This window comes from Haliotis cracherodii, unplaced genomic scaffold (genome assembly GCF_022045235.1).
Source record: "Haliotis cracherodii isolate W230 unplaced genomic scaffold, xgHalCrac1.p SCAF_3, whole genome shotgun sequence".
Taxonomy (NCBI): domain Eukaryota; kingdom Metazoa; phylum Mollusca; class Gastropoda; order Lepetellida; family Haliotidae; genus Haliotis; species Haliotis cracherodii.
The window spans coordinates 65566541-65830709 of record NW_027266286.1 but is presented as its reverse complement, the minus strand read 5'-3'; the positions used below and the strand labels follow the sequence as shown (position 1 = coordinate 65830709).

At 41.5% G+C, this 264169-nt stretch overlaps 10 protein-coding genes across 15 annotated transcripts in view; 4 read left to right on the top strand and 6 right to left on the bottom strand.

Annotated features, from left to right (window-relative positions):
- The window catches only part of LOC139473728 (receptor-type tyrosine-protein phosphatase H-like), a 44971-nt gene extending 36245 nt beyond the window's left edge, over positions 1-8726 (top strand). Inside the window, exon 28 of the mRNA XM_071256450.1 lies at positions 6712-8726. Within this exon, the coding sequence (XP_071112551.1) occupies positions 6712-6731 (20 nt within the window). The 3' untranslated portion in view covers positions 6732-8726. The remainder of the gene's footprint in view (positions 1-6711) is intronic.
- A 12992-nt stretch (positions 8727-21718) lies between these two features.
- On the top strand, positions 21719-73508 carry LOC139473742 (protocadherin-like wing polarity protein stan). Of its 4 annotated transcripts, none has more exons than XM_071256469.1 (26): positions 21719-22110; positions 45875-45970; positions 47208-47267; positions 47707-47831; positions 48659-48718; positions 49699-49785; positions 50659-50760; positions 52849-52968; positions 53088-53186; positions 53516-53609; positions 55566-55675; positions 56071-56244; positions 57341-57475; positions 58388-58558; positions 59040-59212; positions 59664-59781; positions 61129-61193; positions 62181-62274; positions 63371-63502; positions 65558-65616; positions 65760-65895; positions 65990-66081; positions 66705-66779; positions 67027-67083; positions 68158-68331; positions 68924-73508. In XM_071256469.1, exons 2-26 carry the CDS (start codon positions 45925-45927, stop codon positions 69897-69899), a joined length of 3534 nt encoding a protein of 1177 aa, XP_071112570.1. In that variant the 5' UTR covers positions 21719-22110; positions 45875-45924; the 3' UTR covers positions 69900-73508. The 4 variants fall into 4 exon arrangements, with proteins under 4 accessions (XP_071112570.1, XP_071112571.1, XP_071112573.1 ...); XM_071256470.1 differs by lacking the exon at positions 21719-22110 and adding an exon at positions 34737-34780; XM_071256472.1 differs by lacking the exon at positions 21719-22110 and adding an exon at positions 39565-39821 and having other exon boundaries at positions 47211-47267.
- Positions 73509-75987: 2479 nt separating this feature from the next.
- Positions 75988-87845, bottom strand: LOC139474828 (uncharacterized). 2 transcript variants are annotated; one of them, XM_071257971.1, is made up of 4 exons: positions 87600-87845; positions 80393-80584; positions 77509-79161; positions 75988-76676 (listed from the first exon to the last, which is right to left on the bottom strand). In XM_071257971.1, the coding sequence occupies exons 2-4, from the start codon at positions 80580-80582 to the stop codon at positions 76444-76446; spliced, it is 2076 nt and encodes a 691-aa protein (XP_071114072.1). In that variant the 5' UTR covers positions 80583-80584; positions 87600-87845; the 3' UTR covers positions 75988-76443. The 2 variants fall into 2 exon arrangements, with proteins under 2 accessions (XP_071114072.1, XP_071114073.1); XM_071257972.1 differs by having other exon boundaries at positions 77587-79161.
- Positions 87846-95884: 8039 nt separating this feature from the next.
- On the bottom strand, positions 95885-124668 carry LOC139474617 (TPR repeat-containing protein DDB_G0287407-like). The gene is made up of 19 exons (XM_071257700.1): positions 124519-124668; positions 122758-122912; positions 119782-119976; positions 116957-117141; positions 114887-114997; positions 112635-112752; positions 111348-111443; positions 107975-108092; positions 107542-107664; positions 106719-106739; positions 105538-105653; positions 105209-105311; positions 104278-104405; positions 103072-103275; positions 102576-102788; positions 101425-101619; positions 100539-100687; positions 99534-99606; positions 95885-96763 (listed from the first exon to the last, which is right to left on the bottom strand). Exons 2-19 carry the CDS (start codon positions 122815-122817, stop codon positions 96425-96427), a joined length of 2547 nt encoding a protein of 848 aa, XP_071113801.1. The 5' UTR covers positions 122818-122912; positions 124519-124668; the 3' UTR covers positions 95885-96424.
- Positions 124669-124923: 255 nt separating this feature from the next.
- LOC139474950 (ribosomal biogenesis protein LAS1L-like) lies at positions 124924-137915 on the top strand. The gene is made up of 15 exons (XM_071258151.1): positions 124924-124973; positions 126209-126301; positions 127828-127968; positions 129624-129702; positions 130100-130210; positions 131469-131615; positions 132867-132962; positions 133055-133152; positions 134549-134634; positions 135013-135204; positions 136263-136377; positions 136485-136645; positions 136818-136895; positions 137037-137199; positions 137771-137915. Exons 1-15 carry the CDS (start codon positions 124930-124932, stop codon positions 137913-137915), a joined length of 1749 nt encoding a protein of 582 aa, XP_071114252.1. The 5' UTR covers positions 124924-124929.
- A 1275-nt stretch (positions 137916-139190) lies between these two features.
- Positions 139191-167042, bottom strand: LOC139474611 (glutamine-dependent NAD(+) synthetase-like). The gene is made up of 20 exons (XM_071257689.1): positions 166805-167042; positions 164150-164210; positions 163455-163571; positions 162670-162723; positions 160817-160958; positions 157600-157688; positions 157372-157489; positions 156214-156345; positions 155628-155702; positions 154819-154946; positions 153905-154056; positions 152469-152637; positions 151461-151596; positions 150532-150638; positions 149951-150082; positions 149520-149589; positions 147968-148096; positions 145432-145608; positions 143206-143595; positions 139191-141848 (listed from the first exon to the last, which is right to left on the bottom strand). Exons 1-20 carry the CDS (start codon positions 166887-166889, stop codon positions 141627-141629), a joined length of 2685 nt encoding a protein of 894 aa, XP_071113790.1. The 5' UTR covers positions 166890-167042; the 3' UTR covers positions 139191-141626.
- Positions 167043-170152: 3110 nt separating this feature from the next.
- LOC139475632 (neurogenic locus protein delta-like) lies at positions 170153-171137 on the bottom strand. The gene is made up of 2 exons (XM_071258820.1): positions 170431-171137; positions 170153-170339 (listed from the first exon to the last, which is right to left on the bottom strand). Exons 1-2 carry the CDS (start codon positions 171135-171137, stop codon positions 170153-170155), a joined length of 894 nt encoding a protein of 297 aa, XP_071114921.1.
- A 230-nt stretch (positions 171138-171367) lies between these two features.
- LOC139475066 (probable G-protein coupled receptor 63) lies at positions 171368-172726 on the bottom strand. The gene has a single exon (XM_071258295.1). The coding sequence runs from the start codon at positions 172708-172710 to the stop codon at positions 171595-171597; it is 1116 nt and encodes a 371-aa protein (XP_071114396.1). The 5' UTR covers positions 172711-172726; the 3' UTR covers positions 171368-171594.
- A 14433-nt stretch (positions 172727-187159) lies between these two features.
- LOC139474771 (exportin-4-like) lies at positions 187160-224806 on the bottom strand. Its single transcript, XM_071257896.1, has 25 exons — positions 224727-224806; positions 220643-220748; positions 217681-217822; positions 215983-216124; positions 215009-215125; positions 213553-213709; positions 212310-212422; positions 209179-209336; positions 208482-208656; positions 207878-208060; positions 207113-207249; positions 206350-206498; positions 205559-205739; positions 203938-204097; positions 200717-200886; positions 199782-199956; positions 198666-198864; positions 196864-196952; positions 195988-196054; positions 195279-195395; positions 193791-193891; positions 192639-192769; positions 192160-192277; positions 190228-190320; positions 187160-189610 (listed from the first exon to the last, which is right to left on the bottom strand). The coding sequence occupies exons 1-25, from the start codon at positions 224775-224777 to the stop codon at positions 189413-189415; spliced, it is 3429 nt and encodes a 1142-aa protein (XP_071113997.1). The 5' UTR covers positions 224778-224806; the 3' UTR covers positions 187160-189412.
- Positions 224807-236906: 12100 nt separating this feature from the next.
- On the top strand, positions 236907-242375 carry LOC139474268 (toll-like receptor Tollo). 2 transcript variants are annotated; one of them, XM_071257207.1, is made up of 2 exons: positions 236907-236969; positions 238978-242375. In XM_071257207.1, exon 2 carries the CDS (start codon positions 238980-238982, stop codon positions 242328-242330), a length of 3351 nt encoding a protein of 1116 aa, XP_071113308.1. In that variant the 5' UTR covers positions 236907-236969; positions 238978-238979; the 3' UTR covers positions 242331-242375. The 2 variants fall into 2 exon arrangements, with proteins under 2 accessions (XP_071113308.1, XP_071113307.1); XM_071257206.1 differs by lacking the exon at positions 236907-236969 and adding an exon at positions 237113-237248.
- Positions 242376-264169: the final 21794 nt, after the last annotated feature.

Genomic DNA, 264169 nt, shown 5'->3' with positions numbered 1-264169 from the left:
AATCCGTAAGTCACACGTGTGTCGCACAAGGTTGACCTTGTTTTATTGATTGATTTTATTTGATTTGATTTTATAACCGTGACCTCTGTCACGCCGGGACTACTTTTTTCATTCAAGATAGTCACACGCATCAAATTCGGTTTGCATTCTGTGAAAGTTATGCATAGAGCTTCTATAGACATTATATAATCGAGCTATATCCATTTACAATGTACGACTACCGATCAATAGATCGAGGGTCCCCATGAGCGTGACGCACCCGACCACTTTCGCAATTTGATTTAACGTAAAAGCATAAGCATGGTGAAATGAAGTCAGTTTAATCTATTTGGTCAGATATCTAGACTTATTTGTGATGATCCGGTTGTTCCATCAGTGTCCCCTTCGAAGCGTATTTTTGGGCACTGTTTCGGGAGTTGTTTGTTTGTTGATTATGTTGCCTAAAATATCCCAAACGTGAACAATAACATTCCCTATCTCTAGCGTAAAACGCTGTGAGAAGATCACGGTTGTCTTTTCCTATTCCGGTGGTGACCTTGCCCTTCGTTCGAAGTTGTCACAGACATGCTAGCAGACTTGTTGATTTTCTCGTCTTCAGTATAGGGTGGTACAGTTAACATGAATGTCTTAAATTTGTCTCTGATTCTCTCTGCCAAAATGGTACGGACATGATATAAATTCAGCTGAAAGACCAAGGAAATGGAATCATTTCGAATGCACAGACGGGAACCCGGCATTGCGAGTGACCTCTACCGATATTCAAAGCGTGGCGCTAATGTGACTTTTATGTGACTTTATATTTTTTTTATGGATGTCTTGCGTACTTACAACCTGGCGCTTGAATTACCATAAGTTTATGCGTTTGCATAGAAATGTCAACAATGTCTATATTTGGGCATATATCAGATTTTGCAGACCGCCTCCGTGGTCTAGCGGTAGAGCGTCCGCCCGGAGAACGGAAGGTCCGGGGTTCGATCCCCGGCCGCGTCATACCAAAAGACGTTAAAAGATGGTACTTGTTGTTACCCTGTCTGGCGCTCGGCATTAAGGGGCTTAAACAAGGACTGGTCGGCTCGGAGTCAGTATACTGTGTCTGAGTGGGGTATTCATGTTAAACTGCGGCATGGTATCTCAGTGAGCTTGCACTATAAATCGGCATCAGTCCGGACTAGTACAAGCAGCCACACAAACACACACACGTACATGCACGTCGCTATATAAGTGCAATAATCTGGACGCGACGTTAAACCCCATTTCACCTCACCTCACCCAGATTTTGCAACTGGTTTCAATTTGATCAGTCAACGAACGAAAGTTGTTATGTATTTACACTTAAATATATAAATATATATTTAACGTGGGTGATAAATAAAATACCACAATCCTTTACGTTAGATACCATTTTTACGAAACTCGTGAACTTTCTGTGGTATCTGACCTCGCTTTTGCTCGGTCAGATACCGTAAAGTGTCTACTCGTTTCGTAAAAATGGTATTTAACGAGAATGAGTGTAGTATTCTCTATTTATGACATATAGTGGGTTCTCATTAAACATTACAGTCAGTATCCGAGAGTTGACCTCCGTATGGCCACCACCTATGGAATAACACATTCTAAAACACTTTTTGTTAAACTTTTAAACTTTATTAAACTATAAAACATCAACACCAGAGAATAACCCGTCTCGATTTCCCACTGAAACAGATTCCATAGGGCGTACATGGCGTACAAATTGGCGGTTAAAATGACATGAACTGATCACTGAAAACCAGATGACACGGGGGACACCAGAAGGGTAAGCATACTCTGCCCTACCGGTCGCACCCACCCCTCACACAATACAGAAAACAGCGTGACGCAAAACGCTATTTCATCACAGCCATGCAGATGTTTCCGGTTAAAAGATGAAAACACCACGGAGTTTGTACGGTAACGCCCCTTGACCGGAAATTCAGTAGATATTTCTAACCTAACGCCAGAGAAATACATTCACACATACATTTCTCCTGAATTTGAGGGTATTAATTCAAACAGTAACAAAATATGTTGTCTACATTGTATGTTTTGTAATATTTTCGTGCTAAAATGTTCAAAAAGATTTAAGTGGTTTGTTTTTGTGACAACAGTCCCAAGTACCTGTTGTAACAACACATATACATGTATGTGGCAACTGTTATAACACATATCCATGTATGTAGCAACTGTTATAACAACACATATAGATGTATGTGAGGTGAGGTGAAATTGGGTTTAACGTCGCGTCCAAGATTATTGCACTTATATAGCGACGTTAGATGTATGTGGCAACTGTTATAACAACACATATCCATGTATGTGGCAACTGTTATAACAACACATATAGATGTATGTGGCAACTGTTATAACAACATATACCATGGCAACTGTTATAACAACACATAAACATGTATGTGGCAACTGTTATAACAACATATACCATGGCAACTGATATAACAACACATATACATGTATGTGGCAACTGTTATAACAACATATATGTGACAACTGTTATAACAACACATAAACATGTATGTTGCAACTGTGATAACACCATATAGATGTACGGGGCAACTGTTATAATACATAAACATGTATGTGGCAACTGTTATAACAACACATATACATGTATGTGGCAACTGTTATAACAACATATACCATGGCGACTGTTATAACAACATATATACATGTATGTGGCAACTGTTATAACAACATATATGTGGCTACTGTTATAACAACACATAAACATGTATGTGGCAACTGTTATGACACCATATACATGTTTGGGGCAACTGTTATAACAACACATAAACATGTATGTGGCAACTGTTATAACACCATATACATTTGTGGATCAAATGTTATAACAACACATAAACATGTATGTGGCAACTGTTATAACAACATATATGTGGCAACTGTTATAACAACACATAAACATGTATGTGGCAACTGTTATAACACCATATACATGTTTGGGGTAACTGTTATAACAACACATAAACATGTATGTGGCAACTGTTGTAACACCATATACATGTGTGGAGCAAATGTTATAACAACACATAAACATGTATGTGGTAACTGTTATAACACCATATACATGTTTGGGTTAACTGTTATAACAACACATAAACATGTATGTGTCAACTGTTATAACAACATATCATGCATGTATGGGGCAACTGTTATAACACACATACATGTATGTGGCAACTGCTACTACAACATATGTTTTATTCCGACTGGTATCACAAAAAGCCGTGAAATTTGCAAAAAGGATGCATTGATGCCTTAAGTAACATTCTAAGACAAAGTGTTCCATAATTTTATGGATGCTGTCGAAGCATGTGCAAAGAATGGGCCCAAATGGGTTAAGTCAGTGCGAGATGTGGTCATTGGTAAAATGCACAAACTGGAAAAGAGGAAACAGAATGGGAATAAACCCATTTTGCCCTAGCCACCTGTAACCCAAAGTCTGGCAACCCTTATATAAAAAGTATGTAGCTTTTCTCACTGGCCTCAAATAACCTAACTATTATATGTAAGCATCACTACGTTAATTGTTTGATCAAAGAACTTGGTACAAGTGACATATCAAACAATGCCGCGCATAAGGCCAGTATGTTAACTGAGGAAAACATCTGCCAAAACCATAAATCAGTACTGTCAACTTTTGAATTGACTCATACTTCATTCCTTGATCCATGGAACTTTGGTTATAAAACGTGTTGATTATAGATACCTATCTTCAGAAGTTCAGGGCACTTTGTAAAAGACGAAAGAAAATGCCATCAGAAGGTTAAGCGCCTGTCACATCTAGCCGATTTGGAGCTATACCGGAGCACAAATTTGGCGATTTTGGGGATCGGTACAACGGCAGTACAACGGCAATACTCCGGTATAGCTTCGTTGTCGGTAGAGCACAGGAAGCACCCCGTAATGGATCGGCGGTGGCCTCAATGTGTACTGTACTGGTACCGATGTCATAACGTAGTAGAACCGTATATCACCTTAGGTGACAGAAAAGTGGTATTCGGTAGCACATCGGCTCTTACATCGGTAGGACAACGGTATCACATCGGTATCACAACGGTATCACAGCGGTATCACAACAGTATCACAACGGGAACGCCGGTACTACATCGGTATTGGTATGGGCAGTTTTTATTTTTCAAGTGCTTGCTCGCCGGAGCACCCCCAATTTTCTCGCCGTTGTTAATATTTTGCTCCGGTTAAGTCCCGGCGACGTACATCGGTAGTATGACAGGCCCTTTACCGAGAAAACAATGTGCGCAACACTGGACTTCCTCAATGATGTTTTGGGGGAATAAGACATTCGGGCAAGAAGATGGCATCCCCATGGGCACCAACTGTGCTCCCCTTCTTGCGGATCTGTTTCTTTGTGCATATGGATCGGAATTTCTGCTCGGATTTGAAAAACTCAAAAACCAGTAATTTGGCCAAGAAGTTACACGTAAGCTTCACGTGTATCGATGATGTGAAATCGTTTAATGACCAACAAATAGCCAATGCCCCCTACTGATTTACCCACCTGAACTAGAAATATAGGAGACCGGTGAGACAACCTCATCTGTTTCATATTTAGATCTTTGCATAAAGATTCAGAGTGACAAAACACTCTCCACAAGGCTGTATGACAAGATGGATGACTTCAACTTTCCAATAGTCAGCTTTACCTTCATGTCGAGCAATGTTCTAGCATCTCCAGCTTTTAGTGTCTACATTTCACAACTTTTGAGATGCTATCAAGCATGCTCTTTTTACCAATATTTCAAAGAGACGCTTGCTCAGAAATTGTTTCATGAAGATTACAACATTCTTCTACAAGGCCTCAGTTAAGCTCTCAAAGCGTTTTATGGTAGACATGCGGAGGACATTTTCAAATTTGACGCATCAGTGCCAAAATTGATGTCCTATGCATTTCCCTATTTTGACTTGTACCATATGTTCCCGTGTTTTTATAGTGAACAATTGAATTGCCTTTGCATGTGTCTGTGATCGGTGCCACCGGTGGGGCAGGATACGCTCACCTTTTCGCAAACATAAACACATGCTCGTGAAATAGTCGGAATCGTACAATGGACTCTGCTTTTGGCAGAGATTTGCTATGAATATGGAAACGGTTTTGTCTCCTAGGGAGCCCCGTCAGAACTGCATGAAGAGTATGCCTCGTTGTAACATTTATTGCGAAAATGTAATTTAGGGGAGTATGTTATTTAAATATATGTAATATCCACGAATTTTATCTTGATGTTATTTATTCCAAAGCAGCTGCAGAACTAAAGCATACGCCAGTTTGCCCGAGAATGTGTAGCCTGTGCCAACACCACGTGCACAATACCGTTATCTCTGGACGCTATTCAAATGCCCCCAAATAACATATTACTGACATGGATATCAAACCATCACGATGACGTCCCGCTATTATTATTGCAGTTGATTCTGATCTACAACGCTGCCATAGGTCATTCTGCAAACTTACCGAGACATTATGATATATATCAACCATAACATGGTTTAAGTCAGTGAAATCGCTCGATTCAGGAAGTTGGATCATTTGATTCTACTTCCGGTTCCAACTTATTCTCATGATACCTCTATTACATAATTGACTTGGTGAATGTGCCTAATGCTATCTGCCTCCAAGTGGTGTCGCGGCATACATGGTCTTTATCACGTCCACACATCCGTTAGCAGCTATTTCCGCGGCATTGCTATATGGAGGCTGACATCATTACGTTAATTAATATCTTTACAAAATTATCACATTCATAGGTCTACTGTGAGAATGTGAAACTAAGGAACGACCTGCTGTGAGCTGTGACATTTGGGCTACATTGAATTGATATTTAGATGATTACCTGCGAAGTACGAGGTATTTAGGAGTATCTGTCCCGAATGAATGAATGGTAAAAGTCTTCAGCATTCATTAACAAGGGACAGATTATCCGTAATTCCACGTGTCGAGTAGGTATTTATATGTTTTACTTGTTGTCATAGTAAGCAGGAACGATTGAAAATGAGAAATAACAACGTTTGAATAATTAATGTGAACTCCACCGAGAAACGTCACCGAGGTTAAAAAATACATAAAAAGACATAGCGGCAGCTTTTTGTTGACGTCATGAACAAGTGATGACGTGATATTGCTTCAACTAACAAGTCAGCATTGTTAAATGCACATGTGCACATATCGAACAGTTATTAACTCTTGATGTTAACATTTATGGGCTATATTGGAAGTGTGTGTGTGTGTTTGGTGTGTGTTTGTGCGTGTGCGTGTGCGTGTGTGTGTGTGTGTGTGTGTGTGTGTGTGCGTGTGTGTGGTGTTGGTGAGAAGGGATGGGTGATGTTTGTGTGTGTGTGTGTGTCTGTGCGTGTGTGTCTGTGCGCGTGTGTGTGTCTGTGCGTGTGTGTGGTGTTGGTGAGAAGGGATGGGTGATGTTTGTGTGTTGGATGTGGATGTTAATGTAAGGTTGGTGTTGATGTTATGTGGTTGTGTAGGTAGGTAGGGTTGGCTGATGTGTGTGTTCTAGCGTCTGTGCGTGTTCGAATGTTTGATGTGGTTGGTGCGTTGTGTGCCTTGAATGCATTCATAATTATTACATCATTATGCGTCCTTTAAAATGTTCTATGCAATCAATGGATAATAAATCAAGTTGTCTTTTTCAGCCATCTACCAGAACGCCTAAGCGGCAACACCACAATGGCTGACCAGCTCCACAGGATAAACACTGACAGTGTGAGAATCTTCAGGGTGGACCACGGCGCGGGAGACGCCCTGGATATATGTGCGGAGAGTTGTGTGCACACGGCACGCAGGAACGATAACTTTGAACTTTCTGTGGCAGCCACCCTGCTGTAAAATGTCCTTGAAGTCAACAGACACATTACAGCCGGTGCAAGTGAACCCGTTGCACCCGGACTGCACGGGATAGTGATATCATCAATTTGTGTAATCTATGTGCAAAGGAGGATTCAACGCCAAACTTGGATGTTGCACAGAACCAGGATTCGACTGATGCGCCGTGGTGCATTGCGTAATGACAGCCAGGAAGACGATGCGATTATTTCGGAAGCCTCAACGGACGGTGTTGTTTACTTTGTTTATTCTGTTTACTGTGACTCAACGGCTGTGTGGACAAACGACATGCACGAGTCTTTCAGGATGTAGGACAAGCCTACGGTAGTCATATGACTAAGACTTGAATCCAAATACTCGCCTATGTGGATATTATCATATTACAGCCTCATCCATATTTCGTTATTGTTGAAGATATATAGACCCCTTTTAATGTTTCCAGATGACTGTTCACATTTTTCATGCGATACAAGAAGAAATTTCAGTACCTACCATTTTCACGTCAACGATTTGAATCAAGCGTTCGTGCGGAGTTGTCTCCGCTTGGATCAAGGCTGAAAGGGTTATTCTTTTTTCCCTCTCGAACACGAGTACTAGGGCGGTTAAAGGGGATAACGAGAGCAAAGGAGATGGTTAGATATATAAGATACGGAGATAGGTTTGTATCTGTTTTGATATTTTAGTGGGTTTTTTTTGTTTGTGCTGAAATATCGCTTTACAGCTGGCTCTCAATCATTTTTCCACTTTATATTTGTGTTTGTATATATTGGCAAATACCATTCACTATAAACAAATAGATCGAGTGCTATAACGGTAATGAAAACTACAAGAGCAAACCATATGTCAAGTAATATTCACATCATATTTACCTGTATGTCAAACGACCAGAACGTTCCATAACATTTAAATTCCACCACCCTTCAATTCCGTTAGGAATCCGACTATAAGAAAGTATCAAATGTAAGAAAACAGAATTGTTTCTTAAAAAAGAATGTATACCACTGTCAGGTACCTACGTTATTTACGGCACAAACTATACCTAATCCATCTTATATTACCCATAACGGTATAATGGTCGTGTGTAAAAACGTTCCAATATTTGCACATGTGCATTTTAGAGATTATCAATGGTGATTGGTCAATTGAAACCATAATACGTCAAAATGATCATTGTTCGAAATTCGATATCATGTTTTATGACGTCACAAATTGAATACTTTACGTCATCTGAACATTAGGCTGCCTTCAATGAAGTTTCACTGTAGGGTTGACATTTCATTTATGTTTCCTCATTTTTCTCTTAAAATGCCAATGAGTAATATATAGATCATCCACCATAGCTGTAACATGCAACTGTTTGTATAAAATACGTTGGCAACACGTTGACATGGGATATTAAAACCTGGTATATCGTGTGACTGTACAGAAACCTCCCAAGCTGTGAGATCGTGCACTGCACGCACTGACGAAAAAACCCGTGATGAAATGTTAACTTATTAACATGTATATCATAATATTCCATTTTTTAGAATTTATGCTATATGTATATTTAAAGCGTTATTTGTTTGTTTACCTTACTTTTATATATAATCAGATATGTTTATACTGAACATGTTACAACAAAACCAGTGTTTTGGTTAAACTCTTTGTTTGGTCAAATTGTTTCAAGTGATATATGGCGTCAAGGTCAAATGTTCCAGCCATGCATACATGCATTCCACAAGAAGACATTCCTCACATCCCTATGGAAGCCATCTCCAGATGTAATCAATGTATATCATTAAATATATTTGCATATAAATATTTTCTCAGAAGTGAAGTTTTATTTTATATTCATTTATATCAAGTGACAGGTGACTGTTTGAAGGTACTTCACAAATACTGCACACGTATGGCAGGTGGTATAGGCTCTATGTGAACACTCTTTATACCAGAGTAGCCTAGTGGGGTAGCCTAGTGGTTCGCTCGTCACGCCGAAGACCCGGGTTCGATTCCCCACATGGGTACAACGTGTGAAGTTCATTTTTGGTGTGATATTTCTGAAATATTGCTAAAAGCGGCGTAAAACCATACTCACTCATTCACTTTACCTGAGTGATTATAACACCCTTGATCGTAGACGAAGCCTTGTGGTTAAAGTGTTCGCCCTTCAGGGTTCTATTCTGCAAATGGGTACAATGTCAGAAGCCCTTTTTGTGGTGTCAACGGCCATGCTGGAATCTTGCAAAAGCGGCGTAAAACCATACTCACTCATTCACTATACCTGAGTAACACCCTTGATCGTAGACCTAGCCTTGTGGGTAAAGCGTTCGCCCTTCAGGGTTCTATTCTGCAAATGGGTACAATGTCAGAAGCCCTTTTTGTGGTGTCCACGGCCATGCTGGAATCTTGCAAATGCGGCGCAAAACCATATTCATTTTCTCACCCATTCTCGATAACCAGGGCTATTGCATAACATGGGCGTCCATTGGACACAGTAACTCTGGTTTAAAGGATGACTCTCGTTACCTCGAAGAGTGTTTAGTTCACCCGGATCTGGTATCATTTTACGAGGAATCAAACCCGGATGCGCTTGAAGGTCTGACACGGTGGGTTTTGAAATAAAGTTTATCGTTTACATGTCAGTGATTTTGTGAGTCATTCACTCAAATCAGAAAACAAACAGCTGTGTTTTGTTATCGTAAAGGAATATTGGTTTTATATTGTGTTTGACACGGTGTTTTGATGCTGATAAACGACCTATTGAAGTCCACTTGTGTATAAATAAACGAAAGACTAGTGCTACAAAAAACATTATCAGCCACTTTCTCCGTAGTTATTTGTGGTAAGGGGGTCATTACAACGGGGAGTAGCTGATTCCGGTGTTTAGGAGATCTAAAGACCTCTGTTAATACAGAACTGAGTGTGGGACGTTAACCAAACTCACACAGGAAACATCGTTACACCAAAATATTCGATACATGTATAAATAACTAAGACACAAAGGCTACTTGAAAGGAGTGTATGAGTTTACAGAACACACACATATACAATGTTAGGGCTCGAGAGGTGATGCTATTTAACTGTATCGTTGGGATTCAAGACATCACCCTATTCGACACACATCCGAGAGAGAGAGAGAGAGAGAGAGAGAGAGAGAGAGAGAGAGAGAGAGAGAGAAAGAGAGAGAGAGCGAGTGTGTGTGTGTGTGTGTGTGTGAGAGAGAGAGAGAGAGAGAGAGAGATGCAGTTGATACGGGTATCATAGCCGTGTTTTGGACCTTAGGTTTACAGTGTTTTGAAGTGTTTTTATTTGAAGAGGTCGCCATGGTCTAATCGAAACAGTGGGTTGCCCAGCATGCGCTATTGACAACGTTATTTGTACCCCAACTATGTTTCAGGTCGCATTCAGCATTTCTAACCATTTACGGTTATAGATACGCATACGTTCTTTATAACGAGTATAATTACAAGTGGAAACATGTCTACTCTACGAATTTGTTTTTTCATAAATAGTAACAAACCGCGCTGATCATGATTATTTATGATTATACAACTTTTACTTTACAAAAAAAAACAAAAAAAAACCAAATCAGGAAGTGTGATATTTGTTATATCTCATATCGAGGACCAATGGGTGCTGTGTTTAGTGTTGTCCAATCGCAGCCTTCGTGACATCGAACATCCTCTGTATACTCGAATGTAGACAAGAGCCCATTCAAGTTGTAATGTCGCCGACAAAGTCATTGGACTCCGCTCACTTACTCATTGTGACAATGTCTCATCAACAACGGCTGTAAACATCCTCTTTCACGTGTAGCTTACATACCGTAACCCCTGATCAAAGCCCCTTATAATGACTACGGATCCTGTTGAAACAATTTATTCAGTACACGTAATTGTTAAACTTCAACAAGCTGCAATGTAACAATACTCTCTCCTTATTGGAACTGCTCTCGTTCTGTGATATAGCACTTCCTGCTTCCGGTGTGGCAAGCCCTACATTTTAGCCGGCGATGTGCGGAGTACAATCTGCTCATACAGGCAATGTGCGGAGTACAATCTGCTCATACACTCGCTGTGCGGAGTACAATCAGTTCATACAGGCAATGTGCGGAGTACAATCTGCTCAATCAGTACAATCAGTTCATACAGGCGCTGCGCGGAGTACAATCTGTTCATACAGGCAATGTGCGGAGTACAATCTGCTCATACACTCGCTGCACGGAGTACAATCTGTTCATACAGGCAATGTGCGGGGTACAATCTGCTCAATCAGTACAATCTGCTCATACAGGCAATGAGCGGGGTACAATCTGCTCAATCAGTACAATCTGCTCATACAGGCAATGTGCGGGGTACAATCTGCTCAGTCAGTACAATCTGCTCATACAGGCAATGTGCGGGGTACAATCTGCTCAATCAGTACAATCTGTTCATACAGGCAATGTGCGGGGTACAATCTGCTCAATCAGTACAATCTGCGCATACAGGCAATGTGCGGGGTACAATCTGCTCAATCAGTACAATCTGCTCATACACTCGCTGCGCGGAGTACAATCTGCTCATACAGGCAATGTGCGGGGTACAATCTGCTCAATCAGTACAATCTGTTCATACAGGCAATGTGCGGGGTACAATCTGCTCAATCAGTACAATCTGCGCATACAGGCAATGTGCGGGGTACATTCTGCTCAATCAGTACATTCTGCTCATACACTCGCTGCACGGAGTACAATCTGTTCATACAGGCAATGTGCGGGGTACAATCTGCTCAATCAGTACAATCTGCTCATACACTCGCTGCACGGAGTACAATCTGTTCATACAGGCAATGTGCGGGGTACAATCTGCTCAATCAGTACAATCTGCTCATACAGGCAATGAGCGGGGTACAATCTGCTCAATCAGTACAATCTGCTCATACAGGCGCTGCGCGGAGTACAATCTGCTCATACAGGCGCGGGGAGTACAACCCGTTCATACCTGACGCCATGTTGAATACAACATGCATACTACTCAAACCAAGTAAAGATCTGCTACAATTGGATGGCGGTGTAGAGCAAGACCCACCAGCCATGATTAACAATAGGATGCTCTTTAACTTCGTTCGGGTATAATGTGCCTTGCTGTATATGTGCTCATATGCTATATACTTAGTTCACAGCCCACAACGGGGCGGTCGGGTAGCCTATTGGTTAAAGCGTTCGCTCGTCAGGCCGAAGACCCGGGTTCGATTCCCGACATGGGTACAATGTGTGAAGCCCATTCCTGGTGTCCCCCGCCGTGATATTGCTGGAATATTGCTAAAAGCCAAAAACCCAACTCACTTACTCACTCACCCCATCAGCACAAGCTACAATGTACCGCACATCACAAGTACCTACATACTGTCTACATATGCTACCGTGTGGGGATTCCGAGTTAGAATTGGTCCCCAGCAACCTATGCTGGTCGTATGCGGCGTCCTAATTGATCGTTGCTGTCATATCAATCACTGGATTGTCTGATCCAGGCTCCATTATTATAAACTGCAGATAGTTACGTAGGTCTCTCTACCTCACCATTCGCCTCAGAATGGAGTACTTTATTCCCTTGATAACCGCTGGTGATTTTAGAAAACGACCCCTCCTTTAGGCGTTTCGTACGCCACACGTTAAGGCATTTACACCTTACATGATCAGTAATAGGTTAAAAGACATAACTTTAAGTTGGGTATATGTTTCTTGCACATCAATACAACTGAGGGTGGGCGGAAGGTTGTCATGCTGGTGTTCCTTCCAGTGCAAGATGACCTGTTCGGGTGTCGCGTCTCGATTAGCGACAGAGAGGATATTTTATGGACGCTTCATGTCTCCCAAAAATAGAATTTTGTTGACAAATATTTGAAACTTAAAAGTATTGAAAGCTGGTTCTGATGGCCAGGTGCTTCTATCGGCATCAGTTATCTGTCCATCTGTTGTCCTCGAATGATGCATTGTATCATTCCTGTTTGAAGGCAAAAAAGAGAACATTTTATTTCTTTATTTTCAATGTATGACTAACTTTTCTAATCTTTCATTTAATGTATACTTTGTATGAAACAAATAGCAATGTAAGCTAATAAGCTAGACAAATTACTAGGGGAAATGCCTTAGAGCGATGTAATATGTGCCTTCGATGATTTAGCATACTGCACATAGAGTGATGTAATAAGTGCCGTCGATGATTTAGCATACTGCATATAGAGCGATGATTTAGCATACTGCATATAGAGTGATGTAATAAGTGCCTTCGATGATTTAGCTTACTGCATATAGAGCGACGTAAAAAGTGCCTTTGATGATTTAACATACTGCATATAGAGCGATGTAATAAGTGCCTTCGATGATTTAGCATACTGCATATAGAGCGATGTAATAAGTGCCTTCGATGATTTAGCTTACTGCAAATAGAGCGATGTAAAAAGTGCCTTTGATGATTTAACATACTGCACATAGAGTTATGTAATAAGTGCCATCGATGATTTAGCATACTGCATATAGAGTGATGTAATAAGTGCCTTCGATGATTTAACATACTGCATATAGAGCGATGTAATAAGTGCCTTCGATGATTTAGCATACTGCATATAGAGTGATGTAATAAGTGCCTTCGATAATTTAGCATACTGCATATAGAGTGATGTAATAAGTGCCATCGATGATTTAGCATACTGCATATAGAGTGATGTAATAAGTGCCTTCGATGATTTAGCTTACTGCATATATAGCGATGTAAAAAGTGCCTTTGATGATTTAACATACTGCATATAGAGTGATGTAATAAGTGCCTTCGATGATTTAGCATACTGCATATAGAGTTCAGCTGCTTAGTGCGTTGCAATTATTGCCATAAACGGTCATACGACTCTTGCTCTGAAGTTGTTTGATCAAGGTTACAACATTCAAGGCCTCAGTTAAACTTACAAAAAGTTGTATGGTAGACATGTGGAGGACATTTCCAAATTTGACGCATCAGTGACAAAAATGATGTCCGATGCAATTCCCTATTTTGACTCGTAGCTTATGTTCCCGTGTTTTTTTTCAGGTGAACAGTTGACTTGCCTTTGCGTGTGTTTGGGATACACTCACTTTTTCGCGAACACCTTGTATCATGATTATTTGAAAGTGATTCATAAACACATGCACATGATATAGCCGGAATCGTAAAACCGACTCTGCTTTATGCAGTGATTTCTATTGGATATTGAAAGGGTTTTGTCGCTAAATGTACATGGTTTAGTATAGTCCATATAGCCATGGGATCAGTTCAATATATTGCTTAGCATACTGCATATAGCGATTTGATTTGTATCTAGCATGGTTTAGTATGCTACATATAGCCTTGTGAGAAGTGCCATATACGGTTTAACATGCTGCACATAGTGATGTGATTATTGTCTAACATGGTTAAGCGTACTATACGTATAGCGATAGGATCAGTGCCTCAGATGGGTTAGCATACGTTATATAGATATAGGATCAGTGCCTCAGTTGGGTTACCATACGTTATATAGCTATAGGATTAGTGCCTCAGATAGGTTAGCATACGTTATATAGCTATAGGATCAGTGCCTCAGATGGGTTACCATACGTTATATAGCTATAGGATCAGTGCCTCAGTTGGGTTAGCATACATTATATAGCTATAGGATCAGTGCCTCAGATGGGTTAGCATACGTTATATAGCTATAGGATCAGTGCCTCAGATGGGTTACCATACGTTATATAGCTATAGGATCAGTGCCTCAGATGGGTTACCATACGTTATATAGCTATAGGATTAGTGCTTCAGTTGGGTTAGCATACGTTATATAGCTATAGGATCAGTGCCTCAGTTGGGTTAGCATACGTTATATAGCTATAGGATCAGTGCCTCAGATAGGTTAGCATACGTTATATAGCTATAGGATCAGTGCCTCAGTTGGGTTAGCATACGTTATATAGCTATAGGATTAGTGCCTCATTTGGGTTAGCTTACGTTATATAGCTATAGGATTAGTGCCTCAGTTGGGTTAGCATACGTTATATAGCTATAGGATTAGTGCCTCAGATGGGTTACCATACGTTATATAGCTATAGGATTAGTGCCTCAGATGGGTTAGCATACGTTATATAGCTATAGGATCAGTGCCTCAGATGGGTTAGCATACGTTATATAGATATAGGATCAGTGCCTCAGTTGGGTTAGCATACGTTATATAGCTATAGGATCAGTGCCTCAGTTGGGTTACCATACGTTATATAGCTATAGGATTAGTGCCTCAGTTGGAGTTAGCTTACGTTATATAGCTATAGGATTAGTGCCTCAGTTGGGTTAGCATACGTTATATAGCTATAGGATTAGTGCCTCAGTTGGGTTAGCATACGTTATATAGCTATAGGATCAGTGCCTCAGATGGGTTAGCATACGTTATATAGCTATAGGATTAGTGCCTCAGATGGGTTAGCATACGTTATATAGCTATAGGATCAGTGCTTCAGTTGGGTTAGCATACGTTATATAGCTATAGGATCAGTGCCTCAGATGGGTTAGCATACGTTATATAGCTATAGGATTAGTGCCTCAGATGGGTTAGCATACGTTATATAGCTATAGGATTAGTGCCTCAGTTGGGTTAGCATACGTTATATAGCTATAGGATCAGTGCCTCAGTTGGGTTAGCATACGTTATATAGCTATAGGATTAGTGCCTCAGTTGGAGTTAGCTTACGTTATATAGCTATAGGATTAGTGCCTCAGTTGGGTTAGCATACGTTATATAGCTATAGGATCAGTGCCTCAGTTGGGTTAGCATACGTTATATAGCTATAGGATCAGTGCCTCAGTTGGGTTACCATACGTTATATAGCTATAGGATCAGTGCCTCAGATGGGTTAGCATACGTTATATAGCTATAGGATCAGTGCCTCAGATGGGTTAGCATACGTTATATAGATATAGGATCAGTGCCTCAGTTGGGTTAGCATACGTTATATAGCTATAGGATCAGTGCCTCAGTTGGGTTACCATACGTTATATAGATATAGGATTAGTGCCTCAGATGGGTTACCATACGTTATACAGCTATAGGATCAGTGCCTCAGATGGGTTAGCATACGTTATATAGCTATAGGATCAGTGCCTCAGATGGGTTACCATACGTTATATAGCTATAGGATCAGTGCTTCAGTTGGGTTAGCATACGTTATATAGCTATAGGATCAGTGCCTCAGTTGGGTTAGCATACGTTATATAGCTATAGGATCAGTGCCTCAGATGGGTTAGCATACGTTATATAGCTATAGGATTAGTGCCTCAGATGGGTTAGCATACGTTATATAGCTATAGGATTAGTGCCTCAGATGGGTTAGCATACGTTATATAGCTATAAGATTAGTGCCTCAGTTGATTTAGTAAACTGCAAATAGCGATGGGAGCATTGCCTCACATGGTTTTTAGCGTTCTGCATATAGCGATTTGATTATTGCCTCACGTGGTTTACCGTGCTGCATATAGTGTTGTGACTATTGCCTAACATGATTTGGCTTACTAAGGCGGTTTAGCCTGGAGCAGACAGCGGTGGCGCCGGTGCCGAATACAATTGTTAGCGGTTGATATGGCGTTAAGATTGGCACTGGCGATCAAGGCAGTTGAGTATATCAGTGTGAAGGTTGACACTGGCGATCAAGGCAGTTGAGTATATCAGTGTGAAGGTTGACACTAGCGATCAAGGCAGTTGAGTATATCAGTGTGAAGGGTGACACTGGCGATCAAGACAGTTGAGTATATCAGTATGAAGGTTGACACTGGCGATCAAGGCAGTTGAGTATATCAGTGTGAAGGTTGACACTGGCGATCAAGGCAGTTGAGTATATCAGTGTGAAGGTTGACACTGGCGATCAAGACAGTTGAGTATATCAGTGTGAAGGTTGACACTAGCGATCAAGGCAGTTGAGTATATCAGTGTGAAGGTTGACACTGGCGATCAAGACAGTTGAGTATATCAGTGTGAAGGTTGACACTAGCGATCAAGGCAGTTGAGTATATCAGTGTGAAGGGTGACACTGGCGATCAAGGCAGTTGAGTATATCAGTGTGAAGGTTGGCACTGGCGATCAAGACAGTTGAGTATATCAGTGTAAAGGTTGACACTAGCGATCATGGCAGTTGAGTATATCAGTGTGAAGGGTGACACTGGCGATCAAGGCAGTTGAGTATATCAGTGTGAAGGTTGACACTGGCGATCAAGGCAGTTGAGTATATCAGTGTGAAGGGTGACACTGGCGATCAAGACAGTTGAGTATATCAGTGTGAAGGTTGACACTAGCGATCATGGCAGTTGAGTATATCAGTGTGAAGGTTGACACTGGCGATCATGGCAGTTGAGTATATCAGTGTGAAGGTTGACACTGGCGATCAAGGCAGTTGAGTATATCAGTGTGAAGGTTGACACTAGCGATCATGGCAGTTGAGTATATCAGTGTGAAGGTTGACACTAGCGATCATGGCAGTTGAGTATATCAGTGTGAAGGTTGACACTGGCGATCAAGGCAGTTGAGTATATCAGTGTGAAGGGTGACACTGGCGATCAAGGCAGTTGAGTATATCAGTGTGAAGGTTGGCACTGGCGATCAAGACAGTTGAGTATATCAGTGTGAAGGTTGACACTAGCGATCATGGCAGTTGAGTATATCAGTGTGAAGGTTGACACTGGCGATCAAGGCAGTTGAGTATATCAGTGTGAAGGGTGACACTGGCGATCAAGGCAGTTGAGTATATCAGTGTGAAGGTTGGCACTGGCGATCAAGACAGTTGAGTATATCAGTGTGAAGGGTGACACTGGCGATCAAGGCAGTTGAGTATATCAGTGTGAAGGTTGGCACTGGCGATCAAGACAGTTGAGTATATCAGTGTGAAGGTTGACACTAGCGATCATGGCAGTTGAGTATATCAGTGTGAAGGGTGACACTGGCGATCAAGGCAGTTGAGTATATCAGTGTGAAGGTTGACACTGGCGATCAAGGCAGTTGAGTATATCAGTGTGAAGGTTGACACTGGCGATCAAGACAGTTGAGTATATCAGTGTGAAGGTTGACACTAGCGATCATGGCAGTTGAGTATATCAGTGTGAAGGTTGACACTGGCGATCATGGCAGTTGAGTATATCAGTGTGAAGGTTGACACTGGCGATCAAGGCAGTTGAGTATATCAGTGTGAAGGTTGACACTAGCGATCATGGCAGTTGAGTATATCAGCGTGAAGGTTGACACTGGCGATCATGGCAGTTGAGTACATCAGTGTGAAGGTTGACACTAGAGATCAAGGCGGTTGAGTATATCAGTGTGAAGGTTGGCACTGGCGATCAAGGCAGTTGAGTATATCAGTGTGAAGGTTGACACTAGCGATCATGGCAGTTGAGTATATCAGTGTGAAGGGTGACACTGGCGATCAAGACAGTTGAGTATATCAGTGTGAAGGTTGACACTGGCGATCAAGGCAGTTGAGTATATCAGTGTGAAGGTTGACACTGGCGATCAAGGCAGTTGAGTATATCAGTGTGAAGGTTGACACTAGCGATCATGGCAGTTGAGTATATCAGTGTGAAGGTTGACACTGGCGATCAAGGCAGTTGAGTATATCAGTGTGAAGGTTGACACTAGCGATCATGGCAGTTGAGTATATCAGTGTGAAGGTTAACACTGGCGATCAAGGCAGTTGAGTATATCAGTGTGAAGGTTGACACTGGCGATCAAGGCAGTTGAGTATATTAGTGTTAAGGTTGGCACTGGCGATCAAGACAGTTGAGTATATCAGTGTGAAGGGTGACACTGGCGATCAAGGCAGTTGAGTATATCAGTGTGAAGGGTGACACTGGCGATCATGGCAGTTGAGTATATCAGTGTGAAGGGTGACACTGGCGATCAAGGCAGTTGAGTTTGTCAATGAAAAAGGAGACACAAGCGACCAAGGCCGCTGAGTATATCAGTATTAAGGGTGACTGAGTTAAAAGTGGCACTGGTGAACGTGGACGTTGAGCAATCACAGATAACAAACTAGCACTGGTGGTCAAAGAGGCTGAGTAATCCTTGGATATCAGTGGCCATGGTGACCAAGTCGATTGAACAAATCGTAGATTATAGTGCCGCTAGTGACCAAGGTTCAGCATTCAGATCGATGTCGCTAGATGCCCCACTGAAGGGATGTGTGGATACCAACCCCCCCCCCCCCCCCCCCCACCCCCAACCCCCCCCCCCCCCCCCCCCCACCCCCCACCCACACACACACGTATCACGCATGGTGGAAACACGACACCCAGGCACATGTTTATCCCCGGTGTCGCTTTTTTTTTTATCTCCAGTCATGTGTACCCTTCCACTTAGGCGAATAGTGCGGTGGTTGAGCAGACACCATGGAACATGTGTCAGTTTCTTTCGCCATCTCTTCAATATTCACGTCCACCATTATTGTTGTAAAGATAGATGCATATCTATAATATAGATCTTATTGATTAACCATGTCTATACGTGATGTGAAGTGATGGGTAGGGTTGGGGGAGGTTGTGTGTGTGTGTGTGTGTGTGTGTGTGTGTGTGTGTGTGTGTGTGTGTGTGTGTGTGTGTGTGTGTGTGTGTGTGTGTGTGTGTGTGTGTGTGTGTGTGTGTGTGTGTGTGTGTGTGTGTGTGTGCGTGCGTGTCCGGGGGAGGTGTTCAAATCGCGTTTAAGTTTAAGTGTGAGTGGCTGCTTGTACTAGATCGAACTCATGCCGGTTTGACACAGTATACTGACTCCGAGCCGACCAGTCCTTGTTTTAGCCCCTTAATGCCGAGAGCCAACAAGCCCCATCTTTTAACGCCTTTTGGTACGACGAGGCGGGGAAAACAAACCTTATCTATAAGTATATATAGCAGCTCCGTGTAATGACATATGTGTCGATTCAGGTATGTCATAAATCTTGCACCAGCTGCCCAGTGCAGACACGCCAGCCTGCTGAGTCTGCCCACCTTAAAGGCGCAAGACCAGAATGTAATTGGGAAAGGTTACATATGTTGATAAAGAAACAATCGTTGATATTTATACAGTAAAGTAAGGCAATACACAACCTTTAAACACCATCACTGTGTTGTGTACACGATCTTCGGTACGCTCCCTATAGTGACGTGTCGTTTTCTGCATACCTTTAATGCATTTGACTCATAGTGTCATGCGTTTAATTAGAACTTGCTACTTACGCAAAGAGACCACGTCTTGCACATATATTTTGACATTTACTGTACTTTCTTGAGTTGTTGATGTTGTTGTTTGTTGTTTAACGCCTCACTCAGGAATATTCCTGCAATATGACGGTCTGTAAATAATCAAGTCTGGACCAGACAAGCCAGTGATTAATATCATGAGCATCGATTAACGCAATTAGGATGCGATGACATACATCAACCAAGTCAGCGAACCTGACCACCCGATCCCGTTAGTCGCCTCTTACGACAAGCATGGGTTGATGAAGACCTATTCTTCACGGGTGACTTTCTTCAGAGATCTATTATTAGAATAATGTGAATGATGGTTCTAGGAGGGTAATCGTTTGTTAAATACATCTGGGTCACAGAACTAGGTGATGAAGATAGTGTTTCGACATTTCGTCTCTAGATAAAATATATAAAGGAACAAATGCAACTCAGTTCGTGCACCTCAGTGATCGGGCTTAGATGGTATGTCACGTGACGGCAAGACTTAAGTGCCCGGATGACTAAGTGGCACATAATCTTGACACAGTGCCAACTGATAGGAGAAATTTACGTACTTTAAATACCAGCATAAATCACTCGCTCACCTACCGAGGGTAAATCTCAGAGGCAATAACGCTGAATTGGTGTCAATATATTTACGAGAGAATTGCTAACAACATACTCAACCAGAGAGCCTGCACCGAACATGGCGTGCGGTATGCTGTGCCTTGATTGTGTGTACTAGCGTTAACAGCACTTTGTGAATTGGTCGTATTTATATTAAATTTCAACTGTGTCATCAAAATATCTATCATATATTAAGAAAGTAAATTATGCATATATCAGTTCACCAGCATATTCTAACAAGGTTGTGGGGGCCTAGTGGTTTCGGCAGCAACTCGTCACGCCTAGGACCGGGTTCGATTCCTTATATGGATACAATGTGTGAAGACCGTTCTCGGTGTCCCCTGTCGAGATATTGTTGAAATGTCGCAAGAGGCGCCCTCAATCTCTTCTCACTTACTCACTTACATACGAAATCATCTCCCCGTATGTAAATCGTGAAATGTTAAATACATGTTTGATAAACAATATTTTAAAAATGTTATGAATTTAATGTTATTTATTGAATGCGATGAAGTGATCACTGCTGCATTTGTGTGTTTTGTTTTATCCAAGATGGCGACGTTTCCGAGCGAAAATGTATAAAACGAACAACGTCTATAACGAACTGATTTCTCCGGCCCCCTGTTCGTTATATCCGTGTCCTAATGTATCCAATTGTTTGTCTACAGGTTTGTTCTGATTTATATCGATATATGGGTCTACTTTCCTCTATACTAACTCCCCTCTGTCTACCCCATGACCAGTTTCAACACGCTACACGCCATTTTCATAGATGTATTCTGATACAGCCAGTGCGTTGTGACAAACGATTGTTTTCTGGATTATCATGACTGAACAGTGTGCCACAAGATTAAAATAAAACACGATGACAGCTTGAGAGTGGGGGAGAAGTAGGGGAGGGGTGTTATCGGGGATACACAACAAACATTGACTGACTATCAATATAGGGCGGGGGCTAAGGAGATTAGGTCCGCAGCAAACCTTGTCTCGCGCTGAGTAGGAGTCGGGGTCTCGTCTTACTCTTTGACGTTTGCTCAGAAACGCTGGATTTGAATTCGGGAAAAATTTGTCTACCGTATTTTGATTCCGCTGCTGGTGAAGAATTGTACAAATTCAAGGAGTGATACAACTGTTTTTCTCAAAACCTTAACGATTCTTATGTTCTGCGTGAGGTGGTAGAACAGGATTTGAACCCCGACCTGTTTGAATACCGAAAGGCACCTGTTCTGTTCACCTTACATTCATACAAGTTCTGGGATATCAAGGTACCCATCGACTGGAGGTGTGTGATATAGAAGAGTAGTTGTCACTGTGCCCTGAGAAGAGAATTGTGTCGGGCACTGCTGCTGCTGCCTCTCATCCGTTCTACACAACCTTCAGGTGAGTTTATACGACCATGGATGTGGAATTTTTTGTCAACTCTGTTTTGTCACTTGATCCGTATTATCACAGAACCGTATGTTCAAAACTTAACGCTAAAACAATAATGTCAGGCACAGTAGCTCACCTGGATATGTAGTCAACTGTTCATAATATCAGCATAATGTCAACAAAGACAATTCAGTCAGGTGAGCTAACAAGTGGTGGAAAAACTGAGTTTGCTTTGTTTTACTTCTGACTAGTTAAACAGTTCTTATGTAAATAAAAGCGACAAAACCCTTAAGTTTCCATATCCAATAGAAATCTCTGCCAAAAGCAGAGTTCATAGTACGATTCCGACTATGTAATAAGCATGTGTTTATGAATCACTATTGAATAGTAATGACACCAGGTGTATCGAAAAGGTGAGCGTATCCTGCCCCACCGGTGGCACCCGTCACAAACACACGCAAAGGCAAGTCAATTGTTCAGCCGGCCAAAAACACGGGAACATTCGGCACAAGCCAAAATAGGGAATTGCATTTTTGCCACTGATCTGGAGTTTATACGGATCTGAAAATGTCCTCCACGTGTGTACCATGAAACATTTTGAAAGCCCCACTGAGGCCTTGAATGCAGTAACCCTGATCAAACAACTTCCGAGGAAGAGTTGCATGATGCTCTCTGAAATCTTGGTAGGAAGAGCATTTTCGATGGTACCTCAAAAACTGTGAAATGACAGGAAGGGAAAGGGGGCTATTGGAAGGCTGTAGTCACCTCTCTTGTCATACAGTGACTGAGTGAGTGAGTGAGTATGGTTTTACGCCGCTTTTAGCAATATTCCAGCAATATCATGGCGAGGGAGACACCATAAACACATTGTACCCATGTGGGAAGTCGAACCCGGGTCTTCGGCGTGACGAGCGAACGCTTTAACCACTCGGCTACCCGATCGCCCCCTTGTCATACAGCCTTGTGGAGAGTGTGTTGCCACTCTGAATCTTTAGGCAACAGAAATATGAAACAGATGAGGGGGTCTCACTTGTCTCCTTTATTTCTTGTTGTTGTTAAATCAGTGGAAGGGAATTGGCTATTTGGTTGTTATTGAACTATATCAGATCATCGATATAACTGAAGTTTAAGTTAAACTTCTTGGCCAAATTACATTGTTTTGACTGTGCCAATCCGAACAGAACTTTTGATTCATATACATTAAGAAACAGATCATATATTGGATATGGATGCCTACTTCTTGCCCAAATGTCTTACCCCTATGTTTTACATAGATGTTATCAATGAGGAAGTCCCGTATTGCACATATTATATTCTCAGTAAACTTCAAATGGCATTTGCTTTCATATTTTACAAATTGTCCTGAGCCTCTGAATATAGATACGTAACTGTATCTGTGTTCACCACGTTTTGTCACAAAAGCCCCATTGATCAAGGAATGCAGATTTTTCTTAAGTTTGTTTGTCAACAGTTCCTATGTAAATACAGAGCTGCTAGTCTTGTGTTGTGAGGTTCATTGCTTGACTTTGTAAACAGTGTTAAAGTTGAACAGAAACAACTGGATAAGAGTTGCTGTTTTTGATGGAACGTTTTGTTTGTTTACATTGTTTCTGTTCCAGTAAACACCATTGGGATATCCATAGAACAATTGATTTGTTAACTGTTTGTTTAGAAGCCATTTTAATGTTAATTAGTATTCATTTAGTATTAATTAGTGGGGCGGTCGGTTAGCCTAGTGGTTAAAGCGTTCGCTCGTCACGCTGAAGACCCGGGTTCGATTCCCGACATGGGTACAATACGTGAAGCCCATATCTGGTGTCCCCGGCGTGATATTGCTGGAATATTGCTAAAAGCGTCGTAAAACCATACTCACTCACTAGTATTAATTAGTATTTGAGAAGAGGTTGGTTCACATGCATTGTGCTTATACCAAGACATGGTCCTTCAGTTGCGGGGACACGGGTGGCCTCCCTTGGGCACACCCGAAACCTATGATTGTGGGTTCTAATCCCGGTTCGCTCCGATTATGTTTCTAGGTTTGTCAGCCCCATACTCGTGCTCGTGGGTTTCGTCGAAGTGGTAACCTCGGGCTTTCCTCCCACATTAAACACAACTCACTCACTCACTCCTTCAGTTGCACGCTTTTACATTGAAGCTACTTATCAAGGACAACCAAATGTATCTTGAAATGACCTGTGTCAGATGACAGCATAGAGTGCAAGGTATCAGCGAAGATAACTGATGTGAAAGGTGTAGTTAGGGGCGTGAGACATTGGCTGTTTTATGAGACACCAGGATGTGTGATAGCTAGAGTGAGATGCCGAGTTTGAGATATAAAGAATGAGGTAACTAAGTGTGAGATACCGAGAGTTTGTGGCTAACAGTGAGATACGAGAGTTTGTGGTTGAGTATGAGATACAAGAGTTTGTGGCTAACAGTGAGATACGAGAGTGTGTGGTTGAGTATGGGATACAAGAGTTTGTGGCTAACAGTGAGATACGAGAGTGTGTGGTTGAGTATAAGATACCGAGAGTGTGTGGTTGAGTATCAAATTTACAGATCACGTGTTCAGGCCGATACGTCTTCTTCTGACCGTCTGTGACATTATTTACGATATTCTATCGGCATTTAGCGGGCGGTGGGGTAGCCTAATGGTTAAAGCGTTCGCTCGTCACGCTGAAGACCCGGGTTCGATTTCCGACATGGTTACAATGCGTTATTGGTGTCCCCCGCCATGATACTGCTGGAATATTGCTAAAAGCGGCGTAAAACCGTACTCACTCACTATCAGCATTTAGCAACATCACACTGTACCTGCGATATTCTATAAGCTTACAGCAACATCACACTTGAACGGGGGCGGTAGGTGCTGTTAAGTATTGTTTGAGGATATTATATATAATTTTTATTTTGATATTGAAGTTTTATCAAACCCTACAAGAAATATATATCCCACACACGTTCGATGTATAACCAACACACTTCATATGTTAATGTCATCATTAAGGACAAATAGTACTGAGTATAGCATTTTATAAATAGTATGCACTGTTTGTAAGACATGTGCATCTTAGTGAGTGAGTGAGTGAGTATGGTTTTACGCCGCTTTTAGCAATATTCCAGCAATATCACGGCGGGGGACACCAGAAATGGGCTTCACACATTGTACCCATGTCGGGATTCGAACCCGGGTCTTCGGCGTGACGAGCGAACGCTTTAACCACTAGGCTACCCGACCGCCCACATGTGCATCTTAACTTCTATTATATGCTGTTCATGAAGCTGGTGTCCATTCATCACGAAGTTATTAAGTGATAATCCTCAGTTGCACTGTATATTGGCACGCGGCCTGTCTGGAACTACGTTGGTCCGGATGGGATGTTTCTGTAACAGATGTTCCAATCACGGGGATTCCTGTAACTGGGGTTCTGGTGAGTAATGTCAGGGATGTTCCTGTAATGGGTGTACTTCTCATGAATCAGCAATCGATGTTCCAGCAATGGGTGTTCCTGTCAGGGATGTTCCTGTAACGGGTGTTCTTCTCATGAATCAGCAATCGATGTTCCAGCAATGGGTGTTCCTGTCAGGGATGTTCCTGTAACGAGTGTTCTTCTCATGAATCAGCAATCGATGTTCCAGCAATGGGTGTTCCTGTCAGGGATGTTCCTGTAACGGGTGTTCTTCTCATGAATCAGCAATCGATGTTCCAGCAATGGGTGTTCCTGTCAGGGATGTTCCTGTAATGGGTGTACTTCTCATGAATCAGCAATCGATGTTCCTGTAACGGGTGTTCCTGTCAGGGATGTTCCTGTAATGGGTGTACTTCTCATGAATCAGCAATCGATGTTCCTGCAATGGGTGTTCCTGTCAGGGATGTTCCTGTAATGGGTGTTCTTCTCATGTATCAGCGATCGATGTTCCTGTAACGGGTGTTCCTGTCAGGGATGTTCCTGTAATGGGTGTACTTCTCATGAATCAGCAATCGATGTTCCAGCAATGGGTGTTCCTGTCAGGGATGTTCCTGTAACGGGTGTTCTTCTCATGAATCAGCGATCGATGTTCCTGCAATGGGTGTTCCTGTCAGGGATGTTCCTGTAACGGGTGTTCTTCTCATGAATCAGCGATCGATGTTCCTGCAATGGGTGTTCCTGTCAGGGATGTTCCTGTAACGGGTGTTCTTCTCATGAATCAGCGATCGATGTTCCTGCAATGGGTGTTCCTGTCAGGGATGTTCCTGTAACGGGTGTTCTTCTCATGAATCAGCGATCGATGTTCCTGCAATGGGTGTTCCTGTCAGGGATGTTCCTGTAACGGGTGTTCTTCTCATGAATCAGCGATCGATGTTCCTGCAATGGGTGTTCCTGTCAGGGATGTTCCTGTAACGAGTGTTCTTCTCATGAATCAGCGATCGATGTTCCTGCAATGGGTGTTCCTGTAACGAGTGTTCTTCTCATGAATCAGCGATCGATGTTCCAGCAATGGGTGTTCCTGACAGGGATGTTCCTGTAACGGGTGTACTTCTCATGAATCAGCGATCGATGTTCCAGCAATGGGTGTTCCTGTCAGGGATGTTCCTGTAACGAGTGTACTTCTCGTGAATCAGCGATCGATGTTCCAGCAATGGGTGTTCCTGTAACGGGTGTTCTTCTCATGAATCAGCAATCGATGTTCCAGCAATGGGTGTTCCTGTCAGGGATGTTCCTGTTACGGGTGTACTTCTCATGAATCAGCGATCGATGTTCCTGCAATGGGGGTTCCTGTAACGGGTGTTCTTCTCATGAATCAGCAATCGATGTTCCAGCAATGGGTGTTCCTGTCAGGGATGTTCCTGTAACGAGTGTTCTTCTCATGAATCAGCAATCGATGTTCCAGGAATGGGTGTTCCTGTAACGAGTGTTCTTCTCATGAGTCAGCGATCGATGTTCCAGCAATGGGTGTTCCTGTCAGGGATGTTCCTGTAACGAGTGTTCTTCTCATGAATCAGCAATCGATGTTCCAGCAATGGATGTTCCTGTAACGAGTGTTCTTCTCATGAATCAGCGATCGATGTTCCAGCAATGGGTGTTCCTGTCAGGGATGTTCCTGTAACGAGTGTTCTTCTCATGAATCAGCAATCGATGTTCCAGCAATGGGTGTTCCTGACAGGGATGTTCCTGTAACGGGTGTTCTTCTCATGAATCAGCAATCGATGTTCCAGCAATGGGTGTATGTTTAAATATAAAATTTACAAGACCTCCAGCTAATTGCGGAAACTGACGCAAGCTACACCAACCCCTTGGATTATTTTTTTTATCTAATCCATAGTCTCATTGTGAGATACCGCTCAAGGCGAGGACGGACTCTCTGACTTTTTTCTGGCCCACGAATTGAAATACATATCGATTTATTTTTTAATGCGATATATGTTTACGTGATAAGCTAGACCCCTAGGTTCTTTATCTCTTTGATTTATGCCCCCAAACTTGACAAGGAAATTAAGAACACAAGGAATGTATTCGTCTTTTCTCTTTGATGAGTTCCTATCGAGAGAAGGAACAAGCATTAACAGATTATCAAAGCGAACACGACACGGGCTATAAACAACTAATATTGTACTGGAAACTCCAATGTTGAGGCGCTTGGTACAATAAACATACATGGAAAATACATTAAATTGATAATACCTAGAAAACTACAATAACTACACAAACAAAATAAACTACCGTCAAAAGAAAGTGTACACCAATGTTTGATGTTGGCTAAAAATATAACAAAGAGGAAATCGTTCTTCGATGGCGATGTATTTGATACGGGTCTCATAGTTATGCTTTGGACCGTATGTTTGCAAGGGGCACGGGTGGCCCAGTCGTCTAAGGCGCCGCGATTTGCTGTGCAGAGTTGCGTCCCTTAGGCACGCCAGAAACCTATGATTGTTGGTTCGAATCCCGGTTCGCCTCAATTATGTTTCTATGTTTGTCAGCACCATACTCGTGCTCGTGGGTTTCACCGAAGTGGTAAACGTCTGAGACCTGCATCACTTCGGGCTTTCCTCCCACATTAAGCTGACACGCCGTGATATAACTGGAATACTGTTAAAAGTGGCGTTAAACCCAACTCACTCACTCACTTATATTTGCAGTGTTTCGACGACTGTTTTCAGCCAGCCTAGTAACGTTTTGATGACGTTTGTAATTTTTTGGTCAACCCAATTTTCAAGAGTTTATCTATTTTCCCCCGCAGTTCATTATAAAATGACATATGCGCTACTATTTATAATAACATATAAAAAAACACTTCAACAAACAAAAGAATAACAACAACATCAACAGTTAAGACTCCTCACAATGTGCAGTAAGCACCCTTACTTATGGTGCTACACAATTCCGATAGGTCAATCAGGTTCATCAATACATCAATAATCAATCAATACATTGAACAATACATCAATAAATTATTCGATCACTGTCCACGCAAACTGCATTCACAACACATACCACGTTTCAACCACATTTTACAGTCAATCATATAAATGAACGCCCCGTGTGACTTGGAAGGATGACACACGAAACAAGCAAATCTGACATCAACATCATCTAGATGTAGCCACACGTGCCTTCCCCGTAGACCGTATGTAAACAGTATTTCAATCAGTTAAAAAATAGAATATATTTTTTCCACCTTGACACATGACAGATAATAATTGCATGCGTAAACCGTACATGTCACATTACTTATGTCAAGGGAGATAACCTATCATTTTTCGTGCAACGAAACCGAGGCTATCGGGTCATTAGTTACCTCTCGTACTGACAGGAAACTAGATCTTTATTGCCCTGTCATTAACAACAATTTCTACAATTCCGGCGGTTATATTTCATGCCACTGAAAGATCGAGTCCCATTACCCCATATACGTAACTACCTCACCGTCAGAATTCATGTCGTGATATTTATGCTTCACTTCATGGGAGAGGCCATACATTGACACATGCGTTGTCACGTGTCGAGTGTGTGTTTCACGGAAAGATTATAATGTTTACGTTTTCTGTAAAACGTTCTAATCGCCTTTGTACGTGCAAGGACAGTGTTGGGTAGAGCGACGAGGTGGAGGAGATACCTGATACAAAGATATAATGCACCGTGTCGTGAGAGATATGACTAGCAGGAAGTTGACAGTACAGATTTATCATGCATAGGGCGCGTTGGTATTATGGTATGCCGTATAATGTTGAACAGGGCGGCTTGGTATTGTACAGATTAGGTATTGGGTATTGTACATGGTGGTACTTCTTCTTCAAGATGTTGATGAATATGCATATGTGACATGGTATGTGTGACCATGTCCTTATTGGGTGTAGCATTGCATATAGTAGTAATGTGATATTACTGACTACATTTTTTAGTTTGGATTAACGCCGCTTTGAAAAGTATTCCAGTTATATCACGACCTGTCAACTTGATGTGGGAGGAACGTCCGTAGTAATGCAGGTCTCAGATGTTTACCAGTTTCGTGAATCCCACAGGATGGGTAAGGTGCTGACAAACCTAGAAACATCACGGTGAATCTAGGATTCGAACCCACAATCATAGGTTTCTGTCAGGCCTAAAGCAAGCAACTCTGCACGCCGTAGAAATCTGAGCCACCCATGTACCCAACTAGAATTTGGATGCTGGTTTTGTTACGTATTTAGTTATTTTCAATTTAATATAAATAGTAGTTTGAAGAAAAAGAACATTTCGAGGTAGGATTTTTTTTACCTCCATACACTAACGATTTGGATTATCATGATAAACATTTTATTGTGCACACTGTTTGAGAACTGATCAATAGATAATTAGTTAATAATCTCTCTCTCTCTCTCCCCCCCCCCCCCCCACACCCCCCCCCCCCCCCACCACCACCCCCCCCCCCCCCCCACCCCAACCCCATAAGGTGTATGAGGCCCGGGAGCCTAATTATTTGTGGAGAGTTGCGTCCCTTGGTAGGGCCAGGATATTGGTTTTCTGATTATGATTCTGGCTTTGTTAACACCTTACCCGATTTTCGGACAGATCTTACTGAGCAACACACTTTGATATAAATGGAGACCTGTTCAAAGAGGCGTTACACCAAACTCAAGCACTCCCTCCATCAATCGTTCTGTTAGATTTCAGTTGTGCATAGATAAGCTCATTTACTTATTTCGCGAGGATATGTTAAGGTAACAGTGTCAATGCATGACTCCTCTCTCTTAAGTATGACCATTTCATTTCTAACTGTCACTTTGCTCGACAACGCCCTCGCTCGGGATCCATTTCTTATCTTTTAAAAACATTATCAAGGGTGATTTTTTTGCCTATTTCATGACAGAGCAACCACTCGACAATATCTAAATGCATGTAAATCGTTTTGTTGACAGGATAACGTTAACCCACTTTACTTATATCTAGATCTATACTCTACAGATCAAAACAATGGCTGTGTTGGGGTGGTGGGATAGCCTCTGGTTAAAGCGTTTGTCGTCACGTCGAGTACCAGGGTTTGATTCGCGAAATGGGTGCAATATTTGAAGCCTGTTTCTGTTGTCTCTGGGTTAGCGCTGGGATATTGCTAAAAGCGTTTTGCGAACCCCTGGTGTCATTGTTTATTGATCAATTTATATGATTTTCATCACTGCTTATCTTTATAGATTCTGTTTCGCAAGATAGTCTAGACTGGTTATACTCTTGCTTTGACATTTTATATTTTCTAGAAAACATGGAAATAAAGCGACAAAACCCTTTCCATATCCAATAGAAATCTCTGCATAAAGCAGAGTCATTGTCAATGCTACGATTCCGACTAAAGTACTCACGGAAATGGAAAAAAACTGTTTTTCTCAATTTAAAAATCGACACAAAGTGTTACGTAGCTGTAAATACGAAATAACAAAACTACTCGAAAAGTACTGGTCTGGATTTGCTAGTTTGATCTCAGTGAACAATAGAAAATGTACTTTACAGGAGATAATTTGTCGGCACATTCAACATTCAAAAATAAAACTAAGTCCAAATTGACATAGCAGAAACAGACTATAGGCATTTTGCACCTGTTCTCACCTGTCGTCAAGGTGTCATAGGTCACCTTGATCTACTTACACCTGGTTATGCCCTGTTTCACAATAGTCTGTTTTATTCACATTTTTAAACACTTTTACGTGTAAAAAGGCATAAAACATTTGATACGCTGTATTTGTGCCACGGCCCAATTAGTACTAATTTAGTTGTTTGAATATTTACATATTTTGTACATTAACTGCAATGATTTAAGATCTGAGGTCGAAAAAACAGGGTTTTTTCATTTCCGTGAGTACTTTAACTATATCATGAGCATGTGTTTATGAATCACTACCAAATAGTAATGAAACCAGGTGTTCGCGAAAAGGTGAGCGTATCCTGCCCCACCGTTGGCACCCGTCCCAAACACATGCAAAGGCAAAAAAAATGCGCCAAGAGAAATGCGAACAGTTACCGTAAGGTTTTTCAGTTACCGACAACATTGCACTTATCAAAACTGGTCTCGCGAGTACCTGGATGCATCATTGAAGCTTTTCATATACCTTTCACTGCTATTTTGCCTCTTAAGCTCAATGAAATCTGTTTCTTCAGATAATCAAAACTTATCATTCTCTGGCGTCTCTTGTTTTCATATCTATCAGTGTGAAGTGCATCAGTGCAAGATGCAGTTCTATACCTGCACTGTTATCGATGTCAGGCTGCACACCCTATCCCTGCCCCCCTGCAACCCAGCTAATACCTCATTGTACTATCAGCGTCGGCGTACACTGAATGTATTAATCACCGTCTAATGTAGGATAGCGGGGCAACGTCATTCAACACGGAATATAAATGGGTCCACGGACCTCATTAACATGCGTTCCCACGACTCCAATGTAACTTCAGTTAACAATAGGTAATAGTGAGTGAGTGAGGTAATGGGTGGTGTGTGTACGTGAATATGGTAATTGTAGAGTGCAGAATATCATGTGGACACTAAATGTCCTTTCCTTTCAAGCTTTCAAAAGGTTTTATGATAGGCTTGTGGTGGACATTTCCAAATTTGACGCATCAGTGACAAAAATGACGTCCGATCAATTCCCTATTTTGACTTGTACCATACGTTCACGTGTTTTTGTTCAGGTGAACAATTGACTTGCCTTTGCATGTGTTTGTGACGGGTGCCACCAGTGAACAATCGACTCTCCATATGAATATGGAATGGGTTTTGTCGCTTATACGTATTGTATGTGAAATCTGTAGAATCGAACTGGTTCTTGAAGGTGGTTATCGACGGCAGACTATTATGTCCACATTATGAATCCTACCTGCAGTCAATATTCATTGCTATATATTACAGTGTTTACGGTTAGAATAGGTAGGCAAGGCAGGAGAGTGATCAGTGAGAGATGGACGTACTGCGTGTACCCGTTGTAAGTACACCAATGCAGTTGGCATTGACACACGGTTTATCAACCAGCAAAGGGGGGCTGTTTATCTCTTGCCTGCTGCTTGTATTGATTGCATTCTTCTGTCGCTGCGTTGTTCAATAATGGGGCTGTCTGGGTGGGGACAGATAGCAGATTGATATCGAGGTGTGGTGGTCATCGCCATGATGTAATAAATTACATGTTTATAAATGTCACATTTTTTGTTTTGTTCAATTCGTTAATTTCGACGGGAGAATGAGTTATACAGTGATATGTTCTGAAAAAGCGAGTTTATGTCATATGTGTAGGATATGGAGTTGTGTAGATGGAGTTGATCTTATATGTATCATAGATGTGTTAATATCATTTGTATTTCAAAATGGCAGAAGTGTTGATATAAATTGTATTACATAGCAGTAGATGTGTTGATATAAATTGTATTACATAGTAGTAGATGTGTTGATATAAATTGTATTACATAGTAGTAGATGTGTTGATATAAATTGTATTACATAGTAGTAGATGTGTTGATATAAATTGTATTACACAGTAGTAGATGTGTTGATATAAATTGTATTACATAGTAGTAGATGTGTTGATATAAATTGTATTACATAGTAGTAGATGTGTTAATATCATTTGTATTTCAAAATGGCAGAATTGTTGATATAAATTGTATTACATAGCAGTAGATGTGTTGATATAAATTGTATTACATAGTATAGGTGTGTTGATATAAATTGCATTACATAGTAGTAGATGTGTTGATATAAATTGTATTACATAGTAGTAGATGTGTTGATATAAATTGTATTACATAGTAGTAGATGTGTTGATATAAATTGTATTACATAGTAGTAGATGTGTTAATATCATTTGTATTTCAAAATGGCAGAAGTGTTGATATAAATTGTATTACATAGCAGTAGATGTGTTGATATAAATTGTATTACATAGTAGTAGATGTGTTGATATAAATTGTATTACATAGTAGTAGATGTGTTGATATAATTATATTACATAGTAGTAGATGTGTTGATATAAATTGTATTATACAGTGGTAGTAGTGTTGATATAATTTGTATTACATAGTGGTAGTAGTATTGATATTGATTGTATTACATATACTAGAAGATGTGTTGATATAATTTGTGTTATATTTTGTTTGTTTGTTAGTTGTTTAACGTCGCACTCAGCAATATTCTAGCTATATGACGGCGGTCTGGAAATAATAGAGCCTGGACCAGACAATCCACTGATTGACATCATGAGCATCGATCCATGAAATTTTGATACGATGGCGTGCATCAACCAAGTCAGTGAGCGTGACCACCCAATCCCGTTAGTCGCCTATTACAACAAGATAATCTTTTACGGCAAGCATGTGTTGCTATTCTGATCCGGATCTTCATGGGCTTGTGTTATATAATATCAGATGTGTTTATATAATTTGTATTATATAATAGTTATAGTAGATCTGTTGCTCCATTAAGTGTACGAGAAAACCTTCATGAAAAACATCAACATTGCGCTAATATAAAAGAATGTAGCATCCCTGTTTTAAAACGCCCAGCGAGAAAAAAACAACGTGTTGCAATCAGATGCACCCATATGTTGCGTCACGTGACAACGCCAGGTAATGCGTTGTATCGCGGGGTCCTGCAGCGAACGCCGACCTTGACGTATATAAAGTGTCCCTCTCGTTATCTCAGCGAAGTAAACCTCGAACGTCAACACGTCTCATTACACCATAAGATGAAAACATACTTTAAATAAAGGATAATTGATGCATTTTCCATTGACCTATCCACGAGCCCAAACGACTCACGAATTGCAGTCTATACAGCAGTTACAATAAGAATAGATGTGGTGGTCTAGTTTGCATGAATAGATGTGGAGGTCTGGTTTATGTAGGCGTAGATGTGTTGGTCTAATCTATAAAGGAGTAGATGTGGTCTAACTTATATAAGGGTAGATGTGGTGGTCTAGTTTACATGAGTAGATGTGGAGGTCTAGTTTATGTAGGCGTAGATGTGGTGGTCTAATTTATAAAGGAGTAGATGTGGCCGGTGTGTGACCAGGAATACATACAACGGCTGCGTCAGCTATCTGATTGCACCACGATCTGTTTGCCACCGTCACTGCAGTTTCTTCCCACCAGACCGGCAATGTTATCTCCCTCTGTCCACCCGAGATGCGCACATCGAACACAGCGACATGATTTACCGAGGACATTGTACCTGACCTTCCTCACTGGTGACTTTGAAGGTTTTTTTCCTTGTTATCTTGTAAATTATAGCTGTATATAGTTCTTAGATTACAAATAAGTCTACTTGATTTCCATCCTAGCGGTGATTAGATATCACTCCATATGTTGAATGTTTAATTTGAAAGGTTACTGCAGCATGTTATTCAGTTGATATGCACTTTCGTAGCAATGTTTATTTGCAAAATAAGTTTATAACATAATATGTGGGAAATGTTATTGATTGTTTTACTAAATAATTACCTGTGATCACGATTTTTGTTAGGTATTTTACAGGCAGGTGTTAATTTGAAAATAAGATAATAGAAAGTGAATTTCATTTCCTAGGAAATCATGGAACAATGATCTCCGCAATGAGTCCAAACGGGGACATTGGTTTCTCTGATGTCTTTTACTACGTGTCATTATGAGAGGCATTGTTCTATTGTTGTTATGGTAAATAGTAATGCTCATGACAGCGTTAAACCCCACACCCCCGAACTGATTCTGTATTGCTCCCTAAATTTCCCCGACACAGACGCCTGTGATAAGAATGAAGAATATTTCACATTGCGTCATGGTAACTTCTAATAGAGATAGACTCCACTTTCTACAGCAAATCAATCACTAGAGCTGAAAGTATTTAATATTTTGGTCGACATCTTCTCGGATACAACTTTTGACTTCACAAGAACGTCACACACCACACTTGACAGTAACACTCTAACTCGTCTTGTACTCCAGGCTATCTTATCGGCCTTACGTGGGAAATCTAATTCAAGATACCATACTGCACTGGTGTTGCAATTATTCAAAACAGTAAAAGCATATTAAAGGACAGATTTACTCTGTAGTGTACTTCGTAGCATATCCTTTCTGTGGTCTGTTGTGTGTCACAGGGGATTATAACACAGCAACATGACATATCGTTGTGTACACACATGTTGTTGCTTCAGACTAATGGATGCTTCAGGTATATGAATGTACATAATATGGCTGTATTACACACACATATAGGGTATATGAAGGCACACAATATGGCTGTATCCGACACGCATATAGGTATATGAAGGTACAGAATATGGCTGTATCCGACACACATATAGGGTATATGAATGTACACAATATGGCTGTATTACACACACATATAGGGTATATGAAGGCACACAATATGGCTGTATCCGACACGCATATAGGTATATGAAGGTACAGAATATGGCTGTATCCGACACACATATAGGGTATATGAAGGTACAGAATATGTCTGTATCCGACACACATATAAGGCATATGAAAGTAAAGAATATGTCTGTATCCGACACACATATAGGGTATACGAAGGCACACAATATGTCTGTATCCGACACACATATAGGGTATATGAAGGTACAGAATATGGCTGTAATGGACACACATATAGGGTATATGAAGGTACACAATATGGCTGTATCCGACACTCATATAGGGCATATGAAGGTACATAATATGGCTGTATCCGACACACATATAGGGTATATGAAGGCACACAATATGGCTGTATCCGACACACATATAGGGAATATGCAGGTACAGAATATGGCAGAGCTGTAATGGACACACATATAGGGTATATGAAGGTACAGAATATGGCTGTATCCGACACGCATATAGGGTATATGAAGGTACAGAATATGGCTGTATCCGACACACATATAGGGTATATGAAGGTACAGAATATGGCTGTATCCGACACACATATAGGGTATACGAAGGCACACAATATGGCTGTATCCGACACACATATAGGGTATATGAAGGTACAGATTATGGCTGTATCCAACACATATAGGGTATATGAAGGCACACAATATGGCTGTATCCGACACTTATATAGGGTATATGAAGGCACACAATATGTCTGTATCCGACACACATATAGGGTATACGAAGGCACACAATATGTCTGTATCTGACACACATATAGGGTATATGAAGGTACAGAATATGGCTGTATCCGACACACATATAGGGTATACGAAGGCACACAATATGTCTGTATCCGACACACATATAGGGTATATGAAGGTACAGAATATGGCTGTAATGGACACACATATAGGGTATATGAAGGTACACAATATGGCTGTATCCGACACTCATATAGGGCATATGAAGGTACATAATATGGCTGTATCCGACACACATATAGGGTATATGAAGGCACACAATATGGCTGTATCCGACACACATATAGGGAATATGCAGGTACAGAATATGGCAGAGCTGTAATGGACACACATATAGGGTATATGAAGGTACAGAATATGGCTGTATCCGACACGCATATAGGGTATATGAAGGTACAGAATATGGCTGTATCCGACACACATATAGGGTATATGAAGGTACAGAATATGGCTGTATCCGACACACATATAGGGTATACGAAGGCACACAATATGGCTGTATCCGACACACATATAGGGTATATGAAGGTACAGATTATGGCTGTATCCAACACATATAGGGTATATGAAGGCACACAATATGGCTGTATCCGACACTTATATAGGGTATATGAAGGCACACAATATGTCTGTATCCGACACACATATAGGGTATACGAAGGCACACAATATGTCTGTATCTGACACACATATAGGGTATATGAAGGTACAGAATATGGCTGTATCCGACACACATATAGGGTATATGAAGGCACACAATATGGCTGTATCCGACATGCATATAGGGTATATGAAGGTACAGAATATGGCTGTATCCGACATGTATATAGGGTATATGAAGGTACAGAATATGGCTGTATCCGACACACATATAGGGTATATGAAGGTATAGAATATGGCTGTATCCGACACACATATAGGGTATATGAAAGTAAAAAATATGTCTGTATCCGACACACATATAGGGTATACGAAGGCACACAATATGTCTGTATCCGACACACATATAGGGTATATGAAGGTACAGAATATGGCTGTAATGGACACACATATAGGGTATATGAAGGCACACAATATGGCTGTATCCGACACTCATATAGGGCATATGAAGGTACATAATATGGCTGTATCCGACACACATATAGGGTATATGAAGGCACACAATATGGCTGTATCCGACACACATATAGGGAATATGCAGGTACAGAATATGGCAGAGCTGTAATGGACACACATATAGGGTATATGAAGGTACAGAATATGGCTGTATCCGACACGCATATAGGGTATATGAAGGTACAGAATATGGCCGTATACGACACGCATATAGGCGTTGAGGGATTAATGTATGAGGGGTTTATTCTTATTCTCAGAAATCCACATGTCCGTGTCTTTTTCGTGGCGGGGTATAAGAGATTTATTTTTCCACTGAGAAGTATATTTCCCCTCAAGGTGGATACATACATGTATTATTTTATCAAGATCGCGTGAACCAATCAGATCTCATCATTCTTACATGGAGGTGTAAATGTAAACTGTTGGTGGTCGGACGTCTATGTAGACAGGAAACAAAATTCACACCAAAGAAAATATTCCTTTGTAAACTTGGTAATGATTTTGCAGGATTAAGAAGCTCTTAAAACGACTTTGTCTCAGAACTGTTTGACATTATTCGTAAGTACAGTAAGTCAGTAAGACTTTACTGACAAATGCAGCTGGAGTAAGACAGTACCACAGACGTTGTCATCTGACGAAAACCATGTGTATCGATCTGCTCTGACTACAATACCTGAACTGCTGTACTGCACTCCTATCCAACCAGAATTAACTACTCATATATTATGGAAAAATAGCCAATGTTCAACCCAAATTCCGAGTAAAACTATCATCTGTTGTTAAAGTAGCTAGCATGAAAATCTTTGACAGGCATTATGACAAATATGTACAAAATTGTGCAACACAAGTACAACTAAACTGTCAACACTCAATCAAGACAGGAATTGTGTCTTTGAGGCACTTGCGTCAATCCAATCACCTCAAGACTTTGTTACATTCTGTGACCAGAGTGATGAGAAGGTCATGACGTTTAAGACAAGTGGGGAACATAATGAACTCAATCACTTTGACATCAGGTTTGGATCTGAATTCGTACACAAATGTAGTGTATATATAATATATGTCCAGACCTCGTCTAGCCATGCATCCAATCGGATTGAAGGACATATAGAAATGTATATATATGTAATACTTTTGTTTTTACCAAGATTTATGACTTTTTGTATGTCATGTTGTTCATCGTGTGTATTGCTCTTCGTGACAATGGAGGAAATATGAAAATGCATAGTATGGCTGTATTATACTCACATTAGGGGTATATAAATTGTACAAAATATGGCTGTATTGGACACACATTACGGAAATATGAAAGTTCACACTGTGGCTGTATTATACTCATATTACGGGTATATGAATTCTACAAAATATGGCTGTATTATACTCACAGTACGGGTATATGAATGTACACAGTGTGATTGTTTCAGACACAGGTTAAGGGTAGAAAAAACACAATACGGCTATACGAAATATAAAGTATATTTCTGACACACATTACAAGCGTCTCAAGGCAGACAGTTTACATATTAAAACATGGAGTTGGCATGTAGCAACTTATTCAAGTACGGAATTAGCAGCACAACATTGAGTTTATGGCAGGGTGATAGGTTACTTCCTGAATCCGAGGTAGGAGTCACGCAGTAGATATGCAGATTGTGGGGGAATGTCAGGCAGGTGTGTCGATATCGACCGCCAGTGTCTTACAATGTCATTAGCATATCGCTGTGACCTGGCGAGGCCGGGCGTGATCGCACACCTGTAGGCAGCTGTAACTCTGCCGTAAAGGCCACCATATTCGCCTGTTGCCAAGATCCGGGTTTAACTAGATGACATGAACACGTATCTACTGGCTGGAATATACATGAGGTGTAGCCATATTCACTGGTGTCATTGGAGTACATGACAGAATATTTATTTTATTTGGAGTAAAGTGATTATATGACCAAGACTTGTCAATGTGGAGTACTTGTGAATGATTGAATACTTCTCAACGGTAAGTCAACACTGATTCAACATTTCTTAAAGTGAAATACACGTTAGCATTGTAAGATGTATGTACACTATAAACAATGTATAATAATAGTTTGTGCCCTAAACAACTGGTTGTACATTTCTCGTTGACACACATTCAAATTCTTGGCAGGGCTTATCAGAGGCAGTAGCGATAATATCTTATACATGTATGGCACGGTAGAAGCATGTTCATGTCACTGATTGTGAGAATGTCTGATAGGGGTTTATTGTATCAGTTTTGTATTTCATGTTGAAGCATATGTTGTACACGGGTATGACTCAGAACTGTGCATTCTGTTTCCTGCCTTGTCTCCAGATCAAAGTCTGAGCAGGTAGGAAACGAGGTTAAGTAGCCAAGCAAGGTAGTGTTATCTCTTCTGTTTAATAGTGGTTCTAGTCGTGCTGTATTTTCTACATGAAGTTGGAGTACAGGTGACCCCTCTTTCGTTGACAATAGCAACCTTTGCCAGTTATTCAGATATGGCTCCAAATTGGTACAATCACAACTGAGGGCGGTCAGGTAGCCTAGTGGTTAAAGCGTTCGCTCGTCACGCTGAAAACCCGGGTTCTATTCCCGACATGTGTACAATTTCTGGTGTCTCCCGCCTTGATATAACTGGAATATTGCTAAAAGCGACGTAAAACCATACTCACTCACTCACTCACAATCATAATTTTAAGATAAGTATGTGTGTTGTTGAAACGTACCGCGTATGCCAAAAATGGCTTAACAGAGAATATGAACCCGTTGAATGTGTTTCAGAGTTGGTTAAGTCTGTGCGTAATGTTGTCATTGGTAGAATGCACAAACTGAAAAGAGGAAACAGAATTACAATAAACCAATTCTATCCCAGCCAGATTTTATCCAAAGTATGGCTGCCCTTGATACACACAGGCTTCAAATAACAAAACCATATAAGTAAGACTAACTACATTAATAATATTTTGATCAAAGAACTTGGTATAAGTGATACATCATATGATGCCAGTATGTTAGCTGAGGAAGAAAACTGCCAAGACCATGCATAAGTATTATCAACTTCAGACTTGATTTAAAACATGTTCATTCCTCCTTTGTACTAGAGTCCAAAGCTCCATGAAACTCCGTACAAAACAACATACATTGATATATTGCTAGGTTCAGCAAATGTACCACTATGTCCCCGTCTCAAAGATTTACAACAATCCTCAATACCGTCAAGGAAGGAATTCTGTCACAATATTTGAATTTTCATCTTTGTACACCGCTATCCCACATGACAAACCACAGGGGAAAATTCATTCCTTTATCTCTTACATATCTATATTCAGAGGTTCAGGACAATCTATCCAAAAGGAAAGCAAATGCCATATGAAGTTTTAATGAGAAAACAATATATGAAATGCTGGACTTCCTCGTTGATAACATATACGTAAAATTTGGGATGACATTTAGGCAAGAAGTAGGCATCCCCATGGGCACCAATTGTGCTCCCCTTCTTTCTGATCTGTTTCTTAATGCACATGATTCGAAATTTCAGTTCGGATTGCCTTGTCTCCTGATCAAATTAGGAAACAAGATTAAGTGGCTTAAGCAAGGTGTTATCTATTGTGTCAAATAGTAGTTCTAAGCTTGCTATATATTTAACATAAAAAAGGAATCAAAATTGTATAGCTTTGCTTGAAAGCGCAGCAACTGTAAATGATCGTGATTTCAGTTAAATCATTCATGTGATTTTCATGGCATTTTTCATTTTACGTCCAGTGGAATCGGCGGATAATCGAGATTTATTTTCTGACCCTGATGTTTCATATTTTCTTTGTTGTTGCCTTACAATGATCCTCAGTAACGTGCTTCCATGTGGCAAGCCGTTTTCACATTTATTACGGAATTACAGATATCTTCAATTGTTTTAGAGATATCAGTATTTTATTTAAAGATATCAATAATGTTTGTAAGATATCAAAAAATAATTGAAGATATCTTAAATTCATTTCTGATATCCATAATACAATTACTGATATCTTAAAATGTTACGGTGATATCAACAAATTTGTTTGTGGTATCTCTAAATGTAGTTAAGATATCATCAAACAATTACCATCCTACAATACATAAATATATTAGAAATATATTCAAGATATCTTCAATTCAATTCCAGATATCTTGAAATAATTTATACATATCCACAAATGCATTACAGATATAATTCAATTAGAGATATCTTTAATTCATTTCAAGGTATCATTAATTCTGACCGTTACTGATATCAAAAATCCAATTAAAGATAATAAAATCATTAATAATTTTGATGATATATTGATATCAGTTATCTAATTTAAGTAACATTATTAATGTAACATCTTTAATAATGGCAACAATTGAAGATATCAATAATTAATTATTGATATCTGTATTTAGTTTCAAGATATCAGGAATTGAATTATTGACATCATAACAAAACATGACATTTTGATATTTTTAAATCATATTTTGATATCAATAATCGAATTTAAGATATCAGCAATTCTTTTCAAGATATCAGTAATACGCTTCACCATATACTTAATTCATTTCGTGATATCTTAAATTTGTTTTTTTGCTGATTTCTAATTTTTTTTATTTTAACTGCATTTAAGATATCTTCAATTCCATTCAAGATATCTTCAATTCGATTCAAGATATCTTCAATTCAATTCAAGATATCTTCAATTAAATTCAAGATATTTTTAGAACAATTGAAGATATCTGTAAATCCGTAATGAATGGGAAAACGGCTTGCCATACTTCCACGTTATCACTGTGGGTGCTGTGTTTAATCTGAAGGACATACACTAGGAAATGTAAAGAAACGAAGTTCAAATAAGGCTATAACTTTGCATACAATACAGCATTCAGATGATGACTATCGGGAAATGTAGACAACGAATATAGATGGCGATAATAAGACACCATATTATTTTAAATCGTAGTAAGTATATAGACTTAAATCTTATGCATTTACCCAATAACCATATTCATGTAATCGGTAAACATAATGAATGGAATATTTATATTATTTTCTGGGGCACCTATCATATTGCCCAGGTGACTAAGGTGCCAGGCGATGCACCCAATAGGCCTGCAAGGAACCCCTGGTCTTCGGTTGGAACCCCATGTTTGGCCTTTTTATGATCCTTGGTTTGTGAGCACCAATCCCGTGGTCGTGGGTTTCACCAAAGTTGGGAACGTCCACGACGTCCCTCATTAAGCTGAGACACAGGGACATGAATGAAATATTGTTCGAAGTAGCGTTATTCAATACTCCCTTGTATAGTCATAGCATAACGTTTTCAGCTCGACATACAATATCCTGTTGGTTGATGTACGCATGCACCAACAACACAATAAAAGTAAACAGATAAAGAATGAAATGATAAGCATGTAATAGAAAGAGCGACGCTTCTTTATTTATGTTTCCCTTTCGTTAAAACCATTTCCACAATCATAAGAAATCTCTGCTAAAAGCAGAGTCCATTGTACGATGACTTTATCATGAGCATGTCTTTATGAATCACAATCAAATAGTGATTTACCAGGTGTTCGCGAAAAGGTGGGCATATCCTGCATCGTTGGTGGTTCCATGACAAACACATGCAAAAGCAAGTCAATTATTCACTTGAACAACACATGAACACATGGTACAAATCAAAATAAGGAATGCTGGACATCACTTTGGTCACTGATGCGTCAAACCAGGTACTATTCTCGACATGTCTACCATGAAACGTTTTGAAAGCTTTACTGAGGCTTTGAAGAGTGTAACCCTGATCAAACAACTTTTTGAGCAAGAGTCGTATGACGCTCCTTTAAGTCTTCGTTGAAAGTGCATGCTCGATCGTCTCTAAAAGGTATTGAAATGTAGATACCCAAGGCTGTAGCTGCTGGAATACTATTTGACAATTGGAAAGTAAGAAAACGTACAACGTTAGCGATAACAACTTCTGGTTTATTACTAGCCAACTTCTAGAATGCCAGCCTAACAGTTGCCTATTGTAAAGTTGAAGTCATCCCTCTATTTATGTGTTTTGTCACTCTGAATCTTCATGCACAGATACAAATATGAAACAGATGAAGCGGTTTCACTGGGCACTTTTATTTTCAGTTCAGGTGGTTAAGTCAGTGGACGGAAAATGGCTATTTTAACAATATTAAACGATATATCAGGTCACCGAAGCCATATACATGAAGTTAAACTTCTTGACAAACATCCCTAGTTGTAAGTACAATTCATGAACAAAGACACGCCGTATACACTTCTTTTCTAGCAGTAATTAGTTACGCAGCTATCATATTGTCGTTGTGTTTAGCCAGTTCCCTTCCACTGATTTATCCAGCTGAACTAGAAATAAAGGAGACCAGTGAGACCGCCTCATCTGTCTCATATTTAGATCTCTGCATAAAGATTCAGAGTAACAAAACACTCTCCACAAGGCTGTATGACAAGAGGGATGACTTCAACTTTCCAATAGTCAGCTTTACCTTCATGCCGAGCAATATTCCAGCGGTCTTGGGTGTTTACATTTGGCAACTTTTGAGATACAATCGAGCATGCTCTTTCTACCAAGATTACAAAGAGCGTCATACGACTCTTGCTCAGAAGTTGTTTGATCAAGGTTACAACATTCAAGGCCTCAGTAAAGTTTTCAAAAGGATTTATGGCAGACTTGTGGATGACATGTCCAAATTTGACGCATTAGTGACAAGAACGATGTCCGATACAATTCCCTATTTTGTCTTGTACCATATGTTCCCATCTTTTTCCGGGTGAACAATTGACTTGGCTTAAAGTTTGCATTCGTTTATGATGGCTAGCAACGGTGGGGCAGGATGCGCTCACCGTTTCGCGAACACCTGGTATCATTACTTTTCACTTAAGCGTCCACAGTCCTTTGTAATATGCATGTATGACTAAGTTCATTAACGCGCACACACGCCTCTCGTCTTTCGTGAAGTCGGTATTTCTGATACCGTAAAGAACACGGAACAAGTGTAAATAGAGAAGTATCTTCGTATTGGAATCATTTAGTTCGGAGCCCTTCACGGGATTTATACATGCTACTGTGTACACAAAGTTGAGTACATTTTCAGACTCTCTGTATTATGGTTAAAGTGTTCATTCTAGTCTGTGAATTGGAAACCTTCTACTTACTGAACTAGTGAAATAGCACATGTATACTACGTATAGTCCAGTGAGTGGAAGCAGTATACCAAATCCCTGGGAATTCCCAAGCACGGATACATACAGACTCGTTGTTTAATCTTGAACACAGAGTTTTAACATACATTGAAAAAAGTAGGAGCGTTTGACTTCATGATCGTTCACGACTATCCTCGCTACGATCCATCCCAATTATCAAAACGATAATGCAGATCCAAACTGTAGTATTGACTACTCGATCCGTGTCTAAACTGACAGTGCCAGTCTGCCAGTGCCAGTCTGCCGCAATCTACGAATCACAGTTTGACACATCTTTACAATCACCTTTTAATGAACAATTATGACTTACAGTTGTAATCGCCACAGATTCATGTACAACTTCGAAAATCTGTCCCGTTACGTTTATCGTGTCTTCCTTTTTGACGTCTTGTATCTGATGTAAATCTATTACGACGTGATCATTGTGACTGACTTTCTTAGGTAGAACTTAACAGACCTTTCTCTACTAACGATGGTATTATTTGAATATATTTTATTAACTAGAAAGAAATCACTGTAAAACACTGTGAACATACATACGCTCATATCACTTCTTGTTTTGAGGAACTACTTCATTCCACGATACAGCTGGCTGTTGTGTGGCTATCAGGTTTATCTCTAATTCGGTGCCACTGGTAATCAAAATGAATTATTAAAAAAGCTAGAATTTTACAAAACTCCTCATTCAGTGTATCTTTTGTGTTTATATTTTGGTGCATAGACACTGCTCTTTTATCAATTTGTATCTTGCTATTATGTTGATCATGACAACACATGTATATCTGCAATGTTACTGACAATATTCTGGTTGCAGTTAACTGAAATGAGCACCACCCACGGAAGCGAGTAACGGTACATTCTGAGATGGAATTACCATGGTTCCTCCTCTTCATGCCCTTGTCCCTGGCAGGTAAGAATCTCTGTTGACCCTGCTATATGTCCCAGTTGACCCTGCTATATATCCCAGTTGACCCTGCTATATATCCCAGTTGACCCTGCTATATATCCCAGTTGACCCTGATATATGTCCCAGTTGACCCTGCTATATATCCCAGTTGACCCTGCTATATATCCCAGGAGGCTCTGCTATATATCCCAGTTGACCCTGCTATATACCACAGTTAACCCTGCTTTATATCCCAGTTGGCCCTGCTATATATCCCATTTTGCCCTCCTATATACCACAGTTGACCCTGCTATATATCCCAGTTGGCCCTCCTATATATCACAGTTGACCCTGCTTTATATCTCAGTTAGCCCAGCTATATATCCCAGTTGACCCTGCCATATATCCCAGTTGACCCTGCTGTATATCCCAGTTGGCCCTGCTGTATGTCCCAGATGACCCTGCCATATATCCCAGTTGACCCTGCAATATATCCCTGTTGACCCTGCTGTATATCCCAGTTGGATTGCTATACATCCCAGTTGACCTGGCTATATATCCCAGTTGATCCTGCTATATATCCAAGTTGACCCTGATATATATCCCAGTTGACCTCGCTATATATCCTACTGCTATTTTGGTTGCATATGTTTCAATTATTTAGGTACATGTCATACTTGAATGTTGAAATTACTTGACAACACTGAGGTTGAATTCGGCGTTTCACTGCACTGCTTCACAATGGATGCCGTGATGCCATTATGTGTGGTGTGGTGTTTCGATTAGTTAGTGGATGGGTGTATATTCACACAAACTTCCAATGCCCGTTTTAAATACCTTTTGAACTCACTCATGTCCCTTCACTCATTGTCCTAGCTAACACCATAGCGTTCTTGTAGTGCCAGACAGACTACGCGTTCGGTTTAAAATGAACAATTATCGCCCTCAAACCTACAGCTATCATAGATCTGTATTGAAATCCCAATATGTTATCTCCTAACTAAGCCTCCTACGAGAGACACCGTATTGGGTGGTCAGGAAGTTTAATTAACTGAAATACCTCCCGAATCAGCACAAAAGGGGGCAAACTAATGTATTAGAGTCTCAAGTGTCATGTATTACACAATCCAGTGCAAACTTTAATCATGTACCAGTCTTAAAATCTGCAAATTTGCAATTGTCAAGAGTCAAATAAATCAAACAATGCAATATTTGTCAGTTAATTAATATATTAATGCACTCTTTTCATTTTTTCCTCAAGCAGCTAATTCCTGTGGTTTAGGTTCTCTGCCCTCTGAACATAAGGCAGGAGCCCGTGCAGGTGAGCATTTTCAGGCGTCAGAATGTACTGGCAAATAATGGTGTGTGCCAAAATGTGGTTGACCATATAATTATGTTGCATATTGCACACTTTGTAAAACATACAAATTCCTAAATTATGAAATGAATTTGCGTTTCTGAAAAAAAACCGCATTGTAGCAACCGCAGATGAAATGCATATACAACCAGGTAGGAATCATGTGGGCAGAAAGCTTTGTCCTTTACAGTAAAAGTACTGTAGGCCATACATTTGTAGAAGAATGAGTTCTCTGTTGTTCGAGACCAGAGGAATGTGGAGGTAAGAAAAGGATAAGGATTTTGCCAGGAACACAAAATACATCGTATCAAACAATTTCGAGTTACAGAGGTTTCCCAGTACATGGTCTTCTTAGTCCTCATTGTGTGAAGTGATATTACTGGGTAGTTATATTCTGCTGCAGGTGATGCTGTTTATAACATCACTGCCACTGAACCTATCTGGCTGGCGTCGTCAGGCAGGGGGTACTTCAACATTTCGAATAACACACTTTATGCCGAGAAGGAATTGGACATGAGCACAGATCAGGTAAATTTCAAATTCCTGCAATTAAAAGCAACAAAAACATTGTTCCGATTCCAACCATTTCATGAGCTTTTCTGCATATGCATAACTCTCAAATAGTGATGACACTAGGTGTTCGAGAACAGGTGAGCGTATCTTGAACCACCACTCAGAAACACATGCAAAGGCAAATCAATTGTCCACCTGACAAAAACAATAGCGCGGGAAAATATGGTCAAAATGTAGAATTGTTTCGGGCATCACTGTGGTCACTGATACCTCAAATCTGAAATGACATCCACGTGTGTGCCATAAAGCGTTTTGAAGCTTTACTGAGTCCTTGAATGTTGTAATATTGATCAACCAATTTCTGAGCAAGAGTCGTATGAAGCTTTCTGGAATGTTCGTAGAAAGAGCATACTGAAACGTACTTCAAAAGCTGTAAAAAGCTTTATTTTCATGCTCGCATTAAACATCGTTTTATAATTTACAGTACATCTGCTATCCACATTATTGTACCACCGTGGATGGAAATAGACATGACATAGTCGGTGAAATGTACCGGTCGCTTTCAGCAAACTGACTCAGCAATATTCCAGCAATACAACGGCGGTCTGTAAATAATCGAGTCTAGAAAAGACAATCCAGTGATTGACATCATGAGCATAGATCCACACAATTGGGATACGATGACATGCATCAACCAAGTCAGCGAGCCTGACCACCCGATCCCGTTAGTCGCCTCTTACGACAAGCATAGTCGATTTTTACGGCAAGCATGGGTTGTGGTGATGTGCTTTGCATATACAATCTGTATGTATACAACTGTATCTACGTACCATATGTTTCAGGATCTCTGCGATAACGCAGTGTTCACTTTGGAGATAGCATGTCAAGACATCGCAACTTCGGTAAATATTAACGATGTCATGAAAACGACGCATCATATAGCTGTTGTGGCGCCAAGTATTCCTGGCCAGACATTGATATGCATCATCTGATCAAATTGAGGAAATGCTGACACAGACGACGCGAAATGGGTTTATTTCATATATTTCAATTGAAATCCTGGTTTCAGATCTGGAACAGTTGCTTCTAGTCACGTTATGGGCTGGGCATGTTTTGGTCTGGGCCTACTCGTGAAAACAACTAGTTACAGGTCCACATACCAACGTTACTGTTAGTTCCTTTCGGGACATTCCAAACAAATTTGTCAAGTGCTCGCTACGGAACAAGTTTGGTCCACCGAGAGGATTAAACGGGGAAAATGATTCTAAAACCCCGTAAATAAACTCCTACATAGAATTACGATTTATGAATTTGGGAATGAATGGTGTTAATCCCGAGCCTTTGGTGTGAGATTTACAGCATTCATTCATAAGGGACGGATAATCCCTCATTTCGAGTAGTATATTCTCTACATTTCACGATTTAAGAGGCAAAATGAAGAAAAACGTATGTAATGTCCACCCAACAGAAGAACTTCACTGAAGGCAGCCTATTGTTCAGATGACGTAATGTAAATGTAAAACGTCAATGCTAATGTTATCAAGCGCTCAGTTCCAGATAAAAGATAAGAGGTATCTACTCTACAGTGCATGGGACTACATCAAATTTCAAAACACAGTAGGGCTGTCTCCAAATTCTAAGGACAACATCAGCATCCCTGTTCCGGAACATGACGTATACGGATATAAGTACTTGAATATGTCCATACCTTTCCAAACCTTGACCTATTTAATAATTGTGCATGAAATATTGACGTTTAAATCTTAGATATCGTTACCGGCTTATAAATTGATCGAGAAATTGATGTTACGTGTACCGATGTCTGCCATGAGTTTTGGAAATGACGTACGTAACATGTTCATTGGTATTTTGATTATTTCAGCCCGACAGTTACACCTTTAGTCTGACGCCACTTGACAGACATGATCCAGTATTCCCATACTCAGAATTTAGTCGAACCATACCTGAGGTAAGCCCAGCTCACACCACAATCTTGTGCTTTTAAACTCTTATTTTGAAACAAGCGGGAATGTGTTACATATCCGATTAATTAATTGATAATGGTTTGTCTGTAATGTTTTGTTGTCCATAATACATATTTTACACTGAAGATCAAAACAAAATATACCTCTCAGTTGATTTTATCGTTTGTTTGATTTTCAGTGGAGTGAGTGAGTGAATTGAAAATATCTTTAGTAAGCGATATTATATCCAACAGTGAACTGTACTCGCGCTTCGTCAGCACTCAAAGAAAACAAACAAAATGGTTATAATTTTAAAATATGATTTGATTTGATTTTATTTTTTTTTAAAAACACAATACACTGTCTTAGACATATTATTACGAAGAAATCATTTGTTTTTTCTGCACAAATTTATAACATTTAAAACATGGTAGGAGTTAATTTCTTACCCAGTCTTCGTTGAACCAATCAATATTTACACAAAATTACCCAGCCATAGATTACTTTTACAAACTGTTGCAGGAATGAGTGATGGTAAAATAGACATAATCAAATTTAACAACAGTTCTTTCAATTTTCATTAACATAAAAAAGAAACTCGGTATACTTTCTTTTGCGCCTCAGTTTATATTGAATAATACATTTCACGTTAATTGACTAAATATGCATGCAGATATTTAAAAGTCGTATCTAAGATACCATCATTCAACATGCGGAACATGTATTAATTAAATAATGTATAATGATAAAAACAACAACATAAAAACCATTTTCAAAATTACATTTTGAAGTTATTTCATGGTTATATGCTTAACTAAACGTTTGGTTACTTACATCAGGGAAATGATATTTTTTCTTACTATGTTATTTTTTAACAGACGGCTACCAATGGGACCGCAGTTATTGATTTCAGTAGCAGCAACGTAACCAGTGCAATAGACAAAGACTGTGGGGCGTCTAGTCTGTTCTATTCAATGGCTGTAAGTAGATAATATTGCTCGATATTTCTTTCTGTTTTCGTTATGTGTTCCATGTCTATACTATCCTAATGGTATGAAATCATACCTGTTCTTTGCAAAAAAGTATTGTGTAATGTCCGTTTCAATATTTTCATCTTCGTGCATAGCTTCTGGATTGCTGATGCGGCGTTAAACAATAATCACTCGCTTCAAAACTTTCTTATACTTAACTTACAATTTAGCACTTTCCTTTATAACTTTATTTTATAACTTTCATATATAAATAATTAAATTTTCGTTGTGTTCATGGAAATTCCTGCATTCTGATTAGCTGAATTGGTCACGTGATATTGCATTCATTTCCCAATGATTGTAAAAAAATAAGCCACGCCCGCCGCGGCGCACTACTTTTATTACTGCGGAATGTCGGGGAATCCCAATATTACAGTCGAGGGAATTCCTTTTCTGCTCACGTGTATCGTCATGCACAGGACATTAAGCGAAACTACCCTTTGAAACCGAAGGCCGAGAATGAATGAAACAGCAAACGTGCAGGCTCGCTCGCCTGTTTTTTTCCCGCTCGCTTCGGTTCAACTTTCATGTCTTCGGGTTTCATTTCTAACTAGATCTAGCATTTCTCCAACTGTGTTTTACCGTAATCAGGGAAGTAATGTTTGAATCACGCAGTGAATGACCATGTTATTTGAAACAGCCGCCTTCGCTCGGACATTATTCTTCGGGTTCGTTACAGTCTGACTGCTGCAGTTCTTTTCGCACCTTGCCTTAATTGATAGGTCCAATGAATATTGTTTTAATCCCACTCTCCGTTGATTGGCTACTGACTGTGTAGGCGTGTCAAATTATGTGCATAAATTAAACGATCACCTGATTCATGTCACGCCACTGTATGTATTCCTACACCTGGAATGTTTATCAATGTCGTCATTTTTGTCTGTTTTGATATATGCAACTGTTTTGGGTTAAACTATTGTAGATAAAACATGTTTTACGTTGTCGAATTTAATTATAAGCATTGACTGTTTATTTTTTCGGTTCATTGAGGTATGAATCGAAAAACCGATGTGCAAACTTTTGTAAGAATCCGCTAATCCTTAAATGAATTCACATATAATTTAACACACACGAAAGCTACTCGGTGCTATGGGAAACTATGCTACCTATATCATTTTTGTTTGTTTGTTTGTTTGCACTCAGCGATATTCCAGCTACATGATGGCGGTCTGTCTTGACACAAGGCAATCAAGTGATTGACCTCATGAGCATCAATCTACACACTTTGGATACGGTGACATGCATCAACCAAGTCAGCGAGTCTGACCACCCGATCCCGTTCGTCGCCTCTTACAAACATAGTCGCCTTTTACGGCAAGCATGGGTTGCCCGGTTCTTCACGGGTCGCTTGTCGTAAGAGGCACTATGGATACTATGGATCGGGTGGTCAGACTCGCTGATCATGTCAACGTGTTCCGATAATAAAGCATATAAACATCAATGAAGGTAGTGTGTGTGTCAAATAATTAGTTCTGTCATATCTTGTGCGCTTTTAAAAACGAATTGTTTGATAGGCAGTTCTCCGAAATTGGCGGATGACAAAGTAGACATAATTTATGGACAACTTATATTATGTCTTATTATAGAGACGTTTCAGTATATATCCGTGTACCGTTGTCATTCGGGCCTGCTTGACAACGATGTACTGATCTATACCGAAACGTCGCGATAATAGAACATTAAGGAATTTACTGTCCATAAATTGTGTCTACTTTACCTTTTTAACACATGCAGCTCTTACTCCAACCATCAGTGTCTTTGCTGAAATAAAGTTAAACTTTCTGTCTCTGCGGCCGGTTGTCTAGTTCGTAAAGCATGCACAATTAGTATACCTTTAACCACATTGATCAAAGTGGCGTAAAAACACACTCACTCTCTCATCATTTATATTACATTAAGCAGCATTCTGCACGCATTACAGTGACGTCATTCACACCGATTGGAAACTTGTTTTCCCGATATGTATTATAATATTTAACATGATTGTGTTCGATGTATCATCTGGTAAAAGGTATGTTTTCATTATTTTTCTTCCAGCCAAACCCGTATGTGTTTTTTGGAAACGGGCAAAAAGGAACAATGTTTACAATCACTACTTTTGATTATGAAAGCGGAAAAAACAGCCATACAGTGAATATAAATGCCACTTCAGACGGGGTAAGTAAAATTGTTTTAAGATATTTTTAAAACTTTTCCATATAAATTTAAATAAACCTCGACATAAAAATGAATAAATGGTCATTTGTTGAAAAACAACATACGTTTTATGTTCTTAGAAATTCGGAAATGCAAGTTTCACGCTCAATATCAGCGATGTCGACGACGAGGATCCAGTCTTCACACACAACACGTACACCCTCGAAGTAGAGGAAGAGGCAGGTTATTTACATGTCTCTATCCAATCTGAAACTTTGTCAACTCATGTGTATTTCCTTTCCTAAAAATATAATCATATAAAACAATAGGTTCTGCTTTGAAGCCAACCAGTAAATTATAACAACATTTTATAGTGCGTCATATTTAACATTGAAACAACTCCTCAGAGAATGGTCGTTTTGAGATCTATAACTATACAAGCAATAAACCAAGGTGACATGTTACGCTAATGGGACCTTGACCCCTGACAGTGTATTATTTGGATTTACAATCCGATAAGAACAATATTTTCAACTTTATATTCGTTTATATATTTTCCTCATGACAGAAAACCTATAATCAATGGATGGATGCCACGCCACCTGTCAGAGCGTATGACCAGGACCTTGGTATCAATACGACTCTTGCATATAATATCACAAGTAAGTAAACCAAACATAGGACGAGGTATGATTAGACCCCTCCTTGTCTTTACCACTGAAATTACGAACATCTCGATTTTTCAAGCGTCCAGAGAACATCAAACTTCGAGCACGCTTATAGCACAATATGGAGTATTAATGACGTGTTGTTTTGCGTTTATCTGCATCTTCTAAGCAGGTCAAAGCTATATCTATCTTTAAAGATAAGAAAATACTTCCTGAAACTCTGGTAAAAATAATTTCGAAAAGTATTGCTCATCCTTAAATCATGCAGTCTTAATGGACCATTGAGGGCCCTTCCCTTTCCTCACCCTGTCCATACGGAGTGGATGACATATGTTGGAAATACTATGCGAAAAAGTAGAGGATAGTCGGAATCAAGACATATGTTCTGATCTAAATGGAATTGGAAAATGGAAATGATACGATCATATCTGGGAGAAGGCGATCAGATCTAGTGGGTTCTAATGGTTGGTGTGATGAGAGTGTGTGAGTGAGTTTTGGTTTTACGCCGCTTTTAGCAATATTCCAGCAATATCACGGCGGGGGACACCAGAAATGGGCTTCACGTATTGTACCCATGTCGGGAATCGAGCCCGGGTCTTCGGCGTGACGAGCGTCGTTTTAACCACTAGGCTACCCGACCGCCCCTGTGATGAGATGGTTTTGTTCTACGTGTAGATCGTAAAAGAGATCGGTGGTCAAATTCTAAATTTGCATTTTGCGGCCAACGTCACTAATATCGGGTAATACCATCTCTGTTGGTCAGACATGCACGAATTCTTGAAGGCATGCTTCTGATGAGTGAACATAACACTCGTCAGTGAACGTTCAAGTTACATGATATGCAATGCCGCCTATCGTAAACTGATACATGTATTTCGCAGCTGGTGTTTTAATATTTAGCTAGTGTAGAATGAGAGACGTATAGCTAATTAAGCGTATCCAGTGCCGAACCAGTGCCGAACCGTAGACAGAGTTCTCAGTACCATTTCTTGGATAAAGAAATACACACCCTTGTTTTGAAGATGCCTAAATATGAAGCAAACAAAAAATGGTTGTTAGAGATGTTGTATTTCATACGGCTATCGCTCCGTAAAGATCCTGGTCAGAATAGGTTTTCAGCAACCCATGCTTGCTACAAAAGGCGACTATGCTTGTCGTAAGAGGCGACTACCGGGATCGGGTGGTCCGTCTTTTTTATTTGGTTTATGCATGTCATCGTATCCAAATTGCGTGGATGTATGCTGATGATGTCAATCACAGGATTGTATGGTCCAGGGTAGATTATTTACAGACCGCCGTCATACAGCTGGAACATTGCTGCAATAACAACAAAGAAACAACAACAACATCATACGGGTATCATAGTTGTGTTTGGGACTTAAAGTGTCCAGTGTTTCAGCCTTGTAAACTTTTGTAATGTTTTGGCCAGATCTAATTTTGAAGTGTATACTGACAAACTATTTCAGAGGATTATGTTGTATTAGCATCCTTGTTGAGCCGCACAACAAATGTATTCGTGATTATGAATCTGAGTTGTCACGAAGACATTTTTAAACATATGTAAGCCATCGAAGTTCTAAGTAAGAAAAATAACTCAAATCTAGATAATTATTTCCTTTTATTATTTTTCGTCACCCGAAAATCCACTACAAGATATCCCGATACCAAATTATCTTCGGTTTTGATATACATGTTTATATCTGAACTTATTGCTAGGCGACATTTGACACTGGAAGTGATATCATGGATTTCACATAATCCCAGGTCAGTTTAAAAATTCGGAACATAATAAACATGTGGTCACTGGAATACTGGTTTGTTCACTTTCTTCAGACTGATTTTTAAATATGTGTTAACATACACTACTTACACTGCCAAAATTCGATCTACCATGGTTGCAACCGAAACAACAGGGACATGTCTTCTCTGGACCATCTCTGTATGTTGTAGGTTCTGTTCCTCCCTTGGATGCTCTGACCATCAATAATGACACAGGACAACTCTGGCTGAACCAGAAGCTGGACAGAGAAGGCAATCCAACATACACAGTCATACTGGAGGTTAGTAAATAAACAACAATTGGAAATCACACTGTCAGATATTGCCATGCTGAAGAAAATGGTTGTAATCAGCTTTTATAGCAATATAACTACAATATAATATTATACTTTGTCATGTATTTTAGTAAGTTTTGTAACGTGATGGTCATGTTTTTACCGTCGTGTGGACGGTATGCATGTCTTTGGATCTGGACATTTCTTCAGTATTGGTGGCTAAAGTGACATTTTGTTAAAATTTAATTTGATCAAAATACATGAGTTCACCAATGAACACGTTACTCAGTTTTATGACTTGAACAATGCTTTCAGCGTGCACCCCATTCGCTCATTCGAAATGTGAATGTTTTTGGACTATGTAGCGAAATCAGTTGGTGAATGTATTTGCTATGTTTCAGACATACCAACTTGACAATCCTCTACGTTCTGCAACAGCCACCCTGACGATTGTTGTTGAAGATGTTAATGACAATCGCCCTTCATTTAACCCGACAACCTACACAGCATCTATCCTGGAACATTCAGTTGAAGGTAGCAACATCATCAGCGTCACTGCCGTGGACATTGATGAGGTAGGCCCGAGGAGCTGTGGACACTTTGCTGTTTAAGGGGCAATTAGGGAGTAATGAACAGTGATGTAGACGTGGTTTGAGGGGCAATTAGGGAGTTGTGGACAGTGATGTAGACGTGGTTTGAGGGGCAATTAGGGAGTTGTGGACAGTGATGTAGACGTGGTTTGAGGGGCAATTAGGGAGTTGTGGACAGTGATGTAGACGTGGTTTGAGGGGCAATTTGGGAGTTGTGGACAATGATATAGGCGTGGTTTGAGGGGCAATTAGGGAGTTGTGGACAGTGATGTAGGCGTGGTTTGAGGGGAATTGGAGAGTAGTGGACAGCAATGTAGGCGTGGTTTGAGGGCCAATAAGGGAATTATGGACAGTGATATAGGCGTGTTGTTGGGGCGGTTCGGGGCTTATAGACAGTGAAGTAGGCTCGGTTTGAGGGGCTGTTAGGGAGTTATTGATAGTGATATAGACGTGGTTTAATGGTCGGCTAGTTTGGGAGTTATGGACATTGGTGTAGGTGTTGAGGGCCAATTATAGATGAGTGGAAAGTAATGTAGGCGTGAAGTGAGGTTCATTCTGGAAGTTATTGACAGTCATGTAGCCGTGGTTTCAGGGGCGATTCGGGAGATATTGACAGTGGTGTAGGCGTGTTTTGAGGGGTGGTAAGGGAGTCATGGACAGTGATATGGGCGTGGTTTAAGGGGCGGTTCGGGGGTGATTGACAGTCATGTAGGCGTGGTTTAAGGGGCGGTTCAGGAGCTATTTGCTGTGATGTAGGCGTGGTTTGAGGGCGGTAAGAAGTCATGGACAGTGATGTAGGCGTGGTTTCTGGGGCGGTTAGGGAGTCATGGACAGTGATGAAGGCGTTGTTTGAGGGGCGGTTAGAAAGCTGTTGACAGTGTAGGCGTGGTTTAGGAGGGTATAGGGTAGTGACGAAGGCGTGGTTCGAGGAGCAATAAGGGAACTGTGGGCTGTAATGTACGCATGGTTTGAGATTTGGTAATGGTAGGTGGACAGTGATGTTGTAGTCTTGATCGTTAGTAATTAGGACAGTGTGGACAGTGGTCAGTTCCATTTACGCTTGCTTTGCCTTCCCTTTCAGGATCCAAACAACGTGTTCAACTACACACTGGATCCTGAGAGCCATATATTCAAGATTGACCCCCGGACCGGCTATATACAGGTCCTGAACTCCACCGCCCTAGACAGGGAGACCCAGGTCACCTTCACCGTCAACGTCAGTATACATTCATTCTAGATTGTCAATACTTATCTGTTGCATCAGAAGGATTTCTCTCGTGTGTTAATACCTTTCGTGACATCTGTAACACACAGAACATACAGAAGAAGATGACAGAATTAACTAAGACAACTTTAAGTATGTTGTGCTTCCTTCTGAAAAGACAAACCCGGCATCTTTAAACTTAAGTCTTTCTACAATCCTCGGATGCATGGAGAATCTCACCCGAGTGTCTTTTGATATCAAATATATCCACACGAATTGATAAAAGTGGTAAAAACTCGGAGGCTCCGAGTGTTGATATATTTGATATATTAGATTTATTAGATTTTATTCATCATCCAACATCATTCTTCCAACTTTTTCAGCTTGTAGACATTAATAAGCAGTGTACTAAGCGAAAAATTACTGCTAACAGCTTCAGTAGCAGCGCCATTAGTGATGTCATTTGATTGTGACTCGTGTAACAATGACGTCACAATGGTCTGCACAGATTTGTGATGCAATATCTACAATGTAGATATCGCTTGATCTCACCCAAGCGATATCTCCTGCGGGAGCCAGTTTTGGATGATAAAGTGATATGTAATACGATGTAGTTATAGAATCTTCAGTTCAATTCAACATGAGTTATAACTTGTTATTTTCCTGGGTTATCCATACTTTCGATCGCTGCATCAGCATTGAAAATGTCTCCAGTGAAATATTCACTTTTCAATAACGTGCTGTTAGAATTACGACCACGATCCAATGAACAAATGATGTGTTGATGATTGTACATTTTCCGGCTGTTTCATTTTTCATAGATTGTCTCAGTGGTACAACTTGTCATGCTTACTGAAGAACATTTCATGAAAATGAGTCAAAACTATTGGTAGGATAGTAATTTCAATTGTGTGCATACGACAGGTAACCGCCCATGAGCTGAATACTACAGAACCTGGGTCTCCCGGTTGTCAGGTTAATTGCACAGCTACCGTCAGCATCACTCTGCTTGACGCCAATGACCACAGTCCGGTGTTCAGCGAGACAACCTACAGTTTCCCGTCGAGCAACCAGGCCGGTGACTACGTAGGAACTGTAAGATTTGCATGGTTGCTGTAACTTTCATCTGAGTGAGTGAGTTGGGTTTAACGCCGCTTTTAACAGTATTCCAGTTAAATCGGGACGTGTCAGCTTAATGTGGAAGGAAAGCCCGAATTGATGCAGGTCTCAGACGTTTACCACTTCGGTGAAACCCACGAGCATGAGTATGGTGCTGACAAACCTAGAAACATAATCGGGGCGAACCGTGATTCGAACCCACAATCCTAGGTTTGCTGGCGCGCCCAACTCTGCACAGTAAGTTGTAATAAGTACTTAATTTCCGAAATAAACGAGTCTTCATTTATTTATATAATCTTAACTTCTGTCAGTGATGTTAACATACCTGAGCACACCAAACTCAAAAACGCATCTATTTTGACGAAAAGGAAAATTATGAACTGCGTGTACACTGGATCCGTTTTACTAAACGACAAAAAACACTTTGAAGTAATGTATGTGACTTTTTGCCCTCAAGGTTGACGCTTCGGACAAAGATTTCGATGAGAACGGTCGTGTCTCGTACTCCATCGCACAGGCTAGCGACTTCTCCGTAAATGAAACAACAGGCAACATCACTCAAGACAGGCCAGTAGCCAACCTGCGACAGACGGTGTTCCTGATAGAAGCATGTGATAATGGAGAATCCAGGTAACTTTTCGCGAACACCTGGTGTCATCACTGATAGTGATCCATTCGTATAACAGTAACACTCGTCACTGTTTTTGTCTCTTACGCCCAATTGCATCTGTTACAGAAGATAACCAAGACATATCATTTTCTGGTGTTGACGGTTTTTTTTAATTTATATCCTATCATTAGGTAAATATTAAACGTCAACGACAGATTATCCCGTAGAAATTAGTCATCATTGACGAACTAACATTTTTATGGACCGTTCTTGAAAATTGATATTTATTGTTTCTGATATTGACTTTTTCTTTTTACACGCTTACATAAAAAACTTTATCGTTTCGCCTTGTGATATTAGCGAAATTATCTAAACTGTGAAGATCTTGCGTGTGTCTTTCATAAAAGAGTGTTGTTGATTTTGTATCAGTAACACTAATTTAAACTTCAAATTAATGCCTTTCTATCCAAGACGCTGCAGCCAGGAGCTTGTAACAGTGACGTTCCCTGAGCAAAACGTCACGTCCACCAAAAAGAGTGTCAACGTTACAGAAAACGTCGCCTTCGGTACTATAGTCTACGCCATACCGGTAGGTCAGCCAACGGGAATGGTGCTTGGTTGTTTTAGATTTAAAATACTAAATTCGTAGCCGATTTATACTTATTCATTAGTCATCTTAATGTAAGAGACAAAGGGGACATAGAAAATCTTATTACATGGACCATTACTTCGCTTTAGAGAGGTACACTGGAGAGAAGAGATGTTATTTGTTTATTACATTCGTTAGGATATTATCGCATCTTATGATCTCATATTAAATTATTGTCTGCCCGGAGAGCGGAACGTCGGTGGTTCGATCCCCGGTCGCATCATACCGAAATACGTTAAATGATTGTACTTGTTGTTACCCTTCCTGGCGCTAGGCATTAAGGGGCTAAAACAAAAACTGATTGAAAAGTGTCAGAAAAACTTGTGATTCCTTTGATTACCAAACAATATTGGTGTATGCTAACCTGTGATCTATTTGTTAATGGCCTTCGCACGTTTGGTAAGATTGTTTAAAAATAAAGGGTTGTTAAAAGTTATAATAAGTATCGAAACAAAGGTATTTATCAATTAATCTATATCAAAGGAAGTCAACTTATGGTACCATGTTTAGTGGGATGGTCATTGTTTTTCAGTGACGTAATATATTTGTTTTTATGTTTGCTGATACTCTTTAACGGGTTCATTGACAGTATTGAAATTATTTAATGTTTAAAACCAAAGCTGATCTACAAGTTTTGTTTGAGGGAAACATATTAGTTTAGATACGATTTGGAATATTTAGTGAAACAACTCACAATCGTTTTAGAATAATTCTGGCCGAACATGGCTAATTAATATGGTCATATTAGGATATATATATATATTAGCATCATTACAAAAAGCGCATATGCAGAAATTAACAGAAAATACATATATTCATTACTTAACAATGTTTAAATCGCGATTCTATCATCCCCGTCTATAGAATGAACATCAACTTTCATTAAGAGAATCCTCATGCTGTAAGTCAATTAATTAATAGTCATGTTGTCTCTGCACCAAATGTTTATAGCCAGATGTATTAAGAGAATCCTCATGCTGTAAGTCAATTAATTAATAGTCATGTTGTCTCTGCACCAAATGTTTATAGCCAGATGTATTAAGAGAATCTCATGCTGTAAGTCAATTAATTAATAGTCATGTTGTCTCTGCACCAAATGTTTATAGCCAGATGTATAGCGTACGTTCTAATAACTTGCATACATCTAAAGACTCCTGGTCCAGCGTAAATACTGATTTGTTTTATATTTGCATGAACGTTTATCGTATCCACTCGTTCCTTAACCCTTAAAGGAATGAGACCATGATTTAAAGCCGGTTGTTGTACCAAGCTCTCTTCTCATTGCAGAACGCGTATATTGGATATAGTCTACTACTTAGCACTCACACAGACACCTTCAAGATCGTCGAACAGTAAGTGAAGTGCATTCCCGTCTTTGCCGGCAGTATTGCTGGTATATTATAGTAGGTATTACCGCAGCAATCTGCTGACATTGTACCCGCTTTCTAATCCGGGTTAATATACCACATTGACAGTGACATCTTTCGTGTAGGGGGGAGGTCGGGTAGCCGAGTGGTTAAAGCGTTCGCTCGTCACGCCGAAGACCCGGGTTCGATTCCCGACATGGGTACAATGTGTGAAGCCCATTTCTGGTGTCGCCCGCCATGATATTGCTGTAATATTGCTATAAGCGGTGTAAAATCACACTCACTCACTCAGGTAAATTAGTGTCGCTGTATTGGTGCAACGAGCTCGAACAGCATCCAGAACTTTACCCGTGCACCTATCTGGGCTGAAACAGATTTCTGGTTATATCCGAAACTGTCTTCTTCCCAAGGCAAGGGTTAAATGACAATAAAGTACAGTTTCCACCCTTGCCGAACTAGACTGGAATTCGTGGCTAGATGGTAGCGCCACCAGTGGCTGTTACGAGTTATGTCCCTTCTGAGTCCCTCCTTTTGACCAATCGGATTCCAAAGCTATCACTTAATCCAGTCAAGATGATCAGATCGAAAACAAGATCTATTTTGAAAGAAAGCGGATCTTACCACGCGAAGTGCATAAAATCACTTGAGCACCTTAATTAAAAGATTTTATTTTTTTTAAAGTTCTGTTGACGCCGATTTACGGTACACATGCTTTGTAAATCCTGCAATCGACCGAAATCTAGTTCGGCAAGGGTGGAAACTGGACATTTATAGTCAGTGAACTCCCTTGCCTCAGGAAGATGGAAACTGTAGATGACAATGGAAAGTCACGCAGGAACTATTAACAGAACACTTTATAATTATTCCTCATACGCATACACTTAGAAAAATATGTCTGATGCAAAGCTTGATTGACGACGTATCATGCGACATAGTGAATACTGTATTGCATGGTATGGTTGCCACCCTCAGAGACACTGTCCATCAAGTAGTGACCGCCGCCGACATCGACCGCGAGAACACCAGCAGCTACACGCTCGTCATCGACGTCAAGAATGGAATTAAGGTAGGTACTTCAGGGGAGCGGCACAGGTGTGGTTTATGCGGGGGGGGGGGGGGGGGGGGGGGGGGTGTCTGCTTGAGGCTCGAATGAAGTGTATCTTTGCAGAACATAATAATAAACGACAAAATCGTTTCCACAGCCACAATAAATCTTTGCTGAAAGCAGAGTACATTATACGATTCCTACTTTCACGAACACGTGTTTATGAATCACAATTAAATAGTGATGATACCAGGTGTTAGCGAAAAGGTGAGCGTATCCTGCCCCACCGGTAGCACCCGTCACAAAAGCAAGTGCGGGGGCACGGGTGGCCCAGTCGTCTAAGGCGCCGCGATTCGCTGTGCAGAGTTGCGTCCCTTGGGCACGCCAGAAAACTATGATTGTGGTTTCGAATCACGGTTCGCCCCAATTATGTTTCTAGGTTTGTCAGCACCATACCCGTGCTCGTGGGTTTCACCGAAGTGGTAAACGTCTGAGACCTGCATCAATTCGGGCATTCCTCCCACATTAAGCTGACACGCCGCGATAAAACTGGAATACTGTTAAAAGTGGCGTTAAACCCAACTCACTCACTCACTCACTCACTCACTCACTCAAAAGCAAGTGCAAAAACAATTGTTCACCTGAAAGAAAAACACGGGAACAAGTCAAAATAGGGAATTGTATCGGACATCATTCTGGTCACTGATGCGTCAAATTTAGAAATGTCCTTCACGTGTCTACCAAAATACCTTTTGAAAGCTTTACTGAGGCCTTGAATGTTGTAACCTTGATCAAACAACTCCTGATCAAGAGTCGAATGACACTCTTTGAAATCGTGACAGAGAGAGCATGTTGGATTGTACCTCAAAAGTTTTCAAAGGCTGGAGCTGCAGGACTATTGCTCGATGTTCTCTGACTTCACATCAAAGGCAGTTAAAATAATGCCAGTGACGCCCCTGATGTAGTTGTTTTATGAAAAACATATTATTTGTTAATCCACAATTATTGAATATTTCATAACATGATTCCTACATGTTTGAGAAATCCTTCCCTGAACACGCCTGCTGACATTACATATTCCTCGGCCATAGCTAATATTAGAGTCCTCTTCTTTCAGACTGAAGCCAACATCACCCTCGACGTCGTTGTTCTTGATGTCAACGACAACGCCCCAATATTTAACATGTCAGACTACAGATTCAGCGTCCCCGTCAACTCTAACATTGGGGACGTTTTGGGCGTCGTTGAGGTGAGTGAACTGAGGAGGCCAAGAGGCAAGAGAACTATTATAAAGAGATATAGGTGACCAACTTTCCAATCAAGTTCATTTGAAGATTGTTGTGTCTACCTATCTGATCGGTAAAAATATATGTTGCATCTTTTTTTCCAAAGATACTGATCTGCTAAAGTAAACTTTAGTTTCTTTTTACTTAATACCCGTGAAGATCTATGTTAGAATAGGTCTTCAGCAACCCATGCTTGTCGTAAGAGGCAACTAACGGGATAGGGCGGTCAGGTTCGCTGACTTGGTTTATGGATTTCATTGCAGATGGCAATGATATCAATCCCTGGATTGTCTGGTCCAGACTCGAGTATTTACAGAACGCCTTCATATAGCTAGAATATTGCTGAGTGCGACGTTAAACAACAAACAAACAGTAATATTGGTATTGTTGTTACCAACAGTAGTAATGGTCTTTCAGTAGCAGTAGCTGTTATAGCAGTACTGCTAATGGTAGTGCTAGTGGTGGTAATAGTAGTAGTGGTAGTTGTACTAGTAGTTGTTTTGTTTGTTTGTTGTTTAACGCCGCACTCAGCAATATTCCAGCTATATGGCGGCGGTCTGTACATAATCGAGTCTGGACCAGACAATCCAGTGATTGATATCATGAGCATCCATCCACGTTATTGGGATACGATGACATGCATCAACCAAGTCAGCGAGCCTGACCACCCGATCCCGTTAGTCACCTTTTACGGCTATCATGGGTTGCTGAAGACCAATTCTATGTTGATGTCAATGTTGATTGTTCTGTACTGCTGGACGGTACAGAAATTAATGTCAACCAAGCTCAAGTGCAATATCAAATCGGCCCAGACTCAGTTAGAGGCTATCTGAACGACCACTGCATCGAATTTATATGCACTTTGTTGAGAAGATCAGCAACCCTGCAGAGTCCTTCGCTTGGATGAACTCGGCTGCCCTGAAAGGGAAACAGAAGGCTTTCTGTTTGCTGCTCAGGACCAGTCAATTCCCAGTCGAAACCGTCAATGAGTGATTTTGCATCAACATGTAAATATGAAATTTAGATTACGTAATGAATTTAATGAGACTGTCCAACACATTGTCAAGCTTTGACACAAACACAATATCTTAACCGACATGATGGAGTGGCTACCGTCGTCGCCATGCTTGTGGTTTTGACACAGAGGTCCATCCATGGTACGACTCAGATCATGTAGAGGGCGTCATGGAAAATGATAAATACAAAATTCTTTGGAGTAGGTCCGTTTACAACCTCAGACGTGATTGTGTCCTTTTTCATAAGACTCGAGATCATTGAGTTTTCTATCCGTTTTGACAGTAATGCGATTGACAAGATTTGGCAAAAACATGGCAAATATGCAGACCTCGCTTTCGAAATGTCACGCATGCAACCCAAGTACCAAGTTGTCCGACTGAACATTGTCGTCGGTGCCTTAGATTTGGTACCTCCTGTTGACTGACATTGGGAGAGTACCCAGGTTGTTTTTTACCAGGAATACAGCCCTTCTGACAATCTGGGAAATGCAGATGGCTGCAGTGGTGGGGAGTCTTCACATTCTCCGAAAAGTTCTGGGTGGGTTTGACTAGGCAACGCTTCCTGGGAGAAGTCCCATTCGCTGTCTGGGCTGCGTGTAGAGGGGAAAGGGGCCCCTGAGCTGATGATTAGCCTAGCCAGACTGACTGTGCCAGGATCACCCAAACCCTCTTTACTAATAGGAGTAGGAGCCTCATCAGCTGTAGAAGAAGTAGTTGAAAACCACGTCTGAACCTGCTAACCAGATTTATACAGAAACAGGAAAAAATATGAAAATTACATAACTAAACCAAAGAATATTCAGAAAAACTACTTGACCTAAAAATAGGTTTTTTAAAAAAAACGAAGGACAAAAAACTATACTTGAATATAAAACAAAAGTGAGAACGACGATAAGTATATATATATATATATATATATATATATATATATATATATATATATATATATATATATATATATATATATATATATATATATAACTGCATGTGATTATCTTCCAGGCGCATGACCTAGATGATGGCATCAACGGAGACATAACCTACAGCATACAGGGCACAGAGTACGTACCATTAAGCATTACTGACCACATGCATTGTCATAACATATAGTCGAAGACATATATTTACTTTAGCAGTTTTAATAGCTCGTATTTAGACATAGACAGCTTCTTGGGATGTAATGTAATTTCTCTTTGATTGGCAGATCATCCAGGCGGTTTGCTATCGAGGGGAACACAGGCAAGATAACATTAAAAATAGTTCCAGAATCGCCAGATGAGTTGTTGATTGTCGCCACGGACGGTGGAGTGATCCCCTTGATCACGACAACAGTTGTCGAGGTGATTAGACAGTCTAACAAAATTAATCTGTGACACGGAGATGATGTTTGCAACTTGAGGGACAATTCTGCAAGTATCACCATTTGTGTTGTAGGTTGTCGTTGCTGGGGCACAGAATGCATACACCTTGTTCCACGCACCTGCAGAGAAGGATGAAGTGGAGAAAGATAAAGACCGGCTGGTGGGGTGAGTTTGCAGGGTGGGACCATGGGAAACAAATGATATTCAGATCGGACAGATGGATGAATGGAGGGATGAGGACAACATAAGGCCGGGAGTATCTTGATACCTTGGTCAGGTACTGATGGTAGATTATATTGATGTAATTTCATAGACACATACAGATCCTCAGAGTCTTAATTATTTCCGAGCAATCACAGAAAGAGGTGAGAGATATGTTACGGGGCGTTACAGTATTCAGTATTTTGCTGTAATAATAGAAATTTTTGGGGAATGTCACATGAAGACCCTCTAATATTAAATATGGTTACAAGCATTTGAAAGAAACTTAATCTCAACCCATCGGCATTACTAAGTTGTGTTAGTAGTGAGTGAGTGAGTGAGTGAGTGAGTGAGTTGGGTTTAACGCCGCTTTTAGCAATATTCCAGCAATATTACGGCAGGGGACACCAGAAATGGGCTTCACCCATTGTACCCATGTCGGGAATCGAACCCGGGTCTTCAGCGTGACGAGCGAACGCTTTAACCACTAGGCTATCCAACCGCCCTTGTGTTAGTAGGGTAGAGCAGGTATTTTAAATAATTTCAGATTAATTTACATAATGGCAAACGTGTTATATCTTTTCCAGGGAGATGTCTGCAATTCTGAACATCAGTATCGACATTGGTAATATCCAAGCCGTGGACGTGGACAACGGAGCAAGGTAAGTCAGCTATTCTACAATTGTTGCTCATGCTATCAACCACTGCTTGATCATGTACAGTCTTCCATTATGTAACTGGACTCTTACTAGCTGCGGCGTAAAACAACATCCATCCTCAACCATTGTAGTGCTGATTAGAGATACGTTACCATAGCTACCCGCTAACAGTATCATTATCAGTTGGTATGCTGTAAATGCTGACTGTGGCCATACCCTGCACTCCCTCACTCACCATGTGTCGTTGCAGCTCGTATTTCCGACTGAGTGCAAGAGAGTCAACGGTTCATAGAGATGACCTCAGAGCGTGAGTATATTTGTCATACAGACAACTTCATATATGGGCCAGATAAACAAGATTAAATCCTCATGTCAGGTTTGCACAAATGTTTACCTGAACCTTGTCATACACCTATGTGGAATGCGGGAACACAGAAGTTCAAACCTAGTTCAACGAAATGTCAAATGCTTTAAATAAGTACATCTCTACAGTAGCATCCTTAACGGCTACCTATACCCTTAAAGAGGTACGCTCTGCCATCTGTGCCAATTTCATATACAAATATAGACATTGTAATTGTGCCAGTAGACATGGTGTCTGTGTAATTATTATAATCGTCATTGAAAAAAAAGGGTTTTTAATTATTAAGTCTCAATTGTCATGAGCTGACATTTCTAGTTGAAAAGTCTAGTTCCTTTTAAATAATTTCCCTTGTTTGTTAGAAGGTACGTTCATAATTTTACTTTCTGAATATGTGACATCGAATTTATGGCATCACTGATCTGATTGAAGCCTCGTTAACTCGAGAGTTCGAGACAAGAGAAGTGTCGATATTAGATCATGGTGGCGATAAACAATCTGACGGGATCATGGATATACTTAAGAATTGACTTCAATATTTGTTTTGTGTTTATGGAGCTATGAAAGTGTAAAGCGCATTTAAATAGTATGCACACCTTTACGTGTATACCTCCATAAATTGAACGCAAGTCTTACAATTACACATGTCAACAATAATAATTTCACAGGCTGTTTATACAATCCTTAACACACAAAATTGTCAACAAGGAGTGATATCGTTCAGCGCAATGATATAACACAAGCCCCGCCCATTCAGTTATCAGCCAGTCAGGAAACAGTAGCGCGTTTGTTGACATGGTATAGTCCGATAGTTGACATAAAAGCAAAACAAATTACCACGGAATCACTTGCGATTTATCTATATAGCCTTAAACAATACATCGTGGTGAAGATGATCCAGCTAAAGAGGTTTCTCTGTACTTTATCTCAATTAACTGACATTATCCTCATGGATATGTAAATAAGATGTGCTTCCGGAATGTAGGATGTGTCATTTGAACCGTGTCCTTCTTTGTCCAGTAAAGTGAACAGCAACTACGAAAAGCTTCTAGCGGTGTTCTCCCGCTATCAGAACAAGTCTGAAGAGGTCTTCACGACACCCTTCATCGCACTCCTCGCCGTCGGTATTGCCGTTGCCGTCGTCTCCGTCATCACCATCATCGCTATCGTTTATATCAATCGGAAACGTAATCGGTGAGTATGCGCTTGTTTGGTACGAACAATTGCGACAGGATGGCTACTGAAAGGAGCAGCAAAGACGTTTGCAGTAATTTATGTTTTACGTAAATATAAATATTCCACGGGCATTTTTTCAAGTGATCTCATAAAAGTAGTTCCGGTAGGATGAAACAAGGGCTTTGAGAATGAGATTAGGGTAATGCGTATTATGGAGCCAATAGTGAAATAGGATATCATCATTGTATGTGATCATATCATCTGCTTCTACTATTTCAAATGTCTAATCGGATAAAGCATACCCTGAACTGGTCTGTTAACAGTCATTGCTGGGATTGGAAAACCAAGAGCTTATTGCATTCGTTCGTTGTGAAGAGTTTTGTCCCTTAGTGCAGAATCCAATGATCGTGGTTTTGAATTCAAGATTCGCCCTCAGTATGATTCTTGGTATGTCAGCGTTCCAGTGCTCGTAGATTATACACAATGTCGAACATCGAAAACTAGAACTAAGTTGATATAGCTGAAATACCCTTATAAAGCTGCGTTTCAGTGGAATGACTTTGAGTTGAGGCAGTATCCATGTCTTTGATTACCGACATGTTTGTTCCAGACACCACAAGCGTCTGATGACAAACCTTTCCAAACATGATACCATCTACGAAGCTCAGGCAGTGGAAGAAACCATCGGCGATGGGCAATCTGTCCACAGTCAGACCGGGTCCACCCAGGAGCTGCTGGAGGAGGGACCACATGCCAACGGTGACGCAATCGCAGTCCTTAACGAAGGCTTTGAAGACGATGACAACAACAACAATAAGGCTGGAGACGAGAATCAGGATACGCTGACCCAGTACACTCATGTCGAGGAGGAAGCAGAGGAGGGCGGGATGACGGAGGGTGTGATAGTTGACTTCGGTTCAGAGGATACCCCAGAACAGGAACATGTGGAAACTCAGGGCCTTCCTAACCCCGACTATGGGGATGGTGAGGAGGAGATATCCAACCCTGACTATGCAGTAGTAGTTAAGAAGGAAGCGCCAGAAACTAAAACTGCATTGCTGGTATTTGAAGATGAAGATCTCGATGAAGATGTTCACGAACACGTGGATGGTGAGAAGGACGAAGAGGTGCCATCTCGTGAGGGGGATCAGATTCTTGAACCACCGCAGGAGGATGAAATTCCACCGCTGCCGGTCAAAGAGGATGAAGATCCTCCTGACCTGAATGTCAATGAATCCATAGAGGATGAGGATGAGGATAGCGGAGACGGATTTCCCCCTCCTCCCCCGACCCCACCTCGGGTTAGGAAATCGGATCCTGAAGATGAAGAACCGTACGAGACACAAGATGAACCCGAGCCAGACTACGCCAAGAAGGTGAGATTCAGCGAAGTCCGTGTTCAGGTCATCCCCGACCCTAAGGACGAGGATGCCGTGGAATCAGGTGTAGGTGGGGAAGGGACTGAGGGGGCGGAGACAGACGAAGAAGACCATACCACAAAGGGTGACCGACCATTTGAGGAAATACAAAACCCAGCGGAAGACATTGATGAAGGTGATGGCACATTCATCATGACTGCGTTGTGAAGACAACGGTGGGTGTCGGAAGTGTAAAAACCTGATGCCGTTTGTCACCTGATACAGTGGTTGTGGTTACCATAGAGACGCTAACAGGAACGAATTGAGAACCAGCAGAAGACTTTTTGTCTGCGGTGAAGACTACAATATTTTGTATCAAATAACTATTTCATCATGACAGTATTTTGTGTCTGCAGCCTATACACGCCTAGGATTTAAACTAAGCTGCCTTGTACATTTGATAACATGTTTACCGAAGAAGTATGGTTTTTACTATAGCCATTCACATACCAAAGTCGATACACGTGAGTTTACAACTATACGATAGTTCTGAGTATACAAGTCTGCATAACAGTCAACTCTTCATCGCTGCAGCATAGTATTACATAACCCGTTGAGTCTCACCTCCTTATATTGATGTGTATCGTGTCTGATACGTCTACCTGAGATACCTACACAATCAGTAAGATCGTTCAGAAAGCCACCTCACCCTCATACCAGTGCATGCAAACCCCATCACTTATCGTTTGGCCAAAACCAGATAATAGCACTGTACGCTATGCTTTTAGCTTTTTTAATGTCACCATTGCGATTTCAATTTAATGACTATATCTGTCTAGGCATATCAACTGTCCTAACGAGTTACGGGTCAAATTCCGCTCGCCATTCTAAGTCATTGCATTAATAGACGAGAATAATATAGTTACCTGCATGTATACACACGAAAACTGGGTACACAAGAAAACCGCTTTTTGACAGCTGAATTAATATAGCTTCAATGGCTACATATGGTAGATAAGATGAACAGGAGTCTACACCGACATTCATTTCGACCAGATAGAAGTGTACGTTTCGACAGTTTTACATTTAATTCTCCAGTACATATTGATATGGGATGGAAGATCACGTGGCCAATTCTATCTAAAATGTCCACATTACCAGTGTACCAGTCTACCTGTATACATGTGGTGTCTTGGTTTGTTTGTTTGTTTGTTGTTTAACGCCGCACTCGGCAATATCCCAGCTATATGACGGCAGTCTGTAATAATCGAGTTTGGACCAGACAATCCAGTGATTGATATCATGAGCATCGATCCACGCAATGGGGACACGATGACATGCATCAACCAAGTCAGCGAGTCTGTCAACCCGATCCCGTAAGTCGCCTCTTACGACAAGCAAAGTCGCCTTTTACGACAAGCATTGTCGCCTTTTACGGCAAGCATGGGCTGCTAAAGATCTATTCTACCCCGGATCTTTGGTGTCGACTGGTGGGTCATTACCATCATGATTAAGTCTGATGACTGGCTATACAATGCATATTACAATGACCCTCACGTCTTCCAATTCTTTCAAAAACTGTTTTAGATGATACAATATGGTTTATGTGTGAAAACATAATATTGTTCAGAATTTAAATTTAGTTTTCTAATCATTGAGGAAATGATTATTCTAATGCAGCTGCGCGGATGCAAACTGTGAATCACGTGATCCCCTGGTGTTGACAAAGCAGTTAAATCGATGGGAAGAACTCCAAGCAGAGATCACCTGTAGATAACTGAATCCATATGCAATATATCAGGGTTTTTTGTGCATACACTGCATTGTCTCGTGGTAGAGTTCTGCACAGAGAGCGGTCGGTCCGGAGCTCGATCTCCGCCCGCGTCATACCAATCGGCGTATAAAGATGGTACTTTTTTATCCTTTCACCATGGCCTCATATCCCGAGTTGAATGTATGTACGACTGTACTGTAAAGTAAGTTACTTACGCTTTGTGGTCTGCCCACTTCAGACCGCCTCTGTGGTCTAATGGCAGACCGTCTGCCCCGAGAAAGGAAGGTCGTGGTTCTATCCCCGTCGGCATCATACCAAAAGGCGTTAAAAGATGCTACTTGTTTTGATCCTGTCAGACGCTCGACATTAAGGGGCTCAAAAAGGACTGGTTGGCTCGGAGTCAGTATACTGTGTCTGAGTGGGGTATTCATGTTAAACTGCAGCATGGAATCTCGGTGGGCTAGCATTAGTCCGGACTAGTACAAGCAGCCACACACACAGGCACGCACGTCTCTATGTGAGTGCAATAATCTTGGCCGCGACGTTACACCCCATTTCACCTCACCTCATAATGCATACTAGCCTCAACAAATGTGGTAAAGATTTTCTATACAAGACATAATTGTCATCTGCCATTCGGTATCAAGGTTGTGTATGAACGATCTATTCTTAAATTATGTATACCACTCAACAGAATTGAAGAACATCTGATTTTTCATATGACTATAGTAAATCTGTCATTTTGCATACTATGGCCAGATTAACGGTAGACATATGTTCTTTAACTTCTTTTGAGCAGTATAGAAAGACCATTTTGCTTATAAACATCAATGTTACGTTTTGTGGGGCGCTGGTTTCATCAAGGTGAGATTGAGTTAAAGTAGACATTCATTATACAACCTGTATCTACATGATATCACAGCAATAACTGTTGTATGGTCCCCCTCGCTTCATTGTCATCCATAGATGCTTATTCACAAATGTGTATTTTGTTATCAATGGAATTGGTTCTCAGGCACCGGTGATTTTTCAAATGTCTCTGCAAGGGCATGTGCATGCTGACATGGGCTAGAGAATTTAATACCTGCATTCTGTCAAAAACAAACCGTTGATGTGCATTTGGGTTGATCCGCTTGTGTACCGGAACATTGACTTGCGTGTGCGTCGTATATCTGCTAATGTGTCAATCTGCCAATGAAGGATAACGAGACAGTTCAGACCTGCATAACCATCCTAAACCATCCCCTCTCTCCTGGGGAGATACAGCGGGTGATGATGTATGTACTTGACGTGAAATATGCCAGTATCCAAAGTAATATGTCATTCCATCAATACTTTCACTTCCATCATTACATTACACACCCTATCACAACGCCATGTGTGAGGTAGAAGACCTCTCTTGGTGAGTTTGATGTTTATTGTGCTGCTCTTCCAGTAATTTTTGTTTGTTGTTTAACGCTGCACTCAGCAATATTCCAGCTATTTGACGGCGGCCTGTAAATAATCGAGTTCAAGTAACTATATACGCAGAAGCTTGTGAAAGTGTTTTATTCCCTAGATGTCTTGTTCAATAACTATGCCTTTATTAGACCTAGTACAGCGTCCACAACGAATAACTGAGATACATTAGTAGAACATTGGAAGTTTATCATCACCCGAAAAGCCTCTTTGAGCGGAGTCCACAGAACTTGATATCTATGCAGTTATCGCAATACATGCAGTTCTTTTCTTAGCCATCTTGTTAAGTACATAAAGTGGAAATCGGCCATTGGCGTATTGTGTCGTAAGTCTAACAAACACGTCACTCGATCTTCATACGTTGCAGATACTTTGTGACAATATTTGCCCAAACAGACAGTGTGGAAGTGAGCTACACCTCTTTTTGATGAATGCATCGCAATGTAGGAGGCAGATTTTGGACGATCATATTTTATTTCTCCTTGGTATTATATATACAGTATATCTATATCGTTGATGTGATATGTATATATGCATTATATATTCAGATAATATATCATTTGATTTTTACATACATTCTTGTTAAATAAAGTTATATAGAAATACAATGGTGTTATTTCAAATGGTAAATGTTTCCCCAAACCCTAATTGATAATCCTGTTTCTAATATACTCTAAAGCATACATGATATGCGAGGGTTTATTGATAAATTCTGAGCCTCACACAGATAGAATTGTGTAATAGTGTAATCTTTAGTTGTGGACATTAAATAATGTCACGGAAGTATATCCACAAACACTTGCGTCAATTGAGCAAATTGTTTCGCTGTGACAGTAAAACAGGCAGGGTTCTGTGGCCTTTGGAAAGTGGACTTGTTTGATGGACGTGCAGTGACCAAGTACTTGCAGAAAAGGGTCATAATAACAAAAACCATTGAAGATTCGAGTACAACAACCTGGAGTGGTGCACCTTCCTACGCCATGGTAAAGAGGAGGTCAGCAGAGTTTAAGCATGGCAGGGATACGACCCCCATCCTGGGAGGACGGTCGCATCAGCAACAGCAGAAATGATCCAGTGTATCCCCGATGTGGTGATAATCAACCGGCAAGTGTCTGAGCGTCATATTGCCAGTCAAGTTGACATTCCCCATGGGTGGGTACATTCCATTATCTCAGTAACCGTATAACGGAAAGAATCAAGTCTTTGAAGACGTTGGGAGAATATGAATACATGAAACTTTTCTATGGACAGCAACTTCTTTTATTCTTTGTCACGACGTTTCAGAGCTACTTCTTGCTCCTAACAAAGTCCTTCACCTAATGACAGAGTGAGTGAGTGAGTGAGTGAGTGAGTTGGGTTTAACGCCGCTTTTAACAGTATTCCAGTGATATCACGGCGTGTCAGCTTAATGTGGGAGGAAAGCCCGAAGTGATGCAGGTCTCAGACGTTTACCACTTCGGTGAAACCCACGAGCACGGGTATGGTGCTGACAAACCTAGAAACATAATCGGGGCGAACCGGGATTCGAACCCACAATCATAGGTTTCTGGCGTGCCCAAGGGACGCAACTCTGCACAGCGAATCGCGGCGCCTTAGACGACTGGGACACCCGTACCCCCCCCCCCCCCCCCCCCGCCCAAATGAAGGAGCAAGGATCAATTAGCTCTGAAATGCCGTGACAAAGAACGAAAGAAGTTGCTATCCATAATAAGTGTCATATATTGAAGAAAGTATCAGTTCTAACAACTGATAAAAATGCACCAGGCAAACCATGTTTCGTGATTATCCAGCTCTGTTTGAAGCTGAAACATAAAGATTCTTGCAACGACTTGTGACTATGGATGAAACCTGGGTTCACCACTTCCAAACAATCAAAACGGTGGAAGTGTTTGACATCACCACCACCAAAGACGGCAAATACTGTCCCATCACCTTGAATGGCCTCCGTGTTGTGGGATGCCGAGGATCCCCTCGTCCCGTTCCTTCTTTTTAGGTGAACAATTGACTTGCCCTTGCAAATGTTTTTTTGTGACAGGTGGACCAGTGGGGCAGGATACGCTCACCTTTTAAAGAATACCTCGAATCATCACTTTTTAATAGGGATTCACAAACACTTGCTTATGATATAGTCGGAATCGTGCAATCGCTTTTGGTAAAAATTTCTTATGATTATGGAAATGGACCTTTATCACCCACCTTATTCTCCTGATGAGGCTCGAACGATGACGTCATAGCAACTGTGGAGAACGTTTTGCACAGCCAAGAGAAGAACTGGTACGAAACTTGGGTAAAATTCATCCATCATCGTTGGGAAAAGTGTATCAACATGGATGGAGATTGTATTGAAAATTAAATAGTTTGAATGTTAATTTAGGTTTAGTCTTTCTGTGTAGGCTCAGAACGTACCAATCACCCTTACGTTAAGTCCGATACACGCATGTTCATGATAGCCTTTTACAACACCTTCAGTTTCAAATCCACATACCATTTTGCATATCTAATGACGACAAGTACAGATTACGAAAACCAATAACAACTAATATCTGTGAATTCGGTTTCTGCAAGACTTTTATTACAGTACCCGGTAATTGTCCAGACTGACGACATTGTTACAATCTCGTTTACGCTTTTCCCTACTCTCGACAAATAGGCATGTTACACTCTTCATATATTCCACAATCTGGGGGATGAATGTTCTATCAATTTCGATTTGAACAGTGAGTGAGTAAATATTGTTTTACGTCGCAACATTTTAAAGTTACCCGAAGCAATGCATGCAACTTCGCTATCACACGAATACACAAACGCTATGTGTTAAGACGTCACGTGTCTGAATCTAAATGATATATCACACGTCAGTGGTCCAAGTACCTCGCACAGATGTCTTCTATTGGCCAACCCTCACATGTGTCACATATGATAATGATAAGTTATCCCAATATGGATTAATCATGCATACAATAAACGTCATCGTAGTCTAGGTGATTTGTATCTCTGTGTAGTCGTGAATACCAATATATCCACATATGATGTACAGGTTATGTAAAATATTACTTACTGATTTCTATACCAACACAAAGACAATACGAAAGGAATGCAGGCATGCACTGATTGACTTTGCTTTCGTCCTAAATGCAGGATTTTTTATGTGTTGTGTCGAGAGGACGGAGTGTGTGGGATAACTTTTAAGTACAGGCCGGTTGACTGCGGTCAGTCGAGCGAGAACACGTGTTGCTAGGACACGTGTTGTTCGTGCACATTATACAGCAACGTCAGCAACAGCAACAGCTCTCTAGCCTGTATACAGAACTGTTCATCTATAACCACCAGATACCATCATTCAAACTTATACATGGGGACGTCACGCGTCAACTCCTACCAGTCGCCAGGTGATTTTTGTACGCATAGATTACATCATTTGAACACATTCCAGTGTTCATGGAAACGCTAAATTTTTACACGTATCATGAAAAGACGAAGTGATTGCATATATAGAATGATTTTTGGTGTCACAAGTTCTAGTGGTGATATTTAACACTGTCAGTTGTACATGCCGTTCACTAAGTAGTCCACACGGGAGTAATGGCGTCGCTGCCAGCTCTCGAACACACGTTTTCCAACCATAATGACGACCACGAGGAAGATGAACAGACCAATGGACAACGCCGATGCAAGAACAACCACCATTAAGTGACCCGAGCCTGCTTGAGAGGTCGACGCTGATTGGCTTAATGTTCCGTTCCCGCTATTGGAGTCAGGAGATGGTTTCGATACTGAAAGAGTAACATGGAAACGCTGATTAGTTTGCGAGCCCAGGACATCGTAAGTCTTATAATGATGATAAGGTACACAGAGATGGATTAATTTAACCTGGAGAATATTTTCTGACGTTTTGTCTCCGTAAGCAGGTCGGAATATTCAGTATCCACAGTTATGTCCTGAAGTTCAAAGGACACCATTTTGGATAAATTATATGTATAACACTTACAAATGCAAAAAAAACATTATGACAAGGTAAACATACAAAGTCAATACTTTGATACAGGCTACTGCCTAAGGTGGGTAGTCTGATGTTTTACACTTTAACGTCCTCAGAGACCATCTCTGGCGCCCCTTAGTGTTTGCATGCGAAGTGAGTACACAAATAACCAGCTCTATATTGTCTGAATATTATCACAAGATGCCTTGTTTTTTTCATTTAAGATTTGATAACATTTTCATTTGGCATTGTTTTAATAGTTGGAAAGAAAAGCATCAACGTACATCACACACAGTGTTTAATTCGTGTCTAAGATCGTATTATTAATATTACTACTTTTACAGGAACTTAACATGTGATGACGAATATTATCAATAGGAATTCCGTATCGTATGAAACATATGCTCCAATAAATGAGTTCTTTTACGTCTCATTCCTCAAAATTCAAGCATTATAAAGGTCGCCTTGTGTCGATATTTGAGTTTGATCCCCTTTGTTTTCACGGCAGTTATGAGATATTGAGGACCTATTGTGACCCGGAATCCCCATGCAGAATGTACCCTTAAACTATGAAATCAGATATGTATCTATGTTCTGTAACTGTTTCGAATTGTTCTATAACTTACAGATATTAGTTTCTTGTTCTAGTATTGCGCCCGCAAGCATCTCTTCCGCCTCTACAACTGCGGCATCACTACCATTACCTTGAGGGTTCGGGGCCATAGTCGACGATGTCGTTGTCGAGGACAATGTAGTTGTGCTTTTGTTGTCTGGCGTAGTTTGTGTCGTTGTAGAGGACGATGCAAGTGCTGGTGTTGTGGATTGTATTGTTGTCTTCTCCGTTGCTAGTGTTGTTGCTAGTGTTGTAGACGTTGGCGTGGCAGCAGTGGTTGCTGCTGTTGACAACGTTGTCTCCGATGAGGGATATTGTGTTGTGGACACGGTTGTCAAAAGCTTTGGTGGCGTTACTGTAGATTGTGTTGGGGTTGTAGATGACGTAGATTGTGACGTTGCTGCAACGGGTGTAGTAGTCCCCTGGGTTGTCGAATACTGCGTCTGTGGTGGTGTAGTAGGATTACTAGTTGTTGTAGATAATGTCGTTGTTGTTGTCGTCGTCGTTGAAGGTGGTGGGGGAGATGGAAACGTGTTATTGTTTACAAGGGGTGGAGGTGTTGGGTAGGAAGTAGTTCCACTAACGGGTGTGTTGCTGGTAGTCGATGTGGCAGCAGGCGTCTCGGGAGAAGTGGGGAAAGGAGGGGAGGCTGGTGATGGGGGTGGTGGCGTCTTGATGGTAGTCTGACTAGTGCTACCCGACTGACCCAGCGGGGGAGGGGTGGGGAAGGATTCACCAGAAAGGTTTGCATCGTCCGCAATCGGCACTCCTTTGTCCTTATCCTGTATTGCAGAAAGCGCAGGGGTTAAAGTAGAGTTATCTGTGACATTGTCACCAGGGACACCTCCTATTTGGCCACCAGGGGGCGGGGGAGAAGAAGAAACTCCTACACCACTCGCCAGGTCATGTATTCCTGACAGCGAAGGAGATAAAGTAGTGTTTAAAGTCGTGGCGTTTTCGCCGCCAGGGGACGAAGGAGAGGGAACGCTGTTACCGATCACACCGGCATCACCAATCTGAACTCCTTTGGACTTGTCCTGTAATGTATTCAATGTTGAGTCACTACTTACATTCTGCGTGATATTGCCTTGTGGTACGGGATTTGACTGATTAATTGTGCCGTCACCACCTAACAAAACTCCCTGACCTTCACCTTGAGAAGGTGACGTTGTGGATGTAGAAACACTTCCTTCCGGTGTGTCTTTATCTGCAAGTTTTTTAATTTGTTGATCAACCGACTGCTCCAGGTTTGTGGCTGCTTGGGAGGGAGTACTAGATGTTGCACCAATAGTCGTACCACCCGCTGGCGTGGTGGCGGTGTTATTGTTCGACACAGGAACATTGGAACCGTTATTTCCTTGTGTTGTTGTTGGGGTTGTGTTACTTCCGGTCGGTGAGCTCGTTGGTCCAGATGTGGATAAGTTAGGTGTAATTGCGTTAGGATCCTGTCCACTAAGTTGTGGGAATCCTTGAGGATTTCCTGCATCAGGGGCTGCTCTTTTTTTTCGAACAAGCTCTTCTGTGACTCGCTGTAACTGAAGCACAGAAGTAGCATCTGTCTCTTCAATGAAACCCACGCAGGCTTCCAAGGGGTTGCAGGTGAGCAGACGACAGTTTGGAAATCCTTCTGTGGTAGCGTTGTCGTACACTGCGACGTTACAGCCCTCTGGAAGGAGAAGGAATGCAATGAGATCTGCATAGACGACATATTTGGACAATAAATACTTCTCTGACATAACTGTGAGTAATTCATGTGAATGTTGTATAGCGCCAGTCAGCAAGATTTAAGCTACAATAAACTACGGTTATAACGAACTCAAAAGGACCACTAACTTTAGTTTGTTATAACCGTAGTTCGTTTTAAGCATATATACAGCATAACTTTAGCAAATAGTAGGGACAAAAAATCAGTTCGTTATATCCATCAGTTCGTTGTAAGCGTGTTCGTTATAAACGTACTTTACTGTATATGACGCCTGTCTGCAAATAATTCAGTCTGGACCATGCAAACCAGTGATTGAAAACATAATCAACGATCGACGCCCTCTGGCTAGGATGACAAGCATAATAAGCCAAACACACGCAGCCTGACCATCCGATCGACTTAAGACGACTCGTGCACCAAGCATCGATATCTCAGCCCGCATCCCCACAGCTGCGTTAGTAAATCGTTACGGAGTTTTCAACAAATGTTTGTTTGTTTGTTGTTTAACGCCGCATTCAGCGATATTCCAGCTATGTGACTGCTTATAATCGAGTCTGAACTAAACACTCCAGTGATTAGTATTGTGCACAACGATCCACGACGTCGGGTACGATGACACTTAATCAACCAAATCACCGAGCCTGACCACCCGATCCATTTGGTCACCTCTTTAACCCCAGCATAGCTGCTGGGGATCAGTTCTGATCTGGCATCCCTACGGGGATCAGCCTACGGGGATCAGCCTATGTAAGGCCAGGCAGTAAATACCAGTACTCAAGAACAAGCCCACTTTTGCCAACTGATTGCAGGGTTTGGTCTTATTGAAATGGCTTAAAATATATAAGGTGAGAGGGGTTTAAAATTTAACGTCGCATCGGCTTTATTTGTTTGTTTGTGTGCTGGTTAACGCCGCACTCAGCAGTATTCCAGCTATATGTCGGCGGTCTGTAAATAATAGAGTCTGGACCAGACAATCCAGTGATTGACATGAGCATTGATCCACGCAATTGGGATACGATGATATGCACCAACCAAGTCAGCGAGCCTGACCACCCGATCACGTAAGTCGCCTCTTAAGACAAGCGTAGTCGCCTTTTAAGGCAAGCATGGTTGCTCGCATCGGCATTAAAGGATGTAAGGAGGATCATGTGATATTCAAAGCTAGTGGGTTGTAATGGGCAGGTGGGTGTACCTGTTTCACAGCACGACGAACCGCATGTAATTACACAGTCCGCTCGCACACTATTCAGCTGTGTGCGGATACCTTCGCCGACTTGCCGAGCACTGAGTCCTGTTACAAGTATCCCTATACATTCTTCTGAATCATCGGACGCCCTTGCGCCAATTATACACACCAGGCACAGGACAGCGAGTCTTGGCATTGCTGAAACCATCAAGCACGTACATGTACATGGCATGGGTGCATGGTTATTGTTATATATACACCTGGAAGAAAGTTTAAGCACCGCCCCTTTTTCACTTTCATATATCGTGAACTTCCATGTATCTTTTAGAAATATCTACATTGGACACTACCTCATTTTGATGCATTAATACAGTTTGGTTATCTAGATGAGTACAGTGTCAAATTCAGAGGCTGCAAAGAAGCAGAGGAAAAACAATATAAAGGGTAGTGAAATACTATGCCTTTGTTATCATTAGATAATCGATTTCGATTTCTGTATTTTAATACGTGTCACGCTTCCAAACGAATTAGTTTCGTCGGAAGATATGATGTGAAACAAATCCATATTTTATAAGGAAATATATAGTGATCCATTCACATAATTTTCACCGCTCTTTTGCCTTTTACTCCCAATATAATCTGTTTCGTAGATAATCGAGACTGGTTATTCTCTGGCATTGGCGTTTTATATCAATTTAACTTACGGGTGTATACTTATTACGTATCTTTATATGTCTGTATTATTCGTCGAAGTGGGCATGTAATTCGAAGTTAGGGCAATACTCTTTCTGGGTGAGTGATTAGTGTTTACGTCGCGCTGGACACGTCAATGTATCAGTTATATCACGGTGTGTCAACATAATGTAGACGAAAAACTCGAGATGACTTTCAAGGCGAATTGCTGCGCCTTTGACACCAGGGCTATCCCAGGATTAGTCGAAGTTGAGGGTTCTCGAACTTCGAGGTTACACCATATCTATGTAAGTATCTACTCTTATACCACTGTGTCAGCTGCTTCTGTCACGTATATAACCAATGCTTACACTACAGCCACAGCCATACGCCAGCCTAGGGTAGAAGCACTTCCTGGTTCTTGTATGGATTGATTCCAGTTCGAATTGGTCCCAAACAACCGATGCTGGTCGTAAGAGTGAGTCAGTTGTACTTAATGCCGCTTTTAGCAGTATTCCAGTTATATCACGGCGTGTCAGCTTAATGTGGTAGGAAAGCCCGAAGTGATACAGGTCTCAGACGTTTACCACTTCGGTGAAACCCACGAACACGGGTATAGTGCCGACAAACGTAGAAACATAATCGGGGCAAACCGGGATTCGAACCCACAATCATAGGTTTCTGACATGCCCAAGGGACGCAACTCTGCACAGCGAATTGCGGCGCCTTAGACGTGCCCCCCGGCTCGCTGACTTGGTTGATGCAGGTCATCGTATCCCAAATGCGTAGATCGATGCTATGATGTCAATCACTGGATTGACTGGTCCAGATTCGATTATTTGTAGTACGTTCCACATGTAGTCGATAGTGTTGAGTGACCGGTGAACGCTCTGGTGGGCGGGCTGGCCACTCCATGCGTACAATAATGATAATGATGTGCAACGATTCTGTAACGATATGACCAAACAAAAGCTCCTCGTGTTCATGATGATGACTGCATGATTCTGTCCCCTATCACGAAACTGAGGCCCTACAGGGGTTTCCCAATCATTGTGTACCGAGATACATGATTTTTTTTTATATCTTTAGCAACCTTTGAGTAGTATAATCAATATATATCGCTTTATAATTAAATCCTTGTTGAGGGGCGGTCGGGGAGCCTAGTGGTTAAAACGTTCGCTCGTCACACCGAAGACCCGGGTTCGATTCCCGACATGGGTACAATGTGTGAAGCCCATTTCTGGTGTCACCCGCCATGATATTGCTGGAATATTGCCAAAAGTGGCGTTAAACCATATTCATTCACTTAAATCCTTGGTGTATAATAACTACAAATAATGTCAATACATATCTGCATGCGACATTAGAGGGGTCGATGACATATTGTCACAGAATAACAGTGAGTGAGTGAGTATGGTTTTATGCCACTGTTAGCAATATTCCAGCAATATCACGGCGGGGGACACCAGAAATGGGCGTCACACATAGCACCCATGTCGGGAATCGAACCCGAGTCTTCGGCGTGACGAGTGAACGCTTTAACCACTAGAATACACACACACACAGAATAACAATTCCATGTGTACACATATGAGCTGGTATATACATTGTGTATGTAAACTCAATACGCTTACTCCGAAGCAAGAAGTAGCCCTGAAACGTCGTTACGAAGAATATAGAAGTTGTTATCCATAAAAAGTGGCTCCATTTGTTGAGATTGGGTCGACCAAGACTTCAGTCCTGTGTTTAGTCTGTATTATCTATGCATGTTTAACATGGACAAGTGTGCCCAGCTGACAGTGTGTGTAGTTCACTGCTCTCGCTGACAAGTCACACGTTTCATTGATCCATCTAGCTCGTGTGTCGCCGTCACTAGTGGAATACCGGAAGCATGTGTTACCGCCAGATGGCGCCTGGGTTAATGATTTCTTTCTACCTGGACACACAAACGTACATCGGAAATCACTAACCTGCATGGAATAACGTCTCCACGCCGATATCCCTCCCCCAGTGTCATGTTTACATTTATGAAATGTATGGTTTCCCCAAACCTTTTTCATCTTTAGATCTATAAACCAAAACTACATGTTCTGGCGCAGTGTCAAAGAAGTCATACTATAAATCGACACTTCACAATCAACAGGAAGATGGAAACCACCGAAGGATGTGTACACGCACGCACGCGCGCACGCACGCCCGCACGTACGCGCGCGCACACACACGCACGCACGCACGCACACACACACACACACACGTACGTACATACATACATACATACATACATACATACATACATACATACATACATACATACATACATACATGGTTGATAAATGTCATTGTATCCCAATTGCGTCGTGTATCGATGCTCATGATATCAATCACTCGACCCGACTATTTACAGACCGTCGTCGTATAGCTGGAATATTGCTGAGTGCGGCGTTAAACAAACAAAAAAACAAACAAACAACATACATACATACATAAGGGAGAAGTACAATCAGCTCAGGGTTGTCACAATGCATTATTTGATTTTGTGTCATCGTACCCATACGGCGTGGAAACGTCCTCATGCTATCAACCTCTGGTTTGTTCGACCAAAACCCAATTGGCTACAGTGCCCTTTATAGCAACATTGGTGATTGAGCCGCAAAACAACATTATATCGCTCACACACACATCTTCATGTTATCATGCAGCAACAGTTGAATGCTGTTCAATGCCATATCACATATTTACACAGTTACACTAAGTATATGCCTTATACCACAGTTACACTAGGTATATGCTTAATGACACGGGTACACAAAGTATATGCTTAATGACACAGGTACACAAAGTATATGCTTAATGACACAGTTACACTAAGTATATGCCTTATACCACAGTTACACTAAGTATAAACTTAATGACACAGTTACACTAAGTATTTACTTAATGACACAGTTACACTAAGTATGTGCTTAATGACACAGTTACACTAAGTATAAACTTAATGACACAGTTACACTAAGTATATACTTAATGACACAGTTACACTAAGTATATGTGTTATACCACAGTTACACTAAGTATATACTAATGCCACAGGTACACAAAGTATATGCTTAATGACACAGTTACACTAAGTATATACTAATGACACAGGTACACAAAGTATATGCTTAATGACAAAGTTACACTAAGTATATGCTTAATGACATAGTTACACTAAGTTTATGCCTTATACCACAGTTACACTAAGTATTTTGACTTCAATACTTTTGGCGTATAATCGTAAAAAACCTGAGTCCAAACTGATATGATAAAATCACAGACTGCTTATTTAATGAGTAACACATAAAACTGTTGACAACAGCACGAAATCAGGGACATCGTTCAGTACAATAAGCCCCGCCCATTCCATTATCAGGCAATCAGAAACAGTAGTTTGTAAGTGGGAGCGGCCTATTTTTTCGATTTATGGAAACATTAATTGGTTAGCCAATCAAATGCCAAGGAATCGCTTGCAATCTATTTATGTGCCTAATGACACAGTTACACTATGTATATGCCGTATACCACAGTTACTAAGTATATGCCTTATACCACAGTTACTAAGTATATGCTTTATCGCGCAGTTACACAAAGCATATACTTTATCACATTGAACACTAGTTATATCATTTATCACACAAATTTCACAACAGCGGTGTCAAATCATGTGTGTGTATCCAATGTCCCAGGACAGTATTTCAGTATGTCTAAAGCACATAACATACAGAAGGGCTCAAATAGCCGTACGTATGTAAAATGCATATGCTCATATATACAGACACACTGCCCCATACAATGCCGTTTCGTTCACATGTGATTACCATTGCGACAAGGTGTAATCTCTCATACTTCTAAGAGGGAGGTGATGTTCTGTGTGTTGTGTTTGGATGGTAAGTCTTGGTTTGGTTTACGTGGTATGGTGTATTACTAAATCAGAACTTAGCAGGTATATGGCCTATCTGATGTTTCAATAACAAGTTATTGTACATGTTTTACGTACCAGAAGACAATCTGACGGGCAATTGAAGGCATGCACTTGACAATTGGATATCAAAACGTCGCCGAAACACTGCAAACTTAAGGTCCAAAACACAACTATGATATCCGTGTAATATTCATCACCATCGAATAGCAATTTCTTGCTTGTTTCATTTTAAGCCTCCTTTAAACATGAGTGTATATTTTCTTTTGCCAGGCAGTTTATTTCGTTACATTCTTATCCCACAACAGAATCTTCGACATTATAAACCGGAACATCATAATATCTGTACGTTTGGGGATTTCCAGGCCCAGAGAAGAGCATTTCCTAATATCAGTTATGAAGAACAGTATAAGTACTTAAAACGGCCAAATCGTTTATGAGAAGAAATGCCTTTTGAATGATATCCGGGCAAGCTAAGACAGACAGAAGGTTCTGATGTACCTGTTACCTTATCACTAAATGATGTAAGAAACATTCAATCAACGACTGACATATTCCTCAAAAGAATACAAGCATGTACACAACACAACATAGAAAATAAACCTTTAGGTAGTGTTCCAAAATCTAATAAATAAATCAGGTCGAAGAAATGATAACGGACCATTTTGTCACACGGGATATGGTAATTTAACAAATGGGGAAACCCGTTACAAATCAGTGTGAAAGGTATCCAGTGTGTAGGTATAAACCAGAATTAGACTGTCTGTGTTTGACTGATACCAACACTAAATGAACAGGCAAGGATAAACTACGGCCGACAGGCGGATATACAGGGAACCGGAAGTGTTTCCTAATACTTGAGTGAGTGATTGAGTATGTTTTTTTACGCCGCTTTTAGCAATATTACGCTGGGGAAACACTAGACATGGGCCCCTTGTACCCAGGTGGGAAATCGACCCAGGGCCTTCAGCTTGACGAGACAACGCTTAACGTCTAAGCAATCTCACCGCACCTTTAATACTTAAACATTAGCAAGTCTTTGACCGAAACTGCTTCTTCGGGAAAATAAGGCTTTTTAGTCTGGATAAAAACTGTCACGGGTCACAGACGACCTGCTGAAATTTAGATTTCTGTTTTACAAATCGTAACTTTTCACTCATTTATCCATACATATATTGTCATGTCAGTTCAATACCTGTAAGTGTAGAATAAGGGGAAGTTATCACACACTTGAACATGTCTTATCACTTTCATTCCAATATCGCAATGGTGTCCCGCAACTTTAATTTGACATTGTCATTTGCCCTCTTATCGTGCCTCGTCCTTTGACATTTATTTTTATTTCATTTTAATCAATAATTAGATCAAATCTACACATGCGAAATATATCAAATGGAAATAATTTTACCCTCTACACAATTCTATTGATTATACCAGGGAGTCTATATACATCTTTATACTTATAAGGGGCATATATTAATGCGACAGGACATGTTAATGTCGGCGACATGTCGTGTAGCCCAATGTGTTATAGATTGTTACAGCACAGACGGTCATGTGACCTACAGGTAGGGGATGAGCTATGCTGTAATATTACATGGTTATTAGGGGAAGAATGCAATCTATCAAAGTTGTCATGTTTGTTCATCAATGCAGCATATCGTTTGATACGGAGGAAAATAAAATAACACTTAGAAATTGCACAGATTATTACTTAACGCCCTCATGAATTTTGAATAGTTGTTCGCATCAACCGGGAATATATAGTTAGATGACAAAATTAAACGAAACGCTTTGAAGGAAAGAACTGACATAGATTGAGTCATTTGTTTGACATAAAAACATTTGCCTTAAAGAGATCACACACTATTTGGCAATTTAATGACACGTTGGATTTTGTTCATGAAGCAATCATATTGAATTTAAAGTAACGGTATCATATGGGATATTAAGAAAGATAGGTTTGCAAATATCATAACTTCTTAGTCTTACATATTCACAATTTATTAATATGTTTGAAATATAATACCCCTGACAAATGTTATCATTTTGACGAGATATTCTTCTATGAACATTGGTAAGAATGCACCGTGGGAACTTACTATATTTAGCCAATTGTTTCGCCATATATGTTATGTGTGCCTCGTTTTACAAAAAATGTACTCTCTGTTATGTTAGGATTATTGCGAAAATTATTTATACATAATATCTGATTATGTATGTTTGTGTCCTGTTATCCAGTGACGACCGATTGGTATGACTTTTACGTTAAAACATATTAATATTTTGCTCTAATGTACATGATTAACGTCAATTCTAGACATGAAAAGACGTTTCACAGACGTATGCCATTGATTTTAAGAGGTATTAAGTCTATATTCTCATAACGCTTTATCGCTTAACTTATTCAGTCATTTACAAATGACATGTTGACTGAATATATTATGTTTATTAACAGTTCAAAACGAACTCTCTATTACATACATCATTCTGAATTAATTTAAGTTGAAACACGGTGTATATTCGACTTGTCAGTATTATAGATTTATAATATAAACATGTGACACGCGTTAATGTGGTTACCTGAATGTGTTTACAGATCCCCGTGCGATGGAGAATAGCCCCAAGTGCGGCTGTAGAACCGATAGGTGATGGCCTTCCTGTGTACACTCCAGATATAGTATTTGTTCAGTTTGGTTCACTCCTTCCCTTTCTCAGTCGGTGTGAAAATGGCGGTAACTATCCTTCCACGGGATGGTGACGACCGTCGAAAACATACTCATGACGTGAAACTACTGAAAAGTTTTGATCGAACTTTTCCCATCTGTCACCAACTTCCCCGCTATGACTGATGGGAAGCGATCGATTTGTCGTCTGCTCGTGACGTGGCGCCCCCTACACCTGAGTCACTCGTACCTGTGTCGTCTGCTATCTGGGGGTCAGAAGTCAAGACGACTTATCGGAGTGAAAGGAACGGCGTTGCGACAACCCGCCCGGTAACAAGAATCTACATCAACAGATCGATAGGGGGACGTCAAACTGTACTGAACAACAAGAGATACCTTCACATGGGCTAATAATTCACACAGATAGGATGATATTACCAACAATATCAAGACACGTATCGACACTTATTACGGCCATCACCATAGACAAATGGTCTACTTTATACACGATATTCATATTAAGTGAGTGAACGGGTATAATTTTACGCCGCTTTTAGCAATATTACAGCAATATCACGGCGTTGCACACCAGAAAATGGGCTTCACACATTGTACCCATGTGGGGAATCGAATACTGAATGTAATCTAAAATTACGATTGAGATGAAGGTTTTATCTAAATCAGCAGGGAAGCATTACATTTAGCTTCTTTCTTAAGCAAATATACCTCAAAATTGGCTTGCATAAATGCATATTCAATAGTAGTCAAATGGACATCCTGTGAAGCTCCCGATGTCGATCACTGAATTGTGCTGTCCAGATACGAGTATTTACAGACCGCTGTCATATCACTGGGAAAGTGCTGAGTGCGGCGTTAAACAACAAACAAACAAACAATACATGTAGGTTAGTTATTTACGCAGACGTCGGGGTTGATTCACCAAATGTGTATAAAAATTGAAAATATCACTTATTATTCGACAAGAGACAAGGCAAGAGAGACGTGATGTTTCGAATAAAGGTTAAGTCAGTTCTACCCTTTTCGTGCAGATAACTGATATACGTTCATCAACACAAACACAAAAGTGCGACACAGCGAGCACTGTCGCTATCAAACGTGTGCGTCATCAAACCCACGCTTAGACTATTGAAAAAGAAGCACTTATGCCTCGATGAAGTCAACATGCAGAGCGGTCGGTCGAGTAGCCTAGTGGTTAAAGCGTTCGCTCGACACGCCGAAGACCCCGGGTTCGATTCCCGACATGGGTACAATGTGTGAAACCTGTTTCTAGTGTCCCCAGCCATGATATTGCTGGCATATTGCTAAAAGCGATGTAAAACCATACTCAACCACTCCACATGCAGGTAATGCATCATGACATATTTTTTTCTAGAAACAGTTGATGAGACTATTGGCATTCATCCCACAAAATACATTCACCGACCCCCAAATTCAAATAAACAAATACAGCCCTTTTATTGACATATATCATCTTTGCGATGTCCGCCATAAGGTAAAGAGTTTAGACCTGGACCAGTTCGGTGTTTGCTCATACTGGCTTACGTTTGGCTGAATGTACGTTTCTGAAATAGAACGTTTGAAAAAGAATTAACATCGTGACGTCAATCTGCGGCAAGATACTGGCGAACTCACCAGATACGTGATATATTGCAAGTGGGGAGACGCAGATCGGTCATTAATATGCCATACATAAGGGTGGCATCAGCTGTGCATACCTCCTGAAAATTGGTTCCCTAATAACTGTGCCGCAAGAACCAATTTTACCAGTGAACTCATTTACAAGTTTGATTTATTCCCGCCCGGATTAAATTCTCAGCGGAACTGATCTTTACACGTACCTGTACAGATAGATATACTACTCAAAAGAAGTTAAAGAACACCCGACTTTTTTCATATAACTATTGTTAATCTATCATGCGCATATACTACTCAAAAGAAGTTAAAGAACACCCGATTCTTTCATATTACTATAGTTAATCTGTCATGCGCAAAAACATACAATTCTTTCATTTTACTGTTATAGCGTCATTAGCTCTAGTATATCTTAAAAGAAAGTTTGATATTTGATAAAATAACCTACGCAAAGCTGTGTAACATTTTGATAAATAGAAAGTAGGCCAAATATGTTACGCATATTTACATGTGCTATTTTATAAAATATCAAAATATTTTTTAAGTCACACTAGACCAAACGGCACACTTTAACAGTACTATAGTTAATCTGTCATGCGCATGTACTGCTCAAAAGAGTTGATACTGAATCAGGGAATAAACACAATGTGTGTTCAATGTAGAACCTATATAATGCCTTAACCGCGCTCAAGTGAATTTTGTATCGAACGCGCAGTGGTTATAGTGATTTGATACCGCTGATTGACCAATCAGAATCGAGGAATTTCCAACTTCATGGTAGAATGTACGTTAACCACCCATCGAATGCCAGGAGATTGTTTGCAGTCTGCCTAATGTGATTGCTCCCTGTTACTGCGGTTTCTTAACCATGTGGGATGATGCATTTCCGTTGTGACATTAAACTTCCCAAACTTCCTGTTTCTATGAAACACCAGAAAGAGCATAGTCACCCATAGGGGTCGAGGTGAGGTGAGGTGAGGTGAGGTGAGGTGAGGTGAGATGGGTCCAAGATTATTGCACTTACATAGCGACGCACATGTGTGTGTGTGTGTGTGTGTGTGTGTGTGTGTGCGACTGAAAGTGCTAGCCCACTGACATACCATGCCGCAGTTTAGCATGAATACCCCACTCAGATACAGTATACTGACTCCGAGCAGACCAGTCCATGTTTTAGCCCCATCATGCTGAGCGCCAGGCAGTGTAACAACAAGTACCATCTTTTAACCTTCCTTTGGTATGACGCCGACAGGGGACAGAACCCCGACCTTCCTCTCTCGGGACAAACGGTCTACCATGAGACCATAGAGGCGGTCCGAAGTTGGCAGAACACAAAGTGTAAGTAACCTTACAGAACAGTCAGTACAGCACCAGACAGGGTAAAAACAAGTACCATCTTTAAACGTCTTTTGGTATGACGCGACCGGGAATAGAACCACCGATCTTCCTCTCTCGGGGCAGATGGTCTATCCTTAAGACCACGGAAGCGCTCGGGGGATAGAAAGAAACGCAACATCGGTCATAGGCCCCGTTCCACAAAGCGATGTTAGCGCTAAGGTGATCGTCATAATTTTACATTGACTTACGATCGTAGCGCTAAGGTCGCTTTGTGGAACGGGAACCACATATTCTCAATCTTCAAGCCATACCTGTAGGTGGACTCCTGACGGTGTGATGGATTCTGACATAATGAACAGAGTCTTAAGTCCCTTTAAAGATTAGACTGTATTACTAAATGCCCACAGGGATCCCAAGCTGTGATTATACTAATGGATGTCTTCTACTATCAAAGAGCCTGCTCTATATTGGAATGGTCTTGTATAGGTGAACTATTAACTTCAGATTATTTATGGAACCATTATGCTGTTTTAGTATCCCTGCCAGACATTATTACAGCCTGTGACGAGCACTTGTTTCACACCAACATGCCCAATGTTTCATGCTACAAGCACTCCTTTTCGTCATATCAGTCTACTTCAATAACTGATTTGTGTATACATGCATGTTAAAGTCAGGAATTTGTACTGCCATGCCCAAGGCTACACTTTCTTAATTTTGTTTCACAGACTTATTCCTGCTTTTCCACACAAGGTCATTTGAGATAAAAATAAAAATAAATGGTTGTCATATTTTATTGATTGATTGATTGATTGATTGATTGATTGATTGATTGACTGATTGATTGATTGATTGATTGATTGATTGATTGATTGATTGATTTAATAAATTCATTCATTCATTCAATTATTCATTTATTTATTTATATGAAAGTCATTCTGCCGTGGAATCAAAACTGCAGCTGGCTTCTTGAATCACCGATAGTGATGTAGAAATGGAATTTATATATAATATTTAATATTGTATAAGATGGTCTATATTAATTTCTTTCTTTTCCAACTTCTTTTCAGTAGGGGCAGCCCATGAGACAAAAAATAAAAAATCTGTTGCCTAACTTTGAATGACACGTCACATCATTTACCTCCATAAAATCCTGTTCCAAAGGGCTCTTCAAAAGTTAAAAAACAAATAAACAAAAATGTATATTGCACTTTCATGTCCTGTTCAAATGTAATAAATGGCATTTCACATTCAATTGTGCCAGATATATTATTTCCTTATATTGATGTATAATACATTGGTAGTGATTGCTCACAGCCCAGAGCCCACCGACTCCTCCTTTAACACGACTGTTTTACAATAACAACACAATCACTAAACAATTTGTATAAACATTTATTGACTTCCATAAAAAGTGTTTGTCATAACAATATGTTTACTAAAAAATACAATATCATTGTGTACAAATAAACTGGTCCCTGAAGTTGGGTTGAGTAGAGGCTGAGCGGTAATATATGATGTTTATTGTGACTGTTACCATGGTTACTTGCCCACAATGATATCAAAAGTTTAACAAAATGGACAATATAATTATCCTCAGTTATAAATATGCTATTCTGTTCTTGTTAGTCTTGTTCTAACCTTAATTCAACAGTGGAAGAAACTAACTGTTTTAGTCCACTAGTCCTTATAGCAAAACCCTTAAAAATCACAATTTTCTATTAGTCCTTGTGATACCTTAACTATTAGGCAGTTTTGCAAGGCCAATAGGAATATTGCCAATGTTTAACTCATATTCAAAAACTTTCTTTCAGACAATGGAACAGGTATCCTAACAACAAGCATTTCGAAATCTTTCTAAAATGATACCAAAAGATATTTGGTAATCAATATCAAGTTTACAGGTCTGTTGCTATAGCCTTTAGACAATGGTAATGAGGTTTCAAAGGATTAATTCTTCATCTTGGATTATATTTCCTGGAAAGTCTACAAAACAAATACCATATTTCTGGCCCAATAAAGGAGAGGCGCTTCAATCTTTGGCAGTTGAAAAGGTCTGTGAATATTCAGTCAATATTAACAAAAATGATTTCAGACAGAAAATAATCACCATGATAATAAGTGAGTGAGTATGGTTTGATGCTGCTTTTAGCAATATTCCAGCAATATCATGGCGGGGGACACCAGAAATGGGCTTCACACATTGTACTCATGTCGGGAATCGAACCCAGGTCTTCTGCGTGACGAGCTAACGCCTTAACCACTAGGCTACCCGACCGCCCCCCATGATAATAAGGGGACACAAAATATCAATAATTATGTCAACAAAAAAAGTTTGTTTTAACAGACTCGATTGTTTACAGACTGTCGTCACATGACAGGAGCATTGCTGAGTGCAGCGTTAAGCAACAAACAAACAGTTCTTAATGAAAATTGTGTGAGTGGCGGGTTCTGCCAGTAGAGCGGGTCATGCTAACCCTATTAGCAAACACCTGGCATCATCACTGATTTTCAATGATAAATTCATACAATTTCCTTCACTATTTTGCCAATGGAATCTGTTTCAACAGGTAATCAAGGCTGATTATTTTCTGACTTTGACACTTTGACACATTATTTCTGAAATGTTAAGTAATCATATCTTTTACATTCATGTTATATTTTCACATTAGATGTCATTTCCATGAACGGAATATTCAGGATAAATCCAAACTTTCAATTGGGAAATGTTCAAAGTAGTGGATGTTTTATTTATTAAGAATAGCTTCATGTCCTGTAGCTATTAGATGTGACCATGTCTTTGGATGAGACAAGAATTTCTGTGGTGATTGCTAGACTGCATTATATAGAAGGGTATGGTTTTACGACTCTTTCAGCAATATTCAAACAATATCATGATAGGGGACACCAGAAATGAGCCACACATTATACCTGTGTGGGGAATCAAATGTGACAAAATAGAAATTGCAACAAAAAAATCTAAATACACCAATGACTAAACATATGATATGACTACATAGAGTCGAGCACATTCAGTGTAAATAACAAAGACTAGAATAAAGTTTAAAACAAGATCATTACCGTCTTGAGGACAACTTAACTTTAACTCAACAGTTACAGACTTAGGTAGACTTCACGTTTGTCTGCAAGATTTTATGCACCATAATTTTAAGGCTCAATCTTTCTACATGGTAAATGTTGTACTTGTAAGAGTAAACAACAAAAAGACAACCAAGGCAATATGAAAACAGAAATGTAATGTGAAAATATGAATAATTTTAAGGTATGAAGATATAAATATTAATATATATTTACCTAAAAATAAACAAAATGTCTTTGTAGATAAAAATGAGGCCTGCGAACAAGCATCTGAAAAAAAGGCAATTTTACAGAATATATATTCCCACTCAACTACAGTGATCTATCCAATGGAAATCCATATTTGTTCCCCAGAAACATCTTTCATCATATCTGTCATGGAGAAATATTATCAGACATGTTTAAAGTCAGGCCAGAATTCTGTGAGCAAGTTTAGAGACACCATAGATGGGATCTCCATATAAAGTTTCAGCTCCTCGGGGCCTTGTATTTTCAGAGGATCTGTCGTAAATGTAAAAGTTAATGACAGACTGACAACAGGACAACAGCATATGATACATAATCTCACTTAAATTTCAGTTCTGTGACCTAAAATGGTCATTTCAATATGGCCACTGTGGCGGCCATTTTGAAGTTGGATCAGAAGTTGAATCAGAATTGCAGGAAATTGCACTGGGTGCACTGTTAGAGACCCCATAGATGGGATAATTCATACATTATTTTAACGCAATAGGCCTTGTTGAACCAAAAGTTAACGACAGATGGATAACCCAAAAGATGGACAAAGCACCACAAAGTAAGCTCTCTTGACTTTCACTCACCTGAGGTAAAAATGAAGACTGTATAACAATAAATATCACAGTAGTCACATTCAGTATAAAAATATCTATGGGTCCTTCCTTCTCCATTAAAAAATATAATCAACAATTGACATTAGTTTGTTTTATCAAAGGAAGTCTCCAACAGGAATGATTAGAACATCTGCAGATGGTTACCATAGCAACATCTCCTTCCTTCCAGCTGAATGTAAGTCTGAGACAGATGTTGAAGTGTCTGACAGGAACAACATTTCAGTTTCAGTGACTGCAATACTTACTGATTACCTACTAAAAAATCCTACAGATGTCTAGAACGACATCTCTAAACTGTAGACATCGTTCCTGTGACACTAACGACTTAAATACAAATCGATGTGCCCTTTTCTTGAAATACAAGCACTTTGCAATACTTTTTTTTAACTATCCATGGATGTTAAGGACTTGACTCCCAATATAATGCAAATTCTATGAATTGGGAATGTGAATAAATTTGCAAAATCATGGATTATGATTTGACAATCTGACATATCAAACCACAATAACCACCACTGATTGAAAACCCAATTTGATGCCCGCATCACCAAGGAACATTAGCAACATTGAAACCATAAGTAATCTTTCAATGTACATATATCATGCTTTTATACAAAGAAAATCAAGTATGGAAATTATATGATTGTACCAATTGCTCCTGTAATCATGATTGTACGATAGAGCCTATGGCCTCCTCAGTACGTTGAAAAGAGAAATTGAATTGAATCACCAAGGAAAATAATGTTAATAGAATAGTACTTCTGTCTCAGTTATTGTCGGTAACGTCGGTAAGCATTTTAAAATACTTCTCTGTGCAATAATTAGTTGCAAACTGCAGATTTAGCCGTGTGTGTGGTAAAAGATATTGTGTAGAAAACATGACGGAAACTGACTGAGAGAGGGTATTTCATGTTTGGGGGATATCAGGGAGCTTAAATTTGGCACTTTTCAATAGCTGAATGTGATGTCATGTCTTCTGACTGGCAATGAGCAGGGGATGTCTTAATAGTGGAGTGGGGTGGAGAGCTACATCTACAAGGTTTGCTGACACATCTTTAGGGGTGCCCACTTTATGTAGCCTTATTGTTCCACATTCAACTAAGGCTAGTTAGTTCCAGCCAGTAGTGTTCCAGCTGTTGTTCCCTACTGACCGACATAGGAACACATCTTCCCATAGTTGCCAAATCCACACTGACCACACCGACGTCCTTGGATATCCCCGGACATTTTAACTTGGAGTTTCATGTGTCTTTTACAGTGACACACTTAGCACTGGTTGGGGTACAAACGCCATGGAATGTGCACAGACTAGTGGTCGCCGTCAGCTTATTGTTCCACATTCAACTTAGGCTAGTTCTCAGGCACCGCCTGCATCATCATTCGCCACACGTTTCCTTTTTATTTCCATTTTAAAGTCCAAAGGTTGTCAAATACTGTATTCCAGCATTTTACTCATCAAGGAAAACATTTATGTAGGGAGGCCCTTTCCCAGGTTGATTGTAGACACCTGTTTATTTGGTTACATACTGGTTTGAACAGCTGAAAAAGAGGACACCGCCTGCACTATATTTTCAAAAACCATTGCCTGAGAACCAATACTGTTATTCTTTAAAGCCTTAGCGTCGTGAAGTCTGCAGGGACACCAGTTCTAGTGAGTTTATCTCAAAATTATACATGGAGCACATTGCAAGTCATTGGAACCGTTGAATAAAAAATAAAAAAGGAATGACAAGTTAACATCAGCAGGTTTCCTCCAAGGACAAGGTCACCCTTCAAAAGCCAGTAGTGTTCCAGCTGTTGTTCCCTACTGACCGACATAGGAACACATCTTCCCATAGTTGCCAAATCCACACTGACCACACAGACGTCCTTGGATATCCCCGGACATTTTAACTTGGAGACTCATGTGTCTTTTACAGATGACACACTTAGCACTGGTTGGGGTACCAACACCATGGAATGTGCACAGACTAGCGGTCGCCGTCATGGGGCTGAAGCAATTGGCGCCACAGATGACGCAGGAGACATGAGCCTGCCACCTGTTGGCGGGGTTGAAGCACTGTTGCTTGTGTCTGCAGAACGTGCAGATCATGACCGGCTTGCTGGACCAGGATCCACCCGTTGGACGTGTGCACCGACACCACTGTAACATCAGAATAATATCATACATCAACACCCTGTAACATCAGAATAATATCATACATAACACCACTGTAACATTGGAATATTATCATACATCTACACCACTGTAACATTGGAATAATATCATACATCAACACCCTGTAACATCAGAATAATATCATACATCAACACCCTGTAACATCAGAATAATATCATACATAACACCACTGTAAGATTGGAATAATATCATACATCAACACCCTGTAACATCAGAATAATATCATACATCAACACCCTGTAACATCAGAATAATATCATACATAACACCACTGTAACATTGGAATAATATCATACATCAACACCCTGTAACATCAGAATAATATCATACATCAACACCCTGTAACATCAGAATAATATCATACATCTACACCACTGTAACATTGGAATAATATCATACATCAACACCACTGTAACATTGGAATAATATCATACATAACACCACTGTAACATCAGAATAATATCATACATCAACACCCTGTAGCATCAGAATAATATCATACATAGACACCACTGTAACATTGGAATAATATCATACATCGACACCACTGTAACATTGGAATAATATCATACATCAACACCCTGTAACATCAGAATAATATCATACATCAACACCCTGTAACATCAGAATAATATCATACATAGACACCACTGTAACATTGGAATAATATCATACATCGACACCACTGTAACATTGGAATAATATCATACATCAACACCCTGTAACATCAGAATAATATCATACATCGACACCACTGTAACATTGGAATAATATCATACATCAACACCCTGTAACATCAGAATAATATCATACATAGACACCACTGTAACATTGGAATAATATCATATATCGACACCACTGTAACATTGGAATAATATCATACATCAACACCTTGTAACATCAGAATAATATCATACATAGACACCACTGTAACATTGGAATAATATCATATATCGACACCACTGTAACATTGGAATAATATCATACATCAACACCACTGTAACATCAGAATAATATCATACATAACACCACTGTAACATTGGAATAATATCATACATCGACACCACTGTAACATTGGAATAATATCATACATCAACACCCTGTAACATCAGAATAATATCATACATCAACACCTTGTAACATTGGAATAATATCATACATAGACACCACTGTAACATTGAATATATTATCATACATAGACACCACTGTAACATTGGAATAATATCATACATCAACACCTTGTAACATTGGAATAATATCATACATCAACACCTTGTAACATTGGAATAATATCATACATCAACACCTTGTAACATTGGAATAATATCATACATCGACACCTTGTAACATTGGAATAATATCATACATCAACACCACTGTAACACTGGAATAATATCATACATCAACGACCTGTAACATTGGAATAATATCAAACATCAACACCACTGTAACACTGGAATAATATCATACATCAACGACCTGTAACATTGGAATAATATCATATACTGACACCCTGTAACATTGGAATAATATCATACATCGACACCCTGTAATCAGAATACAATATATATATATATATATCGTGTACGAGTATTCTGATTACATATATATATAGTAATCTTGGACGTGATGTTAAACCCCATTTCACCTCACTACTGTGACTTGATGTGATCAGTGTATTTCAGTTACCATATTCAGTTACCTTTGTAAATTGTCTGAGCACCTGGCGTGCTTATTATGGTGACTATGGTATATGAAGGTGTGAAGCAGGTACCGGGATGGGATACACATGGGACAAACCAAAGAGCAAGGGTGTGGCATCCACAAACAGGGTAATAAATGGGGCAAATCTGGGCTACAAACTCCAACCACCCACAGCCCCACTACATTTTAAGCAAAGTCAGCAATACTACAGCCACATGATGGCCTGTAAATATAATATTGACATTATGAGCAATGATCCACTTTGATGGGAAAAGCTGATACACAACCGACATCATATCCATCATATTGCCTCTCATAACCAACATGGGGGCACGGGTGGCCCAGTCGTCTGTGCCAGAAACCTATGATTGTGGGTTCGAATCCCGGTTCGCCACAATTATGTTTCTAGGTTTGTCAGCACCATACCCATGCTCGTGGGTTTCACCGAAGTGGTAAACGTCTAAGACCTGCATCACTTCGGGTTTTCCTCCCACATTAAGCTGACACGCCGCGATATAACTGGAATATTGTTAAAATCGGCGTTAAACCCAACTCACTCACTCACTCATAAACAATGTAGGTTGCTTGAGACCTTTCCTAATCCAGAACCCTTACAAGTAGGGCTGCAGTGTCAGTGCTAAGCAACCTTACACCAACTAGGTCATAAAAATGATGTGTTTACACGTTACACGACAATGCAAAACCATGAACAAAGGCCTGCTCCCCATTTGTCCAAATTGAATTGTCCAACCTCGGCGTGTTGCACATGTGAGGTTGTTACGAAGAGTAAATACCAACTGAAACAACTTTCATACTGCACCCTAGTGGTATAGTGACTGAGTGAGTGAGTGAGTATAGTTTTATGCCGCTTTTAGCAATATTCCAGCAATATCACAACAGGGGAGACCAGAAATGGGCTTCACACATTGTACACGTCGGGAATCAAACCCGGGTCTTGGGTGTGACGAGCAAACGCTTTAACCACTAGGCTACCCGACCGCCCCCCTAGTGGTATAAGAAGGAAACTTACCCGGAGATAGCTGCTCCTCTGGTAGGGGCTCACAGCCCAGGAGTCTTTGTCAGTGGTCATAAACTTGACCATCCTGAAACAACAGGCAGTTCTAAGGGTTGTTCATGGTGTACTGTATATCTTGAAATTAATGCGTCTCCAAATTAATTCAACTGCTGACCCTTAGCCAAAAATGCAACTCAAAATCAATGCGACTCCCCCCACCCCATCCCCAGTGGAATGATACATATCCTTACCTTAATCCAATCAAACTGCAAATAGCACTGATTATTAGCTCTGTCCCGTCATTCCACCTGGGCATCATTCCACAAAATGATCTTAGTACTAAAGCGATCGTAACTCCCATACTTCAATACTGATGTACATGGGCCCATGTGCAGAAAGCCATCTTAGCACTATGATTATCTTAAGTCTATGTTAGAGAATGGGAGTTACAATCATCATAGTGCAGAGCTCCAGATAACGTTTTGAGCAATTGATTTTTTCTCTAGGGTTTCTATCTTAACTTGGTTATTATATTTTTCATTGGGTAACCAATATTTTCTCACTCATCTATTCATCACTATATTGGATTTTTCCCAAAATTAAAAAACATTTTAAGATTTTGAAAAAATGAAATAATGTTTTAGATGTATATACGAGTCTAAATATATATATATAGGCTTGACATGGAAAGTAAATTAGCTCGTAATTGTGTTTCGGAAATTAGCTCCTTTGTACACATGCTGAAAAAGATGCATGCGACATAATAAGCAACTTAATTGAAAGTAATTGAGTTTTGAATATTTTGGGGGGTATTTTACGCAAATACGCAGCTTATCTGTAGCTCTGGTAGTGCTAAGATGGCTTTGTGCAAGTGGACCCTGATCCTCATTTCGGTCGGCTCTTATGACAAGCATTAGTGCTAAGGTCTCACTCTGCAAGGAACACAGTAACTTGGCCATGAACACCATTGTATTAGAACAGCGGGAAGATGGTGGGGTTTGGTCTGCCCTCGATGCCTACCTGTCCTTCAGGCCGACGTTCCTGAGTAGGTCCGGCAGCAGGAAGGTCCTCAGTCGGGAGTTGTCACTCCAGTACTGGTAGAAGTCAGCCAGGTGTACCTGCCACTTGTTCCGCTCATCGCGGGATGTGATCACATGACCTTCAACTGCCTTCAAAACAAAAAACACAACTGCCTCCTAAACTGAAATTAAACAAGAAGTTTTTTGCTTCCTTTTTGTGAAATATCCTGCACAGTAGCCATTTCTTTCTTCAAAAGATTACATGAATGAGTTGCTGTGTGCAGTGTGTGCAAGTTAGGCTTGTCTCATCAGTCCTGTGGTGTGAACTACTGTTTGTGGCGAACACATACGTTTGAATTCGGTGGATCTTAAATACAGTAAATTATGGTTATAACAAACTCAAAGGGACCACTAATTATAGTTCGTTATAACCATGGTTCGTTATAAGCATATATACAGCATATACACAGCAAATGGCCGGGACAAAAAAAGTTTGTTATATCCGTCACTTCGCTATTAATGTGTTCGGTATAAACGTAGTTTACTGTAATCTGATTTTGTTCTATCATTTTTCAGTTTTTAGCACTGACAAAATCTGTAAACCGATTGAAAAAAGGTTTGCCTTTGAAACAGTTACATTCATGATCATTTCAGCATCTATACAACTCAAAATAAGTCGGGAACACCCGACTGTTTCATATTACTATAGTTAATCTGTCATATATCACATGCTTAACTCATGGCATGCATGACCTATAGTTTTATGAAAGAAAGGGTGTTCTTTAACTTCTTTTGTGTAGTATAGGATTTTTATGGTAAGGACAAAAATTTTGATTACAGTTAACTTGTCTCTGTGTAGCTATACTGAAAAAAACGTATACATGTACCTTAAATATTTTCTCATGGGAGAACGTGACAAACTCCGCGGGGAATCCGGACACGCGCAGGTAGGGTTTGAGGTGTCTCCGAGCCAGCGCCCAATGTAAGGGCGGCGCCTCCTCCCGTGTCCCCACGTCCCCCAGCAGCTTGAGGACGTCCTCAGTCGCCATCCCAGATGGAGAGGTGGCAATCAGACACACAGCCTGGTCCAGGGAAAAAAACGCTTTGGATGCATCCACAAAGAAATCAAACAAATTTCAAGTTTGTTTGTTTGTTGTTTGAAGCCGCACTCAGCAATATTCCAGCTATATGATGGCGGTCTGTAAATCATCGAGTCTGGACCAGACAATCCAATGATTGACATCATGATCTATGCAACTGGAATATGATGACATGCATCAACCAAGTCACAGAGCCTGCCCACCTGATCCCGTTAGTCACCTATTACGACAAGCAAAGTCACCTTTCACAGCAAACGTGGGTTGCTGAAGACCTATTCTACCCCAGATCTTCACAGGTTCTAAATTACAAGTTGGACAAAAGCCTTATATACGACACACCCTTCATATGTTGTAAAGGATTATTAACTAGATTTTACGTACAACACCAACCAGAAAATGATTTTGACATTCTTGACTTACCACAGGGCAAGACCTCTTTTTATAGGTTTATGAATTGTGCAAACCCAACTCAAGGAACAAAGAATTAATCTGACAAGCAGTATTGTCTTATTCCCCTGTAAGTACAAAAATATGTTTGCAAACATTAAGTAAAACTGCAAGACATTTAAGTTACAGTTCTGACACTACACTAAGTTATAGAGGACAAAATAGCTGAATTAACTTTGCGCACCTGGCAACTTACACAGGTAATAACCATATGTTCTGTGATCCTATTATTTGTTAAAATACTTGTCCAGTTATAGTCTTTAAAGTTGACATTTTTCAGCCGAAATACTTTTGTTTTAAACATTTCTCGATATTTTTTTGTTTGTTTGAACAACAAACAAATAATCTTTTCTTCCCCTATTCCCGATATATTAAAAATCTTCAAAATACGAAATAAGAAAATACTGGCCTATAGACGACAGTTTGTGTGTATAAAGGTTAAAGGTCAAGTGCCTATGCCTGTTTCATCCTTTATAGATGACGTAAGCTACCTTCTTAATGCACCCGGTGTCGTCCTCTGCCAATAGTCGGTTGAAGATGACACCGAACAGTCCGTCGAGCGTGTCGGGCAAACTGTGGATCTTCTGCGTGACCATCTGGAAGTCCCCGAACACGCGCAGCTCCTCACAGACGAGGGTCATCCAAAGGGGGCTGTCCACCCTCGTGTCCTGTGTCAGTGCGGTCAGTTGGTCCTTGTGCAGGTGCTGCAAGCAGGAAGGACATGATCACCGGATAATATCACAAGATGGGTTGGGGTGGGCTGGGGTGTGGTCGAGATGGGTGAGGTGAGGTGAAATGGGGTTTAACGTCGTTAACGTACAATACGAAACCTACCTAACTAGTTTCCATGCAAACAGGGAAAAATCAAATTTAAAAAAATTCCTCAATAGCAAAAGCACCATGACTATATCCCCCCTGCATTATATGCTGGGTGATAAAAGGGAAGAATTAGTATGGTATTGTAGACAGCGATACTGCCACTAGTACCTTGTTGTATCGCCCCAAGTAGGATACAGCGATACTACGCATGTGGCTCTCCCCCAGCTCTCCCACCGTCATCCAGTAGCAAGGATGTTCCTTCAGTCTCGCCAGTGTCGGTGGGTGTTCGTTACAGCTCACGATCACGGCAATGTTGGATGGCACCGATGGCGGTAACCAGCTCAAATGGTCGACCAGGTTACTCTGATTCAGCTGGCAAGGAAAACATATGTGAGAGTGAGTGAGTGAGTGAATGGGTATACATAAAAATATAATATATCATGACCATGGTCACCTTTCACAACAGCTCTAAGTCATTGTTAGGACCCTCACAGGCATATCTTCCCCTGGTTCACAGGTCCACAGTTTACTGTTCAACCAGTTAGACAACTTCTATCTGAAATTAATGGCTGAAAAGTTCAGGAGGCTAGTGAGGAAGTATAGTATTGTAATCATCACACGTTCTCAGAGAACACACACAGGTCCCTGCTACAATCAACACACGTTTTTATTCCATTACTGTACAAACCCAAGTGTCCTAACGGTCTAACTGCTCTCTCCTCCAGTCTTTTCCTACTGTGCGCCCACTTACCTTGCAACGCATCCCCTTCGTCTGCCATATTAGTTCTACATCCTTTTAGAGTTATTCCCCTTACATTTCTGGTAACACAAGTTACCTCCCCTTATACTACTTTCAGATAAATTTGGATGGCAACACAAGGTAGGATGCATCAATAATTGGATCCAAACACAGATATAGCCTCTTCCAAAAGGAATGGTACATGTATCCTGTCAATTTGTCAATTTTCATACAGTAATAGCGTATTTTTTAAAATGATACAGCAAGGTCATGATACGATTAGTATCACTATACATAGGTCACGATATGATATGTATTGCGATACATATATTTACGTCAAATCGGATGGAAACTTCTTGACAATTAACATTTCAGAGCAGGGTCAAAAGGAAAAGTTACCTGTAGACACATGTTAAGGGCTATTTTTAGAGGTGAACTTGAAACGCTAAATACAACACATTCTGCTACATCGGACTGACAAAAATGCCACTGGTCATTAAACAAGTAAGTAATTTATTTCAGCAGGTGTATCCAAGTATGGATTCACATATGGGACAGAGAATCAAACCAGGGCCTAGTGTTTGATGAGTGAACACACCATGCATTGAGCTAAGAGTCCTTCTTCCCACGTTTACCTCATTCACGGCATCGATGATGATGGTGAGTTTCCTCCCGGTCTCCTGGAACTTCGCAAGGGCTTTGTTGAGGAGCTCCTGCTGCTTGTCCACCGAAGTAGAAAAGTTCTCCCTTTCTTCTTGCGACACTGAAATGATATTTACTGCTCTGAAGGATGGACAACTGGGCAACTCATCCAGAGAGACCACCCTTCTACAAACAGATGCTAATATTCTGTTTACGTCCAGGCACTATGTCATTAGGGACTGTCCATATGTGTGTGTGTGTGTGTGTGTGTGTGTGTGTGTGTGTGTGTGTGTGTGTGTGTGTGTGTGTGTGTGTGTGTGTGTGTGTGTGTGTGTGTGCATGTGTGTTGGAGGTGTGTGATAGTCGTAGCTTTTTCACAGCATCACATCATCAACATTGTCTGTGTTACGTCAACAATGGTGTCTGTAACATCAACAACTATGTATGCTGTAAACAATCCCATCTACATTAAGTTGACACTGCCAAGTTATTAAACATAAATAATAATAATTCTGTAATTCTGCTACGCTAATAAAACTCAGTTACACCAGATTTCAGTACCATGGTCCATTCCACAATGCAACCTTTGCACTAAGATGGTGATACGCTATAATTCAGGTTTATACTTAAAACAAATTTAATGAAAAGTAATATACTTTGGTATGTACTTCCAATGAATAAAACACTAAGATGATAAAGTGCTATAGTTTGGTATATACTTACGATGACTTTAGTGCTAAGATGATAAAGTGATGTACTTTGTATATACTTACGGCGATCGTAGTGCTAAGATGTGGATGCGCTGTACTAGATATATATACTTACAATGAATGTGGCGCTATTATAATGTGCTGTACTTTAGTATATACTTCATAAATCTTAGCGCTAAGATTGCATGGTGGAACCCAGGATTCCTGTACTTACCCTCTTCTTCTGTCAGTGCCTCCATCAGTCGGAACAACATGTCCGAGGTGTCCCGGCTACGACTAGTGCTGCCACTGAAGTGATAGAATATCTTGTGACCTTTCTGAAAACAAATCAAAGATCTTGTCATCAATTCCAAGAATCCCTTCTCCACAGTTGGAAGTCCATGTATTGGAATATGTTGGAATGATTCATAATGGTGTCTATATTACAAGGAATGAATTTAATAACAAGCAATAAAGTTTTTAAAATTCATAAGGGATAATGAGGAATCCAGCACCCAGAAGGGGGAAGGTTTTAAAGAACATAGCTTTCATTGTAAATCTGACCTCAATTGCTGTGAGGACCAGGTGAGCTAACAGCGAGGTCTTCCCCCACCCACTCTTGGCCTGCACCACACACAGCAGGTTGTCCTGGGGGGTCAGCGTCCATAAGTCCGGCTTCCCTGCACAACAGACACAACACTAAACATATCGAACAAGAGTGACTGAGTGAGTTGGGTTTTACGCAGCTTTAAGCAGTATTCAAAGAGTAGTACCCATTCTTATTTCATTGAACAAGAATTTTACCTGTGGTCTTAAAGTCATCAAGCCTTTACCACCTGAGGCCACAATCTGATGATATGAGCATCTATCTACGCTTTGGTTGGTTGGTTGGTTTGTTGTTTAACGCTGCACTCAGCAATATTCCAGCTATTTGACGGCGGTCTGTAAATAATCGAGTCTGGACCAGAAAATCCAGTGATTAATATCATGAACATCAATCCACGCAATTGGGATTGATGACGTGCATCAACCAAGTCAGCGAGCCTGACCACCCAATCCCGTTAGTCGCCTTTCACGACAAGCAGAGTCGCCTTTTACGGCAAGCATGGGTTGCTGAAGACCTAATCTACCCCAGAATCTTCACGGGTCTATCTACGCTTTTGTTTGCTGGAGGTGATTGGTATAAAAACTAATGAGGGTAGCAAAAAAAACCATGTACGCCTCGTGATCCTGCTACAAGTTAATCTTACGGACATGTCTTAATCTGCCATTGTAAAAGAATAAAAACAAATTCAAAGTTGATAAAAGCTATTCGATTGAGCTGAGGATAACTTGTGCCATATTATGTGAGTTTAATCGACTCAGAAAAAGCTTGCATTTATTGGTTTCGAAGCAGGACATAAGAATTTATTCTGTCTCTCAGAAATCCAAGTGCAGCCAGTCTTGTTTGTGGCGGGGTATAAGGGAATTATTCTCCCTCTGAGAAATCCACGTGCAGCCTGTCTTGTTTGCGGGGGGGTCTAAGAGATTTATTCTCCTGCTGAGAAATCTATTACCCCCAAGGTGGGATACATAGTATTTTATCAAGATCACATGGACCAATCAGATCTCATCATTCTGACAAGGAGGTATGATAATGAGATTTAATTGACTTCTATTTTACTGAGCCTGGTTCCCCTGAACCAGAACCTTCAAGTTCTTAATGGATAGGAATGAACAACACTGAAACAAGTGAAAGAACTTACTTAGTCCTGCTTCCCCACCAACTGAAATGTAGAAAAAATGAAATGTTAAAGTCTATACTAAAACATGCCACATAAAGGAAACTCTATGTGTTGAGAACACCTGCTGCTCACCCCACAGACATTGTATGTGCATAGATGTGACATGAAGACTCTACAACATCATGCTGGTGAATCTGTTCCGTGGTGGTATTCCAAGAAGACACCTGAGTATTTCCAGACTAATTGGTAACCCTAAATCATCAAATGGATTGAGTGAGTGAGTGAGTGAGTATGGTTTTACGACGCTTTTAGCAATATTCCAGCAATATCATGGCGGGGGACACCAGAAATGGTCTTCACACATTGTACCCATGTCAGGAATCGAACCCGGGTCTTCGGCATGACGAGCGAACGCTTTAACCACTAGGCTACCCGACCGCCCCTCAAATGGATTGAGGTGGTTGAAGGCAATGAATATATAGTGATTTCCCTTTTATTCAAGTTTACTGCAGTCATATATACTTTTAAATACTATTTCTTGTCATCACTGTGATAATGTTCAATTTTCTACATGTTTTACCTGTGGTGATATCAGTGTCTTATTTTCTTAAGTACATATCTCTTTTTTTCATTTTTTAATATCATATATTTTCTTTTTTTCCATATTTTAATATCATATATTTTCTTTTTTTCCATATTTTAATATCATATATTTTCTTTTTTCCATATTTTAATATCATATATTTTCTTTTTTTCATATTTTAGTGCCAATCAACTGTACAATATGAAGTTTTATCTGTCAAGATAAGGAATTTTTGATCAACACAAAAATACCCAAACATACCGATTTTGCTCAGGTCACATGACCCTGGATCAGTCATGTATCCCATCAGTGCCTGCACTTCCTGTTCACGTCCAATCACAAGCTCTGCCTTCTCAATGATGAAGATACGTTGAAGTTCTTTTTCTGCAGGAAAAATCCAGCTGGCGATAGTCAACAGGGCCTATACCATACAACTTAAATTGGTCTCAATTGTTGAGTGCCATTGTCACATCTGTCTAGAATGTTAAAGTGGTACCCTTGTACAGTAAGGTAACCGAGTATCCATTTTGGTATCCAGACATTCCCAGATTGAAATTGGCTCATTGAGGTATCAGACTGACCAAAAGTACCAAAGATAAATTAGTAGTTCCATTTTGGCAGAAACAGTTTGTGCAATGATTTTACTATGCATAATTGATATAAGAGCTTTAAGGCTAAACTTGTGTTGTCTGACCTTGCTCCTCTAAGGAAAGTGTTGCTAGTGTCAGCTGCTCCGGATATTTCCTAGTGATGGCCGACTTGAAAAACTCAAGACATTGGTCAGCAAAGTCATCCAGGCCAGTCAACTGCACCTACATTGGTATATCTAGAGATGTGAAACATACCCATGGTTGGACATCACTACATACAGTAAAAAGGCAGCAAGATGTCAGTATCTGGGAGGAAGGCAGCAGACACCAGCAAGAGGTCAGTATCTAGTAGGAAGGCAGCAGACACCAGCAAGAGGTCAGTATCTAGGAGGAAGGCAGCAGACACCAGCAAGATGTCAGGATCTAGGAGGAAGGCAGCAGACACCAGCAAGATGTCAGGATCTAGGAGGAAGGCAGCAGACACCAGCAAGAGGTCAGTATCTGGGAGGAAGGCAGCAGACACCAGCAAGAGGTTTAGTTTCTAGTAGGAAGGCAGCAGACACCAGCACAAGGTCAGTATCTAGAAGGAAGGCAGCAGACACCAGCAAGATGTCAGGATCTAGGAGGAAGGCAGCAGACACCAGCAAGAGGTCAGTATCTAGTAGGAAGGCAGCAGACACCAGCAAGAGGTCAGTATCTAGTAGGAAGGCAGCAGACACCAGCAAGATGTCAGGATCTAGGAGGAAGGCAGCAGACACCAGCAAGATGTCAGGATCTAGGAAGAAGGCAGCAGACACCAGCAAGATGTCAGTATCTAGGAGGAAGGCAGCAGACACCAGCAAGATGTCAGTGTCTAGTGGAGGAAGGCAGCAGACACCAGCAAGATGTCAGTATCTAGGAGGAAGGCAACAGACACCAGCAAGAGGTCAGTGTCTTGGAAGAAGGCAGCAGACACCAGCAAGATGTCAGTATCTAGGAAGAAGGCAGCAGACACCAGCAAGATGTCAGTATCTAGTGGAGGAGGCAGCAGACACCAGCAAGATGTCAGTATCTAGTGGAGGAGGCAGCAGACACCAGCAAGATGTCAGTATCTAGTGGAGGAAGGCAGCAGACACCGGCAAGAGGTCAGTATCTAGGAGGAAGGCAGCAGACACCAGCAAGATGTCAGTATCTAGGAGGAAGGCAGCAGACACCAGCAAGATGTCAGTATCTAGGAGGAAGGCAACAGACACCAGCAAGATGTCAGTATCTAGGAGGAAGGTAGCAGACACCAGCAAGATGTCGGTATCTAGTGGAGGAGGCAGCAGACACAAGCAACATGTCAGTGTCTAGGAGTCAGCAGACACCAGCAAGATGTCAGTATCTAGGAGGAAGGCAGCAGACACCAGCAAGAGGTCAGTATCTGGGAGGAAGGCAGCAGACACCAGCAAGAGGTTTAATATCTAGTAGGAAGGCAGCAGACACCAGCAAGAGGTCAGTATCTAGAAGGAAGGCAGCAGACACCAGCAAGATGTCAGGATCTAGGAGGAAGGCAGCAGACACCAGCAAGAGGTCAGTATCTAGTAGGAAGGCAGCAGACACCAGCAAGAGGTCAGTATCTAGTAGGAAGGCAGCAGACACCAGCAAGATGTCAGGATCTAGGAGGAAGGCAGCAGACACCAGCAAGATGTCAGGATCTAGGAAGAAGGCAGCAGACACCAGCAAGATGTCAGTATCTAGGAGGAAGGCAGCAGACACCAGCAAGATGTCAGTGTCTAGTGGAGGAAGGCAGCAGACACCAGCAAGATGTCAGTATCTAGGAGGAAGGCAACAGACACCAGCAAGAGGTCAGTGTCTTGGAAGAAGGCAGCAGACACCAGCAAGATGTCAGTATCTAGGAAGAAGGCAGCAGACACCAGCAAGATGTCAGTATCTAGTGGAGGAGGCAGCAGACACCAGCAAGATGTCAGTATCTAGTGGAGGAGGCAGCAGACACCAGCAAGATGTCAGTATCTAGTGGAGGAAGGCAGCAGACACCGGCAAGAGGTCAGTATCTAGGAGGAAGGCAGCAGACACCAGCAAAATGTCAGTATCTAGGAGGAAGGCAGCAGACACCAGCAAGATGTCAGTATCTAGGAGGAAGGCAACAGACACCAGCAAGATGTCAGTATCTAGGAGGAAGGCAGCAGACACCAGCAAGATGTCAGTATCTAGTGGAGGAGGCAGCAGACACAAGCAACATGTCAGTGTCTAGGAGTCAGCAGACACCAGCAAGATGTCAGTATCTAGGAGGAAGGCAGCAGACACCAGCAAGATGTAAGCATCTAGGAGGAAGGCAGCAGACACCAGCAAGATGTCAGTATCTAGGAGGAAGGCAACAGACACCAGCAAGATGTCAGTATCTAGTGGAGGAAGGCAGCAGACACCAGCAAGATGTCAGTATCTAGGAGGAAGGCAGCAGACACCAGCAAGATGTCAGCATCTAGGAGGAAGGCAACAGACACCAGCAAGAGGTCAGTGTCTAGGAAGAAAGCAGCAGACACCAGCAAGATGTCAGTATGTAGGAGGAAGGCAGCAGACACCAGCAAGATGTCAGTATCTAGTGGAGGAGGCAGCAGACACCAGCAAGATGTCAGTATCTAATGGAGGAGGCAGCAGACACCAGCAAAATGTCAGTATCTAGTGGAGGAAGGCAGCAGACACCAGCAAGATGTCAGTATCTAGGAGGAAGGCAGCAGACACCAGCAAGATGTCAGTATCTGGGAGGAATGCAGCAGACACCAGCAAGATGTCAGTATCTAGTGGAGGAGGCAGCAGACACCGGCAAGATGTCAGTATCTAGTGGAGGAGGCAGCAGACACCGGCAAGATGTCAGTATCTAGGAGTCAGCAGACACCAGCAAGATGTCAGTATCTAGTGGAGGAAGGCAGCAGACACCGGCAAGATGTCAGTATGTAGGAGGAAGGCAGCAGACACCAGCAAGATGTCAGTATCTAGTGGAGGAGGCAGCAGACACCAGCAAGATGTCAGTATCTAGTGGAGGAGGCAGCAGACACAAGCAACATGTCAGTGTCTAGGAGTCAGCAGACACCAGCAAGATGTCAGTGTCTAGTGGAGGAAGGCAGCAGACACCAGCAAGATGTCAGTATCTAGGAGGAAGGCAGCAGACACCAGCAACATGTCAGTGTCTAGGAGGAAGGCAGCAGACACAAGCAACATGTCAGTGTCTAGGAGTCAGCAGACACCAGCAAGATGTCAGTATCTAGTGGAGGAGGCTGCAGGCACAAGCAAGATGTCAGTATCTAGTGGAGGAAGGCAGCAGACACCAGTAAGATGTCAGCGTCTAGTGGAAGACCTGATTACTTCAGGTACCGAGCTGCATATGGTATTTGTGAATTGTACTTAAGACATATACATGGTGCATGGCAAGATGATGTAAAAAGATTGCTACATGGAGAAGAGTCATGTATATTTTGTTGAAATATGCATTTGTCCTACCTTCTCTCGTCCTGTGGATGAAGACATGCCAGCGGCCTGAACACTGTAGCTGAATATCTGATCCGGGAATCGTTGCTTCAACCGTGTCTTGAACATCTGTTGATCAATAACTTTCATCTTACAAGCAAACATTTCGTGTATGAATATGCATTATTGGCTTTTGAGATGTGTGTTTTTGGTATTGGGCTTTCAAAGGGTGATTTATGGCCACACCCAGTGTAGGTCTAGATGTTGTATTATGTGTCTCTGTGTGAAACTGTCACTGTGTAATTCAACTGCCCTGAACTATCTTACTGATTTTGGATCATTTGCCACACTTGTTTTTCTTGTGTTAATGATTAAATAAGCAGTCTGTGAAGTTATTATTGTTGACTTATTTGTAAGAATGGACCTTCAATATATTTTGGCGTTTATGGAAGTATAAATGTAGAAACCGGAGTGTTACACTTTGTGTAGATTTGTACAGTGGGCACACTGTTCAGTTTGACATTTGAATCTCCACAAAAGCAAAATATATTGTAGTCAATTCCACAATATTCCCCAAATTCAAGGATGCCCACAGACGCTCCCTGGTTCTAAGAAACTAATACTGTGGACAGCATCAAACTATCAGTGTTAACTGTTCTACCCATGGTTCAACTACAGTGACATCTTAGCACAATCTCATTGAAATCAGATCTTAATTCTCGTTGCCGCTAAACAAAGATCTGAGGACATCCCATTACGGGTCACTTCAGACTGACCTCTCCCCAACTCTGACCGACCAATGGAATTACTGACAAGAAGTCGAAATTAGTCAATCAGAAGGCAGCTTTCTCATGCTTTAAGGCACTAATTTCAAATTGGCGACTACACTTCGAAACATATTTTGACAAATTCTCACTTAAAAATGTGAAACCTGAACAAAAGAACATTCTCAAATGGCTAATATATTGTCTAGATTGTATAGATGCAGCTGTTAAGCCTGTAACTATCGTTCGGAATACCCCGTGTTAAAGTTTTCGAGGCTGCATGATTAGAAATCCCATTCCAACTATCACTTTCATGATCTGGTAAGCGACGCTCTGATTGGCCGGATGAAAGGTCATTGACTTGACGTGATCCCTAATGGAATGTCCTCAGATCTTTGTTCAGCGGTAGCGAGAACTAAGATGTGATTTTAATGAGATTGATCTTAGCATTTCTTCTCACTGATTTAGAATATGTGCTGGTGTTATGTCTGGTGACCAATTCTCTAGAGTGTGTTTGTAGAGTCAGTGTGTCAGGTTGTGTCCCCAATCAACTGACCTTGAGATGCTCTCTACCCAAGTCCTCTGCTTCTATGAACCTACTGACGTGAGTCTCAGACACTTCAGACAGAAACGCTGGGTCACGGAGGAAGAAAGCTGCATTTGGGTTCTTTTTTCTACAAGAAAAGGAATATCAACCATCATGTAAAAAGAGTCATAGAAAGAATTTACAACATTTTTTTTTACAAAATATTGAATGGAAACACACTAAACACAAACAGCATTTAGTCTGCATATTGACGACTTCTAACTCTGACATCAAACCATCAAACTCAACACAAATAATGACACTGACGCAGTACATGGCATAGCCAGGGCAATACCACTACATACATAGTCAACTTGTCACAGTCATGCCCCGCTTATACGGACTTCAGATATCCGGAGACCTCGGTTCCTGGACGATTTTCATTCAAAACAAAATAATTACTATATAAATTTACCCGTATATCCGGAAATTCAGTTTCCGGAACCAGACGATCATTTTCATACACAAAACACTGAAATGCACACAAAATTGTCTCACTTATCAGGACAATACACTGCCGCTGGTGGTAATCCTTTGATTCGTGAGAAGAAAATTAACCAAGTGACACTGAGTTACGTTTGAGACAAGCTTGTTTTTTGTACATGTAATCCCCTTCGATAAATATGGCGTCTGTGGAGGTCAGAGGTCAAAGTTGTGTGAGTATGGCCTGTCAACCAGCGAAACAGCAAGCGACACGCAGTTACAGCACGCAAAAAAAGGGAAAATTGTCTGTTTAAAGAAAAACACCCATCAGCAAGTTTAGAAACCATCAGAAAGCATTATGTCACTGAATTTGGACATACCATAGGAAAATCGACAATTGGTGACATTTTAAAAGACAAACAGAAGTGGATAAATCTCCCGGAAAATTCAAATGACTTATCACGATTCCGTGTAGCATAACACCAGAAGCTGGAAGATGCATTATATCTTTGGTTGTGTGACATGACAAGTCGTAATGTGCCCGTCAATGATGAAATGCTGATAGAGAAAGCTCGCGATTTTAGTGGCTGGTTTCAGTTATACGGAAATTTGTTTATACGGACGAATTGTGAAATGACGCAAGTGTCCGTATAAACGAGGCACAATACCACTACATACATAGTCAACTTGTCAGTCACATGAAGGTAATTAACCCACCTGTAAGTTCCATAAAGGTAATTAACCCACCTGTATGTTCCACGAGGGTAATTAACCCACCTGTATGTTCCACGAGGGTAATTAACCCACCTGTATGTTCCATAAAGGTAATTAACCCACCTGTATGTTCCATGAAGGTAATTAATCCACCTGTATGTTCCACGAGGGTAATTAACACACCTGTATGTTCCATAAATGTAACTAACCCACCTGTATGTTTGTTCCATAAATGTAATTAACCGACCTGTATGTTCCATGAAGTTAATTAAACACCTGTATGTTCAATGAAGGTAATTAACACACCTGTATGTTCCATGAAGGTAATTAACCCACCTGTATGTTCCATGAAGGTAATTAACCAACCTGTATGTTCCACGAGGGTAATTAACCCACCTGTATGTTCCATAAACGTAATTAACCCACCTGTATGTTCCATAAATGTAATTAAAACACCTGTATGTTCCATAAATGTAATTAACCGACCTGTATGTTCCATGAAGGTAATTCACCCACCTGTATGTTCCATGAGGGTAATTTACACACCTGTATGTTCCATAAATGTAATTAAAACACCTGTATGTTCCATGAAGGTAATTTAAACACCTGTATTTCCCATAAATGTAATTAACCCACCTGTATGTTCCATAAAGGTGATTAACTCACCTGTATGTCCCATGAAGTTAATTAAACACCTGTATGTTCCATGAAGGTAATTTACACACCTGTATTTTCCATAAATGTAATTAACCCAGCTGTATGTTCCATGAAGGTAATTAACACACCTGTATGTTCCACGAGGGTAATAAACCCACCCGTATGTTCCATAAAGGTAATTAACCCACCTGTATGTTCCATAAAGGTAATTAACCAACCTGTATGTTCCATAAAGGTAACTGACACACCTGTATGTTCCATGAAGGTAACTAACACACCTGTATGTTCCATAAAGGTAACTTACACACCTGTATGTTCAATGAAGGTAACTAACCCACCTGTATGTTCCATGAAGGTAATTAACCCACCTGTATGTTCCATGAAGGTAACTGACACACCTGTATGTTCCATAAAGGTAATTAACCCACCTGTATGCTCCATGCAGGACCTCCATAAAAGTGATGGAGGTTCCTTCCACCCAGTCATATTTCTGCCTCACCTCCTCGGTGATGTCGCCACCCCCGGGGATCCACCCATACCTGAAACGTCAGGGTGTGAGTTAATCGCAGCAAGCACTCAGTTACCAAGTGAAGGAAGGGTAACTGAACATCTTCACTCAGAATACCATGTGATAATGGTGACCTAAGGCCTTTTCATTGAAAAGGATAGAAAATAGAGAGAATTCAATTTGGCCACCTGATATGAAACTTGAATGCTGAAGCGTATAAGATTATACCCATCATAACAAGTACCAGTAACGTAGCCAGCTGTAGCCCCCCTGTCAAAAAAGGTTAACTATGGCCTTGGGTACCATCTGTACTTTTTATTCAAATCCATCAAGCAACTCTGAAATTACGTCTTTACAGCCATTAATTGATAGCCATAGCCATCCCTGTCTGTGAGGATTTATCGTGACAATCGGTAATAACAGACAAGAAGGCCATGACAGGTTTTTCACACCTGAATTTTTTTTATGAAAGCTTAATGCTACATGTACTTGATAATGTCTCAGCATATATTTGTTACTCAAAAGGATTTGTAAATGAGGGTAAAATGCACATACTATTCTATGATAAAATTCTTAATTTATAAAGAACCACAACAAGATTAAAATGACTAGATTTATTTGGCCGAAGTAGGTAAAAGATGCAGACCAGGTACAATGTACAGCACAAAAGTAACACAACAAGAAAGTGTAAGTGTATACTTGAACGACTTAAATACAAATGAGCTCAGTGATAATATTTAGACTTAAAGAGAAAATATTAAGTTGCTAGTAGAGTGTAACTTGTACCTAGGCTTCAAGCCACCGGGACAGACAACTAGAATACACTGAACAGAAAAGGAGGCGGGTGAGGAACAAAAACAAACATGTTCGAGTAGCGTTTAGCTAGCCAATGACACCGAAAGGCGGGAATTTAAACCATGCCGCTAGGGATGATGGGAAGAGAATATTAGGTCTCGTCAGCCTGAGACGAGAACATAGAAACAGTCAGTATGGGTAGAAATTTGACCTGGAAAAAGCCAAGCAGAAAATAAACTTTATAATCAAGTAGAACCTAGCAGGCTGAAAACTGTATTGAACAAACGATAACTACGAACGCCTGTACAAAAACAAGAAAGCCCCACATGGACACGCCACATCAACAGACTGTATTACAAACGGTATGTGGCATAACAAATGTTGGGGATCTTAATTAATCGTTTTCCATCTACCGACAGAAAATGTTTAAATTGATCAACCTGTGAGAACTGACCACATTCTTTATTATCTATATCATTGCTTCCACCCATGTGCAGTTAAAACAAATCGAAGCTCATTGTATGGGTGTATTATGCACAGACTGGTAGTCCATCATTAATCAAATACTGTATTCCAGAATTTAATCATGAAGGAATACATTTATGGAGGGAAGCCTGTTCCCAGGTTGACTGTACACAACTGTTTATTTGGTTCCATACCAGTTTGAACAGGCTGCCCGCCCGCACTATATTTTCAAAAGCCATTGCCTGAGAACCAATTCTTTTTATTTTCATTGTTTAATGAGATAAATTCACTATAACTCCATGGTTATACTACAAGTCACTAAAGTTCACTTTATTTCTGACTATGCACCTATTCCTTCTGACACTTATATGTTTGAATAAAGATAAAGCTTCAGTCAGCTTCAGTGTTTACATGACCAAATTGTTTGATATGTGTACCTGCATATTTTTTGCCAGGGCGCTGGTAAAACAATTTTCAAGCGGGTATTTTGTACTCAACTCTTGAGACCTACAGCAGGTATCCGGGTAGGGTCGGGTAATAGGGGGGTCGGGTACCCAGGTAGTAAATTTCCTTTCATACAAGTCCTAGAATCCATTATCACAGAAACTTTGGCAATGAAGGTCTTTGGGGTTCGAAAGATTCTGATCAAAAACGCACCAGGCGCAACATGCCTCTTGATAATCTAACTTAACTTTCAAACTAATCATAAACCTAGTAACATGCTTTTCACCTTTCTCCCACCAGATTCAGAAAGAACGGCTCTCCTTCGTTGACATGGTGACAGGTGTCCAGCTCTTCCATGCAGATAGCGATTGTCTCCGCTGTCGTGGAATCCTGGGGCACACCCCAACGCAGGTCACAGTCAATGATGCGAATTTTCCTCTCACTGCCCCATTCCCGTAACTCAGGGAACACCTGCAGGGCATGCATAAAACAATACCATGCTGTAACCATAATGCATGGAATAATAACATATAATAACATTATACAACCATGATGCATGGAATAATAACATTATACAACCAAGATGCATGGAATAATAACATTATACAACCATGATGCATGGAATAATAACATTATACAACCAAGATGCATGGAATAATAACATTATACAACCAAGATACATGGAATAATAACATTATACAACCAAGATGCATGGAATAATAACATTATACAACCAAGATACATGGAATAATAACATTATACAACCAAGATGCATGGAATAATAACATTATACAACCAAGATACATGGAATAATAACATCATACAACCATGATGCATGGAATAATAACATTATTCAACCATGATGCATGGAATAATAACATTATACAACCATGAAGCATGGAATAATAACAGTATTTATCATACCTCCATGAATGATGAGATCGGATTGGTTTACGTGACCTTGATAAAATATTATGTATCCTCCCACCGGGGGGGGGGCAATAAATTTCTAAGCCAGATAATAAATTAACTCCCTTATACCCCTCCATGAAGGAAACAGGCTGCATGTGGATTCCTGAGCAGGAGAATAAATCCCTTACACCCTGCTTTGAAGTAAAAAGCTGAATGCTTTTTCTGAGTCAATATAAGTCAAATGACATAGCACAAATTAACCTCAGCTCAACTGAACAGCTGTTTAACAAAGAGTACATGTTTTATGTGTCCCTCATACTTCTCATGATACTGCTACAACTTATAATAACTATGACGCATTGTATATGAACATTATGTAACCGCGATGTATGGAATAATAACATTATATAACCATAATGCATGGAATAATAAACATAATGTAGTCTTGAGTCATGGAATAATAACATGATGTAGTCTTGAGTCATGGAATAACAACATGACATAGTCTTGAGTCATGGAATAATAACATGATGTAGTCTTAAGTCATGGAATAATAACATGATATAGTCTTGAGTCATGGAATAATAACATGATATAGTCTTAAGTCATGGAATAATAACATGATATAGTCTTGAGTCATGGAATAATAACATGATATAGTCTTGAGTCATGGAATAATAACATGATGTAGTCTTGAGTCATGGAATAATAACATGATATAGTCTTGAGTCATGGAATAATAACATGATATAGTCTTGAGTCGTGGAATAATAACATGATGTAGTCTTGAGTCGTGGAATAATAACATGATGTAGTCTTGAGTCGTGGAATAATAACATGATGTAGTCTTGAGTCATGGAATAATAACATGATGTAGTCTTGAGTCGTGGAATAATAACATGATGTAGTCTTGAGTCGTGGAATAATAACATGATGTAGTCTTGAGTCATGGAATAATAACATGATGTAGTCTTGAGTCATGGAATAATAACATGATGTAGTCTTGAGTCATGGAATAATAACATGATGTAGTCTTGAGTCGTGGAATAATAACATGATGTAGTCTTGAGTCATGGAATAATAACATGATGTAGTCTTGAGTCGTGGAATAATAACATGATGTAGTCTTGAGTCGTGGAATAATAACATGATGTAGTCTTGAGTCATGGAATAATAACATGTTGTAGTCTTGAGTCGTGGAATAATAACATGATGTAGTCTTGAGTCATGGAATAATAACATGATGTAGTCTTGAGTCGTGGAATAATAACATGATGTAGTCTTGAGTCATGGAATAATAACATGATGTAGTCTTGAGTCGTGGAATAATAACATGATGTAGTCTTGAGTCATGGGATAATAACATGATGTAGTCTTGAGTCATGGAATAATAACATGATATAGTCTTGAGTCATGGAATAATAACATGATGTAGTCTTGAGTCATGGAATAATAACATGATGTAGTCTTGAGTCATGGAATAATAACATGATGTAGTCTTGAGTCGTGGAATAATAACATGATGTAGTCTTGAGTCATGGAATAATAACACGATGTAGTCTTGAGTCGTGGAATAATAACATGATGTAGTCTTGAGTCGTGGAATAATAACATGATGTAGTCTTGAGTCGTGGAATAATAACATGATGTAGTCTTGAGTCATGGAATAATAACATGATGTAGTCTTGAGTCGTGGAATAATAACATGATGTAGTCTTGAGTCATGGAATAATAACATGATGTAGTCTTGAGTCATGGAATAATAACATGATGTAGTCTTGAGTCATGGAATAATAACATGATGTAGTCTTGAGTCGTGGAATAATAACATGATGTAGTCTTGAGTCATGGGATAATAACATGATGTAGTCTTAAGTCATGGAATAATAACATGATATAGTCTTGAGTCATGGAATAATAATCTGATATAGTCTTGAGTCATGGAATAATAGCATGCTATCTTTGGCTACCCCTTGAACCATACACCTGTCATTTAAAGACCCAACCAATCTGTGTAGTGACTAGGTGATTCTCTAGTTTGTGTTGGTTAACTGATTTGTAGCATGCCATAAAATGTCTACATTATGTTGACTTGGCCTGGCAGTATTAGTTGCGCTATTCAGCTGTCACACCTTGGCTTAGTCAGTATGGCAGAGTGGTAGAATTAACCTTGTCATAGTCACTGGACCTTTCACATACCTTCTTGACAAGGATCTCTCTTTCATTGAAAAAATCAGTGAATGTTGAGGAGACAAATATGCGAACAGTCCTCCATCCCATAAAACCAGGAAGATCAGGAGGAGGTGGCTTCCAGTCCTGGTACTTCTCTTCCTCGGCGTCGATCTGCATCCAGCAACTCTCCACTCTCCTCGCGGCGTCAGACATCTTGGGTGCCTGGACACCACAGGACAGAGAAAAGTAAAAGGAAGCCAATCAGAGCAAGGCCTAGAGATGTGTGTCTATCCTTATTAGGAGTGCCAGTTGGGAAGTGCTTGTTGAACAAATTAGCTGTAAATTAACTTGCACATAACAACCACATGACTTCTTGAAAAGACAAAAAACAATGTCATTAAAATCAGATCTAAGTTCTCGCTGCCGCTTAACAAAGACCTGAGGACATCCCATTACGGGTCACATCAGTACGACCTTTCGCGAACTTTGACCGACCGCTGAAATGACTAACAAGAAGTCGACATCAGCCAATTAGAAAGCAGCTTTCTCGAGCTTTGCGTCACTCGTTTCAACATGGCGACTTCCATTTCAGACTACGCTTGAAAAATATGTTGACACAGTTCTCGATTTGAAAACTGAACAAACTAACATTCCTGAATGTCTAATATATGGTTGAGATTGTATGCCAGGGCATCCCACGTACTGTGCAACGCCTCCTCCGTTCAAATGTTGATCCCCTGGAAGCGAGAGATAGACGATACGGGCCGTAACTGTCGTTCAGAATACACCGTGTTAATGTTTAGAAAACACATTCCGACTGTCACTTTTGATCTGGTAAGCGACACTTTGATTGGTCGGATGAAAGGTCGTTCTGACGTGACCCGTAATGGGATGTCCTCAGATCTTTGTTTAGCGATAGCGAGAACTAAGATCTGATTTTAATGAGATTGAGGCAAAAACTACCATCATGAGCCAGAATAAATGAATTTTCTATTCCCATCTGTCACTACCAAACACGCTGACTCTCATAATCATAATTTTATTGACCTACAGATGCTATTTTTTGTGTGTTCTTTCGTTAGTTGTTGAAGTACACCGCACATGTAGTCCTACCACACATTCATGCTTCTTGTGAATCACATCTATTGACACCCTGTGTGGGTTCAGGGTTAGAATAGGTCCCCAGAAAAACTATGCTGGTCGTAAGGGGTGACTAAATGGATCGGGTGGTCAGACTAGTGGACCTGGTTGATTGTGTCATCTTACTCTGATGGCATGGATCATAACTCACAATATCAATCACTGGATTGTCTGGTCCAGACTTGATAATATATAGGTCGCCATCATACAGCTAGAGTATTGCTGAGTAAATTTCTACACTAAATGTAAAGGAGTTAAATTCATCCTAATTATCCAGTGTATCTTAATTCCATTCAAGTATGAAATACCCTGGTCCATTTTGCCAACAAATATCCTTGCTTTAAGTCTTTGAATGACACCATGCTAAAAACAGCCACCCACAACTGTGAATGTCAATGTGTTTATTCTTCCTGATCTGAACTTGAAAACTTCTCCAAAGAAAACTTTTGATACACCTTGACTTAAAAACCTTTATTGATTATACACAGAAAGGTAATTATAAACATGCGAATCACATCATTGTGGCTGATAAAAGATATACTAATATAACTTTCATCAAAGGTGTATCTCTCTAACTTCAGCGGAGCAGTGGGGTAGTGGTAAAAGCGTTTGCTCGTCACACCAAAGACCTGTGTTTGATTCCCTGGCCAACATGGGTACAATGTGTGAAGCCCATTTCTGGTGTTCCCCGCCATGATATTGCTGGAATATTGCTAAAAGTGGCGTAAAACCATACTCACTCACTCACTCTAACTTCAGCCTTCTTAAAAATTCTACAAGATATATACAGCAGAAAAGTTTATTGTCAGGAAAATGACCAATGGACTTCTTTGAGTGTTGCAGAGCTCCTGATAACTTTTTGAGCAATTGAGTTTTTAACTAGGGTTTCTATTTTAAATAATAAAAATATATACCGGTACAGTAGCTGTCCAAACACCATCTTCCTGAGGCAAGGGCATTGTCTGTCTATAATTAGGCTGGAATTTTGGCGTTACAATTTGGCTAGCCTAACAAGTGTATGCATAGTCCTATCAAAATTGTGTAACGAACTAGACATCCAGTTCGTAAACAAGGATTTCAACGTGCAGATTTCAGCTGACTGCAGGATTTGCAAAGCATGTGAACAGACAACTGGGTGTCGACAGATATTTTGCAAATCTTTTCATGTTTTTAAACAAGATGCTCAAGTGATTTGATGACATTTGATGAGGTAAGACCCGTTTGGTTACAATATAAATCTTAATCAGAGAACAGATCGTCTTGACTGACCACCATTTTGTCTGAAGCAAATGCAAGTGATACAAGAACTGGAATCTGATTGGTCAATAGGAGGGACAGAAGAGGGACACAACTTTAATAGCCACTGGTGGCGCTACAATCGAGTCTGGAAGTTCCAGCCTAGTTCGGCAAGGGTGGAAACTGGACTTTTATAGTCAGTTAACGTCCTTGCCTCGGGAAGATGTCCAATCACTTACACTTTCCTGATTGAAACAAGCAGGGCATATATGCAGTACTCGACTTGTCATATTTTGTGTCGTCTCAAAGACAGCTTGGAATGTCTTGTGGCATAAGAAATTCATTATCATGATTATACTCTTTTTCAGCTAACATTTCAGTATTAAACAGTCTACTGATTCAGGTAAATATACTGTCTCAGTAGTGATTTTGAATGTAGATCTAAGTGAACCTTGAAAAGACATTTTTCTGATTTCCAGAACATTGACGAGTGTAACCCTGTGCCAGGTTAGTGATAGGAGACATTGGAATGCTGCTTCCGAAGTGAAGCTGTGGTTGTGAATGTGTCCAAAGTATATATTGTAACTGAATGGAGATATGATAGGATGGATAATCGAGGATCATTACCTTCTGGTCATGTGACCCTTCTTCCTGTGAGTCCATCTGATGCTTGTATTTCTGATACATTGTCAGGATAGTAGTACCTCCACAGTCACCAACCTTAGAACCTACTCATCAGACAACTGGCCTCGCTCTCTGGTTGTATCCACTGCAGACATCAACTGTTCAACAAACCAAAGAAAGTTTGGGGGTGTATCGTTTGGTTAAAGATTACTGCACTTATATATATACACACATGCTTGTGTGTGTACTGCTTGTACTAGTCTAAACCTCAGCCAGTTTTGTAGTGATAGCCCACTGAGATACCATGCCACAGTTAACCATGGATACGACAGTCAGTACACTGGCCCCGAACCGACCAACCCTTGTTCTATCTCATTAATGCTTAGCACCAGGCAGGGTAACAACAAGTAACAACAAGTATCTTATTTTAACGTCAACCAACGTTGAACAGACAAGACACTCTATCCACTAGACCACCGAGGCGGTGTGAGAAAGTTTGAAGCTTAGTTACGTCTTGATCACAGGTACTCCATGACTCCTCTGTTTCCAGTAGTGGTTACATATGTTTCATATTCAGTCATGATTAGCTTAGGTCAGTCAAAATAGAAATAGAACTGAAATTGTGTAGCTCAATACATTTATATTTTATTCAGCATAAATGAGTTTGGATTGATAGATTTTGTGAGGAAAACAAAAGCATGCACATTGCCTGTTTTTAATTTGGTGGCTTCACATATATATATGATGCTTATATATATATATATATATATGATGTTCATGTACATAAACCTGAGTATATTGTACTCGTCTTCTCTTGTTCTACCGGCTAAGCCAGTCACACCCTCTAGTCAGAACATGATAGTTGGTGGGAAATCTGGGCACAACCAAATTTTCAATAGGCAAAGTGTATATATATATGTGCACACTGAATTAAAAATTGAGTGAGTATTGTTTACTGATTTTCACTTAACTAATTAGCATCAGTAGTTTAAATTGAAAATACATTATTCACAGTCAATAATTTCTTTTTCTTCAGCAAAAAGTGGTTTGGGTCAGTTTAGTGGGTACAATTAAATTCTAATTTTGTTTGAAGTGCAGGATGTAATATGTCTATCATTTTTCTTATTCAGTGCTGCCTAGCTATGTTTGTTATAATCCTCAAACCTTACAGGAAAATAATAAGCTCGTTTAACATACTTTTGGACAGCATTTCAGTCAAGTGCCAAGTTAAAGTCTTAAGTTGCATTAGTTAAAGCTAGCCTTGAATACCCTATGTATAAAGGAATTCAGGGCTAACTTTAATTGGTGTAACTGATGACTTAAGTTTGCACTTGGAAGAGAAGGAGACATTAAACATGTAGTAGTATAGGTACCTATACTACTCATGTTAAAGGAGAGCATTTCATGGCTTGGATCTTATTTCCTGTCTAGATCTGAATGTTGTAAGAAGTGCCACGTGTGAAAATGAGGCATTTTCTCTGCGAAATTAGTCAACTGCTCGATTGATATTATAATAGAAAAATGAAGTGTTTGAGTGAGTAAGAGATGACCTACTTTGAATATTTTTCTGTGAATGAATATAAGCTCTCACGTGACAAATGTACAAACATATTTCTCACCAAATACCACATTTTGTCAATTCAAAAAACAACATTTTATCATCCCTTTACTACCAATTTAAAAAATCTTCTTCCCCATTTAAAAAAAATCATTTTGATTTTCCTCATAAATAACACAATCAAGTGAACCTATGTACACACTAACACAGTTCTCGATCTGTGTCAGAATCAGCATCTGCTGTCATCTAGCAAACCCAACTGTGCGCACTGTGGCAATGAGGAGACCGCCTTGCCGGTTTGTTACAGGTCTGCAACAGAGTGTCCCCAATTTATATTTTCCTAGCAGACAGCTTACTTCCTCGTTTCATTTGTTTTGGTAACGGGTCACAGTGAAATCTTATTGTGAACATTTATACGAAATATGATTCCTTTATTAAGATCCACGTGGTATCAATACACAAATATATCACAAATTAGACATATGTGTGTAATCTATGTTGTTGCATAACTACATTTAACCCAGTGAGAATGATCTACACAACAATTCGAGCATAACTCTAAAACCGTTTGGGTAACTTCATCTTTTTGTACATTTCGAGAAGTTGCGAGATCCATCATGTCAGCTTCCATGAATAAACACGTTGTTCCGTGGATTTGCCGGTAAATACAACAGCTCTTTGAAAATGTGGCTATTTGACCGCTTGTGGTCTAATTCATGTGAGCTAGGTCGTACAGAATTGTTCATGACTCTGCAGAGTGAACGTATGTAGATTGGTCAATTTGAAGTGATGTTCCCATTCCTCTTCGGCACCTCGCTCTGTCCAGAGTTGCTTCCCTTAGCCAAAGACGTGATTTTGGTCAAATCGTTCAAACTTTTTTTATACAGATCCCTTCACCGCAAAATTTGATGACTCGTTCACAAATTCACAATATGTCAGGCAGTTTGAATTTTAGTTATCATTAACGAGCAACTTTATAAAAACCACGCCTGTGAACAACAGTGAAGATGAGTGTTAAAATTGGTATTCAGCAACCCATGTCTGTCATAAGGGGCAACTAACTGGATTTAATTGGGTGGTCAGGCTTGCTGACCAGGATGATTGTATACCAATTGCGTAGAACGATGCTCATGATATGAATCACAGGATTGCCTGGCCTAGACATGATTATTTACAGACTGCCATCATACAGCTGGAATATTGCTGTGTGTGGTGTTAAACAACAAACAATTTAATTAAACATTAAACCAGGGCCCTGTTCCACCACAGACTTGTATAACCGGTCCGTGGTTCGACAAAGCGATCCTAGTGCTACTACTATCATATGTTATGTAACTATGTGAGTTAGGTTCATCTTAGCGCTGAGATAGCTTTGTGTAACAGGGCCCAGATCTTTTGCGCCAATATGATGCCTCGAGATCTGACCACGCTAGGGCTGTTATGATTCACTCGCGTATGCGGTGAATCAAACCTTATCCATTCATGAATTGAATTCGTTATTCGTGATGACTAGAATCAAATATGTTTGAATATGCAGCCATGAGCATTTACATACCTTGTCCCTTAAAATATCCCTAAAAATATATTATATGCATAGATTTCTTCAAAGACAACACTCTTATATATTTAATTTGACAGTATTGTGGTCAACGGTCATTGTCACATTTGAGCAGATGCTAGTACCTGGATAAGTGCAGTATATAGAATGAATAATAAATAAATAATTGACGAAAATATGCCAAATAATATATGTTGTTATTCTTTCACTGAATATAATATCTGGTATATGACAAGAGGGTTGGCACCCACATTATCGGCAGGGAATTATGTATGCATGGCATGTGCTATGATAAGACAATTTGTGTCATGTGAAAAAATACATTATCTTCTTTGCAGAGATGAATTTGTGGATGTCTACAAGAAACTTTGCAGTGAGAGAACAACCACACAGCAGCAAGCCCTTGACCAGATCACTGTGTGGAAAACAAGGTGACTGTTTACTTCTGCATGTTAAGTGCAGTATTTATGTATGTCAATGGGTGATTGCAAATATTTAAGGAAGGATACATCATGTAATATAAAGAGACATTATTTATATTATTGTGGGCCAGTTAGTGACACTCTCAAGCAATGACTTATTCAATTATGTATATCAAATATCAATTACTGTACATTAAGTCTGTTTATATTTATCATGTTTATAGCCTGAACAAGAAATTTAAACGAAACATACCAGATGCCCTCAGTAACCCTGACTCACACCTTGGTCCCTGGTCGGTCGGCACCCAACCAGTACTCATCACTATGGTAAACGTCCCGTGAAGATTCCGTTTTAGAAGAGATCTTCAGCAACCCATGCTTGCCGTAAAAGGCGACTATGCTTGTCGGGTGGATCGGGGGGTCAGGCTCGCTGACTTGGTTGATACATGTCATCGATTCAAATTGCGTGGATCGATGCTCATGATATCAATCACTGGATTGTCTGGTCCAGACTCGAATATTTACAGACCGCCGTCATATAGCTGGAATATTGCTGAGTGCGGCTTTAAACAACAAACCAACCAACCAACCACTATGGTAAATGTCACTTTGAGCTTTCGTGATGGTCATTTGTCAGTAGACAGTATGTCTGTTTGTTGTTTAACACGGCACTCAGCAATATTTCAGCTGTATGATGGCGGTCTGGTACTATTCAAGTCAAGACCAGGCAATCCAGTGATTGACATCATGAGCATCGATCTACACAATTGTGATACGATGACATGCATGAACCACCCAATCCTGTTTGTCAAGTCTTACAATAAGCATAGGTTGCTGAAGGTCAATTCTAACCCCATCTTCTCGGTGGTCAATAGGAAGTACCATTAGGGCCTTTAGTCAGTAGGCAGTAAAACCCAGAGGGTCGGGATATTATTTTTATTTAATTCAATTTTTTTATTTTAAGCTGAGAAGTATATTATTGTTGTTTTCTGTTAACATTTTAGATTGATCTTTCGATGGTGTTTTGGGGTCCTTTTATCCAAGTCTGTAAAACCCATCTGGACCCTCTTTCTGTGATGACCCACTGTGATGACCCACTGTGATGACCCACTGTGATGCCATATTTCTTCATAGAATAGAAATACAACTGTACATCAAGTTTCTGACTATGTGCATCTCAAGCAACAGCAGGTGTGGCCAAAAGAGGTCACATGGTACATTGATATGAAGTTGACTTTTACAGATTTGTAACCCACTGAACCAGTTTCCAACGTTACCTTTTATAGGTCTTCAGCAACCCGTGCTTGCCGTAAAAGGTGACTATGTTTGTTGTAAGAGGCGACTACCGGCATTAGGCTTGCTGACTTGGTTGATGCATGTCATCGTATCCCAATTGTGTGGATTGATGCTCATAATGTCAATCACTGGATTGTCTGGTCCAGACTTCATTATTTACAGAACACCATCATATTGCGGGAATATTGCTGAGTGTGGTGTTAAACAACAATCAGCAAAAAAAAAAAATACTTTTACAGGTGTGACTCGCATCTGCCCGTGTCTGTCAACTGCACAGCTGACCTGATCACGGCACAGATCGACCATCGTCTCTACCAGGGGGAGTCGGAACACCTCTCCGAGCACAAGGTCCGCCAGGGATATGCCCTCGCACTCATCAGGTGTGTAACAAAAGCAAGTCTGTCATTAAGAGTAGGCAACCCAGTTAAGCCTATATGAAGTTGGGAAGGTCGGGCAACACTACATTTCTTTAGTAGTTTATGGATTTGACTATCAGAAGCCAAATATCGAAATCAGTAAATAATGCGAAAATAGTTTAAATTTATTTTGTATATGCCACCTACTGTATTAATGATTTGGTTACTAATTGATCAAATCCATTGTATGCAGTCTCTATCAACTGCAAACTGAGAGAACAAAACCATCTCACAAATAAATACATATACCGTATTCACTGTATTAAGAGCCCTGCTTCATTAACACCCCCTGACCAACTTCTAGACCAGTCCGTAAGTAATGTTTATAAGCACCCCCTATCATGACCGAAATAGTGGTCTGATAGAAACAGGATTACTCCACACGTTCCAATCAACATTAAAAAAACATTACAATAGCTCACTGCTAAAAGGAGTATTGCAAAAGGTCACTGGAGGGATATTACAATAGGCCACTGCTAGGAGGAGTATTGCAAAAGGTCACTGGAAGAATATTACAATAGGTCACTGCTAGGAGGAGTACTGCAATAGGTCACTGGAAGAATATTACAATAGGTCACTGCTAGGAGGAGTATTTCAATAGGTCACTGGAAGAATATTACAATAGGTCACTGCTAGGAGGAGTACTGCAATAGGTCACTGGAAGAATATTACAATAGGTCACTGCTAGGAGGAGTATTTCAATAGGTCACTGGAAGAATATTACAATAGGCCGCTGCTAGGAGGAGTACTGCAATAGGTCACTGGAAGAATATTACAATAGGCCACTGCGAGGAGGAGTACTGCAAAAGGTCACTGGAAGAATATTACAATAGGTCACTGCTAGGAGGAGTATTGCGAAAGGTCACTGGAAGAATATTGCAATAGGCCACTGCTAGGAGGAGTATTGCAAAAGGTCACTGGAGGAATATTACAATAGGTCACTGCTAGGAGGAGTATTACGAAAGGTCACTGGAGGAATATTACAATAGGCCACTGGTGGGAGAAGTAATTACTAAAAAAAGTTAAAAGGTAAAAAAGTTGAAGGAGTTGCCATATACTCTGAGATTTTGATCAAGTCACAATATGACTGAAATTAACTGACATATCTGTTAGTCCACAGAGCAGAAACTATTTCATATGTTCAGCTCCCCAACGGGACTTCTATGGAAGACTAAGCCCTCAGTGCTCCATGCTTGTCATACTTGACTAAAATGTTGCTGTTTATAGTATGTGTCGATAACGATTCATTGTGTTGCCGTACCCAAGAAGAGTGGATTGTTGCTCAGACTACCAACCACCATTTTGTCTGGCCCAGACTTGTATGATACTTAGAGGCCGATTTGATTTTGTGATAGGGCTGACTGCAGCGTGAAAAAACATTCCCCCCTCCTATATAGAAGATTTACAGAAATATTTTCAAGAAGATGGTTGCCATTAATAGCGGGTGCGACACTAAGCAATAATAGATATGACATTTATCAGTAATTGATGTGACATTAAGCGGTAATTGATATGACATTTGTCAGTAATTGATATGACATTTGTCAGTAATTGATGTGAAATTTAATCAGTTATCACTCACTCAAGAGGATTGTATGAATACGTCCCTTCATTTGCAGATGTGTGAACTTCATCACTGACCGCTACCAGCAGGACAAGAACAATGTGGCTCTCCCCATCCATCGCATCGGGGAAGAGGTCAGTCTTGTTGTTATCAGTTCACCCATGCTTGTTGTAAGAGGCGACTAACGGGATCGGGTGGTCAGCCTCGCTGACCTGGTTGATGCATGTCGTCGTATCCCGATGGAGTAGATTGATGCTAATAATGTCAATCACTGGATTGTCTGGTCCATACTCGATTATTTACAGACTGCCATCATGTAGCTGGAATATTGCTGAGTGTGGCATAAACAACGAACAAACAACAAAACAACATGTTATTATTTAGTTCTACAGTTGACTTTGCTTCCATTACCTAAGAACCTAGAGATCAGACATATTTGTCATGTGATCACTGATTGGAGCAGAAAATCCAGTATTGCTCCCATTTTAAAGATACCACTACTGAGGTTCAAAGTGTTGTGTGTGTTGATAGATCGGCATCCCGGAGTGGATAGTGTCCCTGCGTCATGAAGGGACTCACCGTGCGATGCCCTCCCTCGACGTCCTGTCCCGGGGAACGCAGTGGGCTGTTGAATGGCTCAAGGTTAGTAGCTACACCGATTCTCTACAACAGTGAGTGAGTTGGTTACTGTATTTGCCTATTAAGTGCCCTGCTCCAGTTAGCGGAACGACCGAATTCTTGACCAATCTTTAAGTAATTGTTATGAGCGCCCCCTTCTAAGGCTGAAATGTATGACATTCCAAATTTTCTTATGTATATTACAAAAACAGTAGCATAGAAGGAGTTTATAAGTGCATTGTAACTTTTATTGAAAACTTTTATTGAAATGTCCGTGAAATCCCTGAAATCAAATTTAACTTGTGAATGGTTTTTAAAGCACCCTTCCCTTGTCAGTTTCCTACCCCACCCAGGGCGGTTATGCTCTCCTTTAAGCAGTAATCCAGCCGTATGTTGTAACGATGTGACAAATCACACCTTCAACCACGATAGACCTCCACACACTTTCTCATTAAAATCAGATTGTTTGGTTCCGATACGATATGTCTGCATGTTGTGGCATTCACCGCTGAGACTTCTAAGCATATCTGATTTCTGGATGTCGAAAATGAATATCAACAGGGAGTTCTGAATGCAAAAAGATAAAGCAACACTATATGTTCTTGTGGATATTTTATACATGCTGTTGTTTCTGAGCACCACAGTATCTGCATCAAAACAGATGGAGGGTATAGTATGTGTGTTTTGCGGCTGTTTTCTTTTACTAAGATATCCTCAGACGTTCACAGGGATGGTGGGGTAGCCTGGAGGTTAACATGGTTAAAGCGTTGGCTTGTCACTGAAGAGCCGGGTTTGATTCCCCACAGGGTACAATGTGTGAAGCCCATTTTCCAGTGTCCCCGGCCGTGATATTGCTGAAATGTTGCTAAAAGCAGGGTAAAACCTCCCTCCCTCACTCACTCACTCCCTCACTCACTCACTCACTCACTCACTCACTCACTCACTCACTCACTCTCCCTCCCTCCCTCCCTCCCTCCCGCACGCACGCACGCACGCACGCACGCACGCACGCATCACACAGACATTGTAAATACTCAGATTATGGCTTGTTTCATGGACCCTAAATATAGATTATATCGTATTAAGTGTCCATGCTTGTTTTTAAGATAAAGTTGTCTTTTATGAGTGAGTGAGATGTATTACGGTTGTTCTTGTGATTAGCGAGAAAACTATGAATGTTTCTTAAGTGTCCTGAAACCCATAACCTGAGGATAGAACATCGATTCCCTCTTTCCAGCGCCACTGATCTATCCTGTACCAATATGGTAATGATTGATTTCAGCACAATTTCTGGGAGCGACAACTTGTTCCCAGGAACACGTCAAGCAGAATCCAGGATACCAAAATTAAGCTGACAAAAGCATCTGTAAAATCTATGTCAAAGAGGATGAAGTCGTACAGGAAGATTCGCTTCCAAGCAAAAGAGATGGTAAGTGAACATTAAGAAGGTTTGATGATGGATAAATTATGCACTTTAAAAAATTGTTGCATGCCTTACTTTTAACTGTAATACATAGATGTTTATTATAACAATTTTGCACAAGCCAACAGGCAAGGAGGGTTTGAGTGTAATATAGGATAACTGACCAGTGAAAATAGAGGCCTTCTTGAATTGAAAAAAACAACACATTTGGGAGAAAACTGTTAATACTTGATGATCACAGGGATTTATCTAGACCTGCTCAGATGCCGACATTCGGCCCCAAGTCTGCAGCAAATGAGAGTAAAAATTTAAATGTCCTAATTCCTCAGAATTTACGAAAATAAGTGTGAGTGAGTGAGTATGGTTTTATGCTGCTTTTAGCAATATTCCAGCAATATTATGGCGGGGGACACCAGAAATGGGCTTCACACATTGTACCCATGTCGGAAATCGAACCCGGATCTTCTGAAAATAAGAACATAATAATCAAATTGTGAACAATTGTGAACAAATTGTGATTTTCTTCCAATTTGCCTGCCAAGTGTATTTAGTTTGAAATCCTAGATAAATCCCTTGATCATTTTTCTATATGTTACTCAACCATATGAGAAACCTCCCCCAAATCTAGTGAGTGAGTGAGTGAGTTGGGTTTAACGCCATTTTTAACAGTATTACGGTTATATCACGGCCCCTCAGCTTAAAGTCGGAGGAAAGCCCGAAGTGATGCAGGTTTCAGACGTTTACCACTTCGGTGAAACCCACGAACACGGGTATGATGTTGACAAACCTAGAAACATAATTGGGGCGAACCGGGATTCAAACCCACAATCATAGATTTCTGGCATGCCCAAGGGACGCAACTCTGCACAGCGAATCGCTGGTCCTTAGACGACTGGGCCACCCAAGCCCCCTGCCAAGTCTAGTGTTCAGATGACATAATGTTATCACTTTGTGATGTCATGAACAGTTGATGACATCACATGATATTGTTCTCCACAATAGAGTAAGGTGATGTCATATCGGAATGTCCTTACATTCATTCTTCTACCTTCATGGGTAATACTTACACTAATGATCCCATGATGGGGATAGAATAAATAACCATAATATTTTGATGAATAAAATAGATTAAAAATATCAAATATTAAAATTTTGCCTGATTTGACATAAAAAAATGCATAATATGTCTCTATTTTCAGTGATGTTTTCAAAGAGTGATAGTTACATTGTGAATTATTTGAACATTGTTTTTTCTAGTCGGAGTACCCAGTGATGGCGGATGTGATGAGAGAGAAAGGCTGTGAGGTACAGGCTGCCCGGCTCATCATTGCGTATCAACAGATACGCTTCCAGGTGGGATTGCTGCCTGTGTCTTATTGGAGTCCTATTATTTCTTATCATCATGATCGTACTGTAACCTGCTACCATATGAACTATATCTTCAGGAGCTAGCTGGGAAGACTTTTGATGTGAGCGACCTTCAGACAGGTGAAGAAGGTCAGAAGGTGTTGCAAGAGATGAAGAAAGTATTATCAGTAGCTGTGTAAGTAGAATTTTCTGTAGACATGCAAGTAGAATTATACATACAAGTGCAAGTAGTATTATCAGTAGCCATGCAAGTAGTATTATAAGTTGCATGTAAGTAGTATTATAAGTAGCCATGCAAGTAGTATTATAAGTAGCTATGCAAGTAGTATTATAAGTAGGTGTGTAAGTAGTCTTTTCAGTAGCCCTGTAATTAGTATTATCAGTAGCCCTGCATGTAGTAGTATCAGTAGCCATGTAAGTAGTATTATCAGTAGCTAGATAAGTAGTATTATCAGTGGATGTGCAAGTAATATTATAAGTAGCAATGTAGGTAATATTGCCGGTAGCTATGTAAGTAGTATATCAGTAGCCATATAAGTAGAATTCTCTGTAGGCGTGCAAGTAGAATTCTCTGTAGGCGTGCAAGTAGTATTATCAGTATCCATGCAAGTAGTATTATCAGTGGATGTGCTAGTAGTATTATAAGTTGCATATAAGTAGTATTATCAGTAGTTGTGAAAGTAGTCTTTTCAGTAGCCATGTTCCAAAACTGATCTTGGTTTTAATTGTGTTGTGTTGATAACATTTATGCAATGGTACAATGACTTATGTGCTAGATGTAGTTAACACATTGTTTGTAATGCTTATAGCATTTATTCACCTGATGAAGGAGTAAGTATATACTCCGAAACATTCTTCATTATATAGACGTTGACATCTATAAATACTCTTCCTCATGTGTATCACTTCCAAATGCCTTTGGGGGCACGGGTGGCCCAGTCGTCTAAGGCGCCGCGATTCTCTGTGCAGAGTTGCGTCCCTTGGGCACGCCAGAAACCTATGATTGTGGGTTCGAATCCCAGTTCGCCCCGATTATGTTTCTAGGTTTGTCAGCACCATACCTGTGCTCGTGGGTTTCACCGAAGTGGTAAACGCCTGAGACCTCCATCACTTCGGGCTTTCCTCCCACATTAAGCTGACACGCCGCGATATAAGTTCAATACTGTTAAAAGCGGCGTTAAACCCAACTCACTCACTCACTCACTCACTCACTCACTCCAAATGCCTTTCAAAGTCTGTTTTATACTGTTCTACATTCAACATGATGAAATGTTGTATTGCTAATGATTTGTTTAGACCAATTTGAGTTATTCAGCAGTATTCAGAGGCATCATGTTTCATCAAAGAGGGGACAGAGGCATTTTATAAATATATAAAAAAAAGTACACAACAATATTGGTAATTTTGAGACACATTTGCTCAAAACATACTCTTAAAAGGAGAGTCGGGTGATTTTAAAGGGAGGCGATTGGGATGTTTTTAGAAGGGGGATTATATTGCTGGCCATTATAGTTAATCGTGTATGTTATGTGTTTGTGCATTTCTTGTGATTCTGTGCTTCTTCCTCTAAGGGAGAGTACTCTGGTCCTGCTGCTGGAACCTGGATGTCTGCTGCCCACGGAGGAACAACTTGCTCACATGGGGATCACTGCAGACTGTAGGTTGTCCCTGGGGAAACACTTTCTCACATATATAAGAAATAAGAAAATCTATTCTTTTGTCTGTCACAGTCAAAACAATTATCATACACCATACATGTTTGTGAGGCACTACAAGGCTTAATGTCACTTTACCATCTCACCCTACCGGGTACCCATTCACAGCTGGGCCAACAGAGGCAAATTTTGATGTGTTACATGTGCTTCAGTGTAGGCAGATCAGAAGCCCTCAAAACTCTCAGGAGTCAAGCTGCCGAACACCTATCCAACTATTCTCCATGACCGTTGTTTAACTTCACTTGGTTTGTGACCTGTGCACAGTACACAGGACTACGTGCCACCCAACTTGACTGACATAGTATCTCCCTTCTCTTCAGGCCCCACCAGTAATAAACTAGCATGGGTTCTGGCAGTGTACTGGCGACCTCTCCTGCAGGAAGTCAACAATCTCCGCCTCACGCCATGTTTAATTGAACATCTCGCATCTGCCGTCTCAAGTGAGGCATCTCATTGGAACAGACTGGTGCATGTATGGCTGCAGACCCTGGTCTGTCCGTATACTATATCATGTAAGTCTCACAGTCTTAGTTTTGTTCTAAACAACTGGTCCTTCACAGTCCTTGGTGATTCTGGAAGAAAAAGTGATGGTTTGTTCACAATGTCTGTCTTTATACAGTGTGCAGAATAAGAGCCTCCCAGTAGCCCACAGCTACTTTATTTTCTTTATCAAGATAGCCAGAGTTGTCTTTTTAATATTCTGTCAACATGGTCAAGAAAATTCCTGCTAAAAGTGTTCGTAACAGGGTTTTAAATGACTGATTTCTGATTCCAAAGACTCCGTGGTCTAGTGGTAGAGTGCCCGCCCGGAGAGCGGAAGGTCCGGGTTTGATCCCCAGCCACATCATTGCAAAAGACGTTTAGATATGGTATTTGTTGTTACCCTGTCTGGTGCTTGGCTTTAAGGGGCTAACACAAGGACTGGTTCGGCTCGGAGTCAGTATACTGTGTCTGAGTGGGGTATTCATGTTAAACTGAGGCATGGTAACTCAGTGTGCTAGCACTATAAATCGGCATCAGTCCCAACTAGTACAAGCAGCCACACACACGTGCATGTACGTCGCTATATTAGTGTAATATATAATCTTGGACGCGACGTTGAGTCCCATTTCACCTCCTCTTATTTCAAGGATTTACTGTAACATTATTTAAGTCATGTGATATTAATGTACTACGCTTGATAGCTTTATAATTATGTAAATTATTTCAAGTGAGATCAACAGAGATGTAATGTTATTTATCTTACAACTGTATTATGGACCATGTGGCCTGAATTATGAAATAAACTTGATTGATTGATTGATTAGTCATGCTTGTGATGGTCCCTTGTCTAGTCACAAGTGACAGAAACCCGTTTGATATTGACTAAGACCTTGTTGAAACTTGAAACAGCACTGTCCCTGCTGACAGATTTCTCTTTGTATTTGGTCGTGAAAGAACTGGCTTCTCAGATCTACAGTTGGTTAGGTAAATATTTTCTATCCAGCATGACTGGCTTGTACTGTTGATAAATTATTTCACACACTTGTGTGTATGGCTGACATGAATCATATGTTGACATTTTCTTCAGTCCCATCGGGCAGGTCAGAGTCACTGTTCAGCCACCAGGTGGCTCTGTGTGAGCTCCCGCTACTACAGAAGTGTCTGCAGCATCCGAACATCTACACACATGACCTGCTGACAGCGTAAGTAGGTCACACTTACAGCGCATGTAAACATGGCTGAAAACACATCATGCTGATTGTGCATTGTCAAATGGGGGGAGTATTATATAGGTGCTATCATTCCGCAGGTTTGCTAGTCGTGAGAACTCACTGTTGACAGTGGAGGCAGCAGAGAGGCTGAACGGACTGGTCCAGATACTTCTCCGAAACAGGAAGTCGGCAAGCCGGGGAAACAAAAGGTCAAGGTCAATGGAAGCCAGGCCTCAAGTACAGTTGTTCTCTGTGGCAGGTGAGTGTCTGAGTTGGTGGATGTGGTTGTGGAGGGGGCGGGGGGGGGTTGTTTCTTGTCATGGGGAGCGATTGATCATATAGCTGAGCTGCAAGTTATTATGGGATTATTAGCTCTGTGTACAACTCTGTCACTTTTGATGCTTGCTGGTAATTTTGTATGATACTTTCAGACTTACTGCAGGATAGTCCAGCTACACACCAGATTGTGTGCAAAAGGTCCCCCAAGTCCCAGTGGAAAAAATGTTCCGGTAAGAAACATTCATGTCAGACATTTTCTCATTTCTCCAAATGCAAATTACTGTTAATTATGTCCGATAACAAGATGTAGTGGCATGAAAAGTCTAGTATGCTATTAATTTTCTAAACCATTGTCCCATTGATGGTTTCAGCCTCTGTTGCTTGGCAACACATTCCTGTGGGGATTCTTCCATGTCAGGACGTAAACACATTATATCTGGACCTTGACCTTGACCTTGATGGAAGGAACAGTGGAGCAGGTCCAGCTGCTGAGGATGTAGAGCAGAGTGCTTCAGCAGATCAAGGAGATGCGGAGTAAGTTGGGAATCGGAACATTTCACAAACATGGCAGGCTTGGCCTTGTCACACTTTAAGGATTTGCCTGCCTGTACAGCCACTTTTGGTCTTTAATGGAGAAATCATGAGAATCTGTTGATTCTGCTTCTGAAATCAACTTTTTCGAGTGATTTCTCCGGCTTAAACCATTTTATGGTGGATATAATATTTTTCTATAATTTTGCATTAATTACCTATTATTGGTTCGTCTGGACAGAACATAACACAGGACAGTTTGGGACCGTGGGGTAGCCTAGTGGGTCAAGTGTTCTCTCGTCACCTCTAAGGCCAGGGTTCAATTCCCCACATGGGTACAATGTGTGAAGCCCATTTCTGGTGATCCCTGCTGGGATATTGCTGGAATATTGCTTAATGAGGTGTAAATCCCAACTCAATAATTCGTCATGCTGAAGAACCGGGTTCGATTCCCCATTTTGGTACAATGTGGGAAGTCCATTTCTGGTGTTCCCTGCTGTGATATTGCTGGAATGTTGCTAAATATGGCGTAAAACAATAATCACTCATGACTCTTTACTGATATATGTTACAGTGATGTGACTGGACAGATAGACACCATGGACACTGCTGTTGACAGCAACATCTCCATGGACGCTGCCGAGGACAACATCCCCATGCCCTTCTCCTGGTCCCGCAGTCAGCTGGAGTTGATCAGAAATAAACTGACTGTTCTGTAGCTGTGTTGTTGTGTTTGGCCTTATCCTTTGTAGACAGAGATATATAAGTATATAAAGTCTACATCAGGAGATCGCATACCTTCCTATACATACTAGCTTCTGTGTAAGTGACGTCAAATCATCAGTTACAATAGGTGATTATTGTGATTTGGATAGAGTATTTTCTGAATTTATAGATGAATAGGGACATGGCCGCCACCCACTCAAACTATTTTAAAAAGACGTTAAAAGATGGTAGGTTAACCTGCCTGGCGCTCGGAATTAAGGGGCCAAAACAAGGACTGGTCGGCTCGGAGTCAGTATACTGTGTCTGAGTGGGGTATTCATGTTAAACTGCAGCATGGTATCTCAGTGAGCTAGCGCTATAAGTTGGCATCAGTCCGGACTAGTACAAGCAGCCACACACACGTGCATGCACGTCGCTGTATAAGTGCAATAATCTTGAATGCGCCGTTTAACCTCACCTCACCTCAGACATCACAATCCTTTGTGATCAACTGCCTCCATGCAAAATGGCTTGACCTATGGCGTGTCACCAACGACCTCAGCTTGGACCTGGCACGCTGCTCATAATATCAACCACTGGTTAATAAAGGGACCAGTCATTTATTATAGGGATGGATGAGTCAGAGAGAATTGGGGGAGGGCCACCAAAAAATATGACAGTCCGTAGGGGCGGGCTATACAAAATATTACATATATTTAGGGAGGGTCAAGAAACAAATGGACATTTAATAATAAAAAATAAAGTGCTTTTTGCATTTTGTCTTATCAGGGAGGGTCATGAAAAACATGTAGAACCGCATGGGAAGGGTCATCCCAAAATATGACAAGTATTAGGGAAGGGTAATTATTTTCAATTCATTAGTGCAAACACCCTCCCCTGTGTAATAAATGGCCGGTCCCTTACAGTCCAGTGATACAGCTTGAAGAGTGCCGATTCTCGCACACACACCCACACCAACACACACGCACACACACACACACTCGCACACACACCCACACCCACAGTCGCACCCACACAGTCGCACCCACACACACTCGCACGCACGCACACACACACTCGCACACACACCCACACACACACTCCCACGCACACACACACTCGCACACACACCCACACACACACTCGCACACTCGCACACACAGAGACTATAATTCACTTCAACATTTGAAGTATTCTCTTTAGTTACACAAGACAAACTGGTCCTGTCAATATGAGTAGATTTAATGCTATATACAAAGAACATAGGTTTTAACTGAAATCACACTTTTATTGGCACAGATATATACATTCATCACGATCTTGTTTACTTCGATTACTGCATCTCAATATATTATTCTAGAGCGTGTGACTATATGGTCCTATGGTCGAACACAGAACATTTGAGAAATCAACTTGTTTTACATGGTCCCGATGACTGTCCGTTAACAAAGTTTCCAGTTAACAAGGTGTCTCTGTATTGGAATATCTGCACAGTTTGCAGACAAAACAAACAAGTAGGCATAAGAAAATATTCTCAGGCACATCCGCAAATCACCATGCATAAACAGACACCGATAAACCAACATAAAAAGTTAAGGACCACCTGATTCTTTCATATTGCTATGATTATCAATTGTCTGGTCCAGACTCGATTATTTATAGACTACCATTATATAGCTGGAATATTGCTGAGTGTGGCCTTTAACAACAAATAAACCAAATTGTAGTTAATCTGTCATGATATGACAGATTAACTATAGTAATATGAAAGAACCGAGTGGTCCTTAACTATTTTTGAGTAGTATATAATTAGTGCTTTCTGACAAAACTTGAAACATCGTTTCATAAAAACATTTTGTTTATGATAGATAATAGATAATACAAGTCATGATGTAAAATTAGTTCTGTATGTCTCCGCTCGACTGACAATGACGTGACATACTGATGTTTGGGAAATGAATGACAGTCAGCTGGATAGTGTTCACCTAGGCGAGGTCATCCGCTGCTGTCATTTATGAATATTTGCATTTTAGTTCTCATTTCACACGGTCCAGATGAAAGCATCAGTTATCGGACAAGCTGCTGAAACTGGCTATATACATCACACTGAGTACATATTCCTATGAGATCTTGCATCTTCGTCCAACTCCCTGAGGGCGGTGGGGTAGCCTTGTGACTAAAGTGTTCACTTGTCACACTGAAGGCCTGGGTTTGAATCCCGACATGGGTACAATGTGTGAAGCCCATTTCTGGTGTCCCCTGCCATGATATTGCTGGAATATTGCTACAAGATGCGTAAAACCATACTCACTCACTCACTCTTATTTTCGTAAATTCTGAGGAATTGGGACTTTTAAAATTTGTAATTTTAACTATCATTTACTGCAGCCTTTGATGCCGAATGTCGGCCTCTGAGCAGGTCTAGATAATCCCTGTGATCATCAAGTAATAACAGTTTTCTTCCAAATGTGTTTTTTTTTCCAATTCAAGAAGGCCTCTATTTTCACTGGTAAGTTATCCTCTATTACACTCAAACCCTCCTTGCCTGTTGGCTTGTGCAACATTGTTAAAATAAACATCTATGTATTACAGTTAAAAGTAAGGCATGCAACAATTTTTTTAAGTGCATAATTTATGCATCATCAAACCTTAATGTTCACTCAAATTTCCTGACTATAATCTGCACTTGACCATGTTGAAGCAACCAACAATAATTTTTTATGTCTTTAAAGACAGTCTGTGATATTCATGATAAATACATAAGGCGACTGTGCTTGTCGTAAGAGGCGATTATTTATACAGACCGCCGTCAAACAGCTGGAAGACTGCTGAGTGCGGCGTTAAACAACAAACAAACCTTATGGAGACTTAGTATCATTCTATGTAAATACTTCATTTGCGGGTATTCTCCAGAAAGTAATTCTCTCGAGACCTATTCTCTCCTATTCCCCAATGGTAGCACCGCATCCCAGCCTGGGCCTCTGTGGGTAGGCATGACTAAGACTGCTTTAAACATGAAGACTAAATCATCAATATCATCATAGCAACTGTTCATGTTTTTTGATAGTTAGTACTGAGGTGATATGTTTGCACGTGTGAAGATTAACCATTAATTAAGCATCTACAAAAAATTCAAAAGAGCAAACTGCTTCACTTTAGCCATGGCTGATAGAGAATCATGTTAACGTTATTTCATCTTGTTTCTATAGAAATAATTTAACATAAAGATTCGGAGAGTTCTTGTCAAAAGTCAGATATTGGTTGGTATATGTGCAGTTTTACATCAAATTAAGTGCGATGAGAGTGAGTGAGTTGGTGAGGGGGGTTCAAAGAAGATTTGACCAGAATTCCAGTTATATCACAGCGTGTCAGCTTGATGTGGGAGGAAAGACCGAAGTGATGCATGTCTCAGACATTTGCCACTTTGGGGAAACCCATTAGTATGGGTATAATGCTGACAAACCTTGAAACATAATCGAGGTGACTGGGATTCAAACCCACAATCATAGGTGTCTGATGTGCCCAAGGGACGCAACTCTGCACAGTGAATTGTGGCACAGAGGACTGGGCTACCCACGTACCCTCAAGTTGGATGACTAGGCCGGACAGTTGGACCCTGTTTGGGAAAGTAGAAAACCTCTGTATATATATCCTGCACACACACACAAACCTATATGCTCGGATTCAGCTCCTCAGGAGGCCACATGTTATGTGACCCCTCTTGATCAGGAACATAACACTGTGTGGAGATTGACTGTGTCAAAGTGCATCTCCCTCCCACAATGCAGTGCGACTCTATCCACATCCTGTTTAGCTCTTCCATCATCAGTCTCCCATCGCCACTTGTCCGAGACCAGTCCATGGTTGCCGGGGATGGAAGGTTCAGACTCCTGACAGTGATTACACCTGCCTCTCTTCACACTGGCTGTGTCAGCAAACATCATCGACTAACAAACAAAAATACTGGTATGTTCAAAACAATACTCACTTGCATTATTCTTGTATATGTCACTAGCTGAATTGCAGTGTTGGGACGATGCACCAGAGCATCGGTGGATCATGATTGTTTACTTGTTGATACAAGTATCGATGACAGTCGCACACTAAGTAAATAATAATGATTCTTTTCTCAAATGTTTGCTTTAATAACAGTTACATTAAACACTAATTAGTAGTCAAAACGTAAAACGTTTCATCCACTGTGTGATACTTAACACTGCCAACTGTAAATTGTCAGTGTGCCAGGTATTTGGCCGTCCTGTCTATGTAAACACCAATAAGAACACATGCAAGTATTGCGATACATGTGACCATGGTAGAGCGTCCGCCCGGAGAGCAGAAAGTCCGGGGTTCGATCCCTGGCCGCATCATACCAAAAGACGTTAAAAGATGGTACTTGTTGTTACCCTGTCTGGCGCTCGGCATTAAGGGGCTTAAAACAAGGACTGGTCTGCTCGGAGTCGTATACTGTGTCTGAGTGGGGTATTCATGTTAAACTGCGGCATGGTATCTCAGTGGGCTAGCACTATGAATTGTATCAGCACGCACGCACCACCGTGATACATATCGGATTATGAGCAGGGTATTGTGATACATAGACTGTAAAGTTGGTGTATCGTCCCAGCCCTACTGGATTGACAATACTGCTGTAAAGTCTCCAAAGGATATATATTAAGATAAGCAAATACCAATGAAGTCATTCTAATCCTTCGGACCCCGTCAGAATTCTTGAGCAGAACAAGTCAATGTGTGACTTGGATATAATTTCTTGGATATAATTCTTGAGTAATGGAAGGTGTTTGCTATTTGTTAGGCTGTAACATATGCAAATGTTGCTTTAATACTTTACACTGGCCCCCAAACATTAACAAAAACGCTGACAGTACAGATCAAGTTCTGACAGTGTAAGTGAAATGCACTACCAACAGTTATACACTTCCCTGTCTACGACAAACTCAACATTATTGAGCCATTTTGATTTTCAGTCTTGGGGCTGACATCAGTGCGTACTTTAATCTTAACCCCAATGAGTACCCTGATTTGATTTTACCCTACACTAGCCTGTTTAATACCTTGTTTGTTGCGAAAGGTGGCCCTATGGATTGAGTGGTCACACTCGATAACTGGGTTGATTGTAATGGGTCATACCTCAATGGCATGGGATGTTGATATCAATCACTTGTCTGTCTGGTCCAGAGTTGATGATTACAAACTGTTTCATATAGCTGGACTACTGCTGAGTAATGTATAAACAACAAACACAATTAATTCCAGGGGTGACTTCAATATTTTGCTAATGCTTACCACTTTAAAACTTCCGCAACCAAATGTTTCCGCAACACCCACGTGGAGACCACATCTCTTCCTGCTGCCCGTAAGACTGAGCGGATCATGGGTAAACCCATCAACCTGTGTTGTGTTGAGGGCCGAGACCAAGACAGCAGGAGCATCTGTGGACACTGCTGGCTCCAGAAGGGCGGTGCCTGTGTTCTCGGGATGGATCGGGACATCTGTGGACACAGTGACTCCCATGATGGAACTGCCGGCTTGTCCGGTCCTGGTCGTGCTGTTTGAGTCCTTGTTTCCTCCGCGGGTAGAGCTGACAGGGGATCGGGAACTGCCATCACTTTTTCCAGAGTTCCGTGCTTGGATCAGTCCAGGGTTCCTCTTCCAACAGTCAGAGATCCGTTTTGCCTTTTGGAAACAAATAACACACTAGGAAGGAGTTTGTATGACATACAAAACAGAAGCATCTCCACCTTTTTCTGATTCCTAAAACTTTTCTATCAGAAACGTGTCATTAACCAATTTCATTTCAAACCCGGGAACAGCAATCTATACCGAACAAAAAATAACTAATCATGACTATTTGGGGAAATATTTTTATGAAATAGAGAATCTCACCCGAGTGTCTTTTGATATAAAATATATCAACACGAGTTGATAAAAGTGGTAAAACTCCACTTTTATCAACGACTGTTGATACATTTTATATCAAAAGCACTCGGTTGAGATTTTATTTATCATCCAACATCATTCTTCCAACTTTTTCAGTTTGAAGACAGTAATAACCAGTGTCTTAAGTGTAAAAAGTACTGCTAACAGCTTCTGTAGCGGAGCCATTAGTGGCAGTTGATTGTAACATCATGGTAACCAATTATGTCACAATGGTCTGCAAAGCATTGTGATGCAATTTCATTGCAGCGATATCTACAATGTAGATATTGCTTGATCTCACACAAGCGATATCTCCTGTGGGAGCCAGTTTTGGATGATGAATTGTGTTCTCAGTCGTGTTCTCACTAAATGTTTGTGTTCATATATATAGCCATCTATAATCTGTAATGCTGTCTAAATGGCCTAATGCAGTACAACGTAGTCCTTGGCCTCCAGTTACAACGATCTACATCTCAATAAAATCAGACCACAGTTCTCGCTACCGCTTAACAAAGATCTGAGGACATCACGTCAGAAGGACCTTTCATCCGACCAATCAGAACATCGCTTACCAGATTAGGAAAGTGACAGTCGGAATGTGATTTCTGAACGATAGTTACGGGTTTAACGACTGAATCCATACAATCTAGACCATCTATTAGCCATTATTAGTCAGTATTCAACAAAATGTTCTTTTGTTCAGGTTTCAAATTTGTATAATCGAGAATTTGTCAAAATATGTTTCAAAACGTTGTCACCAATTCGAAATTAGTGCCGGAAAGCACAAGAAGGCTGCCTTCTGATTGGTCATTCCATTGGTCAGTCAAAGTTCACACAAGGTCAGTCTGACGTGACCCGTAATGGGATGTCCTCAGATCCTTGCTTAGCGGTAGAGATCTTTGTTTAGCGGTACCGAGAACTAAGGTCTAATTTTAATGAGATTGTTACAACGACCAAAACCTAAACATATCAGAACAAAATGGTAACAACGGCAAGACTAACACAGTAAATATAGGAGATGATACAATAGCCTCTGTATGAATTATCTTGTGTACCACCTCTTACAGTGCAGCAAGTCGGGTTAATATAGGTTATTTTGCACTTTAGTGAAATCAACATGGGAATACACATGACCCGTGAAGATCCGGGTTAGAATAGGTCTTCAGCAACCCATTCTTGACGTAAAAGGCGAACAACGGGATCGGATGATAAGGCTTGCTCACTTGGTAGATGCATGTCATCATATCCCAATTGCGTGGATCAATGCTCGTGATGTCAGTCACAGGATCGTCTGGTCCAGACTCGATTATTTACAGACCGCCGTCATGCAGCTGGAATATTGCTGAGTGTGGTGTTAAACAACAACCATACAAACAGAGCAGCAGAATATTAAAATTTAGAATTCTAAATTGTGCACTTAAACACATTTCATCATAGTGTTGACCGTCCTGGCATTGGCAACACAGTGATCTATTCTGCAGATTAGCACTGCTGGACAGTTACTGGTCATTTATCCACTGCCCCCCCCTCACCCAACAACTACTCACAAGTGATGGTCTGAACTCAACAATAACTCATGGGAGACTGTTCTACCTCTCTGTCGATGGCTGCAAACTGCCACGGCCACTGAGCGTTGTACAGAAACTGGCGGTGATCGAAGCGGTTGTCATCTGGGCTGTAGCCCTCTGCGTGATACGATGGGGTCAACACTGTCATCTTGTGTCGGTTGATGGAGTAGGACCGGAAGAAAAACTTAACTTTGTCTGCAATCTGGGGGCAGAAATGTGAGTGTGTAAATAGTCTGGACACTGACGGTGAGAATAATAGGAAAAATAATATTTGACAAACTCTCATCGGCAGCTTGTTATGGCGATCTGAAATCCCAGTGTTGTGGACGGAGCCTCAAGTTGTATTATATATCAGCAAGAGCTTGACAATTTGACAGACAATGTTGTGACATCCATACACACCCAAACTGGAACATCCTTCGCAAAGTTGTCCCTTGGACAGTAGTTAGCAAAGGTGCTGTCCATCCCTCAAAACATCTGTTTATTCCAATACCCTGTGAACACTTAGGTCCTAGGTGGAGTGGAGGAGACGTCTGTGTCGAGTGGACAAGCCATGAAGTGCAACCAGGACAGAGTTTGTTTTTTGTTTGTTTGTTTGTTGTTTAACGGCGCACTCAGCAATATTCCAGCTATATGACGGCAGTCTGTAAATAATCGAGTCTGGACCAGACAATCCAGTGATTAATATCATGAGCATTGATCCACGCAATTGGGATCGATGACATGCATCAACCAAGTCAGCGAGCCTGACCACCCGATCCCGTTAGTCGCTTTTTACGACAAGCATAGTCACCTTTTACGGCAAGCATGGGTTGCTGAAGACCTATTCTACCCTGGAATCTTCACGGGTCAACCAGGACAGAGAGATGGGCAGGTGGAGGACAGCCCTGGGGACCATGACATCCAGGATGCCAAAACGCTCATTGTAGCGATGGTGGGTGAAGGCGCCAGTCCAGGCAGGAATCAACAATGGTCAACAATGTCGTTGTCATGGATGTCCCCATGGCCAGCATGGTCAGGGGAAAAGACATTGTGACCATGGAGGTCATCACAAGGGAGGATACAGCATTTTTTTATAAGGGTGGGGTCTAGGGCCGGGACGAGTCCAAATTTACTACCCGGGTACCCACCACCCTATTACCTGACCATACCTGGGTACCCGCTGTAGATATTTAGAGATAGGTACAAACTGTGCGATTTGGAAAAGTATGACCGTAGCCGAGGCAAAATGTATTTAGATACATGTGTAAAACGATCTGGTCATGCATACACTGAAGTTTACTGCATGAAGTTTTATCTTTATTCAAACATCTAAAAGTCAGAAGGAATGGTTGCATAGTCAGAAAGAAATGGGAACCTTAGTGACTTTTAGTGTAACCATAGAGTTTTAGATAATTTTTGTCATTAAACAATATATCACGTGACTAACCACGGGTCCGGGTAGTCCTGTGGGTACCAAGGTCCTACTCAGGACCCACCCAACCTGTGTACCCGAGTTACCTGTCCCACGGCAGGGGACAACAGAAATGGGCTTCACACATTGTACCCATGTCGGGAATCGAACCAGGGTCTTCGGCATGACGAGCTTTAACCACTAGGCTACCCGACCGCCCCGTAAGAGTCTTGAGAACATCCAGAGTACAGAAAAATGTCTGTACAGGATGGGAAATTGCCAGTCAACAACGTTGTTGTCGCCATGGCAGTCACTTCCCTAGCTGAAGCAGTCAGGGTAGAAGATGTGAAGACCATGGTGTTCGTAATCAAAGCTGCCGCCTCTCTCATGGATCGAACTCTCCCTTTGTGACTGTGAGTCCTCCACTTCTTGATATGCTATAGACAGGCCTCAACCTGCTCTGATGATAAAATATATGACACTCCACACATCATGAGTCCAAACAGCAACCAGGATTTCCTGTAACCACGACAGTCAATGTTGGGATCACTTCTTGACCTGACTGGCGTAGACAGAACAACATATCCTGATTTGGCAGGAAATATTTTCTATCAACAACATGCTGAAAAAAGTACAAAATTTGCAGTGCGAATATAACTTTCACCACACAGTATAATGTAACAACTACCTAGGAAGGTTACTATAAAGTTCCGTTCATCAAGAACTTGTAATGTTTAAGTGTATGATTACCCAAAAGCAAGCACTGATGTATCCTCTTGTGCAACAAGGAAAATGAGGGATCAAGGACAGATAACTCTGATTGGTAACCAAGGGCAACGAGCGCCCTGGATGTAGAGGAGACATGCCCTCTGTGTTATATGTTTGATGTGAAGAAGAAAGCAATATGTTGTGTCAAGATAAGAAAATATTAATTATTTCCCATACAGAAACGTGTATACTTCACAATACATCATGCACAACACTTGATTTGACAATTTGATTCAAATTGTTGTGAGTCCAAGCTATTTTCAGTAATATCAAGTACTGACCAAATCATATTTGGCAGGTGAGCTGATAAGTCCTCAAACATAAAACCCCAGGTCTGTGCTACTCCTGTACTAGACCTTGGTGACTAATCTAGCAGCACTGCATACAAAGTGACACTCACCTGGATGGGGGTGTGCTTGTCGCGCCAGAGGTGAATCAGCTTACAGAACATGCTGTATGGCCCACAATACTTCTGTTTCCTCAGCTTCCCGTACACGGACAACTCATCATACGACATGCCCATGTCCTCCTGCAGGGACACCACACACAGCTTGTGAAACAACAGGAAGTGATCCAACCAATAACCCAGCAACCTATCCATCAAACCATTCAACCAATCCATATTTTGTCAAATTATAACACACTAACACATCCATCCATGAATATATCCATCAATGAACCCATCAACACATCCAACCATCAACCCATCATCCATCCTTTTAGTCATCAACACATAAATCAACCCATTCATCAATCAACTCATCCACCCATCAACCCATCCATCCAACACCAATCCATCAACCCTTTCAATCCATCAAACCATCCATCAACCCATCCAAGCATCAACCCTTTCCATCCATCAACCCTTCTATCCATCAACACACCCATCAACCCATCCATCCATCAACCCTTTCCATCCATCAACCCATCCATCCATCAACCCTTTCCATCAACTCATCCTTCCATCAACCCATCCATCCATCAACCCATCCATCCATCCATCAACTCATCCATCTATCAACCCTTTACATCCATCAGTCCATCCATCCATCAGCCCATCCATCCATCAACTCATCCACCCATCAACCCTTTCCATCCATCAACCCATCCATCCATCCATCAACTCATCCATCCATCAACCAATCCATCCATCAACCCTTTCCATCCATCAACCCTTCTATCCATCAACACACCCATCAACCCATCCATCAACCCTTTCCATCGATCAACCCATCCATCACCATCCATCAACCCTTACCATCCATCAACCCATCCATCCATCAACTCATCCATCCATCAACTCATCCTTCCATCAACCCATCCATCCATCAACCCATCCATCATCAACCCATCCATCCATCAACCCTTTCCACCCATCAACCCATCCATCCATCCATCAACTCATCCATCCATCAACCCATCCATCCATCAATCCTTTCCATCCATCAACCCATTCCATCCATCAACCCATCCATCCATCAACCCATCCATCCATCAACCCATCCATCCATCAACCCTTTCCATCCATCAACCCATCCATCGATCAACCCTTTCCATCCATCAACCCATCCATCCATCAACCCTTTCCATCCATCAACCCTTCTATCCATCAACTCATCCATCCATCAACCCATCCATCCATCAACCCATCCATCCATCAACCCTTTCCATCCATCAACCCTTCTATCCATCAACTCATCCATCCATCAACTCATCCATCCATGAACCCTTTCCATCAATCAAACCTTTCCATCCATCAACCCATCCATCCATCAACCCTTTCCATCCATCAACCCTTTCCATCCATCAACCCATCCATCCATCAACCCTTTCCATCCATCAACTCATCCATCCATCAACTCTTCCATCCATCAACCCATCCATCCATCCACCCATCCATCCATCCATCATCAGCAGGGAAGAGGGAATCATTACGCAACTAGCTGCCTCACCTCATCTGTCTGTGCAATCTGGCCATTAGTGAGAGGCTCCAGCTCTGCAGTGGGTGGGGCGTTCAAGATGCTGCAACAGACAGACACTGCAGGATAGAACACTAGGCACTACGTGAACCTTAAGTAGGGTCTAAGCATTGTCAGCAGCCCTACTACAGCAACATCTGGCCCAGACACACAAGCTGAGTGTTGGGGAAGATGGTATTTTCAAAACTGGATTCTGTGGTGTGACCATCGGGGAGCTAGTGATTTTTTCAGAAGAAAGATATAATGTCACTGATAAAATTTGTCATTTAAATTGTACAATGAATTCTTTCTCTCTTCTGACAGATCGAACAAGGCAAGTATTGAACAAATGACCCCTTATGCAGTCTGTTTTATAAATCAGATGTAGCCATAAGTCAGTTGAAGGAGACATAGAGGAGAGTTACCTGGCAAGTGCAGTCAGCTTGTACCTATTGATGCTGTACTGGATGAAGCGACGGAGGTCTGTTTTACTGATGCCCCCGATGGGGTTGATGTCTGCACTGGAGCAGTCGTACTTCGTCATGTAGCCCCGGAGACTAGGGAGTACATGGACAGTGTCAGGGGCATCTCTCATCAACAGTGAGGGCGTTGGGGTAACGCCGCCTTGAGCAGTATTTCAGTTACAACCAGAGTGAGTGAGTTGGGTTTAACGCCGCTTTTAACATTATTCCAGTTATATCGCGGCGTGTCAGCTTAATGTGGGAGGAAAGCCAGAAGGGATGCAGGTCTTAGACATTTACTTTGGTGAAACCCACGAGCACGGGTATGGTGCTGACAAACCTAGAAACATAATCGGGGTCAACCGGGATTCGAACCCACAATCATAGGTTTCTGGTGTGTCCAGGGGACGCAACTCTGCACAGCGAATCACGGCGCCTTAGACGACTGGGCCACCCGTGCCCCCAGTTACAACCAGAAATGCTGCTTTATTTTAAGACGCAATATTGCAACTTTTGTTATTTCTAATTACAAACTTGAGTCTCACCTCTCATCCACGTTGGCCGAGCCCAGGACGAGCAGTCCGCCTGACCGCCCCCTGGCCCAGAGACACAGCTGAGCAAACAGGTAGGCAAGGACCATCCTCACACGGGCCTGAAGTGACGAGGATTGTGTGTGTATACAGTAAACTGCGGTTATAACGAACACGCTCATAACGAACTGACGGATATAACGAACTTACTTTTTTGGTCCAGACTATTTGCTGTAGTTATGCTGTATATATGCTTATAACGAACTACGGTTATAACGAACTAAAATTAGCAGTCCGTTTAAGTTCATTATAACCGTAGTTTATTGTATTATTTAATGCAACACTGAACAATATTCCAGCTGTATAACGTCAGCCTGTAAAGAATCAAGTCAGGACCAGACAATTCAGCAGTTGATTTTATGAGCAATAATTTATGCTGTCGGGGTACGTTGACATGCCATCAACAAAGTCATACAGCCTGACCACCCGATTCATTTAGTCATCTCTTAAAATCAGCATAGGTTGCGAGGCACCAATTGTTTGAATCCCCATTGTTTGATGCCCCAAGGAGAGTTAAAGGAGTGAGTGAGTGAGTTGGGTTTAACGCCAATTTTAACAGTATTCCAGTTATATCGCAGCGTGTCAGCTTAATGTGGGAGGAAAGCCTGAAGTGATGCAGGTCTAAGACGTTTACCACTTCGATGAAACCCACGAGCACGGGTATGGTGCTGACAAACCTAGAAACATAATCGGGGCGAACCGGGATTCAAACTCACAACCATGCCCAAAGGACACAACTGAGCGCAGCAAATTGCGGCTCTTTAAACGACTGGGACACCCATGCCCCCCATACAAGTATTGCACTGAATGTTCAGAGAATTTCCTTTGAAATTCCAGAGTGTGTCCTTGATGCTTGAACATTCTGTAGGTGATGAGATGCATACCTGAACATTCTGTAGAGCTAGGTTTTCTCTCAGACCACCCCCATGAACTTTAAACTTTGGAACAACCATACAAGCAGTGGTGAAGATGGCGAGGATGGCTTTCACTGCGACGTCGATGTTGATGTTGAGGTGGTAGCTGAAAGTAACAGATGCTCTGTATTGTCATAAAGACTTCTTGTGTCATCCTACATGCTACAGGGGCTAACATGGGCACACAGCTGGCTTGGTTTACAAGGAGTTGTTGTTGGGAGAGTGAGTGAGTGAGTATGGTTTTACGCCGCTTTTAGCAATATTCCAGCAATATCATGGCGGGGAACACCAGAAATGGGCTTCACACATTGTACCCATGTCGGGAATCGAACCCGGGTCTTCGGCGTGACGAGCGAACGCTTTAACCACTAGGCTACCCGACCGCCACTGTTGTTGGGAAAAGAAACATAGTTGACACTAAATAATTCATTAGATGGATAACATTGGCTAGATACAATCAAATCTTTACTCCTAATTTACCAAATTACATGGTTTTGCCATAAAAGTTTGTAAAAGGAAACTTAATGGGAGTTTGATGGTGATCATGGCTCCTGACTGTGCATAGTATTCTCATGGTGAATGATCTGAAATAGTGTGTCACTTGACCCAACAACCATGGGTCGATGCTCACACTATTGACCATGGGTTTGCTTGCACCAGGTCATAATACCAGGTCTCAGCTGACTGATCCAGTGTCACTCGACCCAACAACCATGGGTTGATGCTCACGCTATCACCCATGGGTTTGCTTGCACCAGGTCCTGTTACCGGCCTGCCGGGATGTTGCTGAGACAGGGAGGGATGGTAGGCATCGCATTCATTCACTGACCGACACACCCAAGGTCTGACTCACCTCCAAATCTGCTGGGCCAGACCCACGGCCCTGGTGTGCGTCTCCTCCGAGCTGATCTCCAAGACAGGGAGGGATGGTAGGCATTGCATTCATTCACTGACCGACACACCCAAGGTCTGACTCACCTCCCAATCTGCTGGGCCAGACCCACGGCCCTGGTGCGCGTCTCCTCCGAGCTGTTCTCCGAGGCCATGTAGCAGGTGGTGAAAATACGACTGGCAAAATCCCGGGGGTCACTGGGGACATAGTTTTCCTCCCCAACCAACCGCTGAGCATCTTCCAGGACTGTTTTGTCTGGCAATGACACATAGCATAATACAGATTAGGGCTGGGACGGGTAACTCGGGTCGGGTGGGTACTGAGTAGGACCCGGGTACCCACCGGAGTACTCTGACCCATGGCTAGTCACATGATATATTGTTTAATGACAATAACAATATAACTGCATGGATACACGACAAGTCGCTAATGTTTGCATATATGTTTGGCTATGCATGCATTCCTTCTGACATGTATATGTTTAAGTAAAGAAAGTTTCAGTCAACTTCAGTGTAACCAAGATCAGATTATTTAATACGTGTATCTGAATAGTTTTTGCCAGGGCTCTGATAAAACAATCCTCAATCGGACATTGTTTAGCAAACTCGGGACCTAAAGCGGATAACAGGAGATACCATTGATCCATTGTCACGTAAGTGCTGAAAACACAACATACATAGATATCATTCTACGAGCATGTGTGTCTTACTGATTTTACGAAACGAGTGTCAGAAGTTTTGAAATTCCCGACCGAGAGCGAGGGTAATACATGAATTCTTACACAATTTTGTCAGATCAGTGTAACACATATGCTTGTATAATAATTTCTTTATTATCCATTATTTCCTAATTTTTTTTAGCTCCCCTCTAGAAAAATACACTGATCACGACTGGGGTCTTAGAAAACCACAGTTACTGAAGGATGTCAATAATCATCAGCTATGACGTTGTCTCTAGTGTGACGTCATTCCAACCTTAGGTCACAATAGGATTAGAATGAGGTCAACAATATTGTCGGGATGACGCAAACACTACACTGGTGCGCGTGAAGTGACATTTGCACCAGCGCAATTAGAATTTGTGTGAAGTTGGTTATTTCTAAACCTATGGGATAATAATGATTATTATGATTTGAACAAAATATGATGTCATCATAAGGAGAAGCATACAAGACAAAGTCCAGTTTCCTCTGTCTGCCAATCAGAGAGCATGTTTATAGAGCAAAAAATTCCTTTTGAGAGAGTTGTTTACAGAGCCAAAAATTGCACTTTGAAAGAATTTAAGATCATGTTTACAGAGAAAAAAATGAATTTTGAAAGAATTTAAGATCATGTTTACAGAGCAAAAGTGCACATTGAGAGAATTAAAGAGCATGGTCAAAACAAGGTCAAAATAGAAAATATTGTGAAAAAACAGGACATGTGTGTTGTGTGCTAATACTAGCAGTCCAGGTGAGGTAAAAAGGCCACATGTTTCCAAACTTCCTGCTTTTCTGAAAGTCTACCTGCTGGACCCTACGTACCTCCTGCCTGGACAGCCCGACACACTAGATGACACATGGAGCTGACGATGCAGGCTGTGCTGGAACTGTCGACGCCCCCACTGAGCGGCAGGAAGAAGCCCCCCTGCCGACTGCGACGTAGGTAGTCCCACAGCCAACACGCTGGACCGAGGCTGCAGGCAGAGTTGCATCAGTTACAGCAGCAACATCAACAATATGTCTTGGTTATCACTAGGAAATATTCTTGCATGGGTCTCGGACATCGTCTGTATCAGACAGCACACTATATGCCACATTACATGTTACAACTGAATAGGACGGCAGAGTAGCCCAGTGGTAAAACCATTCTCTTGTCACATCGAAGACTTAATTTCAATTCCCCACAATTGCACAAATTGTTTCGCCTACTTCTGGCGTTTCTCCCTATATGCTGCTTGAACATTGCCAATGTCATCTTGTCAGGCAGATAACATACAAAATAACCTGGGGCTGTGAGACGTAGAAGAAGTCTACGTAGTGTAGAAGCTGGGGTTCATTTCCCCACACTTGTACAAACTATGCAGTCTATTTAATATTGCTGAAACCAAGTACTTGTGATAATGGACCCGTGAAGATGCGGAGTAGAATAGGTCTTCAGCAAGCCATTCAAGCCATTCAAGCCAAGCAAGAGGTGACTAATGGGATCGGGTGGTCAGGTGTGCTGACTTGGTTGATGCATGTCATCAGATTTCAATTGCGTGGATAGATGCTTATGATGTCAGTCATAGGTTTCTCAGTCCAGCCTTGATTATTTGCACACAGGCACATAGCTGAAATATTGCTGTGTGCGGTGTTTAAACAAACAAACAAACAAACAAAGTGTGATAATGTCCTTGATTCAATTAGCCCCATTGGGCCATTTATAGCCCAAGTCATTCATAGTCGCCCTCGGTTACCTGATCTCTTCCTCTGGGGTGTGGCGAAGGGGTTCCACGGGGTCCGAGACGGGTTTCAGGTTGTATTCCTCGCCGTCCGATAGCGAGAAGTCCACAGTGACTCGGGGGTAGATGGGTGACTGACTGGCCTGGGGGTAGAAGTACAACGTAGGCTTTACCTCAGGATCTTAGCTAGACACTCTCAGAGGCCGATATTCGACACCAAGTCCGCAGCAAATATCAGTAAATACTTCCCAATTCATGTTATCACTAAATGTCATGGCCTTGTACAGATCACATGTATTCCACTGATAACAGGACAAAAAGAAAATATCGTATATTAATGCTTATGTCAGTCACTGGATTGTCTGGTCCAGACTTGATTATTTTCAGACCGCCGTCATATAGCTTGAATATTGCTGAGTGCAGCATTAAACACCAAAGAAACAAACAAAAGATGACATGCATCAGCCAAGTCAGTGAGTCTGACCACTCGATCCGATTAGTTGCCTTTTATGACAAGCATATTCGCCTTTAAGCAAGAATGGGTGTCACAATATGTTAAACATCATTAAATACATCTGTATTTAAGAAGATAGGGACATAGTATGAATATAATCATTTTTCCCAATTTGCCCAACAAGGGCACTCAGGTTGGAACCCTAAATTGATCCCAAGTACCTCGTGTGGGACTTTGTTTTGGAGCAATCAAAAATGTTTAGCAATAATCAATATATTAGCTAGACTTTGTATGAACTGTCCAATACATCGATAACAAGAAGCAGGAATATAGTTCCCAATGCCAGGTGAGAGTATTTAGATGGACTTACCGACTCTGATCGACTGCGAAATGAGTTTTTGAACATTCGAATATCCTCAAGGTCAATGGTTGCTGTGGTGACGATCTGTAAAATATCAGAGTGACTCGAGTAGATAGTTTTTTACATTTTACTTTGACACTGTCAAAGTAAAATGTAAAAAACTATCTACTCGAGTCAAATTGACACATATAGATAAAATTACACTCAAGATTCACTATAATAATGTTTTGGGAGTCACTGGTGCCCCAATAAGTTGTGCAGAGTTGTGTCCCTTGGACATGACAGAAACCTATGATCGTGGGTTTAAATCTCGCTTTGCTCTTATTATGTTCCTAAGTTTGTCAAAACCATACCAGGGCTCGTGGATTTTCACCAAAGTGGTAAACGTCTGAGGCCTGCATCACTTTCCTCCCACATTAAGCTGAAGGGCTGTGATATAGCTGAAATACTGTTTAAAGGCCGTTAACCCAACTCACTCACTCAGTCAATAAGGATGTCATTTAATCTCAAATGCTGCGCCCTCCAACTAGTCTCATATTCAGTACCTAGCATGTTTCCTCCTTAGAACCACAGTCCAACACAGGCACACACTCACCACTTCCTGAAGCGAGAACTGTGGCCCCTGTGCCACCAACTCCCCGTTGACAGAGATCATCGATCCACCGTCGTAGTACACTCTCTCCCCGTCACAGCCAATCATATTACAGAACAGATACGCTCCACCACACTGTAAAACATACGAGAGCTGTGATTGGAGGACATCACGCTAGCTATGAGGTTCAATCATGAATTAGGAAAAATCAAAACGTAAACAATGAAAGTAAGTGTGGGTTCGAATCCCGGATGGGACTCACCCAAAAAAGTATGAGAATCTGTACTTTACTTAGAAAGTCTTATCCCAAATATAACATTTGTTACTATGAAAGTAAGAGGCATAGATCCATGAACACAAATGTGTTTTTCTCCATCACTACACAAACCTATATTTGCAATTATTGAAAACTGCAAAACTGAAAACTGACTTAGCCAATCAAATCATACTGTGTGTGACTTGACTGACCAGATCATATTATAATATGATATTGTGTGTGGCTTGACTGACTAGATGATATTGTGTGTGGCTGGTCCTACTAGATGATATTGTGTGTGGCCTGTCTGACTAGATGATGTTGTGTGTGGCTTGTCTGACTAGATGATATTGTGTGTGGCTTGTCTGACTAGATGATATTGTGTGTGGCCTGTCTGACTAGATGATATTGTGTGTGGCCTGTCTGACTAGATGATATTGTGTCTGGCTTGTCTGACTAGATGATATTGTGTGTGGCCTGTCTGACTAGATGATACTGTGTGTGGCTTGTCTGACTAGATGATGTTGTGTGTGGCCTGTCTGACTAGATGATGTTGTGTCTGGCTTGTCTGACTAGATGATATTGTGTGTGGCCTGTCTTTCACTTTCATTGACTGTGCAGCCATTTGCTTCATAGCTTGTAGGGATTTATTCTCCTACTCAGACATCCATGTGCAGCATGTTTTCTTCATGGCGGGGTATAAGGAATTTATTCTCCCATACAGACATTTATTTTCTTACCACCAGGGATACATAGTATTCTATCAAGATTACGTAAACCAATCTCATTTCAATGTTCTGACATGACAGTAAGATAATGTGTGTTGCCTGTCTGACCAGATGATATTGCGTAATGTCTGTCCGACTAGATCATATTGCGTGTGACCTTGACCTCTAGTCTCCTACCTTGGCCGTGGCCTGTCTGACTAGATCATATCGTGTGTGTCCTTTCCTTAGTTCATGATGGCTGCCACTGCCGTTGCAGATTATCTCGACACCATCGAGCGACATGTCAATATGTGAACTGAAACACACCATGTGGTACATGACACAAGACGCCAGAATGTGACATCACTATCTCTGAATCCATACAAAATACATTCACCTCCTTTCCAGAGCTGTTTAATGTCTCACCTGGCTGGGGTCCACAGTTCTTCACAAACCTCGCTACCAACACAGGTGTCCAGAGTTGACAAAACAGCATCACCAAAGGAAACTGTGCTCTAATGAAAACAAAAATTTGTAAATTTTACATCAAATTGTATATTTATATACTCATCCTATCTCACACTATGTATTTCTTCCTTCTTCTTTCAATCCGTGAAGATCCGGGGCAGAATAGGTCTTCAGCAACCAATGCTTGCCGTAAAAGGCGACTATGTTTGTAGTAAGAGGCGACTAATGGGATTGGGTGTTCAGGCTCGCTGACTTGGTTGATGCATGACATGACATCGATCTCTGGATTCTCTGGTCCAGACTGAATATTTACAGACTGCCGTCATATAGCTGGAATATTGCTGAGTGCGGTGTTAAACAACAAACAAACAAACAAATCTTTCAATCCAAAGTGGAAACGCGCTTGAACAAAGTTTCCAAGCTTCTAAAAACAAACCACCTGAACTAGGGCTGGGATGGGTAACTCGGGTACCCAGGTCGGTGGATACTGATTAGGACCCGGGTACCCACATGACTACCCGGACCCGTGGTTAGTCGCGGAATATATTGTTTATTGACAAAAATTATCTAGAACTCTATGGTTACACTACAAGTCACTAATGTTCGTATTTCTTTCTGATTATGCACCCATTTGTTCTGATTTTTCTTATGGTTGAATAAAGATATAAGTTAATTCAACTTCAGTGTATGAATGACCAGGTTGGTTAATACATGTATCTAAATACGTTTTAACCAGGGCTATTCTAAAAATGTTCCCAATCGGACGTTTTGAGACATCTGAGACCTACAGTGGGTACCCGGGTAGGGTCGGGTAATAGGGGGGTGGGTACCCGGAGAGTAAATTTGGACTCGTCACCACCCAAACAAATGGGTCACGCACAGTGCTGTTTATCTGTTTATCCCATGCACAGCGACCTACATGCCCTGATCACGTGAATACCCCTGCCACATCATTCTCTCTTAGCGCTGACAGTCTAGGGGAGCTGTGATGCGGGGTTGGCAATGATGGAGGGTTTCGACTGACGGGTGGAGAAGATGGGAGGTAGGCTAGAGGAGAAGATTGTTCTGTAGTGGAAGATGGTGGAACCTTCTTTCTGCGAGTTGGACCAGCTTTGTTAACCAACCCCGAGTCAGGGAATAGGGCATGACCAAACAAAGCTGGTGATGCAGGATGACTCCCTTGAACTTCGACGAACCAGCGCCCTGCCACCTGTAGAATATGGAACCCCCATTCAATGTGACCAGCCACCACAGAAGATGAGGATGTAGTGACATCAGCAGGGAGATTGGTAATACATGTAAAGAGCTGAAATGACCCAAAGGAAATGATGGTGCTCCCGATGGACGGGTACGTGCAGATACGCGTCTTGGGGTAGACTGAACATGTACTCGCTGGACAAATGATTGTACGGAGAAACGTGAGAGACGTCATTTAGATCCTCTATATACAATGTGTTGAACGTCTTCACGTTGAAAATCAATCGTAGCTTCAGACTGTTTTCAGACTGGGACCGGGAAGATCAGTGACTAAAACACCGGAGTCCCAGGGCTTCGACCTAGACGGTCTATAGTGTGATTTGCAAACAATGTACCTTGAGCATCTGAGCTGACTGGCCTGATACATGCGTTGAAGAGGCATGGATGTCATTGGTTGAGTTCCAATCTGGGTCAACCTGAACTGTTCTGCAGGAGGAGGGTAACGTAAGGACTGCCCAGGATGCAATTCACTGCAAAGAAACCCAGACTTACACCTACGAACAAGTGGAGGCGGAAGTTCCCAGTTGCCCCAAAGCTGATGCAAGTCACTTGGAGGCCATGTCGCCTGCCTTGGCAGATTCACCAACATCCTTGGAGGCGGAGAATGACATGGTGCACCCGGGGGTTCCTCGGTGTCCTTGACGACCTCGTCCTGGGCCAAGAAAAGAACTTTATTTTTCCACTCCCCAGTGGGATCTACCAATCATCGATCCTGAAAGGGTCAATCCTCCAATCATCGATCCTGAGAGGGTCAATCCTCCAATCATCGATCCTGAAAGGGCCAATCCTCCAATCATTGATCCTGAGAGGGTCGATCCTCCAACCGTCGATCATGAGATGTTTGATCCTGATTGTAACCCCATAATCTTGAATGATGATCCTCTGACTGTCGATCCTTGAGTGAGCTATCCTTAGGTGAGCAGTCCTTGAAGGACTATTCTTGGAACAGTGACCTTCAGTAGAAGTGCGAGATCAATCCTTGCTCCGTCGAAGTCTGATTCTCCAGGGCCAGCATCTTTGGACGAAGAGGAGCGATCATCACAAACAGGAGCATCACGCGAAGAAGTGGGAGCAAAAAATGAACGAAGAGCACTAAGAGGGTCAACCCCGGGCTAAGTTGAAGCAGGCTTGGACGAATCAACAGAAGAGAGCCTTGTGAACGTTTGATGTAGCTAGTTGAATGGACATAGATGGGGACTCTGACACATCAAGAGTGGACTGTTTAACCAGCACAGTAGGGACATGGCTTGCAAGAAAACTATCAGAAATGCCATCATCAGCCACCGATAGAGCAGGCAAGGTGACTTCCGGAGGGGTATTCACAAGATCAGGTCATGCAGGTCGCAATGCAAGGGATTAGTGTGTGACCCATTTGCTTGGTTGTGGCCATGGTGATGCTGGGATGTGTTTGGATGATTTGTTTTTGACGCTGGAAACTTTGTTCAATCATGTTTCCACAAAGGATCTAAAGAAGTAGAAAGAAATGCATAGTGTGAGATAGGATAAATTTTCTTCTGTGACACATGTCATAACATTTCCACTGTGAAGTGTGCAGAATATATTATGGCAACCCAGTAGAAAGAATTCTTCAAACACACAGCATCTATGATAGAAATAACTTGGACCATGCAGGGATTTATCTAGACCTGCACAGAGGCCGACAAGTCTGCAGCAAATGATAGTAAAAATTATGAATTTAGATTAAAAAAATTGCAAATCTTCAGAATTTATGAATAACATTCAAATAATTAAATTTTGAAAAATATCACAATTTTGTCGCAATTTGCTTGCCAAGGGCACTTAGTTTGAAATCCTCGATATATCTCCGCTGCATCCTTTACTCAAATACAATGACAACATTCCAATGATTGATGTCAATGAAAGTTGTTAGGACATCAGCATTTGCTGCGTGCCTCACCTGGCCTGTGATGTCCTGGATGAGGCGGGGCAGGAAGTGGTCCTCCACAACTCGCTGTTTCCGCCACGCAGTGAACCACCGGGTCTCGCGATAGTTGCCCTCATTACACAGGTGCTTCTTGGGGCGAATCAGCAGGACTTTCCTACACACAGACAAACAATGGAAGTCAGTGAGAGCAGCCCTTGAAATTCACACTTGTCCGCTATTCCAAGACTACTAAATGTGCTGAGGACTAGTTAACATCCAGTAGTCCTCACTGACTAGATGCATTTGAAGGCTATGGTCCTGGCTCAGGTCACAATGCTTCAAATGTGCTACAAATTGGACCCGAATAAACAGAAAATGTGAACATTTTTGTCACTTGCAGGACTAGGTACAAACATTGGTGTAACAAGAGTTTGCCACTAACGTGGCTATATCCCCCGCCCCTGTTGCAGAATTTATGACATAATTAAATCTAAACAAACCCTAACCTTTTTTAACCGAGGTGGAACTTGTCAGGGAAATTGTAAAAAAAAGAAGAGTTTGGAACCTAAGTCCATCTTGTTGCCATGGAAATGTAAACTCTGGTGAAATAAGGTTTACACTAGTCAAAAAAAAGACAAATGTCTGAGGCTTGAGTGAGTTATGTTTGATGCCTGTTTTACAAGACAAATGACTGAGGCTTGAGTGAGTTATGTTTGATGCCCGTTTTACAAGACAAATGTCTGAGGCTTGAGTGAGTTATGTTTGATGCCCGTTTTACAGTATTTCAACTTTAAGTTGGATGAAAGCCTTGAGTCACACAGATCTTAGACAATGATAAAATCCACAATCACGGGTATGGTGCTGACAAACCTAGAATCATGTTCCCACCATATCTGGGATTAGAACCCATGACCATAGGATTCTGGCATGCCTAAGGAGCACATTTCTACATGGTGAATTCTGGAGCCGCAGATGGCTAGGTTACCCACATCCTCTCCCCCTCCCCCCAATTCCCACGCCGCCCAGTCAAGACGATCTCATCGATAATTAATATCTATAATGGTGATGAAAGGGGTCTTATTTCGTGAAGAGCATCAACTCACATGATTTGGTAAATATCTGTTGACGCCAAGTTGGCGGTACACATGCTTTGCAAATCCTGTAATCAACCAAAATCTGCATGGAAGTTTACGAGCTGGATGTCGATTTTGTTACGTGATTTTGATTGGTTTATATGCATAGACTTATTAGTCCAGCCAAAATATAACTCCATAATCTGGCCTGGTTCGGTAAGGGTGGAAACTGGACTTTTATCATCAGTTAACTCATTTTTCTCGGGAAGATGACACCATACTGCTCTTGTCATGCTTGTCGTCATAGCAACAAGGGGAGACTGCAATTAACTGACAACCAGAACTGTAAGGTGTGAATATAATATAAGAATGAAAATAACTTTAGGACAGATGGGGTCAGTACTTGCAATAAGCTGGTGATCTATTGTTGGTCCATATGAACATGATGAAGAGTAGACCATGACTACTTCAGTAACAGACCTGTGAAGATCCGGGGTAGAAAAGGTCTTCAGCAACCCATGCTTGCCGCAAAAGGCGACCCTACTTGTCGTAAGAGGCCATTAACGGGATCAGGTGGTAAGGCTTGGTTGATGCATGTCATCAGATCCCAATTGCGTGGATCAGTGCTCATGATGTCAATCTCTGGATTATCTGGTCCAGACTCGATTATTTACAGACCCCCGTCACATAGCTGGAATATTGCTGAGTGCAGCATTAAACAACAAACAAACAAAACAAATAAACAAACTTCAGGAACCAATTTTGAAATTATAAATCAGTTGGGATTCTGATGAGCAGGATGAGTTTACTTACTTGTTACAGAAAATAACTCGACAGTTGTACGACACATTCTTGTGCATCACTGGCCTGTAAAACATGTAGAAAAGGTTTCACTATCACATCTCGGCAAACATTTTTGAATTTTGTAGAAAACTTTACTGCCTTTTTCCTAGCTTCATATTGAGAACAAACAGGCCATACCGTGATTAACAAACTTCGCACATAATATTCATTTCCTCAAAATCAACAAAAATGTTCTCAGTGAACATAGACAAGGGTCCATGTGGTGTGCTGCAATACTATTTGACCTCTAAATCGTTGTTTGAACACTAGGGTTATGACAAGGAGTCTTTGACTTCGATGTTATATTACGAACACTGAATAAGTAATATAGGGTATGTATTGTATGACATCAGCCAGAAGTCACAGAACCAAATACCGTATTTCCTCTCATAAGGGCCCTGGCACTTATTCTTTGAACAAACTTCCAAGCCTGGCATGTAATGGAAGCCAGAGACACGACACTTAATATTTCAACTAATTGCAATAACTACAGTCACTAATATACTGACATAGAATAGAACTTTATGTTCCTAAAGTTGTAATTAAAAGTAACTGAAGTATTTCAAATCTAACTGTTAACATATCCAGCGCTTATTAGCGACCTGGTGCTTTTTGTGTTGTACGGTGCTTCATACACAGCATTTATTGGAGGCCATCGCCTATTAAAGGCGTGGTGCTTATTAGAGGAAATAGGGTATACAATGTTGATCCATGTTGTGGGATACTAATGGCCTTGTTCTGACAGTGTTACATACATGCCGATGTCACAGACGATGTCTTGAGTGATGGGTGACTGCAGCAGCTCTGCCAGGATCTCCCATGAGTGCAGGAACGTGTCACTCTCGTGGAAGTGATCACCACACGCGTACCCCCTGCAAGCAGAGAAGTAAATAGCTAGTGATTCAGGAGTTGTATCTTACATGTGTACTGAATGGCTGTTTGGCTCTAAATGTAATGTAGGTTACGGATCTAAGGCAAGATAGGCACGTGTGTTTTGTGTGTTGACAGTACCATAGATAGGCCTTGTACATGTTAACAGTACCATAGATAGGCACATGTGCATTTTGTATGTTGACAGTACCATAGAAAGGCACTTGTGCATGTTAACAGTACCATAGATAGGCACTTGTGCATTTTGTATGTTGACAGTACCATAGAAAGGCACTTGTGCATGTTAACAGTACCATAGATAGGCACTTGTGCATTTTGTATGTTGACAGTACCATAGAAAGGCACATGTTCATGTTGTGCGTTGAGAGTACCACAGATAGGCACTTTTGCATGGTGTGTGGTGACAGTACCACAGATAGGCACTTGTGCATGTTGTGCATTGACAGTACCACAGGTAGGCACTTGTGCATGTTGTGCGTTGACAGTACCACAGATAGGCACTTGTGCATGGTGTGTGGTGACAGTACCACAGATAGGCATGTGTATTGGGCGTACTCACGGGATCTCTAGCTCCGGGCCCAGCCTGTATCGAGCCCCCTGGTTCTTGGCCTCTTGGATGCCTGCATCATAACACATATGCATATCATTTATAATACATCACTCCAGTCAGTAGCAATACTGTTATGCCTAAAAAAACAGGACAAGTATAATGTATAAACCATTATAACCATTCCATAATAACTACTGCATAAAACTTCAAAAACATCTGCAGACAAAAGGCATTTCAGTGAAAATGGTACACAAACTTTATAAATGACTTTCAATGTGACCTTGACCTTAAACATGGGTCACTCATGACCTTTGCTAATCTGGACCCACCCTAAGGATGACATGCCCCAAGTATCATTGACCTACAGTAGCCTCTTCTTGTGTTATGCGTTATGAAAAAATACCCCTGAGATACCCATGGACCACAGGGTTTCAAAACGAAATCGCATACACAACTCATTGAAAGTAGTTCACAGTGACCTAACTCTGGGATATTTATGGTGGCTCAAAGCCTCATTGAACATTTGCCTCAGCATGAGTATATGGTTGATGTTACAAGAATGAAGTATGCAACAGTGCTTCAGTGTCTGTGTGCGTTAACTAATTTGCATAAATGGAATAAATCTACCAGACCCTGTTACAGTTAACTGGCATGTAATGTTGGTCATTTGTTAGAGGGAGCTAAATTTGAAATTGGTGTCGCACACTCAGGGGCAACTCCTGTTAAAAGAAAGTGTAGATCTGTCCTGCTTATTTGGTTATATTATTTATTATTTAGGGTTATGGTTCACAGTCATATAATTTTTTAATTTGACGTTTACATGATATGCAGCTTTTCCATTGGTTGAGAGGTCTGTCACATGACCGCGAAATTGACGTTTATAAGTGTAAGACTGTGTTCTTGAAATGACATAAACATAAACGGACTACTTCCACCCCTGGGAATTCCTTAGCACGAAAACATACAGAAGCGACAAACTCTGACGTTTCTCAATGTATACTGACATGCTGAGTTCAAGATTAAAGGTCCTAAATGATCAGAAAACTATCGTAGTATCAACTCAATCCATGTTTGACACATCTTTAATCACCTTTCAATGATCGGCCAGTTGATCAATGATGACTAACACATGTAACCGCTACAGGTTCATTAACAACTTTGGAAATCTCTCATCACGTTTATCGTGCCAGCTATTTTGACGTCTTGTACTTGATGTAAATGTATTACAACGTGCTGTCATCGTGACTAACTTACCGAGGTTGTTCTTAACAGACCTTTTTCATCTAATGAGGGTATTATTTGAGTACATTTGATCTAAAGAAACTACAAAAGTTGTCCCTGTTGAGCATGTTGAGCATACATACGCTCATGTCACCTATCGTTTTGAGGAACTATTTTATTCCACGATACAGCTGGTTGATGTATGGTTGTCAGTAAACATGAAGTCACACGTGCTAAATATAATTGTGTATAGATCAAGGTCTACGTCCTTCGCAAGCTCTGACGTTCATACAGTTTGGCCCTCACTCTATGAAGGTTCATACTCCAATGAACTCACACAACGTGAAAGTCAATTCTTAAAAAAACATCATGAAGCATTCATAAGGTTGTACATCATAAGAACTGCAGTTATATTAAATTACTGAGTTCTGTTGTTATTCAGAGAAATGATTTTAGATTAATGTAAAGATAAACATAGTAAATCACAGATATATTTACAAAATATACATTACATACATTTGTACACTGCATATTTATTAGAAGTCCAACATAGGTCTTAAATACATTATTTAAAAGACAATAATATGAGTCATGATGAATCCTCCTGTTCACCTTGTACGTCATCACTGACATGTCAGTGTGACACTGATTACTGTTTGAGTTAACAGATTAATTACCCATAATCGGGTTAAGGCTTAAGCAAAGTGTATGGGACTAACACCTATAATCTGAACATATCAGATTAACACCTACTCCCCATCGAATGCCTTAACTGGATATGTTTTTGTCAAGGTTTGGGGGCTTTTTTCGCAACACCATGAGGACAGTTTCACTTTGCAATGTCTTAGATATAAACTAGACACACACATTGCCATGGCAATCCAGTGCCACAGGAGTATATATATATATATATATATATATATATATATATATATATATATATATATATATATAATTATTATTATTATTATTATTATTATTATTATTATTATTATTGATTTGCCACCGGGGCCTGTGGGTGAGGGAATAACTTTATAACACTCATTTTATAATTCATGCTTCTGATCTTCTCATGACAACACATGTTCAGCTAGGAGAGCCTCCTCCAAACAGGAGAGCGACATGACCCTTGAACCAGCATGCATCAACACGGCAAACAATCTGTGTGTGCCATTCGTGTGGAATGGCGAATGTTGGCACAGGTAGTGGGTAGTTGCTTGTTACACTGCAAACTTTATCACGCAGAATGTGTGCATGTGGTATGAATAGTCCTTCCGAAAATAAGTCCCTGCGAATCTAATGAGGCGATTTTTCAAAATGAAACATTCAATCTAGGGACGGTAGAATTATAGATAGAAGTGAGCTGACTTACCTACTATCGATTTAGGCGTGTGTTAATTGTTGGACTGTTACCATGGCAAGCTGGCAAAATTAGATACTCACTGCTGAGAATTCTTTGGAAATTCCCCTGGAAGTCCATGGCCCACTGGTTGAGCGTGCATACGGCAACTGTCACAGTTCGCCCCATCTTTAATCGCTGGTAACCTGTCTCCCCCAGTACACGATTTGAAGGAGTGTGGACTCATCTAAGGGAGGCCACTTCCATCCCCTTCGTAGTTCGACTGTCGCTAAAAAAAGCTTTCAAGGAACCTGTTCCTGATAACCAAAGGAATGTCTGGACACAATTCTTTTCCCGTTTCGTGGTTTACTATTTTTACGATGTTTTTGGGTTGAAATAGAAGTATTTGCAAAAATGTATTACATGCTTAGGATGATGATGTTACTTAAAATATTAACAGTTACATCTTTATTTTTAAGCGCTCGGGAAAGTAAATATAATTTTTTTAACTATTTTCAATTTTAGGAAGAGAATCTATGGTATCAGCTTCTCTATTATGAGAAAAAACACGTTTCGGAGTAAATGTTACTCCTTCATCAGGTGAATGAATGCTTGGAAGCAGAGAGCATATATATATGCACATGTAAGGACAACAAAACTAATATAATAGCAAATTGTTGAAACTTAAGGGAATACAACCATTAATTAGCGCTGATAGGCAAAATACTAGTATCAAAATTCTCTCTCAGATACTTTTACTACCTACAGCACACTACATTTGGTTTTTCATTTTGTTGGCAGTAGCGAGAATAATCGAATAATATGAATAATTGAATGGCAGAATAAAAATATGGAGAAACTCATGCTTCATTCTTTACCTTTTTTGACTAATGTCGGTTTCTGTGGGTGATACCATATCAATGTAGAGGTAGGAAGGTAGTACATTGTAGTGCATTAAAGAAATGTATTTCGGTTGTTTAAGCTGACTACAAACTGGCTCGTCTGCGAATTGGGTGAGGTGAGGTGAAATGGGGTCCAAGATAATTGCACTTATATAGCGACGTGCATGTACGTATGTGTGTTTGTGTGGCTGCTTGTCCGGACTGATGCCGATTTATAGTGCTAGCTCACTGAGATACCATGCCGCAGTTTAACACGAATACCCCACTCAGACACAGTATACTGACTCCGAGCCGACCACTCCTTGTTTTAGCCCTTAAATGCCGAGCGCCAGACAGGGTAACAACAAGTACAATCTTTTAACGTCTTATGGTATAACGCGGCCGGGGATCGAACCCTGGACCTTCCGGTCTCCGGGCGAACGCTCTACCACTAGACCACGGAGGCGGGATAATAGCAATGAACAAATGGAAGCCAACAGTTTATTAGCGCTGATAGGTGATTAGCAATAGACAAATGGAAGCACATTGTTGTTGTTATTGTCCATTGCTATTACCAATCAGTGATAATTTAACTCCTTGCTTCTATTTGTCCAGTCCTAATCACCAATCAGCGATAATTAATGGTTGGATTCCCTTGTTAAGTTTCCACCTTTAGTTTTACCTTATTAGTTTTGCTGTTCTTACATGTACATATATATGCTCTCTGCGTCATAGCATTTATTCATGCACCTGATGAAGGAGTAAGCATTTACTCCGAAACGCTGTATTCCTCATAACAAAGAAGTTGATACCACAAACCCTCTTCCGTATGTGTATCACTTCTAAATGCCACTCAAAGACTTATTTTTATCACAGTTTCCTTTTTGTGACTTTTGTCCGTGAACTGAAAAATAACCCAGACATAAGGACGCATCACAGATGTACGTTTCATGCATAATGTGTTTACAGAGTTTTACGTGTTATCTGAAGACCTTGCAAAAGATTAGTCAATGAAAAATGCTCCAAAATACTAATATCTCGCCTTTTTTAGTAAGAGTGAGTGAATGAGTGAGTTACTTGGGGTTAACGCCACTTTTAACAGTATTCCAGTTATATCACGGCGTGTCAGCTTAATGTGGGAGGAAAGCCCGAAGTGATGCAGGTCTCAGACGTTTACCACTTCGGTGAAACCCACGAGCACGGGTATGGTGCTGACAAACCTAGAAACATAATCGGGGTGAACCGGGATTCGAACCCACAATCATAGGTTTCTGGCGTGTCCAGGGGACGCAACTCTGCACAGCGAATCGCGGCGCGACCCGTCCCCCCTTTTGAGTAAGAAGAGTCAATACTTACATGAAACAACGTGGAGCAAGGGCCACCAATGATAAGCTTCACAAACTACGCACATACTGTTTCGAATCCGGATGGGTTTAGACACCATATCTATCACACACATCTATGGGGTTGAGAGGAAACGTTTATTTGTATTCAAATCAACAAAATAGAATCCGGAAGTAAATAATAAAGATATTTGATGCTGTTTTAATCTGTCATCGTGTTACTCTCTCACAACCGCCCAACTTATATGACAGGCCGTTTTTCACTCACAGTATTAATATAAGAATATCTCTAAATTCATAAGTAGATGACTACTGGTAAGCTGGATAAACGCGTTTGAGACAAGTTGGTGGTGTACAGAATTTGGGCAAACATATTTGGTTTGTTACAGGTAGAGAGGGTTAGGCATGTTGTTCGCGTGCAGGCCTACGCTCCCGTGGACACACGTGTTGCTAATTAAGAGGTCTATGAAGAGGTCGGTGTGACAAGTAGATACCAGAATGTTCCATACGTCGTTAGAATACGATGTAAGTTAATTACAGACAAATAAACATGTCAATGCTAGGCAACCATGGTCAAATCTCACATAAACAATAATATATGGGATTATTTAAGGAAGACAATATATGTCATTGTTTCAACTATCACTACGTTAAGGTTTCAACCTTCACAATCATTTGGTGACTGACATGACAATATTTGCTATTGCTCTCTGGGAAATGAAAAGTATCCCATTTTTACAGCAAATGTATTCCCTTCATTGTCACGATATTTCTCTATTCTTGTTACCTATGCAAATTTGCTGTAATCGTTTTCATAGTCGTCGGGTACCTCACATCAGCACGTTTTATTATGTGCTATTGAACTTGCCACTAGAACTCGTTAGCCGAGACAGGAGACGCACATATCCACCGTGCTACTTGTCGCGGACCACCCGCTACCCCTTTCTCCACAATGGTAAGCTCCAGTAGGCGGACCGTATACATAGTTATACGGGGTTAATTGTCAGGTCACAACTAAACCTATCCTGGCTTTACCAGTAGTATAGTGTTCTTAGCCGAGGCCTTATCTCGTACAGTAACTACGTGAATGAATTAAACCCGCGTCACATTATTTCTTTTGACTGCAAACCCTTTCACATTCACCACTCCACAGACTATTGGCACATTCATCACTCTGTAGATCCTTGGCAAATTCATCACATAATAGACCCTTGGCACATTCATCACTCTATCGACCATTGGCACATTCATCATTCTGTTGACCCTTGGCACATTCACCACTCCACAGACCATTGGAACATTCATCATTCTGTTGACCCTTGGCACATTCATCACACTGTAGATCCTTGGCACATTCATCAATATGTTGACCCTTGGCACATTCATCACTCCACAGACCCTTGGCACATTCACCACTCCACAGACCATTGGCACATTCATCACTCTACAGACCCTTGGCACATTCATCACAGAATAGACCCTTGGCACATCCATCACTCCACAGACCCTTGGCACATTCCTCTCTGTAGACCCTTGGCACATTCATCACAGAATAGACCCTTGGCACATTCAACACTCCACAGACCCTTGGCACATTCACCACTCCACAGACCATTGGCACATTCATCACTCTGTAGACCATTGGCACATTCATCTCTCTGTAGATCCTTAGTACATTCATCACTCCACAGACCATTGGCACATTCATCACTCTGTACACCCTTGGCACATTCATCACTCCACAGACCCTTGGCACATTCATCACTCTGTAGATCATTGGCACATTCCTTTCTCTGTAGACCCTTGGCACATTCATCACTCCACAGACCCTTGGTACATTCATCACTCTGTACACCCTTGGCACATTCATCACTCCACAGACCCTTGGCACATTCATCACTATACAGACCCTTGGTACATTCATCACTCTGTACACCCTTGGCACATTCATCACTCCACAGACCCTTGGTACATTCATCACTCTGTACACCCTTGGCACATTCATCACTCCACAGACCCTTGGCACATCCATCACTCTGTAGATCATTGGCACATTCCTTTCTCTGTAGATCCTTGGCACATTCATCACTCCACAGACCCTTGGCACATTCATCACTCTGTAGATCCTTGGCACATTCCTCTCTGTAGAGCCTTGGCACATTCATCACTCTGTAGATCCTTGGCACATTCCTCTCTGTAGAGCCTTGGCACATTCATCACTCTGTAGATCCTTGGCACATTCCTCTCTGTAGAGCCTTGGCACATTCATCACTCTGTAGATCCTTGGCACATTCCTCTCTGTAGAGCCTTGGTACATTCATCACTCCACAGACCCTTGGTACATTCATCACTCCACAGATCCTTGGCACATTCATCACTCTATCGAGCCTTGGCACATCCATCACTCCACAGACCCTTGGCACATTCATCACTCTGTTAGCCTTTGTCAGACCCTGTAGACCCCTGTATTCCCTTGTATGAGCCTTCATAGCTTGTCCACCCGCAGGGCTTTGTCTTACGTTCCCATTCACCCTTTCCAAATCTGTTTATCAAGTTTACAGCAGTGAATATTCATACTCGTACATTGATTGTATAGGATAAGCATAATATTACGTAATAGTTAGGTCAAGTCTCACGCGACAGATATCTCCATGATTAAGCACTATGTTCTCAGCTCCGTGTACACTGACTCGATGAACTCTCCCTGACTTCATACACAGCGCTTGGGTTGACCCTTCGCCTGTGAGAGGCAGGTACACATGGCACTGGCCAACAGAATCTGGGGAGAAATCCCTTGCAAGCTTCCCTGAATTTCTTGATGCTAGCATAGTATATGATGGGATTAATGGCAGTCTTTAAGTAACAGACACACGGAAGCAGAGACACAATAACAGACAGGTGTTCGTTTACCACGCTGTTCAGCATGATCCACGTGCTGTACGGAGCCCAACAAACTGTTAAAACCACAAACAGCAGCAGAATCGTCTTGAAAGACCTGGTCTTGAATCCAACGTCAATTTTCAACCTTCGAACGCCACCGAGAGTGGCGGTGACAACCTTTCTGTTGTAGGATATACAGACACCACGTGGTTGATCCTGCACGCGCACACATTTCTTCCTGACGGTAGCTATGATGCAGACAAAGGAGTGCAACATGAGGAGAAGTGGCACGAATGTTGCGAGGACTGTTGCCAGCATCACATACACCGCGTCACCCGCACCACGTGACCGTCCCACGCTGCACAAAAGCTGCACTTCCGGTCGGTACTCACCCCATCCAACAACAGGGGGGAAGGTCACTGTCCCCGCCACTACCCAAGATAGCAGGATGATGATCTTGGCCCGATTAAGCGTCAGCATCGTGGTCCTGCTGACAATGATAAGATACCTGTCTACACTGATCGCCAGCAGTGTATAGATGCCGACGGTGTATATAAGGCCGTGTAGGAAGCCAGTTATCACACATGCCGTGTCTCCCAGTATCCAACGCCCTGACAGAAGACTTGTTACTGCTACTGGAATAGAGATGGACGCTAGACATATGTCGGTTAGGGCGAGATGGGCCAGAAGCAGGTTGATGGCGGATCGCATGGCTGGTTTCCGGTACACAATCCAGCAGACGACAAAGTTCCCGCCAAGAGCTATTGTCATAGTCAACAAAAGCAGGGAAGCTAACACGAATCTGACAGGAGCTGGTAGAGTTGAAAGGTGAAGATAAGGCAGCGATGACGGTGCAGGGCTGGTGGTAGTCACGTTGATGACCGGAGTGAAATTCGTCACATCCATGAACGTCTGCTCAATGTATCATCATATGTATTGACGGGTGTAGGATATGCGTTATGACAGTCATGTTGAGGCCCGAATAATTGGTCACCTCCTTGTGTGCCTGCCCTCTCCATTTGTCGCGTATGCAACTCTCATTACGTTGGACGGTATAAGTGCATTGGTAAATACTTCTATGTCTTCTAAATGTATCTCCGCATGCATCAACACTTTTATCATCGAGTTTATCAATCATATATCACCACTTGTAGGAACCGGTATATCAGTGATATATCACCTGGTACGTCAATAATGAATGTGTCATGTGTCGATGGGTATATCCTTGTATGTCCATGGTATATCCTTGTATATCCATTGTCTACAGATACCATTAACCAACATTTCATCACATTCTTGAACACTCCATACTGCTTACGTCCCTTGGAACGTGATGGCCCGTTGTCGGTATTTCTCGAGGGCACCAACACCCATAGTTAATCCAACAATGACGTAGAGCATATGGGACGTCTGTTCGCTTTTGAAGCTTGTGTTTTGTTATGCAAAATACATCTATATGTTCATGTGATCACCCACCTGTATTAAAAAAATGACTGGACTCCGTTATGCAAGTTAGTGTCCATAAGAGTGTTCCAGTTTGAGAGGCCGTCACCATGAGAGCCGCCACATGGTCGTTCCGAGTCTTATCTCAAACGGGCGCCAAACTGTGTACATTATTCTCGAGGAAGACAAACTGAATCTTGTAGCTTTGTCGATAGAAAATGTATAAGGACTTTTGTATTAGACAATGCCGCCCTTTCCGGTTGACGTACATTGACATATAGCTGATGATAGTCCGTGATGGTCGTTAGCGTGTTCTTGTAAATAACAAATGTACGTTTCACGTGAAGATTAATTGAGACCCCACTGGCAGACTTAACTGGTATTTATGTCTATTGCTGTTATTTTTCATCAACAAGAAGTCCTCGTTAAGCCTGGAGCTTATCGGGATCAAGGTCACTACCATTAATGAAGTCACAGTCTATATGGTGCCTGTTATCTAATACGTTAGAGAAGCAATAAGGTTGGGAATAATGAAGACAGTACGTCTCCTCTGATTATGTTGTTTCGTTTGTTAGTTGTTTAACGCCGCACTTAGCAATATTCCAGTTATATGACGGTGGTCTGTAAATAATCGTGTCTTGACCAGACAATACAGTGATTGACAGTATGAGCATCAATCCAGCAATTGGGACACGGTGACATGCATCAACCAAGTCAGCGAGTCTAACCCCCCGATCCCGTTAGTCGCATCTCACGACAAACATAGTCGCCTTTTATGGCATGCGTGGGTTGCTGAAGACCTATTCTAACCCGGATCTTCATGGGTGTGTGCACATATCGATGTGAGGAGATCTTATCCATTATGTTCTCATTTAAAGGTGGTCTAGAGGGTAGAGCGTCTGCTTGGAGAGCGGAAGGTAGGTGGTTCGACCCTAGCCGCGTCATATCAAAAGACCTTAAAAAATAATACTTCTTGTTACCCTGCCTTGCACTCGGCTTTATGGGGAAAACAAAAGGACTGGTTGGCTCAAAGTCGTATACTGTGTGTGAGTGAGGTATCCACGTTTAACTGCGGCATGGCATCTCAGTGGGCGAGCATCATAAAACCGACATTAGTCCCGACTAGAACGCACGTACGCACGCACGCACGCACGCACGCAAGTTGGGCTTCCGGGTAAGAATATAGCTTCCCAGCAACCTATGCTTGTAAGGGGCGACTAAATGGAACGGATGATGAGGCCCGATGACTTGTTTGATTGCATGTCATCCATCTCAATTGCGTGGATTACTTGTTTGTTTGTTTGGTTTATTTGATGTTTAACGCCGCACTCAGCAATATTCCAGCTATATGACGGTGGTCTGTAAATAATCGAGTCTGGACCAGACAATCCAATGATTGACATCATGAGCATCGATCCACGCAATTGGGATACGATGACATGCATCAACCAAGTCAGCAAGCCTGACCACCCGTTCCCAATTAGTCGCCTCTTATGCCTCAGTCACATATACAACGGTCGCCGGAAGCTGTGAGGGCATAGGTGGGTTTCACCGATGCCCCGCGTGCCACAGATTTTTGCCGAAATCTGGAGGGTCTGGAGGTGTCTGGAGGGTGTCCGAAGGATTTTGGAATGAATGGTAGGCTTATACCGTCCAGTGACTGACCGGTCATCTGGTGGGAATCGGCCGGTAATCTCCCGATACCCGGACGTTGCCCGTCCGATGTAAACCAAATCGTGCGTTGCCCATTCGGGCACCGGCCGATGCCCGGATGAACACCGCCCGTTTCCTGCTCGCTATAAAAGGAGCCCGCTCAGTGCCCGGCCATGTGCGACATACGCTTGCAGTCGGAAAGCGCACGTTAAATCTCCAATGTAAGTAAGTAAGTAAGTAATCCCGGCCGATCATAGTCCGTGTTCGGCGTCGAAATTGCTGCAAGAACTGTATCACATTTCAGTTGATTTTGTAAAATTGTGGAGTCTGAAACTTCGGAAGAGTGGCAAGGCATACGGTGCCCGGCCAGTGTGTGTGTGGAGGGACAGGCATCCTGAAGACATTCTATGCTGCTCATCCCATTCAGCCCATTATATACACTCCGGAACAAGCACGTCAACATGTCCGGTGTCCGATGAATGATACCCGCTCGGCGCCTGCTCGATGCTTGACCGGACCCCGGAGGGGAACATTCCGAGTATTGACCGATTCCCGGCAGATGACCTATCGGCTATCCTCTGATGACCATACCACACTTTGTCCGATTCCATCGCGGTCTGGCAGGTGCCTGGAGGGTCACTGGTGGGCCGCCGGAAGATGAGTCGCAGATCCATTACCGAGTGGGGTGTGGACCACCGGTCGCCGCAAGAAAAAAACTTTGAGTAATTTTCTTCCGATGTGTCCACCGGGGTCTTCCCGATGTCAAAAACATGGCCACTGATCACAGATGATCATCCGGAGACCCGTCGGGTATCTCAATTTTGCCGATTTTCAGCCTTTCCGGGCATCGTTAACTAATATTTCCCAGCATCGGTGGATTTGTGAGTCGGACATTACGACAAGCATGGTCTCCTTTTACGACAAGCATGGGTTGCTGAATACCTATTCTATCCCGATTACTGGATTGTTTGATGATTGACTGACCGCCGTCATGAATCTGAGTGCATCGTTAAAAACAAACACAAAAAATACACCTCCTTGTACGTCGCAATGTAAGTGTAGCAGTCATTAACCCGAAGTTAAGTCCCATTTCACCTCACCTCATTCAAAAGGCCACACAACACATTCTTTGCGTTTGTGAGGCCATAGGTGGAGCCAAACGTTTATAGACAGTCCTGGGGGTATAAGTTTACAAGCCCCCCCCTGGTGAGAGTTACTCGGTCGGTGTCTTCGGGTCGTGCTCACGCATATATCATGACAACGTTCTGCATTCTCAGCTGTTCTTTCTCACTAATATACTCACATAAAATAGAAACGCGTATGCAGTTTTCAAGAGATTCATTCTGTGACTTCGACGTGGTTTTAAAAGCTGTGTGTTTGGAAGATTACAAAGTGTAACACAGTTCATAAAAACTGGAGGGAGAAGTCTTTGCATGTTCCCGTACTATCTCAATCACAGGAGTCGTAAAGCCTAGTAATGTGTGTGTCCCCAATTGGCCTGAATGACTGCACGACAGCTCCTGCCCAAGAAGTCTGTGGATGACATTCTCGTGAAAGCTTAGCCCAATTGCTGCAGGTTCTGTCTCTGCCATCCATGCTTCCATCAGGGATGCATCATTGAAGTTCCACCACAGATCCGCCATCTGCGCTTCCATGAAGTATGCATCATCCTGGTTATCAACACAGCTCTACCATCCGTGCTTCCATCACGGATGCATCGTCGTGGTTCCACCACACAGCCACCATCTGCAGTTCCATCACCGATGCATCATTGTGATTCCACCACACATCCACCATCTGCAGTTCCATCACCGATGCATCATTGTGATTCCAGCAAAGATGCACCATCCAATGTTCCATGTGTATATTTTTCATGTAATTCCCACAGGACAAAACACGAGAGAGGACACAATGTCAGTGTTGTAATGTGTTTATTGCATCAGTTGTTCATGCCATCTCAATGCAGTTATACCCTGTACTAGGCACATTCCGAGAATGTTTCCGATGACTCCACATATCAAGCAAGGAACTGCGGCTGCATGTAAATGGCAAGGTGCATAGTTCGGTGGTATCCGTGCAGTGTTGTCATGCGCAGTGATTAGTACGTACCATGGTGCGAGTCAGGAAAGGGGTACAGTGTCGTGCATCCTGCATCCGTTCTTTGAACAGTTGCCATGGTAACAATAAAGGGTATCCCAGGTTAATCCAGCAGCAAGTTTCATGGGCTGGTGTATTCCACTGTGGAGTCTGGGGTGCAGTGCAGTGAAGTTACAGACACGCGTCTGTCATGCCATGCGGAGTTTGCTTGTCTGTTTATCATGATGTCCGGTTAAAACAAGTTCGGTGCAAATAGCATTCGTGAGTGTGACGCCAGTATTCTGGGGCAACTTTCTTTCTGTGTACCGTCATTCAGTGGTGTGCAGCAAACGTTCTAAACTTAAGTATCCTTTCAAACATGGGTGGCATTTACTATTTCATGTGCAGTGTAAATAAACATTTGGCTTAAATCAAGTGCATTGAACCAGATTTCAACAGTGAGTGAGTGAGTGGTGTTTCATGCCATTGTTAGCTCTACCAGTTTGTGGGGGGAGGAGGAAGGGGGGGGAAAGGTTGTCCAAAATATCGAAAAATCCTCTCAGATAATTCCTACAACCAAAAATGGGCTTCACACATTGTATCCATGTTGGGAATCGAACCCGGATCTTCGGCGTGACCAGCGAATGCTTTGACCACTAGGCTATCCGACCACCCCTTTGCCTGATAAGAGGAACATCTACAGAGTATGAGAAAACATCAGCCAGGTCCTGGGGTGTGGATTGGTTAGCCCTCGGTTGCAGAGTGGTTAGCCCTGGGTTGCGGAGTGGTTGGCCCTGGGTTGCAGAGTGGTTGGCTCTGGGTTGCGGAGTGGTTGGCCCTGGGTTGCGGAGTGGTTTCAGCAATATTCCAGCCAAATCACAGCAAGAGACACCAAGAATAATCTTCACAGTATGTTCCAGTGTATTGAATCCAACCCAGGCTACCTATACACCCTCGAAGACTAAATGATATGTCTTTCACAGATTAATTAATTTTTACCAGCATGACCTTTCATACATCCTGTGTCTATATTGTATCACAGATATTTAGAATGCAAAATGGGCAAGTAGCAAGATCTGCATGCAGGGTAGAATGGGTTGATGAATGCTCTAAAGAGTTTAGGTAAGAGGTTGTGAAACATACAACCTTCAGATAAATACCCTGTTTGGTTCATAGTACATTGTTAAGGGGTTCTGACTGGAGAGTGTTTCTAACCTATTCTGACCTGGAATCGCAACAAGCTCTTGGCAAAGAGTGTTTCTGACCTTGAATCGCAACAGGTTCTTGGTAGAGAGCGTTTCTGACCTATTCTGACCTGGAATCGCAACAAGTTCTTGGTTGAGAGTGTTTCTGACCTATTCTGACCTGGAATCGCAACAAGTTCTTGGTTGAGAGTGTTTCTGACCCATTCTGACCTGGAATCGCAACTGGTTCTTGGTTGAGAGTGTTTCTGACCTATTCTGACCTGGAATCGCAACAAGTTCTTGGTTGAGAGTGTTTCTGACCTATTCTGACCTGGAATCGCAACAAGTTCTTGGTTGAGAGTGTTTCTGACCCATTCTGACCTGCAATCCCGTTGGAGGTACTTTGGAGGGAGTGTTTTTGACCTATTTTGACCTGGAATCCCAACTGGTTCTTGGTTGAGAGCGTTTCTGACCTATTCTGACCTGGAATCGCAACAGGTTCTTGGCAGAGAGTGTTTCTGACCTATTCTGACCTGGAATCCCGTTGGAGGTACTCTGGAGGGAGTGTTTTTGACCTATTCTGACCTGGAATCCCAACAGTGGTTCTTGGTAGAGAGTGTTTCTGACCAATATTGATCTGGAATCCCATTGGAGGTAATTTAGAGTGTTTCGGACCTATTTCAACCCAGAATCCCTACAGAGATTCTTGATGGAGAGTGTCTGTGACCTATTCTAACCTGGAATCACCACAAAGGTTCTGTTGGGAGAGTCTTGAGGACCCATTCTGATCTATAATTCCAACAACTCCGGAGTGGGACTTCCAGGTTCCTAGTTTTGTTCTTTATCACACTGAGGTAAGATCTGGCAACATGCATACATGACATCATTGTAAGTAGGTGAGGTGGAATAAATAAATCAAACGGTGCAGTGACTGCTTTTAAGTGTGCATGTTGCATTGCAAGGACTGTTTCTTCTCTATCTACCGGGACTAGTGCTGGCAGAGGATCATGCACATTCTATCTACAGCCTTCCACAGAGAAGACCCAAGGGTTGTGTGTGACATCCATAACTATATATACTGTGACATTGCGACACTGAATCAGTATGTATCTAGATAAATCTTAGGGTTCACAAAACATATAGAAAATACTTGTATGTAAAGTACAAAATGCAGATTGTAAGCACCTTATGTGAGGATTGAGTCTATCAAAGGATAATGAGACAACCATCCAATATACAGGTCAAGTTGTAAGTAGATGCATATGAGTGTTGGGGAGAGGTGTGAGCTGGTCGCTGGGCCACTCCGGATCAAGGCAGCAGCAGGGACTTGTTACACAAAGCCATCTCAGGGACTGGTAATTTACCATAGGGGGAGGAATTAGTCTTAGGACCAGATCATTGTTTTCCCCTTCCCCTCCCCCTTCATGCAGCATTTTTTCATGACCCACCTACTCCCTATAGTAAATGACCAGTCCCTAATCAATGTTCAAAGCCATCTTATTGCTAAGGCTGTTGCAAGTCAATGTTAATTTATGCAAGTTAGAAAAGAGATCATGGAGATGGCTCTGTCCAACATGGTCCCGTTATACAAAGTGATCATAGCCTTAAGACAATTGTAAAACCCATATATTAACATTGATCAAAGAGTCACAACGCCAAGATTGCTTAGTGGAACTGGGCCTAGGCCGCTTTTCTACTACACAATCTGTTTGATTATTTGTTGTTGAATGCCGCACTCAGCAATATTCCAGCTGTATGACAGCAGTCAGTAATTAATCAAGTCTAGACCATTCAACCCAGGGATTGACATCATGAGCATCGATTAACACAATTGGGATATGATGACATGCATGAACGAAGTCAGTGAGTCTGACCACCTGATGCTGTTAGTCGCCTGTCACGACAAGCATCTGCTGCTGAAGTCCTCGGCCCTGTTCCTCAAAGCAGTCTTAGCGCTATGGTGATCGTAAGTCCCATACTTTAACACAGGCTTACGATCATCGAAGCGCTAAGATCGCTTTGAGGAACGGGGCCCCGGATCTTCAAGGGCAACACAACAATCTCAGCTGTATCATTACTCCATGTTAAAGTAAGGAAGTTGATCGTCTTAATACTATGATCACTTTGTGGCTCTGGATCACCTGCTCAAAACGATCTTCGCACCGTCTTTCAGAACAGAGAGCTGAATCAGTGAAGTCCCTTTGTGCACGTGGGGTCAGAGGTGGGTTACATGTTTAAACAATGATGAAACAGATGAATAACATTTAGATTTATGTTGAAGTGAAGGGTACAATAGTCTTTGAGAACAACAAACCTAGAAAGCAAGCATTAGATCTCTTGGATCATAAATCAGACATTGACAGAACTAACATTGACTAACACCAATGCTAAGAGAAGTACACAACTACACCATTAACCAATTCATCAAAGAACTATCACAATGACAAAGGATTTCTATTAAAAACATTTCTTGTGAGTAATACATTTTACAAAACAGTCATAAAAGGACTATCAGTTAATGGATTAGGGCAGTAAAAAGTAATTATAAGATGACAATTCACTTTTTTAAAAGTGAGAATTATTTTTTACTTCCTTCAAAGAATGAAAATATCCAAATTTGTCAATTTGACACACTTTTAGTTTAAACTGAATCTGAAATAACGAAACCACAAATAGAACTTGAGTTAAGGTGAGCATGGCAATGTTGGATGACAATTCTCTACTGACCTTCGATTGAGCTTGCCAGACTCCATCACAATACGTATTACTTTGATCATCTTGAGGTGGATTTCTTTAGCATGTTTAGTGTCCAACAACCATGCATGTATTTATCCGAAAAAAATGGTTGTTCAAAAACAGCTAATGGAAAACCACCACTACAAGAGATCTGACAGCCAATCACAGTAGAGTAGACTAGTCAGTCAATATGAGCATCTATGCTAAAATGAGTACAACCAATGGCATTCAAGAAAGGAAGAAAGAATGGAGTCCTTTGTAAGTCTGAAGCTACTGCTTCCCCCCTCGCATACATTTGTTTGATTGTTTGTTGTTTAACGCTACACTCAGCAATATTCCACCTATATGACATCGGTCTGTAAATAATCGAGTCTAGACCAGACAATCCAGTGATTGACATCATGAGCATCGAACCATGCAATTGAGATACAATGACATGCATCAACCAAGCCAGGGAGCCTGACCACCCGATCCCGTTAGTCGCCTCTTACGACAGGCATAGTCTTTGACGGCAAGCTTTGGTTGACAAAGGTTGACAAAGTTCAAACATGCTACATGCTAATGATGAGCGAGTCAGTAATTATTGCTTAACGCAGCAGCAGCAATCTTACAGCTAATTGTGGCAAGGCTAATAATGAAGCTATACTTGCAATGCATACTGTTGCAATATGATATGTATCTTGACAATAAAGCCAAGACACGATACTGGAAACTCAATACTTTCCATGTTTCGGAGGTTGATACCATAAAGGGAAGTAATTAGAGACCCTTCCCACATGGGTATTTAACAAAAAATGGCTTGATACTACTGCATATTTTGTCAGAAAAAAGTTATTCTGATACAAAAAATATATATGTAGCCTGGTATATCATAACTGTATATACCGTATTTTCTTGAGTATAGTGCACACTTTTTCTCTCCAAAAAACACAGCTGTGTAGAAGGGGGTGCGCATTATACACGAATTAATGAGTTTTGATGTTTTTTCCCCCATGGAAAGACATTACCGTGAGCACGTAACACCGGAAATACCATGTCCGGTAGATTCCAAGAAAACGTGTGTACATGGATTGCTGTGTCCGGCTTAGTTTAAGAGAAAATACACAAGGTAATCTTAATCCCTGGATATAAAACAATGACTTACAGAACAAAAAATACAATTTAAACGGTAAATCAACATGTCTGGTGATTTTTAATCTCAAATTTCAAATTTGTACTGACCATGTTTCTCATCACCCGTTCTTTTGCCGGACTTCGTTAAAGGGGTACGGTGTATTTTTTTTTTGCGTTTGGTATTTGAATTTTTTTTTTCCAAAATTTTGAATCCGCTAGAGAGGGGTGCGCATTATACATGGGTGCGCACTATACTCAAGAAAATATGGTATGTTGTTTGTCCAGACCCGGTCTAAAGATGTAATACCTATGCCACAAAGTATTTCAGCCTTGATGCTCCCAATGAATATCACAGCCTACTTTACAAAGGATTCTTTTTTCTAATCCAATTCAGAATGCCAGAGGTCACTCCACCAAGTCAATGCCACAGGGCCGACCGCCATTGCACCAGAGGGATAAGTGAAGACATAGAGTTGTATCCTTTGATGAGTGCTGAGAACAAGGATGAATGAGGATGAGGAAGTAAATGAATACCATGAATCCTCCATCCAAATGTGAGGTGATTTCCACTTAGTTTATATATATCCCAGCCAGATCACGGCATCACGTCCCAGCCAGATCACGGCATCACGCCCCAGCCAGATCACGGCATCACGCCCCAGCCAGATCACGGCATCACGCCCCAGCCAGATCACGGCATCACGCCCCAGCCAGATCACGGCATAACATCCCAGCCAGATCACGGCATCACGTCCCAGCCAGATCACGGCATAACATCCCAGCCAGATCACGGCATCACGTCCCAGCCAGATCACAGCATCACGTCCCCGCCAGATCACGGCATCACATCCCAGCCAGATCACGGCATAATGTCCAAGCCAGATCACGGCATCACGTCCCTGCCAGATCACGGCATCACATCCAAGCAACACTTTGTTAAAATAGGGTCATGTCGCAATGCAGCAATGCTTTAACCACCAGGCTATCCCATCCCCAACATTTACTTGAAGATTTATGGAACACGGATATGTCTTATCTTAAAAAGGACAGATTATTACTTACAACTCCAATGGTTGCACACAAGACAGGATGATATAACACAGAAACACTCATTGGATTCAGAAATCTGCAGTTATCAGTACATCAATGTCTTCATGAGGTGTTCACCATGCGCAAGAAACCATTGTATGTTACAGCCAAATGGACATCACCAAAATTGAGAGGAAAATACAATCTAAACAACATGATTCTAAAGAACGACAGAATGTGCAGTGCACAAATGACTGACAGCTCTGTAACAACATAATCTGAGCTGAATTTGTGAGTGGGTGAGTGAGTTGGGTTTAATGCAACTTTGCATGGTAATTGAGTTCTATTACTATGTAGCTTAGTAAAGTGATGCAGGTCAAAGCTTTATACCACTATGGTCCAACCTACCAGCAAAGGCATGGTACTTTGAACCAAGACCATGAGCTGTGTGAATCTGGGATTCGAACCAATGACAACTGAGAGATCAAACCCTGCAGAATAAGATGAACCACCACTAGGCTGAAATCTGTGCCATGGAATATGAGCTGGACGAAAATGTCTGTCACATGTCTGAAGTTAAATCTCATCAGTACAAATACAGAGTACACAGTGTCATGAGTAAAAATACAACACTGATGAGCGAGGTACCACATGTGTCTCTATATCATGTACATAGCATGTATATAGCATTTACGTAGCATGTGCATATCATGTATATAGCATGTGCATATCATGTATATAGCAGGTATATATACAGCATGTATATAGCATCATGTACATGTCATATATATGTCATGTGTATATATGTAGATATAACATATATTATATCATGTATGTAGATATAACATATATGTACATAGCATGTATACTATATATCATGAAGATATATCTATATATCATGTACATAGCATGTGCATGTTTGTAGATATAACATATATCGTGTGTGTAGATATAACATATATCACGTACATATGTATATATCGTACATAGCAGGTATATATCATGTACATAGCAGGTATATATCATGTAGATATGAGATATATATCATGTATATTCCCATGAGTATATCATGTATATATCATGTACATAGCATGTAAATATCATGTAAATATCATGTAGATATGAGATATATATCATGTATATTCCCATGAGTAAAGCCAAATCGGCCAATACTTGTGAGGATAAACCCAGTGGTACTTTACTACTCACAGAACTTCCTGGTAAAGTGTATATAGTGGGGTGTGTAAACTTCTGTCATATTACCATAGTTAATCTGATATGGCGTGACAGATTAACTGTAGTAATATGAAAGAATCAAGCGATCCTTGACATCTATTTTAAGTAACGCTGTAGCCATTGGTATAGAAGATGCATCTCGGACGTGTAGACAAAGCATTCCAGGCCTACATGTCCTGGGAAACATCTATTGGGGTCAGGGGGCAAGATGGGATGGATGAATCAATGGATGCTGTGATGATGAAAGAGGATGAGGAACAAAACAACACAATTTATAGGACGTAGGATGAGTGAGCATGGTTTTACGCCGCTTTAAGCAATATTCCAGCAATATCACAGCGGGGGACACCAGAAATGGGCTCCACTCATTGTTCCTATGTCGGGAATCCCACCCGTGTCTTCGACATGACGACCAAACACTTTAACCACTAGGCTACCCGACTGCCTTATATGACGTAGGAGGAGACAGACTGGAGATCAGTGACCAGAAATACTTGTTGATATACTTTGGATAGATCAGTGAAGCAAACGCTGACCAGAAATACTTGTGAATATACTTCTGGTATTTCAATGAAGCAAACATGAATTCTTTCAAAATTCATTCAAAATCCATGAAAAAGTGTAGATGGCTGACATGATGGTTTATACCTGTAGGTCTAACTGTGATTGTCACTTTAGTAGCAGATGAGTTGACTTGAACAACAAACTTCATGACTACTCCATGGTGTTGGTCATTGTACAATGGCTGCTACGGTGGCCTATCCTCTGCTCTCAAATTACTGGCATCAGAAAACAAGACACATACTAGTAGATGGAGAAAGTGTAGAACTGAATAAATATACTACTCAAAAGAAGTTATGAACAGCACGAAATGACAGATTAACTTTAGTAATATGATTTTTGGTTTGGTTTGTTGTTTACACCGCACTGAGCAATATTCCAGCTATGTGACGGCAGTTTGTAAATAATCGAGTCTGGACCAGACAATCCAGTGATTGACATCATGAACATCGAACAACACAATTGGGAAAAGATGACACGCATCAACCAAGTCAGCAATCACGTTAGTCGCCTTTTACGATAAGCATAGTTGCCTTTGACGGCAAGCATGGGTTGCTGACGACCTATTCTACCCCAGATTTTCGCAGGTCTTTAGTAATATGAAAGAATTTGGTGTTCCCTAACTTCTTTAGAGTAGAATACTTCATATTGTGAAAGCAGCTACACAGCAAACACTGCAGCTGTAACCATGGTTACAATGAATCATGTGACAGAAAGTAATAGGAAATCGTCAAAAATCCCCAATCTGCAAGACAAATGGCTGCGGTTGGAAGTGTGGCCTTCTGACAGTTGCTATGGCGATCATCGTAATGGTAGACTCTCTCAAATGTCGAGATTGTAAAGTGGTAACAGGATTAACAAACTCAACACGTGTCATACTCACATGGACGAGGAACAATATTCAATATCAAAATAAATAAATGACTAAAATATACCTAAAATCCCATTTGGTAATTTGTAATAATAGCTATGATAACATGCCAACAATTGTTTATGCCACAAACTAGGCTTGAGGAGTCATACCTTCAGAAAATATACTACTCAAAACTAGTTAATAAACACCTAATTCTTTCATATTACAATAATTAATCTGCCATGACAGATTAACTATAGTAATATGAAAGAATTGTGTTGCTTAACCTTTTCTGAGTAATATAGATTTTGCCATTCGTTTTTCATACTACATAATGAATTGTAAAATGTCATTGTCTGTTGGTATTCAAAGTTCCCAAGCCTTGGTTGGTTTCCGCACATGCAACTGACAGATGTTACCTATACAACATGTATTGCTTTCGTATCGATGAAAATTGTTGTGATACAATACTGGCGTCAGGGCCCACAGTTAACCCTTAAAGCCCCAACAACACCATCACACCTCTGTCTTCAGTAGGAGTCCACATTAAACAGTTAATCTGACAACCATTTCATATTCTGGGGTTCTGAGGTGCTTGGGTCCAAAATAATAATAATCTTTTGAAACATTCTGACCTCAAGTTTTACCCCTCTAAATAATTGTTCATTAGACATCAGGTGAATATTCAGAATGTTTGAAAAATAATGTATTATGAGTCCAAAGAACATATTTTGTCCCCATCCTCTGTATGTTTTCAAGAACTGACTGAATTAATATTTTATCTCAAACAAATATGACAGACCCCTCCCCCTCCCAATATTAAATTGACATGGTTGGTCCCTAAAAAGACATGGGATAATATATGATCAAACTATAATCTACATATTCCATTGGATTGCACAACCAAAAGGTAGAGACAGTAAATACATTTGACCAGTCTTATCACTAACTCAAAGTTACAAAAAAAATGGCAATTATACAGAGCTCCAGATAACTTTTTGAGCAATAAGGTTTTACTCTAGGGTTTCTATTTTAATTGGGTTATTACACCAATATTTTTTCACTCAACTATTCCTCACTCTAATGGGTTTTCCCCAAAATTAGTGAACATGTTAAGATTTAATGTTTTAGATGTTTATGTCTCTTCTAAACTGATTGATTGATTGGTTTGTTGTTAAACGCCGCACTCAGCAATATTCCAGCTATATGACGGCGGTCTGTAAATAATCGAGTCTGGACCAGACAATCCAGTGATTAATATCATGAGCATCGATCCACGCAATTGGGATCAATGACATGTATCAACCAAGTCAGCGAGCCCGATAGTCGCCTTTTACGACAAGCATAGTCGCCTCTCTTCTAAACATAGAGGCTTGATTCAGAAAGTAAATTAGCGGGTAATTGTGTTTCAGAAATTAGCTCTGTTGTACGCATGCTGAAAAAGCTTGGGTATTTAGGCGAGCTGTTTTTATACATTTGAGTTTTTCATTTAATGCATGCGTTTCTGTACGCAAGCTAATTGAAGTAATTGGGTTTTGAATATTTTGGGGGGTATTTTACCCAAATACGCTGCTTATCTGTAGCTCTGATTCTCATCATGGTTCATGATTCAAGATCAATGATTCATATTTGAAGATGTAATTCTTTGATTTTTGTAAAACCTGATTTGTTCGCATGATCAGCCTTGTTTTTATGAAAATTTGACAGTAAACACTGACTCCTATATACATGATCTCTAATGCTTGGACACAGACAACGATGGCTGACACACATACACACACTACGGACATGTTCTGCTGAGTAGAGAGCTGTCAGGCTTCAACATAAGGCACAAGGGATCATTCTCCCATGATGGTTCAATTACTCATTAACAAATGGAATGAATCTAGTGTCTAACAACATACAGAAACTACACGTGATAAGTTGTTTGACCTTCATAAATTAAGAAAATACATGTACTTTGTGAAAATGAAAATACGCTGTAGGCTATTCTGAACATATGCTGCTCAACACTTGCTAAGGATCACACCTTTGACTGAAGATGACTATTTTGGTCCTTAGCAAATTCTGAGTTGTATACCTCCATTACACAACAGTGAGTGTCATTGTGAGCAGATCCCGCATTAAGTAATATAACATCTGCTAGAGTTAAACACTCGTGCAACTCGGTCTGTCGACCCTGTTGACATACGCTCTGAACACATTTAATCTCATAAACCGGACACACTTGAAAGACACACAGTAGTCATCATGGCCGACGCTCGTCAGTTGGCGTCATGTTGGGGCAGTGCTGGAGAAGGTTGACTGGCTTTAACTGTTCTTCAGTTCTTCCACTGAAGGATCAAGAATTCCATTGCCTGGGAGAGTAACCATCCATCACACTGTCGATGTGTAGATCCAGCGGACTTAAAGATAACTTTGGAATAGTAGAATCACCGTTTACGTTGTCATCAACCATCACCTTGTAGGAGTGGAATTACCAATCACCTTGTAATATTGTAGTCGTGGAATATGCCTTCACAAAGTAGCCATTTAATTAATCAAATCATAGTGGTCAAGTGGAATACCATCACTTCGTATCCGTTGAATGAACTATCTCTTCGTAACCACGGAAACAGCAATCTGAATCATTGATTCATTCACATCATGGCTCAGAGGAATCAACCATTAAGTCAACCAACAGATGGGGCAGCCTTCATGTTGTGTCATAAGCCATCTTATCAGAGTGAATCAATCCTTGCATCGTTGTTGAAAAGAGCATCGTGACTGACAGACAGCGGTTTCTCAGATCATTCCCCTTGCAGTCCAACACTTCACTCAATCCAGCAGACGTGTACTTGTCTGAGAGCAGACGCCAAATCTTCCACATGTCTGAGAGCAGACACCACATCTTCAATCAGTCTGAGAGCAGACACCACATCTTCAATCAGTCTGAGAGCAGACACCACATCTTCCATCTGCCCGAGAGCAGACATCTAATCTTCCATCTGTCTGAGGGCAGACGCCAGATCTTCCACATGTCTGAGAGCAGTTCTTCTACCCTGTCAGATGTATCCTTCCCAAGAACAGATTGAGGACTTGACCAAGTCTGGTTCTAGCAGCTTCTACCAGCCTTAGACATCAAACCCCTTGGCCTCCAACAATGGCTGTTTCACAACATATTATTTGCATTGTCAGTTGAACCCTCGACTCCCTCAAGGTCCCTAAACTTGTCCAGTACTCAGTCACCACAACAAACAAGCACTTTCGGAGAGCATCAGTTTTCACAGTTGTTCGAGGCATTGTCGTTTCCTACTAAAATACTTCTTCTGTTACTTTAGAAAAATACTCTTAACACATTTAACTTGCATGTGTCAGCACCGAGAACCATTTGATTGAGCAAACACAAGCAATCTAAGGGTACGTGAGCTGCACTCTTGTTGCATTGTTCCACACAAACACACAGTGATACATTCCGCCCCGGTGCATTCTTGCCGCACACTGCACACACGCATTCTGTCCCTACCTCACACGAACATGGTGCATTCTGTACAGCTACCTAGCTTGCAGGCACAGCAAGTGCGGTCTCTCGTGCTTGTAGGCACGTCTTGTATTGGTGCATCAAACTTTGCATAGAACAGCATGAATTGGATTGTGCGTGTAAACGCAAAGCCGACACTGGACTGAAGAGCTCCCATTGTGACCAGCGATTCTTTTGATAAAGGAACCAATGTGTAGGGGTCCTTCACTTGACACACAAGAATCCTCTGACATTAGTAAGGAACTGGTCAAAGTTGTGCATGAATGCTATCTTGGTGTGCCGGGAGATGGTCATGTTGAAGGAGGGCGGGGTCAGGTTGTTGAAGGCCTCCAGGAGGCGCTGCTTGTACTCCTCCTCCTGCTGGTTCTGCAGCAGACGGTTCACCAGGTCACGGTACTGCTCCTGCAACACAGACGGGGGCATACAGCCACATTCAGGGTGTGGTGTGTGGTGCAGTGCGGTGCGGTGTGGTTTTGTGTGGTGTGCGGTGGTGTGCGGTGCGGTGTGTTTGTGTGTGGTGTGCGGTGGTGTGTGGTGCGGTGTCCGGTGGTGTGCGGTGGTGTGCGGTGCGTTGCGGTGCGGTGCGGTGCGGTGCGGTGCGGTGCTGTGCGGTGGTGTGCGGTGCTGTGTGGTGCTGTGTGGTGGTGTGCTGTGTGGTGGTGTGCTGTGCGGTGCGGTGCGGTGCGGTGCGGTGCGGTGCGGTGCGGTGCGGTGCGGTGCGGTGCGGTGCGGTGCGGTGCTGTGTGGTGGTGTGCGGTGCGGTGCGGTGCGGTGCGGTGGTGTGCGGTGCGGTGCTGTGTGGTGCTGTGTGGTGGTGTGCGGTGCGGTGCGGTGCTGTGCATTGCTGTGCGGTGGTGTGAGGTTTACTTATTTTGAGTGGTACATATTAACACAAAGTCACCTTAAATCCGTAATAAAAACACCAATATTTTGACAAGGACACTTTAACTTCCATATTTTATTTCAAACAGGCGCAAAAACAAATGTTCTTGTTTTGTGTTTCTGTTGCCGTGACCTACCTGATGGCAGCAGATGAGGCAGAAGAGTGATGTACTGGCCGGCTCCAGCAGGTCCATGTCGAAACTTTCCAGAAGCAGCATGTGGAACACCAGCTGGAACACACACACCAGATTCTTAACGTCACTCTCCGCAATATTCCAGCCACTTGACCGCACAGACCATCCAGTGATTGATATCACAATAGATCCACACCATTAAGTTGGTTGGCTGGTTGGTTTGTTGTTTAACGCCGCACTCAGCAATATTCCAGCTATATGACGGCGGTCTGTAAATAATCGAGTCTGGATCAGACAATCCAGTGATTAATATCATGAGCATCGATCCACGCAATCGGGATCGGTGACATGCATCAACCAAGTCAGCGAGTCTGACCACCCGATTCTGTTAGTCGCCTTTTATGACAAGCATAGTCGCCTTTTACGGCAAGCATGGGTTGCTGAAGACCTATTCTAACCCGGAATCTTCACGGGTCCACACCATTAAGGAATGATGACATGCCATGAACCAAATCACCAAACCTGATCACCCAGTCACCTTTTGCAACCAGCATAGGTTGCTGGGGATTTATTCTAATCTATTCTAATCCCGAATCCCCACTAGGTGAGTAGTGCCAGGCCTGGCACAGACAGACCAGTGATGAATACCACACTGGTACACAGAATGAGACGGGCTGTAGCTGATAGCATTTCCCATGTAATCTGTCTAGTTAGTAGAAGCTACTGTAGTCTCAGGATAATATCAGAGTTTTGTAGGTTGTGGTCAGATGTGTTCGGACCCCAAATCCTGAAAACTGGAATTACATATCCTTTAATTCAACTCGGATAAGATCACATACCAGTACATCATGTCTACATTTCGGAAATCTAGCTATAGTTGGCTGGTTTGTTGTTTTACGCTGCACTCAGCAATATTCCAGCTATATGATGGGGGTCTGTAAATAACCCAGCCTGACCACCCAATCCCGTTAGTCGCCTTTTACGTCAAGCATAGTCGCCTTTTACGGGAAGTGTGGGTGGCTGAAGACCTATTCTACCCCGGAATCTTCACAGGTCATTATATATAAGAGGATGCTTTAGAACCAGTGGTTGAAACTCAACAAGTTCGAGGTCCAAGATCAGCCACATTTCAGGGGAGATCAAGCATTTTAATGGTCAGTAGGTCTGATGAACCAGCTCATTTCCAAATCAATTCAAATTGATAACAAAACAATCATTTTTAATCTATATTTCCATCTGAGTTTAGAAATGTTAATAATCCAAAGATATATTACTTACTAACAGTCCAAACATACATTGAACCTCCAATGAAAATTGTTACTATAAATACACAATCTACAATTGGGATAAGATGACATGCATCAACCAAGTCAGTGAGCCTAACCACTTGATTCTGCCAGGGTTCATGTAGATGATAATATGAACACTATCAGAGTGACTGAGTGAGTATTGTTTTAGCACTTTTAGCAATATTCCTGCAATATCACGGCGTTGGACACCAGAAATGGTCTTCACACATTGTACCCATATCGGGAATCGAACCCGGGTCTTCGGCGTGATGAGCGAACGCTTTAACAACTAGGCTACCCGACCATCCCGAACACTATCAGAGGTACATGATATTGAACAAGATCGTCACACGGCACGATGAACCATTTTAATCCAAGATTATGGGACCAAGCATTGACATTTAGGACCAGTGGAATCTCTTAGCCTTAGATCCAGAAACAGCAATTCTTGGTTGATTTTTCACCCTCTGAGCACACAACCATTGAAAGGAATGTTGATGATGACGATAAAATCAAACTTATGGGTAGAGTGTAAGTTGACAATTCGTTGCGTGGTCATTGTGAAGTGTAAATTTGTAAGTTGAACTGTGTTTTTACCAGACTGTCGTTCCCCAACAGGCAGCCATCCTGACACTGGACTACTCACCTCCAGGAAGTGGGCCAGGGCTGCGTGGACGTGGGGCACGTTCAGGCTGGTTTGGAAGGCGTGGGATGCCAGTTCCGATATCACCTCCAGACATAGCCTTGTGGTTTCAGGGGAAAAGCTGGGTCAAAGGTCAAGGTCAATATACTTGTACATTACAGCAGCATACAGATAGGCACAATCAGTACATAATGTGTCAGTGTAGAGGTCATCACTCTGACATATGCTGGAGAAATTGTGGGTGGGGGATTGGGTTGAGTGTTTGAGAGGGTGAGTGAGAGGTTGAGTGAGTGGATGAGTGAGTGGTTGAGTGAGTGGTTGAGAGAGTGGTTGGTTGAGTGGTTGAGTGAGTGAGTGAGTGAGTGGTTGAGTGAGTGAGTGGATTTCGACCTGCAGCTAGCCCTACAGATACATCACCATCACCAACCATAACCATAAACATGTCACTATTGAATCCTGGACACTTGGCATGACAAGGATACGCCGATAGTCCGAGCTCGATGGAAGCCATGAGGGACTTGAAGAGTTCCGGCGGCAGTTTGGGGAACTTGTCTGCATGGATTTCCCCGAGGAAGGCTACCAACTTGAAGTAGTGGCTGCACAGCGTCGGGAACTGAAAAAAAGAACAACAGTCACAATAACTTCTTTGAGAGGCATTTAGAAGTTTGACTACTTAGTTAGGATAAGATATATGGATGAACAACTTCTTTACAATTAGGTTCGACATTTTGGTTTAGGTTCTAACAACAATAGATCACTTGTGTAATAATGGTGTAAGAACTTGAATTTCTACTTTACTCAGAAAGTGTTCCCCAAATAAAACATTTGTTATGGTTGTTCTAACACGTTCATCAATGAAAATTGCAAAATAATCTCCCTTAGCAGGAAGATATTTTCACAAATACAGGTCGAAACAAGGATAACTTTTCCAGGTTCAGGAAATGAGATGAGGCAAGGTGAAATGGGGTTTAACATTGTGTTAAAGATTATTACAATTATATAGCAACATCCATGCTTGTACTCTTCCAGAGGAATGCCGAATGTTGGAATATATATATTAGGTTGCACTTTTCAAAAACAGGTTGCACTGGTGCATGTTTAATATAGCTAAATCAAGCCCTGCAAAGTCATAACCACCATACCTTAAGCTAGCTTACAAGTCACCAGTTCATATTATGATGTACTCTGCAAGTTTGTAGTATGAGTGAGTGAGTGAGTTGGGTTTAACGCCGCTTTTAACAGTATTCCAGTTATATCGCAGCACGTCAGCTTAATGTTGGAGGAAAGCCCGAAGTGATGCAGGTCTCAGACGTTTACCACTTCGGTGAAACCCACGGGCACGGGTATGGTGCTGACAAACCTAGAAACATAATCGGGGCCAACCGGGATTCGAACCCACAATCATAGGTTTCTGGCGGGCCCAAGGGACGCAACTCTGCACAGCGAATCGCGGCACCTTAGACGACTGGGTCACCCGTGCCCCCAGTTTGTAGTGAGTGAGTATGGTTTTAGCAATATTCCAGCAATATCACGGTGGGGGACACCAGAAATGGGCTTCACACATTGTCGGGAATCGAACCCGGGTCTTCGGCGTTCCCCCCATAAGTTAGTAGAACAAAACAGGTGATTATTACCTTGAGTATTTCAGCATTCATTAGGGGTATGATGATGCTGAGGCCGTACATGACGACATCGGCGCCCTCCATCTTCACACCGTCACTGGGCTCGTTTTCATCTGAAGTATGCAGCATTGTAGATATATAAGGACAAAGTTTTGTTTGTCTGTTTGTTTGTTGTTTAACGTCGCACTCCGCAATATTCCAGCCATATGATGGCGGTCTGTAAATAATCGAGACTGGACCAGACAATCCAGTGATTGACATCATCGGCAACAATCAACACAAATGGGATCGATGACATGCATCAACAAAGTCAGCGAGCCTGACTACCTGATCCCGTTAGTCGCCTCTTATGACAAGCTAAGTTGCCTTTCACTTCAAGCATGGGTTGCTGAAGACCTATTCTACCCCGGATCTTCACTATAAGCCTATAGGCCTCCTACTTGCAAATTAACATCAGAAAGTGGTTTGTGACATACAATCAGACAGGCCATGCCTTAAAGTCTTCTTAATTCGGACAAGGGGAAATAAACCTTTGTAGCTTAATCTTTTTAGCTCTTTTTCAAACACATCGGTTCAGGAGAATAAGAAAATGTACAACTGTATGGATAACAACTTCAGGTTTATTGCTTATGTCGACATTTTGATGTAGATTCTTACATCATTATTAACCTCTAGTACAGGTGAATAATTATTAACTATGTAAACATAGCTTTTTCAATATGGCTGCCGTAGTGGCCATACTGCATAATGTGGGTAAGAAGTTTCAGCTATCAAAATAGTTGAAGTTCAGAGGCCAAAGTTTGAAATATCCCAAACGGAACATAAATGTTGAGTCTCACTTCTACCAATTACTCATACTAATCACACATGTGCAAAATTTCATTACATTTTGAACAAAAATGGCAGTGTAATGGCCACATACAGGTTTTTCAATATGGTTGACATTTCAACTGGCCATGACATTTAGGTGAGCCAAAAATGTAATCTAGTTGTTAGGCTGAAGGCTATTGTTACATACATCTAATTTGTTCGATCATGAATGTATGTTGACAAAATTTCTACTTCTGCAAAAGCTTTCTGTGTTGTTGCAGTACTTACTAATGTTTCACTCTCTGCAGTGCTTCAGCTACATAAGTGTTTCCTAGCAGGAGATACCGTGAATTGGGCTTCACAAACCCAGTGTTTTAGCTGTGTGAACACTTCAACCACATGCTACCTGACTGTGTTTGTGTTTTGTTTAATGCCTCACTCAGCAATATTCCAGCCATATGACAGTGGTCGGTAAATAATATAGTCAGGACCAGACAATCCAGTGATTTACATCATGAACATCGATCCACGCCATTGGGATTGATGACATGCATCAACCAAGTCAGCGAGCCTGAACACCCGATCCCATTAGGTTGCTGAAGGCCTATTCTGACCCAGATCTTCACGGGTACTACCTGACTGTGAGAGATAACAGGGAATCACCTGGAGGGTACTGTGAGTTTACTTTACCTGGCTCTCCGAAGTCGATGAAGTCTTTGGACAGTAGGTTTGTGAGCAGCTCCATCACCAGCAGGATGTCCTGGTATTTGTTCTCCTCCTCTTCGCTCACATCCACCAGCCGCTTGCCTGACACACACAACATGACCTGAATACACATCCACCAGACACACAACATGACCTGAATTCACATCCACCAGACGCACAACATGACCTGAATATACGTCCATCAGACACACAACATGACCTGACCTGAATACACGTCCATCAGACACACAACATGACCTGAATACACGTCCATCAGACACACAACATGACCTGAATACACATCCAGACACACGTAACCTGAATCACGTCCACCAGACACACAACATGACCTGAATACACGTCCACCAGACACACAACATGACCTGAATACACGTCCACCAGACACACAACACGACCTGAATACACGTCCACCAGTCACACAACATGACCTGAATACACGTCCACCAGACACAACATGACCTGAATACACATCCACCAGACACAACGTGACCTGAATACACGTCCCCGAGACACTTGCCTGACACACAGAACATGGGTATCTATAAAATTATATAAATGATGTGGCTTCATTAACATGACTGAACCTTTTTCTACATTGTGTCTACCATGACACAGCATTGCTCCTGGAACAATGGCAGATTTAAGTGTTCATCATATGAAGGTCTGAACTTACCTGTGTTGTGCTTAGAGTAGGTCTGTATTGCCGACAAACTGAGCTCGTACAGCTTCCGTGCCTTCATCTGGGAAACAAAACAGCATAAACATCAGTTCACAAGATGCCATGACAGTAAACACTGACAAGCAAATGGCCACAAAAATCAATCCTACAATTCCCCCGGGTTGTGGGAGGGACATTTGAATCCTGTAGATTACAGAAACAGGAGACTGGCACTTAACAATGTGTATCAACATAGACATTGTGTTTCCAAAGTCAGTTGATACGGGTGTGCAGTAACTACCGTATAGCACATAATAAACACCCCGCTCTAATAATCGCCCACGGCGATATTTGCTAATATATTGGCTAGTGAACAATCACAACTAGCACCCCTTCCAATCAATCAATGTACACAAGACTTATTTTTTCGTGTATAATACGCACTCGTGTGTTATATGCACCCTTAATTATGGGCAAATAAATTCTGGAAAATAGCACATAATAAACACCCCGCTCTAATAAGCGCCCACGGCGATATTTGCTAATATATTGGCTAGTGAACAATCACAACTAGCACCCCTTCCAATCGATCAATGTACACAAGACTTATTTTTTCGTGTATAATACGCACTCGTGTGTTATATGCACCCTTAATTATGGGCAAATAAATTCTGAAAAATATATCCGTCATGTATAATACTTACAGACTTTTCTTTTGTATCATTTCAGGCTGTCAGCATAAACCACGAAATTTATGATCTTTCAAATCTTTTTTTCCCCAAAGTAATATTCTAATAAGAGCCCCCAATTTCTAATTTTGAGAGTGCCCTGGGTGCTTATTATGTAGAATACGGTATGTTATTTAAACTTGAACCATGACAGGTGACTGACCTCACTCAGGTAGCACAGCTGCTTGTTGACAATCTCCGAGAACAGCTCTAGGATCATTGGAACCACCTCCTCATAGCTGTGGTACAGATCTACAGGGGGAGATAGAACAGATATTGAGAATGGATGTATATAATCTACATTTCAAGTCCTTGGGGGACACAAACAAACACATTTTTAAATGTGAATCTTACATGATACACAGCTTTTTCATTGGACGAAAGATCGGTCACATGACTGCGAAACTGAAGTTCATAAGTTTAAGTTTGTTTTTTGTATAATAATTTGTATAATTGGGATACAATGACCTTCATTAACCATGTAAGCGACAACCTGATCCCGTTAGTCACCTCTTACGACAAGCATAGTCATCTTATACAGCAAGCATTGGTTGCTGAAGACCTACCCCGGATCTTCACGGGTCCATAAGTATATGAATGACACATTTTGACGTTCATACATTTTGCACGAGACCGTATTTTTGTAATGATGTAAACACTGACAGACTACTACCACATTCCTGGGGAAACCCCTGGGAATTCCCAAGCACAAATTACTACAGAAACCTTGTTTCTCATCATTTAGACCCTTTTATCTTGAAATTAGTGTTTTATCATACATTGTGATAAGTCAGAGAGTTTGATTGCATGCCTGTTCAAGGATATCTTCGATAAAACCCATTCTAGAGAACAAAACTTAGAAAGCCATATCCAAACTATCGTAGTATCAACTCGATCCGTGTCTAGACTAAGTGGCAGTCTACAGCAATCTATGAATTTATCTTAATCTATTGGACACATCTTTACAATCACCTTTCAATGATCAGTTAATTGATCAGTGATGAGTAACACTTGTTATAGTCGCATGAACAACTTCAGAAATCTCTCCCGTCACGTTTGTCTTGTCAGACATTTTGACATCTTGTACTTGATGTTAATGTATTATGACAAGTAAGAGACGAACACTGTATGAACGTCGTCACACGCTGAAGGCAGAAGGACACTTCCTTCTACTCTGTGACTCACCCAACAACTTGACACTCTCCGCCAGGAGGGGTGAGAGGAAGAAGAAGTTGGCGGGTGGCAGTGGGGGCGGGAGGACACTTTCTTCTACTCTGTGACTTATCCAGCAACTTGACACTCTCTGCTAGGAGGGGTGAAAGGAAGAGGAAGTTGGCGGGTGGCAGTGGGGGCGGGAGGACACTTTCTTCTACTCTGTGACTCACCCAGCAACTTGACACTCTCTGCTAGGAGGGGTGAAAGGAAGAGGAAGTTGGCGGGTGGCAGTGGGGGCGGGAGGACACTTTCTTCTACTCTGTGACTCACCCAGCAACTTGACACTCTCTGCTAGGAGGGGTGAAAGGAAGAGGAAGTTGGCGGGTGGCAGTGGGGGCGGGAGGACACTTTCTTCTACTCTGTGACTTATCCAGCAACTTGACACTCTCTGCTAGGAGGGGTGAAAGGAAGAGGAAGTTGGCGGGTGGCAGTGGGGGCGGGAGGACACTTTCTTCTACTCTGTGACTTATCCAGCAACTTGACACTCTCTGCTAGGAGGGGTGAAAGGAAGAGGAAGTTGGCGGGTGGCAGTGGGGGCGGGAGGACACTTTCTTCTACTCTGTGACTCACCCAGCAACTTGACACTCTCTGCTAGGAGGGGTGAAAGGAAGAGGAAGTTGGCGGGGGGCAGTGGGGGCGGGAGGACACTTTCTTCTACTCTGTGACTTATCCAGCAACTTGACACTCTCTGCTAGGAGGGGTGAAAGGAAGAGGAAGTTGGCAGGGGGCAGTGGGGGCGGGAGGACTCACCCAGCAACTTGACACTCTCCGCCAGGAGGGGTGAGAGGAAGAGGAAGATGCGGTCCAGGTTGATGAGTCTGGAACCCTGGGCTATCCCCAGCAGCACGTCGAGGATGCCCATCACAGCATTCTTACACGTAACCTTCTTGTCTGCAAAGTGCTCCTGACACACCAGGGCATAGAAGCGGTCGTGGACAGACTGCAGCACCTGGGACAGTCAATGTTTTATCATTATCTGTTATCTTCATACCAACTGGATCACCAGTACTGAAGCTCACCTGGTTAGACAGTGTGGTTGTCTTTGAAAGAATAAATCTGTTTCAAATGAAAGCAACTAAAGACACTTCCATAATTTATAACATATTCTCTACTAAAACTAGAGTCGATTCTGACTAAATTCACAAGCATGTGCCTATGAATATGTCATAAAACCAAGCTTCAACTGTGTAGCAGTGGGTGAGGTAAAGTGACATGGGGTTTAACCTCGCTTCCAAGATTATTGCACTTATATAGCATGTATGCATTCATGTATGTGTACTAGTCGGGATTGATAGCAGATTTATAGTGCTAGCCCACTGAGATACCATGCCACAGTTTAACATGAATACCCCTTTCAGACACAGTATCCTGACTACGAGCCAACCAGTCCTTGTTTTAGCCCCTAACTGCCGAGCGCCAGGCAGGGTAACAACAAGTACCATCTTTTGGTATGAGTGAGTGAGTGAGTTTGGTTTTACGCCGCTTTTAGCAATATTCCAGCAATATCACGGCGGGGGACACCAGAAATGGGCTTCACACATTGTACCCATGTCGGGAATTGAACCCAGGTCTTCGGCGTGACAAGCGAACACTTTAACCACTAGGCTACCCGACCGCCAACTCTTTTGTTATGACACAGCCGGGGATCGAACCCCGGACCTTCATCAGTCTGGGCAGACGCTCTACCACTAGTCCATGAAGGCAGTCTTACACAGTGGGAGTTTCCTTGAAGGCATATAGCTGTTGTAAATAAAGGCAACAAAAACAATTCCATAATCATAAAATCTCTACTAAAAGCTAAGTCCATTGTACGATTCTGGCAATTATTAATTTCCAACTCAGAGAGGTGGTTTGTGCACCCCCTACCAGTTTCCAATACTCCTCCTTGTTGGAGTCCTCCCTGAATCCAACTCCCGCCAGTACGAGAGCCTTCATCATGAGGCGGCGGACAGCAGATGGCAGGCCCTCGATAACAGCATCATTGTTGGCCTCCATCCGCGCCAGATGCCACAGGTTCTCCACCTTGATCACGTATGACGCCCTGAAAACACAGACTTCGGTATTTGCTGATACAATTTGGACATGTCCGTGACGATTCAAAACCAACTGCTGGTCCTACCTACTTAGAATAGTTTTCATCAATTATTATTATGTAGAGGACACATTATATTTTGAAGAAAATTGAAAAGAAAAGGAGTTTAATTTATTTTTATTTGCCCAACTATATAAAAAAGAATTATAAACATCATCATGACCGTGCAGAATTACAGTGAGTGAGTTGGGTTTAACGCTGCTTTTAACAGTATTCCAGTTATATCGAGGCGCGTCAGCTGAATGTTGGAGGAAAGCCCGAAGTGATGTAGGTCTCAGACATTTACCACTTCAGTGAAACCCATGAGCACGGGTATGGTGCTGACAAACCTAGAAACATAATCGGGGCGAACCGGGATTCGAACCCACAATCATAGGTTTCTGGCATGCCCAAGGGCCGCAACTCAGCACAGCGAATCATGGCGCCTTAGACGACTGGGCCACCCGTGCCCCCTGCAGAAATACAGTAAGGATTTGTAATGATTGATTAAATACATCATATGTAGAGTGAATGAGTGCATGCGTGGGTGCGTGGGTGCGTGAGTGAGTGAGTGAGTGTGTGAGTGAGTGAGTGAACAGTTTCAATTGCTAGTATATCACAGCATGTCAGCTTGATGTGGGCGGCAAGTCTGAAGGCTCATAAGTAGAAAATCATCAAAAGATATAAAAATGTTAAAGGCATTAGCAGCAGCCGATAATGATCAGTGTACCTGGCCTTTGTCTCCACCAGCGCTGAGAACATCTCCATCGTATCCTTGAGCAGGGACTCTTCACTGCTCCAGATGTTGAGGTTGTTGATGGTCTTCTGCAGCAGGAAGGAAATAGTCCACTGTGCTCCGTCAGTGTCACGGCCAAACGCTGCTGACAGCGCCATGCTCATCTACAACACACACAGCACTTGATGCTACAGGCAGGTGGAATCTGACACCAGGCTTACAGTGCCTTAGGTGACCAGAATCACAGGCCTTCATAAAGATATTGGTGAGGGGTAATTACTAGAGCTGCAATGAATACACTGTGAGGCGAATACGATTTGTATCATGAATATAGGGTAACGAATACAAATATTTATTCATGAATACAATAGCAGGTCAGCAATTGATGTATTTTTTTTTATAGTTATTGAAACAATAACAAAATAAATAAATATTACATAGTTTGTTAATTATTAACATATAATACATTTATATACTGCACTTATCTAGGTACTAGTATCTGCTAAAATGCAACAATGACCAGTGACCACATTAATGTCAAATTAAATATAAAAGAGTTCATTAATATTCGATTCTAGTGACCACGAATAACGAATTCAATTCATGAATGGATCAGTTTGATTCACCGAATACACGAGTGAATCGTAACAGCCCTAGTAATTACCCATTTTCACATTCACACTTATCAAAACTGAGAAGGTCAGATAATGTGACTTGTTTTGTTTGTATGTTGTTTAACACCACACACAGCAATCATGGCAATATTCCAGCGATGAAGGTGGCCTTTACTGTACATAATCAAGTCTGGACCAGAAAATTAGTGATTGACATCATGAGCATAGATCTACGCAATTGGGATACGATGACATTCATCAACCAAGTCAGCCAGATCCTGTTAGTCGCCTCTTACAACAAGCATAGTCGCCTCTTACAAACAAGCATAGTCTCCTCTTACAACAAGCATAGTCGCCTCTTACAACAAGCATAGTCGCCTCTTACAACAAGCATAGTCGCCTCTTACAACAAGCATAGTCGCCTCTTACAACAAGCATAGTCGCCTCTTACAACAAGCATAGTCGCCTCTTACAACAAGCATAGTCACCTCTTACAACAAGCATAGTCACCTCTTACAACAAGCATAGTCGCCTCTTACAACAAGCATAGTTGCCTCTTACAACAAGCATAGTCACCTCTTACAACAAGCATAGTCGCCTCTTACAACAAGCATAGTCGCCTCTTACAACAAGCATAGTCACCTCTTACAACAAGCATAGTCGCCTCTTACAACAAGCATAGTCGCCTCTTACAACAAGCATAGTTGCCTCTTAAAGCAAGCATGGGTTGCTGAAGACCTATTCTACCCCTTGTCTATTTTACCACAGGTTTCCCCTTTATGTACCCTATGTTTTAATCAACCATAACAAAACTTGAATGGTGCCTTTCTTGTCATTGACGCTGATTCAAAATGCTACTCTGAGAATGTCTAACAAGCAACTGTATGCAAGATGCACTGAACTTTAATATGGTAATTACGGCTAGTTTTTGTATTCTGAGATTTTTAAATTGTTAGTAAACTGTGGGAATAAATGGTGACTAACAAATAACTTTTAAACTTGTGTAAAATGTGATCACTGAACTGCTAACAATATACACAGCCTAAAATTAGTGCCTCGTCCATTGTGCAACTGACAATTAGTTGTCTGACAAACAGTGTTCCCTCGTTACCTGCCAATGTTAAACATATGTCACAGAAACGGACAAACATGCATGCATGAAGGACTAACACTAGTAACAGCAGGGCCTCCCTCCACACAGTGATCTTCATGCTACAACTGTCATAAGCCAATTATTGGGCGTTAAGATCGCCTTAGCACCACGACCGATTTGTGGAACGTGGTTCAAGAGTTGACCTTTGTTCAGTTTCTGGTCATACAGCTGTAATTTACTCATTCGTTACACATACTAGTATCACAAGACACACTGAAGCTAAATCTTTTTAAAACATAAACGTTTAAGTCCAAAAAACTTTGGTAGTTCTTTCATAGTAACAGTATCGGTTGAGGTAAGGTATAGCAAAACTTTTTTTTGGCTGCCTTATCTGCAACATTTCAACAGGTAACCATGGTAACAAAAATGCTTTTTTCAGTTATGTTTGACAATAACAAATATAATGAAAACTGCCTTAAAGGTGCAAGATCCAACTTCTAAGTGATACTTTTTTTATAATATATTGGGGAAAAAAGACCAAATATTGATAATATTACCCAGTAAGAACAGAAACAACAGATCCGTTATAACACAGCACCCATTGTAAAAATGCGATACCTTTTCACCATTAGCACGATTAAAAGTAAATGTCCAAGACAGGGATCCGGAAAATTTAAAATCCCCATCGGACATTTGCATTTAGGCCACGCCCCCTTCAAATAGCGTATTTTAGTACGACTTTTCCCAAACATTACAAGTTGTTGCGTTCAGTGTTCCCTCGTTATTGCACGATTCAATATAGCGCTAACTCGGTTATAGCGCGGGGTAAAGCATGGCTCCCAAAATTTACTAATATTTCAATAAACTCAAGTTTTCCAATGAGACAATGTTTTCCCCCATCTCAGAAAACATTATCAGCTGATCACCACGATCACGTAACACCGGAAATACGAGTCAATAAATCCAAACTGAAGTATGCAATTTAATCCTATTATTATAATATCTGGTAATAAAAAAATTGTTCATTGTTTATCTGGACTCCAATACCAGACCTGTTTACTTTTAATTTGCCATAACAGTAAAAAGGTGTGAGTGAAAATTACAGATTAGATCTTGCACCTTCAATACAAAAACAACAATAGCAAAATAAACAGCCTTGGTTCCCAGGCATTCGGTTCATACCCTCTGTGGCGTGCCCCATGAAACACGGACCACCCCTTGCCAACACTAAATCTTCCTAATGGCTGCCTGAGAACCCAAGTTGTAATCTGAAGGTTAGTACAACAATAGAACAGTGTGGTGTACTCACACAGGCGGGGCGAGAGGGGGGTGGGGACTGAGGGGAGGACACCTGCAACAGCAGGACCAATCAGATTAAAGATCGCAGAAAGTGGAAGCATGGCAGATGAACATTTTCATATCAAGGCATCAGACTACTAATTGTCAGGTTTTAGAATGTCTAGATGTTCCTACCCGTGTGAACAGTGAGGGTTGAGTGCGTGACTCACCTGGGAGTAGTAGTTCTCGTCGGGGAGGAGGTAGGAGTGGATCCACCGCCGCAGGAACCACATGGTCGAACGACCAACCTCCGGACTTAGGCAGTCACCCAACTTGACATCCGTCGCTCGAGTTTCCACCTCACACAGTCGAAACATCCCAGCAATCAGCCTGACCACATAATAGAAATAACGTATATCTTGAAATTAAAGCAAGCGTGAATAAAGTGAAAAAATGCAAGTTGTCCTTGCTGACATTAACTAAACTATGCATTTATGTCTCCAAATTGACTATCAACAATAAGACGGAATCACTGCACACTTTGGATAGCGGAAATACCAACTTGAATATAAACACAAACAACTATATATTCCACATCACAGTTTATTGTTTTTACAGAAGTGCTCTACTCATCACTAGTAAGCGGCGCTATCTGCTGTTTGATTGAATTAAGGTAACGTTGGATTAAGGTAAGGATATTGGATCATTCCACTGGGGGGGGGATTCACATTAATATTGAGTCGCATTTTGGGCTAGGGGTCGGCAATCATATTAATTTGGAAACGCATTAATTTCAAGATTTAGAGTATTGAAGTCATAGATACTTGTTTTAATACAATGTGACTATTTGTAAGGGTACAGAAGCGATTTCATGATCACAGAAATACACACTGAATCCAAGAGACAGGTTATCATATATATATATATATATATATATATATATGTCTTTTTTTACACTATGAATCATAAACAACAACTACATTCTAATGTTTTTATCAAATTCTGATATGCAACGCGCGAGGCTATAGCGATGTAGATCACGTTAGATAGACTCAGCATGTACTGTTGCGTTGGTCTTCTACCCGGGCTGATCGTCTATAACGTTCATCAATCTGTTTTACCCCATAGATAGTGTTGTAGCGAGGGATCACTATACTGACTGATCAACTATAGTAATATGAAAAAATCGGTTGTTCTTTAACTTCCTTTGAGTAGAATATTGACCGGGGTCACTAAGATCAAGGGACATAATTTCTGAAGCAACATACCACATACCACAAACCCTACCCATTCAGATGTCTTCCTTCATTGTTGTTTAAGTGAAGCTCTTCATTTCCTTACACCCATGCTAATGATGATCTTTCAAAACCTACTTCACAAAGAATCTACTTGTTGGCAGTGTGGCCCCTAAAGGTTCCACTCCACCACATCAGAATCAGTTGTTCCGACAAATGATAGAGTGTGCAGAGAGAAACTTGGCATCTGTTTTCAGATGATATTGAGCAAGATTTATATGTTTTTTAAATATACATCCATCCAATAATTAACATGTCCTTATTTTTCAATTTCTAATCCTAGGTTGTTGTTTTTAAAGCTGAATGTGTCCAAACATATTTTCAAATTAGTGACATTTGCTGCTGAACTGTGGTTGGTGTTTCACTTCCTGTTCTCGGAACTGGAGCTGGCTCAGCTATACAGATCTGGCGATTTTATTGCAGCTTTAAGGCCAGGCTATGCATATATGAACATGGATTGGCTAGTGGCTGTTGTTGAATGCCTAATTATTTTTTAATAACATTAGAACTTCAAATGTAGGATGAGGATTACTCAGGATGAGGCAGCTTTGGTTACCTGACCACCCAGTCTGTGCTCTGGTCACTTCCTGGGATGCTGTTGAGGGTCTCCCCCGGTGATGCCAGGACCTGCAATGTGGTCTGGACGTTGACGTTCTGTGACTGGCTGATGGAGTAGTTCATGACATCGGACGGAATCATGGGGGTCTCACCTTCAGACTCTTCAGTTAGGACATGTGCTGAAGTGGGAGAGCACCGTCACGTCAAAAGTTTCCAATAAACTTGTATATGACAGGAATGACTGTAGAAAAAACAGCTCCTAATCTTACTGTTAATTCTTTTTGACACACGACCCACTACCCTGTAATAAAACGCTTTCCTCCAGCAATCCTCTACATGGGGGTTTATCTAGACCTGCTCAGAGGCTGATATTTGGCCCAGAGACAGCAGCAAATGACAGTGAACATTCTCAATTTGAATTTTATATTTCCGGACTCCTCAGAATTTACAAATGTAATATTAAAAAAGATAAAAATTTGAACAATATCACAATTAGACCACCCTCTCATTTTGTCTGCCCCATCATAAATCCCTGTGTGCTTTTTTGCTTTATTAATACTTAATAGTAGTTAATCTCCCCTTCTTTAGACACAGCTTTAACCACATTGCCATCCCTTTTGTTAACATGAGAACCCTGTGCAGATTTCATAGCATCACAGGCATATCAATACAGCAGACTGATCCCGGGATTGATAGTCAGACTCTGCTACTTGTCTGATGTCTGTCATCGTATGATGCTCATGCTTTCAGTCACCTGTTTGTCTGACCCAGACTCGGATAGAGCAGTACCTGATATGAGGATGAGCCAATGAATATCTTCATGCAGACAGTTGAGTACAGACATGTCAAGGGATGCGTTGTGGTTGCCAGAGTTCAGCCTCTGTTGCTGTAACCGCTGTAACTGGCCATGTAACCTACCAATTCGGTCCTCCAAAACTCTGTAACATAGCAATAACTTACTAAATTCACTGATTTTTTTTGGGTTTAATCATAAAAATAATCAAATCATATATACTGCAAAAAATATAGTTAAAGATCATGAATATTTTGGGGAACATTTTTTTGTTGTGAGCACACAATTTCCTAAAAATATCTCTCAAAACATTTTTGGTTTAGTTAATCTTACAACAAATCTTACGCTATTGGGAAGAAATTCAATTTCACAGGGCAACCAAACGACTTGGTAGTGAAAATAGTGTGAGTGAGTTGGGATCAACGCCCCTTTTAACAGTATTCAAGTTATATCGCGGCGTGTCAGCTGTGGGAGGAAAGCCCGAAGTGATGCAGGTCTCAGCCGTTTACCACTTCGGTGAAACCCAAAAGCATGGGTATCGTGCTGACAAACCTAGAAACATAATCAGAGCAAACCGGATTCAAACCCACAATCATAGGTTTCTGGCGTGCCCAAGGGGCGCAACTCTGCAAAGTGAATTGTGGCCCCTTAGACGACTGGGCCACCCGTGCCCCCGGTAGTGAAATAAAGGTCACACACTACGCTAAGTATGCTGGGATGTTGACAATGGTAATTCCTGCTCATGGTTATGACACTCACTTTGCAAGGAGGGGGATGGTGTGTTCAGGTACAATCCGGGCAAGGGCACCGATACAACAGAGTTGGTCTGAAAACTTGTCCCGGTCATCTTCCTCTGTCTCATCAATCTCCTCATCATGAGCTGAAGCACTTCCATTCTGAAATGTTGTAACGAGCAGTGTTTGAAATAAAATAAATTACCAAACTGCCATCAATACCCAGAGGCTTTAAAACCTGCAGGCCTATATTAAACACTTCCGGCCATCATATAACAAAAAAATGAAGCTTACAGTGATAAATAAATCGATTCATAAATTCAATGCAGCCCATAAGGTTTTGGTTTGGTTTGGTTTGTTGTTTAATGCCGCACTCAGCAATATTCCAACTATATGACGGTGGTCTGTAAATAATCGAGTCTGGACCAGACAATCCAGTGATTGACAACATGAGCATCAATCCACGCAATTGGGACCGATGACATGCATCAACCAAGTCACCTAGCCTGACCACCCGATCCTGTTAGTCGCCTTTTATGACAAGCATAGTCGCCTTTTACGGCAAGCATGGGTTGCTGAAGACCTATTCTACCCCGGATGTTCACCGGCCCAGCCCATAAGGACCCATACAAATTTGAAACTATGGGCCCAACACAAGATCTACCTGCCATAGGTCTATAGGCATGCGGTTATTTTGAACACTGTTAACGATACAGTTTCAAAGTACAGTGTAACGTTATACCCCACAAACATAATGTAGTCGGACTGACCACCCATGTGTATTACTAACCATCAGCTGTGAGCGGATCCCCTCGGGGGAACTGATGTGACACTGGACGTAGGAGTTGAAGATTTCCGTGGCGTGTGGCTTGAGTGCACCTTCGGGGAAGGACTTGACATTGGTGGCAAATTGCATCCAGGTGTCCAGCATCTTCTCGTATGCCTCCATGTGGATTGTGTCATCCCGATCCATCTAGAACAGCCAGTGCAACAAGAAGGTGAAGGGTGAGATGCACATATATCGGCTCAAGCATGAGGAAATGAAATTCATGGGGACTTTTTCTTAACCAGACTTCAAAACAAAACACAGAATATTAAACATTAGTTCCAACAAATGGCAACTTAAATCTAAACAATCAAAGACAACTTAGACAAAATTGTTATGGATGAGCAACTTGTTTATTACAATTGGGCGACGTTTCGGTGTAGATTCTAACACCATCATCAAGCAAATGTTCATTGGCTTGATAACAGTGTTAGAATCTACACCGAAACGTCGCCCAATTGTAATAAAGAAGTTGCTCATCCATAACAATTTTGTCTTAGTTACCATTCCAACTTCTAAATGCCACTCAAAGAATTAAAGAATCAAAGACAAACTTGACATGACATACCGCCTCTTCCTTGGCTGCCTCCTTCCCCATTGAGCATGTCAGTCTGGTCATGTGATCGACGAAGGCCCGGAAGTGCAGCATCGGCAGTTCCATGAAGCATGCCAGCGGGAACATCATAGCCAGGTTCTTGAAGCAGTTGGAAATACCAAGGTGCTCGAAATCTTGAAGACCCAGTCTGCACACACAATCCATAAACGATAGAATTAACATCCTACTATGTTGGAACTATCACCAATATCTATATCTGGGCAGCACGTATTGATGTACAGTGCAATCTGTACGAAGCTGCCTGAGTAATCTAAATCTGTACAAAAAGCCAAATGTGACTGATCAGAACTTTACTCAATCCTGGACTGAAACTGTGTGACAAATAACTAGAGACGCCATTATCACTGCAATATCTTAACACCATGAAAGCTACTGCCGTCGCTTAGCGGTCACGTGACAAATGCTTCTGTTTATACTTCTTATCATACACATTATTTACATAGCATGCATGATGCGGTATCTTTGCTTTCTGTTGCCATGGTGAGGTCAGAAGGTAATAAGGTCGAGTTGGAGTCGTATGAGGTCAGGCAGTAATAAGGTCGAGCCAGAGAAGTCAATCTATTTCTCCAGGCTACAGGTGGTCCGACTGTTAACAATGATTTCACTATCTGTCAACTTGGTGATCCCGGTGCATCTAGTTTTTCCCTACCCTGTGAGAAGCTGTAGGAAGCCATCGATATAGCTGGTGAGGTACTGGATCTTGGCCTTTTCATCGCTGAAGATTTGGCCATTGAGCGATGCCAGCTGACTGAGGCACTGGGAGGCATGATGGGCCATTTCAGAATTGTGCCGAACCTTGTCGTAGATCTGAAATATAAACAAGAAAAGGGTCAAGTTTCTTAAAAGGAGAAAAAATTAACACAAGAAACAAAGAGTCAGCCAAATGTGGAAGCAAAATAGCAATGCAGATATTAGATGTGAACAAACTGAGGGCCAAAATCAGGGATAGGAACCAATGATCACTGGAGCCTGGCACACAAAGGGGATGCAACTCCGCACAGCAAATTGTGCTGGCTTAGACCACTGGGCAACAAGTGTTCCCAAGTCTTGAGTGTGTAATGGCATGAGTAAGTAAGTAAAACATAGTTTCAGTTGTATCAATTTTTTATTTTTTTTGCGGCACACGCTCAGCAATAATCCAGTTATAAGACAGCAGACTGGTCTTGACAATCCAATGATTGATATTGTGAGCAACAATCAATGCAGCTGGGGTGTAATGACACCCTATCAACCAATTTGCTTCGGAGGGACATTGCTTACCTTGAAGAACAGCCCCAGCACTGTGGGGTAAAGTCTTGGGTAGGAGGGTCAATAGGGAGGGACATTGCTTACCTTGAAGAACAGTCCCAGCACTGTGGGGTAAAGCCTTGGGTAGAAGGGTCAATAGGGAGGCACATTGCTTACCTTGAAGAACAATCCCAGCACTGTGGGGTAAAGCCTTGGGTAGAAAGGTCAATAGGGAGGGACATTGCTTACCTTGAAGAACAGCCCCAGCACTGTGGGGTAAAGCCTTGGGTAGAAGGGTCAAAAGGGAGGGACATTGCTTACCTTGAAGAACAGCCCCAGCACTGTGGGGTAAAGTCTTGGGTAGGAGGGTCAATAGGGAGGGACATTGCTTACCTTGAAGAACAGCCCCAGCATTGTGGGGTCCTGCGTTGGGTAGGAGGGTCAATAGGGAGGGACATTGCTTTCCTTGAAGAAAAGCCCCAGCACTGTGGGGTAAAGCCTTGGGTAGAAGGGTCAATAGGGAGGGACATTGCTTTCCTTGAAGAACAGCCCCAGCACTGTGGGGTCCTGCGTTGGGTAGGAGGGTCAATATGGAGGGACATTGCTTACCTTGAAGAACAGCCCCAGCACTGTGGGGTAAAGTCTTGGGTAGGAGGGTCAATAGGGAGGGACATTGCTTACCTTGAAGAACAGTCCCAGCACTGTGGGGTAAAGCCTTGGGTAGGAGGGTCAATAGGGAGGGACATTGCTTACCTTGAAGAACAGCCCCAGCATTGTGGGGTCCTGCGTTGGGTAGGAGGGTCAATAGGGAGGGACATTGCTTACCTTGAAGAACAGCCCCAGCACTGTGGGGTAAAGCCTTGGGTAGAAGGGTCAATAGGGAGGGACATTGCTTTCCTTGAAGAACAGCCCCAGCACTGTGGGGTCCTGCGTTGGGTAGGAGGGTCAATATGGAGGGACATTGCTTACCTTGAAGAACAGCCCCAGCACTGTGGGGTAAAGTCTTGGGTAGGAGGGTCAATAGGGAGGGACATTGCTTACCTTGAAGAACAGTCCCAGCACTGTGGGGTAAAGCCTTGGGTAGAAGGGTCAATAGGGAGGCACATTGCTTACCTTGAAGAACAGCCCCAGCACTGTGGGGTCCTGCGTTGGGTAGGAGGGTCAATATGGAGGGACATTGCTTACCTTGAAGAACAGCCCCAGCACTGTGGGGTAAAGTCTTGGGTAGGAGGGTCAATAGGGAGGGACATTGCTTACCTTGAAGAACAGCCCCAGCACTGTGGGGTAAAGCCTTGGGTAGGAGGGTCAATAGGGAGGGACATTGCTTACCTTGAAGAACAGTCCCAGCACTTTCGGGTAAAGCCTTGGGTAGAAGGGTCAATAGGGAGGCACATTGCTTACCTTGAAGAACAGGCCCAGCACTGTGGGGTAAAGCCTTGGGTAGAAGGGTCAATAGGGAGGCACATTGCTTACCTTGAAGAACAGCCCCAGCACTGTGGGGTAAAGCCTTGGGTAGAAGGGTCAATAGGGAGGGACATTGCTTACCTTGAAGAACAGTCCCAGCACTGTGGGGTAAAGCCTTGGGTAGGAGGGTCAATAGGGAGGGACATTGCTTACCTTGAAGAACAGTCCCAGCACTGTGGGGTAAAGCCTTGGGTAGGAGGGTCAATAGGGAGGGACATTGCTTACCTTGAAGAACAGCCCCAGCACTGTGGGGTAAAGCCTTGGGTAGAAGGGTCAATAGGGAGGGACATTGCTTACCTTGAAGAACAGTCCCAGCACTTTCGGGTAAAGCCTTGGGTAGGAGGGTCAATAGGGAGGGACATTGCTTACCTTGAAGAACAGTCCCAGCACTTTCGGGTAAAGCCTTGGGTAGGAGGGTCAATAGGGAGGCACATTGCTTACCTTGAAGAACAGCCCCAGCATTGTGGGGTCCTGCGTTGGGTAGGAGGGTCAATAGGGAGGGACATTGCTTACCTTGAAGAACAGCCCCAGCACTGTGGGGTAAAGCCTTGGGTAGAAGGGTCAATAGGGAGGGACATTGCTTTCCTTGAAGAACAGCCCCAGCACTGTGGGGTCCTGCGTTGGGTAGGAGGGTCAATATGGAGGGACATTGCTTACCTTGAAGAACAGTCCCAGCACTTTCGGGTAAAGCCTTGGGTAGGAGGGTCAATAGGGAGGCACATTGCTTACCTTGAAGAACAGCCCCAGCATTGTGGGGTCCTGCGTTGGGTAGGAGGGTCAATAGGGAGGGACATTGCTTACCTTGAAGAACAGCCCCAGCACTGTGGGGTAAAGCCTTGGGTAGAAGGGTCAATAGGGAGGGACATTGCTTACCTTGAAGAACAGCCCCAGCACTGTGGGGTAAAGCCTTGGGTAGAAGGGTCAATAGGGAGGGACATTGCTTACCTTGAAGAACAGCCCCAGCACTGTGGGGTAAAGCCTTGGGTAGAAGGGTCAATAGGGAGGCACATTGCTTACCTTGAAGAACAGCCACAGCACTGTGGGGTAAAGCCTTGGGTAGAAGGGTCAATAGGGAGGGACATTGCTTACCTTGAAGAACAGCCCCAGCACTGTAGGGTCCAGCAGTGTGTCCCTCCATGAAGCGTTGGGCTTCAGGGTGATGTTCTGGTTGATGGAAAAACACCCCACATGTTTTCTGATAACTGTCGAAGGTGAAGGAACTGAACATCCATTGTTTGACAAAACCACAGCATGATAGGCTCACTTTCCACCAACCTACACTAGTAAATGCTTGTGAAATACTACATGTATGTTTGTCAGTTGTTTTACATCACAGTCAGCAATATTCCAGCTATAGTCCAACGAAGCTGTCAGGGTGATGGACTAGAACTTCATATCGTCGCCAAAAACATGCTATATATCCTACATACTACCATATTTTCTCTATTAGATGCTAGGCAGTCTATTAATTGTGAACGCTGTTGACCCGGCGTGTTTTAGAGACCTGGCTTTTACTAGAGACCCAGCGTGTAATAGAGGAAATATTGATATGTTTTACAGTTCCTATGGGTGATCGATCGGCAGCTATTTTTTATGAATTGATATGTAGTCCATCGCTGCATTCATGTGCACGTTTTTTGTGTGAAAATTCTTAAAAATTTAAAAGGGGTTACGGTTTCAAAAAGGAAACCACTTTTTAACCAATCAGAATCAAGCATTCTCCAATGTAATGGTAGAATGCACTCTACTGATGTGAGAAGCGCTTCATAATATCAACCACTGGTTCCTGGGACAGACTAGAACCAGAGGGTGATATTTGGAACAAATTCCCACACTGTCAGCGTATGACAGAATCAGCAGGGGCAAGCATGAGGAAATTGGTGTGTTTGCATGATATGTTATTTAGTTTGTTACTGAACTTTCATCAGTTTGTTGAAATACAAAGCTCAAGAACAGACTGGCAAAGGAAGCACAGTAAACTACATTTATAACAAACTTGCTCATAAAGAACTGATGGATATATTGAACTGTTTTATGGTCCCGTCCCTTTTGCTGTATATAGTATAATGAACTACGGTTATTACGAGCAAAAATTAGTGGTCCCTTTAAGTTCGTTAATAACTGAAGTTTACTGTACTGCCAAATTTTAGCACATTCATTTAGCTGCTGGACCTGAGGAGTCACATGCATGTGAAAGTTGAAATAAGTGTTAAGAAGGTATATGTCAAACTGGGTGTAAGGTAAGGCTAAAAACAGGATGAAATAGGCTGATGAACAAAAATGGACAGCACTTGTTGCCAGTCAATCGCCAAGGATGTGTTGTGAAGGATACGAGTTTTAGGTGTGAATTCCCAGCTGAGGACCTGCTCTGTGATGGAGAGGACACGGTTAAGGACGGCAGTGGCTTCGCGGGTCAGGGGGGTCGGCTGTGCATTAAGCTCGTTCAACACTTGCATGGAAAACATAAACACCTTCTTCAGGTCCTTCTCCTGCAATAGAAGGCAGAGACGGGTGTGAAGGATGCATTGTACAGTGGAAAGGAGTGGAGTCCGATGAAGAGCTGGCTGAAGAGCTGGCTGAGGACCGGGGTGATGAGTTGGGTGTCAGGGAGGTGAGGTGAGGTGATGGGTTTGGGTGATGAAGAGCTGGCTGAGGACCGGGGTGATGAGTTGGGTGTCAGGGAGGTGATGAGTTGGGTGTCAGGGAGGTGATGAGTTGGGTGAGGAGGAGCTGGGTGATGAGGAGGTGAAGTGATGGGTTTGGGTGAGGAGAAGCTGGGTGATGAGGAGGTGAGGGGATGGGTTTGGGTGAGGAGAAGCTGGGTGATGAGGAGGTGAGGGGATGGGTTTGGGTGAGGAGAAGCTGGGTGATGAGGAGGTGATGGGATGGGTTTGGGTGAGGAGAAGCTGGGTGATGAGGAGGTGAGGTGATGGGTTTGGGTGAGAAGAAGCTGGGTGATGAGGAGTGAAGTGATGGGTTTGGGTGGTGGCTCAATAAGGGATGGTGGAAACTTCAATGATGGAGATGGTGGCTCGATAAGGAATGTGGGAAGGCTCAATGGTGGAGGTGGTGGCTCGATATGGGATCATGGGAAACTTCAATGATGGAGGTGGCGGCTCTATAAGGGATGTGGGAAGCCTCAATGGTGGAGGTGGTGGCTCGATAAGGGATGGTCCCAGCCTCAATGGTGGAGGTGGTTGCTCGATATGGGATGGTGGAAACTTCAATGATGGAGGTGGTGGCTCGATACGGGATGGTGAAACTTCAATGATGGAGGTGGTGGCTCGATATGGGATGGTGGAAACTTCAATGATGGAAGTGGTGGCTCGATATGGGATGGTGGAAACTTCAATGATGGGAGGTGGTGGCTCGATAAGGGATGTGGGAATCCTCAATGGTGGAGGTAGTTGCTCGATATGGGATGGTGGAAACTTCACTGATGGAGATGGTGGCTCGGTACGGGATGGTGAAACTTCAATGATGGAGATGGTGGCTCAATACGGGATGGTGGGAAGCCTCAATGGGTGGAAGCAGTTGCTCGATAAGGGATGTGGGGTTGGTGGGGGGTGACTAGGAAGTAGTTGGTGAAGTAGGTGGTGGTGGTGAAGGTGGTGGAGGTAGTGGGCGAGGACTCCACAACAAGATTGAAGTATATGGACCTATGGTCATGATACAGTGAAAGACTGTATCAAGAGAGATAACAGATTCGACGAAGGAATGTTTTTCACGTCACATCAGAATTGATCATAACGTGGTACTTGTAAGTTTAAAGCATACGGACAACGTACCTCAAAAGCTCTCTTACACCGCGTGTGGAACTCCCATGTGAAGCCGACGTTGCTGGTCCTACTTGAGCTGGAGTATTCGTTGAGGAGGGCTGTGAGCATGGAGCACGCCACAAGTTGCTGGGGGACAGGAAACATACATGTGTATCTACCATGTCGGCTGCTACAAACAAGAAATATTCATGGCGGCACATATATACTGTATACATGTGCAGCCATACATATTTCTGGGGGCACATGTAGCCCATTGTCTTAGGTCCCTGCGATTTGCTGTGCAGAGTTGCATCCCTTGGGCACGCTAGAAACCTATGATTGTGGGTTTGAATCCCGGTTCACCCCAATTATGTTTCTAGGTTTGTCAGCACTATACCCATGCTAGTGTGTTTCGCCAAGGAGGTAAATGTCTGAGACGCCATGATAGAAATGGAATAATGTCAAAAGCAGTGTTAAACCCAACTCACTCACAAATATTTCTTGTTTTAAAGACTAGGCAAGATAACCTTATTTCACTAGACGTCAAAGTTTGTAGCCAGTCCATCATGAAGGAGACAAAAAAGTTTACTATTTTCTGTCAGTTTTATTCGGTTAAAATTTGTAGCAAAGTTTAAGTAATGAGAACTGGTTCAGAATTCTAGCCCTCAAATGCTACTAGGCAATGAAGATTACCATCAGTGGATTTTAACTTGTCCACAACACAATTTAGTAGTCACAGGCCAGCAGACTAGCCTACATTGTCATCCGACCAAACAATCTCAAACTTCTCTGTCCTCATGACTGTTGCTATGGGTTACATCTCATGCCACATTAAAATTGTCAGTGAATGTTGCTTTAAAGTCAACAAAAATAAGAAAAGCATGGACTACTACATGTAGAAATGAGTATGACCCAAATAAAATATGAAGTCCCTTGTGTCCTGTTATCATTACAAATGCAGCCATATGTACATGATGTAAGAAAGTCTGGGATCACATGGTTACCATGGTAACATTTCCACTGCTTATAAGCTGGGTAACATCAGCAAAGAGGCTGTCACAGCCAGAGCCCTTGGTGTCGAGGGTGCCACGTTTGAGGATGACTGCGACTGTCTGAAGGATCTGCTCTCTCACATAGCTCTGGAGGCTGAAAGAAAACACTCAAATACCATACCACTCAAATAACATAACATTCAAATACCATAAGTTACACTCAAATACCACAACATTCAATTAATGTAACATTCGAATATCATGACACTCAAATACCATGACACAAAAATACCCTAACATTCAAATACCATGACACTCAAATACCATAACACTCATATAGCCTAACACTCAAATATCATTACACACAAACACCATAACACACAAATACCATAACACTCAAATACCCTAACACTTAAATACCCTAACACTCAAATATCATAACACACAAACACCATAACACACAAATACCCTAACACTCAAATACCCTAACACTCAAATACCTTAACACCCAAATACCATAACACTCAAATACCCTAACACTCAAATACCCTAACACTCAAATACCCTAACACTCAAATACCTTAACACCCAAATACCCTAACACTCAAATACCCTAACACTCAAATATCATATCACACAAACACCATAACACACAAATACCCTAACACTCAAATACCCTAACACCCAAATACCATAACACCCAAATACCATAACACTCAAATACCATAACACTCAAATACCATAACACTCAAATACCATAACACACAAATACCATAACACACAAATACCATAACACTCGATCTCCTACTTCACATTAAATTATTACATATTCTTGTGTAGCCTCAATTGGATAACAAGTGAAGTATGACTTTTCATTTTTCACAGTGAAAAGTAACCCTTAATTTACTTATACAATCTAAACCATTCAACAGTTCAACATCATCTTCCAACATGTCCAACCTTTGTCCTGTATACAGTCTACTAAGATGCATCATCCCGAGGCAAGAGCATCTACCATGTCTACTGACCTTTCTTTTATCAAAGCCTTGGGTCCACCCTTGCCACATCAAGCCCAGTTCCTTGTGCTTAACACAATTGGACCATGGCACACAAAACAAAAGGCTGGTGGATGCTCTTGCCTCGGGAAGATGACTAAACTGTAGACCAGATCATTTGCCCATTCATTATCAAAATTCAATCACACAGCTCTACAGACCTATGTCAAAATTGACTTTTAAATATGTCTATCACCTGAGTTTCTTTTGCTGTTAATATACCTATTATTTTAAATATTAAGAACAAAATTTGGCAAAATACCTTGATAAATACAAAAAAAACCACGAATAACTTAATAGACTGCATATTTTATCAAAGTATTATTAACACAAAAAACTGTAGACAATGATACGAATTCAATGGGACATAGTTCAGCGCATAAATGCATCCCAAGCTCAGCCAATATTATCAGCCAATCAAGAAACAGTATTACACTGTTGAGTATGACCTAATCAGTTTTGGGGTTAAAGGGCACACAAACGCAAAAATGATTATGTGGTTAGCAAGAAAATGCAATGGAATCACTTGCAATTCATAATTACCATGATTACTAAATAAATGAAATAAACATGTTACATATTTTCTGAGAGACATTGCAAATAGAAAACACAGTTAACAGGAGTTCACTTCCCTCCTTTCTCTCCAACCATATACCTGATATTCTTTGTAATGTATCCAAGCAGGAAAGAACGGAGTGATTCCACATCCTCAGATGACAGCAATGTCCATTCTCTCACAATCCCCTCCTTGATGGTGGTGGCCGACTGGAACAGCACATAGTCACTCTTGCTGGTCTCTGCAGGCAGAACATCCCATGGGTGGAATTGAAGTGGAAGTGGTTATGTGAGGGGTTTCATATCATGCTCAAGATTACTGCACTTATATAGCGACATGCGTGCGTGTGTGCTCGCGAGCGTGCGTGGTGCTGCTTGTCCGGACTAATGCCATTGTCATCGTGCTAGCCCACTGAGATACCATGCCGCAGTTTAACATAAATACCCCACTCAGACACATTATACTGACTCTGACCTGACCAGTCCTTGTTTTAGCCCCTTAATGCCGAGCGCCAGGCAGGGTAACAAGTGCCATCTTTAAACGTCTTTTGGTACGACGCGACCAGGGTTCAAACCCCGACCTTACCCACTCGGGGCGGTCGCTCTACCACTAGACCACGGAGATGGTCATTGAACATAAGTACATTGGAAATGTCTGACCTTGTACTATGAGTTAAGAATAGGATGTTTCCATAGTAAGCTGGTGAGTCATTTGTAGGTATTTGTAACTGAGCTGTTGTAATGAGCTGTTCTATCACACAGTCAGCGCTACATTCTCTGGTCAGCTCTGTTAGCTGTTCTGTTATCTCTAGCTTTCTAGCCAGCTGTGTCATCAGTCATCAGTGCTGACCTGTCAGCTCCAGCACATCTAGTCATCTGTCATCAGCTCTACCGTCGGCTCCAGTACGTCCAGTCAGCTGTCAGCTCTACCGTCAGCTGTCATCAGCTCTACCGTCAGCTATTATCAGCTCTACTGTCAGCTGTCATCATCTCTACCGTCACCTGTCATTAGCTCTACCGTCAGCTGTCATCATCTCTACCGTCATCTGTCATCAGCTCTACTGTCAGATCTAGTACATCCAGTCAGCTGTCATCAGCTCTACCGTCAGCTGTCATCATCTCTACTGTCAGCTGTCATCAGCTCTACTGTCAGATCCAGTACATCCTGTCAGCTGTCATCATCTCTACCGTCACCTGTCATCATCTCTACCGTCAGCTGTCATCATCTCTACTGTCAGCTGTCATCATCTCTACTGTCAGCTGTCATCATCTCTACTGTCAGCTGTCATCATCTCTACTGTCAGATCCAGTACATCCTGTCAGCTGTCATCATCTCTACCGTCACCTGTCATCATCTCTACCGTCAGCTGTCATCATCTCTACTGTCAGCTGTCATCAGCTCTACTGTCAGATCCAGTACATCCTGTCAGCTGTCATCATCTCTACTGTCAGCTGTCATCATCTCTACTGTCAGATCCAGTACATCCTGTCAGCTGTCATCATCTCTACCGTCACCTGTCATCATCTCTACCGTCAGCTGTCATCATCTCTACTGTCAGCTGTCATCAGCTCTACTGTCAGATCCAGTACATCCTGTCAGCTGTCATCATCTCTACTGTCAGCTGTCATCATCTCTACTGTCAGATCCAGTACATCCTGTCAGCTGTCATCATCTCTACCGTCACCTGTCATCATCTCTACCGTCAGCTGTCATCATCTCTACTGTCAGCTGTCATCAGCTCTACTGTCAGATCCAGTACATCCTGTCAGCTGTCATCATCTCTACTGTCAGCTGTCATCATCTCTACTGTCAGCTGTCATCAGCTCTACTGTCAGCTGTCATCATCTCTACTGTCAGCTGTCATCATCTCTACTGTCAGATCCAGTACATCCTGTCAGCTGTCATCATCTCTACCGTCACCTGTCATCATCTCTACCGTCAGCTGTCATCATCTCTACTGTCAGCTGTCATCAGCTCTACTGTCAGATCCAGTACATCCTGTCAGCTGTCATCATCTCTACTGTCAGCTGTCATCATCTCTACTGTCAGATCCAGTACATCCTGTCAGCTGTCATCATCTCTACCGTCACCTGTCATCATCTCTACCGTCAGCTGTCATCATCTCTACTGTCAGCTGTCATCAGCTCTACTGTCAGATCCAGTACATCCTGTCAGCTGTCATCATCTCTACTGTCAGCTGTCATCATCTCTACTGTCAGATCCAGTACATCCTGTCAGCTGTCATCATCTCTACCGTCACCTGTCATCATCTCTACCGTCAGCTGTCATCATCTCTACTGTCAGCTGTCATCAGCTCTACTGTCAGATCCAGTACATCCTGTCAGCTGTCATCATCTCTACTGTCAGCTGTCATCATCTCTACTGTCAGCTGTCATCAGCTCTACTGTCAGCTGTCATCATCTCTACTGTCATCTGTCATCAGCTCTACTGTCAGATCCAGTACATCCAGTCAGCTGTCATCAGCTCTACTGTCAGCTGTCATCATCTCTACTGTCAGCTGTCATCAGCTCTACTGTTAGCTCTACTGTCAGCTCTACTGTCAGATCCAGCATGTCTCCCAACTCTATCCTCATCCCCTTTCAGACCAGACACCCCTTCATGATCCTTAGGGATGTGCACCACTTGTCAATCAAACACCCTCAATGATCCTCGGGAATAGGCACCCCTTTACGATCCTTGGCGTTAATTGTGAGGCAGTGTATGGGTTAGCTATCACTTTTATCGACTTAATCCACTGTGAGTGAGGAAATCTGTACAATTTGTATCAAGTTTCGGAGAAATGGTAAACAATCAGGTGCTGATCACTTGGTAAACAAACAATTATGGTGATAGCACCAGTTTTCCTGTGTTGAAGTGTCTGCTAATTAGATAAACTCTTTCGCCTAGCTTAGCTTCAAGCCGGTAATGTGATTTTGTTCCTCCATCCAGCTTAACCTTTGAAAGAAACATGTCATATTTAACATCCAATTTAAAATGTTACTGCTTGTGATTATCAATTTATCATGATCATATGAAATTCTAGCGTCGGTTATGAGCTCACCTAGAATGTATCTACAAATGCTGTACGGCAGTTTCCGTTTGCGGAAATCCAAGATGACTCTCTCAGCAGCTTGTCGCTGGTCTGGAGTCACGATGTTAGGGGCAGCCTGTGAACACAGACAGGGTGGAGTCACCGACATTTTCAAACATGTTAAATTATGAACATGGGTGTAATATATAAAAAGAAAAGACATAAACCAAATGGAAATTTTATTTTGAATTGTAATTTGTATATTAATATATTTATCCTGTATCAAACTATGCATCTCTGATTTCTTCTTTGGTCCATTGTGGAAACGTGCATGAACAGAGTTTCCAGCTGCTAAAAAACAATTCACCCAAACTCATCCAAGCATCACCATGGTCACTACCCAAAACAAATATGTCACCCTCTATACTACTGTGCCTACAGTGTTCCCATTTACCAGTAATTACCAGTTTTTTACCAATAATATTAGGCCAGTAATTCATGTGACCGGCAAATAGAGTACCTTATAAATCTGTGATATTCATATTGGTATATTTTTCGAACGAAGTCAGCTTGTCTGTTACCATCAGGGTTTCCCCTTGTCGATATTTAGAACAAGGAAATAACATTTTGCTTTGTTTCGAGGTTAAAAGTATATTTGTAGTGACTTCGTCTTGAAATATTAAAACAAAAGGAGATTATTGTGCCTGGACTTCGAGTGAATGAAGTGCAGATCTAACTAAGTCACCTCAGCATGTTCAGCGATGAAATGAACATGAGGTTGAAAGAATTAAAAGCAGGCAATTTTCATATGTTTTTTCATATGTTTAAAGTTGGGACTGACAAAACTTTGGGGGGGGGTGGGGGGGGGCACTGGTCATTTTTAGAGTTACCGGTCTGACTGGCAGTTCTAAAAGCCAGCGGGAACACTGGCATAGCGGCATACACGACCTAATCAGGTGATTAACCCTGCCATATCATTCATCTTTTGTCAGAGCTAATAGGGCGGAGTTATTGTGATGCGGAAATGGTTGGAAGGGCATATAATGTGTGAGATAGGATAAGTATATAAATACACAACTTGCAATAAAATTTCCACATTTTTAAACTTATCCTACCTCACGCTATGCATTTACAGTTGGATGGTAGGGTGCAGATACCCTAGCCTGTAATAGACTACAACCATGAGGCGTACACAAGGAAGCTGGTGCTAAACAATGAATTTAATCAACTATTTATAACACTGCCAAGCATCTTAAAGACAATAACTCGTGAGCAGGAAAACACACCAAAGCTGGTGATACGATCATAATACGTTAGTGGGACGCAACAGCATGATATCGGGTATATCATGCGGAACCTGTTTTCAGGTATGAATTGTTACATGAATGACTGTCACTGTGTATCTGTAAAGTGAGTGAGTGAGTGAGTGAGTGAGTATGGTTTTATGCCGCTTTTAGCAATATTCCAGCAATATCACGGCGGGGAACACCAGAAATGGGCTTCACACATTGTACCCATGTCGGGAATCGAACCCGTGTCTTCGGCGTGACGAGCGAACGCTTTAACCACTAGGCTACCCGACCGCCCGTATCTGTAAAGAATGAGTAATACAGCATATAACTTTCAATTGTCCTGGAAGGGTCTCCAGTCAATCGACTCTACAAGACCCATGGATGATATAGTGCTACTGCTTGGCATCTCTTCTAACTCTTTGTCAAAGCTATCAATCATGCCCAAGAGATGAAATACACAAAGCAGAGGGAGCAGGATAAAGGGTTGTGACACCGTCGAAACGGCCGTGCCATACTGCGACTAATGTTGAAGATCTTAGTCTCTCCAGATGAGTGAATCCACCCTCCAATTGGGTAAATACCAGTGTTGTTTTTTTAACAAAAAGTTTTACTGAATGTTTTGATTGTTCAGGGATGAATTAGTGTCTTAGTTTACAATGAATCAGACTCATAAGAAGTTGGTGTAAAAACGGACAGATTGGTCACCAACACTTTGTACATGTAGCACCCGACTGAATTTAAATTACCTGGACAGTTGTTTACCAATCTCATTAAAATCAGACCTCAGTTCTCACTACCGCTAAACAAAGATCTGAGGACATCCCATTAGGGGTCACGTCAGAACGACCTTTCAATAGACTGGGACTAATCAGAGCATCGCTTACCAGTTTATGAAAGTGACAGTCGGAATGTGATATCTGACCATGCAACTTCGAAAACTTTAACTCCGAACGATAATTACGGGTTTAACAACTGAATCCATAGAAGTGTAGTCGCCAATTTGAAATTAGTGCCGTAAAGCACGAGAAAGCTGCCCTCTGATTGGTCATTCCATTGGTCGGTCAAAGTTCATGTAAGGTCAGTCTGACGCAAACGGTATTGGTATGCCCTCAGATCTTTGTTTAGCGGTAGCGAGAACTAAGATCTGATTTCAATGAGACTGGTTGTAAACAAACTTTTATGTCCTCTAAATACAACGCACGCTCATAAGGAAGGTGAATTTGAGTTAGGTGTTTTTTTATGCACATACTTGTTTAATATTGTTTTATGAGATAACATGACCCCAGCAAGGTCATCACCATGATAACCATGACACATCACAAAGTTGTTTTTATATTATATTCTTTTCAAACTATGATTTCGAAATATAGATTAGCGATCAACAAACAAAACTCTCATTCATAAAGAAAATTCTAATTGTCACATATATTGACCTACTAATTCTTTAAACAGAAGTTGTGCCTTGATTCCAAGTACATGTATGATCTACCAAGCGCTTGATGTCTGATGACAATAGGTCATGTAACTATTACTTTGTGCTCAGGAATCCCTGTAGTAGTGTCTCTCATGAATGTTTTTGTTGTTTGTTTTTTTGACAGCCATCTGTGCCAACTCTTGCATATGACACATGTAACACATTGTGGCTTTGGTTTTACATACTCAGCATAAAAAGGAGCCTTGCCCTCTTGCATCACTAATGAAATTGTTTTTAATCTTTGGTGAAAATATTTCCCCTTTCAACATGTTCAATACAGTAAACCTTTCCTTGGACATGATTGTGATGATTTACAATCTGCATTTCATGTCTCAATCATAATCATATGACACCGCTTATATAAGCTCCCCACACCAAAGATAAAATTACACTTGTAAATTTACATAATTGGGTGACTGAGGTACAAATACATGCATGAACTTGATAATTCATCTTAAAGTCTATGTCCATATCATTTGAATCATAACTTGACTGTCATCATACACAGACAAGTGGAAAAAATATGAATTTGCATAATTGGGCAGTGCAAAGTTTAATCCTGTAGAATATCGATAAACTTATTAAGCTTCATAGTTCACTAAGAATATTCATTGTGAGATTATAACATACAGATTACATGAATGTGAAGAAAATCCATCAATATGATCAAAGGATTGATGGAGCTCGTGTGTTGATGCAGACATTACCATAATACTTATTACGAGCCATTTGGAAAGGCAAGTATGGATCGCAGGATCCAGCTTTGTCTAAGGGTATTACAGTAAGCATGATATTGATATCAACTGTCATTACTACTATGACTATCCGCTATGATTCAGCAACAACACAACACTCATGTCAGTGCAGGGAGCTCTCTCTCTCTTCTAGTTACAATGTACATACAACTGCAGCTGGATTCAAGAAATTATATAAAGATATTATGTATTTCCCACATTACACTGAAAACATTAAAATCACAGAAAAAAACATAGCTTGAATCCAAAAATCAACTTTTGTTTACTTTTAAATGTTGTTGAAAACGGGCATGGTAGTCAATCAGTCGAGTATATATATATTGTGGAAAACAAATGAAATGTAATGAATAAACATTTAACTTAATCAAAACGCCCCGAGGATACAAAAGGGTACATTCTGAGGCAATCATTTACCTGTGTGTGTCAGTAAACTGATTTCAATGACAACAGGTGCGACCAAACACGTTTGTCACAAGACAAGATTGCTTTGAAAATAGACCGAGGGCTTGTTTAACGTAGACACATTACAAGAGTATAATGATTAACAGAGAGTATTTAGTTTTCTCGACTTATAATTGAAGTCTCAGACTCACCAACACAACTTGTGAGGCCTGTTCTAATTCATGCATCACATGGTCCGCCATCACTGTTTCTTCGTTACTCCGCCATTCAACCGGAAGTGTGAGGCATTACCGAACTCCATACAGCGTGCTGGCATCAGTAATACAGTAAAAAAAATGGATGCGCTTGCTCTTTGCTAAATCCCGAGTTTCTGTTAAAAGGTGAAAGATATTTTGCATTTTATTTTACTTCACAAATATATTCCCAAACATCACAGAAATTATATATGAAGAAATATTCATTCATGAAAACATCCAGCTAAGAAAATAACATCCACCACACACCGTTATGAGTGTAGTTAAATGATGATACAAAGTCTCTCTTTTTTTTCAGTTTACTTATCATGATGTCTAGACACGTGTTATCGTCGTGTAGGCCTAATACTCCGTGCACAAACTCCAATGTTTGGACAGCGAGGAGCATGTAGCCAAGTAACAAACAAGGACGAAAACAAATTACATTGTTGTCATAATTATTCGTATTATTAACACCCTAAAGATATAGACAACAAATCATATAATCTCATTCATGTATTTTCCTAACCCTGATTAATGATAGCTCATGTCTAATATCATAGTACACCCATAGACATGTAAAACGTATGGTACCAATAATATTAAAAATGAAAATAAATCACTGACAATGTTGTGAATCTATATGACACAATCGTGATTATTGAAAGCACGAAATGCATATTACAGTGGTCGCATTTACCATCGAAATACACTGTAAGATATGTGTTTAGATCCTTAACGCAAACCTATCCCCATCCCACCCCGAAATTACTGGAAAGTAATCAACAAAACAACATATGCATGTATGTCTGTGGGTGGGTATGCGAGCGTGCGTGTGTCAATAAGAGGTAATAATTGTATTTTATGTCACACACACACACACGCACGCACGGACGCAACGTGTTAACTGACATTAATAGTTAGTACTGGGGATTAAGGGTCCTGTCCGGAGGGGGCTTATCATTAAAGGAAATATGCTGAATGTTTGGCGATACATTAAATAGAACAAAAGGAGATAGAATTTCTGTGCATTGAAACAATACTTCATTTTGGATAGATGAAGTTTTATAGAAACCTATTGATGTGGTTTGCACAATAACAATGCCCCTGAATGTCGTAGAGCTTTTGTCCCCAAAACCGTTTTAAAAGTAATGACAATCTTGAAAGTACAAGCATACAGTAAAATGCATTTCTCCAATCACAAAGATCAGTTTTTGCCTCAGATTGGTCAGGGTTAGGATACTTACTTACATCATCACAAAATAGCAACAGGTGACGTCAGACCGATTAGACCCCCTTTTTATAAGCAAAAAGCACCCATTGGAAAAGAATGTTCCATACAGGTGCTAGAAATGTTAGAAGCCAATATCTTTCAGCCCGGTTCTTCTGAATAGCACGCTCCCGTTGTCATGGTTTAAAAATCAGGATACCTCTTACCGCTTTGCCGTAGATTATAGACGCCTCAATGCAGTTACCAGGCCTATATTTTCCCCTTTAACACGTTTTGAAGATATCGTTGATGCCATATATAGGCGACAGCCATGCCAACATTTTGAGTATCCTTGATTGTGCTAGTGGCTTTTGGCAAATACCTCTCTATTCAGATACAAAACACAAGTCGGCCTAAATTACACCCCGTGGTGTTTTTGAATAGAATCGCCTAACTTTCGGCCTCAAAAATACTCCTATGGCATTTCAGCAAACCATATCAGGCACTAAAAGAAATGAATTAGCGTTACATATTAATGTATGTTGATGACATAATAATAATTTTTTAAAACGTATTCAGAACATTTTAACCACCCCTAGGCAATAACTACAATACATAATCAATTATCCTAGATCAATGGGCAAGTGGCTTCCTTTCAGCCTCATGGGTCGGTGGGGTAGCCTAGTGGTTAAAGCGTTCGCTCGTCACACGGAAGACCCGGGTTCGATTCCCCACATGGCCCACAATGTATGAGGCCCATTTCTGGTTTTCCACCGCCGTGATGTTGATGGAATATTGCTAAAATCGGCGAAAAACCATACTCACTCACTAACTCACTTTCAGCCTCGTGTGATTCCGGTGATGAATGGCCCAGGAAGTACTATGTACTTAGATGCCTTGGATTGTTGGTTCGCATAATATTAATATATTATACTACGGCGAAAAACAACATTCACCTACTCGCCCACTCTCGAATACTTGACTAACACTATGGGGAGGTCGGGTAGCCTTGTGGTTAAAGCGTTGGCTCACTGTGACTAACACTATTGAAATATCCACGTATAGGGCCATTGTTAGTCATAGTTGGACGACAGTTTTATCATATACTGGGCTTGTGTTATCGATGCGAGAGACCAGTCCGATAAACTTGGTGTCATGATCAGATAAATATGCAAATGAGGTCACCTTGCTAGCACTACTCTCTCGCTACATACATCTATGGATACCTCCTTTTTCAATAGGCGATTGTGAGAACTAAGTGTATTCCTTGTGATGAAAGGTTCACCGTCACGTATATTTTGCTTGACTGTGTGGACTTTGCATTTGCAAGGGATTCACATTATCAAACAGTAAATCTTACAGATCTCTTATTAGGTGTGAGCGAGCATCTGATTCTAAGCTACCTGAAAGAAATTGAACTGTATCATAAATTATAAATGTGTATGTGAATTTACTAAGTCCTTTTTAAACATTCAACAGAGATTATTGAAGGCTCTGTCCAGGCGGTTAAAGTACGGTAAAATGATAGCCCAAATTGTGCGACAGGTAATTCCTATCACAATCCATGTGTGTTAAGCCAACTCATTGCTGAACATTTTTTAATATTGGCTAGTATTATGCCCGACCACCAGCAGATAAGTTCCCATGATCCCCAGCGAGGTGGCCTAGCATAGGTTGCTGGGGGCTTATAGCCCCTGTATTAAACAGTTGTAAATAATGTTATGATAAAAAATGTTTGTTAAATTTGTTTTTAAATATAACTTTGTAATCATGACTCAATTGTAAATATATCAAAGTGTTCGCGTCGCAATATGGCTGAAATAATGCCGATGCGACGTTGAATTTTAACTCACTTACTCACGCAATAAACGATTGACTAATATGCTTAGATGGGTTTTTCAATGCGTCGGCGCAAAAGCTGCGTTTTATTGCAGTTATGCGCAGTTTCTACACTTACTTCGTCAAGTGGAATTACCTTTTAAACATCCATTACTTTAAGAATGATTATATGAAAAAAGATTACCCCCGTGTGTTTCCGTATAAATATGCATTATACTCAAGGAGAGGATATCCATATTCTATATTGCTAATATATTCTATTTACGGCACGGAGACACACGAGGGTAATATCTTTATAATTATATTTTCATGAGATGTGTGATCTGACACTGAAAGAAGCGTCTGTACAATATTAACTGTGTTTACGGTAACTTGGTCTGCGAGGTCGCACCAGGGGCCTAAATTACCGCGACAAAACCAACACTAAATTTAACTTAATCGAACACTAGCGTCAGATGAACAGGATCCTGCCAATGTCACGAACAGTTTGACACTTTAAAGCATGGACTATATACATGTTTGTTTTGTTCTTAAGCCCCCGTTACACTATCAAAAACTTGGATAAAAAACTTGGTCAAAGAAAACTTTGACCAAGTTTTCTTGGTCCAAGTTGGACTGTTTACACTCATCAAAGTTTTGGTGGGAATTATCTAGCCAAGATGGATGCTACTGACGAAGAAATGTTTGCTGTTGTCATATGTATTTTGTGTATTGCCATGTTGAGAAGGCGGCGTCGGGGTAGGCAAAACCATATTTGGTCCTGGGAATGGCTGCTCGTTGTTGAAACAAATCAATTAATTCTTCCAACTTCTCGTCAGTCCAAAATAGTTGTATCATTTTGACTTGACTATATGCATTTCCGGTTGAAAAGGGGTAAATGTTCCTTGCATTCTGATTGGCTAAATTAAATCAACGTCATCAAACGTTGATCAAAGTTTGACGAGAAATAAGATCGGTTTCTATTCCATCAAAGTCCGTCCAAAACTTTGTCAAAGTTTTTGACAGCACGTTACACTATCAAAAATTTGGTCAAAAAGGACTTTGACTACGTTTTTGATAGTGTAACGGGGGCTTAGTGCTGAGATCGCTTTGTGGAACGGGGCCCTGGGCCAGACAATCCAGTGGTTGTAACGTCCTGCGCCCCCAGGGATTCGGTGATACACAACCAGCCAAGTCACCGAGCCTGCATGAACACCTGATCCATTTTGTCGTCTCTTAGGTTTCTGAGGACCTTCAATAACCCGGAATAGTTGCTTTATACTCTTAATATTACTCATGAATATTCATGTCGAGATTCAAAACGAGGCGGAATTGTGCTAAAATATACCGGAAGTGATTGAGTCGGAATGGACATGCTCTTCGAAAGAACCACCACCGATCTTCGATGTGTTCCACAGCTTACATTTGTCTATGGGGACGATAATTGCAGAAGTTCTGGGTAAAATAACCTGGACTAAGGATTTAGGTGCTGTAGCGAAGGATATATACATCGCATTCCAAGGCCGTAGTTAACTTAATTTGACCGGGAGGGCAAATATTTGTACAAGTATCACTTGTCCCCAACTTGATTCAAATAAAACTGTTTTAAAAAAAAATCCAGGGGGGCAACTGCCCCCCGTCCCCTGCCCCCCGGCTGGCTACGGCACTGGCTTTCGTAAATGTCATCATGTTGCGCAGTCGCTTGCAGTATTTTCGCGAGTACGGGTTCCATATCTCCCATGCAACCCGCACCCCTGTTTGGTTGTGTTTTACGGTGGTGAGGTAACGACAAGGCGAAGACAGTTCGCTAAAACATTTCAAATCGTTAACTTCTTCTCTCACTCACCCAGAATCCCAACAGCGCATGTTTGAAGTATCTAAATGAATAAATGCGATACGCAGTGTTCATGTATGAATTAAGTATTTACATGAATAGATATAAAGAGAGACGGTGGAACATGTACACTGACACACAGCGGAAACCAATATATGGCCAAGTGTATGCGTGTCCTGCACAGACCGATTGAACACTGCTTTCCATTTTGAATATGAGTGGCGGAGTGAAAAAAATAAAATCGTTTTTTTAATGTTGGGTTGTATATGACGTCTGTTATGGAGATGAGAAAAACGAAAATATTCAACATCACATAATCTAATCATGAGCTATTCATGCCAGTCCTCATTAAGCTGCAAAGAAAGGCATTGAGTTATACACTTTTTGGGAACCTTTTGGGAACATTTCTATTCCGTTTTATCTGCAACTAATATCAGCAGTCCCCCCCCCTCTGTTTTGACGAATGCCACATGCAAATATTCCTGCTCACACTCATAACCAATCTGGTTCCTTGTAAATATCAATTATAGGATGGTAATACAACTTCTGCTCTTCTTCCGCTTTACGCATCTGTGAATGTTATCGGAAACGGACATGTTATTGCAAGCTCTGCCAAATCATTTGCCATTAGGAACGATAGACGCACAACCTCTTTGATGCCTTTGACTGAGACTTAAAAAGCAAATATCTATAAATAGAAAATGATATCGAGTTGCCGTAAGAATTAATTCAATTATTTATGTAAAAGTTGAGACGAGATTAAAAGAATGTATACATCAATATGCCAGACTTTGGCGGAATCAGACATCCCACATCACAATCTGTATTTGAAAATCTAATATTACGTACATAGATTTGTCTATGAAAAGTCTGGGGTTGTTCTGAGCGGATCATGAAACGGTTTCAAAAGCGGCTTGCATCAAGACTTCTCCAGTGACGTCGTTGCCAATTTTAATGTCTAGGAATGTTTAGAGACAGTACAGGCAGTCCCGTAGCCAGCCGCAGGGTGGGTGGGGGGTGGGGTGGTTTGCCCCCCTGGACTTTTTATAGAAAACAGTTTTATTTGAATCATGAAAATACAATACTTGTATATTTGCCCCGAACCCCCCCCACCCCCACCCCACCCCCACCCCACCCACCCTAAAAAAAGAAAAAAAAAGTAAGTTAACTACGGCCTTGACAGGACACGCGGCATGTTGTCTGACCCGGTTTATCTGATCCGGGTTCGATTATTCACTGTTGGCAGTGGTATAGCTGGGAATACTTTTGACTGCGCTGTCAAACAACATTCACTCACTTGATACTGTTTGTTGTTTGACGCCGCACTCAGCAATACTTCAGCTCTATGACAGCGGTCTGAAAATAACCGAGTCTGGATCAAACAATCCAGTGATTGACACCATGAGCATCGATCCACGCAATTGGGATACGATGACATACACCAAACAAATCAGCGAACCTGACCACCCGATCCCGTTAGTTGTTTCTTACGACAAGCATAGTCGCGTCTTATGGCAAGCATGGGTTGCTGAAGACCTATTCTATCCCGGATCTTCACGAGTCAGATCGGAGTTGTCATCTTGCTTCCTATAACGTGTCCGAGGCCCGCATACTGTAAACAAAAACATTAGAGGCATCGACAGCTGTGAGTTACCATGACACAACCAAGTTCCGGGTGGAGAGGCATTTAATTTGATTTTTTGTATTTTTACTGGGGGTATTCGCTAACTGTAACTACTTAGACTTACACATTTAAAAAAAAATGTAGCATGTTAATAATTAAAGTGTGTTGGAGAAATAAATTCGTTCAACATTTTTAAAAACTATTTTTACAACCTGTAAACCCTACAATGCGGTATGACGAATTTGATTTCCATGAAATGACCTGTCAAGCTGATTTTCAAGAAATCATTTTGTGAGTCCAAACAAGAGGTGCAAAATGAAGAGGTTTTAGGTGTTATAGTGTCAGTGAGAAATTTCCCGGATCAAAATGATAAAAACAAGGACATGCAAACCATGAGTCGGGATTCGGAAAAACGCACCCAGTGCATCAACAAAAGGCCAATGGAGCTGCACGCGATGCACGGCCAGAAGCATTATCAACGGTATTAAAGTGCAGGGTTTTTGATTGCCTGGCTTCTGCGTCAATCGAACAGTAACAGTTCAACAACATGCCAAGATTAACAGAAGTGCAAAGAAACAACGTCACAGGCCGCTTGCAGACAGGGAAATCCCGATCAGCTGTAGTCAATGCAGCGCCCAGCACATTCTCAAGGCTATGGGGTCGGTTTCAACAGCATGGGTCAACACGAGGGTAACCACCTCCGCCCAAGAACGCTACATCCGACTTCGTCACCAACGTAAAAGGACGACCACAGCTCAACTCAACTGCATCCTATATACCTGGACTGCGCAGAATATCCAACCAGACCGTACAAAACCGTTTAAGAGCAGCAGGTCTACGAGTAAGACGTCCTGTTCGACACCTCATAATGAGTCGTCAGCATCGTCAACAACGACTGGGTATGGCCTCATCTGCGATGGCGAGATGTGTGGTTCAGCGACGAATCAAGAGTTTTTCTCCGTCGATGGGGTGGAAGAGCACTAGTCTGCAGCCGTCGGGGAGAACGTTACGCCGGAAACTGCGCACAGGAAGTGGACAGGTTTGGTGGGGGTTGCGTTATGATGTGGGCGGCTATCCCTCATCATGGCAGGACATGTTCGGTCCATATCCAGGGCAGTCTTACGGCTCAACGATGTATCAACGAAATTATCCTACCACTCGTCCACCCAATTGCAGCCAAGGGCAGGACAACGTTCGACTGCACACAACACGGATTGCAAGAGCCTGTCTATACAACAACAACGTTGATGTTCTCCCCTGGCCCTCGAGATCCCCGGATTTGAACCCGATAGAGCACATGTGGGATGAATTGGATAGACGGCAAGGTCAACCATATCCCCAGACGTTGCAGCAGTTGGCTCTTGCGTTGCAGGCCGAGTGGGCTATCATTCCCTAGGATGTGATTCGCATACTCGTCTCTTCCATGGGAAGGGTATGTTAGGCCGCTCTCGATTCCAACGAGACACATACATTATTGATGGTAGCTGACCTTCACCTTGGACTTTTCCTATGTACCGATAACTGAGATGACTACAATCGCCAAGTGTTCTCTCTACAACATTTTGTCTCAATGCCTTGTACGGTTCCTCGTATAAATGTATTATCGACCTCACATAAATCTGGCTTTGCGTTACTGTTTTTGAAGACTATATTTTTCATCCAAAACTGGCTCCCACAGGAGATATCGCTTGGGTGAGATCAAGCGTTATTACCCACGTGATGAAGATCCAGGTGGTACGATACTAAATCCGTACATCACGGGATGTCGTACAGGGTTGACCTTGTTTTATTCGTTTTGATTGAATAACCGGAACTACGTTTTTCATTCATAAAAAATCGCGAGACGTCATTCATTTTGCAATATTACAAGGAAGAACTGAAGCAATCTCATGAGAGCGAGATATATTTACAAACACTTTATTAAACCAAACGAGATAGTCACACGCATCAAATTAGGTTTGCATTCTATATAAGTTATGCGCATAGCTTCTATAGACATTATATAATCGAGCTGTATCCATTTACAATGTACGACTAGACCTACCGATCAATAAATCGAGGGTCCCCATGAGCGTGACGCACCCGACCACTTTCGTAACTTTCAATTTGATTTAACGTAAAATTATAAGCGTGGTGAAATGAAGTCAGTTCAAACTATCTGGTCAGATATCTAGGCTTATTTGTGATGATCCGGTTGAGCCATCAGTGTCTCCTTCAAACGTATTTTGTGGCACTGTTTCGGGAGTTGTTTGTTCAAGACTGCACGACCTGATCACTCAAAGTGAACATTTCCGAAACAAATCATTCGAAGACTCCGTAGAAGTGTGCTGATTTCTTATTATGTGGCCCAAAATATCCCAAATGTGAACAATAACATTCCCTATCTCTAGCGTAAAACGATGTGAGAAGATCATGGTTGTCTTTTCTTATTGCGGTGGTGACCTTGCCCTTCATTCGAAGCTGTCACAGACATGCAAGCAGACTTTTCACGTCTTCAGTTGAGGGTGGTACAGTTAATATGAATGTCTTTGGCGAACACTAATGTGACTTTTAAAATTGTCTTATAGGTGTCCTGCGTACTAACAACATGACGCTTGAATTACCATAAGTTGACGAAATTCTTCCTAAAGGATCTTTAGCTTCGGTGCTGTTATGTTTGCAAACACAACTGCAGGCGCAAGTTGTTAATGCGTATGCATAGAAATGTCAACAATGCCCATATTTGGGCATATATCAATATTCATGCGAAACCAGATTTTGCAACTGGTTTCAGTTTGGTCTGTCAACGAACGCAAGTTGTTATGTATTTACAATATATATATACAATACCACTCATTCTCGTTAGATACCATTTTTACGGAACTCGTGAACTTTCTATGGTATCTAACGAGAATGGGTGTAGTATTCCCTACATATCTACCTTGTAGATATCGCTACAATGAAATTGCATCAATGCTCTGCAGACCATTGTGACGTCATTGGTTACCATGACGTCCCAATCAAATGACATCACTAATGGCTCTGCTACTGAATCTGATAGCAGTACTTTTTACACTTAAGACACTGCTTATTACTGTCTACAAACTGAAAAAGTTGGAGGAATGATGTTGGATTATCAATAAAATATCCCCGAGTAGCTTTTGATATGAAATATATCAACACTCATTGATAAAAGTTAAAACCACCTCGCCTTTTCCACTGTTATCAACTCGTGTTGATATATCTGATATCAAAGGACACTCGGGGGAGATTCTCTATTTATTACTTGCCCATGAAGAGATCACCCGTTTAATAAACATACAGCTGTATTACACAGTGTGTAATATTAAAGAGCGTGCTTATGTACTCTCGGAACAAGTTTCACGAACACATATTGAAAGCTCTAAACATCCCTTGGCGTATTCAGCGACATCGCGTGTGGAGATGATAGATAACTGAGAGGAGCTTATGCATACTCGATGACCCCAGCAACTTTGTTGCTAGGCTGACGTCACAAGGCATTGTTTCGCTTTTATGAACTCGTGTTGATATATTTGATATCAAAGGACACTCGGGGAGATTCTCTATATTTTTGTACTCTGTTTGGAGGGGTATTTGTCAATTTGTTTTGAAAAACTTAGTGTTTTGAACCCTGAACTAGTCAAGACTATTGGTATTATACTGTTGAACTTTAGTAATGTGGTCTACCTGTGACCCCTTTTCAGAATGTTCTAAGATAGCGAGTTTTGTACCCTGGGTAGTAGTTACCCGTTGCAAGACAGCACCGTTTTCAAAGCGCTCTTGTCGTCATGGTAGAATGGAGATAAACCTACTGTTTTGAAATTTGATGTAATCCAACTGTGGAGTAGGTAGTTGAAGCGCTTGGTTCCAAATTAGAATAAGAAGTATCTACTCTACAGTGGGACTACTTCAAATTTCAGAACACAGTAGGTTTATCTCCTATCTGACTATAATACAGCAAACTACGGTTATAACGAACACGCTTATAACGAACTGACGGATATAACGAAGTTATTTTTTGGCCCCGACTACTTGCTGTAGTCATGCTGTATATGTACTTATAACGAACTACGGTTATAACGAACTAGAATTAGTAGTCCCTTTGAGTTCGTTATAACCGTAGTTTACTTTATGTCTTCACAACAGATAATACTTTCGTAATATTTTTCTTATTATATTTATTATATTTATTTCTTACATCACGAAGCTCGTGAAGCTCGTGTCAGTTTTAATGTATTTCCCTCTGTCTCGCTGGGGAAATATAACAGTTATAACTCTCGTAAAGTAAAAACACTATCGCCTCGGGCTCACATTATTAAATATGTTTATGACACTCTTCTCAGAATTCATATAATGTCCTCGCTATTGTTCGAGAAATAGAAACATACTGAATTCAGTACACATACTCTTGTAATACCTTGTACCGTCACAGTAACGGCAAGAATGTACATGTAATATAATGTATAATACAGGACTCATCCCGTGAAGGTCCGGGGTAGAATAGGTCTTCAGCAACCCATGCTTGCCGCAAAAGGCGACTTTGCTTGACGTAAGAGGCGACTAACGGGATCGGGTGGTCAGGCTCGGTGACTTGGTTGATGCATGTCACCGTATCCCAATTGCGTGGATCGATGCTTATGATGTCAATCACTGGATTGTCTGGGCCAGACTCGATTATTTACTGACCGCCGTCATATAGCTGGAATACCGCGGAGTGTGGTGGTATACAACAAACAAATAAAAATAAATTCTAACATGACTCGTTTGTATGCTGAGATTTTACAGGTCAAGTGTTTTCTCAATTAGCTTGTGGACAGGTCAAGGTTTAGGGTCAAGACCCCGTGGATAGGGTCGGAGATATTCCATGTATGGAACACGCCAAATCTACGCACATAAATTTGTTTGTGGCGAGATAAAGGGTGTCTACTTTATGACTTGTTAATAGTTAATTGCTTCCGACATCTCAAGAGGCTTTACGTCATAATGGACAGTAGGCAGTACCGATCACAACATGCATTGTGATTTAGTCGAGCAGATATTCCCATAACATGAATACATGAGAATTGTACAAACATATTTAGGCGGAAAAAACCCCGATATCCTACGAATTAGAGTGAGTGAGTGAGTTGGGTTTGATGCCGCTTTGAACAGTATCCCAGTTATATCACGGCGTGTCAATTTAGTATGGTCGAAAGCCCGAAGTGAAACCCACGAGCACGGTGCTGACAAACCTAGAAACATAATTTGGGCGAACCAGGATTCGAACCCATACGAGAGCAAGATCTCCTGCCCATATACAATTCAAAAGTTATATAATAAAACTTCGTATATTACAACAACCATCAAATTATTAACCACTTTTTAAAATTATCGGAAGGACATTGGGTAGCCTCGTGTGAAATGCGTAAAAATGGCATGTCGAGGTTCGGTAACGTACTGGTAAAATATGTGAAGTCGTCAGAGTATATATAAATTTATTATTTATTATGAAACAAATATTTGATTTACAGGACAATATTTCATGAACGAATGCACGTAATCATGCTGTTTACATGTACATCGACGTCAACAACTCCTTGAATATATTGCGCGAATATGATGTAAACTGATACCATTGAGGTCGTGTTGTCATCACATGCCACAGCGAGGCTGGGTAAAAGAGGTCAGATGCCGTCCTCGCTCGTGGAGCAGTTGGTGACGTCACAATAGAGGGAGGTAAGGAGTTATTACAGCGGTTCTCATAACGTTTTCATTACATTTCCTGAGTTTAAGTAGATCCTTAACCTGCTTGAGCTGTATGTAAATATCACTTGCTCAGGAACGAGTCTTTGTGAGCCATCACAATTGACCGAGGCCCGTTGTTTGTGACCGATATGTATCCTACCCCCTATCCGTAATGGGCACGGCCCACGCTATAAACAAACTGGGAAACTTCAAGTGGTTAACTGTTCAGAACACTCCCGTGGCATGTAAGAGGTAAACATTAAGCTGTGGGTAAGTTGACAGCAGTTTGATTATTATCATTGATAACTTATGAATAAGATAAGTATCGTGAAGATGTAAGTACTGTTAATGTACGAAATAATACCATCTGTAAGACTGTTGATGAACTGTACGTGTATGTAATCATTCTGAAACGGACCCGTGAAGATCCGGGGTAGAATAGATCTTCAGCAACCCATGCCGTAAAAAGCGACTATGCTTGTCGTAAGAGGCGACTAAAGGGATTGGGTGGTCAGGCTCGCTGACTTGGTTGATGCACGTCATCATATCCCAATTGCATGGATCGATGCTCATGATATCAATCATTGGATTGTCTGGTCTAGACTCGATTATTTACAGACCGCCGTCATATAGCCGGAATGTTGCCGAGTGCGGCGTTTAACAACAAACAAACAATCATTCTGCAACGGCTTAAAAAAAGGTGGCATTCGTTTATGTATACCTTTTCCCCACGTGTTTGCACATTGTACAGGACCCTCCGTTAGCGTGCTGAAAGGGACACTGTTCAACTGTCTGTTGTTGTTTTCAGTTAAGGCCGAGTCATTGTAATTAAGTGTAATACCGTAAACTTGTATTTAGGGTAAGCAAGGTCTGTAATTATTATACATAATTAATTTTGAGTTATGAGTCAAGTGGTGTACCGTATTTGACAAAAATAAATCCAACTTGACAACTTTTAACAGCTTAATCATTTTGTTTTTATGTTTGTATACATATATCAGTATGTAATAATCAGTGTGCAAATACTGTACACATCTGAAAATATTAAACTGACATCTTATAAATCAAGTGAAATAACATTTTTAAAATACATAGAGAATCGCACCCGAGCTTTTCCACATTTATCAACTCGTGTTGATATATATTTGACATCAGAAGACACGAGGCTGAGATTTTATTCATCACCAACATCATTCTTCAAACTTTTTTCAGTTTGTAGACAGGAATAAGCAGTGTCTTAAGTGTAAAAAGTACTGCTTCAGTAGGAGCCATGGAGTGATGTCATTTGATTGTGACGTCATGGTAACCAATGGCGACACAATGGTCTGCAAAGCAGTGTGATACAATTTCATTGCAGCGATATCTACAAGGTAGATTTCGCTTGATCTACCCCATTCGATATCTCCTGTTGTGTGGGAGTCAGTTTTGGAATATAAATAACATTTTATGCTGGAACTACTTTCAGCCGGCCTCAGTGGCGCTGTGGTTTTCAAAGACAACACTTATAGTAAATGGAACATTTGTCTTTTCTCGTCGAAAACCTATTTATGTCATCTCGAAGGCTGTAAGAGGTTGACATTTCCACTCGTTGCTGATCAATTTGTCCGGTCAATCGATGAGATAAAAGTGTTTATTGGGCTAGAAAATACAAATATCCTCCACTTAACACTGAAATGATTTTTATTTTTTAAAAAACATTACTTACAGGCACCGTGATATAGTTAGAACAATGTTGTTTGGCGTTTAAACGGCTCTCACGATCAAGTCACAAGTACCAGTATGAAAAAGGTTTAATGTCAATCTATACTACTCAAAAGAAGTTAAGGATCACCCAATTCTTTCATATTGGTAATGTTTATCTGTCATGGCATGAGAGATTAACTATTGTAATATGGAAGAATCAGGTAATCCTTAACTTCTTTTGAGTAGTATAATATTATTATATTATTGTGTCGTGCGAATCCTTTGTACTAAGTTCAAAACAATTGCTTTGTTTCAGGGATGCTGACCCAATGTTTAGCCGTTCTTGTGTGTGCCTCAATTACCATGGCGTCATCAGGCACCATACGCGCCTGCCAGTACCCCGGATGTGAATGTAAAACACACTCAGACTCAACTTACACACTGACGTGCGAGGATGGCACAGTCTGGACCTTGAGCGGCTACCCACACGTGGCTAACACCACCACTAGTGTTCGACTGCAGTGTGGCGGAGAGCGCGTTGACATGGAACTATTTTTTAATCATAATATTGACCTGAAGTACGTGCAGGAGATGAGCATACAGGATTGTGTGACATCCGGGCTGTTCGTGGAGGACATTGGTCTCTCGCTGCTCACCCAGCTGGACTTAAACAATGTCACGATGTTGAACAATACACTGAGTGACCTCGTGACTTGGTGCCCCCACCTCGACACCCTGCGCGTGACCCACGCAGATCCCACCATCTTATCACATGAGTGTACATTACCTTTGGAAGCTCGACTACCTGGTTTATTGAACGATAATATCAACAAAACCGATGCCAATTGCAGTGTAATTACAACAGCGATAAATCATTTAAAAATACTCGATTTAAGACATAATGATTTAACAAATGTTCCATTTTTGGTGGGCATGTCGCCGAATGTATCTGTGTTATGTCTACAGTTCAACAAACTTGCAAGCCTTCCTTCTGACATATTTTATACTACATCAAACTTGACCATTCTTGATCTTTCGAGGAACCATTTGACGTCACTTCCGGGTCATGTGTTCTCAGAGCAAGTAAACATGAGGCATTTGAACCTGTCACATAATCGTCTATCCAGCCTCCCTTCTAGATTGTTGGCGAACACGCGGAGTCTGACCAATCTGGACCTCTCCTTCAACCGTCTCAAGTACATCCCTTCCTCCATGTTCCGCAACCTGCATCATCTGACAGTCCTAAACCTAACCGCCAACTCAATCTCCTTCCTGTTGCGCAGCCACTTCGCCAGTCTCACAAGTCTCGCTCAGCTGTATCTAGGTAACAACAACCTAAGGAGGATTCCTGACATCACTTCCTGTCACGAACTGCTAGTGGTAGACTTCCGGTATAACCAGATAACCAGCACCTATAGCACCTCCTTTAAGGGACTGAGTAAGCTAGAAGGCATCGGTATGAAACATAACAGTCTCAAATCACTGATATTCCGTCATTTGTGTGTCTCTCAAAGACTCTCTATCCTCGACTTTTCCTTCAATGACATCACCAGTCTGAACGACAACCCAGCCCTCGATTCCAAAGAACGGAATGAGAGTTCGTTCTCGATGCTTAGCAAGGTTACATTTCTCCGCCTTGATCATAATAAATTGTCACAAATCCATGGACTAGGGTCGGTGTTCACAGGCCTTAAATCTCTCTTTGTCGACAACAATATGATCATCAGCCTCCGCTTGTCACAGAAGGATCTTCCAGCATCTATTGAATGGTTCAGCGCCAGTTTCAATAAGATTGAATTGATAGAACACACCCTGTTCATGTCTTTACCTAACCTCAAAGCCATCAGCTTACAATCCAACTACCCTCATCTCACCTCACTCCCTCTCCGTCTAGTACAAGTCGTGCCCAACAGCAGCCCCAAATTGTACCTATCGGGCAATCTGTTCATGTGTGACTGTAACATGGCCTATCTGAAAACGTACTACGAGGGCAGAAACAGAGTTGCCTTTACGAAGTATTATCCAGTATTTGCGGATCTTGAAGACGTGAAATGTATCACCGAGAAGAACTTGACTGTAAGGAATCTTATTGACATCCCAGAGGACGAGTTTATGTGTTGGGGTAGAGGTATTGTTTGTGAGAGGTACTGCACGTGCTGCTTAGGAGAAGAAAGCAAGAGTTGCCCGTGTCTTCACGTGTGTCCCAGCGGCTGCCAGTGCTATGAGGGCGGGTCCCCCTGGGGGTGGTATGAACACAAAGTCTTCTGTGACAACACCTCCCTCACCATTGCCCCACACAACATACCTCCAGTGACCACGTATCTGCATCTTGAAAACAACAATATCAATGTGCTGGAGAAAAATGACTTTTTCTATCTAATGCAACTGAAGAAACTATATTTGAACAACAACAGCATAGCGACTCTTAAGCCGGGTTGTTTCAGCGGTCTTGGTGACCTTACGTATTTACACTTGCAGTTCAACAAGCTCCGGAGTCTGTCGGCTGAGATGCTGACGGGGCTAGGAAACCTCACCCATCTATACCTTCGGAATAACCTCCTTCACACCTTAAGGTTGCACGTGTTCAGTAACCTCACGCACCTGGAGTACATTGACCTCCGTAATAATTTCCTCACCCGTCTGAGCGCTGACTACTTTCCGACACACACAACCCTGGCCGCCATTAAAATTACCCACAATCCTTTCTCGTGTACCTGTTCTGATATAGAACAAACTCTCTCCTTTCTGGCGCTGTATGGCTACTGTGCATCAACAATGGACGATCTGTGGTGTTTCCATGAGAACAGATCAGATGACAGTGTCTTGGTCAATTCTGATTCAACATTAACGTTGAACTATTCTCATGACAATTCCATGGTGTTGATAAAGGACTTTGACATTGATAAGTGTTATGAGAATGTGACTCATTTTAACGAAACACGGTACGGCAAACAACGAATTGAAGAGGACGGCCGATATATTATCACCTTAATAATTCTATGTGTACTACTGATGATAGTTGTAGCGGTTGCTTGCGTGACTTACTGGAAACGTCAGGAGTTGCAGGCGTTGCTTTACGTCAAGTTCGGTGTTCGCTTTCGGTCAAAGAACGCCGACCTTGATGAAACGGGACGCACGTACGACGCCTTCGTGTCTTACAGCAGCCATGACGAGCGTTTGGTAGTCAAGGAGATGGCTCCGATGTTGGAGGAAGGGAAGGGAGAAGAACGAGGACGGCTTTACAGACTCTGTCTTCATTACCGGGACTTTCCAGTCGGAGATTGTATTGCAGACACTATCATAGAAAGCATTGAGGCCAGTAAACGCACTATCATGCTGCTCTCAGACAACTTCCTGGCAAGTGAGTGGTGCCGCTATGAGTTTCAGACCGCACACCACCATGTGCTTAAGGAACGCTCTCATCGGCTCATCATCGTGTTGTTGCATGACATTGATGACCGTAAGCTAGATCCAGACTTACGCGTGCATTTGAAGGCTGGCAACTTTTTGCGTTTCAATGACCCCTGGTTTTGGGAAAAGCTGTATTTCGCTCTGCCGGATGTACCGGTGGAAAAGGGCAATAAGGGGAGACAATTCAAGGAAGGTGATGCACCCGAAGATGGTGACGTAAATCTAAACTTTCAGTTTCCCGATGGTACTGTTTTATAGCAATACACAAAAGAATGACAAGATTGGATATTGATGCTCAGTTTTTTCATTGTTTTATGTTATATATATAATAAATATTTGATTAAATTTTGTATATTTGAATAAATTGTTATGATAAACTGTGATACAATGTTATCTTTGCGACCTACTGAGCTAGTTCTTGGGGGGATACGATTCTTTCCTTGATGTGTTGTCGAGTGTCTGTCTTGTAGGGATATCACACACTGCAGACACAAACTATAATAGACAGCGAACATCTGACCGTGTGTCTTCGACACCAGACAGTCACTAGTTGACCATAGGTCGTTTAATGCACTGCATACATGTATTTGAAATGCTTGCCGTAAAACAGTGAACTGACTAGATGTAGTTTAATCGAATTCCACACTGAATTATTTTCATGTTCACGATTTTTGCAATGTGAAGTAGAAATATATTGAAACATTCCACCTCACGTTTCAATGACCACCACTATGACCTAATGATCTTAGTGGTACGACTCGTTTAAAAAATATGGACACTTTTATACAATATGTTTGTTGGCATGAACGTAACGTAACTGACCCATGAAGATCCGGGGTAGAATAGGTCTTCAGCAACCCATGCTTGCCATAAAATGCGACTTTGCTTGACGTAAGAGGCGACTAACGGGATCGGGTGGTTAGGCTCGCTGACTTGGTTGATGCATGTCATCGTATCCCAATTGCGTAGATCGATGCTGATGATGCCAATCACTGGATTGTCTGGTCCAGACTCGATTATTTACAGACCGCCGTCACATGGGTAGAATATTGCTAAGTGCGGCGTTAAACAACATACAATCAATCAATGTATTTGAAATGAATCAAGCCGCCGTCTCTGTGGAGGTTCCACAACGGTGGTATTTCCGTGTTATTACTGTGTTGTCTGAAACTGTCTTCTTGTTATCATTACCGTATATCTTGTGTGATGTGTTAATCTGTTTCTGTATCCAGCCCCTAGTGGGTGTATATGTATATGTACAGTATAATATATCCTATCTTCATCTTCTAGAGCACCTGTCACTAGCTGACCTAACTGTACCTCATTAAGAACACCAGACAATTACTTGCTGAACCCTTTGGCCTCCCCTTCTCCCCCGACACATCTTCATCCGGCATAGTCTGGCTTGAATTATGTTCAACTGCGACAAGTGAACAGGGACAGTGTGTGACATTTTTCTGTGCTTTTTTTTAACAGCCCCTCACATTTCACTAATAATTTTGACAGTTCTTCAAGGTAAGACATTGGAAAATTGCTCTTATGGGCAGCTTCAAAGAGTAACTGAAAGACGAGGCTAAGACTGTTGATGCATCACTCACACCAAGGACAGCAAGGGTTCTCTGTATGTCGGGAGTGTAGGAATAAGCTTAAAAACATCTCTGTTTTTTCTAGTGTCCAGTCGCAATAAAACCCCTTCGTGGGGTGTATGGAACCAAACCAAATCGATTTTCAACTCTTATTGTTAAGGCTTTTTTTCTATTGACATGGGTTATATGTACTTAAAAAAAAAAAAGATTAACAAAGGATTCAGAACACAAAGGTTTTTTATTCAGCACATCTGTTCTTTGCACCTTGAATGTATAGATAGGATATGTTCAAAGACTCCTTCTTTACATCACGGGATCCCGTGATGATTCCGGGGTAGAATAGGTCTTCAAAAACCCATGCTTGTCGCAAAAGGCAACTATTTTTGTCGTAAGAGGCGACTAACGGGACCGGGTTGTCAGGCTCGCTGTCTTGGTTAATGCATGTCATTGTATCCCAAGTGCGTGGATCGATGCTCATGATATCAATCACTGGGTTGTCTGGTCCAGACTCAGTTATTAACAGACCGCTGTCACATAGCTGGAATATTGCCGAGTGCGGCGTTAAATAACAATCACACACACAAACAAATAAACAAACAAACAACATCATTGGTGCCCTTTCGTCCAAGGCGCCGCAACTATCTCTTAACCTATGACCGTGGGTTCAAAGTCCTCCATCAGCTGCTTTGAAAAGCGTCAACGCCAGAGAATAACCAGTCTCGATTATCTGCCGAAACTGATTCCGTTGGGCGTAAAATGTAAACTAGCGGTGAAATTTATATGAACCCAAATTGGTCAGTGAAAATCTAACCTACGCAATATGGCGTTGTCACCGTTTGACACTGTGTACACACTATGATAAAATTCGATGCGAATCTATGGAAGCGTATTAGTGCCACAGTCTAAAATTCTTTTATCATCTACGTAGATAATACTTACATCTCCGTATATGATATTATTATCGTACGCATCGTTACCCAGACAGTGATATTGTCTTTTGCAGTTGCGACCCTAGTTGGATACAAACATTTATATTTTTAATAAAGGTGATTACTTATTTAGTGTTTATTTAATTAGATGTTTTGGAGCATGTTGGTTGTATATTTTCATTTGGCCTTTTCTGTATTTAAACAACATACTGAGATCATTTCAACTTGTCAAACACTCAGGACTAAAATAAAAAACATAAACTTCAGAATTGTTCCTTCAGTGCTTCAAAGGATGATGACGAGTGTTGGTTTGATATAGGTTTATAGTTTGAATGATTCTCACCCTTTCATATTCACGTTTTACCTCTTAAACCTAATTTCTGTCAAGGAGAAATCATGAGGATCAACATATTCCTCCGGCTTCATGTTATGGTTGATATATAATTTCGCTAAAATTTTGAATATTGACCTATAGCTGTTTATTTGTTTGTAGTTTGTAGAACTCTTTGTGCTCTCTTCTCTGTATTGCGGCTGTAAGAGAGTATGGCGTGTGTCATTCTCAAGTACAGTAAACTACGGTTATAACGAACACACTTATAACGAACTGACGGATATAACGAACTTACTTTTTTGTCCCGACTATTTGCTGTAGTTATACTGTATATATGCTTATAACGAACTACGGTTATAACGAACAGAAATTAGTAGTCCCTCTGAGTTCGTTATAACCGTACTTTACTGTAACTTCGACACACAGAAATGAAGATTTACTTTACGCAATGTTTAGATAATACCTCAATAAAGACACGTCAGGGTAGAAGGTCAAACAAAGCGGTCAGTATTAATTAAGCCAGTGCTTACATATAACCGACCCGGAACTAGTGTCGAATACTCCAGAAAATATTGTTACCTGGACGAAAGTATTTTCTACGTAGATATGAGCAGCATCATCTTCGTAGATTAAAGTAACATCTACGTAAATATAACTATCATCTACGTAGATGAAGATGATATTTATTTTTAAAGAGTGTGGCACTAATACACTTCCATACGAATCAGAGATTCGAACAAAGATCAAGGCTAGCTCTCTGCACATTGCATTTTAGTTCCACCAATTGGCCCCGAGGCCATCGTGGGCCGTAAGAGCTGAATTTTACTCACTATATGATGACCTATGACAAAAATCGCTAATTTGAAATATTACTCTGCAAATTAAAGTGTCCAATATCAATGCGCTTCAGGAAATATCAGTTTATATCTGAATGTATCAAAGAGCATCTCGAGTTTCCCAAGAGTGATTTCATCTGACACAGACATTTTCATCGTCTACCTACTCGTGTTACACAGTTAATTGCAGTTTCACAGGTAACCCCAGATGAATGTGGGTTCTCATTACAGGGTCAGTGATGACTCCAGGTGTTCGCAAACACTATTTTAGTTGTACCACGATGTGCCAGCTTAATTTTGGAGGAAAGCTTGAAGTGATGCTCGCGCTTGACGTTTGCCACTTCGGTTAAATCCACGGGCACTGGTATAGGACTAGCTCCAAGGCTGCACTGAAAGAAAAATCCATGGATGTGCAGTAATTCTATCCTCCTAATAGGCAAGTCTAGATATGTGGTAAGGACTACAGTCTCTTATAGGGACAACTTGTTCTCAATATTTACATAATCTAGAACTTATGATTAAAACTAATAATTACTGCCTTAGAGACTTGTGCAAGTCTAGTATATGGCCGACAAACCTAGGAACATGGTCAGGGCAAATCTGGGATTCAAGCCCACGGCAAGGTCTCATGTACAGCCTGATAATGTCGGATTATTAAACAGCAACGTTATCTGGTTGTGACGCTTTGTCAATGACAATATCATTACTATAACCATAACGATACCAGGGCCCATTTGCACAAAGCGATCTTAGCGCTAAGATGATTGTAGGGTGGGTGAGTTGGGTTTAACGCCGCTTTTAACATTATTCCAGTTATATCACAGCGTGTCAGCTTAATGTGGGAGGAAAGCACGAAGTGATGCAGGTCTCAGACGTTTACCACACTGTTGAAACCCACGAGCACGGGTATGGTGCTGATAAACCTAGAAACATAATCGGGGCGAACCGGGATTCGAACCCACAATCATAGGTTTCTGGCGTACCCAAGGGACGCAACTCTGCACAGCGAATCGCGGCGCCTTAGACGACTGGGCCACCTGTGCCCCCTAAGATGATTGTAACTCCCATACTTTAACAAAGACTTACGACAGTCTTAGCGCTAAGATGCATTAACATATTAATTAAATAAACGAACGGAAGTACGAATAAAATTTGCCCTATGTTTAACGATGGCAAAGGAAAGGAAGAGCGCTTCAAGCAAAGACTGTTGTTACACTTGGCCAGGGTCTACTCGCACAGAACAATCTTAGCGCTATAATTATTGTAAATCTTAAGGTCGCGATCTTAGGCTTCGGCTACAATCGCCATCCACTTGCACAAAGTGATACTAATTGGGACCTTCCTTAAAACTATGCAAGGTGCAATGGAGGAAGGTACTATTGTGTGTCGTTACCGGTTCTACTTATTGTATGCGCAGCAAGCTATGCGCGTTTGCAGACAGATGTCGAGTTTAAGATATTCGTACCTCCACCGTTGAAGATTCCAATCTTAGCTAAGATCGCGATCTTAAATCTAAGTCGTCTTACAATCGCGTTAAGATCGGTTTGTGCAAGTGGAATAGGACATATGTTTGGTGATTGAAAGTTGACTGCAGGCGCCTAAGATCAATCGTAACTAAGATTGTTCTGTGCAAGTGGACTCTGGTGTTGCCATTTGTATCTTACAAAGGCGTTGTTTATTCTGACACGATTGCTAAAATCAGAATTACTTTTATATGTCAGACCAACACATATAGAATAATAGATGAAATCTGAAAGATGGAATCTATTTTACGCTTACACATGACAAAAATCGCGAATTTGATGTGTACTCTATATGTAGAAGGTGTCCAATATCAAAGCGTTTCAAGGAATATCAATTAATATCTGACTGTATCAAGAGCATACGGAGCTTCCTAAAGATGATTTCAGCTGACACCCAAACACTTTCATCGCCGACATACTCGTGTTACACAATTAATTGCAGTCTGGTAACTCCAGATCAATGTGGGTTCTCATTACAACGTCTAGACATGAACTGGACACAGAGCCCATGTGGGAGACGATGCTTCCGGTAGCGACGTTACACACCATGAAGCAGATTGGACAGATCCATCGGGAGGTGACAGAACAGCGCAACCGTCTGTAGGCGATCTGTTACGACATATCACTACCAACAGCTCGCATCAGCAACACCTGATCATATTGGCCACACATTGGCAGCTAATTGCCTAATGTGAGGTCTAGTTACAAGTCTACTGTCTGGAAGAACAAATTGCGATATAGTTTGTCTGGCCTATATGCATGTACCATATGGAGTAATATTTTCTTTTGACCGCCTCCGTGGTCTAGTGGTAGAGCGTCCGCCCGGAGAGCGGAAGGTCCGGGGTTCGATCCCCGGCCGCGTCATATCAAAAGACGTTAACAGATGGTATTTGTTGTTACCCTGTCTGGCGTTCATCATTAAGGGGCTAAAACAAGGACTGATCGGCTCGGAGTCAGTATACTGTGTCTGGATGGGGTATTCATGTTAAACTGCGGCATGGTATCTCAGTGAGCTAGCACTATAAATCGGCATCACTCCGGACTAGTACAAGCAGCCACACAAACACACACACGTACATGCACGTCGCTATATACGAGTTGGACGCAACGTTAAACCCCATTTCACCTCACCTATATATTCTTTTGCGTTTCATCAATTATTTGCGTTCTAAAATGACTGTGTATGTAGGCCCACGGTCTTACCTCATTCTCATTAGGATGTGGGAGGCGGCACGGGTGGCCGAACCCGCATTTCGCTGTGCAGAATAGCGTCCCTTGGACACGCCAGAAACCTATGGTCATGGATTCGAATCCCGGTTCGCCCCGATAAACGTGTTCGACGTTTTCAGCACCATACCTGTGTTCGTGGGTTTCACGAAAGTGGTATATAAATCACTTCGGGCTTTCCTCCCACGTCAAGCTGCCACGGCGTGATATATTAAACTGGAACACGGCGTTAAACCAAACTCACTCACTATGCTTTTGGCTACGGAAGGGTAGCTATTGTTTAATCATGATCAAGGACAGAGACCGGTACACCTGAGAATAAATCATTTTAAAGTTTCATTAAAGTCTACTTTTGTAGACAAATTTTAAACAAATTTAAATGAACAAATAGTGAAGGACGAAACCTTTGAGAAGGGACTTCTCCGTTTTACGCTCAGGGCTGAACGTGACCCCCTCCCCCCTATGGTAAATGTCAGGCTCTGCATTACTATCTCTGTCCTGCAGAACAGTGGCAATGGAACTGTCATGTGTCTCCCGGTCGTGCGGAGTCTGAGGGTCAGGTGACGATTCATAGGGTGTCGCGGCGAGAGATCCTCGTGTGAATGTGTGAGTTGAAACGCTAACTAGCTGTGCTGTATGTTTCACGTGTATTTTGTTACGTACGTCCCCATTATGACACTCCCGGCTAATCATGTTATGTGACCCCATTGGGATTCGTTGAAACTAAACGTCTCCAGTACTCACTGTTAGTCCTGAGCAAACTCAATCGTACCGGCGGCAGATGTGGTAATTTGAAAACATACTAATTATAACCTACCTATGTGTCATTGCCCCCTAGTCGCGCGTAACGGTGCTCACACTATCAACCTCTGGTTTGTCTGATCCGGGCTCGATCACTTCAAAGGCAGTAGCGGTAAAGCGATGTTAATTTTCTGTGCGTGGTGCGTCGACCTAACTCACCTTCAAGGACAAAGCACCAAAAGGGAGATAACCCGAGATAGCAAGATTACGTTTGGTATGTTGTGTGCAGTTGACTTCGAGATTAAGATACTACAGTGATGATAATATATTGCATCAGCCAATCATATGCGTCCATACGACTTTTATTATGCATAAATGAGGTCGGGTAGCCTAGTGGTTAAAGCGTTCGCTCGTTCACGCCGAAGACCCGGGTTCGATTCCCGACATTTCAGGTGTCCCTCGCCGTGGTATTGCTGGAATATTCCAAAAAGCGGTGTAAAACCATACTTAAGCCCCTATCTCACATACACGATTCAAGAAATTGCGAACACGATTTAAGAAAAGTTGAAAAATCGTGTTGATTCGTGCTCGACCTTGTGGTTAATGCAAATGTCTTAACCAAACACGACCCTCATACGACCAAAAACGACCCTCATACGACCTTCATACGACTGAACACGACACTCATACGACCGTCATAAGATATTCATACGATACAACATGATTTAACCTCATTTAACACGACCCCAATACGACTGTCATACGACCAAACACGACTGTCATACGACGCCCATACGACTTAACACGAATCAACACGACCGCCATACGATTAAACCCGAATCATTACGATGTCCATACGACTACAAAAATAAACACGATCTCCATACGACTCTCTCCGACGACATAGTTTTGTTTATTTTGGTCACGTGGGTCATGTAGTATGCATCGCAACAGCATTTCTGTGTCAGTCTTCACCATGTTCAACAAAGAACAAGAACCGCAAGAAGCAGAGTTTGGTGGTGGTTCAGAGGTTCCAGCTGGCTCATCTTGTCCCTGAGTAACGGGTGGATGTTCATCCTTGGTTGGTGATGAAGGATGTTTCCCTTTCGAAGGTTTTTCTTGGAGGAGCTTCCGTTTCGGCCGCCTGAGGTTTGGCATGGCTGTAGAAGGAGTTTCACTTTCAGGGGGTTTCCCACATTCTCACTCAGTCACGTGATGGGCTCCTCCGGTCGTATGACAAACGTATGTATTTCGTTTTCAGGTGTATGGGAGTCGTATGAAAGGCGTATGAAAGTCGTGTTGAATCGTGTTTAAACGTATGAAGGTCGTATGAGTTTCTTCCTACGCTCCCCAATACGACTGAACGCGACAGAACACGATCTTCATACGACTGAAAACGATCTTCATACGATTGAACACGACTGTCATACGACCTTCATACGACCTTCAAACGACTGAACACGACTTTTCAGCTCGGCTTAAATCGTGTTATAAATGTTTGCATTGCAAAAATTTATAACACGATTTAAGCCGAGCTGCGACGTCCATACGACCGCGCGCGACCGACCACGACTTAACACGAATGAGTGCGCGACCTTCATACGTTCTAACACGATTTAAGGAAAAACGTTAAATCGTGTTCATTCGTGTTCAGATTCGTGAATGTGAGATAGGGGCTTTACTGGCTCACTTATTATGCACAAGGACGGTTGGCTAGCCCACCTCTTCACGCCGAAGGCCCAGGTTCAATTCCACACATGGGTACAATGTGCAAAGCCAAATTCTGGTGCCCCCCGCTGTGATATTGCCGGAATATTACTAAACGCAACGTAAAACCATAACGACTCACACTTTTAGTATAAAGCAGTATCCCAACACGTTCTACAATAATGTAGTATAACAAGCGGCTTAAAACCGTGCTTAATCGTCTTACAACGTCGATTTTTTTGCAGTCCTAGTGGGTGATGGTGAAATTGTGTTTAACGTCCGTTCAAGATAATGTGCTCCAATGTAGGGGCAGAAATACTATCCGGAAAGGATGTTAAAAGCTAGGTGACTCTTATGGAAATTACGCAATGCTCAGCAACAGGATAGGCTGTGTGACAGTCACAGATCACACATCGAAGTTAGTGGAGGAGCGACATACATGTACTGCATCCTGCCACGTGTCACGCTATATCCCTGACGTGGAAAGAATGACGGGCAATTGCGACATAGTTTAAGCAATACGTTTTCATCTTGCGACACGGATTGAGTACGAGTGAGTGAGTACGATTTTACGTAGACTAACGCTTAGTGTCTGAAAATATATAATTTTGACAGAAACAAACAACTACATTTAAACTGAAAAAGAGCCTCAGTGAGATGTGGGACTCAGAACCTGAGGAAAATCTAGACTTGTTTCATTTTGGGCTTTCGCATTACAGAAGGGCTAGCTAGAAGAGAAAATATTGGTTAAGGGACTGTGAGACAGACTAGATTTTACGTTGCTTTTAGCAATACCACGGGGACACAGAAATGGGCTTTATTGTACCCATCTGGGGAATGGAATCGTGACGAGCGAACACTTTAACCACAAGGCTACACTTCCGCTCCCGGTGATCAAAGAATGATTTGTTAATGTCGATATACACCGGTGGGGATTTCGGGTCCCCAGTGTCCCATGCTTGTCGCAAGCGTCGACTGAACTGTGTTCTGGTAGTCAGGCTCGGTGACAACGTTGTTTGTTTGCCATCGTGTCACGAATGCGATGCTCATGCTTTCAATGACTGGTTGTCTGACCCAGACTCGATTATGTATACATCGCCATGATTAAGCTTTGTTACCGTTAAATGTGACGTTGAACAATATTCACTCACTAATGTCGTCACGACAACGTGATGACATTGTCGGGTGTCTGAGGAATAAGTATGTCAATAGTGAGTGAGTGTGTGAGTGAGTATAGTTTTACGCCGCTTTCAGCAAAACTCCAGGAATAACAAAGGAAAGGGCTTCACACATTGTGCCTATGTGGGGAAAGCGAACGCTTGAACCACAAGGCTAAAGAAGCCCCCTTTACACAGGGCTGCGACCTTTGTGCCACCTTTGAGCGATCAAAAACTGGCCAGGACGCTCAATGGTCGCCTGAACCCAGAAAATCATGTTACTGCTCCAGGCATGATGTCTTGTGTCTACTGAGTCTTGAGTCGAGTTGTTCAGCCTCTGCAACCACAATGAAAAACTGCAGGTACAAACCCTCTATTTACAGGCAGACTGAGGAGGCACTACAGGTAGCTCAAAGGGGGCAGAAAAGAGGCAGAAGCATTGCCATGGTGTCCTAAGGGTTGCCGTGGTCGCCGAATGGATGCACAGCGGTCGCCACAGTCATCGTTCAGTGCACGCTGGTGGTCGCCCAAAGGAGGCACAAGGGAGGCAGACGCATCGCCCAGATTGACGGAATAAATTTGCAGCAGAACGCATCTTTTACCTGGCGACCATTGGGCGACCACTGTGCCTTCATTCTGCAACAACGGCAATGCTTGTGCCTCCCTTCTGCCTCCTTTGAGCCACCTTTGAGCAACCAACCTCCTCGGCGACCTTTGTACGACTGTTTTGAACATGTTCAAACATTCACGGCGACCATGGCGTCCATCGCGATATCTGAACCTCCTATGTGCCACCTTGGAACGACCTCGGCAACCATTCTGCCTCCGTTGAGCCTCCAACGACGACGTGGCAAATTTTATGGTCGCACACGGGAGGAACCTGTGTAAAGGCCCCATAACTCACAGCCCAAGTACTTTAGGAGAGGAACTCAAAGTGACATCGTGTTTTCACAATGGTAATAAATTATTAGATGTTATATTGCCACTGTGTTATGACATATGTATTCCGTTCGGGTACAATAAATCATCAAGACATAAACTCGGGATCTCATGCAAAAAAGGTGGGACAGCCAGGTAGGAATCAATAAACTTCATGAATTTAAACCAACAATCGGTCATATATCCTACTTGTCAGTCAAGACATGATGAGGTCGTTTTGCGACGATGTCGTATCGGTCACAGCCGGTTTACTCACTGCTTAAAAGAGATGAGGACGAACTTCCTAAGTGTATCCCTTGTGATGAAAGGTTGACCGTCAAGTATATTTTGCTTGAATGTGTGGACTTTGCAATTGCAAGGGATTCACATTATCAAACAGTAAACCTGACAGATCTTTTATTCCGTGTGAGCGGGCATCTGATTCTAAGCTACTTGTAAGAAATCGGTCTGTATCATAATTTTTAAATGTGTATGTGAATAACTAATTGTTGATTTTAATTTGGTGTGATGCTTTTATGAACAACGATTGAAGGCTCTACCCAGGAGGTTAAACTGACGTAGACTGATTGTCCGGTTTGACACGAAATTCCTATCATAATCGATGAAAATGTAACATCAGCCAGTATGTTAAGCCAGCTCATTGATGAACATCTTCAAACATTGTCTAACATTGTGCACACCCACCAGTAGGTAAAGTGATGACGTGAACCCTGCCGGGGTGTCGTGCAGGAAGCTGAAGCACCGCCCCATGATACCCAGGGAGGTGGCCGCACTTTGGTTACTGGTGGGTTATAACCCCATGTTTTAAACAGCTTCAAATAATAATATGCTAAAATATGTTAGATAAATTTGTTTTTAAATATACCCTGTTATCCGTGATGCACTTGCATATATATCAACGTGTTATTGTCGCTATATGTCTGAAGTAATACCGATGCGACGTTACATTTTAACTCACTCACTCACTCACTCACTCACTCACACACTCACTCGAGTACAGTAATGTAGTTCGAGATTAAACATGAGCGCATTAGCCGTTTGGACTCTATAAATAGTCCCTGCCTTGCCTCCTGTTGATGGATGAGTGTATAGCATTATGTGGAGTCATCCCACAGATGACATCCTAACCTTGTCAGTTGATAGTGTTTACCTCTTTGGTCACTTGACCAAGACGCCTGACCTCGGATCAACATTTCTAAGTTCTAATCCAAGGGAAGTTCTGTTATGGACGTGACAAAACTTTTGCCAGATATTTCAAACTAAATGTTTTAACGTAGAAGAGCCATAATCTGTTCGTGAACCAGACTCACATGATATCAAAATTATATCTAATATTCCTCTCATGATCTAAGTCTTCTATACCTCATTCCTATATTTGGTATAAACATGATCTAAGTCGTATATACCTGATTCCTCTATATGGTATAAACATGATCTAAGTCTTATATACCTCATTCCTCTATGTGGTGTAAACATGATCTAAGTCTTATATACCTCATTCCTCTATGTGGTATAAACATGATCTAAGTCTTATATACCTCATTCCTCTATGTGGTATAAACATGATCTAAGTCTTATATACCTCATTCCTCTATGTGGTATAAACATGATCTAAGTCTTATATACCTCATTCCTCTATGTGGTATAAACATGATCTAAGTCTTATATACCTCATTCCTCTATGTGGTATAAACATGATCTAAGTCTTATATACCTCATTCCTCTATGTGGTATAAACATGATCTAAGTCTTATATACCTCATTCCTCTATGTGGTATAAACATGATCTAAGTCTTATATACCTCTTTTTTCTATGTGGTATAAACATGATCTTCTCTTCTATTTCATATCCCTTCATGTGGTAGAAACATGATCTATAAATGCAAACATTTCTATATGTGATATCAACGTGATTTATTTGCGAAAATATTGTATTTCACACAACCAACGAGCGAAGGGCCATCCACAGTAGCACGGACCTGTGTGTACAGATATTCTTTATGTTTAAAGCGTGAGATTATGTCATACAAACATGTTGTTTGATAAAGAACAATATGTTATAACCTGCGTCTCATATCTGATGATTTCATAGTCGTGTTATGTCAATAAATATCCTTTTTAAGTCCGACATGTTAAGTTGTTTTTTTCTAATGCTCTGTAATTTCAGTGTACTGGCTCACTAGACAATATTCCAATGGGTTTCACGAAGCACGTTTTCTACGGTGTAGGTTTTTTTATATTGTATTACAATAACAGTCTCCGTGTTCGTTTCTCATCTTAAGACTACGCGGAGACCATATACAGTAAAGTACGGTTATAACGAACTCAAAGGGACTACTAATTTTAGTTCGTTATAACCGTAGTTCGTTATAAGCATATATACAGCATAACTACAGCAAATAGTCGGGACCAAAAAAGTTAGTTCGTTATATCCGTCAGTTCGTTATAAGCGTGTTCGTTATAACCGTAGTTTACTGTACATGTATGTGGTTTCTGTGCTACGACACAAAAACAGTCAGTGCTAGCTTTAATGTATTTAGTGAGACAATATCCATGAATATCCATGATGTTTGGTATTTGAAAACACGTAAAAACCTAGACCAGGAAGCAATGTCATTGTGAAAAGGAACGTGAGGGAGCCTGCATGACTAGCGGCGCACCCCCACTCACACCCGGATGTAGCTTTCGTGCCTGACACCGGGGCGCCTCATTCGTCACCACTCGCCCCTTTCCGTAACCTGCAAGAAGTCGCTATTCGGCTTGTCCCGGAATAACACGAGTTGGTCACGAATGCAAGGCGCCTGAAGGAGGGATTGGGACCTCGTATGTGACATCTTTTAGATTTACTGATTTGTTGTCTCTAATTCTGTTTGAAATGTAATTGGAACAGTATGTGTATTTTTAAGGAAATACCTGGATGTAAAGAACACTTACCCCGAACTGTGTCCCGTGTTTAAAAGGAGAGTCATATTCAGTACATAAGGGAATGATGTACTGCTCTAACGACAGGTTTCCTGAAGTCCCTCTGAAGTCATTGTACATCAGTCGGTGCTGTATTTAGCTGTTCAAATATAGGTTTATACATATGATTTCTACATAAACAAGTCTACATATGCTTTCTACAGTATAAATACATTAAAATGTATACATATGACTTATACATAAATATTTATACACATGATTTCTTCATAAGATTTATACATATGATTCCCACATAAAGATTTATACAGATGATTTCTTCATAAAGATGACTACATGCGATTTCTACATAAGATTTATACAAATAGATTTATATATAAAGATTTCTTCAAATAATATATATATATATATACACACACACAGAAACAGAAACAGAAAACAGATTAGAAAACATATTCCGCTAAAAATGTAATGCAACAATATGAATAGTTCCTTTTTCTTTCTTTATTAAGACATGTTTGAAGCGTTATCTGTCGTGTAGTTGTCCAATTTTCGATCACGAACGTTGATACTACCTATTTTCGTTTATCCGACATAATCATGTACAACCAATAATGTCTGATTAACGGGACTTGTTATTTTGTTAGGCCATATAAATACATCCATAGACCATCACACGGAGCAATTAAATTATTATTAATATCATTATTGTTATTGTTGTTCTTAATAATATTTTATTAAGGGGTCGCGTTTCGCTATTGTGAAATGCATCCTATAATGATGTGTGGATCCGCCAATCGTGGTTCGAATCCAAAATTCGCCTTAAATAGGATCCTTTGTTTGTAAGCACCAAATCCCGTGCTTGTGGGTTTCACCGAACTAAACGGTAACACATCGGGCCTGAACGTAAATCGCTCTTTCATCCTGTTTCCACACCGAGGATCAAAGAGAAGTTGAAGAACTGCGTGTACCAAATACCATGACCCAGTATTATTCTGACAATGCCCTCTGCAAATTCCAGATAACGCGTCAGCCGCGTATGGAGCGTGATGGGTTAATCTGCTGCGTATCGCGATAACCCGACCCGTATCATCCGTGCATAATTTCTCATCTTCATCCTAGACGGCATAGTCTGAGGGTTCGTGTTTGACATGACTCCTGCTGGAATCCATATCGGTATGGTCTCTGGTCATGTCATCCGTGTCCCCTTCACAGAACTCACTGGGAATAACAGAATGCGTGGAATGGTCAGCTTAGGAATAGCTCAGCAGATATACACTTTTGAAATTACTTTGGAAATGATTTATTGGGATTTGAAGGTTTGGGCCAAGGTCCTTGTTAATCAGTTCCATGTATCCTGGCCTGCCACAACTGTATCAGGAGAATTTAAAAACAGTCATGCAACTTGCACACTTAGAAATTAATTCGAGTTTGGACCAGACAATCCAGTGGTTGATATCATGAGCATCGATCAACGCAGTTGGGATACGATGACATGCATCAACCAAGTCACCGAGCCAGACCACCCGACCCCGTTAGTCGCCACTAATGACAAGCATTGGTTGCTGAAGACTAGTTCTAACCCGTGTCTCCACGGGTTGTACAGACGAATGGCAGGCGCTGACAGCACGTATCCCGACCCTCGGTAATGTTCGTCTCAGGACGATCTTAGTTCGTAGGAGTAGAATTATACCCAGATCTTTAACTATCAATCAAAAATTTCGGAAGGCATTTCCAGAGGAACTAAAATTATTGCAAGGGCCATCAGTCCTGTAACACTGAACATATATATCTAGGATCGCGTGTTCACATCCCAGATTCGCCTAGGTTATGATTCTAGTGTTGTCAATATAAATTTGAAATACTTAAAGATAATCCTGTTCATAACAAAAACATGTTGTATGTGTACGTTGTATTGTTATCCTGACGTATCAGTTTATATAGTTCATAGAATATTGTCACTTCATGTTTCTACATGGAACTTTTGCGCAACAAAATATCTTGTATCTTCTACCCGTGGCCGTTTCATCAAAGTAACTCTGACTTGGACTACCCTTTGGCTCTGAAAAAAAAATGTTTGAAAGAAAGAAAGAAACATTTAAATTGAAAAGGTGAGATTCTGGACCTGTGGACAATCTTGACTTGCTTCATTTAGGATATAGGCTGTAACATTACCTTAAGTGCTGGGCGGAAGGGAAAATAACATGATTCAATGGCTGTGAGACGAACTGACTGCTTGACAGTGTTTCTGAGGGACTTCTTGTCAGATTGATGGGAAGCATAGCCCGGACAATAGAAGCTGTGACAATAATTGTGTACAAGCCAGTCTCTAACTGTCTCTACTTTCAAAGCAACAATAGTCCTTTGTAAATTATTTTCATTCCATGTCAAGCGATTTGGAAGTCGGAAATAAGCCCGAAGTCCTGGCACTTTTCTGATGTGGGAAGTAGGTCACGTGGCATGGCGAGCTAGGCTCTTGAATATTCTCAGCTGGTGTATATTACACATATACACTACTGGCTAGACTTGCAAAACTCTCAAAGACAATAAATATTAAAATAATTTCTAGATTATGTAAATAATAAGAACAAGTTGTCCCGATAAGAGACTGGAGTCCTGTAGTGTCCACATATCTAGACTTGCCTATTAGTAGGATAGAATTACTACACATCCATGGACTTTTCTTTCAGTACAGACTTGAAGCAAGACTAACTACTGGCGGGTATAAACACTGGCTGGCAGCCTTTGTAAGTCATCCATCACTGTAGATACAGCAGCAGGACATTGCGTGAGATGACTCAATACACACACCTACCGCCAGTCGAGGTTATAAGGTAAAAAACGGGATGTAGATACGGCTTAATGAGATAGGCAGGGGTCATCAATTGCTGTCAATATGTTGACTGCTACGTGAGCAGCCTGTCGGGGCATATACCGTATTTGACGTAATAAGCGCCCGCTCTAATAAGCGCCCACGGCGACATTTGCTAATATATTGGCTAGTGAACAATCCTAATTAGTACCCCTTCCGATTGATCAATGTACACCAGACTTATTTAATCGTCTATAATGTGTCTATGTGTTATATGAACACTTAATTATGGGCAATTAAATTCTGGAAAAATATACCTGTGGTATATAAACATTTCAGGCTGTAAGAATAAGCCACGACATTTACGATCTTTCAACTCTGTTTTTTTTCCACCAAAATAATAAGCCTTCTATTTCAAATTTTGAGAGGGCCCGGGGGGCTTATTACGTCGAATACAGTATGTTTAGATGGAGGTCAGAAACCTATTGTTCTTAATGCTAATATAGTTTACTCCCGTGTCACCGTGACCCTGCTCAATTCAACGATGCCCCTCCCCCTCCAAGCACCCCTATACACACTAACACCCCCCTCACCCCCCTCAGTCTCCGCCTCCTCACCCACCCACTCGTCAATCCTGTCCACAAAATCCAACTATTGCGTCCCGGTTATGTCAAGTGACACCACAACGACCAGGACAACCTTGAACCAAGTCCAGGTCGATCTAGCCAATCCTTTAACTTTAATTGTGTTTCGTGGAAGTCGTTACGATGAATCCTATACCAATCACGACCAGGAATGAGAAGCCTCCATAATAAGCTACGCCGAGCTGCTGGAGGTAGAGGTCAACCCGCCACTGCGCAGTGAGAGAACCTGATGAGGCTACCCCCACCCCCTCACCCACCCATCCCCCACCCCCGAGGGGGCAACTGCCACGAGAATCACACGTGGACTAGTTCATAATGTAATTACGACATCAGGTGTAATTGTAATCAGTGACAAGTTGGAAGGCGTTAACACGTACGTCAAACACTGAACTCATCGGGGAGATACTAAAACAAATGTGTTAAAAAAGAAAGTAACCTTTTCTTGATTTAATTTTTTAAAAATTAAAGATCCTTTTACAAAATCTTTGCATTTAGGAAAGTCAATTACGTGACTTCGTCTGGAACTCTGTTACGTACATTATAAATATGTTAACAGGGCCTTTGAAGTATGTGTGAAGGTTTTAGCACGGCGACGGAAGGCTGTCTGAGACACGGGCTCTCTCGTCCGTTCAGTAAATAGAAAATTAAAGAAACAGTGTGTTCAGCATTCTTCGATCTAATCTCCTCCTTTTTCTCCTGTACAACAATAACTGCTGTTTTACAGGCATGTCACGTGGTTTTCTACTCGACATGGCGACAGTGAAAATCAAAAGCTTAAGGGATAAGGTAAAAATAAGATAAGGCTAACTGGAACAGTAATTACAGGTGTTTTGTATACTGAAATAGTTGTTTACGTATCCTGTTAACCCCTTGTCTAATGCATTCAAATTTTTACGTTAGGATCTCTGCTTGATAATATTACGATTATACCATCCGAAATATGTTGTCATTTGAGTGAGTAAGTGAGTGAGTGAGTGAGTGAGTGAGTGTGCTTCAGACTCTTAAAATCCCAGCCCCTCCTTCCCCTCTCCCAAAGCAAATATATATCAAATAGTCGGTCTCTTAGTACTATTGTAATACAGGTGTATTACTTAGGAGTGCAATAGTTAGAACGCCTTCTTCATCACCTATTTAAAAGATTGTAATACAACTTGACATTTTATGATGAATAATGATTGCCTGCTTCGGGCCCTGGCAAACACATGTTTGTTGTTTCACCCCACGGTCACCAATATTCCAGCTAGGTTACGTCAGCCTGTAAATAATCAAGTTTTGACACCGTCGAGGTACAGTCAGCCTGGGTCATAGAGAATGATCACCAGATCCTAATAAGTAGACTCACGCCACTCACGGCACACAACACTATCATGGCGTTATAGCCCCGTTTTGCCTCTCTCTCTCTCTCTCTCTCTCTCTCTCTCTCTCTCTCTCTCTCTCTCTCTCTCTCTCTCATATGTCAATTAGAATAAGTGTGTGTGTGTATGTGTGCTTGTTTGACGCCGCCTGGACCAGACTATCCATTGATTGATATTGAGCAACGACCAATGCCGGGTATGACAACCAGGTCACCGAGCCTGACCACCAGATCCATTACGACCAACACAGGTCGGTGGGAACCAACCCTAACCCGGGACCCTCACGGAGAGACAACGTATGTGCATGGGGTGTAGTACAGACAGCATTGTCGTACAGGGAGGGACGTTAGTTGTACAGTGTACACAACGGAGTAACGACGAACGGATCCTCTAGCAGCGTCATACCAAAAAACGTTAAAACATGGTACTTTTTACCCTGCCTGGTGGTCGGCATTAAGGGAATAAAACAAGGTCTGGTCGGCTCGGGAGTCAGTATACTGTGTCTGAGTGGGGTATTCATGTTAAACTGCAATATGGTATCTCCGTGGGCTAGCACTAGAAAACCGGCATTAGTCCGGGCTAACACACACACACACACACACACACACACGTTGTTACTTAAAATGTTAAGTGCAATAATCTTAAATGCGACGTTAAACCTCCACCGCTCTGATCGGCATACATCGGGTGTATTTGAACAAGCGCCCCCTTCATATATAGGGTACCATTTCTGGTGTCCCCGGCCGTGATATTGCTGGAATATTGCTAAAAGTGGCGTAAAACCATACTCACCCACCCACTTATATATAGAAGCGATACTGGTTACTGTAATCGTATTACAAATTGCATCGATATTATTGTTATAGGCCCCGAGATAAAATTATATATAAGGTTAAATATAAATTATTATGTCTATAAAGGAATGCTTAATCATTCGAGTATTAAGGAACCATGAAATACCTAATATGGGAGATGAAAAGCGGATAAGTATAGGCTGCTGGAGCCGCGGTCGGGATGAGAAAGGAATAGCGGTGAATGTTTTATTAAATATATGCTCTGTGGTCTGTAACAGAGACTCGGATGTTATATAACCTCATTTAGCAGGCTTAGAAAAACGTTCACCCTGAGCCATCTTGAAATAGAAATATTTTAAACATGGAGGGTATTTAAGGAAAGTACTCGATTAGGAAATGACGGTAGTTGCCCTATTGTTCCTTGAAGATGCAAAACACGCGATCAAAACATCGATATTAAACCATTAAAGCATTTGTCTGCAATCGGGAAGCGCCATCCCTGATGTATCACCGTCTCCTAATTATGCAGATTCCATGCAAGCAGTTTAACGCATGGAGCACAGCGGGACGGCAAACGGCCGTCAACTGTGTCTTTAACGTTGAATCACCAAGGCGATATTTTGCGTGAGCGGGAGGCATTTGTTCTCGCCCTCGGTGCCACGTTTTAATTGGCTGAGATGATGCTATGCCGCCATATTGTGCCACCAATGTCTCCAAGCAATGATAAATGGCAGTTTTCCATGTCAACACAGATAAAGCTCGGGGGAGCCGTCGCCTTGCCGGGATAGGGGTGGATGTTTGGGGGAACAAACGGTTCATGGTTGCTTTTTGTCCAGCTGTTTAGTAAAGAAGTCGAAAGGACAGGAATACTAATCTAATTCAAAATGGTAATAGCCCATTTTGGAATAATAGGCACCGTTGCCTTTTCTCGCTGTCATCGAACGCTTGAATCAAGGAATAAAGGTCTAACGCCTCATTATAATGTTCGTAGTGTTGTCGTCGTAGCGTTGTTGATTAGATTAGTTTCAATAGTTCAGTGTAACATTTTCAATGGATTATACAAAAGACCATGTTTCTATATGTCTATATTTGTTCAGACTAACATACGTTCATGAATGCTTTATTCTCTGGGGGCGGTCGGGTAGCCTTGTGGTTAAAGCGTTCGCTCGTCACGCTGAATACCCGGGTTTGATTCCCGACATGGGTACTATGTGTGAAGCCCATTCCTGGTGTCCCTCGCCGTGATATTGCTGGACTATTGCTAAAAGCGGAGTAAAACCAAACTCACTCACTCACTTTATTCTCTGATATGTTTATCCGAACCACGAGCCGTTGTTGGATTTCACCGAGTGGCATCAATTCGGGCTTCCTCCAGTATCCGGCACCCATTTCTGCCCCCCCCCCCCCCCCCCCCCCCCGCCGTGATGTTGCTAAAAGCGGCGTAAAACCATACTCACTCACATCATGATCAAGATGACACGCCGCGTACTGTTTAAAAGCAGCCTTAAACTACACACTTATTATCTGTGAGTCCTGTCTTATTTCTTCACTTTTAATGTTCATTCTGTAAAAGCCTTTTCACTTCTAGACAAATAGCCAATGTCCTTCCACAGACTTACACACCGGAGCTGATAATAGAACAAGACAGTGAAACTAACACGACCTCATCCGTTTTATGTTATTTAGATCTGTACGTAAAAGTTCAGAGAGACAAAACGGTATCCACAGAATATCTTTGGACACCCTTTGGTGTCTACATTTCACAACGTTTGAGGTACAATCGAACATTGCACTTTTTACTTACATTTCAAAAATCGTCGTGTACTCTTGCTCAAGAGTTGTTTGATCAGGATTACAGCATGCAAGGCCTTAGTAAAACTATCAAATGTTTTGAAACGTTTAAAAACGTTTTATGGTAGACATGAGAAAGGCATTTCCAAATTTGAGGCATCGGTGACACAAATGACACCTGTACCTTGAATTTTCAGGTCATTGCCTTGCCTTTGCATGTGTTGCATAAAGGGTGTCACGGGAGGGAGGCGGCACCTGGTATCATCACTATTTGATTGTGATTCCTCATTCTACATCTTCATAATATAGTCGAAATAGTACCATGGAGTCAGCTTTTAGAGAGGTTTCTTATGATCATGGAACGGGCTTGTCGCTCTATGTACCTATTATTAATTGTATATATGGAACACTACCTAGGCTTGCTTTTAAATCAAGCATCGCAACGTGATCGCACCCCAAGTTCTTCAACCCTTGTGTTTACAACCTTGTGTTACAACCTTGTGTTACAGCCCTGTGTTTACAACCCTGTATCACAACCCTGTGTTACAACCCTGTGTTTCAACCCTGTTACAACCCTGTGTTACAACCCTGTATTACAACCTTGTGTTACAACCCTGTATTACAACCCTGTGTTACAACCCTGTATTACAACCCCGTGTTTCAACCCTGTTACAACCCTGTGTTAAAACCCTGTATTACAACCCTGTATTACAACCCCGTGTTTCAACCCTGTATTACAACCCCGTGTTTCAACCCTGTATCACAACCCCGCGTTACAACCCTGTGTTACAACCTTGTATTTCAAC

What these genes read in the sequence shown, in the direction of transcription:
- LOC139474771 (XM_071257896.1), bottom strand. Translation starts at nt 224,777, where the DNA reads ATGGCGGACCATGTGATGCATGAATTAGAACAGGCCTCACAAGTTGTG. An exon ending in CTGGTGGAGACAAAGGCCAG is followed by an intron (nt 199,957 to 200,716) that starts GTACACTGATCA and finishes CTGTGTTTTCAG; the next exon opens with GGCGTCATACGTGATCAAGG. An exon ending in AGGAGGAGTATTGGAAACTG is followed by an intron (nt 198,865 to 199,781) that starts GTAGGGGGTGCA and finishes TGACTGTCCCAG; the next exon opens with GTGCTGCAGTCTGTCCACGA.
- LOC139475066 (XM_071258295.1), bottom strand. Translation starts at nt 172,710, where the DNA reads ATGGATGTGACGAATTTCACTCCGGTCATCAACGTGACTACCACCAGC.
- LOC139474617 (XM_071257700.1), bottom strand. Translation starts at nt 122,817, where the DNA reads ATGTATCAGAAATACAAGCATCAGATGGACTCACAGGAAGAAGGGTCA. An exon ending in GTCCTGCATGGAGCATACAG is followed by an intron (nt 112,753 to 114,886) that starts GTGGGTTAATTA and finishes CTTTTCTTGTAG; the next exon opens with AAAAAAGAACCCAAATGCAG. An exon ending in TGGTGGGGAAGCAGGACTAA is followed by an intron (nt 105,654 to 106,718) that starts GTAAGTTCTTTC and finishes TCTGTTGTGCAG; the next exon opens with GGAAGCCGGACTTATGGACG.
- LOC139475632 (XM_071258820.1), bottom strand. Translation starts at nt 171,137, where the DNA reads ATGTGCCAAGGCTCTACAGAGAGGAATGTGCCAAGGATCTACAGAGTG. An exon ending in CAGAGAGGAATGTGCCAAGG is followed by an intron (nt 170,340 to 170,430) that starts GTCTGTGGAGTG and finishes TGGTCTGTGGAG; the next exon opens with TGGTGAATGTGCCAAGGGTC.
- LOC139474950 (XM_071258151.1), top strand. Translation starts at nt 124,930, where the DNA reads ATGTCAGCTTCCATGAATAAACACGTTGTTCCGTGGATTTGCCG. An exon ending in GGGCTGTTGAATGGCTCAAG is followed by an intron (nt 130,211 to 131,468) that starts GTTAGTAGCTAC and finishes GATTGATTTCAG; the next exon opens with CACAATTTCTGGGAGCGACA. An exon ending in ATCAACAGATACGCTTCCAG is followed by an intron (nt 132,963 to 133,054) that starts GTGGGATTGCTG and finishes CTATATCTTCAG; the next exon opens with GAGCTAGCTGGGAAGACTTT.
- LOC139473742 (XM_071256469.1), top strand. Translation starts at nt 45,925, where the DNA reads ATGGAATTACCATGGTTCCTCCTCTTCATGCCCTTGTCCCTGGCAG. An exon ending in ACCTTCAAGATCGTCGAACA is followed by an intron (nt 61,194 to 62,180) that starts GTAAGTGAAGTG and finishes TGCCACCCTCAG; the next exon opens with AGACACTGTCCATCAAGTAG. An exon ending in TCACGACAACAGTTGTCGAG is followed by an intron (nt 65,896 to 65,989) that starts GTGATTAGACAG and finishes TTTGTGTTGTAG; the next exon opens with GTTGTCGTTGCTGGGGCACA.
- LOC139474268 (XM_071257207.1), top strand. Translation starts at nt 238,980, where the DNA reads ATGCTGACCCAATGTTTAGCCGTTCTTGTGTGTGCCTCAATTACCATG.
- LOC139474828 (XM_071257971.1), bottom strand. Translation starts at nt 80,582, where the DNA reads ATGCCAAGACTCGCTGTCCTGTGCCTGGTGTGTATAATTGGCGCAAGG. An exon ending in TTCGTCGTGCTGTGAAACAG is followed by an intron (nt 79,162 to 80,392) that starts GTACACCCACCT and finishes TTCTCCTTCCAG; the next exon opens with AGGGCTGTAACGTCGCAGTG. An exon ending in AGAACAAGAAACTAATATCT is followed by an intron (nt 76,677 to 77,508) that starts GTAAGTTATAGA and finishes TTACTCTTTCAG; the next exon opens with TATCGAAACCATCTCCTGAC.
- LOC139474611 (XM_071257689.1), bottom strand. Translation starts at nt 166,889, where the DNA reads ATGGGGCGAACTGTGACAGTTGCCGTATGCACGCTCAACCAGTGGGCC. An exon ending in ATCGTCTGTGACATCGGCAT is followed by an intron (nt 162,724 to 163,454) that starts GTATGTAACACT and finishes CATGTTTTACAG; the next exon opens with GCCAGTGATGCACAAGAATG. An exon ending in ACAAGCACACCCCCATCCAG is followed by an intron (nt 145,609 to 147,967) that starts GTGAGTGTCACT and finishes TTCTGCCCCCAG; the next exon opens with ATTGCAGACAAAGTTAAGTT.